At 40.5% G+C, this 288,358-nt stretch overlaps 1 protein-coding gene across 2 annotated transcripts; it reads right to left on the minus strand.

Moving 5' to 3' along the window:
- Nucleotides 1-63,526: 63,526 nt before the first annotated feature.
- On the minus strand, nt 63,527-218,182 carry Fs(2)Ket (Importin subunit beta Fs(2)Ket). Of its 2 annotated transcripts, XM_067145300.2 has the most exons (16): nt 218,005-218,177; nt 217,623-217,681; nt 181,080-181,262; nt 180,728-180,928; nt 180,492-180,644; nt 167,796-167,945; nt 151,407-151,619; nt 151,148-151,319; nt 142,984-143,378; nt 142,702-142,905; nt 130,729-130,959; nt 119,712-119,819; nt 119,394-119,537; nt 108,471-108,691; nt 92,304-92,468; nt 63,527-65,764 (listed from the first exon to the last, which is right to left on the minus strand). In XM_067145300.2, coding segments are annotated over exons 1-16 (2,649 nt in total). In that variant the 5' UTR covers nt 218,054-218,177; the 3' UTR covers nt 63,527-65,763. The 2 variants fall into 2 exon arrangements, with proteins under 2 accessions (XP_067001401.1, XP_067001400.1); XM_067145299.2 differs by lacking the exon at nt 63,527-65,764 and having other exon boundaries at nt 92,300-92,468; nt 218,005-218,182.
- Nucleotides 218,183-288,358: the final 70,176 nt, after the last annotated feature.

The following is a 288,358-nucleotide window of genomic DNA, read 5'->3' on the forward strand; positions in this document are numbered from 1 at the left end:
TTGAAGCATTGGCCGTCTCAGCGGAAGGAGTGAGATACGCCGATTCCTTGCGTGTCGCGAAAGAACCCCCACCTTCTTTTAGTAATACTCGGCCTCCACCTCGCCGACCTGTCAATTCCCGTAAATGTTATGCTTGCGGGTCGCCTGACCATCTTCGCAATAAGTGTCCACTGATCAAGTCGAGTGGGACAAGGAATGGGGCTGGTTCATCACAAGGCTGTTTTAAATGTGGGGCTTTCTCACATATCGCCAAGAATTGCCCAAACTCAAATAGCACCCCCTCCTGCTCAACTTCTGGTGCAAATTCCACCAATGCCAATAATAAAATGTGACTAGCGGCTTCGGCTGAGTCGACTAATTCTGCTTCCCAAGGCTCAGCCCCTGGCAAAAAGGTTGTGAATTCAAGGAACGATCAGTCTTCAAATTCATCTTTTGAATGCCCTAAAGAATGTCTTAGGATTGCGGCGGATACCCCCGCACCTATTCCTTTTCTTAAGATTGAGTTAAATAACGAGCCTATAACCGCTCTATTAGATTCAGGTAGTGTTTGTTCAATTATTTCGGACCAATGGTATTCAAAATTTAAGTCTGTTTGTAAATTACCTGACTATGATTCATCTCCTGTTCAATATGTTTCGGCTAATTCATCCCCATTAGAAATTCTAGGTTCTGTAAATGCCAAAATTCGTATTTTTAAATTTACATGGAAAATCAAACTGTTTGTGGCTAAGCACTTGTCTTGCCCCATCATACTGGGAGCGGACTTCATTTCTTACACTGGTCTTGTGCTCGATCTCCAGAGTAAGTCGTGCACATTCAAGTTTGCGTCCAATTATAAAATTCCCTTGCTAAAGTGTAATTCTGTATCATGTTCTTCTATTTCGCCTACCCAGGATGAGATGTTGTTAGACCTTAGACATCTACCTGAGGAGCAGGCTGATAGTATTCGTAAATTATGTCAGTCATTTCCAGAGGTGTTCTCTGATACTCTTGGTGTTACTGACCTTATTGAATACAAAATTGAGGTCACGGATTCGATTCCTGTCCGTTTTCCACCATATAGGCTATCTCCACCTAAAATGAAGGCATTGAAAGAAATCATCGATCAAATGTTGAAGGATGGTATTATTAGGCCATCTAAGTCGGCGTATTCGTCGCCTATTTTTCTAGTCCCGAAACCCCAAGGAGGCTTCAGGCCTGTCATTGATTATAGGGCTCTCAATCGGAAGGTGGTGTTACAGTCTGTGCCCCTTCCTGACCTTCATTCTTGTTTTTCATGGTTTCGTAAGGCCAAGTTCTTTACTATCTTGGACTTGAATCAGGCCTATAATCAAATTCCCTTTGCCGAAGAGTCTAAACACCTTACAGCGTTTGCCACGGACTGGAACTTATACGAATACAACCGCGTGCCATTCGGGCTCCCCACGGGAGCAGCTGTACTCACTAGGCTACTAGATAGGGTCTTCTCCGACATCAAATTTGAGTACTTATATCACTACTTGGATGATGTCGTCGTATTTTCAGAGACTTTTGAAGAACATCTAGATCATCTGCGAGAAGTCCTCGATCGCCTTCGTAAGGCTGGGTTAACTGTCAAGTTGTCCAAGGTTGCCTTTGCTAAGCCCTCTATGTCATTCCTAGGGCATATTGTGTCACCTGATGGTGTAGCAGTCGATCATTCTAGAACACAGGCCATCCGTGATTTTAAACCTCCCAAGGACATTAAAGGTATCGCCAGGTTCATTGGTATGGTGAATTTCTTCAGGAAGTTTATTCCTAACTTCGCTAATAGAGCGGCGCCCTTAAACCTTCTTCGTAGGAAAGGCATCAAATTTGAGTGGGGACCTTCTCAACAAGCCGCTTTTGAAGATCTTAAATTAGCTCTCTGTAATGCCCCTGTACTTGCTATGCCTGATTTCTCGAAGAAATTAATCGTCCAAACCGACGCGTCGTCGTCAGCAGTAGCTGCAGTCCTTCTTCAAGAGACTGAACTAGGGAGGCGACCCATCGCCAATGCATCTAGGACCTTGTCGGCTCAAGAATCCAAGTATTCTATCTATGAGCTCGAAGGGTTGGCAGTCTTATTTGCCTTAGAGAAGTTCCGTCTCTATCTGGAACATGTCAAATTCGACCTGGAGACAGATAATCAAGCCTTAAGCTGGGTCTTAGGTAGGCCGCGACGTACTGGTCGTATAGCCCGTTGGGCCATCCGTATTTCTGCCTTCCAATTCGATGTCAGGCATATAAGAGGTACCGAAAATGTTGTTGTTGATGGACTCAGCCGTATGTTTTCCAACGACGTCGAGACCCATGAACCGGTCGACAGTTCATCACCTCCCGAGTCCATACTATCTGATGTTAATGCCATCTTAACTGATGCTCCCATGCTCTTTAGGGATATCGAGAAATACCAACGTGAAGATCCGACGCTGGCTCCGATAATGGAAACCCTTTCTTCTGGGGAACATGTTGTCCCTTATGTTCTGAGGAATGGTGTTCTATGTTGCCCATCGAGGCATGATAAGAAGATGAAAGTTGTCGTTCCAGCTGTTCTTGTACCTATGATCTTCAAGTATTATCATGAGACCCCATTAGGAGGGCATCTTGGTATCTTTAAAACTCGTGAGAAGATTCGTGAAATGTTCATCTGGAAAGGTATGGACGGTGAAATCCGTGAACTAGTGAAGGCTTGCAAACCCTGTTTGCTTAGTAAACAAACCATGTCCACCAAGGTAGGCCTTTTGTCTTCTCATCAAGCGTCGCGCCCCATGGAACGCCTGTATATTGATTATGTAGGACCCTTCCCCCAGTCTAAGGGAAATGCTAACAAGTTTATCTTTGTATGCGTAGATGGCTTTACTAGATTTTCCTGGTTATTTCCGACTAAGCTGGCTACCGCTCAGTCTACCATTACTTGCTTAAATTCTATTTTTGCCTCTTTTGGTCCGTGCCAATATATTGTGTCTGATAATGCTAAGGCGTTCACATCTAATCTTTTTCGTAAATTCTGTTTCGACTTGTCCATCTCTCGTGTAACTACTTCTGCTTATTACCCTCAACCATCTCTGGCTGAACGGGTTAACCGTAATCTCAGGTCCGCGCTTATTGCCTATCATCATGAAGATCATTCCAGGTGGGATACGTCCCTGCATTGGTTAGCTTTTGCTTTGAATTCGGCGGTTCATGAATCACATAAATTTACTCCAGCCTCTTTGATGTTCAAGTTTGTTCCCAACACGCCGCTCTCTAACCTCTGGTCTCTGAGTGACATTCTACCCGAGACAATAGATCCGGACAACATTAAAGATCTTTGGAAGAAGGCTAAAGCCAATCTTAAAGTGTCTCATGAAAAGGTTAGGGAAAGGTATGATCGTGGACGGAGAACCACCCCTTTGAAGGTAGGTGACCAAGTTATGGTTAAAAACTTTGTTCCCGCGGGCAAGCTTGCCCCCAGATTTCATGGGCCTTGTATCATTCTCGATTTTCTTACGCCGGTTACGTTGTTATTAAGTAATCCAGCCACCGAGAGGATATTTAGGGTTCACCCGTCACAGGCGAAACCAGTGTAAATTTTGTGTCAACTTGCTTCATATAATCGTGAAAGGAATATGAAGGTTATATATATTTTTTTGAGTTTTCACTTTTAAGGCAGTCTGCCCCTTCTATAATGTTTTGTTTCATATGTAAGTTTTTGTAAACCTTCCCCGCGCGGTTAAACTGCCATTCTGTCCTTACCACGGCCATTACAATGCTCCCGTCTCCTGCTATACACACTGTGGCTTGCTTATATTAAATGCCATGGATATCTGCACGCCGCTGGCCCCTCAACCTCTCCACCAAGCCTGTGCCCTCAAAAAAATGATGATGGTCCAACAATTCTGCCGCCTAGTTTTAATGTTTCAGTGCCCCCGCAGCCGCGTGGCGCCGTGCCGCGACTGGGCTTGAGGAAGGGCCCCCTCGACCCCAGCGAGGACGACATGTGCACGGCGAGCCGGAGCTCTCCTCCCGGCCAAGGCTGATGTGCGGCGCACGACCTGCTACTTGCCCGCAGCCTGTATATGTTCACCGCGGGCGCGGCGTGTTTCAACACCACTGCTCCCCTCATAGTGCGGGCGAGCGGTATCTCAGGGTACTTGAGGGGTCCGAGCGGCCTCCTTTGGACGCAAGCTGCAACGGCCGGTCTAGCCGTCCACCTTAATCAACATCAACTACATGCACAGTTACTATAAGCGATGACTACACTTGGGAATTCAACAACAAAATCTGGTGGACTTAGAAAATTTTTCCTCGATTTTAAAACTAAAGTTTTCCTTCTCAATTCAACTTCTACAAACATAAAAACTTTACTTCTCCAGTTACAACAAAAATTTTGAAACTGAATCAAACCACATTAAGAAAATCTTATAAATTTTTCGGCAATTAATCTCCATATCTACATCAAAACTTGGACCTTGTTTTCAAACAAATTTCATGTGTCACCCCTGGAGGAACTTTTGGGGGGGGGGGGAGGTCTGTACCGGGCGGTACACCTCCACGCCGCTTATTTAAAAGTTGCGCCAGTTGAAACTCCTCTGCTGGAGGAAGTCTGATCTTTATTGACGGTATTAATTTTCAAGTTTCTCAGAAGATGTCACTACCTGGAAATTTTGGAGTTTTTGAACTGTGTCATTTTCGACGTATTTTTGTTTTGCTTGTAGTAAGAAGTGTGAACTTTCTCTTCTAGATGACACTACTGAAGATCAACAACAGTGCACCGTAGTGCGGAGTGAAAGAACCGTTTTTTTGGAGAAATTTTTATTTCAAAAGTTTGTTTCTTGTTAAATTTCCTTCTGTTATTGTTTAAGTTGGCTGTATATCCCTCTCTTTCTCCTTGTTTTGTATTCAACCAATCCCGAATTTCTTTCATTAATTTCTGACCAATCCGAGGTATCTTCCCCCCAACTTGAATATGTTGCTGTGTCCTACCCAATAAAGAGTTTGTGGGAGGGTGTTTTCATTCCCCTAACGCCTCGAACCTTCCGCGAGAGGATATAAACTGCTGATTTTAGGGTCTCCGGGCCACTTCTGTTCCATCTTTCAGTGTGTATAGTACATAGCAGGGGGCGGGAAGCGCCTCTTTCTCCGGCAGCGGTCAACTACCAGGTAATGGCCAATTAATAACTTCTTTCTTTGCTAGCTCAGCAGTTTAACTCTCGGGGCGGGTCCGAAGTTTTTCCGTTATGTAACCTTCCTTAAAAATGTAAAGAACTTGTATCTATTCTATCTTTTAAACTACATATTGGGATAGAGAGTGCTTAACCCTCTCGAGCTCCCACTCATATTGTTTTGAGGTGAACTTATTTTCTCAACCTATTCTTCCTTAACATTATGTAAATTTGTTTCTTTTCTAAAGTCACCTCCGTAGTATGGGATTAGCCCTTGCATCAGTGGCCTAGAGCCAAATTAGGTTTTAAAAACAAAGTGTATTAGGAGTGCAGATCGCCTCCTCTCAAATTGTTATTTTGGAGGTCATGTAATTACCCCTTTTCATTTAATAGACCTCAGTAGGTTGGGTATTTTACCCCTGTGTCTATGTCCAGTGAGGACAACTTGAAGGTGGAGTTTGGTGTGGCCTTTGAGAGGCTTAGAGTTGAGAGCGAGTGGCTCTTTTTTGAAAATTGAGTGTTGTATGCCTCGTGGAGGCTTTTCAGTGTAATTTGGAGCAAATGTTCCTGAACATGAATGGGGTTTTCTGCCCCTCTGGTAAAACTTATTTTGAAGTAAGGTTGGGCTGATTGCCCACGAATGGTGAAGCAAGGGCGCTGAGCCCAAATCTAGTAAATATTGTACCTACATTTTGTTGACTTGCTACTCTGTACCTGCAATGCTTGTTATGTCGTCATTTTAAAAAGAAAATATAACCTTGTTAAATTTTACATTAACTTTGATTCCGTAGTTTGAGACCCGTTCACGCCCGCACCTTCTTTCACCTCTACCTACCACTAAAACACGGTAACAAATTTAACCATATTAAACTAGGAAGATCAAGCCTTACTCGAAAGTTCAAGGAAAATTCACGAGGAACCGATGGATTTCCATGAAACTCGCCTGATGATCCAGTACCTTCGTAAAGAATTGCAACCCGGAACCCCGCAGCACACAGAAGCAGAAAAAAGGGCTGCGAGTTATCACTATTTTAACAGAATCTTGCACAAAATCGTAGATGAAAATCATACTAAGTTTAGAATTGTTGTACCTCCCAGGTTGCAAAATGACTTGGTATGGGTAGCCCATCATTCCACGGGACACTCTAGGATTGATAAGGTTGTAGCAGTTTTACAGGAAGCGTTCGTTTGGCCAAAGATGAGGACGATGGTGCAGAAAATATTGCGTACCTGTGACGTCTGTCAAAGGGTGAAGCCGACCCCTTATTTGTTAAAACAACCTCCGAGAGCATTAATCCCCATAGAACCCCGTAAACTGTACGTCATATACTGGTTCGGTCATTTGCCTGCTGCTACAAGGGGCCTAAAGTATATTTTGGTATGCATGGACGTACTTAGCAAGTTTGTGACACTGTGCCCCGTGCAGAAGGCAAACACTCGCTCCGCACTAAATCAAATCAAGAACAAAATCATACCCACCATGGGAATGCCTGAAAGTATACTGAGCGACCATGGAAGCCAGTTTACAGCTGCTGGATTTAAGCGCGAGCTGGATCGCTTGGGGATTATGATGATGATGATGCTTGTTGTTTAAAGGGGCCTAACATCGACGTCATCGGCACCTAATGGTACGAAATGAAACGAAAACAAAAAGTTCAAAAAATCCACTGACCAAAATAAAAAATTAAAAAATCATGAAAAATGAATAGATGGATATGAACCCACAAAAAAAAAAAAAAAAAAAACAAGAAACAAACAAACGTGGAAAAATCTGCAGGACGAGGAAATTAGAGAGAAGTACGTGGATATGATTAGTGAGAAGTTTCGAACAGTAGACAGTAAGCAGGTTCAGGGTATAGAAAGTGAATGGGTGGCATACAGGGATGCTGTAGTAGAAACAGCAAGGGAATGCCTAGGAACAACTGTGTGTAAAGATGGGAAAAGACGAACATCTTGGTGGAATGATGAAGTGAGAGCAGCCTGTAAACGTAAAAAGAAGGCTTATCAGAAATGGCTCCAAACAAGGCCGAGGCAGACAGGGATTTGTACGTAGATAGAAAGAAACAGAGCGAAACAAATAGTTGTTGAATCCAAAAATAAGTCATGGGAAGATTTTGGTAATAACTTGGAAAGGCTAGGTCAAGCAGCAGGGAAATCTTTCTGCACAGTAATAAAGAATCTTAGGAAGGGAGGGAAAAAGGAAATGAACAGTGTTTTGAGTAATTCAGGTGAACTCATAATAGATCCCAGGGAATCACTGGAGAGGTGGAGGGAATATTCTGAACATCTTCTCAATGTAAAAGGAAATCATCCTGGTGGTGGTTCAAACAGCCAAGCTCATGGGGAGGAGGAAAATGATGTTGGTGAAATTACGCTTGAGGAAGTGGAGAGGATGGTAAAAAAAACCTCCATTGTCATAAGGCAGCAGGAACAGATGAAATTACACCTGAAATGGTGAAGTATAGTGGGCAGGCAGGGATGAAATGGTTTCATAGAGTAGTAAAATTAGCGTGGAGTGTTGGTAAGGTACCTACAGATTGGACAAAAGCAGTAATTGCACTTATATATAAGCAAGGGAACAGGAAGGATTGCAACAGCTATCGAGGTATCTCATTGATTAGTATACCAGGCAAAGTATTCACTGGCATCTTGGAAGGGAGGGTGCGATCAGTCCTTGAGAGGAAGTTGGATGAAAACCAGTGTGGTTTCAGACCACAGAGAGGCTGTCAGGATCAGATTTTCAGTATGCGCCAGGTAATTGAAAAATGCTACGAGAAGAATAGGCAGTTGTGTTTATGTTTCGTAGATCTAGAGAAACCGGGCGAGTTGGCCGTGCGCGTAGAGGCGCGTGGCTGTGAGCTTGCATCCGGGAGATAGTAGGTTCGAATCCCACTATCGTGATGATGATGATGATGATGATGCTTGTTGTTTAAAGGGGCCTAACATCGAGGTCATCGGCCCCTAATGGTACGAAATGAAAGAACAAAAATGTCAAATTCATCCACTGACCAAAAATAATAATAATGACATGAAGAATGAATGGATGGACATGAACCCCACAAAAAAGAGAGGAAACAAACAAACAAAATACAGTGGGTCAGACTCAAACAAAGATCATACATAATTGATTACTGACCAAGGGACCACTCATAAAGCACAATGATGCTTGATGTCTAAAGGGGTGCAAAATACATGTCTAAGGCCCCACACAATGGTACATGTCGCGAGTAAAGTAGAACCATGGTACTTGTCATGTTGCGGTACTAATCAAAAGTAGCGAAACTCACGGTGTTCCACACAAGACGGTACTACTCACAAGTAACGTACTTCGTACAGGTAACGCAGACCTATGGTGTTTCGCACACAATGGCGCCACTCATAGCCAACGCAAACAAATGAGTTTCCTCACCTAGGTGTACTAGGCACGGATGCCGGTCCCACGGGCTCCGTGGTGTTCCTCACATACTGGATACTAATCAAAGGCAACGCAGACCCACGGTGTCGCTCATATAGTGGTACAACTCACAGGCTACGCCCAGACCCGCGGTGTTGCTCACATCGGTACGACGCACGGGTACTGGAAAACCCACAGGGGAACCAACTCTCTGCTGCTGCTAATCACAAACCCATTTCGTACCGAATATAGTGGTACAAGTCGCAAGTACAGGCAACCCATGGTGTTCCCCGCGTGATTGCACGAATCAAAAGCAGTTTCATGGTTCCAATTTAATCATCCCTTGCTCGCCCCTTGTAGTCGCCTCTCACGACAGGCAGGGGATACCCTGGGTGTATTCTTCATCTGCGTCCCCCACCCACAGGGGTTAGTGTGTTTGGTCCGCGAGAGGTATTTTATTTCCCTCAAGTCCGCCGGAAAGCCGGTTAGGACCCCCCTATCCACCACCTGGGAGTATCACCTCTCCCCCTGCCACGCCAGCGTAGTAGATTCATGGAATCCCACTATCGGCAGCCCTGAAAATGGTTTTCCGTGGTTTCCCATTTTCACACCAGGCAAATGCTGGGGCTGTACCTTAATTAAGGCCTCGGCCGCTTCCTTCCAACTCCTAGGCCTTTCCTATCCCATCGTCGCCAAAAGACCTATCTGTGTCGGTGCGACGTAAAGCCCCTAGCAAAAAAAAATCTAGAGAAAGCATATTACAGGGTACCGAGGGAAAAGATGTTTACTATACTGGGGGGACTATGAAATTAAAGGTAGATTATTAAAATCAATCAAAGGCATTTATGTTGACAATTGGGCTTCATTGAGAATTGATGGTAGAATGAGTTCTTGGTTCAGGGTACTTACAGGAGTTAGACAAGGCTGTAATCTTTCACCTTTGCTGTTCGTAGTTTACATAGATCATCTGCTGAAAGGTATAAAATGGCAGGGAGGGATTCACTTAGGTGGAAATGTAGTAAGCAGTTTGGCCTATGCTGACGACTTGGTCTTAATGGCAGACTGTGCCGAAAGCCTGCAGTCTCAATATCTTGGAACTTGAAAATAGGTGCAATGAGTATGGTATGAAAATTAGCCTCTCGAAGACTAAATAGATGTCAGTAGGTAAGAAATTCAACAAAATTGAATGTCAGATTGGTCATACAAAGCTAGAACAGATGGATAATTTCAAGTATTTAGGTTGTATGTTCTCCCAGGATAGTAATACAGTAAGTGAGATTGAATCAAGGTGTAGTAAAGCTAATGCAGTGAGCTCACAGTTGCGATCAACAGTAGTCTGTAAGAAGGAAGTCAGCTCCCAGACGAAACTATCTTTACATCGGTCTATTTTCAGACCAACTTTGCTTTACGGGAGCGAAAGCTGGGTGGACTCAGGATATCTTATTCATAAGTTAGAAGTAACAGACATGAAAGTAGCAAGAATGATTGCTGGTACAAACAGGTGGGAACAATGGCAGGAGGGTACTCGGAATGAGGAGATAAAGCCTAATTTAGGAATGAACTCGATGGATGAAGCTCTAAGCATAAACCAACTTCGGTGGTGGTGTCATGTGAGGCGAATGAAGGAGGATAGGTTACCTAGGAGAATAATGGACTGTTATGGAGGGTAAGAGAAGTAGAGGAAGACCAAGACGACGATGGTTAAACTCGTTTCTAACGATTTAAAAATAAGAGGTATAGAAGGCAAAGGCCAAAACACTAGTTGCAAATCGAGGATTGTGGCGACGTTTAGTAAAATCTCAGAGGCTTGCAGACTGAACGCTGAAAGGCATAACAGTCTATAATGATAATGTATGTATGTATGTATGTATGTATGTATGTATGTATGTATAAAGTGTTGTATGGTTGTTGCAGCCCGGGATGTTATAGGATGATGAGGATTTCTCTGCCTCGAATATATGTCACCAGAACGAAATCCTCCAGAAAAAGTCTATGAAGATCTGTATCATATCCATATATTTTGCACTGGTCAATTTGTTAATTATGTGATCATATTACTTTTGTAATAAACCAGATTGTTAAGACTGAATGCAGCTACATTTTATGCTATTCTGGTCAGCGTTGTTCACACCTTGCAATTTTTCATAGGTGTCCTCTTTATCTAAATTTATTTTGGTACCCTGTTTATACCCGAAACCCCTGATTCATGCTGTTTCCTCCGGATAGTGGAGGGGACACTCTTTGCAAGGTAAGATATGTGCCATTTATATTCACTTTAGGTGGATGTATTGTGCACTATGATGCACTTGGTTTGATCTCGGCGATAGCCTGACGGGAACTAAGTCATTATAGGGTACAATACATAATTGAAGTTAGACGTTAAAATAACACGTTAAAATGCTCAACACAAACTAAAATGAAGTCAATAGGATAAAAGCGCCATTGACACCCATACACTAGCAAAAAAAGTCATCATTACACACGATAAAGTAGACCATTACCCCTCATAAAGCGAATGCCGAGGTCTGCTGACTGCTCGTCATCACGCAAGATAAGGGAAACTGGACACGGTAGGACAAGATTACGGCGAAGATCGACCAGGTCCACACACTCCGCAAGGATGTGTACCACGGTGAGATGATCGTCGCAAGTACACACCGGAGGGGGTTCTCCTTTCAATAGATGGGAGTGAGTCACGATACCGCGGCCGATCCGAAGACTACATAATACCACAGCTTCCCTCCCCGAAGCCCGAAGGGAAGTCCTCCATACCTTCGTTGTACCTTTTATCGCTCTCAGCTCATCTGCAAGAGAAGTGGCCTGCCACGTTGAAAGACAACGGGGGCAGTGTAAATGCCTCCTTGGCAGCCTTTTCTGCTAATTCATTACCCTCTACACCCATGTGACATGGGAGCCACAGAAAAGTGACTCTGGTGCCGGCATCCGAACACTCGGCCAGCAGGACCTGGAACCGCTGCACCAGAGGGTGTCGAGGGAAACAAGTATCAATAGACTGTAGCGAGCTCAAGGAGTCAGTACACAGAAGAAAATGTCGGTGTCCATTGGATAGTTCGTACCGCAGAGCTTCACAGATAGTATAGAGCTCTGCTGTGTACACACTAAAGGTTTCCGGGAGAGCAAAAAGAAACCTCTCACTGTCGACAACGAACGCATAGCTCACATTCGTTTCTGTCCTTAAACCATCCGTGTAGACGACGACTGAACCTGGATAGCAGCCAACAACGGACAGGAAGAGCCTCCGATAAATCGTGGGGTCCGTGTTTCCTTTCGAGCCAGTGTGCAAATCCAGGATTATTTCAGGTCGTCGTACTGCCCACGGAGGTACCCCACTTGGTTGTCTGACAAGGAAAGGAACCGAAGGTACGTCGAACAATTCTTAACTGCTATCCAAGCGTAACCCCACCGGCCGCGTCCCACGAGGACAAGCAGCGTACAGAACACGGTTGCCACTGTTGAACAAGCAAAGATAACTTGGATGAAATGGCATCTGTCGCAAATTTGCAGCATACGTAAGTAGGAGTTGCTGGCGCCTCAGGTGTAAAGGTAGCACACCAGATTCAGCGAGCAGGCTGGCAATGGTGCTTGTACGAAAAGCTCCCGTCGCCGACTTAACCCCGCCGTGGTGGATGCTGTTCAGCTTCGCAAGAACGCTTGGACCTGCTGAGCCATATGCTGCACTGCCGTAGTCTAGCCGATATAAAATATGTAGGAGCACCGGGCGGTCAGCCCCCCTAGAAGTGCTGCTAAGAAACTTCATGATACTCAGCTTCTTAGTGCAATGCACTTTTAACTGCCGCAAATGTGGCTCTCACGATAATTTCCTGTCAAACAGGAGCCCAAGAAATTGGTAACTGTCAACAACTGGAAGAACGACATTACCTAAATAAAACTTATGATGTGGGTGAAGAGTACGTTGACGACGGAAGTGGACAACAGAGGTCTTTGCGGCAGAAAACCGAAAGCCATGATCTAAGGTCCACTGCTCCACCCTCCGAATAGCTTGCTGTAATTGTCGCTCTGCGACTGCCATACTGCACGACCTATAGTGCAGAGCAAATTCGTCCACATATAGGGACGGTATTACTGCTGGACCAGCAGCAGCGACAATACCGTTTATGGCAATCGCGAACAGAGTGACACTAAGGACCGATCCCTGTGGAACTCCATTTTCTTGAACGTGGTATTGCGAATATGTCCTCCCTACTCGGACACGGAATAAACGGAGGAACAAAAAATTCGCAATAAATACCGGCAAGTGACCTCGGAATCTCCATTGATGCAGGACTAAAAGGATACCATACCACCATGTGGTGTCGTAGGCCTTCTCCAAGTCAAAGAAAACAGCTACCAAGTGCTGTTTGCGGAGAAACGCATCCTGGGTAGAGCTCTCAAGGCGTACCAAGTGGTTAGTGGTGGATCGAGCGGCTCGAAATCCACATTGGTACTCGGACAAAAGTCCTTGTTTCTCCAGACACCACACGAGTCGGCGATTTACCATCCTCTAAAAGAGCTTACACAGGCATTTTGAAGACAAATTGGTCTGTAACTTCCTGCGTACTTAGGATCCTTGTTAGGCTTGAGGACAGGAATGACTATGCCCTCTCGCCACTGAGACGGAAAATCACCCTCTATCCAGATTCGGTTGAACACACGAAGGAGATTTAGTAAACTATCATCACTAAGCTGTTTCAACATCTAGTTACGGATGTTGTCCGGTCCAGGAGACGTGTCCGAGTAATGCGCTAAGGCGCTGCGGAGTTCCCACTCCGTAAAGGGCACGTTGTAGTCCTCTGAAGCTTGGGTGGCAAAACTAAGGTGATAAAGTCCTGCCTCCCGCTTCAGTGCGAAGAAATCAGGATGGTAATTCCCGGAGCCGGATACATCCGCGAAATGACTAGCTAGATGGTCAGCAATCGCGAGAGGGTCAGTGGCGACACTGCCTGCAGTGGAAATTCCCGGTACAGCAGATGATCCTTGCATACCCGAAATCCGTCGAAGCTTAGTCCACACTTGGGATGATGGAGTATGTGACGTCATAGACGACACACATCTCTCCCATGAAGCCTTCTTACTTTGTCGAATAAGAACTCGCGCCTTAGCGCGGAGTTTCTTAAATGTTACCAAGTTGGCCACAGTAGGCTGTCTATGGTAACGCTTATGAGCGCGACGGCGTTATTTGATGGCTGCTGCTATTTCATCGTTCCAACAAGGAACGAGTTTTCGGCGAGGAGTCCCCGAGAAAAACGGAATGGACTCATCATCAGCAGCAAGAATATCTTGGGTGACGTAAGTTATTTCCTCGCCGACGGTCTGCCTGATATCATCGTTAAAGACAGCTAGTGATGTGTACTTTGGCCAATCAGCATGTTTAAGAATCCATCGAGGGGGAGCCTCGACGGGTTTATGTTTCAACAAAGTAAGAATGATGGGAAAATGGTCACTGTAACAGAGATCATCGTTTGCATTCCACCGAAACAGTGGTACCAACGTTCGCCTGCATAGACTTACGTCTATGCGAGAATATGTGCCGTAACGTACACTAAAGTGAGTTGGTTCCCCTGTGTTCAAAATACATAAATCCAGATCTGTTAGAAGTGTTTCCAGATCTCGTCCCCGGGGGCAAGGCGTCTCAGAGTAATAAACATTACACACTGTTGCTATGACAGGCAGCGGAACGCGAACAGCTACATCCTCGAGTGGGGTTCTTAAAGGAACGTCTTCGCAGTATGTATCAGAACGTACAAAAATGCCAACACCACCGGACGCCCGGTGAGCATAGTACCGTTCTGTCGAGTATAGTCTGAAATTCCTCAAGACCGTATGATGACCACGTCTGAAGTTGGTCTCCTGAATACAGACTATACTCGCTGCGTACTCACTAATGAGCTGAGGTAACTCAGCAAGATGCCTGTCATAAGCGTTACAATTCCACTGTAACAGTGCCATAGTGTGGACTATAAAAGGAGTGTTAGGTTATGAGCGGCAAAATGCTCGTAAGCCTAAACGCTACCTACTTCCACATCCGTAGATGTAGAGGACAGCGCGACATCCAACCCGTCATTAAAAGATGGCAGGGGTGCCGCCCAGAACTTCGACGCTTTTCGGGGGCGAGTAGGTCCCCTACGAGGAGAGCGCGCAGGTTTGTGAGCAGAAGTACCTCCTGGCGCAGACTCATACCCTCCAGACGGGGGGCATGACTTCTCCTTCGCAGGGGAAGTCCGAGAGCGCTCAGCACGGGCGCTCTTCTTCCCCTTTTTCTTTTCTAGTTTAGACGGGCTGGGAGATTGTTTCCCAGCCCTGGTCGACGATGCCGCCTCCGCCGGCTGCGGCACAGCTTTCGCCGACCTCTTAGGGGGCGGGGGAGACTTAGTCTTTCCCCCTTGCTGTGCCGGCTGGGAACTGCCAGCCTCCACAGACTTCTGGTTGGTCGAAGGTGGGGCGGTCCAACTCCCCTTCGATGTTTGATACTTTGCGACGTTGATGGGAGCAGCAACAGCGCCTTAGGCGCAGCGGTCTGGACAGGTGATGATGTTGTAAATGACGAACCGGGAGGACTCTGAGCTATCATGCTACAGTCGAGTGTACGGGCAGGTGTATTCGTGGAATTAAACTTACGGCGCGCTTCCTGGTAGGAAAGACCATCCAGGGTCTTGATTTCCTGGATCTTCTCACTCAGGTATGTCGGACAGTTCCGATCCCGAGGAGAATGAAAACCGGAGCAGTTAGTGCACTTGTATGGAGTTGTGCACTCCTGTGCGCCGTGAGCCACTCGTCCACATGTACCACATACAGCCTGATTCGAACAGCGAGATACCATATGTCCGAATCCCTGGCATTGATAGCATCGCATAGGAGGCGGGATGTACGGCCTCACATCACAACGATAAGTTGTTACCTTGAATTTCTTTGGTAAAACTGATAACTTGAAAGAGGCAATGACGGCACCAGTGGCAACGTCTTCACCGTTGACCTTGCGCGTAATGTGCCGGACGTTTGTCACGCCACGGTTCTTCATGCCTTCCATTAACTCGTCGACAGTGTTCGAAATAATGTCGCGGTGAAGGATGACTCCGCGAACCAGTTTCAAGGACTTATGCTCCTCCACTTTGACGGGGATTTCGCCAAAGTGGTCGCACTTAAGCAACTGATCAACTTGCAGTGCTGTACGAGTCTTGATAAGCAAACTACTGTTGCGCATTTTCTCGAGGTCCTCAAGTTCGCCGTAGACGCCTTCGATGTGTCTTCTAAAAAGGATCGACTTTACCAGATTAAAATCATGCCCATCGGTTCTGGTAGCGACCAGAAACCTAGGGAAACTACATCCTAATCCTTCAGGCATGAGCACTAGGTCTCCCTACCTCCAGTCACCCGCAACAGCATGTACCCCATAGCGTGTACAGAGCACTAAATAAAGAGAAAAACATAAAAAAATAATTCTGGCATTCGGCTGTGCGTCAGGCGGATACTACTGCCAAGGTACATGGCGCTCCCACCCGCAATATTCCTGGGTGGGCAATTGCGGGCTTTTGGGCGTAATCGCACACGTAAGAAGCCCATCTCCGGGCAGCACGCACATCAAAATTTTGAAATGATCTACATCTGACCCTCGGAAATATAATAAAAAATAAAGCGGGGACCATGGCCACATTACCCTTTAAGTCGCCTTCTACGACAGGCAGGGATTACCTGCGGATGTATTCAAACCCTCCCATCCACAGGAGGTCCAATACATTATACCAAACCGCATTCCATATCCGCGCCTAGGTTGCCACTTTTAGTTGACTCACACGACAGGCAGGGCTACCGCGGGTATATTCGTCATGTGCGTCCCCACCCGCAGAGGGTAGTGTGTTTGGTCCGCGAGAAGTATTTTACTTCCCTCAAGTCCGCCGGCAAGCCGGTTAGGACTCTCCTATCCGCCACCTGGGACGCGCCACGAGGGAGTATCACCTCTCCCCCTACTACGCCAGCGTAGGAGGTTCGTGTTCGGCCACCGGGGACGCGCTACGTGGGAGTATCACCTCTCCCCCTGCTACGCCAGCGTAGTAGGTTCGTGGTAACCGAAATGCTCTGGCAAAATTGTATTGTAATATTTTGTTTTTACCCTCTCGTTCTTAGTTGTGATATTAGTAATTTTCTTGCCACATGTGCTGACAGCTACTAGGCAAACTCTCTTTTTATATTATGACTTATGTCAGAATGCACGTGAAGCATAAAACTAAACAGTTTCTTACCCTTCAGCTCTTTCCATGATACAGTTCTTCTTGAACAAGCAGGAATTATTAGTCTATTATTACTGATGATTGTGATGATGATGATGCTTGTTGTTTAAAGGGGCCTAATATCGAGGTCATCGGCCCCTAATGGTACGATATGAAATGACAACAAAAAATTCAAAATCATAAACTGAACAAAAGAAAAAACATCTTCATGAAGAAGGGATCGATGAACATGTAGCAAACAAACCTACAAAAAACGAGCAAACAAAAAAAATTAGTGGATTCAACTCAAAACAGGATCATATATAATTTATTACTGACCAAGGGACCACTCATAAAGCAGAATACTGAATCGAGGATGCTTGATGTCGAAAGGGGTCCAAAATCCACGTCTAAGGCCCCATAGAATGGTACATGTCGCGAGTAAGGTAGAACCATGGTATTTGTCATGTTGGGGTACTAATCAAAAGTAGCGAAGACTCACAGTGTTCCACACAAGATGGTACTAATCACAAGTATTGTACTTTGTGCAGGTAACGCAGACCTATGGTGTTTCTCACACAATGGCCCCACTCATAGCCAACGCAAACAGATGATTTTCCTTACCTAGGTGTACTAGTCACGGGTGCCGGTCCCACGGGCCCCGTGGTGTTCCTCACATAGGGGGTACTAATCACAGGCAACGCAGACCCACGGTGTCGCTCATATAGTGGTACAACTCACATGCTACGCCCAGACCCGCGGTGTTGCTCACATGGGTACGACGCACGGGTACTGGAAACCCACAGGGGAACCACTCTCTGCTGCTACTAATCACAAACCTATTGTGTACAAAATATAGTGGTACTACTCGTAAGTAAAGGCGACCCATGGTGTTCCCCGCGTGATGGTACTAATCAATAGTAGTTTCATGGTTCTAATACCAGCTTCCCTTCGTCACCTCTTTTAGTCACCGCTCACGACAAACAGGGGATACCGTGGGTGTATTATTCGTCTGCGTCCCCCACCCACAGGGGGTAAAGAGAGAGAGAGAAGAAAGAAGGGATCCGGCACTTCGATAGATGAAGTAACAGACGAAAAAAGGCAAGGGCCACGAAGGGAGTGAAAATGAAAGACACCCTAGGCCTCGAATGCTCTAATACCGTCGGGGTCGGAAAAGAACTAGAGTTGACCAAGGGAGGTCGGGCAGAATAGACGAAAGTGAGGAGCCTGGCACAAGTGGAAGCAATGTCAAGACTCAGCTGAGGGCCCCGTGGTCGCCAATCCACACTCCCAAGTTGAGAGCCCCTTGGGCCCCTTTTAGTCGCCTTTTACGACAGGCAGGGGATACCGCGGGTGTATCCTACATGAGCGTCCCCCACCAGCAGGGGGTAGTCTATTATTACTGTATTAATATTATTATCGTTATCATAATTATTATTACTGTATTATTCGTCACGAAGATTATGCAGATGACTCTGACCTTGACAATAGCAGTTCTGAGAATCGAGGTACATTATATGATGGATTTAATGCATTGCATGTAAGAATGACTTCGAATTTTATTAAAATACAATACCACACGCTTTAATTACTGTTTACAGTATTCAGTTCAGTAGTAACAAAAAAGCTTTCATTATTTCATACTGCTTAGCGCTCTCTTGAACAAAGCGAGGAACCTACTCCAGCTGATGTACTGTTGATTAAACGGTGGCGCGACATAGCTGCATGACAGCGCTGCACCAAAAAAATTCAGACGAAAATCAACTATTTTATACAATGAGTGAAATTATGTGATGATGATGATGATGCTTGTTGTTTTAAGGGGCCTAACATCGAAGGTCATCGGCCCCTAATGGTACGAAATGAAACAACAAAAATTACAAAGGCATCCACTGACCAAAATAAAAATAAAAAATGTCATGAAGAATGAATGGATGGACAGGAACCCAACAAAACACAAAACAAACAAAAACCAGTGGATCGGATTCAATAGAGAACGAAAATAACATTATTACCGACCAAGGAACCACTTATAAAGCACAAAGATGCTTGGTGTCTAAAGGGGGTGCAAAATCCACGTCTAAGGCCCCACAGAATGGTACATGTCGCGAGTAAAATAGAACCATGGTATGTGTCATGTTGGGGTATTAATCAGAAGTAGCGAAGACTCACGGTGTTCTACAAAAGATGGTACTACTCACAAGTACTGTACTTCGTACAGGTAACGCAGACCTATGGTGTTTCGCACACAATGGCGCCACTTACAGCCAACGCAAACCGACGAGTTTCCTCACCTAGGGTACTAGTCACGGGTGCCGGTCCCAAGGGCCCCGTGGTGTTCCGCACATAGTGAGTACTAATCACAGGCAACGCAGACCCACGGTGTCGCTCATATAGTGGTACAACTCACAGGCTACGCCCAGACCCGCGGTGTTGCCCACATGGGTACAACGCACGGGTACTGGAATCCACCAGGCCAGGCTTTTTACTGCAACGAATCACAAACATATTTCGTACAATGTTAGTGATACTACTCGCAAGTACATGCAACCCATGGTGTTCCCCGCAGCAAGAGTAGTTTCATGGTTCTAATTCATTCATCCCTTGGTCGCCCCTTTTAGTCGCCTCGCACGACAGGCAGGGGATACCGTGGGTGTATTATTCGTCAGCCTCCCCCACCCACAGGGGGTGTGTGTTTGGTCCGCGAGAGGTATTTTATTTCCCTCAAGTCCGCCGGCAAGCCGGTTAGGACCCCCCTATCCGCCACCTGGGACGCGCCACGTGGGAGTATCACCTCTCCCCCTGCTACGCTTGCGTAGCAGGTTCGTGGTGAAATTATGTAACCATTTTAATGTTAATATACAGTATGCACCTTTGCCTAACAGAGTTTATGCATTTTAATTTCTGACGATATTTGAAGAGTTTAAAAGTATCCGTGTACCTGGAGATTGACTCATCTAATCAAAATCAACTTTCCAACAACGTCATACTCCGTTGATTGTATTGGAGCATCACTTTAGATTTTGCATTTGCCCGCAAACTCCTAGTTATCTGCATATTTCACGCGAGCCCTAATCTTGTGTGAAACCCGCTATCTGCATTGGACTGCCATCTCGCAGCATTCTCAGTACTCAACTTGTTCTCGTGATCTCCGTGAATATGTATATACACCGACCGGTTTTTGTTTTGATTATTGTGGTGGTCGAAGCTTGTCGGCGTGAAAAGATTCGTCCTCATCGCTGCTGTTGGAAAATACATTGAAAATTAAGTAAAGAAGAAGCAGGAGTCATGGTGTTCGACACTGGATTAATTACTCACCATCCGGCGAGAGCCCAAATGTCTGGGTTTCCTTTTTATTTCATTACTGTATGTTTGGCGAGTCTGTAAGTACTGATAACCCAAAATTTTGATTTGGGGACTGGATTAACTTGAAGAAATGCATGCTAACTGAAAGTGGAACTGTTTTTGATCCTTCGAAGCGGAAACATTCTAAATTTATATTGTGCATGATCTTTCCATAATCAAAGGATTTACATTTGACTATGTTTCGACATGATGTTACAGATTATCACTTCGTAATAACGATATGATTTAAGTTATTGGGGTTTCTTTAATGTAAGATTTTGGCTATGTTTACGCCTATTAATTAATTCCAAACAAGTTATCTTGCTTTTCACTTTAAATTCAAATTAGATGTAATTGCAAAAACCGATGTTATTCATTGACTGTGGCATTTAAAAGGCATTATTCAATCATTATATTATGGGTGGGTTTATTCTTAATGTCTTTTGATTTTTGGAGTGTGTTAATGGTTCATGCTGGAGAAAAGTTAGTTAGTGAGCAGAAAGCGGTTCGTTTGACTGCCTCGGTTGTTGATGCGCAGCCTTTTTCTTTCGGTCATGTGACCCCGTTACTATGACAGTACTTGCAAACATTGCTGTGATGGAGCTCTCTATTATGAGCTAATAGCTGACGGGCGTTCTCTGTAGCGAGGATTATTGGGGGTTGTCAAGGATATAATGTTGACTTATGATGTGAATACTGTTGAGTTAACCGCGAGATTGGTGTTAAGAGTTTAATGTTTATATCTTTATAAGTTCCATTCTGCCTGATTATTAATTTCTGAATTAATTGTATTTCTGGGTATTATCTTTTATGAACTTGTTCTGGTATAATATTGTATGGAGTTTTCTCTTTGGTGACCAGAGATAGTCTCATAAGAAACCGTTTTCTCCTCTTGTGCTACAGTCAAGTTTTACTTTCTGTTGCATTAACTCACTGTTGATGATGATGATGATGATGCTTGTTGTTTTAAGGGGCCTAACATCGAAGGTCATCGGCCCCTAATGGTACGAAATGAAAGAACAAAAATTACAAAGGCATCCACTGACCAAAATAAAAATAAAATATGGCATGAAGAATGAATGGATGGACAGGAACTCAACAAAACACAAAACAAACAAACAAAAACCAGTGGATCGGACTCAATACAGATCGAAAATAACATTATTACCGACCAAGGAACCACTTATAAAGCACAATGATGCTTGATGTCTAAAGGGGGTGCAAAATCCACGTCTAAGGCCCCACAGAATGGTACATGTCGTGAGTAAAATAGAACCATGGTATTTGTCATGTTGGGGTATTAATCAGAAGTAGCGAAGACTCACGGTGTTCCACAAAAGATGGTACTACTCACAAGTATTGCAATACGTACAAGTTACGCAGACCTATGGTGTGTCTCACACAATGGCCCAACTCAGAGTCAACGCAAACCGAGAAGGTTCCCCAACTAGGTGTACTAAACACGGGCGCCGGTATTCCCGTGGTGTTCCTCACATAGTGGGTACTAATCACAGGCAACGCAGACCCACGGTGCTGCTCATATAGTGGTACAACTCACAGGCTACGTCCAGACCCGCGGTGTTGCACACATGGGTACGACGCACGGGTACTGGAATCCACCAGGCCAGGCTTTTACTGCTACTAATCACAAACCTATTTCGTACCGAATTCAGTGGTACTACTCGCAAGTACAGGCAACCTATGGTGTTCCCCGCGTGATGGTACGATTCAAAATTAGTTTCATGGTTCTAATTGTCAGCCCTTGGTCGCCCCTTTTAGTCGCCTCTTACGACAGGCAGGAGATACCGCGGGTGTATTCTACATGTGCGTCCCCCACCCGCAGGGGGTAGTGTGTTTGGTCCGCGAGAGGTATTTTATTTCCCTCAAGTCCGCCGGCAAGCCGGTTAGGACCCCCCTATCCGCCACCTGGGACGCGCCACGTGGGAGTATCACCTCTTCCCCTGCTACGCCTGCGTAGCAGGTTCGTGGTTAACTTACTGTAATTTGCTAGGTGTAGTTCTGGGATCCCAAGGTCTGATTAAGGGTTTTCGTTACTTTTTTAAAACGAGATCTCGCAATTTTACCCTTTATTATTCCAAAAGAATTATATTAATGAAAGACTTTTAAATATTTCATTTCCTATTAAATTCCTAATTTCCTTCAAACCGTTGTTTTTATTTTAGTCAGTAGTAACTGATTTTATTTAGTAGTTATTTATTTATTCTTTATCCACCTGACCTTGGTGGGCCCTAGTACTTTCCACGTGTTGCTACGACCTTCTATTGGGAATTTCCTTGTTCATACTGCCCTGGGTCGTGAAAATACTATCGTGTTATACCTCCTTGAAAGTACGAGATAAATACCTACATTTAACTTCCGAGAATATTTACCATGTGTCAAGCGAAAAAACGCGTACACCGAAGTGGCTCCGCCCATTTTATTTCGGATAAACGGGGTTCTACTGTAATAATAATATGTCCTTCTAGCATTCGGCTGTGCGGGACCTGTGTTGTCAGGCGGACACTACTGGAAGAGTACATGACGCCCCCACCCGCAAGATCGCCGGATGTTCGCAAGCGGCCTTTCGGGCGTAATAGCACACGTAAGAGGTCCGTGTCCGAGCAGCATGCACACCAAAATTTGGAATCAGTCTACAACGAACCCTCAAAAAACAATAAAAAGTAAAGCGGGGACCATGGCCTTATGACCCTTTTAGTCGCCTTCTACGACAGGCAGGGATTACATGTGAATGTATTCAGCCCCTCCCATCCACAGGAGGTCCAACACATGATATCGAACCGCAATCCACGTCCGCGCCTAGGTCGCCTCTTACGACGGGCAGAGGATACTGCGAGTGTATTCTATATGCGCGTCCCACAACCGCAGGAGGTAAGAAATAGACTATATAGCCAAATGCAAATGTGATATCCCTAATAATAAAACACTTTACAGGAGTTGCCGACTAAAACAACCAAACTCACAACAACATCCCAGCAACACCAATCCGAACTTGTCACAACAAACCAGCAATGCCTAACCTGAATGCGAACGAAATAGGGTAACACCAACTGGACCTATAGAAAGATCAAATACTTTAACCGACGAGATACTAAAAACTGTAAACGATCGTTTTAAACGCCCTAAAACTGAAGATCTTTTCGATATCTTTGGCAAACATACAGGTAGGAAATTGCGAGAATTACCAAAACAACAAAGAGTAATCGTTGAGAAAATCATCAACAAATTTCTATTTTTCGCTGAAATGGACTGTTTGACTATATGGGAAGCTGTACTTTCTCATCTTGTCACTCTCAGCCATACACCCCTATGCAAACTCAATACACACCACAGACACTAGTTCTAACTCCATTCCAGTCACTCCCGTCAACCCCACAATGTCAATTTCAATCTCAGCCATCTGAAAATTCAGCTGCTCCCTATGTGAGTACATTTAGTGACGACTGAAGACTAACAATAACACGAATGCACAAGTAAACGAAAACATTTGTCTTTATACAAATTGTGTTTACTATTTATATTCAAGATATTGTATCATGTTGCTATGTATATAACTGCACGTAAGTGAGTAGGCCTACTGTTCATATCGGTGTCATGAGTATTATTTGTATTTTGTATTTGATTTTTTAAGATATTAATAATATATTTCTAAATTTAAAGAAGTGTTTGTATGTCTTACCTTCAAATATTCGCATCGTTAAGTTCGATACAGTGCATTAAACGTTTCAGGAATAATATAAATAAGAATCTGCGGCGATATTCTTGTAGAGTACTTCAGATTGTCACATGACCGACCCGTGGCTAAATATCTTAAGGTAGCGGACAATTTCTCAAGAGGATTTATAGCTTGCCTCATCATAGTATACTTTTTCTTTATAAACGGCGTAACCGATTGATGTTGTTGATTGATGTTTGTTGTTTAAAGGAGCCTAACATCGAGGTCATCGGCCGCTAATGGTACGAAATGAAGATGATGATGCTTGTTGTTTAAAGGGGCCTAACATCGAGGTCATCGGCCCCTAATGGTACGAAATCAAAATAACAAAAAATTCAAATTCATCCCCTGACCAAAATAAAATAAAAAATGTCATGAGGAATGAATGGACATGAACCCTACAAAAACAAAAACAAACAAACAAACAAAAACAGTGGATCAGACTCAAAAAGAAGGTAGTTAATTAGAGTATTACTGACCAACGGACCATTTATAAAAGCAAAATGATGCTTCATGTCTGAAGGGGTGCTAAATTCACGTCTAAGGCCCCACAGAATGGTACATGAGGCGAGTAAAGTAGAACCATGGTATTTGCCATTTTGGGGTACTGATCAAAAGTAGCGAAGACTCACGGTGGTCCACACAAGATGGTACTACTCACAAGTATTGCAATTCGTACAGGGAACGCAGACCTATGGTGTTTCTCACACAATGGCGCCACTCATAGCCAACGCAAACAGATGATTTTCCTCACCTACGTGTACTAGTCACGGGCGCCGGTATACCCGTGGTGTTCCTCACATAGTGGGTACCAATCACAGGCAACGCTGACCCACGGTGCCGCTCATATAGCGGTACAACTCACAGGCTACGCCTAGACCTGCGTTGTTGCTCACATGAGTACAACGCACGGGTATTGGAATCCACCAGGCCAGGCTTTTTACTGCAACTAATCACAAACCTATTTCGTACCAATTTAGTGATACTACTCGCAAGTACATGCAACCCATGGTGTTCCCCGCATGATGGTACGAATCAAGAGTAGTTTCATGGTTCTAATTCAATCATCCCTTGGTCGTCCCTTGTAGTCGCCTCTTATGATAGGCAGGGGATACCGCGGGTGTATTCTACATGTGCGTCCCCCACTCGCAGGGGGTAGTGTGTTTGGTCCGCGAGAGGTATTTTACTTCCCTCAAGTCCGCCGGCAAGCCGGTTAGGAACCCCCTATCCGCCACCTGGGATGCGCCACGTGGGAGTATTACCTCTCTCCCTGCTACGCCTGCGCAGCAGGTTCGTGGAACGGCGTAACCAGTGATATAAAGTGTAGATAAGTCTCTTCATCAATTCTTAAATAATTATGCCAATCTTTCGGCACGAAGCGTAACTCATTTAATCATTTACGTGTGAATATTGCTTTCTCTGTAGAAGCCAATCTTTAGACCACACGCTGAGTGACATCTTTTGCCTCTTTTATTATATTATGTGTGTAACATAGGCCCAACACCGCCAATACGTCATCATCATCGTCCGTCGATGACATGTTGCTTTGATGAATGTCTCATGAGAACTGTTGATCGACGCAGTTATTTGTACCGTGTGGACCCTATAGGGCCTTTAGATTTTACTGCGCAGTTCATCTTTGCAATTACACCGTAACGTGTGTATACTCCTGGGCACGTAAGCCTATTAACTAAGGGTGAAACCTTACTCTTTCTCCACTGTAATGTTAAGGTAGTGATTTCTTGCTGTTGGTTTTCTTGCAGTGTCGCTAAACATACCGTTTAGGAACCCTACTTGCCGATACGACCTCTTACAGTTGTTCAGCTGCCACGTTGGCAACGTTCAGTCATGGTTGTCGCCTGAATTACGTATTGCCACTGCAGTATTGTTAAAGTCACTAGTGATACATTTGCGAGTATATTTAAAGCATATTTTCTTTTTGTGGGATTGTTAATCTATCTGGCTAACACCAGGAAAGTAGAATTGTGGCAGGTTGGAGTAATGCACTCACTAACATAGTTTGTGTGAAATGATGAACACATCATTTTATTAATTACGGTCCTATTTCGTCCCATACTTACGTACAGAATTCGTTTGGGATGTCCGAGAAGCAAGAAAAATCTGTAAGACTCCTCCAGAAAGGAATACAACGTTACGTCCTTTACAAAAATCAGGTCAAGAAATGCTTATACACTGCTACGAGCAATTGAAACAAGAAGAAGATATGAGTCCTAGTGATAAGAACCTAATGATAAGAGTTTCAAAATTGACTGGGGTAAGTGTTCACTTTTATTTTCTTTCCATGATAAGTTTCTGACATAATGACAATCACTTGAAATGGAGGAGTATTCATTATGAACCTAACCTAACCTAACCATGTATACCATGTCTTATCTTGGCAATGTCTGATGAGAACTGCTGATCGACGCAGTTATCTGTACCGTGTGGACTACATAGGGCCTTTTCATTTCTTTATATGTGTCATGGGCCTTCAATTTCCTGGCTTCCACGCTGGTATAGTAAGTTATTTTTCTGAGTTGCTGTAATATCGATGATGACGATGATGCTTGTTGTTTTAAAGGGCCTAACATCGAAGTTTATCGGCCGCTAATGGAACGAGATGGATGACATGATACATGATATTTGCATTTTTTAACTGTATCAACTGACAAGAGTTAAAAAAATGGTGATGAGAATATGAGTGTGAGATTAAAACAGCAGTGGATTTAATTCTCAATGCCTTATTTTCTAATAAAATAAGAGAAAGTACAGGGGACAAAGGAATAAGGCATTGCCTGGGAGTGCAGATATACATAATTTACATTAGACATTAAAATACGCAACAAAACTAAAATGAAGTCAATGGGATAAAAGCGCAATTGACACAAATACACGAGGACAAAGGAGGTCTGCTGACTGCTCGTCATCTCGCAAGATAAGTGAGATGGTACCCGGGAGGTTAAGACTACGGTGAAGATAACCAGGTCCATACACTCCGTAAGGATGTGTACCATGGTAAGATGGACGCCGCAGGTACACACCGGAGGGGGTTCTCCTTTCAAAAGATGCGAGTGAGTCACGATACCATGGCCGATCCGAAGACGACATAATACCACGGATTCCCTCCGCGAAGCCCGAAGGCAAGTCCTCCATACCTTCGTTGTTCCTTTTATCGCTCTCAGCTTATTGGGAAGTGAAATGGCCTTCCACTCCATCTCCCAATGAGACAAGACCAGATGTCTCAGCTGAGAGCGAATCTCACTTGCTGGAACCTTGAAAGGCAACGGGGGTAGTGTAACTGCCTCCTTGGCAGCCTGATCTGCTAACTCGTTTCCCTCTATGCCCATGTGGCTTGGGAGCCACAGAAACGTGATTCTGGTGCCGGCATCCGAACACCCGGCCAGCAGGTGCACCAGAGGGTGCCGAGGGAAACAGGTATCAAAAGACTGGAGCGAACTCAAGGAGTCAGTACTCAAAAGAAAGTGTCGGCGCTCATTGTACAGTGCGTACTGCAGAGCTCCACAGATAGCATAGAGCTCTGCTGTGTACACACTACAGGTTTCCGGGAGAGCATAAAGAAACCTATCATTGTCGACAACGAACGCAGAGCCCACCTTCGTACAGTCCTTGAACCATCCGTGTAGACGACGACTGAACCTGGATAGCGGCCAACAACGGACAGGAAAAGCCTCCGATAAATCGAAGGGTCCGTGTTTTCCTTCGGGCCAGTGTGCAGATCCAGGATTATTTCAGGTCGTCGAACGACCCACGGAGGTACCCCACTTGGTTGTCTGACAAGGCAAGGAACCGAAGGTACGTCAAACAATCTGTAACTGCCATCTTTTTTTTTTTTTGCTAGGGACTTTACGTCGCACCGACACAGATAGGTCTTATGGCGACGATGGGATAGGAAAGGCCTAGGAGTTCGAAGGAAGCGGCCGTGGCCTTAATTAAGGTACAGCCCCAGCATTTGCCTGGTGTGAAAATGGGAAACTACGGAAAATCATTTTCAGGGCTGCCGATAGTGGGATTCGAACCTACTATCTCCCGGATGCAAGCTCACAGCCGCGCGCCTCTACGCGCACGGCCAACTCGCCCGGTTAACTGCTATCTAAACGTATTCCAACCGGCTACGTTGCTCGGGAACGAGCGGCGTACAGCAAAGGGTTGCCATTGTTGAAAACGCAAGGATAGCTTGGATGAAGTGACTTTTGTCGCAAATTAGCAGCATAGGAAAGAAGCATTTTCTGGCGCCTCGGATGTAAAGGCGGCACACCAGACTCAGCCAGCAGGCTAGCTGTGGAGCTTGTTCGAAAGGCTCCCGACGCCAACCGAACACCGCTGTGGTTGATGCTGTTCAGCTTTGACAGGACACTTGGTCTTGCTGAGCCGTATGCTGCACTGCCGTATTCTAACCGGGATAAAATATGTGCCCTGTAGAATCGTTGAAGAACCGTGCGATCCGCTCCCCAATTAGTGCTGCTAGGAAACTTCCAAGAGATTAGGCCTCTTGGTGCATTGCACTTTCAGCTGACGGACGTGTGGCTCCCAAGATAATTTACTATCGAAAAGGATGATGCTTGTTGTTTAAAGGGGACTAACATCGAGGTCATCGGCCCCTAATGGTACGAAATGAAACAACAAAAATTTCAAATTAATCCACTGACCAAAGTAAAATAAAAAATGTCACGAATGAATGGATGGGTATGAACCCAAACAAAAACAAAAAACAAAGAAACAAAACAGTGGATCACACTCAAAAAAAGATCGTAAATAAAGGTATTGTAGATGATGATGCTTGTTGTTTAAAGCGGCCAACATCGAGGTCATCGCCCCTAGTGGTACGAAATGAAATGACAACAAAAAGTACAAAAAATCCGCTGAAAATAAAAAAATTCATGAAAAATGAATGGATGAACATGGACCCAAGAAAAAACAAAAACAAACAAGAAACAAACAAAAACAATGGATCCGAATCAAAAAAGGTCATAAATAACACTATTACTGACCAAGGGACCACTTATAAAGCACAGTCCTGAATCGAGAGTGCTTGATGTCTGAAGGGGTCCAAAAACCAGGTCTAAGGCCCCGCAGAATGGTGCATGTCGCGACTAAAGTAGAACCATGGTATTTGTGATGTTGGGGACTAATCAAAAGTAGCGAAGTCTCGCGGTGTTCCACACAAGATGGTACTACTCACAAGTATTGTACTTCGTACAGGTAACGCAAACCTATGGTGTTTCTCACACAATGGCGCCACTCATAGCCAACGCAAACCGATGAGGTACCTCACCTAGGTGTACTAACCACAGGGACTCGCACTATTCCGAGGTGTTTCTCACATAGTTGGTACTAATCACAGGCAACGCAGACCCACGGTGTCGCTCATATAGTGGTACAACTCACAGGCAACGCCCAGACCCGCGGTGTTGCTCACATCGGTACGACGCACGGGTACTGGAAACCCACAGAACCCCTCTTGCTGCTACTAATCACAAACCTATTTCGTACCTAATGTAGTGGAACTACTCGCAAGTACAGGCAACCTATGGTGTTGTCGCGTGATGGTACGAATCAAAAGTAGTTTCATGGTTCTAATTCAATCAACCGTTTGTCGCCCCTTTTAGTCGCTTCTCACGACAGGCAGGGGATACCGCGGGTGTATTCTACATGTGCGTCTCCCGCCCACAGGGGGTAGTGTGTTTTGTCCGCGAGAGATATTTTATTTCCCTCAAGTCCGCCGGCAAGCCGGTTAGGACCCCCATACCCGCCACCTGGGACGCGCCACGTGGGAGTATCACCTCTCCCCCTGCTACACCAGCGTAGTAGGTTCGTGGACTATCGAAAAGGTGCCCAAGAAATCGGTAAGTATCAACGACTGGAAGAACGACATTTCCTAAATAAAGCTCAGGATGGGGGTGAAGAGTACGTTGACGACAAAAGTGGACAACACAGGTCTTTGCGGCAGAAGACTGAAAGACATGTTCCAGTGTCCACTGCTCCACCCTCCTAACAGCTTGCTGTAATTGTCGCTCTGCGACTGCCATACTGCACGACCTATAGTGCAGAGCAAATTCGTCCAAATATAGCGACGGTATTACTGCTGGGCCAGCAGCAGCAACAATACCGTTTATGGCAATCGCGAACAGTGACACTAAGGACCGATCCCTGCGGGACTCCATTTTCTTGAACGTGGTATTGCGAATATGTCCTCCCTACTCGGACACGGAATAGACGGAGGGACAACAAATTCGTAATAAATGCTGGCAAGTTACCCCGAAATTTCCATTGATGCAGGACTGAAAGGATACCATATCGCCGTGTGGTGTCGTAGGCCTTTCATAAGTCGAAGAAAACAGCTACCAAGTGCGGTTTGCGGAGAAACGCATCCTGGATAGAGCTCTCCAGGCGTACAAAGTGGTCAGTGGTAGATCGAGCGGCTCGAAAACTACATTGGTACTCTGACAAGAGTCCTTGATCCTCCAGGCACCACACGAGTCGGAGATTTACCATCCTCTCAAATAGCTTACACAGGCAGTTTTTAAGACAAATTGGTCTGAAGCTTCCTGCATACTTAGGATCCTTGTCAGGCTTGAGAACAGGAACGACTATGCCCTCTCGCCACTGAGACAGAAAATCGCATTCTATCCAGATTCGGTTAAACACACGAACGAGATAGAGAAGACTATCATCACTGAGGTGTTTCAACATCTGGTTATGGATGTTGTCCGGTCCCGTCTCCTGCTCAAACACACAGTGGCTAATTTAAATGAAATAAATATTTCCACGCCGCTGGCCCCTCAGCTCCACCACAAGTACTGTACCCGAAAATCATTATGGTCCAACAAATTCTGCCGCCGAGATCTAAATGTTTCAGTGCCCCCGCAGCTGCGCGGAGCCGTGCCGCTACTGGAGTAGAGCACGGGCCCGATCTCCTTCAGTGAGGTCAACCAGTGTACGGCGAGCCGGAGCCCTCCTCCCGGCCAAGGCTGATGTGCGGCGCACCTCCTGCGACTTGCCCGCGGTCTGTAAACATTCGCCGCGTGTGCGGCGTGCTTCAGCACCACTACCCCTGTCATGGTGCGGGAGAGCGGTATCTCAGGGTACTTGAGGGGTCCGAGCGGCCTCCTCTGGACACAAGCAGCGGCGACTGGTCTGGCCGTCAAACTTAATCAACATTTAATGTACTTATTCAGCTACATGGACATTCCATTTCTACATTTTTGGATTCAACTGCTGTATTTGGTGGACTTAAAATTTTTTTTTTCCCTTTCAAGAATTAGAAGCTTTTCCGTCTGAATTCAACTACTACAAGCATAAAGACATTACATCAAAAGTTACTACAAAGAATTTTGAAACTGGATCCAACCAATTTAAGAAAACTTGTTCGTAAATCCTTCTGCAATTAATTTCTATATCAACATCATAACTTGGACCTTGTTTTAAAACAATATTTGGTGTTCTTCTGTGTTACCCCTTGGAGGGACCTTTTTTTTTGGGGGGGGGGGGGAGGTCTGTACCGGGCGGTACACCTACGCGCCGCTAATTCAAACATTGCGCCAGTTGAAACTCCTCTACTGGAGGAAGCCTGAACTTTAACAACCATGTGTACCCGATGCATTTACTGGACGTATTCAAAATGGCGCCTACGGAAGGTAGAGGCCAGCCAAGGCAAAGAAATGTATAACAAGATATCCATATTGATGTATGCTAGGAGGCCTTGACTAACTTAAACCTACCACTATGAAGGCGGTGTACAATGGTACATAATCGATGGAATTGTTTTTAAAAAATAAGAAGGATAAAACAGATCATTACAAAAAACTGACTTGAAAAATTGACGTGGTGAGAACAAGACGTTCCGAACTTCGCACTCTAAAATAAGCAATATTGGCAACATTTAGCGAGAAGTATTACGCTGAGAAGAAGGAAGTACTGAGCGAATTGAATAAATAAGCGTTAAAATACTGGAAGGAGCAAGTAAAATCCTGAAGCTTAGAATAATACGTCCAGATACTCAGACGCAAAGCCGTTTGAAAATAGGAACTTGATTGAGACGAGAGAGCTCGAGATTAAGCCACTCTTAGTAAAAATAATCGCTAGGAAAACCAAATAAAGAAGCAATCACCATAAAAATATATTTTCTACGCAGAACTATGATGAGCTTATATTTTTCAGAATCATCGCATTTTGTCTATTGTCTTGCTGAGCAGATGATGGCTTGCTAAATCGGCATAGACCAACCTGGAGGGAGATGTCGTCCTGGCCGTTAAAACCACCCGACCCGTGCGGAGGAGATCATTCTACCTGACATCCCACTGGTGGAATTTCTACCTAGTTCCTGACCCAAGGACTACGACCGCACCGAGAAGCAACTAAGGCCCGAGATATTGAATGGCGAGCTAAGTAATAGTATTAAGTAATATAATTTCTTACGTGGAGTATTACCAGTATATACAGTAGATCCTCCTCTACGAACCATGTGACCTTGCCGCGGTGGGGAGGCTTGCGTGTCCCAATGATGCAGATAGCCGAGCCGCAGGTGCAACCATATCGGATGGGTATCTGTTGAGAGACCAGACTAACGAATGGTTCATCGAAAGGGGGGTAGCAGCCTTTCGGTAGTTGCAAGGGCGGCAGTCTAGATGATTGACTGATACGGCCTTGTAATAATACTCAACATGGCTTAGCTGTGTTGATACTGCTACACGGCTGAAAGCAACGGGAAACTACAGCCGTAACCACCTCCCGAGGACATGCAGCTCTCTCTGTATGAATGATGTACTGATGATGGCTTCCTCCCGGGTAAAATATTCCGGAGGTAAACTAGTCCCCCATTCGGATCTCCGGGTGGGGACTACACGAGAGGGGGCGATCATCAGGAAGATGGATACTGACATTCTGCGAGTCGGAGCGTGGAATGTTAGAAGTTTGAATCGTTGTGGTAGGTTAGAGAATCTGAAAAGGGAGATGGATAGGCTAAAGTTAGATGTAGTTGGTATAAGTGAAGTACGTTGGCAGGAAGAACAGGATTTTTGGTCAGGCGACTACCGAATTATCAACACGAAATCAAACAGGGGTAATGCGGGAGTTGGTTTAATAATGAATAAGAAAATAGGGCAGCGGATAAGCTACTACGACCAGCATAGTGAAAGAATTATTGTCGCCAAGATAGACACCAAACCAATGCCCACCACAATAGTGCAGGTCTATATGCCTACTAGTTCAGCGGATGATGAAGAAATTGAAAGCATATATGAGGAGATAGAAGATTTAATACAATATGTCAAAGGTGACGAGAATCTAATTGTGATGGGAGACTGGAACGCAGTGGTAGGCCAAGGAAGAGAAGGTAGCACAGTAGGAGAATTTGGGTTGGGACAAAGGAACGAAAGAGGAAGTCGGCTGGTTGAATTCTGCACTGACCATAATTTAGTCCTCGCCAATACTTGGTTCAAACACCACAAACGACGGCTGTATACGTGGACGAGACCTGGAGACACTGGAAGGTATCAAATAGACTTCATTATGATTAGGCAGAGATTCAGAAACCAGGTGTTGGATTGCAAAACTTTCCCAGGAGCAGACGTGGACTCTGACCACAACTTGTTGGTCATGAAATGCCATCTGAAGTTGAAGAAATTGAAGAAAGGAAAGAATGCAAAAAGATGGGATCTAGACAAGTTGAAAGAAAAGAGTGTGATGGATTGTTTCAAGGAACATGTTGCACAAGGACTAAATGAAAAGGCCGAAGGAAACACAGTAGAGGAAGAGTGGAGAGTCATGAAAAATGAAGTCAGTAGGGCTGCTGAAGAAATGTTAGGAAGGAAGAAAAGATCAACTAAGAATCAGTGGATAACTCAGGAGATACTAGACCTGATTGATGAACGACGAAAATACAAGAATGCTAGAAATGAAGAGGGCAGAAAAGAATACAGGCGATTAAAGAATGAAGTGGATAGAAAGTGCAAGGTAGCTAAGGAAGAATGGCTGAAGGAGAAGTGCAACGATGTCGAAGGCTGTATGGTCCTGGGAAAGGTAGATGCTGCATACAGGAAAATCAAGGAAAACTTTGGAGAAAGGAAATCTAGGTGTATGAATATTAAGAGCTCAGATGGAAAGCCACTTCTAGGGAAAGAAGACAAAGCAGAAAGATGGCAGGAGCATATCCAACAGTTGTATCAAGGTAACTATGTAGATAATTTTGTTCTGGAACATGAAGGGGCTGTTGATGCTGATGAAATGGGAGACCCAATTTTGAGGTCAGAGTTTGACAGAGCTATGAGTGACCTAAATAGGAACAAGGCACCTGGAATTGATGATATTCCCTCTGAATTACTGACTGCCTTAGGAGAAGCCAGCATGGTAAGGTTATTTCATTTAGTGTGCAAGATGTATGAGACAGGAGAAGTCCCATCCGATTTTCGGCAGAATGTTGTTATACCTATTCCCAAGAAAGCCGGTGCTGACAGGTGTGAAAACTACCGCACTATTAGTTTAGTATCTCATGCCTGCAAAATTTTAACACGTATTATTTACAGAAGAATGGAAAAACAAGTTGAAGCTGAGTTGGGAGAAGATCAATTTGGCTTCAGAAGAAATGTAGGAACACGTGAAGCAATCCTGACTTTACGTCTGATCTTAGAGGATCGAATCAAGAAGGACAAGCCCACGTACATGGCATTCGTAGATCTAGAAAAGGCATTCGATAATGTTGATTGGAGCAGGCTATTTATGATTCTGAAGATGATAGGGATCAGATACCGGGAACGAAGAATTATCTACAGTCTGTATAAAAATCAGTCTGCAGTGATAAGAATCGAGGGCTTTGAAAAAGAAGCAGCAATCCAGAAAGGAGTGAGGCAAGGCTGCAGTTTGTCCCCTCTCCTTTTCAATGTTTACATAGAACAGGCAGTAAAGGAAATCAAAGAGAAATTTGGAAATGGAATCACAGTCCAAGGAGAGGAAATCAAAACCTTGAGATTTGCGGATGATATTGTTATTTTATCTGAGACTGCAGAAGATCTCGAGAAGTTGCTGAATGGTATGGATGAAGTCTTAGGTAAGGAGTACAAGATGAAAATAAATAAGTCCAAAACAAAAGTAATGGAGTGCAGTCGAACGAAGGCAGGTGATGTAGGAAATATTAGATTAGGAAACGAAGTCTTAAAGGAAGTAGATGAATATTGTTACTTGGGTAGTAAAATAACCAACGATGGCAGAAGTAAGGAGGACATAAAATGCAGACTAGCACAAGCAAGGAAGAGCTTTCTTAAGAAAAGAAATTTGCTCACTTCAAACATTGATATCGGAATTAGAAAGATGTATTTGAAGACTTTTGTGTGGAGCGTGGCATTGTATGGAAGTGAAACATGGACAATAACTAGCTCAGAAAGAAAGAGAATAGAAGCTTTTGAAATGTGGTGTTACAGAAGAATGCTGAAGGTGAGATGGATAGATCGAATCACGAATGAAGAGATACTGAATCGAATTGGTGAGAGGAGATCGATTTGGCTAAATTTGACGAGAAGAAGAGATAGAATGATAGGACACATCTTAAGACACCCAGGACTTATTCAGTTGGTTTTTGAAGGAAGTGTAGGTGGCAAGAACGGTAGGGGTAGACCAAGGTATGAATATGACAAACAGATTAGAGCAGATGTAGGATGCAATAGTTACGTAGAAATGAAAAGGTTAGCACAGGATAGGGTGGCATGGAGAGCTGCATCAAACCAGTCTATGGACTGATGACTCAAACAACAACAACAACATACAGTAGATCTGAATAGCCTAAGCATGAGCTAATTAAGTGTGCTTATGAATATAAGAAAGTGCAATGTGAAATATTTAAGTTGACATCTCGTTATGAGGTGATAGCGTGTTACTACATTACTTTATCCAAGGATGAAGGAATACCATTTAAAAGTACGACATAGTGCAACAGTTATTTTCAAGGAATCCCGGTTAGTTAGGAAGGTCCATGCGTGATGTAGTAATAGTCAAACCCGGTTACGTCACAGAGGGACGCACGTTGAATTGGTTAAGACTAGTTACCATACTCTTTGCTGTATGATTTTATTGAAAGGAAAGATACTGAATTTGGGGTTATATACGGAATTGCAAGATTAAAAATGCGTTCTGAGGAACGAATTCTGCGCTATTCATGGGATACATATCGTTGTATAATTAAGTATTGGAGGTTAAACGCGCTAGTTGTGAATGCTAAATGAGTTAAATATGAATTGAATTGGAGGTTAATGGTGAGATATAGGAAGTGTGTATAGTATTTGAAATGATATATTGCGCAGAGTAATAGGAAGTAAAGCGTATTAGATAAGTTTAATATGTGATATTGGAGCACATGCAGTGCCATTACAGAATATAAGTATGCCCCAGCGAGCAACTACAGCAAGGTACGAACAATAATATTTCGTATATTTTAATGATGTGTGAAAGTGGTTTGACAGGAATAACAACCGGTGATGAATAAATGAATACATGATTATGTCATATACTGAATGAATGGATATTGCATGGAAGAATAAGCGTGTATGCAAGTAGTAACGTAATGTAGTATTGAAATATCTTTGTGTTGGCATTAGCACACCTATATATGATAAATGCTTACTGGCTGTATGTATATCGAGCTGGAATACGATACATAAGAAATTATTTAGCTAGAATAGGGAATTTATTTGACATTTACGTAGGATATCATCGATGTTTTGTTAATATGACATATTATTAGAGCGAATACTTAGTTAGGAGCCGTAATTTAAATGGCAGTAGGACCGAGGAACTTAGTGCGTCATTCAATATTTCATTTTCTTCACGCTAACCTGCACCAACGAACTCAGATACTTTTCAACATAACATAGGCCACTGATATTTGTATTCAGGACATATTATTCAAAGTCAATTCATTTTCGCAGAGACTTGAACAACGTGATGGTTGTATTTCAATGAGGTATATAATTATACCGTGACTGATGGAATAATTTATTGAAATAACGAATTTCGACCGTGGCCAAAAGACTGTGAAGTAATATATTCTTGTGACCAAATGTAATTTTTAAATGGAAGATAATTCATTTCAGGAATACGTTACTCAATGTATTAAGATGAAAGCTTAGTTTAGGAAATAGGCAGCGCTGACCTAAGATATTTGACTCATTGATTAAAATATTTATTTATTAAGTTGATAATCGAAGCTAATGAGACATACCTGATATTAACAATTTCTTTTGCGAAACTTGACAATATAATAAATGTGTTTCTTGATTAGTTTCTTATATAATGAAGTGAGTTTTCACTTATATTGGTAGTTAATAGTTTTATTTAGTATGTAAGGTTCTCGTTGTGCGAATATATATATATATTTTATTTATTTCTAAAAGGATGACTGAAATTTGCGTTTACAAAACAACTACTGAGCGTATGGTATCGTTACTTTCTCTGAACTGCGTATGGTACCGGTATTTCTCCTCGGACACACGTAAAACCAAACATAGAAAAATTAACCATTTTTCTGGAGGCAAGGATACCCTGAGATGTGTTTAACTGACTAGTTGGGAATTACTGTGGTTATCCTGACCCGTAGGGTGCACATGTTAATTCTAAAGTTTCGCAGAAGATGTCTCTACTGTAAATTTTGAAGTGTTCTGAACTATGTCAATTTCGATTCGTGTTTGTCTGCTCCATAGCAAGAACTTTGAACATTCTCTAACAGATGTCTCTACCAAAACTAATAACGCTCTCTAGTGTAAAGGAATGAACTGTCCGGAAGAAATTTAACATTCATACGTTTTGTTTTTGCTAAATTTTGTTCTGTGGTTTGAGAGTTGGTAATATAATCCTTTCTTTCCGCCTGTTTTGAATGTAGCCAATCAGGAATTTTTGTAATTTATTTTCCACCAATAAGGTGTTTCTTCTTCGTCTGGTGTATTAGTTTTTGCTGTTATCCAATAAAATTTTGTGGGCGGGTTGTAATCATTCATGAAACGTCTCGAATTTTCCGCGAGGGTATATAAACTGCTGATTTTCTGGTCTCCCCGCCACTTCAGTAACGTCTTTCCTTGTGCGATTATATAGCAGGGGGGCGGGAAGCGCCTCTTTCTTCAGGCGGCAGTTCATCCATCAGGTAATGGCCTTTTAATAACTTCTTTGCTTGCTAGCTCAGCAGTTTAACCCTCGGGGCAGGTTCGAAACTTTTATCATGTAACCTTCCTTTAAAATGTAAAAGACACTTGGTATAAAGATCTATCTCCTTAACTACAAATTGGGATAGAGAGTGCCTAACCCTCTCGAGCTCCCACTCATGGTGTTTAAGGTGACTACGTTTTCATAACAGTTTCCCTTCTTTTGTAATGTAATAAAGTTTTCCTATCGTGTCACCTCCGTAGTATGGGATTAGCCCTTGCATAAGCGGCCTAGTGCCAAATAGGTTTTAAAATGGTGTATTAGGAGTGCAAGTTACGCCTCCACTCAAGTTGGTATTTTGGGGCCATGTAATTGACCTGTTTCTTTACTTAATAGGCCTCAGTAGATTGGGTATTATTACCCCTGTTCTTATGTGCCTGGAGGGCAGCTTAAAGGTGGAGTTTGGTGTGGCCTTTGAATAGGCTTGAACTTTGAGAGCGGGCTGCTCTTTCTTAAATTTGGTGTTTGTGTGCCTCGAGCAGGCTTAACTGGTAATTGGGAGCTAGTGCTCCTTGGCATGATTGGGGTTTTCTGCCCCTTTGTTGAACCTTGTTCATAAGTAAAGTTGAGCTCATTGCTCAGGGATTGTAAATCTGGGGCTCGGAGCCCAAAATCCATTAATAAACTGTAATTGTACATCCTTAACTTGTTGATATGCTACTGAGTACCTGTTATTCTTGTTATTTCTTGATCTTGAAAAGAAAACATAACCTTTGTTAAAGTTTTAAATTAACTTTAATTTCGTAAGTTGAGACCTATTCATCCCAGCACCTTCTTTCACCTCTAACTACCACGGATAACTCCGTAACAATAATAATGGCTTTACGTCCCACTACCTACTTACACGGTTTTCGGAGACGCTGAGTGTCAGATTTTTTCCCACGGGAGTTCTTTCATATGCCAGTAAATTTATCTACAAGAGGCTGACATATTTGAGCATATTCAAGTATCATCGGGCTGAGCCAGGCTCAAATCTGCCAACTTGGGTTTAGAAAGCCAGCGTCTAAACCAGCGATAACAATATTTTGTCTACTTTACCCCAAAATCTCACCAACGCTTTTAGGCCTAAAAACTCTCTCATCCGCTTCGTACGAGAGAGGACATTTTCGGTCGTTGGGCAGTACTATGCCAAAGTCCTGGTCATTTACACAAAAGACAGCGAAATATACGTGCCCTCCTTTCTAAACCTATGTTGTTAGAAGACTTAATATGAACAGTATATTGATTTTGTGTTTCTTAACTGCACCTGAACATAGTGCTCTTTTATCACGCATTTCTCCTGTATTTATGCTTTTAGGGCTTTCTTTTTTACTGGAGAGAAGCATCGCAAGTATACTGTAATATCTGAGAATGTTTACATGTAAGAATTTTAAACCATATCTGTATCCACACAGTTTTAAAAGTCCCCTATTTACATTGATGAGTATAGCGGAGTGAGCTTTTTGCCAAACAGCTGCGATTTCAACATGCTCCGCTGGCTACAGCGATTCTCTCGTAGACGGTGGCGCCAATGCTACCTCTAGTGTATAATTTACTAACTCTATGGAAATCACCCTCCCCGTATGCCACCCATTCCGATCAGGGGTCTCTGTAGCCGAACCAAGCAGACAAGGCAATACCTACCTGGTCGTAGCAGGTACTACCCGGGGTCCGATGTTGGACGATGCCTAATACGGGATGACTTAGGCAATGAGCACTAGGACTCCCTTCCTCCAGTCACCCGCAATAGCATGTACCCCATAGCGTGTACAGAGCACTAAATATAGAGAAAAAAATAAAAAATAATTAATATGTCCTTCTGGCATTCGGCTGTGCGGGGACCTGTGTTGTCAGGCGGATACTACTGCCAAGGTACATGGCCCTCCCACCACGCAATGGTCCTGGCTGGACAGTTGCGGGCTTTGGGGCGTAAGCGCACACGTAGGAGCTCCATCGCCGAGCAGCACGCACATCAAAAATTTAGAAATGTCTACATGTAATCCTAAAAGAACAATAAAAGAATAAAGAGGGGACGATGGCCACATGACCCTTTAAGTCGCCTTCTACGACAGACAGGGACTATCTATGAATGTATTCAACCCCTCCCATCCACAGGAGGTCCAACACAGTTTACCAAACCGCAATCCATGTCCGCGCCTAGGTCGCCCCTCTTTGTCACCTCATACGACAGGCAGGGGATACCGCGGGTGTATTATACATGTGCGTCCCCCGTCCCCAGGGGGTGGCACACATTGGAAGAAGTATACAAGAACCGCAGTTTGAGAGTGAGATGAAGTGTTCTTTCCTGTGGTTGAAGATGCTACGATCCTCAGGATGTTGTGGTGATGATTACTGTCCTCAATATAACACTAATCAGAGAGAAGGAATGGAAGAGATCCGACACTTCGAAAAATGAAGATATCGGCCAAAGGACAAGAGCCACATAGGGCATGGGAATGAAGACTCCCTAGGCCTCTAATACCGTCGGGGTCGAACAAGAACTGGAGTTGACCAAGGAAGGTGGGATAGATGAAAGTGAGGAGCCTGGCACAAGTGGAAGCAATGCCAGACCTCAAGTAAGGGCCCCGTGGTCGCCAACCCACGCTCCCAAGTTGAGAGCCCCTGGGGCCTACCCTCAGAAAGGACGGTAGTATTGTCAGCTGCTTTCAGGGTATCTGATAGTCCGGGTCCATGGCTAAACGGTTAATGTGCTGTCCTTTTGTCACAGGGGTCCCGGGTTCGATTCCCGGCAGGGTCGGGAATGTTAACCATCGTTAGTTAATTTCTCTGGCACGGGGGCAAGGTGTGTCGTCATCATGACGCGCAGGTCGCTCACGGGAGTCAAATCTAACGATCTGCATCTGGCGAGCGGAACATGTCCTTGGACACTCCCGGCACTGAAAGCCATACGCCATTTCACTTCAGGGTATCTGATAAAGTGAACAAGGCCATACGATGGAAGTCACTATACAGTCCACTTTTGCCCTCTAGGGAAATGTTGTATTCAGTATGTCATCTCATTTGATGTTCATAATGGACCTGGCACCGACAAACTTCGGAGTACCTTGGCCTTTTGTGTCCACCCGTTGCTTCTTATATCCTATATGGGCAATGCTAAATGTTGTAGTCCATAAATACAGAAAAGTGCTTTTATGCGTAGCTTTTTATCAATGTTAAGAACATGTATGTTTTTTTTTCAAAGAGCAAGGACCACACAAGCGAAGATCAAATAAAGAACATACACAATAGCAAACAGGAAAAGTCCAAAGATAATGAGCCTGTGTAGCCATATTTGGATAGTACACTACGGTCCGCCACACACTTCCTCCGCAGTGATAGCGTCCACGTATTTTCGAGGGAAGGTGACCTGTCGGCCTGATCTGGTAGTCCGTGACGAAGGGCCAGCAATCTGACAGTGTGTGATGGGGAACGCGATGGAATAACCCAAGTGGTTCCGTCTGACTTGTCTTCCATGTCAGATGAATAGTCTTTCAGAATGAAGGCAGGTTTAATCGGCCGATGCTAATTGTTTGTTTCCATGTTGACATATCCACTTCAAAGTGCTTGTCACTGCGATATAGAACTGGATATATGTCGGCTGAAGGGGTGTTCCAACAGCATCATGTCGAAAGAAAACGGACTTGCTTGTCATCAGTTCTGGGTAATCTTCTGGTCATGATGTTCACAGGGAACTGGCTTTAGGCTGCTCGTCCGTTCTTTCAATTACTACCTTTTGTTCATTGAGGAATGCTCCTGGTACCCTGATTGCTGAACCGAAAGTCATTTCCGCTGGTGTAATGTCAACCTGTGGAAAGACATAAGAGCGAAGACCTAACAAGACTAAAGGAAGCTTCAAAACCAGGTCATCAGACATCTGTGCTTTTAAAGTAGACGTTAACCTCTTGAGGAAAATTGGCACATATGTGGCCATTAACTTCACTGCTATATAAAAGCAAGAGCTAAAGGTCCTCAGACGCCCAAACTGCACAACAGTTGCCATTATACTCTGTAAGTTGGCAGCAATCACTAACAGCATCTATGAGTCTGTTATTCGATACTCAGATGTTTTGCAAGAACTATGAACATTTCCGTCGCTAGACATGTTTTCATTACTTTCTCCAGTTTCAGTGATATATTTATAGAGCTCTTTAAATTCAAAGCACATACAATAGAGGTTTAGTTTAGGCTGTAAATTAGCTCAGAATTTCGTTTTGAGTGTCTGCTAGTATTACATTTGTATGCGTACACATTTGTGGCAATTGTGCAAGAAAGTTCATGAACATGTGACAAAATATACCAGGTAAAACATTGAGGAAATTACTTAGCCTAGTTTTCAGTTATAATTATTCAAGTAAATGTTTACAGTTGTGTATTTCCAACATGAATAGAGGTTCTAGACTATCAAACGTAGACATAATAATACTCAATCATCCGAATTTATTGACAGTGAATAAGAATGTGATGAAGCTCGGTATGAATTCATTCGTTGTGGAAATGTTGCGGCAGCTACTGTTCATGGTAAAGGTAATAATGACCGGAATACTGACAACCAGACAGGACCCTTACACACACCAGGGCCATCATGTGGCGGTAAGCAAGTCAGCAGTGCTGCATTATCCCCTCCAGCCACAACTGCTGCTTCAACATCAGCTGTAACTACAACTTTACCATTCATTCCAGTCGCAAGAGATCCAATATGGTATCCCAACAAGCACAATGTTCTTGCAGGACAACCTCCAGTCGGTCTTTACCGCTGTAACATTGGTATAAGTCCAGGAATTCCTTATGCTTATCACACTACCTTGTTTCCTGAACATATTATTGATGTTATAGTAAAGGAAACTACTCGATACGGAATTCAGAAAGGTGATCATAATTTCAGCACATCTGTAGATGAGGTAAATGTGTTCCTAGCTATTATATTATAATGACTAGGGGCCGTATTTTTTTCATATCATCTTTCTTGCCTATATATGACCTACTAGGTACTTAAAGTACCGTATTTTAGCCAAATGTACTCGCGGAATCTGATTTATTGCGCGAATTGCGCAAATAATCACGAAATATACCCCACTCTGTACGAAAAATGCAAAATAGTACCGAAAAAGCTCTCCAATAAACGTTGAAATGCTTCTGAGAACTTTACTATTGTAGTTTCCTCCTCAGTTGCTTGATAGGCTGTATATTCTCTACACAAACGCGCACAAAGCGATAAGCACTGTGTATCGGAAGTACATGTATGTGTATTCAGTTCCGCGATCTCAAAGGAAATCAATAAAAATCGGTATATGTTATCGATTACAGCAAATGAAGTTGCGGTCGTAGATAGAGCAGTGTGCATTATACTCTTTGTCAGTGAGAGTTCGCTACTGGCAAATGTCCATCATTGAACTATAAAAATACCGAAAACTAAAGTCACAACAGTTTTTTCGACGGCCGAGGAACACAACAGTGAGGCGTTATATGTATTTGATGCTGTAAGAAAGATTCCAATGTGTAAGTACTGTAATGTTCGTATTACGTGGAAACGAAAAGACACGTGCGATAAATACTGAAGAGAATCAGAAACACACAAAAAAGAAGAATGAAGCAAATGAACATAATTCTAAGCGGAAAATAATAATCGGCGATACTTAACACATCGCAAAGAAGTTGAAAAGTGATAGTAGTTTGTAATAGACACAACAAAATCATTCATGCACGCCAGCATTCCTATAGAAAAACTGGCTAATCCTAGCACGAGGACATGGATCATTATAAAAGGAAAGATAAATAACAGTCTTTCTTGTAAAATACGAAGATATTAGTAGGCGTATTGTAAATAAATCGCTTGTCTGAGTAGTAATAATGCTATTGTTTTTGCCCCACTACTCAGCCCTGGTCGGGCAGCACAAACATATCTATGAACATCTTCCAGGGCTTTGCAAAATCCAGTGAAAGCACATCTTATGTAGGAGAAAAAAGAAGTCATTGTTAGTGAAGTTTTAGGAGGTTTGACAGAAGACCACAGTGAATTTGCATCCAAGAGTTCGCAAGCATTATGGTTTCCGTCGTCTAATGTGGTCAACGAAAAGGGATTCTCTACTTACACAAAGATACTTTCTGTCACACAACTCTGCATCCTGATAATGTTGAAACCATGCTTAAATTGTACTTTGTAGACAAGTAATTCGAAATGTAAAAAAAATTGTAGCTATGTACAACTGTAAAATCACATTACAGGGCAGATCACTTGTGATGGGCAGTCTGAGACTAGGTCTCGAGATTTCTCGAGACTAGCGCAGGCACAATTTCTCGCGAGAAATTTCGAGAGCGTTGTACCCGCATTGTGTGGCGAGCAGCGTGTCGTTAGGCCTACAGGTGTCGGAGTTGAACGTTGTTTGTGCTGAGTATGCGAATAGCCAACCACGGGCCTTCTCCATTTCGTAAATACGTATCAACAAGCGACTAGGGCGTTCATTTCTACCGAGGTCTATTTTGACGCAGTATAACAATTATAAAGGATACACATTTTGGCATTGTATGCACTAATAGGTACACGAATGAGTGGTTTAAGTACAGAACCTGACGGCTACTGTAGGTACACGTACCTGGATACTAGAGGTGTGGAATACTCGAAACGAGGCAAGATGCACCTTGCTGCATATGCAACCACCGTTACGCATGAGTGGAATGTGGTATCTAAAATGTTTGAGTTTGCTCCAATTCTTTTGACAGGTAGGTGGTGCTGGTGATTATTGTTTTAAGAGGAAGTACAACTGGCAACCATTCCCTATATAACGCTAATCAGAGGGAAAAATGGAAGGGATCCAACACTTCGAAAAATGAAGATATCGGTCAAAGAAAGACAAGGGCCACGAAGGGCGTGAAAATGAAAGACTCCCTAGCCCTCGCGAACCTAATAGCGTCGGGGTCGGAAAGGAACAAGAGTTGACCAACAGAGGTCGGATAGGATAGATGAAAGTGAGGAGCCTGGCACAAGTAAGTGGAAGCAATGCCAGGACTCAGCTGAGGGCCCCGTGGTCGCCAACCCACGCTCCAAAGTTCAGAGCCCCTGAGGCCCCTATTAGTCGCCTCTTACGACAGGCAGGGCATACCGTGGGTGTTATTCTACTGACCCCACTCACAGGGGGATGACAGGTAACATTGTTATCAGACCCCACACTCAATATCATATTATGACCACTGCTTGTGTTTACCGATATTTTGGTGACGAAGGAAATACTTCCTTACAATGTTATAGAGTATTCGCGAAATATGTAAAGTTAACATAATTACCCAACAACAACAACAACAACAACAACAAGCAATTCCATGGAAAGGAAATATTACAAGTACTACTAATTTAACATTATAAATCCAGCATCATCATACACCAAATCAGTATTTCCAGTGTTTAACATTACCGCTTAGAATACTATAGGATGAGCTTTCTACTAGCTTAACATTACAAGTGATAATAAAGTGAAGTTAAACCATCATTACCCTACAACTATAATAACAACGAAAGAAAATATGACAAGAAATACTACGAGTTTAACTTTCTAAATCCAACATCATTATACAATAATTCACACACAGCTTAAGTATTTCCATTACTTAACACTATGGTTTACAATACTATAGGTTGAACGTAATACTAGCTTAACACTACAAGTGATATTAAAGTTAAAACAAAACTACCCAACAACTACAACAAGCCAGTTCCATGAAGAGAAAATATTAGAAAAATACTACTAGTTTAACATTCTAAATCCAGAAGAAAATCACAAATTCAGTGTCCGTCATTTACAGCTTTTAATATTTTTACTTTACACTAGCATTAATCATCATCTTAAAGGATTTGATACCGGAAGAGAATCTATCAAAGACTGCTGCAGGTAATTTATTCCAATCCCTTGTTTACGAAAGAAAACTTGCCCACGTCAGTATGCTGGTTATTATTACACTACTCTTAGTGACCATTGCCACCGGGATATGTCCCATTTGCGACGTATTTCTTAATAATAATAATTAGGTACTTCGGTATATGACAGTGCAATGTGTAATTGTGTCTAGTTGTACGCGACAACTTGAAGACGATGTCCGAAATGCAACGTAAGTCGTGTATGTCGGTTATTTTGAAGAGATGACACTTAGCATAGCCCGCTGAATTTTTTTATTCAAAAGAAGTAAAATACGTCTGCAAGAAAACTTCTGGGATGGTCCGACACTTAAAAACATATATTATACGTGAGGAGGAATAGTCACAGAACACCTCTGGCCCGGTCTGAATCACAAGAAGGTACCCTGCCGACGATTGTGAGGCATCCAGTTAGGTTTACACCCTAATAACAGTTATTAACACATTATACGTGTTATTCAGATAAGAAGTTCACTTGAAATAACTCGTGAACAGTTTAAGATACTGGCATTCTGTCTTCACTTTCGTTAATGGTATTAAGGAGCTCATAGTTCAACATGCAGTACTTTTCCAAGCTTCTGACAAAATGTATTTGCTCACAAGTTTTCATATGAGAACGTTATTTCACGCAATAACTGCCAATGATATACTATCAAGTTTACAGCCGTAGTTACTGGTACGTCGCACAGCTTGCACTGCAGGAGGATCAGCCTCGAGATTCTCGCGAGAGTCTCAAGATCTGTAACATCAGCTTCGAGAGTCTCGAGCGAGAGCATTGCCCATCACTACAAATCACCTTACTTCATTTCGAGGTATCTGTGATTTATATACCGGTATTTATTTCTATAATATTTTGTATTTTTTGTTGTTCTAAGATTTAATAACAATTTAATACACTACAAGAGTTCACTTTAAAACCCCTAATCAAAAAATTAGTTAGATTTACCCCATATTATAAGGAAGATATCACAAGGAACATCGATCAGTATGACAATTGATTTCACGAAGTACCTACCGAAATAATGTCAGTTTTAACACCGAAATCAAGTTTTATTTCAACAAAAAATAAGGCCGTTAATAATGAAATGCATCAAATATCCTCGGCACATAGGTGGTACTGGTCATCACGTACTGCACTGAGGATGAATTTGATCGCTGATGCCATGTCACTAAAGAGATTTGAGAAAAAATTATTTTCATTTCATTGACAATGACACAATTCCAGAATGTAACTAAGACATCTTTGTAAAAGTTAGGCCGACCTTACATATGCTAAATGAAACTACTTCTACTGTAGTTATCCTTACTGAATTACAGGCTGTTGATGAAACGATAATTCCGTTCAAAGGACGAAGTAGGGCAAAACAAGACATCAAGTCTAAACCTAAAAGTGGGGCTTTAAAGGGTGGGTTCTCTCAGGTTCTGACGGTTTTGTGTCCAAATTTGAAATGTATCAAGGTCGTGTCACAAAACCTGGAGACGATACAAAACCTAAAAGTCAGTTTGATGTCATCGGCGATACTATAATCAGACTATGTGAAGGTTTAATAAAAAAAATAAAAAAAAAACACTTTTCCTCGACAATTTATTTACTACCATCCCCCTATTGCTGAAACTTGATAAGAAACATATATCATTGGAAGAATACGATCGAACAGGTTACAAGGTGCGAACTGAAAGACAAAGTCACTGTTGAAGGATGGTCGTGGGTCTATATCAGTCACGACATTAAGCGATGTTACAGTCGTTCGCTGGGCCGATAACATAGTTCACATGGTATCCAATTTTACGGCAAGAACCTTTAGGCAAAGTCAGCAGGTGGGACAAGAAAACCAAAACTTATGAGGTAGAGAGACCTAACACTGTTGCATGCTACAACCACTACATGGGGGGAGTGGACTTGAGTGACAGAATGGCTGTTCATTATCCTCATGCTTTCAAGACCAGATTTTACTTGAGGGTGTTTTACCACTTTTTGAACGCATCGACTGTAAATACCTGGATACTGTACAGAAGGAATAATGACAAAATGCAACTTGCAGTATTCAAGGCATCTATTGCCAACACCATCCTAGAAGTGAGTGCTGCGCGCAAAAAGCGTGACAGGCTATCAACTTCTTCCAAGGGTCCAGTGAAAAAAAAAGGCAACGTACGGGATGTTCAGTTGAAGTGAAAACAGTTGGCGTTGCTCATTATCCAGAGAAAATTGAGCAAAGAATCCCCCAAGATGCCATGATAAAGTTGTAAAAGGCGTACAAGGTACCAGTGCAAGAAATGTAAGGTTCCTGTCTGTCCTGAATGCATGGAAGCATTTCATGAGTAGAGAAATTTGATGTCAGCTGTAGAGTGCAAAAACTAGACGTCTCTTCACCGGTGCAGATTTATACTTAGATATGTTGAAACATTTATGACCAGCTAAAGGCTGTCTGGTCAATGAAGCAGTGACGCCTCCAACCCAGTCTTATCACGTGTGTAATTGTATTTCATCCTTGTATAAATAGTGAGAACTAAGTAACAATTTGTCATGCTGTGCTGTGACAATGAGATTCTATCATACCCTACCACAACCTGACACTCAACCACTATTTTACATTGATCTGTGTGTGTCCATTTCGGGTGTAATATGCCGTGTCCAGGTCTCTCAGTCTAGTGTGTTATGTCATTGTAAGTGCGTATGAAAAGTTTACACTGCCTCCAGATTGGTTGGATTTGCTTTATATTCAGAGGACAAATCATACTGGACATGTGCTGATGGTCTACAAATGTTCACTGGACACATATGTGGCCATTTCATTTTATGCTCTTTATTGTCATGTAATGTATCAGATATGAAAGATTTACTATATATGTTAGATTTAATGCCAATTTGCATTAAATAAATACCTTAAAGAACAATTTTAATGAAAATTAATTCGTCCCTCAAGGGATTAAGTGACGGTGCCAGCGTTCAAATTTTCCATTTGCCGTTGCATATGCCGCAGTTTTGATACGGATGATGCCCAATGCGCTGGTAATCAATAGTTAACATTCAGATTGTCTTCCACGGTCGGTAGTTATGATTTGAGGCATGCCGAAACAGGATATCCACGTTGACAATATGGAAATTGAAACATTTTCAGCTGTGATGTAAGCTAGTGGCGCTGCTTCTGGTCGTCGTGAGAAGCGATCAACATTGTTAGTTAAGTAGCGATATCCATGCGATAATGATCCAACGATGTCAACAGTAATATAACTCAATCTTGTTCTAATTGAAAGTTACCGTCCTACTTCACTGTCTAGTGTGCCTCCAGACTTTACTTCGCTAGCACGTTATACTTGCTGATGTCCAAGTCTTCAAGTCCTTTCGTGAAGACCAATGAAATGCTTTCTGACTAAATTCATGGTAGCTTGCACACCAGGGTTTGCTAGATTGGGCACTGAGTTGAAGATTGCTTGTCGGAGCCGTTGAGGACATATGGACAAACCTTATCTTCTGACATGCAGCTAAACATTTATTTACTATTTCGTAACATTATTGTTTAAAAAAGCAAGTGACCTCGAATTCTTAGGGCGTGCAAGCTCTTCCCCACATTGATGACTCTGCGATTTGTTCCACTGAGATGGCTGGAGGTAAAGTGATCGAAGCAATTCGTGACCAAGAGTCAGCTGCAATGTTTTCCTTTCCAGCAGTATAACGTATGTCCGTTGTGAACCGACCAATAAAACTAATGTGTCAGATCAGACGTGGAGAAGCCTTGTCTGAACGTCGCTTGAACATAAAGGCGAGTGGCTTGTAGTCGGTATAAATCGGAAAATCACATCCTTAAGAGCATCTACTGAAAGTGCTCCACAGCAGAGTAGGTAGCGACGAGTTCTGTATCATAGGTTAAGTAGTTCTTTGCGCTTGTCAGCTGCCTGAAGGCGAATGCTAATAGTTGCAAATTGTTTTTGATTTGCTATAGAGACGAACCGATGACAAAATCTGAGGCGTCAACCATCAAAACTAGCGGTACGTTTGAAGATGAATGAGCCAAAAGTGTTGAGTCTGTCAGGCTGGTTTGTAGGAGATTAAAGGCTTGTCGAAGATTTTATCTCCAATCTCCCTGTTATCGTTTTTCTTAGCGCCATGGAAAAAGTTCAAAAGGTTTGCGTGTTTGCTGGCTGAGTCTGGTAGTGCTCTTCGGTAGAAATTAATGAGACCAAGAAATCCACGCAGGTCTACTTTTTCTATGCAGCGGATAGTTATAACGGTTTGTACTCGCTCTGAAAGTGACCCGATACTCTCCTCAGATACCATATCGTCGTTGCCGGGACAAAACCTCCTATATGTTAATGTTTTTGGAGATATACTGACCCACAGCACATACGTTATGAAGAGCGAGAATGCCTTGAGAAGATTTACACAATATTGCACCTTAGATGACTGAACCTTACCGGCCAATGTTCTAAGCTGGTACAATTGCTCAAGTTAATTCTGATATTGCACTTACTGAGGTGTTCGAAGAGCAACTGAAGGTGATTCCTTGCTCTTCTTCGTCTTGTGATGCCACAAGTATGTCGTCTATATAACAGTATACAAAGTCTAGGTCTCGACCTGCCTCGTGATCTACTTTGACGACCGTGAAGAAAGTGAGCTACTCCGTTAAGAACGTAACACAGTTTTTAATTCATTGCTGGATTTTAATTCAGCGATCTGTGCTTCCAGGCTTTAAGTACGATCGTTAAGTTATCATTTATTCTATTGATGACACTAGGTGATGGTGACTGCATAGTTTGACCAAAATATTCGATCTCGGTGGTGAAAATTCAATCATTTTGTCAACCATAGTGGCCATGGTGCCGAGATTGTCTTTACTTGAAGCTAGTCAGGAACGTGCTGTAACGGGAAGCCAATGCATGAATATGGTTTTTGAGAAGTCGTCCTTAACCTGCATACCGCCTAAAGTTCGTATCTTTCGTAAGAGTTGAGTTGGTTTGTCACCTAGTTCTACTCTGTTAAGAGTATCGTCTCTTTACTATTTTCTCACTCTTCGGGTTCCTGGATTAACTTAGTTTTAACATCTGTGGACGGAGTGGTGGATAAGGGTAGCGTCGAAAGTCTGAAATTCCACGTCATCCGCTTCCAACGACGCAACACGATTAAATTTCATGGTTTCATTTTGTATACCCAATGTAGTAAACTGTGCTTCCACTTGAAAGAACCATACCTTTGTCACTTCCCAAATCTCACTTCGTTCCATTAATTCCATCGGGGTCACCAATATGGGTAATGATAAACGTTGTAGTCCATAAATACAGAAAAATGCTTTTGTGAGTGGCTTTTTCTCAATGCTAAGATGTATATTATTCCTCAAAGAGCAAGAACCGCAGAAACGAATATCAAAGAACATACACAATAGCAAATAGAAAAAGTCCACAGAATACGAGCATATGTGCAGCCATATTTGAGTCGTACAGTACGGTCCGCCACACGCTTGCTTCAGTCTTATTTTCGCTTGAGCTCTTGAAAGCATGTTTTTTCCTCTATGGAAGACTGATCTTGAGCAACACATACATGCATCCCTCTTGGCGCTGGTGAGGCTCTGAATCTCTTTACGATTATCGTCGAAGTACTCCCCTCTCTTTCTTACATCAAAATCAATTACCTCTTTCGTATCTCAAATAATATTATTGGCTTTACGTCCCATTAACTACTTTTACGGTTTGCGGAGGCGACGAGGAGCCGCAATTTAGTCCCGCAGTTCTTCACGTGCCAGTAAATCTATCGACACGAGGTTGACGTATTGGAGCACCTTCAACTATCACCGGACTGAGCCAGAATCGAACCTGTCATGTTGGGGTCAGAAGGCCAGCGCCTCAATCATCGTGAGCCATTCAGTCCGGCCAGAGTGAATTTTCTATCATGCTGCCAAGTAATGATCCAGTCCATGAAATGCCAATGCTTGAAGCGTGGATGCATCCACGTGATCATTAAGGGGGTGATGGTGATTATTGCTTTAAGAGGAAATACACCAGGGCAAACATCCTGTATTAAAAATAAGCAGAGGAAAAATTGGAAGGGGTTCGAAACTTCAAAAAATTAAGAAATCGGCCAAAAAAGCCGAAGGGCCACAAAGGGCGTCAAAATGAGACTTCCTGAGCCTTGGAAACCTAATACCATCACGGTCGGTAAAGAACTTGTAGACTAAAGGAGGTCGGATAAGGTAGATCAAAGAGCACAAGAGGAAGCAATGTCACACTCAGGTAGAGAATGTGGACGCCAACCCACGTTCCCAATTTAAGAGCCCCTGATCTCCTTTCAGTCGCCTCTTACGACAGGCAGGGGATACCGAGGGTGTTATTCTACCACCCCCACCCACAGGGGGATCACGTGATCTGAAAGTGGCTGTGATTGTTTTAACAGGGAGTACAACTGAGCAACTATCGCCCACAAACATTAATCAGGGGGAAAATTGAAGGTGGTGGTGATTGTTTTAAGAGGGAACACAACTAGGCAACCATCCTCTATTATCATTAATCAGAGAATAAAATGAAAGGGATCCAACACTTCTAAAAGTGAAGGTATTGCCCAAAGAAAGACAAGGGCTACGAAGGGCGCGAAAATGGAATACTCTAAGCCTTGTGACTTGATAGCGTTGGGGTAGGAAAAGAACAGAAGTTGACCAATAAAGGCCGGATAGGATAGGAAGAACCTAATACAAGTGGAAGCAATTCCAGGACTTGGCTATGGAACCCGTTGTCAACAACCCACAAGATCCCGTTTTATTCTCCTCGCGACAGGCAGCGGATAACGAACAGCTTATTGGTGAAGAAGGTTCCGTATTCCAGTACGGAGACCAAGCAGTAGTAGTCCATTTTTATGGCATTTTCCAAAACCTTAATAATCCTTGACACTCCCCCCCTCTCCTATCCAGGTCTGGCATTAATATTGCCAAGCAACTAAAGTTTCTCTCTTGGCCAGAATACTGTTCGATTATTTGTATAACTGATTCTAGAATTATCATCGTTACAAATGGGGACAAAGATGGCAAAAGTATTTCTAGCAAAAAGAATTGGAAGAGTCGCGAGTCTTTAGTCGAATGGAATAGAGGTGAGTAATGATCTTCCACTACTTCCTTTTCACTGCAAACCCGACGCCACAAATGCGAGGTTCTCTGCATGCCTTCCTATCCGAAAAATACTGTGGCCTGAGCTGGTCTCATTGGTTTGTCCTTCACCTCATAACATGATTTCACACCAAGTAACAACGTCGATATCCAGTCTAGCTAGCTCGTGAGTAATTAGAGCTGTTCTCTTTGGGTCTATTGTTATCCGTCTAGTCCAGTAGAGTCCTGACGTTCCACCAGTTATGTTCATATATTTCTTTCTTGGTCTTCATCCGCAAAAATTGAGAGTGAACTTCTGGATCCGATTCCCAGCCAAGTTTATGACTCTCGATCTTTAGCTCACATTTTCTAGGGCCATCCGCACAGTGGGCAGCGATTATCAACAATTATCCTTCCCTGCTACATATCAACACCGGTTCCCCGAGTTGTCACAGGTCTGAAGAAGGCGACCATCACACTGCAGGTCCTGACTGGGAACTTCCAGCTTCACTTAAAATCTGCTTCCACCGATCGTCGTTGGACTTACAGGAAATGGCAGGAACTATTGCCATTAAGAGTCATTTGTTTAAGGTGGAACGCAGCTTGCCAGGGAGATACCTAGCACGCACCTCCATTCATCACGGCACATGACGAATGTGATTACAGATTACCAGAACTGCAACCGGCTTAATATGAGCTGCGCCTTCACCGCCAGTTCATATGATATGACCTCTTCAGCCTTCCCGACCGTCGGGAACCACAATGGTAACAAGTTCTCCCTCCAACCGTTGGTTCTAACGTATGATGGCTTCCAGTGTCATTTCCTCCACTGAGGGGACCATCACCCCAGCTAAAGGAGCTCATCCGCCCAAAGCCGTTGGCTCCTTTAGGGGGTCGAGTTATTTACCGCCGCCCGACACTCGGCGTTGAGTCGCTGGCTGTACGGTCTTACTCCATACCGTAGCGGGTACCCGGCCAGACACATGCTAGAATGTAAACTTCGGCAAATGAACACGTTTGTTGAGAAGGAAGCCATACTTTCCAATATCGACTCAGTTAAATGTAACTTAAAAGCTTTTCAGTCTGTCGAACACACAACATAAATATTACACTGTAACATACATGTAGGAATAAACATTATTAAACGATAGTCACCTTGTTTAATGTGTTTTTTACAAGCATGTCATTTATATTTAACTTGAGTGTTCGACAGACTGAAAAGCTTTTAAGTTACACACAAATACGCTTCAGAATCCAGTTGGGTGTGTCGATGGATTGCTAATTCAAAGTTGTAAGACTAATCGGGAAGAGGACTCTCAGAGAGGTCGTCATATACATCTGACCGAAACTAGAGAAACAATGCACGGCTGGATAGACTCAAGTTTATGCTACAGAAGAGTCCACTAACAATATTTTAAGCGAGTCGGTTCCCCTGTATTCGATAGATATAAAAGCTAGTTCTCGAATCAAATTCTCCAACTTGCCTTTCCCTGTTACCAAAGACCGAGTGAGCCCCACAGAGTATTGTGTGAAACAGCCAGCGCGGAAGAAGTACTTCCTTTTCCCCGCCGGCTCCCTTAGACGGGCTGGGAGACAACCTCCTGGCCCCGGTCGATGATGCCTCCTTCATCGAATTCACCGGCCGTTTGGGGAAGGTGGCCTTGGTTCTCCTCCCCTGTCGTGCCTGTGAAGTTGGCTTCACAGCCAGTGGCTTTGTGATGGTCGAAGGAGAGTAAATCTAAGAAATTTCTTTGGCTTTGGGGCTGATTTACCCAGATGGATGTTAAACGAAGTACTGAAGGAATCAGAGTTTGTGGCATTGTGCTGTAATCCATCCGTTGCTATGGAGCGTTCATCGCATTGTACCTTTCGCGGGCTTCCTGAAACAAAAGGCTGCCCAGTACTGTAATGTCCTGGATCTTCCTCCCTCAGGTATACAGGACAGTTCCTGTCCCATGGACGGTGGGTACCAGGACAGTTAGTGCAATGAGGTGGAGATGTGTGCTCTTCCGCTTAGTATCACGTCCGCGACTAGCATAAGTATATTTGTTTGACCACCTGGACTTCATGTGACCAAGATGCTAGCAATTATAACACCGCCAGGGACGAGGGATGTATGGCCTCACATCACATAAGCTGCTTCTGATCTTGGTCTTACGAGCCACTAGAAGCTCGGAGACAATGAAGGCGCCAGTGGCGATGTCCTTGCTGTTGACGTTGCGCATAATTCACCGGACTTCTACCACGCCCCGGTTGACCGTGTCTTACATCAGCTCATCGTAAATGTTCAACACCATATCCTGCCGGAAAATAACACCATGCATCTGGTTCAAAGATGGTTTGATAGGAATACTGCCAAAGCGTTCATATTTCCACTTGGAATACGTTGTGGGTCTTAAGTAGCAAGCTACCACCACGCATTTTCTGTACTAAAATCCATAGAAGATTCCTGTGTATCTGGAGAATAAATACAATGTTCTTCGCAAACTTGAAGTCGTCACCATCAGTCCTGGTAGCAACCAGGAAATTGGGGAAATATATATTTTTTTCTTCTCAAGGGCTTGCATCCTATTATGTCATGTACATCCCTAGCGGACCATCCTGTGCACGCTTGAGACGTTTAGAAGCCATGCCCGAAGTATCTTCGCCGAATGTTTATTACAGGCAGCCACTGCGGCCACCATGGTAATGCCAGCCTCGCTTGAGAAGTATTGCCAGAAGTCCGATCTTAAATTATGCCGTGTAGGCATGTATCCCATAGCTCCGCCACGAGATGTGAACACCGACTGCGCTTTTGGGGAAAGGTGCACACGTTGCAGGCACGTCTGCAGTCAGGAAGCACATTTAAATTCCGAACAGGTCTATAAAAAGGAACCCGCAAGAGGGAACCGACGGCCACAGGACCCTTTTAATCGCCTTCTACGACAGGCAAAGATTACCTCTGGGATGTTTTCACATCCTCCCAGTTCACGTGTGCCAGACCACAAACCATAGTCGCCTCTTACGGCAGGCGGGGATACCGTGGGGGTATCCCATATCCTCCACCCACAGCGGGTAATATTGTTTGTAGTCTTAAGACGTTTTCTTTATATTGGCGATCTCTTATACTTTTAGGAACATACCCTTCAGCTGCTAACAAAACAATAAGTTTCATCTGAGCAATTTTAAATGCCACGTACTAAATCTAAAATGTCCTAGTACTGTACATTTCAACAGTGATAAAATAAGATTTATCAAGATATAGGACTACAAAACCCAGAGTAAGTTCACACAAAATACTGACGGTCTCCACGTATATGTAAATTGCTGGGATACTTCTGGACACTTGTAAGTTTACATCCTCACGACAGGAGTAAAGTAAAGTATGCTAACTCTTAATATTACCAGAACTCTTAATCTGCTTAAATATACTTGAGATTCACTTAGGCTAGTGGGTATACTTCTAATGCTTCAACGAAAAATACAAGGATAAAATACAGTAATATTTTGATTACACGTACTATATTTACTGTTGCCAGAACAGAAAATTTGACGAATCCTTACACTGTATTGTAAACATGGGAAGAAAATTGTACAAAACCATGAACTAAAATATTTCTCAAATGCTGTTCATTGCAAGAGCACTGTTCAATGAACTTACTGACACACACCGATTATTCCAGTTCCGGACTGCTCTTTGAAATGTGTTCATTAACGCTGTTGTAAAGTACGAACCAAACATTGTTTCTAGCCTCAACAGCCCATTTACTTTACATTTCACATTCAACATACTTCCGTGTGTACGGTTAGAACTTGGGGACACATCTAGCGAGCAGAAATTAAGGAGCGTTTTTCATAGTTGGTTAATTTATATGGATTTTAAAGGAAAATCTCCGCGGCATGAATGAAATGTGGATAGCTTGTTCAGTGAATACATACCTTTGAATTCAATGTATGCTGGAGTCCTCTTGAAACTTATAAGAACGCCATCACGAGCAGACCTGCAACAGGTCCCCTCCGAAACCTATATACTTACCCGCACTTTTCGTTTGCTTTGGTAACAGTCACGTGGACACAATTCAGATTAAATAGGAAGCTTTTTTGAAAAATCTACTTCCAAAGTAGTTGTTCTCAAAAAAGCTACTAAGTATCTGAACAATTTTATAGGCCTTGGACATTAAGGGATCTTCAGTGATATGCTTGTTATTTTTCTTCCCTAATGTACGGTACCTTAAAAAATATAGAAATTTCCCAACCGTTTGGTTATCTATCTAATAGTAAAAAAGATCCGCTTGATAGAATACATTAAAATATTGCTCTCCCTCTCCCATGTTTTGTACCCATCCCTACCAACATCTGTAATGAGACATGTAGTGGAAAGCTTTGACACTCCTGTTTTGTAGTGAGCCCCACCATAAAAATGACAGCATCAAGCAGTTTGAAATTGGACCCACATATAAAACTGTTTTCCTATTTTCTTCGGAGTAGATTACATTACCTGTCTTTAACTTAATGAATTGATTTCTGCAACAAGATGATACAGTCATACATCATTTTAGGAAACTTTGCCATTATAGGGGAGTATGTCTGGAGGAGAGCATGCAGTGGATTTGAATCGAAAGAATTAAGGAGGTGCAGGGGAGGGGTGGGGGTGGATTTAATAGTGGGATTACTGGTGACCCACTTCAAAGTTTGGCACGTCTGCTTATATTTATGCATATCAGTCATTTAAGTGTGAAATGGAAAACAAACATGATGAACTAGATGTATCGTAGTACTGGGTCACAGTAGGGAACATGCATAATTTTCAAACATATTTATTTTTAAAAGTAAACCAATAAAATAGTACGTAAACGTATTACATTGTGGTAAGTTGCCTTGTTTTCTACCATTAAAAAATATTTAAAAGTATTTTCCCGCAAAGCGAGTAAAACGTCCTCTGATGAAAGCGGCGCGCTGTGACGTCACGATCCAGTATCGCATGCATCACTACCAGCCATTGTGCTTCAGCTGTTACTAAAAGCCGATTGTTTATTATTCGTGATCGCGAACAACTTCAAAATGACAGAAGAAGGGTTGAAAACAGCACAGTAAGGCAACCTACCTTGTGTAGATGTCATCATTCTTGAAAAATAGCGACTTTTGTGACCGCAGAAATTCGCAGATCGAAAGCAAATTGTTAAGTGGCATCTTTTATATATGTGCATTGTACTGTAACTCATAGTATTAGGATAACAACGAACCTGGATAGAAATCACATCACTTCCAACATTTCCTTCTAGACTGATTCCCATATTAGAAAATAACATTACATTTTGGGGTTTTCAGCATTACTAAAGTAACAAATCGGATTTCAGCACTAACATAAACATATAGGTAGCATTACAGTACTAGTCCGCCTCTGTGATGTAGTGGTTAATGTGATTAGCTGCCACCCCCGGAGGCCGGGTTTCGGTTTCCGGCTCTGCCATGAAAGTTGAAAATACATAGTACAAGGGCTGGAACGGTGTCTACTCAGCCTCGGGAGGTCAACTGAGTAGAAGGGTTTCGATTCCTACCTCAGCCATCCACGAAGTGGTTTTCCGTAGTTTCCCCACTTCTCCAGGCACCTAACATAAGGTCACGGCTGTTTCCTTCCCTTTTCCTTGTCCATCCTTCCGATCTTGCCATCCTCCCACAACACCCCTGTTGAGCATAGCAGGTGAGGCCACCTGGACTAGGTACTGGCTCTCCTCAACAGTTGTATCACCACACGCAAAGTCTCATGTTCCAGGTCACTGCCTTTGAAGTGGTAGAGGTGGAATCCCTCGCTGAGTCCGAGGGAAAAAACCAACCCTGGAGGGTAAAACGATTAAGAAAAACAGAAAGAAAGAAAGAAAGAAAGAAAGAAAGAATCATAGTACTATAGGTCTACAATCTATCATTCCGGGAGAAAAAAACACATATGGTTCGGGCAACTGGCCTACCCACTTCCGAGGCCCATGGAAGAGATACATTCAATATCTTGGAGGAAAAAAAAGTTAAACATGATAAAGATTAAAAATATGACTTCATCTAGTTTTCACAAATTGGGCCGAGTGCTTCAGACGGTTGAGGCGCTGGCCTTCTGACCCCAACTTGGCACGTTCGATCCTGGCTCACTCTGACGGTAGTTGAAGGTGCTCAAATACGTCAGCCTTGTGTCTGTAGATTTACTAGCACGTAAAAGAACTCCTGCGGGACTAAATTCCTACATCTCAGCGTCTCCGAAAACCGTAGTAGTTAGTGGGGCGTAATGCCAATAACATTAATTACATTTGGCTTTTAACAAGCTGAGCATATCAAGCAAGAAAAGTGTTGGTGACATTTTAGTCTTTCAATATAGGAAAGTCTGTGGGTGGTGTGTTTTTTACCCCTCGGTTTATTGACTTGGCTTGTATAACCTAAAACTTAGTACTAGTAATGTATTTTCATCTGTGTGCAATTATGTTCTTTATTTATTATGATAATTATTATAATTGAGCATAGTCAACTTTTAAGACAGACCACTCCAACCGACAAGCATTGGTTTTGTGTAGAGATATACATTTGTTAAATTCACGTTTTTTTCTTTCATGATGTACACGCCTACTTTTTGTTATGTTATAGAGTATTTAGCTATAGTCTAAATTTGTTTACAAATGTAAGCTCTTCAATAAAGAAATAACCGTCGCATGCCAAGATAAATTGGTATAATTAGAGCTGTCAATATAGTTCATAACCCCTTTGAATTTTTACCTTGACATGGATCACCCAAACCTTAGGTTAGGTTTGGAGAATACTTTAATAATCAGCATTAGTTAATGCACTGTTTATTACTTTCATATTCTAAGATGAAAATTGAAGCATTTAATTAAAGCATCATACAATAAAATTTAAAGTTTTACTACTAGAACAGCTGAAACGGAACAGTGATTGAAAATTCTAACAAATTCAACTGTTAAAATGATCTTCAAAGAAACTGTAGACTTTTCCGATATATCCCCAACACTTCTCTGGCTCGCAAAAATACATTTATCCCTAGTTTTAGTGTCCTTTGGACAATTTATAAACAATTTGTATAGGGTTGTATGTGTTATGCGATGTGAAACTACTGTGCCCTTTTAAAGGCACATCATTTATAACTTTTCTGCCTCACTGTCTGTGCAGGATTCATTTGAAGTCCAAAATATACCACTCAGATTTTTACCCAATATATATACCTTGAATTTAATTATACCAGACACTAACATAAAGTAGAAATACGTGAAGTGTATCCTATTTCTCACAGCACACTGTGTGTTATTTCGTCTGCTAATTGAGTCAACCTGTACGATGACGTCAGACCAATGGAATCGCGTACTTGCGTCACACGACATTTTCGTACTTTAATTTAGATTTTTATCATGTTTGGAGTTATTTGTATATTCTGATCACATTTTTGAATTCTGCATGAAATTTTGAATCAGACTGGCAAATTTTTAATTAAAACCCCGGACCATGCATGTTCCCTATACATTACTGTTTTTTGTTTGTTAGAATATTGGTCTTAAATTACTCAATAGAACTTGAAATCATTCTATATTAAAAGCTCACCAGCTTGTTAAAAATGATACTGCACTCCTGAAACTTTCTTTTCCTCAGACTTAGTACTGTAAGCCTAGCGGATGAATGCCAGTTAACCTTATAACTTTCCCTATGAAGGTTTAGCATGGCCAATATTCAAAGCACTGTCCGTAATGCATCCCTTTCATGAACAAGTTCGAACAATTTCAATTCTATGTCACATTCCTACAAAACATTTCACAAATTCCTCTTTCATTGCAAAATATTGTTTTGTGGCAACTCCCACTGGGACCCTGAATTATTTAATGACCACTTTAATTCTGGTGTAGAATTAACCTTTTCACTCCGGTGAAACAAGAGCAGATGCATGACCTTGAGGAAGGATGCCTAGCGTGGCTTGCCGTGCGTACCGTACGACATACTTCCAGCACTTCGTTTCCTAATTTGCATTCGTTCACGTTAAGGCACAACAATTTGATTACTTTTAAAAACAGTATACAGTTAAGTCAAATATTTTGGCGCATATTTTAATGGCTTTCATTCATGCGAAGCTTCCCATCCTTCTTTTAGGTTTGTGACTTTGTGTACAGCTGCATTAGCCGAGTTATGTCTTCCGCATCTTCCACTTTTTAAAGTCAATACCTGATACGAGGATAAGAGGTTCATCGCGTTATTCAGTTGCTGATGCATTGTGAAATACGGTATTGCAATGCGTTGAAACTACCTATAGCAGAGCTATGTGAAAGGGTGTATTCACTACTGCGTGTTTCTTTGGTGATTTGTAGTGTGATGTGTGTAGATAGTTAATTTTTTAATGTAATTTCATGTGGCTATTTCTAGCCGGGTGCAGCCCTTGTAAGGCAGACCCTCCGATGAGGGTGGGCGGCATCCGCCATGTGTAGGTAACTGCGTGTTACTCTGGTGGAGGATAGTGTGGTGTGTGAGTTGCAGAGATGTTGGGGACAGCACAAACACCCAGCCCCCGAGACATTGGAATTAACCAATGAAGGTTAAGATCCCGACCCGGCCGGGACCCTCTGAACCGAAAGCCAGTACGCTGACCATTCGGACAGATAGTTATTGAGTCAAACAAACACCCAGTTCCCGATCCGGAGGAATTAACTAAGGAGTACGCAGGTAAAATCCCCAACCTTGTCGAATCCGGAGCCTCTGAATTGAAAGCCAGCACACTGATCGTTCAGCCACGGAGCCGGACATTATGTAGTAGTAATAATAATAATAATAATAATAATGCAATTTACGAAAAATTATTATTCTAAAGCCGTGGATAGTAAGGTCTGATCGAGCAAGTGGCTGTGCAGTTTGGGTGATGTAGCTAATAGCTTGCATTCGAGAGATAGTAGGTTCTAACCCCAGTGTCGGCAAGCCCTGATGACTGTTTTCCGTGGTTTCCTATTTTCACACTAGACAAATGCCCGTACCTTATTTAAGGCCACTGTCACTTCCTTTGCAGTCCTAGCCTTGTATATCCCATCGCAGCGTTAAGACGTGTTTTGAGTAGGTGCGACATAAGGCAAATACAAACAATTAATTTAAACGGTTTATCCTACAAGATCTTATTATGCTTATTATTATTATTATTATTATTATTATTATTATTATGTCAGGCTCCATGGCTAACTGGATAGGATGTGGCCTTTTGCCTGGGTTGGAAATTTAAATATCAAATGGTTAATCCTTTCGAGGCGCAGGTCGCCTACACGTCGCCAAATCGAAAGCCACACGCCAGTATTATATTCCGTCGAAGTAGGACTAAATGCATTTAATGCCACTGTATTGTGATTTCTTTTGCAATTAATGGAAATATATTATTTTTCCTTCGTTATGCAATATGTATGCATACCTTGTATTTTAAAGACAGTATGCACCTTTGAGCACTTTCCTTACCGAGGAAACTTTACTAGTCTTCATTCCTGCAGCCTGTGTACTTTCTACCTCACTACGCTCTCTTGGTTTGATCGCTTAAAATATGGCTGCGAGACAGCCACTCTACGTTCTCCTTTTTAGTTCGGTCCTTGTAACTGATTGTCCGTAACATCTGGTGACTCAACAGTAATAATGGACTAGCAAGACAACTGCTAGATATCATGAAGACCTAACTTCTTCAGCAGGCTATCGTACTGAAGCACAGAAAAGCCGAACATACAACTGCTACAGCAGTTTACCACCCACGGCTCTCTTCAGACTGCTACAGCAGCCCACCAGAGTGAGAAGGTTAACCCATCAATTAAGAATTTTGGAAGTTTTCTTTCTTTTCTTTTTTTTTTTGCTTTACGTCGCACCGACACAGATAGGTCTTATGGCGACGATGGGATAGGAAAGGTCTAGGAGTTGGAAGGAAGCGGCCGTGGCCTTAATTAAGGTACAGCCCCAGCATTTGCCTGGTGTGAAAATGGGAACCCCGGAAAACCATCTTCAGGGCTGCCGACAGTGGGGCTCGAACCCACGGTCTCCCGGATGCAAGCTCACAGCCGCGCACCTCTACGCGCACGGCCAACTCGCCCGGGGGAAGTTTTCTATTATCCCACAGAATGTATAGTCATGCAAAAAAGGAATGAATGCATGGAACTGTACTTTATCAAAATTAAATAATTATCAAAATAGGGTTTGTCTCTCATGAAGATACAAACCCTGCTGATACCCACAGGGTCAATTGTATCTGAGAAATATGTACGTTTGAGGAGCTTAACAAAATTCACTCCTTTTTTGTCACTGACTGCATATGTGTTTTCCCCTCAAACCTACTTATAAATCATGCACTTTCCATTACTCTTGAGTCCAAAATATTACCAAATTCTAAATTATAACACACTAGGAGGGCAAAATCTTTGCCTCTGATTAAAATCCTATAATGAAAGTGCAAGTGTTTCTCTTACATAACTGATCAATAACTTACAGGCTATCATAGGAAAAGCCATCTAATAAGGATAGCATAGGACAATAGGATAACAGTTTCAGAAAGAAAAAAATTCCGGACGGATTAACTCTTCCAAGATAATTTTTATTTATTTGGAATACAGAACTAAATTTTAATCTCCCTATGAAAAAAAGTGCTGATTTAAAAAAACCTAAACAGGCTACAGAAAGTTGCCAACATTTGATTTCAAATTAACAAGTTCTAGCGACAGTCAAGAGTATGATAGCATGAACAATGTTTCATAATCTAAACCATACATCGGTTTTTGGTTTCCTTTTTCTAAACAAGCAGCAGCAACAGGCAGAGGGGGGATTTGAGGAAAGTTAGTATAAGTGATAATGAAAGGAATATTCCTTTTGAAAACACAGGAACTCAGGGGGAAAAGACAAGCTTGCACACATTGTTAGATACTGTCTTGAACTGTCATGGCACACATTTGAACTCTCGCACACATTTCAACACTTACACATTACCGGAACACATTTTCTCTACATATACACCTTTCTCATACTTCGTTCACACGTCAGTCGAATTTGTCGTTGGCAACTGAACTTTTCACCCCCCCAAGAATTACACACACGCGCGCACACATTCACACAAACACAAACAATCGCCCGCTAACACACAATACACATAGGCTCATTGATACAAGGCATTTTACGTACGCTCATGCCTTTGGAAGTGTTCTCGAATACACTTCGGCTGGCATGTTAATTATTCGCAGGCACACATAGGGACGCAAATATCACACATCAGTCAGGAATAATGAGGAGATCTATGCTAAACAGGAGTAACTTTTATAAATGGTTAAACATCATTTGAAAACTTATACCTCTTATTGCAATACTCATATTCATCTCATAGAGATTAAAAATTAGATCACAAAGAGATGCACAGGCTCACCTCAAACACTAAAAAGTCGTCGCAAAAAAAAAAAAAAATCTACATGAACCGTGCATTCAATCTTTATTGCAGTTGTAAATTGGAAGCAAGAGAAAATTTTGTAATAAAATCTTGGAATCGAAAACCACAATAAATGTTTCACCTGTTTAACTTAGACATCCTCAAATCACAGAATCACAGAATTTTTCTTTTGTTTTTTTGGTTCAGGTCAGTAAGTTACCTTGGATTCATAAAGTGAAGCTTAACTCTGGTCACACAACCATGGTAATGGAATTCTTTAAAGTAACTTCAAATATCTAGTATATAATACCACAGCTTCAAAACAATATGTTCATCAAATAAATACAATAGTACATTCATCTATCATTTCATACAAACACAAGTTAAATTCAATAAATTGCATTTACAAAAATATACCTGGAAGTATTCGACCACACATCGGTAGGAATTCCCGAATTTCTGAGGAATAATTTTGTTGACCAACCAGTGGGGCTCTTGATTATACTTACCAATATGTTCGTAACCAAGACATAGAACTGACCTGGTCTTTAAAACTTGGCTTAGAATTAGAAATAACGAACACCCAGATATTTTAACTGGGTCAGAGCCATTGGAAACAAAGATCCACACCAACTTCTGGTTTGAAAAGGCACTTCAATCATTGAAATTTCATATCTGAAATAAACATTTAGTACTGGTAACAGAGTGAAGTGCCTTCTTCCATAGTCAACATTATGACAACTATTTGCCCAAAGCACTTCACTACTTGGTAACAAATTAGACCAGTAAGATATGTCAGTTGCATTGCAACATATAACATCTTTCCCCTGCTGGAAAACACCATAATTTTATTTAAAAGTTCTTTTCCAATTACCTGAGCAAGAAAAAACACATACGTTGAATGTGCAGAGGAGGAAAAATTGACATGCGTCGAATCAGAATTTTTTCGTAAGGCGATTAATAAGTCATATTTCTTTAAAATTTACTATATATATTTATTGATAAATTGGAATTTGCCTCATATGATCCACACGCATCTTCTTCCATCCCTCCTCACATTTCATCACATCCGGTCGAGTAGCGTCGGTCCGTCCGAAGTCTTCATCAAGCACACTCGCTCGCCCCGGCAGGTGCGTCCCTCACACACCAAGCAGTCAGACACACGCTCGTTCGTTCGCACATACTTTGTTTCCAGTTACTGTGCACACTGAATTTTTAAGTGATCTATTTTGTTTCGAAAATCTTATTCTCTTGGTTCAATCGCTCGCTCTGTTGCACTGCCTTTCACCCTGGACGAGCCTTCAGAGTGGAGTGGGGATTTGCAGACAACCAAAAGTAGGAATAATATTGAGAAAGTGTCTCATCCGATCATCTTCACCCGGGATATTACAATAAGATCTGCAAAGGGAAATTTGAAAAATTGAGTTCTAAAACTGTAAAACAATTCAGATTTATGAAATATGTTTGCTTTGACTATTAAAACGAGGAATTAATCTTTAACATCTGAAAGTAATGAAATTAATTTTGAAATTTCTTTTTTTGCTACCCCTCACACCACCGTCTCCTCCATCAATCCATACAACCCATTTCACACCACCATTTTCACAATTTCAGAACATTTATCCAAAAATAAAAGGTTTCAGGAAGGAGGGGATAGGTCACAGAGGCAAGATTTTAGAAACTGTCCCAGAAAGTTGTCATCAATTATATATTATATGAGGGGTCAGGGGGAAGAAAATGAAATCAACTCTTGGTTGTAATCGAGTTAGCGGTGATACACTGGGCATCCGACCAAGTTTAATTCAGTTAAATACTTTTCAAACTTCAGTTATTCAAAGCATATGATTCCATAACTTTTTGTTTTGAAATTTCATTTTTCTAGTTCTGAAGGAAGTTGACTCACCCGTTTTTCCTGACCCTTCATATGTATATATCAATCTCGGAATACCTCACGTAACGGAAATACGGAATGCATGTAACTGTACTTTAACTAGAGGAAACCAATTGAACTCATCATACACCAGAAGGAATGCGTGTAACTATACTTCCATTAACTAGAGGAAACCAACAGATCATGTACACCAGGGAGAATTTTATAACAGTTGGTAAGGACAGTAATTCAACAGTTCCAATTATGATAGAAAGACAAATACTAGATTTGCCCATTTAGCCCACCTAGTTACCTTCACCTTCATTCAAACAAGTTACCTGAATGATTAGAGAGAGAGAGAGAGAGAGAGAGAGAGATAAAATCATGTCATCAGCCTCGAAAATGACTTAATTCTGAAATATTAATATCTTCACAACTACGAGGGCCAAGTTGAGGCACTTCATAGGCACAAAAGTAAAGGAAAGGGAAGGGCCTACTGAATACACTTTTCAGGAACGCATTTAACATTTAAGAGGTAGATTATGCTTCACTCTTGACAGAAGATTGACATTTTATTTCTCACTATGGAAAAAAATACACAGAGAAGCAGCTTCATGCAAGTTATCCATTATCATATATAAATTGCATGAGTATGAGAAGGAACATAACAGTAAGAGACTTGACATTGGTCCCTAAAAAGGTAACTGGATAGGTTTTCAATAACTTAATCTTACGTATGTGGAAAAGGCTTCACTCAGAGAATGACTTGGTATACATAAATTTTATTATGATTTCAAATCCGTCCATCTTGACATGCTGCACTCTGTTCATTTATGCTTTAACTTAAAGTAAAGCAACAATTACAGAAAGTGATGACCAAAGGATGCTAGATGTTGTTTTACCATACTTGATTATTTCAAAAGGATTAATGAGGAACACACACACATTTGAAAACATGCACAGTTTAGCAACAGTACCAACCAATACACTCTGCCAAACAGCTAAGCTGAAATGAATAATATATTAATATATTGTATTTATTCACATGAAAAAATATAAATTAAATGCACTCAAAGATGACAGATGGTAATCAAGACCTTTCTCGTGGACAGTTGAGATTTCTTCTGAGGACGCACAGCACAGTTCTCTGTGAAACGTAAAGAATTTCACCTTATTTTCTTGACACGGCATAAGCCCAAAAGCCTATACAGTACCAAGTCTGTTCCTTTTAACTAGGTCAAAGGCTTTCTTAAAATCAACAAATGCTATGTGAGTTTCCAAGTAAAATTGCCTGTATTTTTCTACTAAGATTTTCAAGGTAAAAAGCATCAGAACATGAGCGTCCCTTTCGAAATCTATATTGTTCCAATCACATTTTCATAACACCCGAATAATTTTTCTTTGACAATAGAGAAAATTTTGTAACCTGAGTTGAGTATACTTATCTCTCTGTAATTTCCACAATCTTTCACACTGGCCTTCTTAACAATAGGAATAACTATAGCTTTTTGCCAATTCTCTGTGGTCTGTTGCCATTCCAAATTAAATTGATGAATTTGAGAAATCTTTGCTTGAAGATGTCGCTGGAGTACTGGAATAGTTCTGCATTTATTGGGTCTTCTCCAGATGCTTTCTCATTTATAAGTTTTCTGAGTACTAGCTCCAGTTCTTCGAGTGTAATGGTTTGTTAAGAGATGTTGGCAGAAGTATTGGCTCAATATTTCAACCCCTCCAAAGGCTCCAAAAATAAATGAGCCACTCCGTTAGAGGTATTGCATTAATGTGTATGTATTCTTTTACATCATTAGTCAGCTTCTTGAGTATTTTATAGGTCTGTGGTTGTGGTCTTGTTATATCAGTCTCCAGGTGTGAAACAAAGTTTTCCCAACTCTTTCTGTTCTTTTTCTGCACTTCCCTTTTTGTCATTGCTCTCTTGTGGTGATCCAAATTTTATTATGATTTCAAATCTGTCCATCGTGACATGCTGCACTCTGTTCATTTCCACTTTAACTTGAAGTAAAGCAACAATTACAGAAAGTGATGACCAAAGGATACTAGTTGAAAAAATGTTTTATAAGCATTTCTTTTTTCTGAAATAACTTTTTCAATTTCTTCATCCCAGATTCTCAGACCTTTTTCTCTGCCATTTTTTCTTAACTCCCAAACTCTTAAAAGCAGACTGCTTTAAAACTGAACACAAATTAGACCACTCCATTTCCACACTGTCACTAACTGATGTCATCTGTGTAAGATTATTAAGTCTGTTCTGGTACAACCATTTTATACTAGGGTCTCTTAATAGGTTAACCTTGTAAGTATTAATTTCTTGTGTTGTTTGTTTGTTTCTTTTATACCATCCAGGCTTCAGACTAATAGGTGTTATTAATAGTGATCAGTTTCCAATTCAGGGCCTCAATAGACTCTTATCCAAGACAAAATCTGCCAATTTACCACTACAAATTATATAATCTATAATAGATTTCTGATTTTGTGCAGACCACGTGTACTTGTGTGGGAACATTGTGTTCATGATCTTTAACTGATTGAAGACGGTGAAATCTATTAATTTTGTTCCATTGTTATTACGGGTTGTTTCTCCATGGATTCCAATGCGTTTCTGAATTTTCTCATTACCAACTCCAGCATTCAAATCTCCCAATAATAGTAGCATATCGTCGTTGCTGGGACAAAACCTCCTATGTGATAATATTTTTGGAGATATACTGACCCGCAGCACATACATTACGAAGAGCGAGAAACCCACAAACTCCGAGAAAGTTCTTCCCAAAGAAGAGGTCTCGACCCACCTGCAGCTACTGTAGAGAGGCAGGACATCATGACCAGACTGTGAAAGGGCACATAATATGCCCAAAACACGCTTCAGCATGAATAATTGATATTCCTGTCTTATGCTGGCTATGATTAACGATCATTAAGGTATGTGATCATTTTTGTAAAGTGCAGTAGTGTTTCAATTAGTAGTCTTCAGTGACCTTCTGCAAGTCATAAAACCTCAAGAGACTTAGCATCGATAGATCTCCACGAAGAAATTAAGCCGTAAATAATATCTGATGGTAATTTTCGTTAAAAAAAAATTCTATGTCAGAATACCGGTGAACACAAACAACACATCCAATTAGTTTAGTAGGCCTAGTTATTTGTGTCACAAAGTATCCAAATTTTTAAACAGCTTTACTGAGAAGTTGTGAAATTTTGTAACATTACATGTTAATTTAAGGCCTTAATTTCCTTCAGAGCCATCCAATTCAATTACATGATATTAGTTACATACAAGGTGTCCGAGTTAAAGGTATAATAATATAAAATTTAATAACTTGAGGAGTAGTGGAGATATTTACTTGCAGTTTGTTTCTACAAGGAGGGTAACTCAAAATGTTTGTTTGCATACATAGTAAACCTCGATATGTGTACCATTAGTGGCGCAACAGACAACTAATTGGTATTCCACTTCTCTCCAAGTGTTCTGCAGCATTGTAGGCGTAACATTTGCGATAGCTGCACGACTGCAAAGACACAGATCAGGTAGATCACGAACTGGTGTCTGGTACACTTGATTCTTGACAAACCCCCACAAGAAAAAATCAAGTAGTGTAATGTTGGGGCTCCTAGGAGGCCAAGCAATTGATGGACTACCTCTCCCAATGCAGCGATCTGGGAACTCACGATTCAAGAAATCCCTCACAACTTCCACATAATGGCATGGTGGACCATCTTGCTGAAAGATCACGTAACGAGAAAGTTGTGGCACAACATACTGCTCCAACATGCCTAGGTAACGTGTTCCATTAACTGTAGGATATGCGAAGAACACTGGGCCAACAACCCTGTCCTTCAGTCCCCATATGCGGCAATTGAGCTTTTTTACCGTGCCGGAAATATGGAATGTAGCCTCATCCGAGAAACGGACTGGACCGAGGAATGCCTAGTTTCCATCAATTTTTGCCAGAATCGTCTCCATGAATGCCTTTCGTAGCGGCCTGTCCTGAGGGTTTGATTTTCTGACGAAGCTGCAGAATGTACGCCCGTAGGTGCAACCTTTAGTGGACGACATCGTGTACTGTTGAACAAGGTAACTGTAACTGCCTACTTGCTTGTAGAATTGACTTACGAGGGCTCCGCTTGAAGAACTCGCGGATTAAATCAACAGTAGCCTCTGAAACTGCGTGCTTGGCGCGGCGGCCCGACATCAACAACAAGGTCCCAGATTCTAGAAGGCGCCTGTCCCATTTCATGATTGTTACATAAGTGGTGACATCATCAGTTGGTACCAGTCAATACTCATGCCGAAATCTATGTTATATTTGTGTAACGGATTTAACCTCCACGAGCGAAAGCACACAGAACACCTTCTGCTGTGGAGTCCTCATGGTTACTGGTGCGCTTCTCGTGAACAGTGCAGTTACGCGCATGTGCATGTGGTACCACCGCCACCAAACACAGAAAACATTTTGAATTACCCTAGTTGTAGAAACAAACCGCCAATAAATATCTCCATTATTTCTCAAGTTATTAAATGGACACCTTGTATTATGGAACACGACATTACCTTTATCTGAATAACAGACATGGGGTCCCTTTTCATATGCACGCACACATATGAAGAAATCCCAGTACATGCTGAAACTACATTCATTTGTAGGCAGTCACAGCCAGCTCAATCCCACCATTGAAGTATTATCGTATGGGCAAAGGTACTTCGTATTTTGTTAGTTTTGCGGTGTCATGTCCACTTTTCTTAACTCCGATTACATTTGAACTACACGTGTGAACCGAATTCAGTTTTGTACTGAATTGATTATTTTCGCCATGCTGGTTATTCCTGTCCGTATTGACTTATTAAAATTTCTATAAAATACTTTCCAGCTTTGTCAATACTTTACATGAATTTTTCAGCTTTGTACAACGTGAAGGAGCCGTAATCTCAGTTCATTTTCCAAACTAGGTTCTAAATTGAACTCCGGTCAGATGTCTTTATGCAACTGGCTCGTGAAGACATCCGGTACATACATGAAATAAAGTTTGGGTATTCCATGGACATGCCTACATTAAATATCTGAACTGTAACAATTGCTGTTATGCTACTTTGTACGTGTCAGTGAAAGAAGCTGGAATTCCTTCTACCGGCAGGGAATGATTGAGGCTAGCCACTGTAAAAGAAAAAAAACACATAACTCGCAAACCCCCACCCCAAGGCCGCATTCCTAGCCAGTCAGTCACACTCGGCCATCCCCCTCTCTCTACCATCTTTGTCAATATGCTTATCACTTAGTGTCCGGCATAGCTGATCACGTGAACTGGAAGTGTTTCCCTGTCCAGGCAGTCAAGTGATCACGGTATTAAGTATCGTTTATCTGTTGTATTAACATACAATAAAGAAGAGTACAAATGATCCACTTTATATCAATACAAAATATGTTGCCGATACAAGATCACAACATTTTTAATACGGACTGGTTTCGATGTCTTTGGACACCATCAGCCGCAATAGGTCAAATGAACAAAGATATATATACAATACAAAATATAGACAATCTATATATATAAAATAAGATTTTTGTCTGTACATTGCTCAGATTTGAAAAGAATGGTATTTCTGTATAGGCCATATTCACAGTAACAAGGAAATGCACTTTTTTACTTTTCTGTATGTACCGGGCGGTACACCTCTACGACGCAAGTTCAAATCTTGCGCGAATTGAAACTCCTCTACAGGAGAAGCTCTGAACTTTAAAAACTAAACTAACTCTACTGATTATCAGAAGATGTCACTGTGTGCTTTTGATTTGCTTTTGTTTTTCATTGATCAAGAAGTGTGGACATTCTCTAACAGATGTCTCGACCAAAAACTATGATAATGCGCTCTGGTGTGAAGGAATGAACCTTCTTGGAGAAATTTTGTATTCATAAGTTTCCTCTTTACTAAATTTTGTTCTGTCATTTGTGGGTTGGCAATATTAATCCTTTCTTTCCACCTGTTTTGAATGTAGCCACTCAGGAATTTATGTAATTAATTTTCGGCCAATTGGGGCCTTCTTCTCCAATTTTGTATGTAACTGTGTACTGTAGCCAATAAAAGTTTGAGGGCTGGTTATCATCATTCATGAAAGGTCACCAACTTTCCACGAGGGTATAAAAACTGCTGATTTTCTTGTCTCGGGGCCACTTCAGTAACATCTAGCTTAGTGTGTGGATATGTAGCAGGGGGCGGGAAGCGCCTCTTTCTTCGGGCAACAGATCTCCAACAAGGTAATGGCCTTTTAACATCTTTATTTCGTGCTAGCTCAGCAGTTTAACTCTCGGGGAGGGTTCAAAACCTTTCATATGTAAACTATTAAACATGTAAACCCTTTTCCTGGTAAATTTCAGTTTTCTTGAAATTTAACTCTGGGATAGAGAGTGCTTTACCCTCTCGAGCTCCCCTTCATTTGAAATTGAGGTGACTATGTTTTCGTAACCGTTTCTTCTCTTCCTTAATGTATTAAAGTTTTCTCATACGAGTCACCTGCCTAGCTTGGGATTAGCCCCTGTGTATCGACCTAGAGCCACTTAGGTTTTAAAATGTGTATTTAGGAGTGCAAGCTCACGCCTTCAGTCCTTTCTGTGCTTTGGGCCAGTAACTTAACCTGATGTTTTGTTTTCTTCATGCGAAGGCCCTGTAGGTTGGGTATTAAATACCCCTGTTTCTTTGTGTGCCTTGAGGGCAGTTAGAAGTAAAGTTTGTTGTGGCCTTTGATAGACTTGTAAAATTGAGAGCAGGCCAGCTCTTTCTGGTATTTTGGAAGGTGCCTCTAGGAGGATTGGTATTACTAAGCGGGAGCAAGAGCTCCATGTAATGGGGTTTTCTGTCCTTTGGTAATTTGTGGGTGTGAGCTGAGCTCAGACTTTGGGGCTCGTAGCCCAGAATTTGTAAAGGTGCCTTGTACCTGATTTAACGGTTGTTTGTTGTACGCTCTAAATTCCATGTCACCATTGTTAAGTTTTGAAAATATAACCTTTGTTGAAATTTTAATTAATCTTTCGAACTTGTAGTTAGACCCATTCCAGCCCGCACCTTCTTTCACCTCTGACTTCCACGGATAACTCTGTAACACTGTAATTTCTGTCTGTATGCATGTATGTACACGCATCACGAGAAAACGGCTGAAGAGAATTTAATGAAAATCGGTATGTAAAGACGGGGAGAGACCCACTACAATCTAGGCTATAAATAATTTTATTCGCGCAGAGTGAAATGGTAGTTTAGAGGAAGGCATAACAATTAATTCTCAAATATTTACATTATTAGTGGTCCCATCAATAAATACTACATAACTAAACTTACATAGAATTAAATTTCTGATCATTTATGTATTATACATTTCACCGTACCGGCTATGATAACACAGATATTCATGAATTTGTATATGGGTTAACAGAATTTAAAATCGGTATATAGAGTCGGGGAGTAAGAAACTACAGTCTAACTAAGCTATAAACAATTTTATTCACCCTGGATGAAATTGTAGTTTAGGGGAAGCTGTCTAAAATTTAGTTTTTAAATACCTAATGTTATTGGACCTATCAAAAAGTACTGTACTATTTAAGAAAAGTTATAGAGAATACAATTTTCGATCATTTATGTTTTATTCAGTTTTACCGTACTGACTATTATAAGAGTGGTATTTCAGAGTCTGAAGAAAACTAAATGTGAAGGCCTGCAATATCGAAAGCACATAACATTGATCAACAATAACATTACATTGACCATTGTTTGTTGTGATGTTCTTTGTCTCTTATTCTGCCATTCAACTCCGAGAGATAGGATCACTGCTGCGTACTGAATATAACAGCCTGACTGAATATTCGCGGGAAATAGTTAGGGAGTTAGAAAACTTTCTTCTTTAGCATGCTATTCCTCTGGTTCATACATTTTCTGATACTGCTGATACGTAACACACTGGTTCATCATAGTATTCCAGCTATTCGATCCCTATTCTGACGCGTTGTTTTGAATGAGCAGTGCGCACACTTACGAGCAAGGCAGAGGCTCACGTAGTAGTAGTAGTAGTATGACCTGGTCTAGAATTACAATTTAGGCCTATTCTATATTATAGCACAATAATTCAATAAACAACTCAAAATTCAACCCTGAAAAATAGCCGTTTCTTAAGAAAAGCTTCTTCCTCTTCACTTTTATTAAATTCTATATACATTCTATTCCAAATTAGCAGTGAAGAGGGTGTTTCTCCTCTGGCTTGGAGGGAAAATTTGCCTCCAAGTCAGACAGATATTTCCGCCACCAGTGTAGTGAACTGAGATTTTTCGACTCATCGGGTACTCCTAGAAAACATCAGTAAAAGGGCATAGTTTTTTTTCCTGGGACTTTCCACTGTTTGACCCCCCCCGCCCCCCCCGAGGAAAGAGGACGAGTGTTCGCAGATCACGGCTGTCTGCGGCGTGGTTATTCCAGATCTGGAACTTTGGACTGTTAAAACGGCAGCGTAGTACTGTTCTTTAAAAGTAACAAAATGTGTGGTTTTTCATTTGATCGAGTATTTCATATGAAAGCATTGCTTTTAATCACGCCATTCCTACAGATGTTATGTTCATTTCAGTTGGGAAAACCACTAAGACAGTCTTTCTGAGGATGTAAAAAGGCAGGTGGAGAGTGAGTGTTTGCCATTATAACGAAAACTCTCCAACCCGATTGTGACTGATGGTGGGCAAGCGAGCCTACCATTAGTCAAAATTCCCTAATCCAGTCTTCACATGTGAAAAGACGTTTGGTGACTTCCCCATCGCGTATCTAGCATAACGTTAAGAGCTATGCAATTTAATACAATCTTACTACGTGTACACTACCTAACCTATAATTCTGTACACAATGTAGAATTCCATAGGGAAGCATGGGTACATCAGCTAGTTAGTAATAAAATGACATTACTTGGATGAAATATACAACGTGATGGTGCTTAAGCCATTCTTACAAAATTTACAAGTTAGGGACTCGATGGTCGAATAGTAAAATGGAAGTGAAAAAATATTAACAAATGGTTTAAAAAGTCTGTTACTGTGTAATGCCTAAAAGTCTTGAGCATGGCATGAATAAACACTGGATGAATGCTGAATGTGGACATCTAAAAGCTGACATAAAACATTGTTCCTCTGTTGATAATATGTGAATTGGTAGTGGCCTGTGTCATCAGTTTTCATAAGGGAAACAATAAATTATAAAGTAATTAAGCAAGTGGATCGTGTTAACGGCATTGAAAGAAGTATTGTTGTGAAACCAAAAATTTCTCGATTCAATGCGGAACCTGAAGTGCGAGAAAGAAAAAATGTTGAATTAAAATAAGTTGATGGAAAAGAGGGCATTAAATTATAAAATTTTAAAGTAAGGGACTCACCTTGATGGGCCTGTTTGTATGGAGAACGGAGAGGGACTGAAGGCTGGAGCTTACTGGGAGCATAGCACAGTGTTAAGGGAGGGAGTGGGGTGGATCAAGAGGGAGGGGAAGAGGGGTGATGAAAGGGGCAGAGTCAAGTGGGCGTAATAGGGGAAGATTATTACAAGTGATGAAAATAATTTTTCGTCCGTATTGAAAGTTTCATAAACTGTATATAGGATAATATCTTTTGTTTATTTCCACCTATTCAATACATTACAAGATGTTGGCATTCATGTTAAAACATTTTTCAGATGAGACATGTTTCGCCTCCTACTGTGAGGCATCTTCAGTCATTATCAAAAAAACCTTATTATTTTACCAGGCATCTGGTTAAAGATATTCTAAAATGTGTTTGATGATTATAAGAGAGATAAGATTTACATTTGTTATAAACATGTTCATGAAGTAACTAAAAATCTAATATAGTGATAAAAACATATGTAGTTCTTTGTTGAATAGGACTTCGTTCAATTGTACTATAGTAAAAAAGGTGGCTTGAGGCCGTAGTCTTTAATAGATGTCTAATACATAGTGGAAGGCATAGAAATCAGTTCAATGAGAATATATAATACAATCAAATGTTACATAAAAACTGGTAGATTCATAAGCAGTACATTTTAAAATGAAGGCGTCATGTGACTGTAAATGACAGTTGATGGCTTAAAGCCGTAGTCAATGTTTGAAGTATAGGTCAAATAACTGCTAATATATGGTAAAAAGATATGTCAAAATATAAAGCTTAGTGACCATTAATATCCTATCAGCGTCTCACACAGCATGTCAAACGGGCCTATAACGCCATAGAACCAATCTATAACAATAATTCAACAGCCTCATCAAACTTCCATAATACTCTTCAATGCTATAAAATCTATAAATTATCACAATCAACGTTTTTTATAAAATATATTGTGATCGAAGAAGAAAACAACTGCTCTCCAACCTTCACGTCAAAAAAACCATACCAACGTTGAGAATTTCAACCCATCATCATCTCTGCAACTTTCTTGATGACTTAATACAAATTAGGCCAAATATAAACATCTGGTGAACTTCTTGTCAATGCATTCTTGCCGAATAAATCTAAAATAACCTATGAACTGTTGACCAATAAATATCACGGACAAATGCACGCCGACGTCAAGTAACTTTTGTCAAGCAATTGGAATGTTTTTCCTTCATATTTTTATACTAAGCTTTATATTTTGACATATCTTTTTACCATATATTAGCAGTTATTTGACCTATACTTCAAACATTGACTACGGCTTTAAGCCATCAACTGTCATTTAGTCACATGACGCCTTCATTTTAAAATGTACTGCTTATGAATCTACCAGTTTTTATGTATCATTTGATTGCATTATATATTCTCATTGAACTGATTTCATATGCCTTCCACTATGTATTAGACATCTATTAATGACTACGGCTTTAAGCCGTACAATCATACGACGTTATATTCAACAAAGAACTACATATGTCTATCACTATATTAGATCTTTAGTTATTTCATTAAACATTTTATATGTACTACCTATGAATCCACCAATTTTTAGTATCATTTGAATGTAATGTATATTCTCACAGAACTGATATTTTATGCCTTCCACTATGTATTAGACATCTATTAATGACTACCGCCTCAAGTCACCTTTTTTACTATAGTACAATTGAACGAAGTCCTATTCAACAAAGAACTACGTATGTTTTTATCACTATATTAGATTTTTAGTTACTTCATGAACATGTTTATAACAAATGTAAATCTTATCTCTCTTATAATCAAACACATTTTAGAATATCTTTAACCAGATGCCTGGTAAAATAATAAGGTTTTTTTGATAATGACTAAAGATGCCTCACAGTAGGAGGCGAAACATGTCTCATCTGAAAAATGTTTTAACATGAATGCCAACATCTTGTAATGTATTGAATAGGTGGAAATAAACAAAAGATATTATCCTATATACAGTTTATAGGGGAGGATAGCGAGATAATTTGTTACGTGAAATCTGAACGAACAAACTGTTTTTGAAATGTTTAACGATATTAAAGACTGAAATGAGGACATCAAATAAGATTCTGGGCTTTTCGGAAATGTCATTCAGGTTCAGATTTGGGGTGAAATATTGATCCAAATGTATACAGCAGACCTCCGTGGTGTTTAGTAAGGGGCCTCTGCTCAACGTATCTAATATTAAGTCCTGATCTATTCCGTTAAATGTGTGTTTATAATCATGAATGTGCTGACCTACTGCGGAAAACCTGTTTTATTTCATCGCATTAAGATGTTCTGCATATCTAAAAGTTCCTACCAGTTTGCCCGATATAAGAGCTGCAGCAGTCGTTGGACCTAAACCTGTAAACACCTGACTTCATGAAAGGGTTAGATTTGTTAATTAAGTTGGTCAAGAATTCACTGTGACCAGAAATGTGATTGTAGCAGGAGATCTGAATTTACCAGATGTAAATTGGGAAGGAAATGCGAACGACAGGAAGCATGACCAACAAATGGCAAATAAGTTAATATGGGAAGGACAGCTGATTCAGAAAGCGATGGAACCAACCAGAGGGAAAAATATCCTGGATGTGGTGCTGATAAGACCAGATGAGCTCTATAGAGAAACTTAAGTAATAGATGGTATTAGTGATAATGAAGCTGTTTTTGTCGTAGTTAAAAATAAATGTGATAGAAAGGAAGGTATTAAAAGTAGGACTATTAGGCAGTACCATATGGCTGATAAAGCAGGCATGAGGCAGTTTCAAAAAAGTAACTATGATCGGTGGAAAACGGTAAATAAAAATGTAAACAGACTCTGGGATGGGTTTAAAGAAATTGTTGAGGAATGTGAAAACAGGTTTGTACCTTTAAGGGAGGTAAGGAATGGTCAAGACCACCCTTATTATAACAGAGAAATAAAGAGACTAAGAATGAGGTGCAGACTGGAAAGAAACTGAGTTAGAAATGGCTGTGGAAGTAAGGAGAAATTGAAGGAACTTGCTAGAAAATTTAATCTAGCAAAGAAGGCAGCTAAGGATAACATGATGGCAAGCATAATTGGCAGTCATAACATTTTAATGAAAAATGAAAGGGTATGTATAGGTATTTTAAGGCAAACAGGTTCCAAGAGGACATTCCAAGAATAATTAATGAACAAGCGGAGTGTGTATGTGAGGATCTTCAAAAGGCAGAAGTATTCAGTCAGCAGTATGTAAAGATTGTTGGTTACAAGGATGTCCAGATAGAGGAGGAGACTAAGCCTAAAGAAATATTAAAATTTACATATAACAATGACATTTACAATAAGATACAAAAGTTGAAAACTAGAAAAGCGGCTGGAATTGATCAGATTTCTGGGGATATACTAAAGACAATGGGTTGGGATATAGTACCATATCTGAGGTACTTATTTGATTATTGTTTGGTCGGAGGAGCTATACCAGATGAATGGAGAGTTGCTATAGTAGCCCCTGTGTATACAGGAAAGGGTGATAGACTTAAAGCTGAAAATTACAGGCCAGTAAGTTTGACATGCATTGTATGTAAGCTTTGGGAAGGCATTCTTTCTGATTATATTAGACTTGTTTGTGAAATTAATAACTGGTTCGACAGAAGGCAGTTCGGTTTTTGGAAAGGTTATTCCACTGAAGCTCAACTTGTAGGATTCCAGCAAGATATAGCAGATATCTTGGATTTAGGAGGTCAAATTGACTGTATGGCGATTGACCTGTCTAAAGCATTTGATAAGGTGGATCATGGGAGACTACTGGCAAAAATGAGTGCAATTGGACTAGGCAAAAGAGTGACTGAATGGGTTGCTATGTTTCTATAGAAAATAGATCTCAGATAATTAGAATAGGTGAAGCTTTATCTGACCCTGTAATAATTAATAGGGGAATTCCTCAAGGCAGTATTATCGGACCTTTATGTTTTCTTATATATATATATATATATAAATGATATGAGTAAGGGAGTGGAATCAGAGGTAAGGCTTTTTGCGGATGTTATTCTCTATAAAGTATTAATAAGTTACAAGCTTGTGAGCAACTGCAACGTGACCTCGAAAATGTTGAGAGATGGACAGCAGGCAATGGTATGTTGATAAAAGGGGTTAAAAGCCAGGTTGTGAGTTTCACAAATAGGAAAAGTCCTCTCAGTTTTAATTACTGCGTTGATGGAGTGAAAGTTCATTTTGGGGATCATTGTAAGTATCTAGGTGTTAATATAAGGAAAGATCTTCATTGGGGTAATCATATAAATGGGATTGTAAATAAAGGGTACAGATCTCTGCACATGGTTATGAGAGTGTTTAGGGGTTGTAGTAAGGATGTAAAGGAGAGAGCACATAAGTCTCTGGTAAGACCCCAACTAGAGTATGGTTCCAGTGTACGGGACCCTCACCAGGATTACCTGATTCAAGAACTGGAAAAAATCCAAAGAAAAGCAGCTCGATTTGTTCTGGGTGATTTCTGACAAAAGAATAGCATTACAGAAATGTTGCAAAGTTTGGGTTGGGAAGAATTGAGAGAAAGAAGGAGAGCTGCTCGACTAAGTGGTATGTTACATGTAATAAATATCATTTTTGGTCGGTATTGATGATATTTGATTGAAATAATAACAGTAAGTTATTTATTAGACCACCTAATCAATACAAAGTCCAGTCTTGGATGATTTACATAAATTTGTTAACTAATAGTGGTACATGTTTCGCCTTCCCTGAAGGCATCATCAGCCATAGTCTTAACCTTAAATTAAAAATAAGCGTCTAAATAACATGTAATAATGAAATGAATTTTAAATTCTTGAGGAGATTTGAAGTAAAATAACATTAAAGATAACAATGATGGTTTAAAAAATACAATGTGATGAGATATAATAGTGGAAGTATTAACAAAATTAACATTAGAAGGCTGCTAAAATAAGTGCAATGGATAAAATAACAGATTGTTATATAACAAATAGTAAGACTGCATAAAAATAAAGTTGATAGTCTGGTGGTTATAATTAGACGATGGCGAAAAATCGTATATAATCAAAATAAAGAAGAGAGAATAAAAGTCGAAGGTTGGTCGAGAGATCCGAAGTTAATCATAATCTTGAAGATAAAAGACGAAAGTCAGAGGCATATGGTGAAGTTGTAGAATACGTTGAGGATATGAAGTTGTAGAACAGAAGTTGAAGAACAGTTTCAAATAGGATCTCTATGGACCATCTCAAAATTTGAAGTAATGCTCAAATGTTGCAACTTGTGAGTTTGTAGATATTCTAGTTGAAAAGGCATATAATAGTGGAATCTGCAAAAGGAAGCAAGAAACTTAGAGTGAAAAGATATTTGAAAATATTGAAGTAGAATCGTGTGCACTTACCATTTGACGGTGACAAAGATAGCTTGTAACGTTATGAGTTAGAAGAATTTGCAACAGTAGACTTCTTGCTACGTATGTTATAGCTGAGGGTTTGTGTTGGAGGGGGATCTGTTTGTGTTGACGCAACTATTGGCTTGTTTGTAGTATTTGGAGGGGGGCTGCTATTGGCGGGAGGGAAGGAAGAGAGTGTATTACTGCGCGTGTTGTATCGGTGTAAGGCCATTGGAGGGAGCGATGTTACGGTGGGTGCGGCTATGGGTTTATTGGTTGTATTTGAATTAGAGGTACTAGCGGTGGGGGGGGGGAAGGGAGGGGGGTATATTAGCTGTAGAGGAGGTGGGAATGCTAATTGATGTGAGGTTGAAGATTTTTAAGAATAAGTTGGTGAGGGGAGTTGATTCTCGTAATAAAATAAGGATCTGTTCATACAAGGGGCTTTTTTTTATCAATAGTGTCATTTAGGTTCTTATCTTTATTAAAATGTTGGTCGAGGAAAATAAATAAGTTTTCATATTCTGTCATGAGTTTACTTTTATCGACTCTTTTTAGGATATGGAGGTGGTGTTCTATTGTGGATTGCTTGAAATTAGAGTTGGTACCTAAATTTCTCAAATCTTTACAAAGAAAAAGTCATCCCTATTCAAAATCTAATGCCACTCAGAAGAAAGTAAACAGCATATGGTTGAAAAATGAAATTGAACCATTATAGAAGAAGAAATCTCTACTAAATTTACAATTATATAGAACTCATTTGACCATCTCTCAAAAATTACCCCCACTTGAATGGAGTTCATTTTTAAGATACACTGACCTAAACTATCTTACATATTAGACAAGAAACAGAAAACCCTAAACCATAAATTACTTTGTCTTCAAGAAAACAAATGTAAAACACCTCACCAAAATGCAAACAACAAAGTGTCCCCTTCCCATTTGACTAACATTCCCACTACAATCAACCTATCTAATACAGCCTTCTCTAACCAAGAATTAAATCTATTAGATACAGGCATCAAACATAATTGGCCTAATCACAAAAAAGCAGAAGACATCATCACTACCATCCCTGAAACCGAAACTAATATCGATAAACAAATCCCGATTGATAAACAGAATGACGTACGTTATGAAGTAAAAAAGAAACTCCCACTTTGATTAATGAGATAACATCTAATAATAACCACAACGTCTCGAAACAAATTCTAAACCTGAAATCCAAAATCCATAACAACGTAGTAATTACAAAAGCAGATAAGGGCAACACCATAGTAATAATGAACAAACAAGATTACATCAATAAAACAAACTTTTTTTCCAGACAATACCTATACCTTAATTAACAAAGAACCAACAAACAAAATACAGCGTAACTTAAAGTACCTTCTTAAAAATTCTAACTTCATTTTAAATGATCAAGATTATCAGAAATTAACTGTAATGAACCCAAAATTACCTACAGTCAGATCACTGCCCAAAATTCATAAAAAGGATGTCCCCATTCGGCCTAGAGTTAATAGTATAAATAGTCCTACCTATAAAACTTCTCAATTCCTACACAAATTCATGAAAAAACTTTTCAAATTTCACAACTCCAACCCCATAAAGAACTCTATCAAACTTTGTAATTCCCCGAATAAGTTCAGTCTACAACCAAACCACGTTTTATGTTCTTTTGAGATCACCAACATGTATACTAACATCCCTATCAACAATACTATTAACATAAAAAACAATCTGTTGAAACATAGCACATTGAGTAAAATCGAAATTGATGAATGGTTAAAATTACTTAATTTCGTTTTTGACAACAACTATTTTACCTTCAATAAGAAAATTTACAAATAAGAAGGTCTAGCGATGGGAGGCCCGTTATCTGGAATACTAGCCGATATATACTTAGATAATCTCGAACATAGTAAGATTATTAATAACATCAACGGACTCTGTCTTTGGCATCGCTATGTTGACGATGCCATAGCTATCATTGATAAACAAATCAACAGCAGCAATAACATACTATCATTTCTCAACATCTTAGATAATAATATTAAATTCACTAAAGATGAGTTCAAGAACTCTTTGAACTTCTTAGACATCAAAATCACACGAGCATTGAACAAATTCGACTTCCAAATATACAGAAAACCCACCTTTTCTCCAACAACCATAAAAAATGGCTCTTTACATCCCAACTCTCATAAAAAGGCCACTTATCACAGTTTAATATATAGAGCATTAAAGATCCCTATGTCCTCTATTAATTTAAAGGAAGAATTACTATTCATTAAGGGGATCGGTACAGTAAACAACCATCAAAATTAGGACATTAAAAAAAAATTTTTTTATCAGCTCCTGCTGTATGGACAACAAAACTTTCTAAATGAAGCATACTGCATGTTTACTATACAACCATATATCTCAGAAATAATTTTGGCATCATCAAACTCGCTAATTAATTATTCAAAATGGCGGATCTTTGTGTGTCTGTGCCCACCATTTCCTTCATAGCTGGGCCATTTATCAATATATTAGTGTTCTGCTTTTTTAAATGTACTGATTGAAGTTACAGCTACAAAACTGACCACTTCCAGACCTATATTTGCAAAATTAGTATTTTTAATTTTGTGTTACTTAAATATTGCATATTTTGGTCATTATTTTTGCGTGTTGATATTTTTTTTCCAAACAATTATCAACCATAGACACATGAGCTTGGTCAGTTTTGTAGACCCTATCACTAAGATCATGAGAGAAAAGTGGCAATATAATACATCATATAATTTAGGAATTACAAGGGAAATGGTATTGAAAAACATAGTTTTGAGAAAATGAGCTGCAAAGTTATCTGACCGCTGTAAAGACACAGCAGCCCTCCAGCGGCTCCTAAAATGCTCCTGGGGCATAGGATGTTCCCTCTAAAGCAGTTTTCTCAGCTTCACTTTCCAGTCTTAATCTTCTTCTGCTTTGTCTGGCCTCTTTTGTGGCTTCTCGAACCCTTTTTTCACCAGACTTTATACGCATCACATCCTCTTGTAGCATTGCATGTTCACAAAAGACACCAGGATTCATGCCCATTTTTTGCAGCACAGCCAACCTACTCTTCACTCCATCATTAAATGTCATAACTGAATCGTTTGTAGCAATCTTCACATTTGTCTTTCCACAGAATCCAGTTTTTGGGCACACTTTCCAAATCCTAGCATTGAGAGACTCATTAGCATTCTGTGTATAACCTCCCAAACACCTTTCCAACAGTTCAGTAGCAACTAAATCCTTGAAAACAGGCTTAATCACATCCATAACAGCTGAAGGTACAGTGAAACCTCGATTCTCCGTTTTTCGAGGGACCATGAAAATAAAACGTACAATACGGGAAAACGGAAAATCCGGGAATGAATGAAAACCATCAACAATTTGGCTAAACATCACAAAAATGAAGTAATTATAATCTTACAAAACTCCTAAACCAAACCAAACTACAGCCCCAGTGGGACTTTGCCTGCCAAGTGACCGCTGCTCAGCCCGAAGGACTCCAGATTACGAGGTGCACATGGTCAGTGCGACGAATCTTCTCGGCCGATATTCCTGGCACTGTAGATCGGGGTCGCCATCTCACCATTAGATAGCTCCACAATTAAAGGTAATCACGTAAGCTGAGTGGACCTGGAACCAGACTTATATCCAGGTAAAATTGTCTGACCTGGTCGCAATCGAACCCGGGCCTCCGGATGAGAGGCGGGCATGTTAGACCACGAAACCGCATTAATTACCGGTACGCGAGTTCAAAATCTTGATACTTTATATTCAGTTTTACAGGGGAATCTTCGTCAGTTTCCCGTGAAAACTTCTTTCAGTTCAGCGACTTTGATTAGGCTAGCCAAACCCTTCGAAAAATCTAATAATGCCAAGCCAAACGACAATTGACCCCAAGTAGTTTTTAATTCGCTCATCTAATAAAATAAAGCACATTAGATATGAAAGCACCCAAAATGAATGTGAAATCCGTTCATTCTTAATCTTTCATTGTAATTTAGTTTCCGGTATACTGTTCGTAGTCAGTTTCTGGAAATCTCGTACCGCGCAAATTAGGCCTACGTCGACTTTTAAAGGTTATGTTGAACTCGAAAACATGGTTTCGAATATAAGTATCGATTCTTAAAAGTTCTCGAATGCATTATATTCAATTCTGCACGTCACAAATCCATCAAATTGGAAAGATAAAAGAAATATCAAAACTTCAGAAATTACGGTTATTCGTGACCTTGAGGTCATCTGGAAAACGCGCTCGCTGCACATGTCAGTGCGAGTTTGAAATTATACCAACCATTTAAAATGTAACGTGCGCAAATAAAACGACTGCGGTTTTTGGTATTTTAACACAAAAACGTAAAATTCCCAGTCTTACATTAGGACCTAAACAGTAATAGGCAATTCCAAGACCTCCCATGGCTTTCTTTTAAAAAAATTACATTTAGGTGCAACATGCGTTTTGGTCTCGCTAACATAATCATGTACGATAATATCAAAAATACTGAATTTGTGTTAAGAAGCAGTTTCGATTCCTGCCTGAAAGCCCAGTTACTCTGCAGTGCCCTGAGCAAAGTGCCAAAAACCTCTTCGGCAGTACAATCAAAAAAGGTAAAAATATAAACATCTAACCCTGGACGTAATATGGACGTTTTATAAGTGCGAACATTTGACGAAACTCGTTCCGTCTTCAAGCAGATCTGTCGAAATGCGCCGTGTCTCCTTGCAATTGTTGTCGCCACACTCTGCTTTATGATTTTCCGAGATTCTCTAAACAATACCACCCGAATGCGATGTTAAGATGGTCCCTTATGCAAGTTCACCGCCGATCGCTTTTCCAGTAATACCAATATAATGGTCCGTTATAGGACATTATAAATTTTCCAGCTAACTCATTCTTGGTTGCCTGCGTTTCGCCCTCGTGTGCTAAGTTAGGCTCATCAGTTGGGACTTAGCACACCACCCAAGACGCAAGGCTAGTGCATACCGTGGAGGCCACTGCATAGGCTACTTGAAGCCACCAGCAGTACCGGTACAGTACTTGCTTTAATTATCGCAGTGACGGGACGTTAACGCCAAGATCCATAAATATGCCATAGCCGTCCTTTTGTGAGATACAGTTTATTAAAAAACGATTGATCGAGGATTTAGCGTTGATGGGACTGGAATTTCTGGACGGTTGATCCGGGAAATCGTTTCTTCGAGGAACGGATAATGCGGGACTATTACAACGTGATTTAATTACGATGCTCGCGGGACCACGTAATTTGAACGCATATTCCGGGAAAACGTATTTTCCGGGAACGGATAATCGAGGTTCCACTGTAATGTGTTTTGGTGTTTGTATTCATGAACTGTGCCTGCAGTGACAGCTCGCTGGTACGGGCACCAGGAATTATCTCCTTTTGGGCAGAAGTAATGGAGTGGATTTTCATCAGATGAGCTCTTATGGTACCAAATAGCCCAGATAGCAGTTCTCATATCATTTACTGATGTTGAATTACTTCTTATGGCATTTTCGTAGTAGGTCGTCAGAGTATTTATTGCAGAATCTGTCAGTCTGTTTTTTCCAGACAGTAATTTGCCATCTGAAAGTTTCTTCCCCTTGAATTCTTTCTTCAGATTTCTCAGTCGTGTGCCCATACGTTTTTGGACATGACCAACACATTCAGCTTTGCTGATTGATACATCAGGACCATATGGTTGCGTATCTGACACAGCTTTGAATGACTTTGTGTCACCATCACCAATGTATGTTATGTATCGTACGCCGTATCTTATCTCAGAACGTTTGAAGATCTTCTTCATCCCTTCAACCTCCATGCCACCTGCTGTTCCTTTATGATTAACTGAACATTCAGATGCATGACCCTCAAACCACTCTGAATATTCTGGAGTGTTGTTCTTACTTAGTTTTCCATGTTTCACAACTCTGACAGTAAGAGGAAAGTATCTCTGTGTCAAGAACTTTCCCTGATTTACTTCCAATAATTGTACATACACCAAATAAAGATGAGTGGCCCCAAGTCAGCCATGTACCATCACATGACACTGCCAAATCTTTACTGTTACTGAGAGAAACCTCTTCTTCAGAAGCCTTCAAGATTGATTCCCTCTTCACAAGTTTTGTGGCACAGTTAATTTTATTGTTTATGATGTTGTATGTACTTCTCCGCACTGGTGGTCTCATATTCATTAAGCCACAAAACATGTTTAAACCTGCATGACCTTGACCTATACATCTCATTGCATACACTATTCTAGCATTAATAGCATACACACTTTTTCTTCTACCAGTCTTTGAACTGTTGCAAAATGAGCCAATATCCTCACAGTTCTCACACATAATTACTACTTTACAACCTAACCCTGATACATTATGCACTGTAAAACTGATAATTCCTCCACATACACAACGTAGGCATTTTTTCTAGTTCTGGAAACATTAGTTCAACATGAAAAATCACATTTCCTCTCACTTATCACTCTCACTACTCGGGGAGTTACTTGAGGTTGAACAAGAGGTTAGTTTCCTCCCTGATGCACTGCAATTTTCATTTGGTTTTACAGCTTCTCCTTGAGCACATGGCGTTGAGTGTTGATTACCATGGAAATTATATTTCTTCTTCTTGTAAGCAACCTTTCCCCTTCCCATTGTTATAACAAGTGCAGAAAATTCAAGCAAAATACTCGTAACAACATGAGCACATGATAAGTCTTTGTTTATGTTTACAGGACAAATGACTAACTAAAATGGCTGCAAGTATCAAAGATAAAACACTTCGCCTCCAAAGTGTATATTTGTACAAGAACAACAATAACACGAAAATGGGCATGAAAGTTAATAGTCACTATGTGGGCGTGACGCTATCGGCGCGCATGCCGCAGAGCTTTCTAAATGGCCTATGCAATGCCTAGCATTTTAAATCATAACTCCTAAACTAATGCAGATATTTAAATAATTCTTTCACCAAAATGAACTAGAAGAATACTTTGAAAAATCGAATTTTTGAAAGTTGTTCACTGTACCGATCCCCTTAAGGAAATAGCAAAATTCAATGGATTTAACACGAGTATGATTGATAAAATCATTAATAAAACCAAACTGAAACTAGCTACAAATTTAACTCCATTGAAACCCGTCAAACCAAAATACGCTAAATTCACGTTCACTAACCACAGTATTTATCCGATAACCAATTCATTACTGACGCACGAAATAAAAATAGCCTACACAACAAAAAACACTAATCGTAATTTATTCTTTAATCACAACTCTATTAACATCACAGACAATAGTTACTCAGGATGAGGAATATACAGATTGAAATGCTCTACATGTAATTTTTCTTATGTTGGCCAAACTGGCCAAAGCTTCTCCACCAGATACGCCGAGCATTACAATGCCCAAAGACACAACAAATTCTCTGCAATGGCCAACCACATGAGGGACACAGGGCATAAATTCACCACAATAGAACAAGACCTCCTTATTCTAAGTAAACTCATGACAGAATATGAAAACTTATTTATTTTCCTCGACCAACATTTTAATAAAGATAAGAACCTAAATGACACTATTGATAAAAAAAAGCCCCTTGTATGAACAGATCCTTATTTTATTACGAGAATCAACTCCCCTCACCAACTTATTCTTAAAAATCTTCAACCTCACATCAATTAGCATTCCCACCTCCTCTACAGCTAATATACCCCCCTCCCTCCCCCCCCCCCCCACCGCTAGTACCTCTAATTCAAATACAACCAATAAACCCATAGCCGCACCCACCGTAACATCGCTCCCTCCAATGGCCTTACACCGATACAACACGCGCAGTAATACACTCTCTTCCTTCCCTCCCGCCAATAGCAGCCCCCCTCCAAATACTACAAACAAGCCAATAGTTGCGTCAACACAAACAGATCCCCCTCCAACACAAACCCTCAGCTATAACATACGTACCAAGAAGTCTACTGTTGCAAATTCTTCTAACTCATAACGTTACAAGCTATCTTTGTCACCGTCAAATGGTAAGTGCACACGATTCTACTTCAATATTTTCAAATATCTTTTCACTCTAAGTTTCTTGCTTCCTTTTGCAGATTCCACTATTATATGCCTTTTCAACTAGAATATCTACAAACTCACAAGTTGCAACATTTGAGCATTACTTCAAATTTTGAGATGGTCCATAGAGATCCTATTTGAAACTGTTCTTCAACTTCTGTTCTACAACTTCATATCCTCAACGTATTCTACAACTTCACCATATGCCTCTGACTTTCGTCTTTTATCTTCAAGATTATGATTAACTTCGGATCTCTCGACCAACCTTCGACTTTTATTCTCTCTTCTTTACTTTGATTATATACGATTTTTCGCCATCGTCTAATTATAACCGCCAGACTATCAACTTTATTTTTATGCAATCTTACTATTTGTTATATAACAATCTGTTATTTTATCCATTGCACTTATTTTAGCAGCCTTCTAATGTTAATTTTGTTAATACTTCCACTATTATATCTCATCACATTGTATTTTTTAAACCATCATTGTTATCTTTAATGTTATTTTACTTCAAATCTCCTCAAGAATTTAAAATTCATTTCATTATTACATGTTATTTAGACGCTTATTTTTAATTTAAGGTTAAGACTACGGCTGATGATGCCTTCAGGGAAGGCAAAACATGTACCACTATTAGTTAACAAATTTATGTAAATCATGCAAGACTGGACTTTGTATTGATTAGGTGGTCTAATAAATAACTTACTGTTATTATTTCAATTAAGTGGTATGTTCCGAGCTGTCAGCGGAGAGATGGCGTGGTATGACATTAGTAGACGAATAAGTTTGAGTAGTGTTTATAAAAATAGGAAAGATCACAATATGAAGATAAAAAGTTGGAATTCAAGAGGACAAACTGGAACAAATATTCATTTATAGGAAAGGGAGTTAGGGATTGGAATAATTTAACAAGGGAGATGTTCAATAAATTTCCAATTTCTTTGAAATCATTTAGGAAAAGGCTAGGAAAACAACAGATAGGGAATCTGCCACCTGTGTGACTGCCCTAAATGCAGATCAGTATTGATTGATTGAGTTTAATGTTTGCTACTGGTGTAAACAGAAAGCTGCGCTAGAAACCACCAACCGAACACGTATGGCATTCAGAGGGCAGAAAACTGTTAAGTTTCCTGAACTGGAAGACAAGTTGCTTCATTACATTACAGAGTTGCTAAATGATGGCTTTAGTATCTCGCACGAGATGGACATTTCACAGCGCGCGAACTAGCGATTAAGGCAGGAATTAGCCATTCGGAACTGAAAGTAAGCCGGGGTTGGATCCGTAGATTCATGACACGAAAGGGATTGTCTGCGAAGGTGAACATCTCTCTGCCAGAGAAGGCTTAGCGATTTCAGCGACAAAATCATAGATTTTCATCGCCATGCGATAGCAATGCGGAAGAAAATTACCTCTTATCTCAAATTGGCAATGCAGATCAAATCGACATGCCATGCAACAACACGATCAACAAGAAGGGAGAATCTAGTGTGCTTGTACATACAACTGGGTGTCAAAAACGGCGCTGCACCGTTATGCTAGCAATAACAGCAAACTGAAGAAAATTGCCACCGTACGTTATTTTCAAAAGAAAAACCATGGCTAAAGTGAAACTTCCCAAAGGCATTCATGTACGGGTTTAAGAGAAAGGATGGATGGATACAGCTCTTACCAGGACTGGGTCCATACGGTGTGGGGAGCATGGCACGGGACACTGCTTCGACGCCCAGCTATGCCAGTGTGGGATAGTTTCCGCGGACACTTGGAAGACACGAAGAAACTTCTTCAGGAAATGAAAACTGATCCTGTGATTCCTGGTGGACTCTCACATTGTCTACAGCCCTTAGATGTTTCCGTCAGCAAGCTCAAGGACAACATACGTAAAATGTATGCCAAATGAATGGCAAGAAAGGAGCACGAGCTGACGCCAGCAGGCAAAATAAAGAGGCTATCAGTTGAACTTGTGTGTGATTGGGTTATGCGGGCGTGGGTTATGGTGTAGACAGATGTTATTGTGACAAGTTTCTTGAAGATGGGCATCGCAAATGTGTTGGACGGAAGTCAGGATGATGCAGTATGGGATGGTGATCAGAATGATGCAAGCTAGAATAGCTCGGAGACTGAATGCATTGGCAATGAATTGGGTAAGTATGCCAGTTGTCTTGTTTTAATAGTCTAATGTAAATTCCACTTTTTTCTTTTCTTTTCGGGAATACGATCTTTTGTACACAAATCCCCACATGTACCATGCACTGAAAATGTTCACACTTATTTTGTGTCAAAAAAGTGCGAGTTATATGCGAGCAAATATGATCTTTCACAACTTTTTAAGTATATATAACTGGGCTACCACAAGAGAGATGTGGAACATATTAATCAACTTAACACAATTATGCTCCTTCACCGTAGGTGGGTTCAGGTGACAAATTTTCACTACCCTTCTCTGTAACACACAATACAGAATTAACTTGTAAAGTTCTGAATGGAATGCGATATACAAGCACGAAATAGCTCACTAGATTATTCAGCAATTTCAGTGAAAACTGGCAAGCAAAACTGTATTATATATTTGCACATTTTTCACATAGCTTTCCCCAACCCGCCTCCTGTGGCGAGGGCTCTATGTGTGTTAGAATTCATGTTCCTATCACAAAGAACATTTTCAGGGCTATGAAAAATCGTACTAAGCGGCAGCAGCAAAAATTTGTGACGCGGTAAGCGAGGTGTTTTTATATAGATGCAATACGATGTGCTAAGCAAGAAAAAGTTATGAGGAATGCACTAATGAGTTTTCACTGTATACGAAAAGCCCTACGTAATAAATTATAGTGGTGGTTATGACTTTCCTGTGAAGTAGAACATGAAAATGTTTTCTTGGAACTTATAATGAAATACTGCCACTGAAATGGGTCATAAGTTGTGTTCTACATCTGTTTCAGGTATGAATACATGCATTAGCAAGTGAAGAAAATGAACAATTGTATGCAGCATGGACATGAAAACAAGAAGAGAAACACCAGTGAAAATCGGTGCCTTAAAAAAAGCAGAAGGTTCCAGATTCAGCCCTTATCCGAGCAGTTCAAATGAATTCTTGGGAATGTAAATGAGCTATCCCGAGAGTTTCTTAAATTTGTTGATGTTGAGAAACTTACCAGCTGGAGGCAGCAGTTTTGAGTTTGCGAACCTCTTTGCTAGCCCACGTGGCTAGCGTTTTAGTTTTGGAAACCCGAGAACGTCGACCTTGGGTTAGAAGTTCAGTAATAGCTTCAGCATCCAGATACCCCAACATTTTGCTGCCAAATGCTGTACAGAGGTCTCTGTAGGAAAAAAAATTATTTTTATTAGTATTAAAGATATTTCAGAGAGATATGACAGGATATATTTAAAAGTAATATATGAAGTTTATTAATAGACCAGAAAAAAAAAAAAAAAATTGCATTTGCGATAAATGCAAATTTTTAAATCTTGTACTGAATCCAAGCCTATGGTAATTCTAATGTGGAATAAAATCATTTTTATGCATAAATAGAAGTGCGACAAAATGCGAATTGTGACCCAAAATGCAAAATTAGTATAAATATGCGATTTTGGTGCAAATCTGCAAAAATGTGCTATTTTGCTGGCGAAAACATATTTCTGCAAAATCATCAGAAATACTCAAAATATGACGCACAAGTCTTTCGACCGTTCCGATCATGAAGAAAAGTAGCCGATCAATTGCTGCTTGCTGACTTTAATTGATATTTACAATGAGAATAGCAAGAGGAATAAGATCTGTATCAATTATTATCGAAATGTAAATAGAGTGTTAAAAACATATCAGGTGTTTTTGACATTTTTGACATGCTCTATTGGTGAAATTTAGAATTTTCCATGTAAATAGAATGTCATGGAAATAACGAGATAGACACAGCATTGTTTTCCTGTTGTTCAAAATTGAAACTAGTGAAGTAGAAAGTCGAGTGATCATTTAGGTTATGGGACACATGACAAAAACTGCGCACGAAAGGGCTCAGCAATATGCAAAGGATGGTTTCTATGCCACTGATTCAGCAACAGTGTTTTGCAAGTATTGTCATTGTCGAGTTGGGTGGGGGGAAAAAAAAAAGATAGCATTGTGAAACATGTTAAATCTGAAAAACATGCGGGTAAGCGACGCGATAACGGAAGTTCAACTTCTGCTGCTAGTACATCCCAAAGTAAGCAATCTTCCGTGCTTACACAGATAGTTGTAAACGACGAAAAATTTCCAGAGATAACTTCTTGAAACGCGAAGTTGAAGTATTTGCCAAAGCAAATATACCTCTGGAAAAGCTGGAAAGCAAAGAGTTAAGAGCCTGGATTACTGAATTTTCAAATGTAGAGCTGCCATGTGTGAGAAACCGAAGGATACCGCATTTGACTGCGATTTCCATATCGAACTATCTTACCCATACCGCTGCTTGCGAGATATACAAGGCCGGGACATAGCTACTAACTTGCCGCTGCAAAGACGGTTTGGCCGCTAGATGTCAGGTTTCTGTTCTGCTCTTGGCGGACTTTAACACTGTGATGTACGGAGTGATTGTAATGTGTTCATTTTATGCAATTTATTGTGCGTATTGTTTCCGTAGGTGAGTGTCCGTGAGGTTGAAATGCATGGTGCACTGTTGTGTACCTCTATATTTCGGATACTGCTAAAAAGCAAGAAAATGTGACGTCCCATAATTTTCCTTCAGACTGCGGTTTAAGAGAGAAATGTAGGCAAGCTATTTCGAGGCATCTTAATACATCAGATTTCAGTGTAAGCATACCAATCAAGCAAATTCTCCCCAACAAAGTTCCTTCTGTTTTTAGTGTATATCCTTTTCACAACCAAAAAAGTGTCAAACACAGGAAGGCTTCAGCTCCAAGAAAAGACGTATTGCCATCAAAATTATGCAAAATTTCTGATTCAGGTAACGGTGAACCTATCATATCTTCAGCATATAAATGATCTATGTCACCCACAAACAAAAAAGAAGTACCTACAAGTCTTGTTTCTGTGTCAAGGAAAGGCAACAAGTATCTCTGTTAAATCTAAATATATATTGACGAGATTTCAAATGCCAGATTACGGAAAAACAGTATTTATATCGAGAAGTAGGATACGGTAATGAAATCAGGAAAATGATTTAAGGTATCTGAACTTGACCAACAAGTAAACCAAATAGAAATAATAATGGTACAAATGATCATTTAGGAGCTTTATTCCAGTTAGAAGCCTCCGTGGCTCAGACGGCAGCGCATCGGCCTCTCACCGCTGGATACCGTGGTTCAAATCCCGGTGACTCCGTGTGAGATTTGTGCTGGACAAAGCGGAGGCGGGACAGGTTTTTCTCCGGGTACTCCGGTTTTCCCTGTCATCTTTCATTCCAGCAACACTCTCCATTATCATTTCATGGCATTTATCACTCATTAATAAATCACCTTGGGAGTGGCGACTCCATTGTAATAATAGCCTATATATGTTTCATTCATTACATCCCTGACCCAGTCAATGACTAGAAAACAGGTTGTAGGTTTTCATTCCTGTTAGAACAAACTGAATCTTACGGGAAGAATAATTGAAATATGGAGAAACGTTGTTAAAAATTTGCATCTTCTGGCATAGAAAAGCACCTACCGACTACAGATTTGAGATCCTTGCAATACCTAACTGTACCACATCATAAGATGCTGAAAAATGTATAAGATTTTCTAATGGCGAAACGGGGTAACATCCCTCTCCAAACAGCAGCTTCAATACGAATGTCGCAACATCAGATGTGTGGAGGAAAAGGTAGGACAGCAGATAATTTATAAAATGGTGATTAAACCCAAAATAATTTATGACCGCAGTCTCGATCAGTTTAACGTATACACTGAGACAGAACTAGAGAAAACGGGAAGAAGTGACAAACTTGCTAATAGACTTCTCTGCTTCTTTCTTGAATTACTTATTTCTTTTAAGCAAAGTGTAAGAAATACGTTGAACGTAAGCTATCCAACTGCTCTTGGTCTATTTTTTATCTCACATCTGTTTGGAGTCTTCTGAAATTGCTAGTTTTGGTGAATTTTCATAGGTTTTCATACGGGAACGTGTTGCACTGAGCAGGCAAGACAGCTCAGTAAAGAGAACTCTAGCGGCGCTTGTCTGAAGTATCTCGAGGCCGAGTTTAGTGTGCTGTATTTCCCGGCCTTATGCATCTCATACGCAATGCCCATACCCAATTGATCCAGTAATTTTAAATTATTTTGTTATGATTTGAGGTCTTTCATCCTTCTAGAAGTTGCATCTGACCACCAGACAAGAATAGAAGAGGCTTTAGTGGGGAAGAACATCAACATACTCTGTGATAAAACTACAGATGGAATATGATAAAAACACAACGGCCTATTCTAAGTGCCAGCCGGATCGAAAAGAGAGCTGCACATTGTTTCTGTGAACTATCTTGATGGAGGAAATGCTACAAACTGCTCTCGTGCAGTTTTAGAAGCTCTGCGCAGTTATAGTGTACCATATGATGCAGTTAAAGTGTTTGTTAGTGACAGTGCCCCATACGTGACCTAGTGTTATGAAACATTAAGTGTGGTCATAGGGGATCATTTAATGCATGTACAGTGCTGGGCACATAAGATCAGCTTGGTTGACAATAGTTGGGTCGCAGTGATGACAGATTTAAATCATGTGGTTGTGATGGTAAAGTCTGCATTTTTGAACACAAGAAAGTGAAAATATAATTATTTACAATTCCTAATATCAAAGTATGGTGCTTCAAAGGAAGCAAAGCTTTTCCCTGCACCTGTCATAACTCGATGGAATAGCTCGTTTCAGGCTGTCTCTGAGTGCTTACTTTAGTGACGTTACATTTTTCAAGATGTCTGACATGAAAGACATCAACAACTGTGGTATTAAGTACCTGACTGATCTGAGAGACCGAGAAGTGAATAGGCTTCATTCCCACACGGTTTTCGTCACAGATCATGCAGCTGGACTGGTTGAACTCCTTACTGAACTTGAAAGGTCCCTGTACCTACCTCTTATCTCCTTTACCCCAAACCGCATGACCTTTCTTACGTCAATCGAAAAAAAGAACTACGTTTCATCAAAGAATTAGCCATGCTGAATGGATTTAAACTTGATATGATCACTAAAATCATAGGTAAAATTAAGTCAAAGTACAAAACTACATTAATCCCTTGAGAAAAAAAAAAAAAAAATTGCCAATTTTACATTCACTGATCCAGCCATTTACAATATCACCAAACCATTAAGAAAGGACAATATTAACACTGCATACGGGACGTAATATTCTTTTCAATTCCAACTCCATTAATAAAATTTACGACAAATTCTCAAACTCGGTTTTATATACTCAGATGCACACAGCGCAATTTTTCTAATGTCAGACAGACCGGCCTAAGCTTTAGAATAAGGTATCTAGAACATTATAACGCCGCGAAACACACAAAAAACATTGCGCCACGAGTACCCATATGAGGGAAACGGGGCATACATTATAATGCCGCGAAACACACAAAACACAACCATCTAGATAAAGCTTTATTCTTTCGTTTCATGTATATCGATGGATTTTAATGATTTTTCGATACGTTATTGATGTGAAGTTAATACATTAATAAAAACCACCTTTCACAACTTGCAAAGTTATTGATGTGTAAAACTCAATGACTATTCGCTCGTGTACTTTTTGCGCAATTGCGTCAGTAAACTATGATAATTCTTCTAGCGATGATATACAAGGCATGTTAAACTAGTGTTTTAGTGATTATGAGGATAGTAGTTATAATTTTAGCGATGATTCTGATGACAGCAATGTTGATATTGCCGAATTAGACCGTGATGAGGATGAAATGATACAACAGAGACTGTTGTTTCCGACACTAATGTATTCGTGCTAGATGTGTTAGTGTACTGTTTACAATGATGACATAGATAAATACGCAAGAAATGAACATTTTGTAAGGTCTTTCACCCCAAGGTTTAGCTCTACATGTCGTGCAACCAGTCAGTGTTCAAGTTGTCTCGCTATTTAATAAAAAGTAACAAGTAAGCCGTAGTATGGAAACAAGCGAAAACGCAAGTTGTGAAAAACTGATTGCTATTCCATACAGATTTCAATGTGCATGGGTTTTTTTTTCCGGACATTAATGAAAAATCAGATATAGTGTTATAGCAATAAATTTTTCGTCATTATGAATTTTTGCTCTAAAAGAGTTCTACTGTATGGTTTGATTAGAGCCATCTCTAAAGATATCTCCAAAGTCACAAAGAAGAAAACTTTTTCTGAGAGTTAAGAAAGTATTATTTATATAAACTCTATTTTGAAGCTTTCCTATATATATTTTGAAATGTTCGTAATATACAAAATGAAGTTCCTTTTCTGTGTCTTATCTGACTTGAAGTGGAATGTCCTATATGCTAGAGGCTGCATGACACATTGATTATTTTGAGTATGTCTTAAGTAATTCCTTTGATACTTTCTTTGAATGTCTACACTTTCATTATCTGTAAGTGAGGCTTATGCAATTACTCTGTTTCTTCCACATTTTGGAATTCCAAAGGATAACTTCTGTTTCCTTAGATACCATTTTCTTAAAGTTGTGACACACACAACAAATAGTACATGTAGTCCAAGATCCATCTTGATCCTCATACTTCATGCAATGCAAAGCAGCCCGTCTTCATGGGTAAAGTAATTTTTACAGTTTGTTTTGTAGGGGAAAAATGAACTGCAAATAATGTAACTTCAACTTAGTGTGGCACATCTTCCAAATGCTTGTGGAACTCCTCACCGAATTATACTTGTCAACAAATATTACACTTAAGACTACTGTCACCTCACATTAACTCACACTGATATAAGCCATCGTAGAGGGAAAGCTGATGTTGTCACTGCATGTGGCATGAAGACGAACGTACTGTCCTCACATTCACAGATCGCAGTGTACTTTGTCTGAAGATAAGTTATACCATAGCATATCCTCTTCATCAGATTCTGATGAGCTTTTAATTGCCTGCGCTCTTTCTATTGCCACGAATACTGTCTGCCACAAAGGACAGTGGGTACATAAAAGGATGAATATCACAATTTAGTACGGGATCTAAACTGACATCGAGAAAGATTTCAAATGTACTTCAGGTGAAGGTGATGGAGTTGATTAGTAATACCTGTCGACTGCTGTTCTCTAGAAGAAAATTTGAAGTCTTTGAAGTCAAAGAGGATAACATGTTTTCGTAATAAATGCGTAAATGACTGATCGATAGCAGTCGTTAACTGGTTAGAACTAAAGGCTGAAGAAAACTATCGCTTAATTGTGATGTTCTATGCTGAAACTAACTCTTTGCCGTCCCTAACGCTCCAGAACACTCAAATTTTTTGCTGAACACTCTAAAGTGCTCGTCACACTCACGTTCATTAGAAGTGTGTTGAGAGAGATATTGAGGGTCTTGTGAAACCATACTCAGAGGTGCCAACCTTTGAAGTGGATTATCAGTAATCGCCCTTTGCCCCGGAGAAAAATTTCTAGTCAAGTCCAAAGTGTGCTCCTCCCTTCTCGATAATGGCACCCTTTTTGTCCCTCCCTCTAGCAATCCATTCGAAAGTATATCATATTACAGAATAACATTTGCACACAACCTGTTAGTTCTAGTTCTCTTATAAAACATTCCTTGTACCTTGTTTCTCACGAAGCAGCTGATTTTCAGTGTAGTTTTTCTTGAAACATCCTTCACACTGTGATGACATTTTCGTCTTGTGAACCATAAGCGATTCCAGTGCAGATGTGCTTAATGTAGGCCTCACTTCTTCCTGTCAACTGTCAGGTACACTTAACTCAGCAAATACAACTTCAAGGATTTATAGTAGAACATTATTTTTTCTAATAATGCCAGCTTTTCCGTAATAGTTTTCCCTTTGTCCGTAATTCCGTAATCGTAAGGTGAACTCCGTAATCATTACGGACAATCCGTAATAGTTGGCACCTCTGCATACTGTATTCTCTTGACTTAGCAAGCTGTCAGGACCATGCTGACAGCATCTCCCGTATATATTTCCCAAGCAGACCTACTTTATAAACATTGTCTTTAAATAGAGATTATTCTTATTCAAGTTCACACCATGTCGTCTAATCGCGGAGTTGTGTCGAAAGGTCTTATGCTGTCAACAAATTCAGATTTTGTGCATGATGTAAACCTAAACAAAAAAACTGATAAAGGCAATGAAGAAATAGAAATTACGTGTCCTCATGCTGTCATCAATTACACGTGGACATCAGTGATCAGAAAAGAGAATACTAAGGGGTTAGGCAATAGTCTAAAAAAGTTGGAAATTTATTTTTCATTTTGTGATCAACGTGTGCGTTGTGAACAGTTTCATTCTGTATGATATGAGTAACCAACCAGCTCTCACAGCTCATGGAAACAGATAGCTAAACTTCCAGCGCAACTTGGTGCAACAGCTGATTGGGAACTTCACGTCTCGCAAACGTACGAGCAGGAAAAGAAGTTTACCCATTAGCTGCCCATTCCCTAAATTATTTCATCCTCTTGTGAAGATACCTGGTCGTGCCAAAGTGTGTGCTTTGTGTTCACAAATAAAACGAAGACCAGCTTCTGGGAGAGGCAAAAAACAACTTTCAAACATAAGCAGTACGATCTACCACTATGCAAGACAGGGTACATTTTGGAATACCATCTGGAGCGATATGTGGATATTCAAAATTAGGGTGAGTACACATATATATGCACTAATCATTTAGGAACGAAATGCAAAAGACATTACATTGATATCTTTATTCATTTGACTTTTGGTTGTTTTCTTTTAAAGGGTGGTATTTATGCTGCTGTGCCTATTGAGATTTAAAGGACTGTCAAAAAACACGGTAATTACGGCTGGGCATTCGCCTTTAAATGGGGTACGGTAAAGGGTTAAGTAAGAATGTGATACAACCAGATATGGCAGAGCACACAGTGATTTCAGAGGATGGTTTATATTTTCTCGCGTCTAAATAAATTTTAGAAAGGCTACTATACCCACGTAAATTTGTAGCAAGGAGGTTATTTCTCCACTGCACTGAAATAAGTTTTCAGGTTAGGTGACACTGTTTGAACAAAAAACAAACATTTGCCACAGAGGCCTCTGCAGTAATACTATAATTTTTTCAGAATGAAATTAAACACACACTTTCATGTAATAGGGCTATAGAACTTTGAAAAAAAAAAAAAACAAGTAAGCCGTAGAGTGGATATCATCCGCGTAAACACAAGTTTTGAACAAACAGATCGCTGTTTAATGTGTATTTCCCCCCCACTTTTATGAAGAATCGGATATAAGGACAATCCGCTATAGTGAGTAAATTTTTTGACGTTATGAATTCTCACTCTAACAGACTGACTGTATATCCGAAATAAATTAATAGAGGTATGGGAATTTCACCAGGACCTCAGGATAAAGCCGAGAAAGCGTAACACGTAAAACTGCAAAACATACAAAAGAAGTTTTTACTGTTAACACTTTCTTGGACTGTGGCTAGACCCACCCAGGTCAGTTCTAACTTTAGTACAGTCTAAGGCATGACTGGTGGATGTTCATGTCAGTGCACCTCTCAGACTACAATTGAAGTTCTACTGGGTTTTGCATACAAGAGGTGGTTCATCCAAACCAATCAGAAGGGAAAGGCTGTATGAACTATCTGATTGGCCTGAAAGTGATATACCGTATTTCACGGCATAATCGTCGCCACCGCATAATCGTCGCCACCGCGTAATCGTCGCATCCTTTATTTTCAATACAAAAATCGGACTTTAAACCTTTAATTACATAATCGTCGCACGTCCAAATTTTGTTCACTAATCTGATTAAAAGGTAAATGGAACTGCAACGTAAGTTGCACATGAATGCGCAATTTAAATACGTGTATGGTTTATGGGCAATTTGGCAACACAGTCACGTTTGCGACATGTTGCACAACGTATAACCATGTGACCTTGCCGCGGTGGGGAGGCTTGCGTGTCCCAATGATGCAGATAGCCGAGCCGCAGGTGCAACCATATCGGATGGGTATCTGTTGAGAGACCAGACTAACGAATGGTTCATCGAAAGGGGGGTAGCAGCCTTTCGGTTGTTGCAAGGGCGGCAGTCTAGATGATTGACTGATACGGCCTTGTAATAATACTCAACATGGCTTAGCTGTGTTGATACTGCTACACGGCTGAAAGCAACGGGAAACTACAGCCGTAACCACCTCCCGAGGACATGCAGCTCTCTCTGTATGAAAGATGTACTGATGATGGCTTCCTCCCGGGTAAAATATTCCGGAGGTAAACTAGTCCCCCATTCGGATCTCCGGGTGGGGACTACACGAGAGGGGGCGATCATCAGGAAGATGGATACTGACATTCTGCGAGTTGGAGCGTGGAATGTTAGGAGTTTGAATCGTTGTGGTAGGTTAGAGAATCTGAAAAGGGAGATGGATAGGCTAAAGTTAGATGTAGTTGGTATAAGTGAAGTACGTTGGCAGGAAGAACAGGATTTTTGGTCAGGCGACTACCGAATTATCAACACGAAATCAAACAGGGGTAATGCAGGAGTTGGTTTAATAATGAATAAGAAAATAGGGCAGCGGATAAGCTACTACGACCAGCATAGTGAAAGAATTATTGTCGCCAAGATAGACACCAAACCAATGCCCACCACAATAGTGCAGGTCTATATGCCTACTAGTTCAGCGGATGATGAAGAAATTGAAAGAATATATGAGGAGATAGAAGATTTAATACAATATGTCAAAGGTGACGAGAATCTAATTGTGATGGGAGACTGGAACGCAGTGGTAGGCCAAGGAAGAGAAGGTAGCACAGTAGGAGAATTTGGATTGGGACAAAGGAACGAAAGAGGAAGTCGGCTGGTTGAATTCTGCACTGACCATAATTTAGTCCTCGCCAATACTTGGTTCAAACACCACAAACGACGGCTGTATACGTGGACGAGACCTGGAGACACTGGAAGGTATCAAATAGACTTCATTATGATTAGGCAGAGATTCAGAAACCAGGTGTTGGATTGCAAAACTTTCCCAGGAGCAGACGTGGACTCTGACCACAACTTGTTGGTCATGAAATGCCATCTGAAGTTGAAGAAATTGAAGAAAGGAAAGAATGCAAAAAGATGGGATCTAGACAAGTTGAAAGAAAAGAGTGTGATGGATCGTTTCAAGGAACATGTTGCACAAGGACTAAATGAAAAGGCCGAAAGAAACACAGTAGAGGAAGAGTGGAGAGTCATGAAAAATGAAGTCAGTAGGGCTGCTGAAGAAATGTTAGGAAGGAAGAAAAGATCAACTAAGAATCAGTGGATAACTCAGGAGATACTAGACCTGATTGATGAACGACGAAAATACAAGAATGTTAGAAATGAAGAGGGCAGAAAAGAATACAGGCGATTAAAGAATGAAGTGGATAGAAAGTGCAAGGTAGCTAAGGAAGAATGGCTGAAGGAGAAGTGCAAGGATGTCGAAGGCTGTATGGTCCTGGGAAAGGTAGATGCTGCATACAGGAAAATCAAGGAAACCTTTGGAGAAAGGAAATCTAGGTGCATGAATATTAAGAGCTCAGATGGAAAGCCACTTCTAGGGAAAGAAGACAAAGCAGAAAGATGGCAGGAGCATATCCAACAGTTGTATCAAGGTAACGATGTAGATAATTTCGTTCTGGAACATGAAGAGGCTGTTGATGCTGATGAAATGGGAGACCCAATTTTGAGGTCAGAGTTTGACAGAGCTGTGAGTGACCTAAATAGGAACAAGGCACCTGGAATTGATGATATTCCCTCTGAATTACTGACTGCCTTAGGAGAAACCAGCATGGTAAGGTTATTTCATTTAGTGTGCAAGATGTATGAGACAGGAGAAGTCCCATCCGATTTTCGGCAGAATGTTGTTATACCTATTCCCAAGAAAGCCGGTGCTGACAGGTGTGAAAACTACCGCACTATTAGTTTAGTATCTCATGCCTGCAAAATTTTAACACGTATTATTTACAGAAGAATGGAAAAACAAGTTGAAGCTGAGTTGGGGGAAGATCAATTTGGCTTCAGAAGAAATGTAGGAACACGTGAAGCAATCCTGACTTTACGTCTGATCTTAGAGGATCGAATCAAGAAGGACAAGCCCACGTACATGGCATTCGTAGATCTAGAAAAGGCATTCGATAATGTTGATTGGACCAGGCTATTTATGATTCTGAAGATGATAGGGATCAGATACCGGGAACGAAGAATTATCTACAACCTGTATAAAAATCAGTCTGCAGTGATAAGAATCGAGGGCTTTGAAAAAGAAGCAGCAATCCAGAAAGGAGTGAGGCAAGGCTGCAGTTTGTCCCCTCTCCTTTTCAATGTTTACACAGAACAGGCAGTAAAGGAAATCAAAGAGAAATTTGGAAAGGGAATCACAGTCCAAGGAGAGGAAATCAAAACCTTGAGATTTGCCGATGATATTGTTATTTTATCTGAGACTGCAGAAGATCTCGAGAAGTTGCTGAATGGTATGGATGAAGTCTTAGGTAAGGAGTACAAGATGAAAATAAATAAGTCGAAAACAAAAGTAATGGAGTGCAGTCGAACGAAGGCAGGTGATATAGGAAATATTAGATTAGGAAACGAAGTCTTAAAGGAAGTAGATGAATATTGTTACTTGGGTAGTAAAATAACCAACGATGGCAGAAGTAAGGAGGACATAAAATGCAGACTAGCACAAGCAAGGAAGAGCTTTCTTAAGAAAAGAAATTTGCTCACTTCAAACATTGATATCGGAATTAGAAAGATGTTTTTGAAGACTTTTGTGTGGAGCGTGGCATTGTATGGAAGTGAAACATGGACGATAACTAGCTCAGAAAGAAAGAGAATAGAAGCTTTTGAAATGTGGTGTTATAGAAGAATGCTGAAGGTGAGATGGATAGATCGAATCACGAATGAAGAGATACTGAATCGAATTGGTGAGAGGAGATCGATTTGGCTAAATTTGACGAGAAGAAGAGATAGAATGATAGGACACATCTTAAGACACCCAGGACTTGTTCAGTTGGTTTTTGAAGGAAGTGTAGGTGGTAAGAACGGTAGGGGTAGACCAAGGTATGAATATGACAAACAGATTAGAGCAGATGTTGGATGCAATAGTTACGTAGAAATGAAAAGGTTAGCACAGGATAGGGTGGCACGGAGAGCTGCATCAAACCAGTCTATGGACTGATGACTCAACAACAACAACAACAACATGTACGACGCATGGCTTACCGGTAGACTATCGGCAGTTTGACAACGTGGTCGCGAGACAGTGTACTATTTATTCACCACCTACATATTATGCTTACCGGTAGGCTATCGGCAGTTAGACAACGTGGTCGCGAGACAGTGTACTATTTATTCACCACCTACATATTATGAGTTCCCATTTGAAATACGTAAGGCTGTAAGTTATCGCTTATCGGCAACGTCGCCAGGAAATACCGGCTAGGTTGGTTGAATGGACCTCGAACCAGCCCTCAGATACAGGTAAAATTCCCTGACCCGGCCGTGAATTGAACCCGAGGCCTCCGTGTAAGAGGCAAGCACGCTACCCCTACACCATGGGGCCGGCTCCTGTGTTATTGCGCACGAAGTGAAATCCAAGATGATAACGCAGATTTCCACGGAATTATTCAGCCGAATTATTTACGATGTCTCAGTTGTCATCGCTAGACTCTTATCTTACTACGTCATAAGTGTCCGGGCATGGGATGAAAACATTTATCCAAGCAGTCAAGATAATTATTATCCAATGCTATTAAAGTTTTATTCTATAAACTCGTCAGTAATGTAATGTAAAATCATCAATAACTGGGAAGAAATATTAACCTAATTACCGTATGTTTAAAAGAAATTGAAAAAAATGAATGTTTGTTACTGACGTCTCTGAATACAGTCAACTACACAGTAGATCTACACCGCGCTAGCTAAGAGCTCTGGTTTGCGAGCTTTGCGCAAGCGCAGTAGTGTGTCGCAACCAACGAGCTAAACTGATAAATTGTTGCATGCTTCCTTGCTGCCTAACAGTATTGGCTGCTCTGGAATGGACAGATCACAGATGCATTTATTTGTTTCATATTTACGTGACTACTGTAGACATGTGTGCGTGAGAATTTAAGTTTTTAATTTGTGTTTTGGGTGTTTGCAGAAATAATTTGTTTTAATAGTGAACAATTACGGAAAGTCATTTATATCGCAAAACATTAACGTGTGAAGCATTTATAAGCGATTATGGGTAAATATAGAAACTATTCTGCGGGCTTCAAGCTAAGCGTAATTGCCTTCGCTGAACAGCATGGGAACAGAGCTGCAGTAAGAAAATTTTCTGTGAGTGAAAAGTTGGTGCGTGACTGGTGGAAAGTAAAAAACAAGCTAAAAAGCACAAACCCTTCTAGACGCGCGTTTAGAGGTCCTAAAACAGGGAAGTTTCCTATAATTGACGAAGAAGTGTTTAGGTACGTCAGTGAAATACGTAACAATGGCTGCAGTGTATCATATGAAATGTTACAAATTAAGGGACAGGAGGTAGCGCGCAAACACAACACACCGGTAACTCAGTTTAAGGCGACTCGTGGGTGGATTAAGGGGTTCATGCGACGACACAATCTGTCAGTGCGAAGGAGAACAACACTAAGCCAAAAGTTGCCTGCTGATTACACGGACAAAATTGTAAATTTTCACCGATTTGTCATACGTTTGCGCAAGGAAACTTCGTACTTGCTTTCTCAAATCGGTAATGCCGATTAGACTCCAATCTTTTTTGATATGCCTTGCAACAGCACTATTGCGCTAAAAGGATCACGGAGTGTATTAATGAAAACCAGCGGTAGTGAGAAGTTGCGATGCACGGCAATGCTAGCCATTACAGCTGACTGGAGAAAGTTGCCGCCGTACATCATACACGACAGATAGTCATTCCTGGTGGCCTAACATCTGCTTTGCAGCCACTAGACGTATGTGTTAATAAACCCTTTAAAGACCACTTACGTCGATTTTACGAGTGGATGATGAGCGGCGATCAGCAATTGACGCCCGCCGGAAATATCAGGCGTCCACCCTTGGACTTGTTATGCTCGTGGGTGAAGAAGAGTTGGGATCTTATACCACCTGAACTAGTCTCCAAGAGCTTCAAAAGGACTGGGATTTCAAATACACTAGACGGTTCCGAAGATGGCGCAGTGTGGCAGGGAGACGAAGAATCTGATACTGGTATTAACAGAGGCGAAGACGGCGCATCAGATAGCGAAACCTGCGATAGCGACACCGAAGATTTGGAATAAATTGCGTACCGGTAAGTCCACATTTCACAACAAAGCGATAATTTTTTGCAAGTGTAATATTTTAACTTTAATACTCAAATTAATGACAAATTAACTTAATACGTTCATTTTTATTTTCAGGTTGGAAAAACGTTCGCCGAATTGTTGCGAAAAATTATGAATTTTGTTTTAGACTATTTTAATTATTTTGATGTATAAACGCGAGTATTGCGTGCATCTTAAATTTGTATCAAATACAATTTAGTTATAAATACATTTTTTGAGTAATACAAATACTGGTATTAAATATTCATCGTATAATGGTCGCACCCTACAATTTTTTTTCGAAAATTTTGGTATAAAAAGTGCGACGATTATGCCGTGAAATACGGTAGTTTACGTACCTAGCTGGCACCATTCGAATAACTACATGAATGAACTATTCCTTCGTGGGGCAGCCATTTCCCCTTCTGCTTATAGTCTTCTCCATTATCCCTTATTAGTGGTTGGGTGCCATGACCATTCCCTTCTATGTTGTATGCATCTTCTTTGGCCAGTCCTTCATCTAGCATGTCATTTGTACAATGTCTTGCCCCTGATCCCTTGCCTTCACCTAGATCTGGCACCCTGGAGTTCTTCAGACCATAGTCTCTTGATTGGTGCATTCACCTCAGACTGCATTACAAAGCTGTATCACCACAGTCTGTACTGTCTCAGAATCTCATTTTCTCCGGTCCTGGCACTTTCCGAGGTGGTTTTCTCTCCCTTCCTTCAGAAAGATTCCAACTGCCCAACGTAACATTCTTATTTTTGTCCTATACAATAATTCCTCTTCCTTTTTTCTCAATGCTTATATCTGTCCCATATATTATTACGGGACGGATTACTATGTTGTAAACCTTTAAATTTATTTGAACAGGCGCCCTCCTGTCGCATGATTAGGACGAAGAGAATGGACAAACTGCTAATCCTTGACATAATGAAACGTTCCCCACAAACTGTTCTATTTGTATCCTTCAACGTCCAACTTTATTCTTGCTACATAACAGAAACCTAACGAATTCCACATCCTGAAAAAAAACTTCCAAGCTGTATTCTGATTATTTCCCTATCCTGTCCCTTCCTTTAACAGCCAAAGATATAAGTCTGTTCTTTTCCTTTCTCTCTCCTCTTGCCATCATCCATGTTCCTTTCATTTCTACACCGATTCTAATTTACCTACTGTATCAGTAAATATGTTGGAAGATGGTCCGCCTAGTCAATACTATTTATTTATTTACCTTTCACCTTAACATCTAGTACATGTTTCGAGAATATTATGCATTCTCTTCCTCAGCTAGTGGATTAAAATTCAGTATACACTAGCTGAGGAAGAGAATGAATAATATTCTCGAAACATGTACTAGATGTTAAGGTGAAAGGTAAATAAATGAATAAATAGTATTGACTAGGCGGACCATCTTCCAACATATTTACTGTTACCAAGTCAATACGGATCCAATCCCGACCATCATGGTCAAGATTATTAATAATACCTACTGTATGTCGTAACGTTCCTATTTATAGTACCCAGCTATTGTAGAAACAACCTACCCTCCTTCCCCCAACAATCTCTTTCTCTCAACGCCTTCCTCCAATCACAATGGCTTTGGCACATTATTGTATTTATTTATCTACTTCCAGTTGATAAATCACCTGTAGTATTTTTAAAATGTTAATACTAACATTTCTTTGCACTTTTCCAAAAGGTTATTCTAACGAGACAGAATGCACGTCATTTCTCCATTTGTTAAGGCCACCATTACTGAAAGTATTTTTTAGCCAAATCTACATTTGCAATAAATTTTAACTGTGTGTTTTTCATCTCTCTTCCAGTACATTTACAACATTAATCATGGCTTTAAATGCATACTATTTAGTGCACAGAATTTACATCACATATGGTACAACACAATGAAATCAGGATGCAACTTACCCTACAAGTCCTGCAGAGGCAGCCACAGTGCTATCTGACCGTTCAGAATCTGATGCAACAATTGTGATGAACTGGATGATGAAAGGAACATGGGGTTCCAGAAGCAAAACATCTGGATGTGGTGTTGGACCATCTCCTTTCAAGCCCTGGACAATACCTGTGTACGCTTCTAGGACACCTTCTCGGAGTTCATTCAAATAGTCTACCATGTCATAATCCGTCTGAAAGACAAGCAAAGATAAGAGATTTGTTGAAATTCTGTGAGTATGCTGACATACAGTTCTAAAATTTCAGTTGACAACAACATATATTTTTTTTAACGCAAAATGTATTCATAAAAAAATCATCCACGCTCGTCCTTAGTTCAGACAGTGTTGACAAGTTGCAGTTGCAACAACTTGGGCTTTTCAGTCTATCAACTTTTTTTTTAAAATTTGGGGTTGTGGATAATAATTTAACACATCACATTTGGTCTCCTGGACGCAAATTTATTTTCCCATAGTAATTTATTCTCTCACGTTAGCCCTAGCAAGTCAGTTGGAGAGTAATTAACTGCAATCTCTTTCAAAACCTTTCGAGCCCCAAATGTAAAAGAATTCAGAGCAGACAACAGCAGCACGCCATGTATGATGGCTTACAGCCTGATGATAGGCCAGGCCTTGTAAGTGAGCAACAACCTACAAGGCCAGGCAGCGCTATAGTATAACAGAATTTGTCGTTTGAAGCGAAGCTTCAGGATCTGTGATACCATTTAACTCTTTTACCAATATCAGTTTCACTCCATTTCTCCTCTCTCTGTTGTTACCATTCCAGTAGATGGTATAGTTCCTCAGCTAGATGACCCACTAAGATCGAAACCGGTCCTGTATTTTAAATAATGATGATAAACAAGTATTGATTAGGTGGAGTTCTTCTCCTCTTTGCGTTTGTGTGAATTATCAATACGGAAATACGAAAAATGATCGTGACGTCATAACATGATGCCCCCCCCCCCCAAACCTCTATATACAGCACATGTGGTACACCTGCGAGAATGTGACGTAAGCACGAGCCACCAACCCTTCCTCGTGCCAGGAAGGGGGCGTAACTCCCGCGGTCCTTATGAGCTTGGGTTTATCTAAATATACACATATGCGTGGCTCGTAAGGGATTATTGAAACAAATGGATAACCATGGCAAATAAACATTGTGCAATTTGGAAGAACAAATATAATCCTACGAGTTGTTTTCATCGTCAATAAACAGGTAAGTATTGGCGTTAGGGGTTGAAGGCAGTCGCCAAGTGGTTACGTTCGTTAGGTTGGTACGTCTCATGCGCATGTGTAGATCGACGATGGCGGAGCGGTTACCTGCAGCAATTACCATGTGGTTATGATAGTAGTTCTATTACTGTCAATTCAAGTTATCATAATTATTTAATTAATGGCTTGTATATGCGCAGTATTATCCAGTTAACTAATTACGGAATGATTCGTACTTTTACGTTGGTTTCATGTGCTTCTTAAGGGTTTAATTGCATATCACAGCAAGATGAACCTAACCTCGAGTGCTTTTAACTTAATGCTGGCTGGCTTCGTGGACAAAGCCGGCAGTACGTGCAATGGATACTTAACCCTTTGGCACTCAGCCTATATGCAGGTGTTTGCTCGAAGACACTCAGACCAATTTTTGTGATTTTCCAAAGCAAATTACAAAAATTCAACACGTAAAGAGTTTAACACACATTAAAATAAAATTAATCACACTAATACAGGAAACTATGAGCATTTCAGAAATGAATATACCTTGGACGTATTGTTATTGATTAAGCCCCAAAAAAATATTAAATTTCGAAAATAATTTCGTAAAAATAAATTATTGTCTTCAATGACAGAAAAATTAGACATTGTTGCGCCTTCCTTCTTTACTCCTAGACGTGGATGAAAGAACATTTAATTCTGAATAATTTGATATCAATACGATGTGTGTGCTGCAATTCACTCATGAAGCATTGCACAGAGTTATTCAGTGTACATGTAACGGTCGTTGATGTCAGGTCCTCGCGGTCCGATGCACAGTGAGCAGTTACGACCGTGTCACTTCCCACATAACGGGAATCACTTTCGGCAAAAGAAGGTCATTATTGTCTAAATCATCAGAAAATTCATGGATATCGGCCTCATTCGGCCTTGAATATGGCCTAGCCATTACCGTCAACTGGGGTTACTATGGTCACTTTTTAAAGTTTTTTGTGAATATCTTGCACATTTTATGAGATATCCATGTAAAAATGAAATATGATTTAGTATAGAGCGTTGGGTATCATCTACTTATTAAAATAAATTTTTCGAACATCCGGTAATTGTCTCACATCTGAAAATATAGTGACCATAGTAACCCCATGGGGTGGGGACACTATGGTCATATTAAAATCACTAAAGAATTGTTACTAAATATGCAGGAATTAGTAGGGGGTGACTATGGTTAAACAGAACGTGATTTTCCAAGCATATTGATGTAAGAAATTGTATATGTAACTATATTCTTAAGCTAAAATAATTACAATTGTGTCAAACATTAAAGAAAAATTTGCAAAATGTGGTTAATTTGTTCTTTTCATTTATAATTGTCTCATTTCAAGTTGTAACCAGTAAACTTTATATAGAAGCTTAACTTAGCCCCACCTTTGCTCAACTGGAGGTGGTAGTATTTTAAGAATTTCATTCACATTGATAACATAAATGTCTGCTTGCTTTGGCCACACAAAATATTCATGACATCCTCTAAGAAATATAACTTTCACTTCATCTTCTTGACAAGTACCATCATCATCTATCATTTTACCTATATAATGCAGTTTTCTTTTTTTGGTACTAAACTCAACCAGAACATAGTCTCCTGCTGTTGGTTTCCTAGAGCATTCATGATTATCTTCTGCCATCAGTCCTACTTTCATCTCTTCCAAGTTTCTTCATCACTTCCATTTAAATGAATTTCAACATCACTTTCAGAGTCTGATGAAACTACTCTTGTACGCCTTTTCTGCTTCTTTCTGAAGATTGGTAGCACTGATGTTTCACCACTTGTTCTTGCTTGAAACTGATCTTGAAGAGGTGGACAAAGTTCAATATCCTCCAGAGAAACACTTTTTCCTGGCTCGACAAACCATCTCTTCTTTCTTGTGGGGCCATTTCTTTACTTTGAACAGCGCATTTCTTTCAAGAAACTTAAAACTGACACAGCAATGTCACTAGCAACTGAAGAATTATTGTTAGTTTCTAGGACAGACCTACATTTTTGCCGCTAACACTGAAATAAAAAGGACACAAGCATGAAGTATGAAAAAAAACAAGTGAATAATAAAATATAAATATATTAATTGTATATAATATTAAACAAGGGTAATCTAACGTAACCCATAAGACAATTGCAATGAGTTGATACTCATGACCATAGTAACCCCAAAAAACAAGACAATTGTACTATTGTTCATAAATTTGCACTTTTAACGTCAAAATAATTTCTTATAAAGATACAATTACATACATACCTTCACAAGGAATAAAGAAGGTAAACAACACTTTCAGATGACATTTAGAAGTGATTACCTAGGAGCAACAATGAACATTTTAGCCAACTGTTGTTTCTGTCAAAAAACAAGTGCTGAAACAAATGATAGTCAGAAAAACGCATTTCAGGTTAGAATCACAAGTTTTCCCTTTCTGGAAAGAAAAATTCACCTAGATTGGAGGGAAATTTGAAAATTGAGATTTTAAAAATATATAATATATGAATAAGCCTCCATAACATTTTTCCTCAGTTTTGACCATAGTCACCCCTGGGACCGTAGTCACCCCGGCTGACGGTACTATAAAAAGATGACTCAAGCACGTGCAACAACGGAGTTATGAAAAGGAGTAAAATTGTAGTTTACGAAGTGCATCGAACACACGATATACCAAAGAAACGAAATGAACTATAAACAAAACTCATAGCAATATCAACTTTTTGTATTCATAAGCCAATCAAAACAGATCCACGCAATAACAACTTCAAATAACCACAACATAAACATTCACGGTCAACAGATTTCATTTGTCGAAAATAAAAATATTTTGTAGGGCAGGTGGATATGTCTGTTGAGTTAAATGCAAATTCAATGCTTTAATGTACCGTCACGATCAACTGTTGCAATTTAACAGCTACGCAAATGACCAAAATCCGTAAATAAGACAGAGCTGATGTATCGGCGCCGTGAGCGTTTTCGCCATTACCTCTCGCGCCGATAGATCGGCGCGCTGAGTGCGAAAGGGTTAAATAACATTCTGTGAGTACCATTTGAACACACTACTTCCTATTCTTGCTACTGTGTGAACTTGCAATGTGGGTAATAACACTTTTTTTGGGTAGGGGGTGGGTCCCTGGCAAGCATAAAGGAAGGATTTCTCCTCATCTCCGCGTCACATATCGTTTCATATCATTCGTACATGCGTTTCGGGTTCCTAAACATGCACCCCTGCTCGAAATTTGGGAACCGTAAATTGCCCCATACTGATTGGGTGCTCAAGCGGTATCAAAGCAATCTCGGACGTTTTCTTCCTTTGTTATTCAATTTCAGTATTTTAATGGTTCATTGTGATTTATATGGTGACTTTATATCATCAGTATGCATTATGTGATGTGAAGTGCTCATTTCTGCTGTAACCCATGGGATGCTTAGTTGGTGATTGTATGTCCATTTAAATGTCAGATGTTGCTTCGTGAAGTCATAGTTTCATTACGGCTGACCTGCAACAGGTTGCAGGGATGAACTATGACGTCATCAACATGGCTACTGTGGCATGAGAGTTCATAGCGCTTGCCACATATTGGCATTTAATAATTACATACAATTTGCAAAAAAAAATTGTAATTTTCACACCTAAGTTCCTTTTTAGGGACATGATATAATTTGCCCTTTAGGTTAAAAAAAATTTGAGACCCGAAATGGAGATAGCGTGAATGTGTGTTGGACCCAGAAAATTTTACCCACAAGTAGCAAAAAAAAAAAGAGAGGTAATCACTGGGCATTTCACACGAGATCAGATAGCGCACCCATTACAATGACACACAGGCGAAACTAGACAATTACAAACCACACGGCAATTCTGACGAGGAAGAGCCTGCTCCCTGATGTATGGAGAATGTTGCCGTCAAACTGCCCTACTGAAGACTTTCTTTGAGTGGATGATGCTATGATAACTGCAGAGGTAAAAAAGTATGGAGGAATTGGTTGTGGAGCAGATTCTCCCACCAGTGAAAACAAAGATGATCATGAACATAGTGAAATGATGCCTACCAGTGTTGAGGCAAGTGCAACAATGGAGATTTTACATAGATAACTATCATAAGTAGAGGGAGGTGAAAAGTATGTTTATTACCTTTATGAACTTGAAATAGAGGACATTAGAGATAAGTGTAAACAGAGATGGATACACGACTATTTTGCTACGAAGCAGTGTTAACCCTTTCACACTCAGTGCGCCGATCTATCGGCGCGAGAGGTTATGACGAGAGAGCTCACGGCGCCGATACATCGACTCTGTCTTATTAATGGTTATGAATTTCATGTTTTTGGTCCGTATTGAACTGAGAATAATATATAAGTAATAATAATAACGTAAACGTTTCCACCTTTTCAATACTAAAATATATTTACGGATTTTGGTCATTTGCGTAGCTGTTAAATCATAACAGTTGATCGTGACGGTAGCGTTGAATTTGCGTTTAACTCAACAGATATATCCACCAGCCCTACAAAATATTTTTATTTTCGACAAATGAAATTTGTTGACCGTGAATGTTTATGTTGTGGTTATTTGAAGTTGTTATTGCGTGGATCTGTTTTGATTGGCTTATGAATACAACAAGTTGATCTTGTTATGAGTTTTGTTTATAGTTTATTTCGTTTCTTTGGTATATCGTGTGTTCGCTGTACCTCGTAAACTACAATTTTACTCCTTTTCATAACTCAGTTGTTGCACGTGCTTGCGTCATCTTTTTATTGTAATGGCTAGGCCATATTCAAGGCCGAAGGAGGCTGATATCCTTGAATTTTCAGATGATTTAGACAGTAATAATGACCTCCTTTTGGCGAAAGTGATTCCCGTTATGTGGGAAGTGACACGGTCGTAACTGCTCACCGTGCATCGGACCGCGAGGACCTGACATTGATGACCGTTACATGTACACTGAATAACTTTGTGCCATGCTTCATGAGTGAATTGCAGCACACACATCATATTGATATCAAATTATTCAGAATGAAATTATCTTTCTTTCACGTCTAAGAGTAAAGAAGGAAGAAGCAATAAGGTCTGATTTTTCTATCATTGAAAACCATAATTTATCTTTTAATTTATTTTCAAAATTTAATAATTTTTTTGGGCTTAACCAATAACAATACGTCCTAGGTATATTCATTTCTGAAATGCTCAGTTTCCTGTATTAGTGTGATTTATTTTATTTTAATGTGTGTTAAACTGTTTACGTGTTGAATTTTTGTAATTCGCTTTGGAAAATCACAAAAATTAGTCTGAGTGTCTTCGAGCAAACCCCTAAATATAGGCTGAGTGCCAAAGGGTTAATGTAGTTTTCCACATGGAATAAAATGTGTGTTAATGTTGTAAATAGGTACATTAGCAGCAATTGCTTTCTGGGCCTTCAGAACGCCGCCTGCGGCCCCCGCCTCCGTTAGAACACACCACACTCAAACTGGAGCAAGAAGAAGACAATACGGCCATAAGTGCCCAGCTTTTATAGCACTTTTGAGGAGAAGATTCCAGAACTCTCTACTGATAGACTAGATTCTTGTACACACCCCCAATTTTAATTGGCTAGAGAAAATATTTATAAAATTCTGATACATCGATATTGGAGAAGGAACCAGCAGATATACTGACAACTTTGATACATTAACAAAACAATCTTTAAAAACTAAGGTTACCCAACTGTGAAAATACACATTTCTTAAATTGGAGTTTGACCTGCTAGGGGGAGCAATTAAACCGATGATAGACACATCTAATGGTTGAAAACCCAAGTACCTTGCATAACATCAGTTCAAGTGAGATTACACAGATGGCATTATAGAAGGCGCACAGATTAACTGGCCGGAGAAGGTGTACTCCTGGTGTATAGGTTCCCCCCACGACTGTAATGAAAAATCTGATATAACGACAATCTGCTATAGAGAGTAAATTTTTCGCCTTTATGAATTCTCACTCTAACAGACTTCTACTGCATATTAGAAATATTCCTACTACCTGCCAACACCAGAGAAAGAAACTATGTCAAACACTACAACGCCCCCGCCCCCATTCTCCACCTTCCATTGGGTGCAACATGGGTGGCCACATGTTTTATGAAAGAATTGATCCGATAAGTCACTAGCACCACCTCCATTGAGTGGACCGATGAATTACGGATACGGAACTGCAGGCGACAAAAGTAAACCCATATGAGCATTAGCTACCGCCACCAACTGGTACCCTTCTCCTGGTCAGTGGATGGGCAGAATTAAAGGTAGTGTAGTTATAAACAGTTAATAAACATTGGATCTCTGAGGTAATATGCTTTCTTCATTTCCTGTTTCCAATCTTCATCAGGTTGTCAATTATGGACCTGAACAGTTGGTCTCTCCACCACTCCCTTCCTTACTCCTTTATTTCTACTTTTATTTCTCTCTCCTCTATACTCTCCATGTTCATCCACCTCATTCAGGGCCTATAAATTAATACCGTATTTACTCACGTATTAGACCCTTTTCTTCCCATTTTTACAGCCAAAAATAGTAAAGGGGGGTCCAATATGCGATCTCAAAATTTTGTGCACTGAACACAAGACTTCTAGGCTATAAAGAGCTATAAATTGTACGTGTAAACATTCTATACTATTATTTACCAAACTTAGAACGTATTTAATTTATACTGGCTGTTTTCGTCGGAAGGCAGTATTTCAAAGCGTAAAAAGACAAATGGTGAACACGACTTTTAGACCTACAGTACATTTAAAAGTACGTTTTAGTTATTCATATCAAGTCATTGGTTACATCTAATTCCACTGGTGAGGTTGACATCAGGAAGGGCCAGTCATTTGTTTCTGTCAGTTCAGCAGTAAGCCTACCACACAGTAAAGCTTATCACTGCTTTCATTTGAATTATTGCCTTGTGCCGCCAACTTCCCTGTCCTGCTACCAACGTGTCGGAATTAGAAGTGACGTCATCTTCACTGCCATCTCATCAGTCGCGTCAGCCATGCACTGCAATCGAGAGCATACGAGGTCCCGTCTTTTTGAACTTTTTAAAAATCATTTTGTTCTCGACTATAGAGTCTAAACAGTGTGAATCTATTCCCAAATGGTTTCTGGAGATGGTCTCATATTCCCAGTTGGTGTATACCTGTATGTAGCAGAAGCTACTCCTTCCAAATAATGTGAATAAAGCCATCTGTAGAAGGCATGCCAAACTGGTGTTCTGTGTGCCAAACCATCAGCTGATAACTAGTGTATGTTACGAGTTGTACTTCCGTATGTAATACATAGTAACTGGAAACATTCTTTTGATAACTGCGGCTCTTGAAATACAGACCCCTATTTTTAAGTATATTTCATGCTTGTTCTCTACATTTATCGTATCAGGATTTTATAAACAGCTGTCCATATTGCTTAGTTTAGGTATATTATTGCCCTGATGGTGCCAAAAGTTCCTTGATGGAAAGAATAAGAAATAATAACAGGAAAATATACCGCATATATGAATATCTATAGGTGCGGCGATAATGCGTCTAATTATCATAATGTTTAATTTCGTACGAACGTTGTCTCTTCTTTTTTATTAATGCATAGGTACCCTAGTATCTTTTGTTTGGCGTCTCCGAAAATCGTTAAAAGTACGTGGGGACAAAATTATTATTATTTGTTAGTTATGTTGGTGAGTAAAGTAATTGTTTTAATTGGATAGCTTTTATCACGTTTTAAACTTACTCCGCACCAAATATATATCTATATTGGCTTGAGTTACGAGATATTAAACGACCACTTTGTTAATGATTTCGCCTGCTGTATAAATAGCAACAGCCGCGAATATTTCTCAACTAAAGTAAAATTATTTCCTCATCCCGAGGTGGTACAGCTCTTTAGTTCCATGTACCGCTTTTACTGCATATCAACCTTCCTGCCATTCGTAAATCTCTGGCAGTACGGTACCGGGAATCGAAGTCAGACTCCCGAGAACAGCAACTAATTGTGCTAACCATTACGCTGGCGGACATTATTAACTAAAAAACACAGACATATAGCATGACTGATGCATGCTTGCAATGCGCGGGTCGGACACGAAGCTAGGCCACATCAGAGCTGCAGTAGACCTACGCTACGGAGGCAGACATTTCTTACCTACGAAACACAGATGTACCGCATGGATTAGACGTGTTTTCATTGTGTAGGTCGAACGGACGAAACTATTCACAAATTTGTGCGATGTCATCAGAGCTGCAATAAGACTTTTATCCGCTTCGAAGAGGAATCTTTCTTCTCTGACGAATTATGTTGGGTGTCTTTATACGCGAGGGGCGGGGGGGCTCATACACGAGTAAATACAGTAATATACAGCACAAGTTGGCCGTACGGTTAGGTGCGCGCAGCTGTGAGCTTGCATCCGGGAGATAGTGGGTTCGAGCCCCACTGTCGGCAGCCCTGAAGATGGTTTTCCGTGGTTTCCCATTTTCACACCAGGCAAATGCTGGGGCTGTGCCTTAATTAAGGCCACGGCCGCTTCCTTTCCGTTCCTAGGCCATTCCTATCCCATCGTCGCCATAAAACCTATTTGTGCCAGTGCGACGTAGAGCAAAAAATAATAACAATAATATGCATTTGTGTAACATTTCCCTCCTTTCCCAGAGCATTTTCATGTATAAGTCGTTTCCAATTATTTACACTCCCCCCCATTTACATCAGTATTCCTTGGGTCTCTCGAAAGTGTAAACTAAGGGTAATAATGAAGTTTTATTTTGTTCAGGAAGTGACAAGTAGCATTTAGAGCAATTTGAAATGAATAGTCATTAAAACTCTTTCTAAAAGCATAGAAGTCCAATCTTTTGTTGACAAACATGAATTATAAATTTTATATTCACAAATTACTTTTATGACTTTCATAGCATGTATGTAAACTACCCTAAAAATTTATAATGTGATCAACTATTCTGTCAAGTTTGTACCTTTGAACTTTGAAATTTTCAGAAATAACTTTTTGAGTTGGAACTGTACACCCAGCAGCTTGACATGAACTTCTTTTCCAATGTTGAACTAGCGAGCATCTACTGCATTTATATTTACATTTTAAAACCAACAAAATTCTGCCCATAACATGGCATTAGAATGTGATTATAGGATATATACATATACAGTGAAACCTCATTAGTGCGTTCCTCATAAACAAGTTTTCCCGCTTAGCACTTCGTAAATTTGAAGACCCGATCCTCATCACATTAAATCTATATAAAAATATCTCGTTTATCGTGTCACAAATTTTCGCCATTAGCGCTTAGTACGATCATATTTTTTCTACCCCTGAAAATATTATTTGTCATCCCCTGTGAAAAGAATGCGATTCCAAACTCGGGTAAGAAAAAGCACTCTGTACAGTTGCATTATAACGCGAAATGGCCTTGAATTCCTGAACTTCATATAATAAGTTGCACCTTTGGGGAGCAAGTCGTTAGCATCAGGAACGTTCAGTTCTGCTTGCCGGTTAGCAGCAAGATTGCTGAATAACACACTGAGCCAGTCTGTGCTTGTATTTCGCATTCCATTTAGAAACTAATTTTGTGCTAAGTGATACAGTGAAGGGTAGCAAATATTTGTCGCCTGATAGCCTAAATCTGGAATAGGAACGTACATCTACTTACCCGGTCTACTTGAGCCTGTGATGCTTGCATTAGGGTTCTCAGCACCACATCCAAGTATTTCTTAAATTCTGGTCCAATACTAAGGGCAATATCACCAAAAACAGATAATATCTGTGGTTTCACTGATCTGTGAACTGTATTATCCTAGAAAAATAAAAATTATAAATTAGAAGCTTTAGCACCCTTCTAAGATCTTACATGCTGACTGGCAAATTTCAATATATAGATTAACAACATAGCAAATGACTCTTGCAACTAGTCAGTGTGCCAACATGTGTATAAAAATGCAAGGCAACCCATCATGATTAAGGTACTTACCCCTAAGTTTTCCAAAAGTAGCATCATTATTTCATCGCAGTATGGGAGCACTTTACTCTTCAGAGCTCTGCTAATGTCTCCTGTAAGGCCTACTGCTGCTCCACAAACCTATAAGGCAGGACAAATTAAGAAGTTATCACCCAGCCGAAATTATCTACTACAGTGATTTAAATGAGAATGAAAAAATAATTGTTGATTTTATGATGTTTTACGTTATAACTACAGTATTTCTTATCAATAGGAAGGTCCTGATAATATTTCATACGTCTAGCAATCACACATTACGGGAACAATCAGCTTTGCAAGTAGTAAAATGCAGTGGAAATCACAGCAGCTTATGCAGCCTCCTTTGAACAGTTTGTTGTTGATCGCATCAGTTGTTTCATACACTTGATTTGAGGCAGATCTCCACACCACGAGTTTGTGGCTGGTTGGAGAGCGAGATGGCATTCGCTGTCCCTGTACATTATAATAAGAACATCTACCAGCGACATCTCAAGGGCACAGCAGGATTGTTTGATCCGCTCTGTTCACATTTGGAAGTTTGTCCAATAAAGCTATGTATCACGGGTTAACTCATTCTAAATATGTCGTATGAGGTACAAAGCTTACAACTTCTTGGATAGTTTCTTAGCAAGATATTTCAACAGCAAGTAAGACCATAATGTTAATGGTTTTAATTTTGAACTGCATTCAAAACATCAACAGTAGTTTTTAATATGAACTTTGAAAGTGCTTCCTCAACATTAAGGACAAACTTAACAGTAGTAAGGCAATTTGGACAAGCATTAAAAAGGAAGGAAATTTTTTAGTGTGTGCATGTTAAAAGTTTTTACATTTTATAACTATTTGTGTTTTTAGTTTAAGTTAATGGATCTCAGAACAAGAATTTTGGTTTATGATGTCAAATCCGCTGACGAAGAGAATGGCCAGTTCTCAAAACAAGTAAAAATAATAGTCTTAATTAACGATTTTATGAATAATATTGAGGAGGAGGACCTAACTATTACCCGTGGCATTTTTACACGAGCTTAGTCAATATAAACCAACCCATGACAAAAAATTGTCAAATTTGGTGATTCTGTCTTCTGAGTCACTATCTGGAGGAGGAACAACCAGGAATGCATCCAACAAGCAATGAAACATCCAGCTTCCATCATGGCTCGGAGTGCACTAAATGCATACATGCCAACTTTCAAAAAGAGAAATCTGGAAGATACTAAAGCGGAATTTTTTTTAACACCACGTGCATGCGTCGCAAAGTCTTTAAGACATAATGAAAAAAGAAGGCAAGGGGGAAATTATAAACAATACTAATACCAGTCAAATATTTGTTATGATCAAACCTGAAATTAAATACTTGCACAAAGTTACGTCTTGAAGAGTGCTCATCTGTTTCTACTAAACACTGGGTACACTTTCCATGATCGTATAAAACAAGGAAATTAAGCAGAATATGCCTCCCTAAAAGAATGATAATATCATTTCTTAGTTGAACTCATTACAAACACCACTAAAAATACTAACTCGCTTACAAATTCATCACACTATTCCACGAGTTTCAGAACTACCGCCAAAGTTACTCACACCCACACACAAACAAAGCCTTTCACAGATTCTACGAAGCACAACGCAGTTACTCAAGTTGTTATATATAAATTCACAGGCTATTACTTTTCACGCATTTCTTTTCTTCAAAATCACAGCCTCAGTTGAGGTCGAAAACATGATAAAAGCACGGTGATAATCGATAATGCGATTATCGATACATTTACCGGTCAAATTTTAAACACTGCATCTCATATTACCAGCTACTATCAAAAGTCAAACAAATCCGATTTGACTGCACCAGAACCCAGAAATTAGAGGTGCGCGAAAGGTCACCATATATGATACTTTCAGTATGGACCTACAATGACTTTCATTACTTGTAATGATAAAGCCAACCAGGCTAATAAAAATAAGTCTCAAAACCTCAAAACCAAAATTAGTAAAATCATGAAAGATATCCAATTCTTGAAATAATGTGTAAGGCTCAATCTAGTGCCCAAGCTTCTAAAATCGACCCAAACGAAAAACATTCCAAAACAAAAATCTAAAGCCATTCAAAACAAAATCAACAACATCTGGCTCAAAAATGAAATAAAACTAACGTATAGAAAGAAATCATTATTAAATGCACAGCCTCATTGAGACAATTGAGAAATCCTTATCACCTCTTGAATGGTTCTCTTATCAAAGACACATTGCGTATAAATTACAGACCACATTGGACAAAAAAACAAAAAACCTTAAACCACAAGTTAACACATCTAAAAGAAGAGAAAGCTAAATCATTAAACCAGAACAGTAACATAAAAACGCCCATCTCCCCATGGAACAATATTCCAACCACAATTAACTTGACCGACACTACGTTTTCAAATGAAGAAATACATCTGTTCAACCAAGGCCTAAAACAAAATTGGCCTAAGCCACAGAAAGCGGAAGATATTATCACCACAATAGCCGATGCCGAATCAGACATAAACAAATTCCATTATACAGACAGAACGATGCGAGATACGAAATTAAAAAGAAATTACAGTAAAACCTCATTAATTCGAAGTCGTTGGGAATCAAAAATTGGACTTTGAATTACGTGATTTCAAATTAACCGCCGATTCGCAATTCAGAAATACCAACCCTTGACGCGTTACAAAATATTCGAATGCCCGTTACTGCAAGAGTTAACCTTGATTCACAGTTAAACCTTTCAAATGCCGTAGGGAAAAAAATTCCTAAATGTATCTAACAAGGTGCATTTATTAAAATAATGCTCTTGGATAACGCCGTATATTGTCAAACGTAACCTCACACCCGGGAAAAATAAAACACGATTCACAGACAAGCAGTACGGTAATCTACTATATATATGCACGACGCAATTTAAGCAAATATGTTATAACTAGGGGCCGTATTTTTTGGTAATAGCGATAAGCACGAAATTTTTCATATCTTCTTTCTAGCCTTTATATGGCCTTGTAGGTACCGTACCGTAATGTATTTTAGTGAAATGAACCCGCGAAATATCGCGAAATCTGTTTATTACGCGAATCGCGCAAATAATCACGAAATATACCCCACTTGGTAAGAAAAATGCGAAATCGTATCGGAAAAGATCTCCAATAAACATTTAAATGCTCTTGAGAACTTGACTATAGTAGTTTCCTTCTCAGTGGATTGATAGCGCTGTATATTCTCTACACAAATGCACACAAAGCGATGAGCCCTGTGTATCGGAAGTTATGTGTATTCAGTTCCGCGATCTCTAAAGGGCCCCATACATGCGCAGACTTAGTCGGAGGTAAGTCTCAGTCTCTTCAGACATGTCTCTGTGTGCATGGCCGATAAGTCTGCCGACAAAAAGTCTGCAGCCAAGTCTCTGACATTCTAGCGCTACTTGAATTCAGCCGGAGACTTTGCGACGAAAGCGCCATCTCAGAGTTGCGGCAGAAAATGTAAATGTGGCAACCTACAAATATGAAAACTGAAATTTATTTTTTGCGCGTCTTTTTCGTGCAGAGCGCTAAACTGTGTCCAAATAACAACTCATCTTCTATACCGACTATCTAATTAATTTCGATCCGTATACATTTTTCAACCATCCGAAGCCCATAATCTTAAACAGAAAACAGCTGAGCGTAACGTATTCAACTTCCTCGGTAAATAGTCATTTAGTCTGAGCGTGTGTGGGCAACTGCATACTTCCGGAGGCAAATCTGTGCGGGTAAGTATTCCAGAACTCTGCGCGTGTATGGGCCCCTTAAGGCAATCATTAAAAATCGAGATCTGTTATCGATTACAGCAAATGGCGTTGTGGTCGTAGCAAGATCGGTTGTAGATACAGCAGTGCGCATTATACTCTTTCGCATTGAAAGTTCGCCATTTATGAACCTTTATCAGCAAATGTTGAGCATTTAAGTACAAAAATGCTGAAAACTAACGTCACAACAGTTTTTCCGAGGGCCGAGGAATACAACAGTGAGGTGTTCTATGTATTTGATGCTGCAAGAAAGATTCTAATGTGTAAGTACTGTAATGTTCGCATTACGTGAAAATGAAGAGATGCGTGCGATAAATACTGTAGAGAATCAGAAACACACAAAAAGAAGAAGAATGAAGCAAATGAACAATTTTAAGCGGCAAATAACAATCGGCGATACTTTACACATCGCAAAAGGAGTTGAAAAGTGATATGAGAGCAATTTGTAATAGACACAACAAAAGCATTCATGCAAGCCAGCATTTCTATAGAAAAATGGGATAATCCTGGCATGAGAACATGGATGAATATAAAAGGGAAGATAAATAATACCGACTTTATTATAAAATATGACGATATTAGTAGGCCTATTCTAAATACATCGCACCGAGCTCGATAGCTGCAGTCAAGTGGAGGCAGTATCCAGTAATCGGGAGATAGTGGGTTCGAGCCCGACTATTGGCAGCCCTGAAGATGGTTTTCCGTGGTTTCCCATTTTCACACCAGGCAAATGCCGGGGCTTTAAGGCCACGGCCGCTTCCTTCCAATTCCTAGGCCTTTCCTATCCCATCGTCGCCGTAAGACCTATCTGTGTCGGTGCAACGTAAAGCAAAGAGCAAATAAATAAATAAATAAATAAATAAATAAATAAATAAATAAATAAATAAATAAATAATAAATAAATAAATAATAAATAAATAAATAATAAATAAATAAATAAATAGCCTGGTTGAGTTGTAATAATGTTATTGTTTTTACGACCCGCTAACTACTTTTACGGTTTTCGGAGATGCCGAGATGTCGGAATGTTGCCCACAGGAGGTTTTTACATGCCAATAAAACTAGTAACATGGGGCTGGCGTATTTAAGGACCGTACTGAGCCAGGATTGTACCTACCAACTTGGGCTCAGAAAGCCAACGCCTTAACCGTCTGAGTTACTCATCCCCAGCCGGGCAGCACCAGCATATCCATGAACATCTTCTAGGGATATATGGCTTTGCAAAATGCAGTGAAAGCCCCTCTGATAGAAGAGAAGAAAGAAGGCATTGTTAGTGAAGTTTTAGGAGGATATGCACCAAGTGTTCGCAAGTATTATGGCTTCCGACGTCTAATGTGGTCAGCGAAAGGGGATGCTTTGTTTATAAAAAATACTTTGTCGCACAACTCTGAATCCTGATGTTGAAACCATGCGTAGTTTTTTACTTTGGAGACAAGTCATTCAAAATGTTATAACATGTAGAACCAAACCAAACCCCACGGCACTTAACGCCCTGAAAGGGCCTTGGCCTGCCCTGTGACCGCTGCTCAGTCTGAAGGCCTGCAGATTATGAGGGGTCGTGTGGTCAGCACGACGCATCCTCTCGGCCATTATTCTGGGCTTTCGAGACCGGGGCCGATATCTCACCGTCAATAGCTCCTCAGTTCTAATCAGGTAGGCTGAGTGGACCTCGAACCAGCCCTCAGGTCGAGAAAAAAATCCCCGACCTGGCCAGGAATCGAACCTGGGGCCTCCTGGCGAGAGGCAGGCACGCTACCCCTACACCACGGGACCGGCAAAAACGTGTAGGCTACGTATAAATTCCTAACTTCCGCCTAACTTCATTTTGAGGTTTCAGTGATTTATATAGGCCTACCGGTATTTATTTCTACAACATTTTGTATATTAGGTTGTTCTAAGGTTTAGTAACAATTTAATACATTACAAGTGTTCACTTTAAAACCCCTAATCATAAAATTAGTTAGATTTACCCCATACCATAAGGAATATTTCACAAGAAACATCGATCAGTATGACAATTTATTTCACGAAATACCTACCGAAATAGTGTTAGTTTTAACACCGAAATCAACAGTTGAATTTCACCAAAAAATAAGGCCCTTAGTTATAACCTACTTGATTTAAGTGCAGTATAAAGCACTTGCACAGGGGAGCCTACAAGGCTGTCCAAATTGGAAACACATTACACCAACAAAACAAACTTTAAAAACCCAGACATATATGGGAATCACATGGCACCAACAAAACATTAAAAACCCAGACATACATTTTAAACCAATATAAAGAATAATAGATAACTATGTACAGTACCTGAATAGTTCACAAATGTTTAATGATCCAGTAGGGCTTTTTTGTCACACATTAGGCTTATTGCCTTTTAAAGAAAGAGTGTACGACGGGATCCCGCTCTTCTGAAGTAGTCTCCGCATGGTCTAAGGCGATGTATTCGGAGAAAGTCACACTGACATCAGACTTTTGCCGTAACTCCTCCCATTCATCTTCATTGTCGTTGTCTTCTTTTCCTTTTTCTACTTCATTTGCCGAACCAAAACCACACTTGACGAAGCAGTTCTTGATGGTCGATGAAAGAACAGAGTCCCAGGCAACTGTCACACTCCGCATTTCATCAATTACGTTCCACTTGCGTATTTCTCCCGCCGGAATATTTCTAGCAACTTCCCAGAGAAAGTAACACACCAGTCGCTCTCCGTAGGCACATTTCACAGATGAAATTATGCCTTGGTCTAGGGGCTGCAAGTAGCTCGTAGTGTTGGCTGGCAGAAAAAGAAGACGCACATGTTTTAAAATTAGATTATGTTTGTGTGCAGCGCACTGATCCAACAACAGAAGTATTTTCCTGTTCTGACATGCCATTTTGCGCTCAAGGCATACCAGCCACTCCTCAAAAATTTTGCCTGTCATCCAGGAATTCTTGGACGACTTATATTTGCACGGAAAGTGCCTGATGCCTTTAAAACATCGCGGTTTCTCAAACTTGCCTATGACGAGGGGAGGAAGTCTCTCGTTTCCATCCGCATTGCAACACAGAAGGACTGTGACCCTATCCTAGTAAGATTCCCCACCATGGCACTTCTCTCCCTTAAAACCATAAGTCCGTTTGGGCTCAGCAATAAAAAACAATGCAGTCTCATCGGCATTGAAGATATTGTTCGGTGCATACGAATTGATTATGTGAGCCACATTTTCTCGCCAACTGTCTGCACCACTAGTGTTCCACTGATTCGGCTTCTCAGCACACTGCCTGCCACGTGATATTGTGCCGTTCCTTAAAACGCTGAATCCACCCGTTCGAACACTGAAACTCAAGACCCATCTTCAGCGCCAGTTTATCCGCCTTCCCCTTAATAATCTTGCCATCTACTGGGATATTGTTTGCCCGAACATGCCGAAACCACTCGATCAATTGTACTTCCAAATCGGAGTGTTTAGCTCCTCGAATGTGCATTCACTTTGCTGTATTTACACCCTGCATTTCCTGAGCTTCTATGCTCTCACGATTCTTTAAAAACGTTGGAAGTGTGGACACAGGAATTCCAAATTCTTTAGCTATTTCAGTTTTTGTCTTTTGTCCTTTGTCGACCTCCCTTATAATTTTCACTTTCTTGCTGAGTGTCCTTGAAGAATACTGACGCTTAGCCATCACAACACAACAAAAGGAACACACGTGCCCTAAACTAAAATATCGTAACAATAAACTAAAACACAGTATTAATAAAATATAACAACTTCGAAGTTTATAACTGCACACTAAAACTTTAAATAAAATGAGTAACTAGAAGAATACAAAAGAACTACGATTTCACTATAACTTGGCAACTCTGAATCACGCTGTAGACACACCAAACTCAAAGTGAAAGTGCGGAAAGATACATGTTCTGGAAGACGCGTTCTATCGTGACGCGGAGAATTTTAAATTCAAATTACGCCATAAAGTATTATTTTTAACAAATTGAAGGGCAATTTCGAATTAAGTCTGAATTTCAATACTGGGACCGACGTTCTTCGAATTACGAATTATCCATATTTTGAATTAAACAATTTAAATAACACGAAAAGCTGTACCTCGTGTTTCGGGAAACGAGATATTCTTCGAATTACGCGGCATTTTGAATTAACCGATTTCGAATTATCGAGGTTCTACTGTACCTACTCTCGTAAATGAAATTTCTATCAACAATAACTTTACCTCACTAAAACAGATCCAAGATTTAAGAAAAAAAGTGGACACGAACAACGTCATAGTAACCAAAGCCGACAATGGCAACGAATCTTCCCCAATGTCATCAGTAGTGTCATCTCTATTAAAAACTTCTGAAATGGCACCAAAACTTGCATGGTCAAAGCAGTTTTGAACAGTGTTCGTTTTGACTAATTGCCATGCAGCTACCATCATATGCATGGCTTGGAGTATATTAAATTTCATTTCCTCATTTCTTTTGAGGGAAGAAATAGCTCTTCGACCCGTGCCCTTCCTGTACTTCACATTCACAGAATGAATAATATCAAGGTCCACAGGCTGCAGGTGACTGGTGCAGTTAAGAGGAAAGAAAACCACTGTCATATTCCACGGGAAAGATCCATCTATCACCTGTACTATCTTCCTTCCTGCTGATCCAAGCTACATAAAAACTACAGAAATATCTCCATCATCCACGCACTTTTGTTAAAATCATATTTACATGGGAGTGTACGGGAGTTCTTGAAGCATCTTGGATTCTTAAATTTTCCTATTATTAGTGGGGGTAATTTTTCACTCACATTTTTCTCCGCGAACAGCGTATGTCTTGGATGGGAGCAAATCGTAAAACACTCCCATTTCATTGGCATTAAGAATATCCATAGCATCATATCCTTCATGAAGTCAAGTAAAGTTTTCTTTTTCCCGTACACAACTGTATCGTCATTAACATCTGCACTCTCGCAGCATGTTTCGCAACGAAACATTGTACTGTTTTTTAGAACGATCAAACAAGCCACTAGAAGCATGGAAATAGACCAAACCCAGCTTATGTGAGACTTCGAGCTTTTTGCTTAAGTATGTTACTGCCAATTGGAGCGTTCTCACTCCTTTTTCCCTCGAACCATTTCAATAAAACGTTTTCAAGTTCCTCATACGACAAAGAACGAATATTCTTCCATATTTCTGCCCCAGAACCACACCAACTTTGCGGTCAGAATTTCCGCCTTCTGTTTCATGATGCCAAACAGCGTAGAGGGTGCCAAGTCAATTTTTTGCCATCTGTGACAAAGGTACTTGGCTATCCCTTTCAACATCAATAATGACGTCTATCTTTTGTTGAATAGTCAGCTTGTTACGTTTAGAAGCCATAATGAACGTAGTCCCTAGTACCTCGCAGTACAACTTTTATCACAGACACTAATGTATCTCGCAGCACAACTTGCAACACAGGAACAAAAACTGTGAATGAAGCTGGAGATATTCTTCAGTCTGCGCCCTCCGCGTGATTCCTAAGCAGTGATTGGTGCTGCGAGACGAATATGCCTAGCCGGTGTAACAGCACTGCAGCTATAGGTTAAGGCAGCTGATTTCACTGGAGATATCACCATTGAACTATCGTTAGTGAAGATTCTCTTTTTTCAGATAACGACTGGACATAGGATATTTAATTTCATTATGGAATTATACATTTTTAAAATTTTGATTATTATTTTTATTATTACTGATCGCCATTATTATGAATGCTGTAAAATATGACTAGAAATATCGCAGGTTTGATGTACAATATGAAAGGAATAATTTTTTATGGATATTTTAAGGTTAACCAGCGATCCACACCAACTAAAACGGTCCTAAATCTCGAACAGTTCATGCAAATTATGTACTTTACTGATGCTTGTTGTTTTAAGGGGCCTAACATCGAAGGTCATCAGCCCCCAAATTATGTACTTTAAAGATTATATTAATTCTTAACGAGTCCTAGAGGAGGTAAAACACTTTACTTGGAAATAAAATTTGAAAAAATTATTTATTAATCTGATGAGCGTTTGTACACACCCGAGAAACTGGAGATGGACAATGATGATCATACTGAAGTTTGTGCTTAAGAATTATTATTTAATGTTCAGTGATAACATTTACCAATAGAATGGTCTCCCGATGGGTGTGCCAGCATCAGGGATATTGGCAGAAATATACATGGACAATCTTGAATATTTCAAAATCGCCAACAGAATTAAAGGAATATATTTTTAGGTAAGTTGTTTTGACATTTTAAAAATATTCTTTTTTGGTCTTTACCATAATAATGTACACACCTCTGCGTATTAAGATTATTTATAATAGTTCTACCAAAAGAGCTGGCCTTGCGGGAAGTTTCCCGAGACTGTAAGCTTGAATTCAGGGGACGGTGGATTCGAATCTCGCCATCGGCAGCCCTGAGAATAGTTTTCTGCAGTTTCCCATTTCCAAACCTGAAAAATGTCTGATTATATCTGTAGTCCTCTTCTATATCACATAGCCAAAAACTGCAAGATGTTAAGGCTACATTAAAGCGACAACTAAGAAATCTAATATCTAACTCTAAATTAAAAGCATTAGCAGCATAAAACAGAATTTAAATAGAAGATGTGAAACTAATCAACGTAACATTGTCTAAAGTAACTGTTAAATCATTACCAGTCCCTTGTTTCAAGCATTCATTAGTCGAACAGAAGAATGCATTCCAAATATTCCTCAGTCTCTCATCACATATAAAAATGAGAGCCCTATGCTTAGACAACTGTTGACTTATTGATGAATGGTCACAGCAGACTGCCAAGTCGGAAGTACGCCTGGACACATCCGGTCAGGGAACCAAGTCTGATCAGAGGAGGAGAGTTCTGTATCTAGTAGAGGTGGTGTCTAAGCTTCCAAAGTTTGTAAAATTAATGCATGTCCGTATATTACCTATTTTACGAAGGATCCAAAATAATCTCTGAATTTGCATAGGACCAAGCCATAATGGATTTTGGTGTACGACTAAATTTATGTCCAAGACTAACTTTCTATTTCTACACAAATGTACCAGTATCACAGAAAAATAATGCATTATCACCTAGACAATAATATTTGTTACATGTTACTTCAATTTTTTTTTTTTTTTTTTAAATGGTTCTCATCAAAACTATACATAAAATGCAGCATCTCATGAATATATCACCATGAGCATTTCCTAAATATAATAAACCTACCTGATATTCTGCATGGTTTTTCAAACCCAGACATAGAAATGGTTTGAAAGCATCCATGTACTTTAGAAACCCTTCACCCAACACTTCGACTAGAGTTGATACAGCCATAAGAGCATCTTCCTGAACACCACCAGACTTGCAAGAATTCGAGTTGAACATCTGAAGTAGTGCAGTCATGATAGCATCCGAGATATGTGGAGCATCTTCTGGTGTGACCTTTCGTAGGACACTCTGTGGGAGAAATCAATAAATAAATTATAAATTTCATGGATGACAGGGAAAACACTTACTTGCTCACTCTTCCAGAAGAACTGCACCTTGAAGTGAAGGACATGCAAATTAAACAGTCAATCCTCATAATATATAAGTAACATTCATCAACTAACTGAAACCAGTGAATACAGAGTCTGTCGTCCCTTAAACCTTTCCCGTTAGCTGGCATTAGCAGGTTTAAAATTGCTGCACAAGCTATCATTCCCCATTCCGTCACATGGCTCCATCACCTAAGTCAGTAAAGGCAGACAGTGACAATGTTGTTCCGTATACCTAACACAGACTGCAGCCCATCTGTTTTCTTGCATTCCAGCAGATTCAAGTGATGTTTCGTAAGGCTGTAAATGTAGTAGCAAATTTTCTGCAAACAACTTAGCAGCTCTTTGTTCAACTTTGTGTTTAGTTCATAATGCTTTACTTGACTGTTCTTCAGTCAATGTATTTATCCATAACTTGGAATCTCTCTCATTAGGAACAGACTAATGCCATTGTTTTTACTCAGTTCTATCAGCAATCTTTTTTGCTACATCGAACTAACTAAATATCCAATGCTGAACCAGCTCCCATACCTACAAAACCTGAAGCCAGAGTGGAAGTGACAACAGAGCCTATAAACTCTCTTACTTCTGACAGAATACCGATGTTTACAATGGCAAGTTCTGTTCCTTGGTTTTCAGACCTGTCAAATTTCTCTCACTCTACCACTATCTCGGAAATGCAACCTACTTTTGCATTTCCTACAATGATTTTTCCCATATTTGATGTTGTCTCTCCAAGATATTTTATGTCTCGCTAAGAGCCAACGGCCATAGCCGTGTTGAAACACCGGATCCCGTGAGATCTCCGAAGATAAGCAACATTGGGCGTGGTGAAGATTTGGATGGGTGGCCACGCGCTGTTGGTGGGGGGGCAAGGGAATGGAGGAGCGGAAAGGAAATGGCCACCCTACCGTATGTAAACTCCGGCTCAGGCACACCTCTGCAGAGGTTCGGACCTGCCTTCGGGCAGAATACATCCTTACCTTACCTCTCTCTAAGAATATACCTTATCAGAGTTATTCAACACTTGGCTTAGGGCTGAAATCAGTAATTTAAGGTTATAAATTTCATTATTGGTTCCGTATTGAATTAAGATTACATATAATTTACAAAGTTTATTCCACCTACTCAATACTGTACAACAATTGCAATGTCTATAAATACATTACAATATGTTATCAAGGGACTAGTTTCGACCCTATGTGGGTCATCAGATTAGCTAAGATACACTTGTGGATTTGCGGAAGTCCTAAAACAAAATTACATTGTGGAAATAAAATTTTTTAAAGGAGTGAACTGTGTATGTGATGCCATAATGTACAGTAGAAATCCGTTATAACGAGAATTCATAACGGCGAAAAATTTACTCGTTATAGCAGATTGTCGTTATATCAGATTTCTTGTAAAAGTCGGGAAAACCCCCATACTCATTAAATTCAGTATGAAATGGCAATCAGTTTGTTCAAAATTTGGGTTTTTGCAGATAATATCCACACTGCGGCTTACTTGTTTGTTGTTTTTCGAAATCCGATACTACCCCCCCCCCCCACTTTTTCCTTCAAAAAATTTTAATCAGGCTTAAAAAGTGCTTTGTAAAATCATATGAATGTCTTTCTTATACAGTACGCACTTTTAGAATGTAGACGCCGAACACTGGCTTTAGTTATGCCGTATTTTTTTGCGGCTGTACAATTATACTTTATTTCAGCGGGTGTAATAACAATTAACTTAAAATTGGCATCATATCAAAGAGAACTCATTGAAAATTTGCCGGCAACACACAATCCACGTGTCTCTACAATACGACGATGATCCATCAGGAAAATATTCTTGCTTACTATAAAACTGTTACTTTCACTCAGCGTCAGATATAACTGGCTGCCGCTACACGCACGTCTTGCTTGCCAGATTCGGCCAAGTTCAGCGGCTAGCGATGTATAGGTCTTAATCGCGGACTTGGAAAGTCAACGAGTGAGTTTATTGCGCCGCGGTATGGCAATTCCGCCCATGCATTTTTGTGCACATACCTCACAATTTCATCTTTGACTTCTTTAAAGCGTCCTTGTTGCGGGCCACTGAATGCATTTTTTGTGCAGTACGCATTTTCAAGCTATCTTTGTCTTCACGGTAACGCCGAATGTTGGCTTTAGTTAGGCCTATGCCGTATTTTCTTGCGGCTGCACTATTATACATTTCCGAGTGTTCAATAGCCATTAACTTAAAATTGGCATCATAACATCAATGAGAACCCGTTGAAAATTTGCCGGCAATACCTGTACCGCGTATATTTACAATATGATGATCCACCCCGAAAATATTCCTGCTGTCTATAAAAATTTTACTAAGCGTCAAAGGTAGGCAGACGCGTTATAACTCTGCTACCGAGTACCCGTGGCCTTTCTAAGAATTCGAAGGCTCGCATGTTTTGATGCCATTCTGCAGATTTGAGAAACGTATTTGTAGAGGATAATAGAATGTCATTCTCTCTTCCCTACTTCCCGAGATCCAGTGACGTTACACATAGGCTCTGTATGACAGACCACAGTCGTTTATTGTCAACGAGTTTTGTGTGCGCGGGCGCGAAAAGAAACAGCCTGGTTATTGCGGTAGTTGCCAGTGGTGTTCGTTACTATCAGGCCGCGAATGCAGAACGACCCTTGATTTTTCACACGAGATTCTGAGAAAAAAAGGTATCACTCCAGAGGCTTCTGTGGCAAACATTTCAGTTTTCTTCTACAAGCGGCATCACCTAACCTAACCGTATATGTACCACGAAAACCTATTTGAAACGCATATAGAGAAATGATAACCTCCTCACTAAAAATTGACATGGGAATAGCTTTCCGAAATTTAACTAGATGCGAGAAAATATAAACTATCCTCTGAAATCAGTGATGTAGGTACCAGTATCCTGCCATATTTTGAGGTGTATTACTTTCTTACTTAATTTCAGTATACGGTATACCTCCATTAAAATTAAGAGATCGTTTACTTCAGTCTTTATTTTTAACGAGCAACAACTGCTACCGGCCACGTATTTTACGCATTTATTACGAAAAAGTGTCATCCACTTTCATTTGGATTTCGAATTTTCTTTTGAGAACAGCAGTCGACAGGTATTACTAATCGACTCTAATATCGCCTTCGAATGTTGACGAGAGAGCTTGCAAATGCACATAGCGTGAAAAATATACCGTACCGAAGATGATCGATCGCATTTTGTGGCAAACGTTTCAGTTTTGTTATTCAAATAAATAGTGTCACATATCCTAACTTCTCTGTACTACGTGTATGATGAAAACATACTTCAAGCGGAAGTAGAGAAATTATAACCTTCTTGCTATAAATTTACATGATAATAGCCTTTCCGTAATTTAACGTACGCGACAAAATATAAACTAACCTCGTAATTAATGACGCACTCTGCCATATCATGAGGTGTAAGCCTATCCCATTCTTACTTAATTGCGGTATTTAGCATTAAAATTAAGCGATCGTTAATTCAGCGTTTATCTTTAACGAGTTAACAACAGTTATCGGACACGTTATTTACGCATTTATTGCGAAAACATGTTCTCCTCTTTCATTTTCCTCGCGTCAGAGCAGTCGATGGGTATTACTAATCGACTCCAACATTGCCTTCGAATGTCGACGAGAGGGCTCACTGGTGGGCGTAGCGAGAAAACAATACGGTATTGAAGATAATCGATTGCATGCAGTATAATGACTGGGTGCATGAATATCGGCAATAGAAACAATCGAGCGCGTATAATCGCTCGTAATAACGGATGCGTCAGTGATAGGGTTCTCGCTGTAACCGAAGAATAAAACACAATATAGGAATTTTGAAGGGACGGACAAAAGTTACCGCTATAACGGGGTTCTCGTTATATGCCGTACTCGCTATAGCGGACTTCTACCGTACATATAAAATGGTGGAGTGATGAAATGTTATAGATAAAATATGTACTGACCAATGACAAAATTTTTAGGTTTTACATCAATTACAATTCGACTCTAAGAATAGTATCACAGGATTATTTACAATGATGATTAAAATATGCCCTTGTTTAGTGAATACTCTAAAATTGCACATTAAAAATATAAAATGCCGGTTGAAAGCAAAGTCCAGATACTTCTATTGAGTTCTAGATTTCAAGTGCATCATCAGGTAGAGAACTGAATGTTGAACATTGTCTTGCTTAAGGTCCAATATTTCTGATACAGAAATTAAATGTAAATAAAACTGTACAACATTCTTATATCATCATACCTGCCAACTTTACGAAACAAAAAAATCAGGAGATTTTGATATGAAAATCAGGAGAAATCAGGAGATACATTATTGGTCAAAACTGCTTATTCTGCGTCTAGCACAGTACAGCACTATGATATATTTATAACACTTATTGTCTCAAAGCCCGACTGTTGCTATACGAAGCTACAATGCTAAAAATTACACATCTCTATTCCCTCACAGGAAGTATGTGAGTGAAATGATCTGTCTCTGATAATATTTCCAAAAATAGCATGAATTCATGCTCCACACGTGTGAATCAGTCACGCACTTAGATGCCATTACTTAGCAAATGCATAGATTAATATACTGCATCAAGCTTCCGTGCGATTATGCGAAGCGCAATACTATCTGTATCAAATAACTAGCTGATGTACTCGTGCTTTGCTACGGAATTCTCAGAAAGACTGCCCTTACAGTTTTCCCAACTGAAGTGTCAACATACGTCATGACAGTGACATCAGTACGAATGTTGCGATTAAAAGCAACGGTCATATGAAATATTCAAAAAAATGAAAAACAGCACATTTTCTTACTTTTAACGAAAATAACACGGTGTCGATCTAACAGTTCAAAGTTCCAGAGCTAGAATGACCAGGACGCAGACAGCCGTGAACACTCCTGTGTAATTATTCCGTTTAAGTGTGCACACTGCTCATTCCAATCACTGCCCCAGTGTAGGGATTGAATAGCTGGAATACTATGCTGATCCAGTGTGTTACGTACCAGTAGTATCAGAAAATTTATGAACCAGAGGAATAGCATGCTAAAGAAGAGTGAGATCTAACTTCCATGTTACTTTCTGCAAATATTCAGGCAGGCTGTTATACTCAATAACAGTATCCAGCAGTAATCCCATCTATCGGAGATAAATGGCAGAAGAATACACAAAGCACATCACATCAAACAATGGCCAATGTAATGTTATTGTTGATCAATTTTATGAGCTTTCTATACTGCAGGCCTTCACATTTAGTTTTCTTCTGACTCTGTGATATTAGAGCATCTAATGTAAAGTGAGTCGTCCTTTCTTTCATGACTCCCTCTTGTGTTGTTATTCCAGCGATCGTTCCTTCATGACTTTTTTCTCATTCTTATAATCATTTTCACAATTTAATTTCATTTTAGTCTGTACACTAAAACTGAATAAGACATAAATAATCGGAAATTGTATTCTCTATTACTTAGTTACGTAGTAATTTTCGATAGACTAAGATAGGTAATCAAAAATTAAATTTCTGGCACCTTCCCCTAAACTACCATTTCGAACGGGGCGAATAAAATTATGTACGGTATAGCATAGACTGTAGTTCCTTATTCCCCGACATAACATACCGATTTTCATTAAATTCTGTTCTCCATTTTTTCGTACCTCGGCGCTTATATGGGCTTAGCAACAAAAATCCAAATTCACGAATATCTCTTATCATAGCCGGTACGGTAAAAATGTGCAAGACAAACGATACGAAATGCAATAATATATAACTTTAATTATATAGTATTTATCAACAGGGCCAATAAAAAATATAAATATTTGAGAATTACATCTTAGGCCTTCCCCTAAACTACCATTTCACTCGGCGTGAATAAAATTATTTATGGCCTAGATTGTAGCAACCTACTCCCCGACTTTATATACCGATTTTCATTAAATTCTCTTCGGCCGTTTTCTCGTGGTGGGCGTACATATGTACATACATACATATATTATATGCATACAGACAGAAATTACGGAAAATTAAAACTTGCATTTCCCCTTGTTACTGCGGTCACGGCCGGTACGGAGATATTCTTTTTTAATTCTGAGCAATGTGCAGACAAAACTCTCTATTTATATTGAGATAAAATTAGTCAGAATTTTCTCCAAATGGCTCCTAAAATCTCTAGAAAAGTCACTAGTCGTTATCATTGAAATTCTGTCACTAAATTACTAAAAAAGACTCCGTATATAACGACTAGTCTCTAGAATCGTCTAGACTGATGTGGACAAACACGAAAATAGCACGCGAGAACGAGAGATTGACAATCGATAAACGCGTCGCGATATACAGGTTTCAGTAAACATCGCACATTCGCGCACATTTCGCGCATTAATAAACGTCGATATTTCGTTTGAAAGCGGCCAATGAGCGAAGGACATCCGGCCACTGGCATAAAAAAAGCTGAAACAGCGGGATTTGAAAACAAATGTCTGAAGTTAACCAAAAAATTAGCTAAAATCGGGAAAAATAATAGAATAATCGGGAGGAGGGAAAAACTGTCGAAAATCGGGAGTCTCCCGCCTAAATCGGGAAAGTTGGCAGGTATGTAATATAATGGATTCTTGCTGTGGTATGAGGAAAATTCCCAATCCAAGTTGGAACCAACAGAACCTGATGATGAAAAAATTAGAATTAACGCAAGATATTTTAAAGGAAAGAAATGGCGAAAAACGAAGAAAGAAAACACGAGTACTCACCTTGGGCGCAATGTGAACGACCTGAGCGGTAGAGTGCAACTAGAGTAATCAGAATGGCATGGAATAGGAAGCGAGGGGCGGAGAAATGGGAAGTGGCTTAAGGTGGAGCCGACGGGTGGGGGAATGATGGTGATTGTATCGCAGGAGGACCTTTAACTAAAAGAAAGATTTTTTACCTTTCCATTTTTTTTTTCTGAAATAGGTAATGAATACATCAAATAAAATATTGGACTTTTCCATTATTTCGTTAAGGTTATAGTTAGCATTAAAGTACTCATTCACTCGTTATAACGGATTGTCGTTATATCCGATTTTTGTATAAAAGTCGGAAAACCCTTCATGCACTTTAAAGTCGGTATGAAACGGCAATCAGTTTGTTCAAAACTTGCGTTTCCGCAGATGATATCCACACTACGACTTACTTGTTTGCTATTTTTCGTAATCTGATACTACGTGAAAGTGTACGTTTAATTTCATTCTGAAAAAATTATAGTTCTGTATTCCTCCGAATCCAAGATTAACTCCACTTTTTCCTTCAAAAAATTTAAATCAGGCTAAAAAAAAAGTTTGTAAAATCATACAAGCCTACGCATTTTTAGACTACTTTTAGACTTTCGTCACGCCGTATTTCATTTCTTTTGCGGCTGCACAATTATTCTTTATTTCTGTGGGTTTAAGGACCATTAACTTAACATTGGCATCATAATACCGAAGATAACTCGTTGAAAATTTTCCGGCAATACCTATTCCATGCGTCTCTACAATACAACGAACCATCAGGAAATTATTCTTGCTGTCTATAAAACTGTTACTTTTATGCAGCGTCAGATATAACCGGCTACCGCTACACGCACATCTCGCTTGTTGGTTGCGGCCAAATTCAACGGCTAGCGATGTATAGGCCTGATCGCGAACGTTGAAAGTCAACGAACGAGTTTATTGTGCCATGGTATGGCCAATCGGCCTTGCGTTTTTCGTGCACATACCTCATAATTTCATCATCGACTTCTTTAAAGCGTCCTTGTTGCGAAACACTGAATGCATTTTTTTGCACAGTACCGGTACGCATTTTTTTCTTAATTTTTTTTTTTTTTTTTGTCTTCAAGCTAACGCCAAATATTGGCTTTAGTTAGGCCTATGCCGTATTTTCTTGCGGCTGCACAATTATTCTACATTTCCGAGTGTTTAATAAACATTAACTTATACTTGGCGTCATGATATCGACTAGAACCGGTTGAGAATTTGCCTTTTCCACGTATCTTTACAATACGACTATCCATCACGAAAATATTCCTGCTGTCTATAAACCTTAATTTTACTAAGCGACAAGTGCAATAGACGCGTTATGATTCTGCCACTGAGTAGCCATGGCTTTTCTAAGAATTCGAAGGGTCGCATGTTTTGATGCCATTCTGCAGATTTGAGAAACACACAGGCACTGTACACTGTACAACCGGTAGCGATGTGTGATAAAGAGGCGGTCGTTTATTGTCAATGCGTTCTGAGCGCGTGTGAAAAGAAGCAGTGTGGTTACCGCAGCAGTTGCCAGTGGTATCCATTAACTTACTGTTAGGCCGTGAATGCAACAACCCTTGAGTTTCCGCGTGAGATTCTGAGAAAAAAAAGTCTTGGAGTCGGAGAAATAGGGTATCTTTTTTTTTTTTTTTTTTTTTTTGCTAGTTGTTTTACGTCGCACCGACACAGATAGGTCTTACGGCGACGATGGGACAGGAAAAGGCTAGGAGTGGGAAGGAAGCGGCCGTGGCCTTAAGGTACAGCCCCAGCATTCGCCTGATGTGAAAATGGGAAACCACGGAAAACCATTTTCAGGGCTGCCGACAGTGGGGTTCGAACCTACTATCTCCCGAATACTGGATACTGGCCGCACTTAACCGACTGCAGCTATCGAGCTCAGTAAATATGGTATCACTCCAGAGATTTCTGTGGCAAACACCTGAGCTTTCTTCTTCAAACAGCGTCACCTAACCTAACCGTATATTTAGCCCATCATGAAAACATATTTGAAACGCATGTAGAGAAATAACCTCCTCGCGAAAAATTTACATGTAAATAGCCGTAACTAGACGCGAGAAGATATGAAATATCCTCTGAAATCAGTGATGTACTTTGCCATATCTTGAGGTGTATGACATTCTTTCCGTATATAACATTAAAATTAAGATATCGTTTAAGTCTTTTATTTTACGAGTTAACAACTGCTATCGGCCAAGTCATTTACGCATTTATTACAAAAACGTGTTATCCCCTTTTTCATTTCGAATTTTCTTTAGAGAACAGAAGTCGATGGGTATTACTAATCAACTCCAACATCGCCTTTGAATGGCAACGAGAGAGCTCACAAATGCAAAAAGTGAGAAAACTAAACCGTACCAAAGATGATCGATCGCATTTTGTTGCAAACGTTTCAGTTTTCTTATTCCAACAGCGTTACGTATCCTAACTTAACCGTACTAAATGCATGATGAAAACACACTTCAAGCGCCGCTGGAGAAATTATACCTTTCTCGCTATAAATTTTCATAATAGCCTTTCCGTAATTTAACCAGACGCGACAAAATACAAACTAACGTATGAAATCAATTAAGCACTCTGTCATATCTCGAGGTGTATCCCATTCTTACTTAATTGCAGTATTTAGCCTCAAAATTAAGCGGTCGTTTAATCAGCCTTAATTTTTAACGAGTTAACGACAGTTATCGGACACGTTATTCATGCATTTATTACGAACATATGTTCTCTTTCATTTCGAATTTTCTTTACGGAACAGCTGTCCACGGATATTACTAATCGACTCCGACATCGCCTTCGAATGTCGACGAGAGAAATCGCTAGTGCACATAGCGAGGAAACTATGCCGAAGGTAATCGATCGCATGCAATATCATCGCTGGGGTGCATAAATATCGGTAAAGGAAAAAAAAACCGGGCGCGCTTAATCGCTCGTAATAACAGATGCGCCAGTGATAGGGTTCTCGCTGTAACCGAAGGACGATACACAGTTTAATATAGGAATTTTGAAGGGACAGAAAAAAGTAGACGCTATAACGGAATTCTCGTTATATGCCGTACTCGCTATAGCGGACTTCTACTGTACTTTCTATAAAGTGGCTACCGAAGCCATTGAATTTTGCTATACCGTGAATAGTATTCAATTCAATGGAAAGATCTTTCTTGGCAATAGGTATGTTGAATGCTCGGGGAACAACGCTATTATATGTTGCTCTTTTGAGAGGTTGGGGGCGAGTTGAATCTTGACGAATAGTAACTGCAGATTGGGTGGTTTTCTATAAATTTTATAGTTAAAGAATCCGGATGTCTTATGATGGTTAGATCTAGAAAGTTATCTTTTGATCTGTTTCTGATTCCAGAGTGAATTTGATATGGGAGTCGACGCTATTTAGCCCTTGAAGGGTGGTTGATTTTTCATTTATAATTGCTAGAACATCGTCAACAAACCTGGCCCAGAAGAGGATATTATCGAATTAGTTGTTAATTTGTGTGCTCAAAGAAATCAAGGTAAATTTCCGCAAGAATACCCGAGGCCAGTGAACCCATTGCCAGACCGTTCTTTCAGTAGATGATACCACTGAACGTGAAAAGGTTGTTGTTTACAACCAATTTAAGTAACGTAATAAAGTCTTTAATCTCTACTTTACTCAAATGACTATTTTTTGTCAGGTTTTATTTTCAATGATGGGAATTAACTTGGAAATTTGTATGCTGGGGTACATGTTTATAATATCAAAAGAGTGGAGAGAATCAGGTTGCATGCTGAACTTACTTAGTTTATTAACTCACATGTGTTTTTAATGGTGGACTTCTTAGATAACAATTGGTAGTTATTCCTTAAGAACCTTTGGATAAACTGCGATGTTTTGTACAATGGACTCTGTCTCTAATTAATGATTGGTCGAATGGGAACACCGGCCTTACGTATCTTCGGGAGAGCTCTGGCCGTAGGAAGACCTGGGTTCATACTTATAAGTTGACTTTTCTCTTGTTCGGTAAGCAGAAAGGAGGTGTTTTTTAAGGCTTGTTTGAGGAGTCCTTGGACTTTTTGCGTAGGATCTTTTTTCATTACGGAAAAAGAACTATCTGCGAAGAAATCAGATGTTTTATTGATGTACTCATTTTTACCGATAATTACTGTTGTGTTGCCTTTGTCGGCTTTAGTCACAATTAAATAGTCGTCTTTTATTTTCTTGTTTAGGACATGTAGAAGTTTTTGCTCGGCTATTATTTTCTTGTTACTAATGTTGTTGGAAAGGTTGGGTGAGTTGTTATGAGAAAGGATGTTGAGCTTTTTTACCTCAATTCTTAATTCATCCTGTGTATCTAAAGGCACTTTTGAGATAGCTAGCTCTGATTTACTCAATACTTTGTTCAAAATAAGCTTGAAGTACAATGTGGTTATACCCCACAATACTAATACTGGACTCAGTAAAAAAAAAAAAAAAACCCACCACCATATTACAACTGTGGCACTAAAAGTCAAGACTGTTAGGCACATGGTTCATTAATTCCTACAAAGATCTTACAATGGCAAACAAAGAGACTTTTCAATCAGGATGCTGCAGGTATTCCAACAAGTCTCTAATCTCAATGAAGATTCAACCGTACAAAAATTGTTCAGCAAAGAAATATTAAATTCTTGAAACACAAGGATATTTATTAACTGTGGATAGCCAGCAGCCAAAGAAATGATCCTTTGAATCCTGCACAAAAAACTATTTCAAGCAAGAGGATTTTGAAAGTCATCTGCTATGATGGTCAATTTTTGTGAGATTGAGTGTACAATTATAAGCAACTTTCATGTACGCCATACGATAAATAAATAAATAAATAAATAAATAAATAAATAAATAAATAAATAAATATTGGACTAACCTGTAACGTAGCACAGAGCAAACTCTGAAGGTCATTATATTGAGCTCGATCACTGTAGTTCTGAATGTGTGTTTCCATTTGAAGAACTTGCTGTAATCTTTCCAAAATAACCATAGTAGTTCTCTGAACTGTAACATAACAGTCTTGGGGAGAATTCTTCATCATTTCCATCAAAGCCTCATATGCAGCAGATCTAAGATTGGCCTGCAATAAGAGATAGTAAAGAATACCAAAGGTAAAAGTAAACCATTTTCTAATAACTCTGATGAATTATTATTTTACCTGCGCTCCATCTGGTCGATCAGTAGTTTCCAGCAACCTCTGAACAATAAATCCGAAGTACGGTGACAAACAGTAAGATTCTGGTTGATTACCCTGTTCTACATTTCCTTCTGCTTGCTCGTAGCTTGCTTCAGCTAGTCCAGTGAATGCCCAACATACATTAGCAGCTACTCGCGGCTCGGATTTCAGTCCATTCACAAGTGATTCCAACAACGGTTTCAGGTACGTTTCATTAATGGCAGCCTCTGGAATGATTTCGCACACCCTTCCAAATGTCCAAGCTGCTGTATCTCTTACAACAACGCTTGTGTCATACATAAGCTCAATTAGAGTTGGCATAGCTTGTTCAACCAAGGGCTTCAAAGTAGCCGGATCCAATCCGCCCAATATTGAACCTATGAAAAATAAAAGAAAAGCTGTAATTTACCAATATATTTAAAATATTTATATAAATTACTTTACTCTCATGACAATGAACGTTAAAACAGATGTTAAATTTGTAAAGGAAACTAAAAACTTTATTTTTTTATTTTGTAGCTAGTTGCTTTACGTCGCACCGACACAGATAGGTCTTATGGCGACGAAAACTAAAAACTATGAAGAGCAGAGGAAACAGAAATCAATGGCAGTACCATTGCTTGGTTACTTTTGTCTCCCACTACACCGTGTACTTTCCACTCTACCATTATCAAACTTGGTGACAACACCCTCCCCTCCATTCTATCAGCCTCCCATAGGAAGAGGGATATCACAGGTCAAGGCTGTGATTTACGGACAAATTGTATCGTTTCAGTTGAGAGGAAGTTGGATGAAAACCAGTGTGGTTTCAGACCACAGAGGGTCTGTCAGGATCAGATTTTCAGTATGAGCCAGTATGATCCAGGTAACTGAAAAATGCTACGAGAGGAATAGGTAGTTGTGTTTATGTATCGTAGATCTACAGAAAGCATATGACACGGTACCGAGGGAAAAGATGTTTGCCATACTGGGGGACTATGGAATTAAAAGTAGATTATTAAAATCAATCAAAGGCATTTATGTTGGCAATTGGGCTTCAGTAAGAATTGATGGTAGAATGAGTTCTTGGTTCAGGGTACTTACAGGGGTTAGACAAGGCTGTAATCTTTCACCTTTGCTGTTCGTAGTTTACATGGATCATCTGCTGAAAGGCAGGGAGGGATTCAGTTAGGTGGAAATGTAGTAAGCAGTCTGGCCTATGCTGACGACTTGGTCTTAATGGAAGATTGTGCTGAAAGCCTGCAGTCTAATATCTTGGAACTTGAAAATAGGTGCAATAAGTACGGTATGAAAATTAGCCTTTCGAAGACTAAATTGATGTCAGTAGGTATAAAATTCAATGGAAGTGAATGCCAGATGGGAGATACAAAGCTAGAACAGGTTGATAATTTCAAGTATTTAGGTTGTGCGTTCTCCCCGGATGGTAATATACTACGTGAGATTGAATCAAGGTATAGTAAAGCTAATGCACTGAGCTCGCAGTTGCGATCAACAGTATTCTGTACAAAGGAAGTCAACTTCCAGATGGAACTATCTTTACATCGGTTTGTTTTCAGACCAACTTTGCTTTACGGGAGCAAAAGGGGGGTAGACTCACGTTAAAACTGAATAAAATATAAATGACCGGAAATTGTATTCTCTATAACTTTTGTTATGTAGTAGACTTTTTGATTGGAGCAAAAACAATGGTATTTAACATTTTAGGTGCCTTCCCCTAAACTGCAATTTCATCCAGGGTGAATAAAATTGTTTATAGCTTATACTGTAGTTTCTTATTCCCTGATTCTATATACAGATTTTCATTAAATTCAGTTAACCCATTTTCTTGTGGCTCGGCTCTGATATGGACTTAGCAACAAAAATACAAATTCATGAATGTCTGTGTCATCATAGCCGGTACGGTAAAAATGTATAAGACATAAATGGTTGGAAATTTCATTCTATATACGCTTGGTTATGTAGTATTTATCGACACGACCACTAATAATATAAATATTAGAGAATTACATTTTAGGCCTTCCACTAAACTACCACTTCACTCAGCGTGAATAAAATTATTTATGGCCTAGATTGTAGCGACTTATTCACCAACTTTGCATACCGACTTTCATTAAATCCTCTTTAGCCGTTTTCTAGTGATGCGTGTACATACATACAGACAGAAATTACGGAAAAGTAAAAAGTGCATTTCCTTGTTACTGTGGACATGAACGATACAGAAATGCCATTCTTTTTAAATTCTGAGCAATGTACAGATAAAACTCGTATTTTATATATATATATATATAAACACACTAGACTACAGACAAAAATCAACAAGCAGGGAATAGCAAGAGTAATTCCAGAAGCAGGAAGAAAATTACGTTCAGAAAGGATGAAACAGTAATGGGCTGAAAAAAAGAAAAAATCTCCATAAACCCAACTAAGTAGTCCTATGTTGGCTAAAAATTTAAAATAAATAAAAACAATCTTAGACAAAAATGAACTATTGAAGGGCTCTAAGAGAAATATTTACTCGAATATAATGTACTTAATTGTTGAAAAATCCTATTATTTTAATTTTTCAAATACTTTGTGCAAGAACATACCAAGTGCTTTCACACTTTGATATCGAGGTTGCTTCTTCCTAATAGCAAAGCTCTGGTTTCCGTTTATACAGTAACTCTTGTCTGTTAGGTCATCAGCCCAGAGGCTGGTTAGATCCTCAAATAGCACCACCAAAGGTTATGCGGTTATAAGAAAACCACAAAAACCAATGGCAGCACCAAAATGAGGCGTACTAGGCAAAATGAGGAGTGAGGTAGTTTGCCATTGTTTTCCTCACTGGGTCAGCAAGTACTATTGCAGCACAACTGACCCTATGAGCAGCACCTTTCATAACACTCAGATGCACTAGTCGTGCTCTGAATGTCATTACTCAGCACTACCCATGCCCCAGCAACTTCCATATTGTCACAGCCATGGATGAGACTGGGACTTCGGTGGAAGCTACACTTTACTCTGGCCTACCTGAATAATTTAGGCAGTTTACTAACAATCTGTACCTGGAGATAAATGTTTCTGTATATGTAAATTGTAGCTTTACAAAGTTTAGATGTACATAAAAGATTTACAATGGAATAAATTATAATACTCACGAAATTTTCTGTTATGTTGGTTAGCGCTTTTGAGGGATCAAGTTTATATACCTACAACAATTCAGAAGTAACACACACAGACTATATTACTCTACATTAGAGGTAATATTTAAAGTCTGCACCGTGTTATGTCTTTTACAGCTGTTCATGATACACACACAAAAACAGACCATGTTACATAAACTGTCTCGGCTTCGCGTAATTTGTATGATTCCATTCCAAAACGCGATCGTTTTCTTGGTATGTATGGATGGTTCACATGAACTGACACTTTGTAATCAGAGGTGTAAGCTTTCGAAAATTTTGCCAACAGATGGACAAATACTGGATTTATCTTGTATATTTTGAGAGGAATTTGTCCATTATTCACCTCACTGTCAGAGATTTATAAAATGCTGTGGAAGAAAATCTAATAATAATAATAATAATAATAATAATAATAATAATAATAATAATAATAATAATAATAATGTCTTCACGTCCTACTAACTAGTTTTACGGCTTTCAGAAACGCTGAGGTGCCAAAGTTTAGTCCCGCAGGAGTTCTTTTGCATTCCAGTAAATCAACTGAGAAGAGGCTGACGCATTTGAGCACCTTCAAATACCACCGGTCTGAGCCAGAATCAAATCTAGCAAGTTGAGGGCTGGAGGCCAGCCAGCGCCACAACCGTCTGGGCCACTCAACCCAGCGAGAAAAAATCTCTTCTGTTATCAGCTCATAGAAAATAGGTGTAGTGAACTATTTAATGTGAGAAATGTAGTGTCCTGATTTACGTCTCTGTACGATCCCCTGCGGCACAGTATGGCCATAAGAAGCTTTATTAAGTCCTTATTTGTTCTGACCCGGTCTTGATCTTGACTCCTTCGTTTTATCTTACTAAACTGGGTTTTATGTGCGATTTCTTGCTGGGCACCGTTTGTTCAGCTGTTCTGGCATATCTCGACATAAAAAAATAAAATATTTTGCTTGTTTTTGTTCTCCCTAAAAACTCACCCTTTACATCACGATGGAATTCTGGATCAACGCGGGACCTTCCTTGTCCATTTTCAGTATATGTTGACGAAGAAATAGCACTGGTTGGATTGTAATCAGTATTATTGTCATCACTGTCACTGTCATGATCGCTACTTGATCTGGATTTAACTTTTAATCTCATTATTGTAACAACTTCTTACTTGAACTGAAATCGAACAAGTGTTTTCATTTTCGCGACTGCTGAACATTCACATCAGCTGGGCCCAAACCCTGTACATTCAAGCCTGCAGTACTTATTCCATTTAAGTTCCTGTCATTAACGAATTCCCCTTCGGCAGAACTTACATCACATGATCACTATTCTCCCACTAAAATCCAACATTTCGTTTATCATGGCCAGTGAATTATCTTCTAACAGTGGAGGCCGGTAATTCCTTTTAGACATTTTAGCAGGGAAAAATTTTAAAAAAGGATCAAATAGAACCCTGTCTCTGCAGATTTGATGGAAATCCTGAATTGTGCCTGTATTATGGATGCGTACTATAATAAATGTTGTGTAACTCGCAGTAAACACACACTCCAGTTGTGAAGGAAGAACACACGACTGGGGATCATAAATAGTTCTAAAATGTCATCAGAGAGGTCTGTTCAGTATCACAATCTCTAGAAATCCCTATTACAGCAATATTATTGCCTCCAAGGGATGATTAGGCGATTGGCTAAAGCTTCAGCACGAGGCCATTGGGCTTTAGGTCGTTCTTGTCCAGATGCAAGTTGCGTACTTTAAGATGCAACTCGTGGGTGACACATTGGTATTGGAAGAACATAGTTGAAAAAAATTCACATCAGAGGACAGACTCTTCCAGAATACGCTGCTGGAATAGAAATAAACCTCTGCAGGCAGGCAAATGAGAAAAATAATATAATTTGAATCGGCGGATACATCCAAATTCCCCGCCGAGCAAGCGACTAGTAGCCGCGGATCTCGCCGCATTGCCCACCGAACGGGTTAATTATTCTAAATCATTTATGATCTCTCTGAAAGAAGTGTTTTGTTTTGTTTTTCTAGAAGTTAACTAAATAACTGCTTCACTAGTTGGGTTTCTGGCAGTCTCAATACAAGGTGCCAACCTTTGAAGTGGGTTTTCAGTAATCCCCCCTTCACCCCATAAATTTTCGAGTCAAATCCAAAGTATCGGCCACCTTCTTGATAATGACGTCCCCTTTGCCCTCCCAAACAGCAATCTGTTCTGAAGTATTTCATATTACTAACGACCTAAAAAAAAAAAAAAAAAAAAAAAAAAAAAAATCGCACTTGTGATAAATGTGAATTTTTAAATCTTGTACTGAATCCAAGCCTACGGTAATTCCATTGTGGAATAAAATAATTTTTACGCATAAATAGAAGTGCGACAAAATGCGAATTGTGACCCAAAATGCAAAATTAGTATGAATATGCAATTTTGGTGCAAATTCTGCAAAAATGTGCTATCTTAGTGGCGAAAACATATTTCGGCAAATTCGTCAGAAATACTCAAAATATGATGCATACGTTACAATCGATGAAGAAAAGTAGCCGATCGATTGCAGCTTGCTGACTTTAATCTATATTTACAATGGCATACCTACCAACTTTCAAAAAGAGAAATCCTGAAGATCCTTAAGCGGAAATTTTTGTAACAACATGCGCATGCACGACAGTCTTGAGTAATAATGAAAAAGGATGGCCTCGGTCACGAATTTCCCGCACTGATCGATCATACGTAAGAAAAATATATGCAACATTTTTTTTAATTTAGAGGGACTGCTCAATACTCTTAGCATATAACAGCGGCAACCCGTTATGCGAGAATGTACGCGATTCGGAGTTGCTAGTCTTAACAAGGATCTTGTTGGCTGGAGTGATGGGCACAGGTTATTCACGCGCAGCCTCACTACGAGCCTTCTGGTGCCAACGCTCCTCCTCGACCCACTAACCGACCCCTAGAAGTATTCTTATTTACAGGAATTAAAATGTAGACAGTGTAAAACTCAAATTTGTCACCATTTTCTGTGTTGGTACTCCATGTGTGATGACTAGACCTTCCATCCAATCTCTGGAAGGGTTTAAAAAAATCTTAAATTTTCGAGTTTCAACCATGTACAGTGGAGCCTCGATTCTCCATTTTTGACGGGACCACAGAAAAAAAAGTACAAGACGGGGAAACGGAAAATCCAGGAACGAATGAATTATCAACAATTTGGCTAAACATCACAAAAATGAAATATGCATACTTATATTTTTACAAAAACCCCTAAACCAGACCAAACTATAGCCCCAATGGGTCTTCCGCCTACCAAGCAACCTCCCTCGGTCCGAAGGCCTGCAGATTATGAGGTGACGCATGGTCAGTGTGACGAATCCTCTCGGCCGTTATTCCTGTCTCTCTAGACCGGGGTCGTCATCTCACCATTAAATAGCTCCTCAATTAAAGGTAATCGTAGAATGAGTGAACCTGGAACCAGCCCTCATATCCCGGAAAAAATGCCTGACCTGGACAGTAATAGAACCCGGGCCCTACAGGTGAGAGGCAGGCAAGTTAGACGGCGGGGCCGGCTTCAAACAATTACCAGTAAGAGACTTAAAAATCTCCAAATTTTACATTCAGTTTTAATGGGGAAACTTCGTCAGTTTCCTCTGAAAACATCTTTCAGTTCAGCAACTTAGATCAGCCAAACTCTTCGAAAAATCTAATACCCACAACACCAAGCCAAACAAAAATCGACCACAAGTAGTTTTTAATTCTCTAATCTAATAAAATAAAGCACATTAGAGACAAAAGCACCCAACATAATGTTCATAGTTTATAGAAATCTTGTACCGCGTAAATTAGGCCTACATCGACTTAAAGATTATGTTAAACTCAAAAATATGGTTTCGAATATAAGTATCGATCCTCAAGTTCTCGAATGCATTATATTCAATTCTGCTCGTCTTTAATTACATCAAATTGGAAAGAGAAAAAATATCATTAAAACTTCTGAACTTACGATTATTTGCGACCTTGAGCTCAGCTGGAAAGCGTGCTCGCTGCACAAGTCTGTACGAGTGCGAAATTATACAAAGTTTTTAAATGTAACGTGCGCAAATAGAACGGCTGCGGTTGTTATAACATTTTAACACAAAAACGTGAAATTCCCCGTCTTATATTAGGACAAAAATAGTAATAGGCAATCCCCGAACCTCCCACGGCTTTTTGTATGTAAAGTGCAACATCTGTTCTGGTCTCTGTAACATAACCGTATATGGCAATACTAAAATACTAAATTTGTAATACCGTACTTAAGATGGAGCAGTTTCGATTCCTGTCAGAAAGCCCAGTGACTAATCACTGCCCTGAGGGAAATGCCAAAGACCTGTTCGGTGATACACTCGGAAAAAAAAAAAAAAAAAAGAATATCTAACCCTGGACATAAATTATACGTTTTGCAAGTACGAGCAATTGATGAAACTCGTTCCGTCTTCATGGAGAGCTGTCAAAATACGCTCTTTCTCTTTCCAATTGTTGTGGACACTCTCTGATTTAGGATTTCCGAGGATTCTCTAAGCAATACCACCTGAATGCAATGGTAAGATGGTCCCTTATGCAAGTTCACCGTCGATTGCTTTTCCAGTAGCCTAGAGTACTTTCTCAAAGTAGCGCAATGACTGGACGTTAACACCAAGATCTGTAAGTAGGCTATGCTGTAGCCGTCCTTTTGTGAGATAGAGTCTCTTGAAAAACACACGATTGAGGATTTAGCGTTGATGGGACTGAAACTTCTGGACAGTTGATCCGGGAAATCATTTCTCCGAGGAATGGATAATGCAGGATTTTTACAATGTGATTTAATTAGAATGCTCGTGGGACCACGTAATTTGAACGAATAGCGAAAATGTAGTTTCCAGGAGCGTATAATCGAAGTTCTACTGTACAGTGAATATGATTTTTTTTTTAAAGAAAAATTCTATATTAAGGATAAAATAGAGAAAAGTCTCCAACACAGTGCTTACCAAAAGCCATAAGCGCAGCATCTCTATACCTCCAATCTTCACTCTTAATGTTATCCTTCACAAATGGCAAGACATATGGTACAATATCATCTTCACAGCACGTAGCAAGTAACATGAGACAGACTCCAGCAGCTTTACTAGGATTCCAGTCATCTTCATCATCATACTCCTCCTGTTAAAGAGCAAAGATATTATTCTTTTCCAAAGGTTAAGCCTTTATACAGTCATTATAACACAGCAACAGTTGAAGGATACTGACCTGTTTTGTCAGTTTTTGCATAAGAACTGGCACCAAAAATTGCAAAGCTCCTTTGGCATAAAATTGAGACGTTCTCTGAGGGGGTCTTCCTGCCTCAGCTGCTTCACTATCCTCAATAGCAAGATCAACTTCTTCGTCACTCACATTTGACCAGAACTCTATGCCTTGCAGTGCTACCTCGTCAATATCAGACTTCATTGCTTCCAAAGTGATCTGTAATAGTAAAAATAAGAAAAAAAAGATAATTTACCACCGCTAACACTATTTACTTTTCAAATTTACGAAGACTTTTCCATACAAAAAAGCTCAACTATGTTGGAAGAATCACTAACTACTGAACAGATTGTCTCTTAAGTAATTAGAATTTACAAATTCAACTCAAAGCAATAATCTATAGACCTAGAGGTTTGAGGAAAAAACAAACAGGGGAGCAAGTTCTGCAGTTTAACGCCAAAAGTTGAAGTCTAATTTTTCAGGACAGCACATTCCAAAGTTTGTAGGTACTCTATAAATAAAGGTATGGTTTGAATATTGAAATTTATTCAATTTATTCAATATCTATACTACAGTAAAACAATGTTAATTCGAAGTCGTTGGGACTAAAAAAATCGGACTTCGAATGATGTGATTTCGAATTAACCGCCAATTCGCAATTCAGAAGTACCAACCCTTGCCGCGTTACGAAATATTGTAAGGCCCGTTACTGCATGCAGTTAACCTTGATTCACAGTTTATACCTTTCAAATGCCACGAAAAAGGAAATATTTCCAAAATTTATCCAAAAATGTGCATTTACAGTATTCAAATAATGCACTTGCATATCTCACTGGCAAATATAACCTCACGCAACGAAAGAAAGAAAAAAGAAAAAAAAAAGCACGATTCAAAGACTAGGAGAAATCTATGCTGGCTCCCATGTGAAATACAAGGCATCTAAAATGCATACTGTATGCATTTTAGATGCCTTGTATTTACACAGAAAGTACCCGATGCCCTTAAAATCAAACTTTCCTATGACTCTATCCTTGTACGATTTCCCGCCATGGCACTTCTCTTGTACTTCAGAAATGTAAACACTTGCCACGTCACTAAGTATTCTAAGACCCATTAATACATGCCATCACCTCGATTCACAGTTTAAACCTTTCCAATGCCATGGAAAAACTATTTCCGAAATGTATCCAACAAGGTGCATTTACAATGTTCAAATAATGCACTTGGATAAATCACTGACGAACATAACCTCGCGCAATGAAAGAAAAAAAAAAAAAAATCACACAATTCAAAGACGAGGGTGAATTATGCTGGTCTCCCTGTGCAGATGCATTATTTTTTGGATATCTGTACTGTTTGCATTTTTAGATGCTTTGTACTGGGATGGAAAGTGGCCGATGCCCTTTAAACATTGTAGCTTATCGAACTTTTCTATGACGAGGGGATAAAGTTTCTCGCTTCCATGTGCATTGCAATTGCAACGCACTACAATGACCCCCATCCCCGACCCTTGTACGATTCTCCGGCTGGCACTTTCTCCTTTAAAACCATAAGACCGTTTGGGCTCGCATTAAAATAAAGCAATGCAGTTTCATCAGCAATGACAGTATTGTTCGGTGCCTACGAATTTATTATATGAGCCACGCTTTTTCGTCAACTGTCGGCATCACCTGTGTTCGCGCATTCTGTTTTAACGCATACTGCCTGTTGCGTGATATTACGGCGTTCCTTAAAAGGTTGAATACCAAAGAATTCCAATTTCATTCAACTTGGCAATCATGAAGCGCACTGTAGACCCACCGAAGTGAGTAAGTGCGGAAAGCTACCCCTCCACGTTCCGGAACACGCGTTCTATTATGACGCGGATAAATTTAGAGTTGAAATTACTCTGTAACATACTATTGTTTTAAAATGTAAAGGCAGTTTCGAATTAAAAATCTGAATTTCGGTAATGGGACCGACAATGTACTTCGAATTACGAATTATCCGTATTTCGAATTAAACAATTTAAATAACATGCAAAACTGTATCTCATGTTTCCGGGAACGAGAGCTTCTTCGAATTACGTGGGATTTTGAATTAACCGATTTTGAATTATCGAGGTTCTACTGTACTAACATACATAAATTACAATGTATTCTAATTCTACTTAAAACAAACATCTCATCATCTTCTACAAAATCTTCTAAACTACATGTCATAATTCAACACAAAAGGAAACTTGTTGATAAGTATTCTATTTATAGAAAGTTTTCAAAAACTCAACATATTTAGGGAAATAGTTGATCGGAATAACAAACTGAATGCAGTTATCACTTTATTATCAACAATAACCTTTGAGACACTATACCCATTCGCATTTCACACATTATCTGACGGACAATCAAGTCCAACACAGGGAGCTCTTGCAGTAGTAACTAACAAGTGGTAACAATCCATGGTAGGTGGGTCAAGAAGTGCTACCAGAATTTACAGGCACTGGACCATTTATGCTGGTGAAATGTGGCTGTAACTGAGGTGCCAACTTTTGAGGTGGATTATCAGTAATCGCCCCCCGAGAAATATGTCGAGTCCAAATCATGCTCCTCCCTTCTCGATAATGACACCCCCCTTTTGCCCTTCCCTCTAGCAATCTAATCCAAAGTACTGTATTAATGCAAATAATCCTTGCCACCGAATAATCCCTGCACCCTAACTTTAGGGAGGATGATTCTTAGAAAAAATGCCAACATTGACTCAAAACCCGCACCCCAATTTCGTGCCTCAAATTTTAAAATAAATATCCGGGTATTATTTGCGTAAATACGGTATATCATATTACACAATAACATTTGCACACAACCTGTTAGTTCTATGGTAAAACATTCCTTGTAGCTTGTTTCTCATGCAGCAGATACTTTTCAGTGAAGTTTTTCTTGAAGCATCCTTCCCACTGTGATGACATTTTCGTCTTCTGGACCATAAGCGATTCCAGTGCAGATGTGCTTAATGTAGGCCTCACTTCTTTCTCAATCTTTCTGTCAACTGTCAAGTACACTTAACAGAGCAAATACAACATTACTGAAGGATTTAGAGTAGATAAGAGCAGTGCCTGGGCTCCTTCGTCCACAATGAATTTTACAACGCTTATGGGTAGCAAAAGGAAGTCACGATCGAATAAGTATCATTGCCAACTAGCAAGCATTGAAATAACGACGATTAAGGAGAAACGTTCAATTCTTTTGAGCCATTTCCTCTTCTTTTTGTTCCGTAGAAAATTACTTTTTCCATAATAATTTCCTCTTTGACTGTAATTCCGTAATGGTGAGCTGAAATCCATAATAATTACGGACAATCCGTAATAGTCGGCACCTCTGAACTACACTTCTCAGACCGGACGACCTTTCAATCCTCGTTCCAGATCCACTTATCAGACCGGACGACCTTTCAATCCTTGTTCCAGATCAAGTTTTCTAAATGGTTCTTCCTTCTATAATCATTTCTGACAAAGAAGTGAACTTTTTTTTCTGTGCATGTACTAATATCCATGTTAGAATTTTGACAAGGTTTTTTTTCCTTGTGTCGACTGATGATCTGCTAGGGATGAAAACGTATCGATTTTAATGTAGTCTATTAACCCTTTCAGTTCCAATGTTGCTTTAGGTTAACATGATATTCAGTACACACATGCACTAAGCTTATTACTTTCCGCTAAGTCCCAATGTTGCTGTGAATTAATTACAGATGTAAGCTTCCATAATCAGTCAAGAGATGGCAGAAAAGTTGAATATAATTTCTCTTAGATAAAAAAGTTGACAGTGGTGCACTCCATGGCCACGAAGGATGTCGTCTTGGTGTTTACTTTCTGCATTTTGTAAGTGAGAGAGTGTTGAATTAGGAGTGTATTTATTTTGTTTTGTGTAAAAACCTTTGAAAATACCGTGTCTATCACACATACTTAAATTTAGCAATATTATTTTGTTATAAATATATCTGAAGTAGTTGTTAATCTAAAGCAACATTGGGACTCGGGATGGGGGGGGTAAACTGTGTTACCATATCCTAACCTCAAAACAATAATGAGCAAGATGAAGCGTTTTGGTAGGGCATTGAAAGAGATAGAAATAGAGGATATTCTCGAGAAGCTTGTTGACGGGACAATATCTGACATCGAAGATAGTGATTCAAGTGATGAATTTTTTAACTATATAAGCCTATATATAAATAGTGTATTATGAACGTCATACTCGCTGTGATTTAATAATTTGTTCTGTAGGTTACAGATGCAAATCCAGATTATGCAGAACAATGTGCTGGAGGAAGTTTAGACATCAACATATTCCAGAAAAGAATGAATGTCCCAAGCATAGTTTTCAATTTTGAATTTTATACCGGGAAGGGTACTTGTAAAGATGTGGGTCTAGGTTTTTCTAGCGACATTATAATGGCTCTCACAAGTGATCATAAAAATTTTGAAGTTTACTTTGACAATTGGTTTTCTTCCCTGCAGTTAGCTATTGCCCTGAAAGAAAGGGGTATTTTTTGTTGGTACCATCCTGAATGACAGAATGGGGAAATGTCCGTTTATGGCTGAAAATGACCTAAAGAAGAAAGGAAGAGGCACCTATGACTACAGCAGTGGGAGGGAACACAACATTGCCCTCATTCAGTGGTTCATTAGGAAGGCAATCAACTTCATTTCTACATATATCGGTGTAAATACAGAAGATAAATGCCAATGATGGAGCCAGTCAAAAAAGAAAACTGTGGAAATAGAGTGTACCCAAGTGGTGAAAGAATATATTCAGAATAGACATTAGATCAGTCAATTGGTATATGAGAATTGTGTTTTGGTGTGTTAGTGTTGCAATAGTCAGTGGTTGGCTACTGTACCGTAAACATAAAAAACAGCAAGGAGAAAAATGCATGTATTCCCTTGTACAATTTCAGTTAGAAATGTCTCAAGCACTGACTAGGGCAGGGAAAGTTCTGAATCGAAGGCGTGGCCGACCAAGTGAGAGTCCAATTCCAGAACCCGGTCGAGAAAATTTTGCTCCAAGACCAGTCGATGATGTAAGGTATGATGCATATTCACACTGGCATCAGTATGAAAAAAAGAAAGGCTGGTGTAAATGTTGTCGTAGTGGAATCACCCAGTTGGCCTGCACTAAATGTAGTGTTAATTTATGCTTGACAGGAGCTAAGAACTACTTCTTCGAATTTCATAACAAGTAATTGAAGAAACATTATTTTTGAGGCATAATTTATTGTTCTATTCACCTTTGTAGAATTATATTGTGAGACAATGTTAAATATAGCTTATTTTGTTTGCTAAATGTAATTTTGTGTACAGAAGAACAGAATGTAAATTGCTCTGTTAAATATGTTGCATCTGAATGTTACCACAGGCTCCCAATATTATCCTAGAGCAACATGCTGGATTTTGAAAATTGTTACTAAAGATGATCAATGTGTTCTAAAACAACTATTCTAAACAAGAAAAAAATGTTCACCCAAAAATAATAATTTGGGACTGAAACAGTTAAGACACAAATGTAGACATTACTGCCAATAAAGCATGATAAACAGGTGACAGGGCATGAACATAAGTAATCAGTGAAAGCTGTTATGTGTATTCTTTTTCAGGTGGTTTCTAAATTTAATTTGTCATATATTAACTCTGGCATACTGAAGAACCCAACAGTTATAAAATGACTCAGGGCCGGTTCTACCACCTACTGGTAAAGTAGCGTAATTTGCCCTCCGCGTAAAAGGATGTTTCCGTTCGACCACCCCCAGGTAGCGCTATCGGCAGCATAAATTGTAGTTACCGGGCGCGTAATTTATCGGCCACTTCGAGGGCTCGATAAGACTTTACCTGCCGGGCAAGTTTTGAGATTTGAACATTATTAGCAGTATTTCTTGTGACATACAACTTAAATTAGCTTAGTATACTGAAAAAAGCATGATGCTGTAACAGTAGTCGATATTGTATTGCAGGATCTTGAACATTAATGCTTCCCTTGTGTTGCAACGGTCACACCAGCCTCTCGCATCGGTAGCTTAGGGAACACATTATATAAGTCAAGCTTTCGTAAAGAAACTTTAAAAGGATATAAAATCAAAATCTATTTGTAAATCACTTTAAATGGACTTTAATTTTCTACTTTTTCAGTTTTCAGACACGAGGTATAACTTAATATATAGTATTCACCGTACCCTAACTATTCGAGTGTTCTTGTAGCGTAATGGCCAACGCGCTCAATTCATAATACGAGGTATGCAGGTTCGAGTCTTTATTATGACGAATCTTTTTTATTTCCATTATTAGCGTTGTGTTAATCTGTATGCCTCTGTTCATACGTTCTTTTGTTAATAATATAATTCATTGAATTATTTAATCGCAATATTATGTCTACTAGGAAATTGCTTTATATGCATGCTACTTATAGAAAGTGATGTTATGATTAATAGCACATAGGACTGTCGCCCAGGTAGCAGATTCCCTATTAGTTGTTTACATAGTCTTCTTGTAGATTATTTCGAAGAAATTGGAAACTATTCCATTCCCGAATTCCTCTTCCTATGAATGGATATTTATCCCGATTAGTTCTTTACATTTACAGTACCTTCCAACTTTATCTTCATAAAGTTAAACATTAGAATGAAATACTTTATCAATAAATGGAAGCATGTTGAACTAAACGAGGTCACAGAACTATTTGCAAATAAAGCATTGTGGAGATAATTAATTCACAGAAGCCTGCAGATAGAATGCTCAAAGGCAATAAGTCCGTAAAGAAGATGTGTGTGTACATAGGCCTACGTATATGGAAGCGCGTGAAAGAGAGTTAAGAACAAAGGCAGGGATCGAAAATACTTTTTTAAATGTAAATTAGAAATGCGATGAAAACCTGCGTACCTTCAATTATGGAGCGAGCGACTTGACCAATCTACTACGAGAATACTTTTCAAAACGCTGCCTTACATGACAGGTTATAACGGGCGTAAGAAAATGTAATCTCAAGATTTTAATCCCGATTAGGTATTGATATTGAAGATCATAGATTAAAATCACGAAAGCTTGACATAAATCGTTGTCAATACCTCTTAAAACTCCCCTTATTAGGCTTTTTGGTGATAAGCAAACGCAAGCACAGGGAAATAAGACAATCGAAATGAGTTTCATGCATCTGACGATAGATAGCACCACACTCGAAAGCGAGAAGTCGCTGAAAATAAGTCTAGCCAACTTCGTATATCGGTGTCTAGCTCCTGGTAGCTACCTAGCGCTTGCGTGGAGGTGGTTGGACGCAAGCCAAAGTACCAGCCGATTTACACCTCAAGGTAGTTTACCTCCCGGGCAGCTGCCAGCCACTTTACCAGCAGATGGTAGAACCGGCCCTCAATCGAAACTAAAAAGAAATAGCTTCAAATATCACAAACTAGTACATCCTACATCTGCTCTAATCCGTTTGTCATATTAATGCCTTGGTCTACCCCTACAGTTCTTATCAATTACATGACGACAATATCATATTGGAAGAAACTGTTACATTTAATTTAAAGTACATTGCTTACATTGCTGTACTAATAAATTCCAATACACAATGTGTTCTCATTATAAAAGTGGAGGGAATGGGCATCGAGTAAAGGGGTGAGTTACGGCCAAATTCATAGACAGTACTTACACATAACTGAAACCCTTAATTAACAAGGGATTACTTATAGTAAGCAGCAGAACCTCCATGCATCGTTCCTGGAACTGTTGTTTTCCCGTACTGATTGTTCAATTTATTTGGTCCCAAAAATGTTCCATATAAACCAATGTCAAATTTCCCTGTATCCATCATTCCTCAAAGTATCGTTTTATCGCATTGATTGTTGAAAAATTATTTTTCCTCTGCCACAATTTACCCAAGTTGATCAATCGCGCATACGAAAAATATATGCAGAAGTCTTTTTTTTAAATTTAGAGAGACTGCTCAATACTCTTAGCGTATAATAGCGGCAACCTGTAACACGAGAATATATGAGCGATTCAGTGTTGCTAGTCTTGAGCAGGGATCTTGTAAGCTGGAGTGCATTGCGCAGGTTATTTATGCACAACCGCACTATGAGCCTCCTGCTGCCAACGCTTCTCCTCAACCCACTAACCAGCCCTTAGAAGTATACTTATTTACAAAAATTAAAAAGTAGGCACTGTAAACCTCAAATTTGCCACCATTTTGTGTGTTGCTATAGGCTGGCTAGGCTGCAAACTTTGTTGAAAATGAGAAAATCATGGTTTAAACGTCTTTGCTTGCGCTGGATACCTTTCAATTAATGACAGGGTGATTAATCGCATTGTACCTTGTGGAGTGTGTGGGATGCTAGAGGCCTGTTGATCGCTTTGTTGCCCTCTGCCCAATTGTCTTGTTACAAGCCGGACCTAACAAAGCCAGACCTCCAAGCCTAGTCTTGTAACTAGTTCCTAAGTTGGCAGCCTCGCACAGGACGCTGTGAAATCGTCCAGGACATGCCATGTTGAATTACTAACCTCTATGACATCGTCTGAGCTGAGTTGCGGGAGCTGCGCCATGTTGAATATTTAACCTATTGTTCGCCAAGGGTCTACGGAAGGTTATTGCTGTAATATCCACGTATATCCTTAATTTGTAACAAGAGAACTGAATTTAACGGTTTTCAATTCTTACAAAATGTGTAAAGAAAAGTGAAACAAAACGGCGTAAAGTCATTCTTTTTATTTTCATCACGTATATCATGGTTGCAATATTTTGATACTGTTATCATACCTGGCAACTTTTAGAATTAAAAATAGGAAGATTTTTTTTAATTCTTGGATTTCATCATGTAAATTACGTCATGAACTCTATGAAAATAGGACAAGATAAAAGGCATGCATATTTACAGTGACAATGCAATTTGACCATTAAATTTAAAATCTTAAACTAAGGAAACATGAAATGGTTACAAGAAATTGTATCTAACCATTCTCATTTATAACACACGCACACATATGAATAACATTTATATCACACCAACACAGGGAATAAAATGTATAATAGTTTCCTTTTGTAAAATGAACGGAAATTCAATTTTACAGTATCTCTGAACACTTCGAGATAATGTTTATGTTTTGTGGCAATAATGTGAAGCGAAAATACCAGAAACTGTCACCGAAACAGTGCCCTGAAATACATTCATGTCAATAAAATTACGAAATAAGAATCAACATTAATGAACTACCATACAAAACAGATCAAAATGTCTCTTACATGAATACGAATTCAACAGGGGGAAAAAGCACAGAACCGCGAACCACAAACTCATTCTATCATCCCGCTTAATTAACGGAGTCTATCGCCTCTCTCGCACGAAGAACGACTGACATACTGAATTTCCAGTTGTAAGGCAAACACTACACACCACAGTGGACGGGCTGTACACTCGCCAAATAAATACGCTTGAAAATGAGGTTGCGTAAATTACACAAGCATAAGCATTTATCCTAGGGGAAGAGTATTTACCTACTGCAGGTTATATTGTTCAAAAACAGGAAGAAGTAAAATTAAATTGGAAAACCGGAAGAAGAGTTGAAAAACGGAAAGATTCCGGGTAAATCGGAAGGGTTGGCAGGTATGTGTTACGTATAGTGACGTCATCTTCACTGCCATCTCGTCAGTCGCGTCAGCCATGTTTCATTCTCTTTGAGCCATGCACTACAATCTGGAGCATACGAGGTCCCGTCTTTTGAACCTTTTAAAAATCATATCGTTCCTGACTCTACAGCCTAAACAGTGTGAATCTATTCCCAAATGGTTTCTGGAGATGGTCTCATATTTTCAGTTGGTGTACATGTAGCACAAGCTACTCCTTCCGAATAAAGCCGCCTGTAGAAGGCATGCCAAACTGGTGTTCTGTGTGCCAAACCATCAGCTGATAACTAGCATATTTTACGAGCTGTACTTCCGAATGTAATACCATCGCCCTCTACTATGACTGAGGTTATACGTCTTCCCAATACAGCAATATGGTCCTAGTTCCCATTTTTACCACCGAGCGATGGTTCGCAGGCATTAAAACACGATTGTTCATTACAGCACACGTTACGTGTTTTGTATATTTCTGTTCAAATATATAGCCAATCACTCAATATATTCGAATAATAATAATAATAATGATAAAGAAATTCAGTGAAGAACGTACCCCTCCGCAGCGGAAAAACTGTACAAAATACTCTTAACAGTAGGTAGAAAATGCTGTAGAAAATAAATAATTTTACACAATTTTCTGTTTAAGTGTTTTGCGTTCTCGCGTTCAAATTTTTCAAAGACCTCTGTTCTTTATGTGGCTATGTTATTTAACAATACAGGAACAGCACACTCGCTAATAACTTCGCTCAATAACTGTGAATGTCCGATTTCAGGACAACTGATGTGAGGAAAATCATGCAACACAGGCACTAAATAGTCACTCCTAGAGGCAACAGGATTTTTATTAACAAATGGTTGTGGTTTCGATACAAAATCAACTTTCAAAATCCATATTGGCAAATCAGATGGGTACTGCAGCCTTCTGTTTTAATCTTTTATAAATCAAGTCCATTAGCACTGCTGAACACCTTGGTCTTGTCAAAATAATCAAGCATCTTGTCCGGTTGCAATGTTGCTATATTTGTGATGCTGAAACGTATGTCGAACTAACTTTTTATCAATAACATGTATTTGACAGTGATACCTGCATTAAAAAATCATGCATATCTGTATACAAATGGTCTTTTAAATATTCTAGGGCTGTTATTACTTCAGTCGCGAAATTATTACCGCACATACATTTTCTTAGACGGTTTGGATGTTTTTGCATGTAAGAAAGCTGAACCAGTTTCACAGTTTCATTTGATTGCATCTGATACAGTTTCTTGATCAAATCACCATTTATATCCCGGGGAACGATCAGACTTTTTGAATAAAGAATTTCTTACTTTTCAGAATGTCCCATTTGTCGAAAGCAAGAAGAGGAATTTCACTATCATGAAGACGAAATTCTTCTTATCCTGCTAAAATTAGTCTTATGATTGTCAGTCACAATGCGCAACACGAAAAAACTGGAAGTTTCGACTTCCTTTATTGTTTTGAGTGTTTAAGTATGTAGCTCTGTACCTAAAAGCCTCCTAAAGAAGAAAAATGCTGCTGTAACCTTTATTTTGCAGTCACAGCAGAAATTATAAAATAGAAAAAGTTATTGACTAGGGTAATTCGATTTCTACTTTAGCTTGCATGACAGTCATCTTGAGTTGTTTTTATTCGCTCATCATGAAATGAAGAGCCTTTCTGCTGAAAGGTGTCGAGCTTCTTGTCATATAAAATCTGCTGTTCGATGGACTACCAACAATCACAGTCTCTCTGCTTCATTTAGGCACTGACTTTCTGCTAACAGGCGCTCCTTTATTAACAGTGTTATTCAAGTCTTGCAGTTTATATCTCCTACGTAGTGTGAAAGTGTGGATTTATTCGGTGTGGCAAACATACCATTTCGATGATTTTGAATTGAAATTCGGCGAGAAATCCTTTCTTGAAATAATAATTAGCCATTTATGGCGTTGCTGTTCGTTGAGAGGATATTCGTGAAACAAAATCCCACTTCCCAATCTACTTTTCATCCTACATTAAAGCACACAGCAGTAAACAATATTATGCACATAAACATTGAAACGGTTTACTACCAAAGAAACAGGCCAAATACGGTAAACACAGGCTCAAATTACACCAACACTCTTAGCAATGATCACTGAGCGTGTCTCGTCAAGCAGACTAATGCCAGCTACTCAGGGCTCCAAGCGCCTCAACTGGTAACTACGCCGTGTTCGCTCGTTTGCATGTGTGACCGGGCGAATGAGAAGGCGTATTAGCGCAGTCATAGTAGAAGGCGATGGTAATACATAGTAACTGGAAACATTCCTTTGATAACTGCGGTTGTTGAAACACAGACCCCTATTTTTAAGTACATTTCATGCTTGTTCTCTACATTTATCATATCAGGATTTTATAAACAGCTGTCCATGAGATAAGACGGACCACATTGTTTAGGTTAGGTATATTATCGCCCTGATGGTGCCAAAAGTTCCTCGACAGAAAGAATAAAAATAAATAACAGGAAAATATACCACATTTATGAATATCTACAGGTGTGGCGGTAATGCGTTTCATTATCATAACATTTAATTTTTGTATGTTCGTTGTCTCTTCTTTTTATTAATGCATACCCTAGTATGTTTTGTTTGGCATCTCTGAAAATCATTAAAAGTACGCGGGAACATAAAATTATTATTTGTTAGGTACGTTGGCGAGTAAAACAGCAGTTTTAATTGGATAGCTTTTATCACATTTTAAACTTACTTCTCTCCAAATATATACCTACATTGGCCCGAGTTACGAGATATTAAACGACCACTTTGTTAATGATCTCGCCTGCTGCATAAATAGCAATAACCGCGAATGCGCGAATATTTCTCAACTAAAATAAACTCGTTTTCTCATCTCATTCTCTTTAGACACACCCCCAGTGGAGGGGAGTTACATGTACTGCTTTTACCGCATATCAACCTTCCTGTCATTTGTAAATCTCTGGCAGTACGGTACCGGGAATCGAACTCAGACTCCCGATAACAGCAACTAATTGTGCTATCCATTACGCTGGCTGACATTGTTAACTAAAAACACAGACATATAGCATGACTGATGCATGCTTGCAATGCACGGGTCAGACACGGAGCTAGGCCTATTCACCCATTTGTGCGACGTCATCAGACCTGCAATAGACCTACGCTACGGAGGTGGACATTTCTTAACTACGAAACACAGATGTACCGCATGGATTCAACGAGTTTTCATTGCGTAGGCCGAATGGACGAAACTATTCACAAATTTGTGCGATGTCATCAGAGCTGCAATAAGACTTGAACCCGCTTCAAAGCGGATTCATTGCTCTTCTCTGACGAATTACGTTGGGGGGTCTTATACGCGAGATTTATTTTTTCATTTTCTTCATCACGAAAAGCTGGGGGGGGGGAAGTCTAATACGTGAGGGAATCTAATACACGAGTAAATATGGTATTTAATATCTTATAACGAGATTAGTACAAAGGAAACTAATGACACACCATAATTCGGTGTAAATCATCCAACATTCTCAACTGTATGAACGCACAAGATAAACAATTCACATCACTGAACATTCTAGAATGCTTGGTAAAGACATACCTGTGGACGTATACAATGCTTTACCAACATTAATGTAACTCTAAAGTGTACCTCAAGAATGCTATAAACATTATAAGTGTAGAAATTGTATTTTAACAAATTATCTGTTACAAACAGCACACCAGAATTTTAAGTAACATACACATGTCATAAAATATTGACGCTTGTTTTTTAAACCAGAGGACTCAAATCATTGTATATTATAATATTATCACTCATGTGAGTGTCCTCATTAGATTTAGTAATGTTTTAAAATTGTATGTTAACTTTAGATCTCATGACCGGCTGAGGATTGCCTCTGTGAAGGTCGAAACTGGTACTGCATAGTAACAAGACATAATAACGTATTGATTAGGTGGACGGTACCCATTCCTTGTAATTGTGAATTTGTTGTGATTGTTTGGATCACGCAACAGTAGCTCAGCTGACGTGCTGTTGCTTAATTGTACATTTATAAATAAATTGTATAACAATGCATGTAAGTTACGTCTACAGTAGAACCTCAATTCTCCGTTTTTGGAGCGACCATGAATAAAAACCGTACAACATGGGAAAACGGAAAATCCGGGAACTAATGAACCATCAATGATCTGGCTAAACATCAAAAAAGTGAAATATGTACGCTTATGATCTTGCAAACAACCCTAAACCAAACCAAACTAAACCAAACTACAGTTCCAATGGGCCTTCCGCCTACTGAGCGACCACTGCTCCGTCCGAAGGCCTGCAGATTACGAGGTCACGCAGGGTCAGTGAGACGAATCCTCTCAGCCGTTACTCCTGGCTCTCTAGACCGGGATCGCCATCTCGCCATTTAATAGCTCCTCAATTACAGGTAATTGTAGAATGAGTGAACCTGGAACCAGCCCTCATGTCGACGTAAAAATGCCTGACCTGGCCGGGAACAGAACCCGGACCCTCCGGGTGACAGGCAGGCAAGTTAGACCGCAGGGCCGGCTTCAAACATTAACGACTGGTATGCAACTTAAAAATCTCTAAAATTTACAATTAAGTTTTACCGGGGAAACTGTCAGTTTCCTCTGAAAACTTCTTTTAATTTCACCAACTTTGATCACCCAAACTCTTCAAAAAATCGAATACCCGTAATGCCAAGCCTTCCCCCCCCCCCTTTTTTTAAAATCTTCCTTTGTAATTTGGTCACTGGTATCCTGTTCGTAGTCAGTTTATAGAAATCTTGTACTGCGTAAATTAGGCCTACATCGACTTTTGAAGGTTATGTTGAACTTGAGAACATGGTTTCGAATGTATCGATGCTCAAGTTCTCGAATGCATTATACTCAATTCTCCCCTTCACTAATCACAATCAAATTGGAAGGAGAAAAAATATCATTAACATTTCTGAAATTACAGTTATTCGCGACCTTGAGCTCAGCTGGAAAGCGCACTCTCTGTACAAGTCGGTACGAGTGTGAAATGATACAAAGTTTTTAAATGTAAAATGCACAAATAAAACGACTGCAGTTTTTATAACATTTTTATAACATTTAACACAATTATATTAGGACCAAAACAGTAACAGGCAATCCCATTATGTATGTAAGGTACAACATATGTTCTGGTCTCTATAACTTAATAGTCTACGAAGATATTAAAATAGTAAATTTGTGTTACTTAAGAAGGAGCAGTTTTGATTCTTGCCTGAAAGCCCAGTGACTGTTCAATGCAGTGCCCTGAAGGAAGTGCCGAAAACCTGTTCGGCGATACACTCGAAAAAAGTAAAAGTAAACACGTAAACCTGGCTAATAATGTAGACGTTTTGCAAGTACGAACATTTGACGAAACTCATTCCATATTCAGGTAGAGCTGTCAAAATGCGCTCTGTCCCCTTCCAATTGTTGTGGACACTCTCTGCTTTATGATTTCCAAGGATTCTCTAACGATTCCACCCGAATGTGATGCTAAGATGGCCCCTCACACAAGTTCACCGCCGATCGCATTTCCAGTACGGTACAGTACTTCCTCAAATTACCGCAGTGACGGGACGTTAACCCTAAATCTGTAACTATGCTGTAGCTGTCCTTTCCTGAAATGCAGTTTCTTGAAAAGGAAAGAAAAAAAAAAAAGCATGATCGAGGATTTAGCGTTGATGGGACTGAAATTTTTGATCCGGGAAATGATTTCTTCAAGGAACGGATAATGCAGGATTTTTACAACGTAATTTAATTAGGAAGCTCGCGGGACCACGTAATTTGAACAAATAATGCGGGAAAACAGTTTCCACAAATGACAAAAATTTAAGTATTGAGAAAGTGGATCCCAATCCACACATGAAACAGTTGCAAATCGCCCAGATGTTGGACATCCTACGACTACTTTAAACACAACTGTAAGCGAATGAAAGAAGACAGAGGATTCTCGCGTGGCAGGACAATGAAACGCGCTTGTTAAAAGAGTTTCCAGATTTAGGCGATGTTTAAACCTTTTCACCAGAACAAGCTAGAGCTTAGAATATTCCTATTGATGGAACAGTGATTTGGGCCATAGCATCACATGCAACCACCAAAATGGAATTTTGAAACTTCCAGGCATCTAATGGATGGCTTGAAGGTTAAAAAAAAGGAATAAACTTACATTTTTCATTTTTAGCACATTTCCTCAGATTTTTTTGCTCCCCATAAAAATATCCTCATCAGTCTTTGCTGGATCACCTTTTGCACAGAAAGTATAGGTTCAAATTACTATTTTGTGAGTTGATTCGAAGACTGTATGATCCTTTTTCTTTTTCCTCCTTTTAAAGTGTGCCAACTTAATCTACATTATCTGAAATTTCCACCTATTATACCCTCCCCTATTTATGAAGTTGAAAATCGAGGGAAAAAAGTTGTAGGCGAATAAATGCAGTATTCGCATATATACTTTTTTCCTACAAAACAACTATCAGAAATATAAATCTCCAGCACTTGGCACTATCTTGTTTCCACTGAATAAACACAAGAAAAATTTGTGGTACATCAGTCATTTGAAGCACCTGTCATCATAAAGCATGTTATATGCACAATATAAAACTAGAGCCAACATGTAATTACAAGCAACTCTGTGCTAATAGAATTAAAAAATAAAATGATTAAGTTCCAGAAACTGAATTAACCAACCCAAAATATATAACATAAAACAGTCTCCAAATATGACTCACAGGAAACAGAGCTTGTCCCATGTATGTCTCCATATATTGATAGTAGAGAGACATGATCTTCACAAGACATTGCAAAGCTGCAACACGGACCGTCGTGTCAGTAGACTGTGTGGCTTCACATACCACCTCCATTATGAAGTTCCGTTCAGTCTGCAATAATAAAAAAAAAACATGTATGAAACTGCCACAGAGCATCTATAGCAGTATCAATTTGCTGAAATCACATCATCTGGTTGACAAATACACACATGCATGTAATCACAGTAGACAGGTATCTAAATTTCCACACTAATCCTCAGAAACATATTGGAAGGCATTAACAGCTGTTTAACAGCCCCTCAATCAGCAAAGAAAGAAGTCTCCAGATCTCTCCAAAAACAGGAACAAAGGCTTGTTTTAATACAACAGCATAACACTGCTCCATAACAGCACTTACTGATGCAGAATTAGTCAAAACAGCACTACAAAATACTTTGGAGGGAAATGAGAACAGTAAAGCTCGATTAACAAAACCGTGAAGTGCATATCATCCAAAGTAATAAACCCGAAAACTAAAAGCAGCATTATGTCTGTCTGTTGCCTAGAGGATGGTTGGATCATCAACAGGACCGCCGTAGATTATACCGTTATACACTAACCGCAAAAACCAACGGTAATGCCATAATTAGGAATACTAGGCAAGAGTGAGGTAGTTTGCCGTTGCTTTCCTCACTAAGCCAGACACAACATCCTTATGCACAGTGATGCTCCAAATGTTATTGCTCAGCACTGCCCAATCTGCAGTAGCATCCATGTGGTCACAGCCAGTGAGAGCCACATTTTGCTCTGGCATATGCCTATAGAGAGATGGAAATACTCCATCCATCAAGAAATAGCCACAGTATGAGTATTATGAACAGTTGCTCAAAAAAGTGCATGGTATCCTACAAGTTCCTCCCAGGTACAGCTTTCCCAGAAAAAAAACTGAACCTATTCATATTTTGAGCAATTGTACAAGTTTATGATATGGACTTGTAGAATGATGTTGAGACTTCATGAACCCGTGAAATGTATAAAAATGAAATATTGGAGAGCTGATCTTAATTTAAGGGAATTAACATTCCTATTACTTGCAGACAAGATTTTGGAAAAAAACAGGATAAACCTTATTTTTTGACTAATAAAAAAGGATGAATCTGAGTGATACAAGAGAATAATTGTGACAATGAAGGTCGAAAGAGGTGGGGGAGAAGTCTACAATGCTGACAATGTGTGCAGGGCAAGCAGCGAACAAAAAGACAGCCTGAGAGAATCACTGACACGATAAGGAAGTTCCTTAGAAGACGCTGGTAGGTGATTAATAACGGAGAATAGCGGAGAAGGCACCCAGAATTTTCTGGAATGGAAAGGGCGATGATCTCCAGCTGGCCTACATAATGAGTAGGACAGCAAATGTCTACGTTTGAGACGGCCACGAGTCATTCAGCAGTGTTAGTAATGAGTAAAAAGGTCTTTATTAGAAGAAGTGCAGTGAGCTGTGCAGTGAACGGTACTGAAAATGAGGCTGGACTGAGAGAGGCCACGATGGAGATCAGGAGTTTGATGCACGACTCAGCCGAGTGTTTGCTTTCGTGAGTATAAAACTACGTTGAGTGAAAAATGACAATGAAAATGAACTTGTAAACAATTTCATTGACAGAAAAATATGCTACCTTTATGTCTAGTGAGTTTATTTTTAAGGACCCTGATAAACTGCCACAACATACATAAATCTATTGTTTATCAGTCCCGTTCCACAACAATTTGGCAACCAGACATGCCCTTGGTTGTGGCATCATACACAACCATTAACCCGGCTCAAGGGAGATAGGGTCATCTTCCTTCTCCTTTTCAGTAATTCTTCCCTGGTGCATCCACGTTGCGGGGGTGGGTATCCTCCACATCAGTAGGCCAGTGTGAAGGAGAGCTAAGTTCAGGCAGGGACCCAGTCTCCACGGGGTATAACATGGAACCCATGCCTAGGGTAATGGTTGTAGACCTTAACAGCATCTCAGGCAGAAGAGACCTTCTGAATGGCGAAGATGGTGGATGAGGCAACCCATCCTCTCTGAGGAAAATTAGAAGAGGACACCACTGCCTTGTGGAGAAGAGGGATTTTCAAAGGCTAAGGGAGTAAATCCTGAAAGAAAATCCTCAGATGCATTAGGCTTAGCAGGTCAGCGGATGAGTAAATTTGTACTTGCAACTATAATACAAGCCCTGGATGGAAGTTGAAAAATGGAAATGGAATTGACAAGTCTCTGACTACAGTTGCACAGTATGATGGTACTGCTGATGTTTGTGCAAGTGTTAGATCAGAGAACAAAACCAGATTTGGAACAATAAATATTTTAAAATTGAATGGGAAGGAAAATGAGTTGATTGACCTAATGGAGAGACGAAAATTTGACATCCTGGGATTAAGTGAAGTAAAATGTAAAGGGAAAGGAATAAAGAAACTAAGAAAGGGGTACACCTTGTACTGGATGGGTAACAGTAAAGAGAAAAGAAATGGAGTGGGATTTGTAGTGAATCAGAATGTTGAACCAATAGCTGAAGTTGAGTATGTAAATGAAAGAATTATAATAATGCACAAAGCAGAACCCTGCTCAACCGAAACCCGCTTAACTGGAACCTGGCTTAACCAAAATGCTCCGGCAGAATTGAATTTTAATACAGTAGAAGTCCGCTACAGCGAGTACGGCACATAACGAGAACCCCGTTATACCGTCAACTTTTTTCTGTCCTTCAAAATTCCTATATTAAACTGTGTATTATCCTTCGGTTATAGCGAGAGCCCTATCATTGACGCATCCGTTATTACGAGCGATTAAGCGTGCGAGATTTGTTGTTATCGATATTTATGCCCCCAGCAATTATGTCGCATGCAATCTATTATCTTTGGTATAGTTTTCTCGCTATGTCCACTAGCGAGTTCTCTCGTCGACATTCGAAGGCGATGTTGGAGTCGATTAGTAATACCCATCGACTGCTGTTCTGTAAGTGTAAAGAAAATTCAAATTGAAAGAGGATAAGCTTTCGTAATAAATACGTAAATAAAGTGGCCGACAGCAGTTGTCAACTCATTAAAAGTAACGGCTGAAGTAAACGATCTCTTAATTTTAATGTTATATACTGAAGTTAATTAAAAATGTGATACACCTCCAGATATGGCAGAGTAGGCCTACATCACTGATTTCATATTTTCTCGCATCTAGCTAAATTTTGGAAAGACTATTCACAGGCAAATTTTTAGCGAGGATAAATCGGCTCTACATGCGTTTCAAACATGTTTTCACGACACATATACGGTTAGGTTAGGTGACGCCATTTGAAGAAGGAAACTCTGGGGTGATACCATATTTCTCTGAATCCAAGACGACTTTTTTCCCCTCAGAATCTCATGCAAAAAAAATCAAGGGTTGTCTTCCATTCGCGGCCTAACAGGAATGAATACCACTGGCAACTACCAGGGTAACCACGCCGCTTGTTTTCACCCCCACACGCGCGTGCACGCACACACACACAAAATTTGTTGACAATAAAAGACCGCCTCTTTTATTAGAGATCGCTAGCTGTGACAGCCAGTTGTACGGAGCCTGTGTGTAACGTCACTGGATCTCGGGAAATAGTGAAGAGAGAGTCACTTTCTACTAGCCTCTACAAAAACGTTTCTGAAATCTGCAGAATGGCATCAAAACATGCGAGCCTTCGAATTCTTAGAAAGGCCACGGCTACTCAGTGGCAGAGTTATAACACGTCTAATGTACCTGACCCTTAGTAAAATTAAGTTTTATAGACAGCAGGAACATTTTCGTGATGGATAGTCGTAAAGATACGTGAAACAGGTATTCCGGCAAATTTTCGACGGGTTCCCGTCGATACCGTATTATGAAGCCAATTTTCAGTTAATTGTTATTATTAAACACTTGGAAATGTAGAATAATTGTGCAGCCGCAAGAAAATATGGCATAGGTCTAAGCCAATATTTGGTGTCAACTTGAAGACAACGATAGCTAAAAATATGTGTACTGAACAAAAAGTGCATTCAGTGGTCCGCAACAAGGACGCTTTAAAGAAATCGAAAATGAAATTGTGAGGTATGTGCACGAAAAACACAAGAGTCAAATGGCCATACCGTGACGCAATAAACTCGTTCGTTGACTTTCAGCGCCTGCAATTAGGCCTATACATCGCTAGCCGCTGAAGTTGGCCGAACCTGGCAAGTGAGACGTGCGTGTAGCGGTAGCCGGTTATATCTGACGCTGAGTAAGTGTATAAAACATATCTTCACTTAAACTAACTTATATATATATGTACAGGATAAAATACAATATATTAAAAAAACATTTTGTGCACATGAACATTCAAGATCTTGAAGATATGTTTTATACACTAATTTTAGGACCTCAACATAATATTTTATACATACGGATGCAATATTGTACATACTGACATATATGCCAATTCACGATAAGACATGCCCCATTTGTATGTGAATAAATGCACATCATATAACATTCCTTTGACAATGCAATTTGATCAAGGCTTCATCATATGAATATGTATTCATGGTTCAGCTGAAGATGACCTTGTATATGGGGTCGAAACCGGTCCTGTAGCTTAATATAAGCAATAAAAAAAAACAAGTATTGATTGGTGGAAACTCTTTCCTATTTTTAATCAAGTACAAGTCATCGTGTTGTAAGAGCACATGTGTAATTGGAGACGGCATATACGACGTTGAACATTACAAGCATTCATTTGATGAAAGATGATATTTTTTTCTGCTTCTGAGGAAATTTTGAGATACGGAAATATTGGAAACGCAGCAGTTCAGATTTCCTTAATTTTATAAATCTGAGGAAATTTTAAAGTACGTAAAAACTGTGCCAGCTTGGAGAATCGAGTGTGTGTGTTGGGAACTATTACTAAAACAAACCTTTTAGTTTCAGCTTTCACCAGAAGACGGAAGATCACTAGCAGTCCTGAACTATTTCGGAAGAATGGAACTTCAACATTACGACGGAGTTTGTAACTGTCCTAAGTCCTCGCCTGCTGCAGCCATGTGTAACTAAAATGTGAGGCATAATTCAGCCCAGGGGAGAATAATATCGGAGATGGAGTTTGGTTAAATATTCACTGATCATCAACCGAGTCCAGAAGCCAAGTCTACTACAGCTAAGATTATAAATTATACTTTTCTCTATTTTCTGTTGTAATAATTATGTAGACGTAGTCCTTACTTGAATATTTGAGATCATTTCTGATAGTCTTTGTAGTTAGGAATTTCACTCTTCTTTCACTGGTGTTGGTAGATTTGATGTGTGTGAGAGTGTATTTGGGACCTATAATTTGTTCTATTTGAGTGAGTGCTTCGTGCCATGTTCTCACTGTCCCATGATAAGTCGAGGAAGGTGTTAAAAATATTTGACCCACGCGATAACATTTATTAATTTATAAAATAATGATGGAATAATTTTTGAATTATTTGGGACAGAATATCGACGTGTTCTGTGAATTTAGGATTTTTCCTTGATGTTTTTGTGGTTTATCATAGATTCGAGATAGGATAGAGTCATCTACAATTTCATTAAACCATAGCCTACGATGACGCGACCGCGTGCGTATAATAATAATAATAATAATAATAATAATAATAATAATAATATTATTACGGTCTAATAGAATGTTTAAAGGTCATGAGTGTAATTATTACTTTGCTTATAAGTGATTAATGTGTGCTATATTGAAGTAGATGTTGGCCTGGAATATTGGTCGTGGCTTGAATGTCCACAAATTTTGCATTTACTGTTATTGGTATTTTTGAGACTTGTAAATGGATCTTAAGATAGGATTTTATTTGTGTGTCCATTACATGAGTCAGTTAAGGAAGAGAGTGTGTTTTTGAACATAATTTCTTCTTATGCAGCACATGTTGATCAATAATTTGAGATAATAAGAGATTAAAAATAACGTAGTCGTGACTCATAGACCGTATGCGCGAATGCTTATTTATCTATGACTGTAGGCAATTCTATGGAATTTTTAGTGATGATTTCTACTGTACAATTATCCTGGAACATCGTTGTGGAATCTATTTCATTGGAAAAGTGATAATCCTGTTACAATCACACGCCAAACGATCGTAATGGTAGCCCATGTCTGATATCGTCATCGGGAGAAACTCTCATATTTCAAATAAAATTTAAAATTAAAAATCAAGAGATAGGTTTCGATAAATCTATTTGATAATATTACCGTGGACCAAAGCTTGAATGTGAGATGGATGAATGACTGATATTTTGTAAATGTGATTTTCATGGTGATATTTCGTCATGATATGTGTATGCTGTGCGCGTAAAGTTTTCGATTTTCTTGTTGTTTTGTGGCGAGCATATTTGGCTCAATTATAAATCTTTAAGCAATTTTATGACGGAATAAGATAGATTAGGATCTTTGCTTCGAGGGAAAATACTTAAGCAAGGATCGCGTCAATGAACTAAGCTCACGAAATGTAAAATGTTTAACTTTACAATGCGAGAATTTTAAGTCTTTATTGTGAGTTGTGCACAACACTAGGTCAATTGACACAAGAGTAAAAATCTAATGAGTTGAATATTGGACTTCAAAATAATTTAATTAAATAATTTGAAGCATAAGTAATTAATTAGAATAATATTTAATTAATAGAAATAATTTTTTTTATTTTTCGTGTGAGGTAAAAATTTGACTCATTGCAAATAAATCGCAGAGTATTGTTAATTTAAATAATAATTTGAAAAATCAGATTTTTGATATTTTGAGATAGGATTTTCTCAGATAATAAGTTAATTAATTTCCTAATACGATTTATTAAGACTCAGTTTCGTATCTTTGCAGAATGCAATTTAATGAAGAACTGTGGGTGAATTCCAGCAGGGAAGAGCTAAATTTTTTTATTCAAGATTTTGAAAATATTAATGGAATTTGGAAAGTGCTAATAATTTTTTTTAATAAATGTTAAAACCCATTTTTTTTTTAGTGTTTTCATTTGTCGTCAGTCCTTAGGTTGTCCCTGTCCTCAATAATTTAGCGTTGCCTGTAAGCGAACGTTCCGCCTCTGGGACTTTTGCTTACCGGCTGAGCTGCCCGGCAAAACGGGGGCAATACATATATTCTTGAACGAGCAGGAATTATTATTATTATTATTATTATTACTGTATTATTCGTAATGAAGATTATGCAGATGACTCCGACCTTGACAATAGCAGTTCTGAGAACCGAGTAACATTAGATGATGCATTTAATGCATTGGGGGTAAGAATGATTTGGAATTATTAAAATGCAGTAGCACACGCTTTTATTACAGTACTGTAAAAAATTACTGTATACAGTATTCAGTTCAGTAGTGACAAAACAATTGTTTCATTATTTCAGATTGCTTTGCACTTTGTTGAACAAAGCAATGAATCTACCCCAGCTGATGTATTGCTGATTAAACGGTGGCGCGACATAGTTGCACGACAGCGCTGCACCAATAAAATTCAGAAGAAAATCACTCATTTTATACAATGAGTGACATTGTGTAAACATTTTAATGTTAATATAGAGTATGCACCTTTGCTTAGCAGAGTTTATTCATTTTTATTTTGACATTTAACTTCCGAAAATATTTACCATGTGTCATCCGAAAAAACATCTCAACCGAAGTGGCTCGGCCGCCCTTATTTTGGATAAACGGGGTTCTACTGTACATGTAAACAAGGAACTACTTAAGATAGTACAGGTGTATGCTCCACAGACAGGATGTAGCGTGCAAGAAAAAGAAGAGTTGCTCAATGAACTGGAAACACATTGTTGGAGATGGGATCACGATAATGGGAGATTGGAATGCTCATGTGGGAACTGTTAGAATAGGGTATGAGAATGTTCTGGGCCCGCACGGGTATGGCGATAGAAATGAAGATGGAGAGGAACTGCTGGACTTTTGTATCAGAAATAACCTGATAATTAAAAAAACATGGTTTATGAGGAGGAATACCCATAAGATCAGCCGATATAGTTGGGATGGACAGTATGGAACACTCATCGATTTTATAACAAAAGACCGAGAATGGGGAAGATACGTCATGAATATGAAGATAATCCTCAGTGAGTGTATGGAAGGTGATCATAGATTAACTGTGGAATTAAAACAAGTAAAAATCCCTAAAATTCTATTGAAGAAGAAACCAAAGATCAGAATTTGGGAATTGGAGAAGGATACAAGAATGGCATTCCAAGACTAAGTTGCCTAACACAGAAATATGAAGTGAAGAACCGAGGAACAATTTAAGACAGACATTTGTGGAAGCAGCAAATGAGATATGCAGGAAAACAAAAGCAAAGGTTAAGGGAAAGGAGACACCGTGGTGGACAGACAAAATAAAAAAAGAAATAAAAGGAACAAAGTGAAGAAAGAAATGGAGAAGGATATACAAAAAATGTAACAGAGGGATGAGAAAAAGATAGAAAGGTTACATGTGGAATACAGAAGATTGAAAGTACAAATAAAGAAGAGTATCAAGGAAAAAAAGGAGAAATGTTGGGGAGAGTTTACCAAAAAAATTGAGCAAGATAGTCAAGGAAATCAGAAAATATTATACAGAGTAATAAAATCGAAAAGAATAAATCAAGAAAAAATCAAGGCATTAGAGAGAGAAGATGGATCCATAGTGCATGACGAAAAGGGTCTTCAGAAGGTGATGGCAAAGTATTTTGAAAAACTTTATAATGAGAATGACTGCTCATAGGAAGACTGAGATAAGAAAATGGAAATAATAGAGAAAAAGAATAGAACCCAATAACATGGTTGGAACTTGAAAGGGCAGTGAAAGCAATGACCAAAGATAAAGTGGAAAAAACGAATTCAATGCTGATAGGCTGTAGGAAGCATTGGACTACAGTGGATATATACAGAGCCCTCAATGCCATATGGAAGGATGAAAGGATACCTGAAGACTGGCAACAAGGAAGCATTGTAGCACTGTTCAAAAAGGGAAATAGGAAGAAATATAAAAATATAGAGGTACTAGCAATTACCCACAGCCTCGCTCGCGTGGATTCCGTAATGTGATCAAAGTAATCGTTCCTCAGCATTGTACTAAGACATTGTCTGAAAATTCCTAAAGTATAAAAAATCACCGAAAAGTTGAGTTTCATTTACCCCAGAAATTCTTTGTAAACCACGTTTATGGTATTACTTTTGGGGCTAAGACGACCATGCGACAATAGAACTGTACATGTAAGAAACAGTCTTCTGTCAAGTAAATTAAAAAAAAAAAAAAAACACAGCATGTTTATTTTTAAAAGAAATTCCAAATACCTATTTCTATCTCTGTAAAATTCTCAGTTTTTTCTGAATATAAGTATCCCCATAAAAAATAAAAAAAGAGTTCAATCCACTTATCAGTCATTCCTCCCACACCCACCTAAGTGGATTTTCCGAAAACAAAAATACAGGTTCATTTATTTTTAAAGGAGATTCCAAATACCAATTTTCACGTCTTTAACATCTTTAGTTTTAGAGATAAATATCCACATTAAAAGAATTACATTTTTTTCACTTCCTTTCACCCTCCCCCTTAAGTGAATTTTCTGAAAACCAAAAATACCTGTTTCATTATTTATAAAGGAGCTTCCGAATACCAATTATCATGACTGTAACATCTTCAGTTTTGAGATACAGTAGAAGTCCGATATAGTGAGTACGGTACATAAGGAGAACTCAGTTATAACGACAAGTTTTGTCTGTCCCTTCAAGTCCTATATTAAACTGCGTATTATCCTTCGGTTACAGCGAGAGCCCTATCACTGACGCATCTGTTATTACGAGCGATTAAGCGTGTGCGCGCGTTTTATCGTTACCAATATTTATGCACCCCAGCGATTATGTTGCATATGATCGATCACCTTCGGCATCATTTCCTCGCTATGTCCACTAGCGAGTTCTTTTGTCGACATTCGAAGGCGATGTCCTAGTCAATAATACCCGTTGACTGCTGTTCCATAAAGAAAATTCGCAATGAAAGATAACATGTTTTCGTAATAAGTGTGTAAATAACGTGTCTGATAACAGTTGTTAAGTCATTCAAAATAAAGGCTGAATGAACGACCTCTTAATTTTAATGCTAAACACTGTAATTAAGTAAAAATGGGATACACCAAGATATGGCAGCAGGAATAGTTCTCTATGTGCATTTGCAAGCACTCTTGTCGACATTCGAAGGCGATGTTGGAGTGCATTAGTAATATTCGTCGACTGCTGGTTCTCGACAGAAAATTCGAAATGAAAGAGGATAACATGTTTTCATAATAAATGCATAAATAACATGGTTATTCAGATGTAAATTTTTAGCGAAGAGGTTATAATTTCTCTACATGCTTTTGAAATGTCTTCATGATACTACGGTTCGGTTAGCTGACTCCGTTTGAAGAAGGAAACAAATGTTTGCCACAGAAGCCTCTGGAGTGATCCTAATCCAAAACGTTTATTTCTCAGAATCTCATGTGGAAAAATCAAGAATCGTCCTGCATTCGCGGGCTAATAGTAATGAACCCCGCGGGCGATTACCGCGGTAACCACACTGCTTCCTTCCAACCCCGGTGCGCGTACACACATAACTCGCTGACAAACGACCGCCTCTATCATACATCGCTACCCCCGGCAACCGGTTGTACAGTGCCTCTGCGTAATGTCACAGGATCTCGGGAAATTGTGAAAAGAGAATGTTCTATTAGCCTCTACAAAAACGTTTTTCAAATCTGCAGAATGGCATTAAAACATGCAAGCTTTCGAATTCTTAAAAAGGCCACGGCTCAGTGGCAGAGTTATAATGCATCTACTGTACCTGACGCTTAGTAAAATTAAGTTTTGTAGACAGCAGGGATATTTTTGCGATTGTAAAGATACGTGGAACGGGCACTGCCGGCAAATTTTCAACGGGTTTTCGTCGATATTATGATGCCAAGTTTCAGTTAATGTTTATTGAACACTCAGAAATGTAGAACAATTGTGCAGCCGCAAGCAAATACGACATAAACCTAACTAAAGCCAATATTTGGCGGTAGTGTGAAGACAAAGGTAGCTAAAAAATGCGTACTATACAAAAAATGCATTCAGTGGCCCGCAACAAGGACGCTTTACAGAAGTCGAAGATGAAATTGTGAGGAATGAGCTCGAATAACGCAAGGGCAGAATTACCGTACCACGATGCAGTAAACTTGTTCGTTGACCTTCAACGTCCGCGATTAGGCGTACCGATATACATTGCTAGCCGCCTCCAAGTTGGCCGAAACCGGCAAGCGAGACGTGCGTGTAGCGGCCGGTTGAAGCTGACACTGATAAAAGTAACCTTTTTATAGACAGCAAGAATATTTGCTTGATGGATCGTCGTATTGTAGCAACACGTGGAATAGATATTGCCACCAAATTTTCAACGGGTTCTCTTCGATAATACGATGCCAGTTTTAAGTTAATGGTTATTACACCCGCGGAAATAAAGAATATTTATGCAGCCGCAAAAAATAACAGCATAACTAAAGCCAGTGTTCGGAGTTGGTGTGAAGACAAAGATAGTCTAAACATGCGTACCTAGTGTACAAGAAAGGCAAAGTACTTTTTAAGCCTGATTTAATTTTTTTGAAGGTAAAAGAGGAGGTCGTATTGCATTCAGGGCCGTCTTGGATGAAATTAAACATACACTTTCAAGTAGTATCAGATTTTGAAAAATAACAAACAAATGAGTTGTAGTGTGGTTTTCATGTGCTATAGACGTTGATTCCCATAGGGAATCTGAAATATTGTTTCGAATGAGTAAATTTATAATACCAATATAAATGGTCCGTTATTGAACATTATAAATTTTCCAGCTAACTGATTCCTGGTTGCCAGGTGTGCTAGGTACCAACTGATGAGCCCAGCCTAGGTAACTCATTCCTGGTTGCCAGGTGTGCTAGGTAACAACTGATGAGCCCAGCCTCACACACGAGGGCGAAACGCTGGCAACCAGGAATGGAGTTAGCTGGAAAATTTATAATGTCCAATAACGGGCCATTTATATTGGTGTGGTTACCATCCGTGAAAACTCAAGTTTTGAACAAACTGAATTTAATGTGTATAGGGGTTTTCTGGACTTTTACAAAAAATTTGATATAATGACAGTTTGCTATAGCGAGTGAATTTTTCGCTGTCATGAATTCTCACTATAGCGGACTTCTACTGTACATGTATCCACATTTTAAAAAAAATTAACTCCTTCACCATCACCCCTCCCCCAAAAAAGACAAGAGATAGAATTCAAAATATTAAAATCAGAGAAGAGCTAAATATAGAACCGTTAGTACAAAAAGCAAGACAGATGGTTTGAACATATAAAAAGAATGGGAAAGGGACGGGTAGCAAGAAGAAAATTGGAAAGAGAAGTTAAGGGAAAGAGACCAGTTGGAAGACCGAGAAGAAGGTGGATGTATCAGATTTGGGAGGACATTAGAGAAGCTGGATTGGATGTGGTGGAAGTAATGGAGCAGGAAAAGTGGAAAGACAGAAAGGAGTGGAGGAGGCTTGTTAACCACACCCAGGCAACTGGAGGGGGACATTGATGATGATGACATAAAAGAAAACCATAATAAAGCAGGTTACATAAAAAATTAACTTACCTCTTTATCAAAATTAGCTCTAGTGAATTCTAAGGAGTTGAGAAGTGCAGTGGTAGCAGCAAAACGAACATGATTACTTGGTTCATTCTGGCGCATACCATGGATTATAGCCGTTAGAATATTGTTTGACTGAGAGAGTAGGACTTCGTGTTCCTGCAAATAAAAATAAATGGAAGATCAGATGTGCAGAACTCCAAGACACAGGCAACTTGGTCAAATATAAGTAAGATACTTACTATGTCTTGACAAATGTATCCTATTCCTTCGAGCGTAGCCTCTTTCATCATTTCCGTACTATTAGGACTAATAACGTTGTTCACCAAAGTCTGAATTAAATCAGGCCACTGGCCAACAGGAAGCTCAGCAACGGCTATATATGCAACACATTGTGCTGCTGAACTTGGTCGATTATTTTCTGTGCCCAATGCGGCAAGGACCTATGAAAAGTAAACAATTATACTTTTAAAATGTATGGCGTATCAAAAGTCAAAAGCAAGATTCATTTATTAAATTCATATACTGAAATGGTAAACAGAAATTAAGGAACTTGTAGTAACAGCATTAAGAAAGATTACAAATGTTACTTGCATTCTTCTTTATGTAGGATCTAATTTCTGCTGGAAAAGCCAACCACCTCTGCTGGTATGTCGCTTTAACAGCAGGATCTTTGGATGTGAGTGTATTCTTAAGCTGTAAGCCTGCTGCCATCCGAGCAACCGGACTGTTGCCACCATGATGAAGGATGTCTGAGAGGGTTTTCACGAATTCAGGCTGAAATAAGAAAATGGAATTTACAATACATAAAGAAATATTGTAACAATTAAATACACACGAGAACATCAATGAACCTAAAATGCTCTTAACTCCAGTCAGCACCTTGGAATGTTTCAATCATTACCTATTCATGATTGAAATGAAAACCTACAACCTGTTTTCCTCTCACTGACAGGATTAGGGATGGAATGAATGAAGCCCCCATCTTGCGGCAAGGATAGGAATTGTGCCGGATGCCGAGGCCTGTCGCACTCCTCTGGGGCAATGATTAATGACTGACAGATGAAATGAAATAATGGAGAGTGTTGCTGGAACGAAAGATGATGGAAAACCGGAGTACCCAGAGAAAAGCCTGTCCCGCCTCCGCTTTGTCCAGCACGAATCTCATATTGAGTGAACCAGGATTTGAACCACGGAACCCAGAGGTGAGAGGCAGACACGCTGCCGCCTGAGCCACGGAGGCTTACCTATTCATGCTTATCCATGTGAATAAGTATTTATACACTAAGAAGAATAGTATCTTGCATAGTTAAGTTCAACAACAATGTTAGAATTCCTTACAGATAATGAAGAAAATTATCTTACGGAGAGAGAGAAATCAAGTTTGCAACTTTAAGTAACTTACTACTGTAACCATATCCACAGAACCAATGCACATTCCTCTGACATCATCTGTCTATCTCAGCAGCCACCAGGCCATCTACCATCTCCTTTCCTTCCGCTGTCCCCGCTCCCCCCCCCACTCACTAGTTCAGACCCTGACCAAAGTACCGCTAACATTCTTAAGAAATTCGTCTCACAACATCTTAGAGCCATTCACGTTTGTCATATAAACGGCCAAAGCTTATTAGCTGCCAATCGAATGGATGAGCTTACAGAAATATTCAGCCCAGTCGTTTTACATGTCCTACTAGTGTGAGTCATGGTTAACAGATAAGAGCCCGTCTTCTTTGTGTCAGCTTGAAGGCTACTCGCTTCTGAGAAATGACCGCACCCACAAGCGAGGTGGAGGGGTATGTGGCTATTTCTTAACCAGCCTCAAACCCAAAATGTTAGGTCATTCACCAGGCAGGTATGAGAGGAAACCAGAATACATGTTTGTAGAAATAACAGCGAAAGGGATTAAAGGCCTTGTAGGAGTAGTTTACTAACCTCGAAATACAGGTCACTTCGAAGATTTTGAAGCTGACTTAACTGAACTGCTGCCAGAAACCACGCAACTTAAGACACTGTTTCAAGCTTATAATATGGACATCTTGCCTTTCTTTCCAACTCACCACACATCTCATTCGCACACACTTCTAGATCTTATAGTTACCAGCAATTCAGACGGAGTTCTCAATGTTGGTCAAACCTCTGTACCTGGCATTTCTGCACATGACGCAATATACATCTCGTATACCCTCCGGCCACCGAAACCCTCCCAGAAATTTATTACCTATCGACCACTGAAAAATATAAATATAGATAGACTCTTTGAGGGCGCAAGCAACATACCCTGGCATAATATAACGACCTATAACAAACTCGACGACAATGTCACCTTCTTCAACAGCCAAGTAATGGAACTATTTGACAAGCATGCCCCAAAGCAGCGAGCGAGAATATCTAAAGGACCCTCCCCGTGGTTAAATGACGACATTAGACAACTAATGAAACAAAGAGACTGCGCCCACAGAATACAAAAATGATCCTACTGTACAAAAGTTTGATGAATATAGGAAGTTACGAAACAAGACAACACAACAAATACGGAATGCTAAACTGCAGCATGCTTACAGCTTAATTACGCCTAACGGTAGAACAAGACGACATTGTGGAAATCTATTAATAACATTGGACTTACGAAGAACAAAAACAAAGACGAAATTACAGTACCTCTTGAGGCTCCTAACGAGTACTTTATTGCTAGTTCCTCCGCAGTACGACCTGTCAACAAACAGAAATTTATGAACCATTACGATACACACCCCACCCCTGACAGAAATAAATTCTATTTTAGTCACCTGACACCCCTCCAAATCAGAAAAGCAGTCCTTAGGATAAGCACGAAAGTGAAAGGAATTTATGACATTGGGACTGACATGGTCAAACTAATTCTTGATTTTTTATTGCCAACCTTAACCCATATAATCAATTTCTCTCTTCTATACTCTCTGGAAGAAGGCTATTGTGCTACCACTTCTGAAAAGTCAAACATCTTCGAACGAGGGAGACTATCGTCCAATCTGTATTTTATCAGCTTTAATTAAAATTTTAGAATATATAGTCCATACACAAATGTACCTTCAAACGCACAATCTACTTAATCCTTTCCAGTCCGGTTTCCGACAAGGAAATAGTACAACTACAGCATTACTCAAAGTGACTGAGGACGTTCGACAAGAAATAGACAGAGGATGAGTCACAGTTCTAGTACTACTAGATTACAGTAAAGCTTTTGACAGTGTAGACGTTGACATATTACTACTAAAACTGAAGGCTCTACATTTTTCTAAGCGTACGACTGCTTGGGTGCGTTCCTATCTTCACGGACGTCAACAATGTGTGCAAGGTAATAATGGAATTGTTTCCTCGTGGCGCCACGTGAATAGAGGAGTCCCTCAAGGCTCTGTACTTGGACCTCTTCTTTTCGCACTCTTTGTGAATGACATCATCGATTTTAAGACATTGCAGATACCACATGTACACTGATGACCTTCAACTCTACGTAGACTCTACAACATAAGACCTTCAGGAAAATATAGACTTACTAAACATTGACTTACAGATAAAGAGGTGAATGGTCTGCTGCCCACGGCCTGCAACTGAACCCTACAAAGTCACAAGTAATCCTTCTTGGTCATCAAAATCAAATAGCAAGTATTAATGACGTCCATTGCCGAGAGTAATCCTTCAGAATGTTGCAATTCCTTTTGTACCACAAGTGAAGAACCTCGGTGTTATCATGGACAAACGCATGACTTGGTCTGGACATAGCTTACATATCTGCCAAAAGGTTTTCTCTGCTCTTCATTCTTTATATAAATATATATTTCCAATAAATTAATCGAGGCTCTTGTAATGCCACATTTCGACTATTGCGATGTTTTTTTCAATGATATGAGGCCACTGTTGTCCCTAAGGCTACAACAGGCTCAAAATGCATGTGTGAGGTATATATGCAATCTAAGAAAATATGACAAGATATCATCTTTCCTAGAACTCGAGTGGTCGCGACTCCACATTCGCCGTAATCATCATACTCTGTCTCTCCTTCACCGAGTCCTTACTACATCTTCCCCATCTTGCCTTTCTTTGCGATTTCATTATTTCTCAAATGTGCACAACCGAGAAAGGGCTCAAACATCAAACCTGCTCGTCATTCCTCACCATCAAACTGTCACATATAAAAACTCATTTTCTGTGTTTGCCGCCCGAGAATGGAATCGTTTACCGGATGACGTCAGAGGAATACCAACCACAAAGTCATTTAATAGAGTGTTGAGAGGTACAGCAGGATACGAATGAACTGTGCATTTCTAGTCTTACTAGTACATTATTATTACTAGCTATTATTATTATTGCTGTTATTATTATTATTCTTGGAAGTATGTTCATCTCACTGGGGAGGAAATTTATTTCTGTTATAAAGTGTTTAGATTGTCTTCAACTGTGCTATACTTAGTATTATTTACAGCAATGTTAACTTTGATTCTGTGTACAAATTGGTTTAGTGTAAGAGAAGGCCTGATGGCCTTAACTACGCCAATAAAGACATCTATCTTTAACAGAGATCCCAAACCACAGTGAGTTTCCATTTCAAAAATGCCACATACATTGGCTGAGATTATTATTATTGCAGCTCCGATCCATCATAATCTTCAAATAACAGCCCACTGCATCTGAAAATTCTCAGCCTGAAACTAATAATGAATATTACAAATACAGAAATAAACTGCTGTGTATTTCATTCACAGATTTCAAAAAAGGCTTATGATAGTATACACAGACCCACTCTTATAACCAACACAATTTCAAAAGTAAAGTTCAGGGAAGAAAATCAAATGCTTTTACAATAAATACAGGCCTCAGACAAGATGATGGATTATCCCCACTGCTTATCAATGTGGCTCTAGATTACATCATAAAAATTTGGTAGTAAGAAAACTCACCTAAAATCAAAATTGGAGCAAAACCCTCAATAAGGACAAACTGTCTAGGGTTTGCAGATGATTTAGCTCTCTTAGCCCTTGACATGGAAGAAGTCCATGCTCAGATCACCAGTCTCCAGAAAATTACATTCAAAATAGGATTGTAAATATCCTTTGAGAAAACAGATCAAGCAAATGAAACCCCTCGACATAAACTATGTCATCAATAATGATAAAAAAATTAACATAGTCCTACAATTTAAATACCTAGGAGAAATCATTATGCACAACTTAAGCGAAAAAAGCAACATGGATAAATAGGACCAACAAACTAAAGAAAGCATAATTTCTAACATGGTCAACTTATAACAAAAAATGCTTGTCAATAGACACTAAGATCCAACACTATAAAACTGTAACTTTACCCGAAGCCACTTACGCTTGTAAAACCTTGTTCCAAAATTGAAATGACTCATCAGTTCCTCAAAACTGAAAGAATGATTAGAACTTGTATAAATAGAAAGTACCAGGTTGAAGGAGCCTGGAGAATCCTCCCCAATGAAACGGTCTATCGAGAGATTGACCCAGTTACCAGCATGATGAAGAAAAGAATCTCTTATTTCTTTCACATCTTAAGATTACCAGAAAACAGATTTTACGACAACTAGTGATGAGAAATCTGGGAAAGAAGACAGGAGGGCATTGGATCAGTTGCACCTTCAGGAGGATCTCAAAACCGACTCGAAATTACACATGCAGAGAACAAGAACAAAATTACTACCCTTCTTAAGAATCACAAATTTTCAACTGAAATGATGCACAGAAGGCTTGTTGAGATTTCAGACTAATTGAGAACCCTGCAATCAGAACAAATGAAGTTGTACTGGGCAGATAAGAAGAATCGAACAGTACAACCTTCAAAGAAAAAGTGTACATGGAAGAACTCAAGTGATCCAATGTGGCCAATATAGTTAATAGTATTATTGCAGCAAAACCTCGTTAGTGCACTAGTTATTAACAAGTTTTCCCACTTAGCACGTAGTAAATTAATTCAAAATTTCTGATTCTCATCATACTAAATCTACAAAAAAACATTTCACTCATCGCATCACAAATTTTCGCTATTACTGCTTAGTACAATCACACTTTTCCTAGACCTGAAAATGTTTGTCATCCCTTTGATTTCCAGCTTGGGTGGAGGCCCTCGCCACAGGATCAGTTGCACCTTCAGGAAGCAAGCCGTTACACTCAGGAATGCTCAGTTTTGATTGCTGGTTAGCAACGCAATTGCCGAATAACCCAGAGAGCCCGTTTGTGCTTATATTTCATATTCCATTCAGAAGATAGAAATTTGTTTTGTGTTGGGTGGTACAGTGAATGGTAGCAAATATTTGTCACATGATAGTCTACATCTGGATTAGGAACACAATCATGTTAAGTTGACCAGTGAGGTGCATATTTGTCTTGAGACAGCTTAGTTATGTACATGTAAAAGTATTGAAATTCCTTACTAATGAAGACAAAATTAAAATCTTTCTAAAAGAGGACTGGTATCCGCATCTTTAAGCGCACAGAGGTGGTGCAAATGTTGAAACTCGCACCTTTGAATTTCGACACAATCACTCAAGTTCGTTGAAGTTTTGTCTGATTCAAAATGGCAACCGAAGACGTTCTCTCCCTGTCACACAAGGTCAAGAGAAACCTCCAATTTAGTGTCTTAGAGCGTGACCAGAAACTAATATTTAATAACCCACTGGTCTGAATAGATGGCTTCTACTAACATTTGTTTTAGAGTGATATTTTTATGGGCCTCGCATACAAATGTTTTCATATTTATTGTCCGATGTTTTTCACAACTTTCAGTGCACTGTTAATTTATAAGCTCCAGCAGAAAATATTTTCAGTTTTGTTCTCTCATGTTTTCTACATTTTTTAACACACTCCTCTCATCTTCAGAAATGGTAGACATACTTTTCACTGTACCCATGGATATAAGACATAAAATGCCCTTATGTTGGAAAAAATTTTATCTGATGTTTTCCATATCCCTGTTGGATAGTTTTCATTTATGTATTCAGCAGTACATTTTATCGCTTAACATGTTATTTTTCCTTATCCCCTGCAGAAATGTCTTTTTTTGCTAGTGGATTTACGCCGCACCGACACAGATAGGTCTTATGGCGACGATGGGATAGGAAAGGCTGAGTTAGAAGGAAGCAGACATTGCCTTAATTAAGGTACATTTATTTGCCTGGTATGAAAATGGGAAACCACCGAAAACCATCTTCAGGGCTGCCGACAGTGGGATTCAAACCCACTATCTCCTGGATGCAAGCTCACAGCTGCGAGTCCCTAACCACACGACCAACTCTCCCAGTCACAAGTGTCTTAAGGAGGTTTTATGTAATATTAGTTGAGTTAAGGGTATCACAAGTAAATGTACAAAATATTTACAGTAAACAGTTACAACAACCATCTGGCTCCTTGACTGAGTGGTCAGCAACAAGGCCTTCAGTTCAGAGGGTCACTGGTTTGAATCCCAGCAATGTCATGGATTTTAATTGCGTGAGGTTAATTCTTCCGATTCGCAGACTGGGTGTTTCTTTTTTTCCCTATACACTCTTCACATACATTCAACACATACTGTCAACCACCACAGAAACACACAATAGTGATTTCATCTCTTTATAAAGGAATGCTGTAAGGAAAGCAATCGGCTGTGAAACAGGGCCAAACACACATTTTGCATGCACAATCCCATTAGCATGTGGGAAAAGTGAAGAAAGCAAAAGCAGCAGATAATTTTCACAACAAATATAAATATGTACATTAAAAATGGTCCCTAAATTGAAGCATAATGAGGATAAACACGTTCTACACAATGGCGAGCAATATCAATGGCCACAGAGATGGCAGTGATAAAGTCTTCAAGAGTTCACAGGGCAAAGTGTATGCAGTACTAATACAAGTGATCCATGACCCATAGTCTGTCCACCCACCCACCCACACACGTGCCGCAAAGGGATGCGACACTTCAAAAAATGAAGGTAACGGCCAAAGGAAGATGAGGGCCACAAAGGGCACGAAAATGAAAGACTCCCTAGGCCTCGCAACCTACTACCGTTGGGGCAGGAAAAGAACAAGAGTTGGCCAAGGGAAGTCGGGTAGGTTAGATGAAAGTGAGGAGCCTGATGCAAGTAAGTGGAAGCAATGGAAGCCTGTTGACTGTCTGCCATACAGGAAAAGTCTCGCAGTGCACAGCTGCTAGGTTTCAAAAAGGTCTCATCTACTGTTACGGCAAGCAGTTTTCCCCACATCTCCACTCTGAAGACCTGCGGACTCGTGGCAGCCATTCCAATCACAAAACGTTTCGACTTCATACACCGTGGAATGAGCTGGTAGTTACACAGTAGGTGTTGTACAAAAGTGAACATCTTAATTCCTTCGTTCAAAGCCATTGGTTCTCCACAGACATTAGATGATAGTCCGTAAGTGGAGTTGGTTTCAAACACCCAGCTATCTAGCAACATGCCTCAGTATAACATCAATTTCCTTAACAGGAGACGAACTGTGTAGTACAGGGCTTTCATATTCTTCAGCAGAATATAAAAGTAATAACGATATGGACACAGTGTGCACCCCCACCATCATCAACCATTCCAGTTACTTCACACAAGATGTTACTCCTGGCAAACAATTTCCATTCTGTACTGAAGCAGTGTCGTTTGAAGAACAGTGTCCTTTCCACAGTGACATCTAGATATTTTGGTGTGGTGCAATGTGCAAAATAAAGAGTTTTGTCTGTACATTGCTCAGAATTTAAAAATAATTGTATTACTGTATCAGTCGTGTCCACAGCAACAAGGAAATGCACTTTTTAATTTTTTGTAATTTCTGTCTGTATACACACGCATCACAAGAAAAATGCTGAAGAGAATTTAATTAACTGCACTTTTTAATTTTTTGTAATTTCTGTCTGTATACACACGCATCACAAGAAAAATGCTGAAGAGAATTTAATTAACATCGGTATGGAAATTAGGGGAATAAGTCGCTCGCTATAACCTACACCATAAATATCTTTTTTCATGCTGAATGAAATGGTAGTTTAGAGGAAGGCCTAAAATTTAATTCTCAAATATTGATATTATTAGTGGTTCTACTGATAAATACTATACAACTAAATTTACATAGTATTAAATTTCCGAGCATTTATGCCTTATACATATTTACCGTACCGGCTGTAACAGCGATATTCATGAACATGGATTTTTGTTGCCAAGTCCATATCAGCGCTGTCACAAGAACATGGGTAAACACATTTTAATGAAAATCTGTATGTAAAGTCAGGGAATAAAGAACTACACTCTACACTATGAATAATTTTATTAAAGTGCCCTATTATCACAGAGTCAGAAGAAAACTGAATGTGAAGGCCCACAATATAGAAACCCCATAAAAATGATCAACAATAACATTACATTGACCATTGTTTGCTGTGATGTGTTTTTTTGTGTGTATTCTTTTGCCACTCATCTCCTATAGATGGGATTACTGCTGCATACAGGGTATAACAGCCTGCCTGAATATTGGCGGGAAGTAGATGGAGAATTAGGTCTCTCTCTTCTTTAGCATGCCATTCCTCTGGTTCATAAATTTTCTGATACTAGTGGTACGTAACACACTGGTTCATCATAGCATTCCAGCTATTCAATCCCTACTGATTAGTATGAGCAGTGTGCACATTTAACGAAATAATGGCAAGAGTGTTCAATGCTGTCTGCGGCCTGGTCATTCCCGCACTGGAACTTTGGACGGTTAGATCGGCAACATAGTACTGTTTGTTAAGTGAGAAAATGTGCAGTTTTTCATTCGATTGAGTATTTTATATAACATTTCTTTTAATGGTTACATTCCTACTGATGCCACTGTAAAGACCTATGTTGACTTTGATTGGGAAATCCACAAAGGCAATCTTTTTGAGAATTGCAGCGAAGTACGTGTACATCAGCTAGTAATGCAAGTAAGATGAAGACCTTTGTGGGGTGGTACAGTTTGAAGAATGGATCCATTCCTTTGGATAATCTGGAACAGATCATTGTTTCACAAATTTTATATACATGGCATAGACTAGAGGACACTTAGCATTATCAGATCTTCCAGGTTTCAAGACAGATATCATTCTGAACTTCTGCCTGAGTTTGGAAATGTGGCAAGAAACTAGGCAGTTAAACATGATCAGAAGTCAGTACTTCGGTTTTTGGCCAACAATTTTATTTGGTCTGTACTAGCAGCCTTACCAAATTTGCACCCATCAATGGCAGAGAGAGTTCACCTAAGCTGAACTGACTGAAGAGGGTTTGTACTTCGATCTCTAACGATCTAGATATTGTTGTTGCAGTTTTATCAATTCATTCCTCAGGTTTACCATTAGTTAGGAGTATTTTGGCTATTTGGTTTAGTGAGTCAACTGCACGAGATAAGCCATGAATTAGATCATTATTCAGCCTTCCAAGCAGCCTCTGGGCCTTGCGACTGTTTTAGAACAAATCAAGCTCAATATATGTTAGTTACCGCCTATCGACATACATTGTAGCAAATAAGCTGTGGTGGAAGTGTTGTTATTCCAAGGGTTTTCCTCATAGAATTCCAAGATACCTCTACATCTTAGCCTTTGTTTCTGGCCAAGTCCCTTGACATTGTCCTGCAGCCACAAGGGATTCATTGACAAATGGGAGCATGCCTTCATGTCTTGGGCGAGCTTAGCTACAAGGTCTGGTGTAGGACAGAGGTTTCTATTCTCTCATCTAATTCTTCTGTAAATTTTTTTGTTTGCTTTTTTGAAAACATACAGCAGAAAGATCTTAAATGAGGTTTGACTACAGTCTTGACTTGGCACAAAACACAGGCCTGCAAAAGTAACTTTTTATCTCGGCATATGGTTTAAAGGGTATCCAAGTATAAATTCTGTATGTTGAATTCAAATCTGCTTACAGATTTTTCCCTATCACATAAAGACTTTCTTGCCATGGAAAAAACACATATCTAAGTAATAAATCTTTATGTTTAAGTAATGAAAATTGCATGAAACCATTCAATACATGATAAATCTCAAATGCAAAGATACCATAGAAAAACTATTTTCTCCCCTGATTTTTGAAAAAGAAAGGCCCAGTTTCTTCAACAAATGTTAAGTGTTAACACTGCTGGTAAGAAAACTTAATCCATAATTTAGCAAAATGGTCATCTCATCAAGGTTTTTTTTTGCTAGTTGCTTTACGTCGCACCGACACAGATAGGTCTTATGGTGACAATGAGATAGGAAAGGCCTAGGACTTTGAAGGAAGTGGCCGTAGCCTTAATTAAGGTACAGCCCCAGCATTAGCCTGGTGTGAAAATGGGAAACCACGGAAAAACTTCAGGGCTGCCGACAGTGGGATTCGAACCTGCTATCACCTGGATGCAAGCTCACAGCCGCGTGCCCCTGACCGCACGGCCAACTCGCCTGGTCAAGAATTGTTAACTCTAACAAATTGTTAATACTTGTGTTAAATTAACATGGCAGCAGCCCTGTGTTAAGCCTCTTAACATCTGCTAAAATTTCAAAATGGAAGCATATAGAAGACGTAAGTTTGAAGCTTCACTGCTGTATGAAGACTATTTATGAACTGAAGAAGGCAAAGGATAACCCATACCAAGAAAAAAACGACTTTTTGGAGTTGTCAGAAGGAAGACTGCTACAAAGATATCTAATTACCAAAGCCATTATGAACACGATACCAGAAGAAATTGAAACCAGGTTAGAGTGTCCAACAGTTTGAAACTTATCAGTCTCTCCAGTGCAGCAGTAGCTTACAGATTTTATAAGGAGAGGTCTGACCCTGCGTCCAATCGATTTGAACGAGCTAATTAATGTACCTGTTGGGGGACCCTGTACAGTAACTCATGTATAAGGTTTTAGGTTAATACGCTTTAATTTTCAAAAAAATTGAGGACAAATGTCATGAGGCAGGATCCGCTTCGGATCAAGTGGAGGCGATACAACACTAAAATGCAAACACATTTTACTTAAAACATGTCACGTCCGCAACCTAATAATTTCCGAAAAATTTATGAACCCACAGATTCCAATGCAACGCGTATATACTTTAAGAGTTGCAACACAGTTAAGGCGACACTAGATAAAAATCAATATTTTGGTCATTTTTGGCAATTTTTTTTAATGACTGAAAGGATTGAGTTTCTTCTTTCTTTTCACAGTTATTTAGTTTAATTTAAACACACCGGGCGAGTTGGCCGTGCGCGTAGAGGCGCGCGGCTGTGAGCTTGCATCCGGGAGATAGTAGGTTCGAATCCCACTATCGGCAGCCCTGAAGATGGTTTTCCGTGGTTTCCCATTTTCACACCAGGCAAATGCTGGGGCTGTACCTTAATTAAGGCCACGGCCGCTTCCTTCCAACTCCTAGGCCTTTCCTATCCCATCGTCGCCATAAGACCTATCTGTGTCGGTGCGACGTAAAGCCCCTAGCAAAAAAAAAAAAAAATTTAAACAATTTGTTTGCCAGTCTGCACACAGCAGAAATGGGCGTGGCATCTGCTGAACTGGTTTGCAATTACGCATCCATAGGATGGGCCTGATATATTTATACAGACTCAAGCTGTAAGATCTACCATAATATTTCTGAATGAATTTATAAAGCCTGTTATGGACTAATATTTAAGTACTCGAGTGTCATTGAGCAACATTTTATGTTTGTTTTGGTACTCCTGATGGAACTACAATATTGCTGACACCTGTAAGTTTTGTTATTCTTGTATGTTTAATCTTTATTGAGGGTTCTGTGGAGGTAGCCAGTCTATTTACTTCTGTGTGAAGTACGCGCGCAAGTAACGTCTTTTAGTTGTGTATCAAGACCCTGTTATTATTGAAATACAGTGTACTGTAATAATTGATAGCTTGTATTCAAGGGAATAAACAATATGCATAAACATAAATCAGCCTTAGCTAAGTGACGAATTGCTGAAGTTTTGATAGGAAAGAGATGGGGATCAGCTATTACCGAACAGGCGTCTCCATTGAAGAAATCAGGGACAAAACGTCATGAAATGTTATCGGAATCAGATTATTGTCATCAGGAAAGTGCCCCATCAACTTCAAGCTATGCAAGTCCTGCACCTATACCCAACACTCATGACATGACAGAAACTGAAATCCCCATAACTTCGACTCAGGAAAGGTTGCATTGTGAAGAACAAAATGCAGGCGAATCATTTCCAGTTCTTTGGAGAAGGAGAAGAGGTAAGCTTCCAGATTTACCAGTATTCGTACAGAAGCTGCTAAGAAAGGAAGGGAAGGAAAAACATACGGTTCTGGTGACTTTTAGGTAATTAATCAGGAAGAAAACACCACTTTAACTTTGTTTTAATTTTTCCACCAACTTAAATTTTTAAATTTAAACCCCATTTTTCTCCCATAATATTAAGCCAATTGTAACAAAATTTGTATGGTATATGTATCACAGCTATATTAAGAAACTGGCATATGGAATTTTTGATTGCAGAATCTTTTCAAGTAGCAGATTTTTTAAGTCCAAAATTTTAAAACCTAAAAATTACACAAACGTTAGTACAATATATCTCTTTATATAAATTATGTACCGAAAAACTTATATGTAATGCTTTTAAAAGAAGCATTAGGTACCTAATTACAAATTTACATCAACATCTAAATTAAATTTCATGAAAAAAATGGAATTGAAAATTTTTAAAAAATTCAAAATTATTTTGGAAAAACTATTAGTTGTATATGAATGAAATTTTTGTGAAAATCCATGCATTAGGTAAAAATATCTTTATCTCCGGAGTGTCGCCTTAAGTGGAGCGGTGGCCGAGTGGTCACCGTACTTGTCTGTGAACCGCGATGACACGAGTTTGAGTCCCATCGTAGCAATATATATTTTATACACATTAAATTATTTGAGGAAATGCGAATAAAAATATTAGGCAAAAGGCAATGAAATTTTTTTTCTACCTCAAATTAATATATATATATATATATATATATACATACATACACAGCGAAAGAACGATCCAGCAGGAACTGTGAGAACATTTAGGCCTATATTAATTACAGGTAGAAAATTAAGTGTACTGCAATTTACATAATCTTTTTGTTCCCATTTTTATCTTTAAGTGATCACTAGGCCACCACTCGGTATGACTGATGTAACTCCAAGTATATATAAGTTTTTTCGAAAACAAAATCGTATTGACCTAAACCCTTATAGAAGAGTTACTGTTCAGTATCCCCCCACAGGTACATTGAAGCTCGTTGACCGCAGGGTCTGGCCTCTCCTTATTAGATATTATGCTCAAGACACTTTTCATATAATTGTAAGCGACTATGTTCACGAGCGCAAAACAACAGTGTGTAGAATTCTGCAAAGAATTCCGGTTGCCATCGCAGAATTAACAAGGCATTATATTATTTTCCCCGCAGGAAAAGAACGCCCGAAAATCATTCAAAACATATCAATTATCACATTTACCCGGTGATGTAGGAGCCTTAGATTGCACTCGTAACAATATAGAATGTTGTGATATAACAGCCCCATTTGCTCATTTTTCATGCACACCAGCATACTTTCAAATTAGAACTGTAACATTTGTCCCGCATTCATCATAACACTTTTGTCGTCTCTTACTACACATGTTTATGTCTTGGCAGTCTCTGCTAACCATAACCTATAACGTCAACCATGTGTGTGTGACAAAATACTATTCCAACATACCACCATACTCCGAACGGCTCTACTTCTAAATTGACGTTTTGGCCGATTTTGGCTCTGTCTGGTGGTTATGTGCCGAAGCATAGACATCCAACCAATCCCAATCTGCCATTCATATCGATTTATATCGGCAGAGCACGATCTCGAAACCTAGTTGCCAACTCTAATATTTACATTCACCATGTGGTTAACCTATCTCGCTCAGCATGTATAGTATTCGGTACGGTTCGCGATCTTTTGCATTTTCCTTCAGTAATTAGTCTGTTTTTCATATTGTTGGAGGGTTCCAGTGACTGAGATCAGTAGAATGTTCCCTTTGTAGGCCATAACCTCTTTCTGTGCCAGCCATTAGCGGTGAGTGATGTGTTATTTCCTCATCATTCTCATTTATTCTTAATAAAATATTCTCTTTTAGTGTCAGATGTTAGTAAGTGTAGTTTTTGTGAAACTGTGTTCAATCCATATTCATTAGTTTTTCTGAGTACAGTATTACATTTGACAAGGGCTGTTTACCCCGGTTGTATTGCATCAGCTGTTCTCGCGGGTGTAGCACGCTGGCAACGGAGAAAAGGCAATGATCATTTGTTTTGCGAAACTTCAATTTAGAAGTAAGGCCGTGCAGAGTATAGGAGTGCTTTATGTATAGAAACAAAAGACGCTCACTGCCAAACACATTCAGAAATCTCACGGAAATGTGTTAATTTGTCTTTAAGAATTGTTCCATAAAAAATGTTGGAAATGTGATCATGAAACAGGGCACTTTCAACCGAAGTGTTAAATTAATAACAATTGTTAGTTCTGTATGTTAACATTTGTTAAGTAAAATTTAACACAGAGTTGGAGAAACAGGGCCTTAGTTGACTTTCATTCATGGTCCTGAGAAGGGTTACCTTTTATTAAACACCAGCAGTATCAATCACTACTGATCTGCATTTAGGGCAGTCGCCCAAGTGGCAGCTTCCCTGTCTGTTGTTCTAGCTTTTTCTTGAATGATTTCAAAGATACTGGAAATTTATTGAACATCTCCCTTGGTATGTTATTCCAATCCCTAACTCCCCTTCCTACACTCTAATATTTGCCCCATTTGACCTCTTGAATTTCAACTTTATCTTCATATTGTGATCTTTCCTACTTTTAAAGACACCACTCAAACTTAATCGTCTACTGATGTCATTCCACGCCATCTCCCCACTGAGAGCTCAGAACATACTACTTATTATTACAAGTGATAAATATCATTCTTGATCCGTATTGATGATATTTGAATGAAATAATAACAAAACATTAACTTACTGTTATTATTTCAAACATACTACTTAGTTGAGCAGCTTGTCTTCTTTCTCCCAAGTCTACCCACCCCAAACTTTGCAACATTTTTGTATTTATTACTGTATACAGAACATCATCATCCGCAAAAAACCCGTATCTCTGATTCCACTTCTTTACTCATTTCATTTATATATATAAGAAAACAAGGGTCCAATAATACTGCCTTGAGGCATTTCCCTCTTAATTATTACAGGGTCAGATAAAGCTTCGTCTACTAATTCTCTGAGATCTATTTTCTAGAAATATACCAACCCCTTATGTCACTCTTGTCTAGTCAAACTGCACTCATTTTTGCCAGTAGTCTCCCATGATCCACCCTATCCAAAGCCTTACACAGGTCAATCGGCAATATCTGGCTGGAGTCCTACAAGTTCAGCTTCAGTGGAATAGCCTTTCCCAAACCTGAACTGCCTTCTATCGAACCAGTCGATAATTCCGCAAACACGCTTAATATAATCAGAAAGAATGCTTTCCCAAAGCTTACATACAATGCATGTCAAACTGACTGCCCTGTAATTTTCAGCTTTATTTCAATTACGCTTTCTTTTGTACACAGGGGCTACTATAGCTACTCTCCATTCATTTGGTATAGCTCCTTCACGCAAACAATAATAAAATACTTCAGATATGGTACCATATCTCAACCCACTGCCTTTAGTACATCCCCGGAAATACTACCAATTCCAGCCGCTTTTCTAGTTTTCAATTTTGTATCTTATTGTAAATGTCATTGTTATCATAGGTAAATTTTAATACTTCTTTACCATTAGTCACCTCTATCTGGACATTATCGACACTATTACGGGTCTAGTTATTTAACAGTTATTTACGTTATGTAGCCTACGTTCATTTGTATAATATTTTAATTTCAGTTATTTCTCAAATAGACCTAATAATGTATCAAAACAGGTGACAGGTAATAACTGATATTGCTTCGAGTAATAAATGCTACAGGATGCTAACTTTAATGCGTACCAATCTCGTTATAAATGTAAAAATAATGGTGTAATTTCATGTCTTTTATTAGTTCCTCCTTTTAGTAAAAAAATGATTAATTACTTTTGGCTTTGAGTTTCAGACTAAACAAAGCCATCTCTACTTGCATAAAGTTCTCTTCTTCACAATCCCTACCATGATAATATTTGTTGTTTAAAGGGGCCTAACAGCTAGGTCATCAGCCCTTAATAATACAAGGTGCAACGAAATGAAATAATTAAAATTTCAAAATGTATCCACTGACTAGAATCTAAAATGAATGATGAAAAACTGATCATGAATCCAAAACAATCACTGGATCCAATTCACAATGCCTTATTTTCTGGGATGATGCTTGTCCAAAGGGTTCCAAAATTTAGGTCGTCACCAGCCCCTCATAATCGTACTAATCACTGGTATTATTTATTTATCTATTGTATGGCAAATATACAAAAGAAAAAGAAAATTTACAATGTATACAAGGACAAGAATGTTGGTAGCGTTCACATTTATAAATCAATGTCTAGTTGCTGTAGCCATTCTAAGAAGGTAGATGTAGCACTGATGACATCTCTGGCTGGTCCATCATACTTCCTCAGAAGGCACTCAATGATGTGCTGTACTGACTGGAAATGGGTTCCACAGTCACAGGCAGAGGATTCTAGAAGACCCCACTTAAGTAGCATGGCACTGGTAAAACAGAAAGATGTTCCTCCTATAGTAGTATAAATCACAGGTGACGAGTCGGCCATCGAGACGGCCCACTAACCCTGGTACCTTGTTGCCATTTCTTTTGTCTTGATGAAATTGTTCACCCTACTCTTCACTTTTTGCTCCAAAGTTTTCTGGGAAATAATGAGAATGACGAAAATGTAACTTCCAGCCCATAAAACATCCAAATGTCTTGAATTTTTAGAGAATGGTTTTCACGATATGCTCATACCAATCATCTTCAACACTGCCCAGAAACTCTATAACATCCTTGAATGTGTCCCATGCCTAGAGCTCTAAGTCAGTCAAGATATTTCTTCATGGGAAAGAAATTCGTGGCCCATAAAAAACACCTCTCACTTTTGATTTGAAGAGCATGGGAATTTTCTCAGTAAGTTACTGGAAAGAGGAACCACTTTTGTCCAAAGCTTTGAAAAATTGCTTCATTATCCCTAATTTGGTATGTAAAGAGGGCAATAAAACTGAGAGTCAATTAGTAGGGAGATTTATAAAACGGTTTGGTCCCTGGACAAACTGCAATTTCCCTGGCTCAACAATTCCACTTACATAAGAAACAGTTCCACTAGATAGGAAGCACCCTCTTTGTTGTCCCAATAAAATACTGCATATTTTAATAACACTGCAGACATACCATTTGTGTTCACTGTATTTAAATTTTTCTAGAACAATAAACAAATGTTTATACACATCCTATGTTGAAAGATTTATTGGAACTGAAGCAAGAATATCTCCGTTGTGCAGAAAAACTCCTTTTAGACTACTTCTGCAATAATCAATAAATAAGACACCAAACTTGGATGATAAACTGCTCCTAGAAGACCAATCCAGCCAGAGATCAGAACAGTACACTAGCTCCCATTTTACAAAATAGTTTTTGAAATCATGATGCCTTTACCAGAAGGAGGTTGTTCCCGGACCTAAAAAATTGTCTTCTCACCACCTTGACCCTAAAAGTTCACTTTTCTTTGGTGAGATCCAAATCGCGTACCAAATCATTTATTTCGGAGTGACTCACAGGACACGGCTTATCATCCAAGTCTGGGGACAAATTCAGATCTTAATTCAAAGTGCATGAAGTACTGCTGCTACTCTGGCATTGACTTAGGTGGTGTTAAAATAAGAACATCTGGTCCAAGTGGCACAGGCCTTATTGCTGCACACAGGTTTGGGTTTATAATAGCCAACTTCTTTTTCTTATTGAACCTACATTGAAACACACAAAAATAACAGTCATGATTTCGTTGCTCCTGCCAAACCACTGGACCATTGGGAAGAGATGAACAAACTCTGTTGTTTCACTGTCTTAAATTTTCAACACATGATATTAAGGCGCAAAATGTTTGTCTTGATCTCTTAACTTTACTTGAAAATAAGACAGACAGTGAACGTGAACGAATCTTATACATAAATTTCTTTTCAATTTTTGTCCCAATAAAAGATACGCAAAATAACAGTAAAATTAGCAGTAAATTAATATATACCATTATTACTAGAGAGAGCCTCCGTGGCTCAGACGGCAGTGTGTCGGCCTCTCACCGCTGGATACCGTGGTTCAAATCCCCGTGACTCCATGTGAGATTTGTGCTGGACAAAGAAGAGGCAGGACAGGTTTTTCTCCGGGTACTCCGGTTGTCCTTGTCATCTTTCATTCCAGAAACACTCTCCATTATCATTTCATAGCATTTATCACTCAATATATCACCTTGGGAGTGGCGACCCCATTATAATAACAGCCTATATATGTTTCATTCATTACATCCCTGACCCGGTCAATGACTGGAAAACAGGTTGTAGGTTTTCATTTTTCATTACTAGAGAAATATATATACATACTTTACTACATTACACTACATCATAGCGCTTCAGTATATCTTTTTATGAACACTTTTGTGTGTGAAGTTTTTACTCACTGAACTTCTTTGTTTAGCTTGATGTTACTTGGTGGGGCAAATTGTTGACTTGTGCCCATGACTCATTAACATAATTATTTGTCCAAAAATCATTTTTCATTTTTACCTCTATTTTTCTGTTTGATCTGCCCACACTAGTCATGATGCACAAAGATATTGAAAATTCACAGCACTTTCCATCATCGCTGCTAACCGTGGACCTCAAGAAGGAAACAAAAGATGGCACAATGAAGTGAAATGCCACAGAAGAGAGTTGTGTCTGCAACGAAAGTCGCAGTAGTTACATATCTGTATTTCTCTAGTAATAATGATAGTTATCAATTTACCACTAATTTTACTGTTTATTTCTGTGAAAGCAATTATTATCCTCTATTTAGGACAAAAATTACAAAGAAATTCCATGGATATGATTTGTTCCCCTAATCGGGCACATAGAACTTTCGATAAATGGGGTAATGTTTGTTTTCAGCTGCCTTATCACGCAACACCCATATATGCAACCAAAATTATTTGGATTGTTCACACAGTCTTCAACTCATACCACTCAAAATACTGTCAAGGTCGGAAAAGAACACGAGTTGAACAAGGGAGGTCGGAAAGGTAGACGAAAATGAGCCTGGCACAAGTAAGTTGAAGCAATACCAGGACTTATCTCAGTGCCACGTGATCGCCAAACCCACACTCCCAAGTTGAGAGCCCTGGGGCCCCTTCTAGTCGCCTCTTACGACAGGAAGGGGATACCGTGGCTGTTATTCTACCGCCCCCACCAACAGGTCCATATCAACAGATATTTTTAAGAGCACATGAAATAAAGTGAAAGGAACAATGAGGGTTATAGTGTGCAAAAGGCTCCGAATATCGACGCTTTAACTCAATCACTTTCTGCAAAGAAACTTTCTTCTTTCACATTATTTCCACTTCTTTTATCCACTTTCATATGTATCAAAGTCACAACAACGAAAATATCAAGTGAGCCTCTTGAACATGTGGATTAATAGTCGGTTGTAGCCAAGCATTAGCCTACCGCTAAGAAGAAACCCAAACCAAGAACATATGCAACAGACCAATTCTAACCTCCATTTGTATCAGTTGACTAATGAACTAATATTATTAGTTAAGATATTTTATTAGTCATGTGTAAATCTTTATGAAACAGAATTTGGTTGACTAATAACTTTTTTATGAGTTCTAATATTATTAGTTAGTTTTATGAAACAGGGCCCAGAGAATGACAAATGTGGAACGAATGAGAAGGATGAACACAACACCTCAGTTGATAAAGATAATGAAATGCTGAAAGCTGCAGTATCTGGGACATATAATGCGCAACACAAATAGATACAACCTACTCCAAAAAATACTCCAGGGGAAAATCAACAGCAAAAAGGGTCCTGGAAGAAGATGAATATCTTGGAGGCTGGTGCAATATGTCAGTTAAACTGTTCCGCGCTGCCACAAACACAACAAAAATAGCCATCATGATTGCCAACATCTGAAATGGATAGGCACCAAGAGAAGAAGAACTGAACTATGCAGCAAGGGAGACATACAGCTATCCAATATTAGAATGGAGAGTTTTCAATAAACCAGGTCGTTCAATTCAACCTTTCTGACTAAAAAAATCATACTGCAAAACTGTTGCAGGTCTGTATAACTGACTGTTGTGGAAGAGAGATTGCCTTGTACGCTTTACCAGGGCAAACCTCTTCCACCAAAGAGAAAGACAATTTCTGGGAAACAAGTGGTAATGCATCCACTGAGAATATATTTTGGCCAAATCTGCAAAAAAATCAAACTTCAAAAATACTTACAGACAGTACAGTGATAGTCTCTCATTGTTTATACAATCATTTATATCCTGAGTTATTATGGAGCCTACAGTGTGTTACATGTAACTACTCAGACCAAGAGAATATACCAGGATTTAAATTACAGTTTTCAAAATGGGGTGGCTTCCCAGATCAATTATAAACCATGACTTCCACATTTAGAGAGATGATGATGATGATGACGCTTGTTGTTCAAAGGGGACCAACATCTTAGGTCATCAGCCCCTAATGGTACGGGATGGACGACATGAGATGATAATTCAAATATTAAAAATGTAACCACTGACTGGAGTTTAAAATAAATGGTGATGAAAAATGATTATGACATTAAAACAATAAGTGGATCTACTTCACAATGCCTTATTATCTAATAAAATTATAGAAAAATACAGGCAAAAATGGAATAAGGCTTTGCCTGAAAATATAGAGTTCTAGTTGCGAGTTCAAATAACGCATCAAAATACGCAAACACAAACTAAAATAGAGTCAATGGGACAAAAGCGCAGTTGAAAGAAGTAAACTAAGACAAAGGACATTATTACACACGATAAAATAGGCCACTACCCCTCACTACCGATGACGAGGTCGGGTGACTGCTCGTCATCGCGCAGGATGAGAGAGATGGTACTCGGAAGTTTTAGACTACGGCGCAGACCGACCAGGGCCACGCACTCCGTAGGATGTGTACAACAATAAGATGATCGCCACAAGTACACACTGGAAGGGGTTCTCCTTTCAATAGACGGGAGTGCGATATAATACCATGGCCGATCCGAAGACGACATGATACCACGGTTTGCCTGCGCAAAGCCCGAAGGGAAGTCCTCCATACCTTCGTTGTACCTTTTATCGCTCTCAGCTTATCTGGAAGTGGAGTCGCCTGCCACTCCATCTCCCGAACGGACATAACCAGATGTCTCAGCTGAGAGCGAATATCACTTCTTGGAACCTTGAAAGGCAACGGAGGCAGTGTTACTGCCTTCTTGGCAGCAGTATCTCCTAACTCGTTTCCCTCTACACCCATGTGGCTATGAAGCTACATAAACTTAATTCTGGTGCCGGCATCCGAACACCCGACCAGCAGGTCCTGGATCCGCTGCACCAGAGGGTGCCAAAGGAAAAAGGTATCAATAGAATATAGCATGCTCAAGAAGTCAGTACACAGAAGAAAGTGTCGACGCTCATCGGACAGTGCATACCGCAGAGCTTCACGGATAGCATAGAGTTCCACTGTGTACACACTACAGGTTTCCGGGAGAGGAAAACAAAGCTATCAGTGTCGACAACGAACGCACAGCCCACTTTCGTATCTGTTCTCGAGCCATCCGTGTAAACGATGACTGAACCTGGACACCGGCCAACAAGGACAGGAAGAGCCTCCGATAAATCCAAGAGTCCGTGTATTCCTTCGGGCCAGTATGCACATCCAGGATTATCTCAGGTCGCCGTACTACGAACGGAGGTACCCCACTTGGTTCTCTGACAAGGCAAGGAAACGAAGGTACGTGAAACAATCTGTGACTGCTATCCAAGCGTATTCCAAATAGCCGCGTTGCTCGAGGACAAGCAGCGAACAGCCGATGGTTTCCATTGCAGAATACGCAAGGATAGCTTGAGTGAAGTGGCATCTGTTGCAAATTTGCCACATACAATAGAGGCATTTGCTGGCGCCTCAGGTGTAAAGGCGGTACACGAGACTCAACAAGCAGGCCAGCAATGGGGCTTGTACGAAAAGCTCCCGCTGCCAACCTAACCCTGGTGTGGTAGATGCTGTTCAGTTTCGCAAGGACGCTTGGTCTTGATGAGCCATATGCTGCACAGTCGTAGTCTAACCTGGACAAAATATTTGCCCTATAGAATCGTAGGAGCACCATGCGGTCAGCTCCCCAATTAGTGCTGCCAAGAACTTCAAGCTACTCCGCTTCTTGGAGCATTTACTTTTAACTGCTGCACATGTGACTCCCACTTATTTGCTATCGAAAAGGAGCCCAAGGCATCGGTATGTGTTAACTACAGAAAGAGCAACATTTCCTAAATAAACCTCAGGATGCAGGTGAAGACTGCATTGTCAACAAAACTGGACAATAGAGGTCTTTGCAGTGGAAAACCGAAAGACATATTTAAAGGTCCACTGTACCACCTAATAGCTTGCTGTAATTGTCGCTCTGCAATTGCCATGTTACGCGAGCTACAGTGCCGAGCAAAATCGTCCACTATATAGCGACGGTATTACTGCTGAACCAGCAACAGCAACAATACCGTTTATGGCAATTGCAAACAGAGTAACACTAAGAACCGATCCCTGTGGAACCCCATTTTCGTGAACATGATATTGCGAATATGTCCTCCCTACTCGGACACGGAATAGACAGAGGGACAAAAAAAATCACAATAAATACCAGCAAGTTACCTCGGAATCTCCATTGATGCAAGAATGAAAGGATACCACACCGCCATGGGGTGTCATAGGCCTTATCTAAGTCAAAGAAAAAACCCACCAAATGCTGTTTGCAGACAGATGCATCCTGGATAGAACTCTCCAGGTGTACCAGGTGGTCAGTGGACGAGCAAGCGGCTCGAAAACCACATCTGTACTCGGACAAAAGTCTGAGTTTCTCCAGACACCACACTAGTCGGCGATTTACAATCCTCTCAAATAGCTTACACAAGTAGTGAGATAAATAGGTCCGTAGCTTCCTGCAAACTTAGGATTTTGGTCAGGCTTGAGGAAAGAAATGACCATGCCTTCTCGCCACTGAGACGGAAACTCGCCCTATATCCAGATTCGGTTGAACACTCCAATGAGATATAATAGATTATCCTCACTATGGTGTTTCAACATCTGGTAATGGACACTAGCCACTAGGGGACGTGTCCTTGCAAAGTGCCAAGGCGCTGGGGAGTTCCCACTGCGTAAAGGGCACATTATAGTCCTCTGAAGCTTGAGTAGCAAAATGAAGGTAATGACGTTCTGCCTCCCGCGTCAGAGTAAGGAAGTCATGATGGTAATTCCTGGAGCCAGACACATCCGCAAAATGGCTAGCTAGATGGTTAGCAATCGAGAGTGGTACAGTGACGATACTGCCTACAATGGAAATTCCCGCTACAGAAGATGATCCCCGGATACCCGAAATACCTCGAAGTTTAGTCCATACTTGAGACGATTGAGTATGTGACGTCATAGACGACAACATGTCTCTCCCACACAGCTTTCTTATTTTGGCAAATAAGAACTCGCACCTTAGGGTGAAGTCTTTTAAATGTTACCAAGTTGGCCACAGTAGGCTGCCTACGATAACGTTTATGAGCGCGACGGCATTCTCTGATAGCAGCGGCAATTTCTTCGTTCTACCGAGGAATTAGTTCTCGGCGAGGAATCCCTGAGAAGGAGGGAATGGAGTCCTCGGCAGCAGTGAGGATAACTTGTGTTATGTAAGTTATATCGCCGTCTACAGTCCGCAGGGTCTCGTCAAAGACAGCGAGTGTTGTGAACTTAGGCCATTCAGCATGTTTAAGAATCCATCAAGGAGAAGCCTCAACAGATTTTTGTTTCAACTAAGTAAGAATAATGGGAAAATGGTCACTGTCACAGAGATCATGTGTGTATTCCACTGAAACAACAGAACTAACACTCAGCTGCTTAGACTTAAATCTATACGAGAGTATGTGCCGTAACATACACTGAAATGAGTTTGTTCACGTGTGTTGAAAATACATAAATACAGCTCTGTCATTAATGCTTCTAAATTCCTTCCCCTGGGGCAAGAAATTTCAGAGCCCCTTATGGGGTGATCGGCGTTAAAAATTCCCATTAAAAGGAAAGGAGGTGGAAAATAAACATTAAACACTGTGGCCATGACAGGCAGCGATATCCGCACCGTGACTGCTTCCGGTGCGGTTCTTAGAGGAACCTCTTCCCTAAAGGTATCAGAACGAACAAAAATACCCACGCCACCGGACGCCCGGTGAGCATAATATCGTTCTGTCGCGTATAGCCTGAAATTTCTCAAGACCGTATAATGACCTGGTCTGAAGTTTGTCTCCTGAATACAGCCTATACTAGCCGCGAACTCACTAATGAACTGACGCAGGTCAGCAAGACACCAATCATAACCATTACAATTCCACTGTAACAGTGCCATAGTGTGGACTATAAAAAGAGTGTTAGGTTATGAGCGACACAATGCTCTTAAAACTAAACACCATCAACATCTACATCCGAAGATGTAGATGACAGCTCGACGTCCATCCCACCATAGACAGACTGACGCCCTGAACTTCACCGCTTTCCGTGGGCGGGAAGTCCCCCTGCGATGGGAGTCGCAGGTATCGGAGCAGGTGTACCTGCTGGCGCAGACTCATACCCTCCAAATGGAGGGCGTCCGGTAAAGGCACCCCTTGTCCCCGCCTTCTTTTTGAGTTTAGAGGGACTGGGAGATAATTTCCCAACCCTTGTCGATGATGCCACCTCCGCCAGCGTGGGTACGGCTTTCGTAGACCTCTTAAGGGAGGGGGAGACAACCTTCCCCCCTTTCTGTGCCGATTAGAACTGCCAGCCGTGAAATACGAACCTGAGAGACTCTTGAGCAGGCAGGTGTATTCGTGGAATAAAACCTACGGCGCGCTTCCTAGTAGGAAAGAGCATCCGGGGTCTTGACCTTCTGGATCTTCTCCTCACTCAGATAGGTCGGACAGTTGCGATCTAGAGGAGAATGAAGAGCAGAGCAGTTAGTGCACTCGTACGGAATTGTGCACTCCTCCGCGCCGTGAGCTTCTCTTCCACATGTACCACACACAGACTGATTGAACGAGATACCATACGTTCGAATCTCTGGCATTGATAGCATCGCATAGGAGGTGGGATGTACGGCCTTGCATCGCAACGATAAGTTGTTACCTTGACTTCGTCTGGCAACACCAACAACTTCAAAGAGACAATGAAGGCACCAGTGGCAACGTCTTCACTGCTGACCTTGTGCCTAATGCGCCGGATGTGTGTCACGCCACGGTTCTTCATGTCTTCCACCAACTCTTTGTCAGTGTTCAAAATAAGGTCGCGGTGGAAGAAGACTCCGCAAACCAGATTCAGGATTTGTGCTCCTCCACTTTGGACAGGGATTTTGCCAAAGTGGTCGCTCTTAAGCAACTGATCGGCTTGGAGTGCTGTACGAGCCTACAAAAGCAAACTACCGTTACGCATTTTCTTGAGATCCTAAAGTTTGTCCATTCCTTCACGCTGCGCATGTTCCCAAGGAGTTGAACCTCTCAAGGAAGCAAAAGTTAAAGACTTTGGTGGGGGACCACCTTAGGCAGATCGATGATGTTCCGAAGCCATGCGCGGAAATCATCCTCCATGAATACCACCCACTCTGATCAGGGGTCTCTGTAGCCATACCAAGCTGCTAAGGCAATACCCACCTGGTCATAGCCAGTACTGCCCGGGGTCTGGTGTTGACGATGCCTAATATGGGATGACCGAGGCAATGAGCACTACGACTCCCTTCCTCCAGTCACCCGCAATAGTATGTACCCCACAGTGTGTACAGAGTGCTAAACATAGTAAAAAAATACAAAACAAATAATAATGTTACGTCCATCTGGCATTCGGCTGTGCGGGGACCTGTGTTGTCAGGCGAATACTACTGCCAGGGTACATGATGCTACCACCCGCCGCTTCCTGGGTGGTTGCTGCATGGGCTTTAGAGGCCTGGCACCGAGCAGCACACACATCAAAAATTTGGAGTCTATCTTTTACTAACCCTCAAAAAACAAAAAATAAAGAGGGGACTTTGGCCACGACCCTTTTAGTTGCCTTCTACAAGAGGCAGTGATTACCTGTGAATATATTCAACCTCTCCTTTCCATACGAGGTCCAACACATGATATCAAACCGCGATTCATGTCCGCGCCAAGGTCGCCCCTTACGACAGGCAGGGGATACCGCGGGTGTATTCTACATGTGTGTCCCCCACCCGCAGGGGGTATCCGCATTTAGTTATAGAAGATGAAAACTTATCTCGCTTTCATATAATACTCTTAGTTTTTCAAAAGTAAGGATTATGTTTGGTACCAAGATGATAATGCTAAATGTTTCGGAAACACCTTTAAACTGCAGTCTTAAGGACACCCTAGATTGTTAGAAATTTGCTCTGAAAGCATATTCTTACGTGTCTAATCTATAAAACAAGTATCTCGCATCTGAGGAATCTAAAATGCAAGCTGACAATGCCAGGATTCAATCCTGCAATCTCCAGCACAGGATCTCGCACAACTAGGGCTTTAACTTTTCTCAGTACACTGTAAATGCCAGTATTTATGCTTTTTGCACCAATTCTATGGTATATTCATATATCACCCAAACATGAATTCTTCACTACAACCTTGTTGGAGAGTGCAGACCTGAACAATTGTAAGGTATTCTTTACTTAAAGAAACCTTTACTTTGATTATTCTTTCATTAACATACATAAAAGACATGAAACATCCACAAGGAGAAGGTCATTTTATTCGCAAGCGATGTGACAGGAAGTTAATTGCAGGAGTATATAATTAATTTATTACAAATACAGACCATATGAAACGCATATCACAGTAAAGCCCCATTCACAATGCAACGTAACGTAACAAACTTAAAATTTACATTAACTTAGAAGTTAGAGGCCATGTTATCTAATGGAACCATTCATAATGTGCCGACGTAAACTTAACTGCAAGTCCGTAAAATTAAGGGATTGCAAAATCCAAGCTCCTGTAGTTAATTTTACATTAGGATTTAGAACCAGCCAATCAGAGCAGACGTAAACATTGTATTTTGTGCACGATATAATTACTTCTTTCAACAAAACATTTGAAATTCTCTTTCAAAATAACCTTTGTGTGGATGTATGATAAAAGGAAAAAGAATTATATAGACACTGTACTGTGCCAAAAAATAATACGTGGAAATAAATATGCTGCAGCAATGAAATCTGACGGTAAAGGAGACTTTACATTTCTTTTTATTAGGAAAGGGGAATCAAATTGTAAGATATTGTCAAACAGTTCAGGTTTGATCCGCATATACAAAACGATCTGATGAGGGTAATTTTTTACAGTGGATTACCGAAATTGAAATAACCTTCGTTAAGTTTACGGTTACGTTTGCATTGTGAATGGGGCCTAAAGTGTGCCCAAACAGTTGCTTCAATACGCAGTGAACTCCCCTCCGGCGGCAATGAAGGTGAGTATTCGCGCATGCAAACAATCATAAAGGTGCCAAATGGCATCCTGCGATGGATTGTCCCAAGCATATGCAATTCGGCAATGGTTCTCGCAGGCTCTGGAGAACACATAAGTTCCCGCTTCATCGTGTCCATTCATGTTCAACTGGACAGAGATCCCGTAATCTTGCTGGCCAGGGCAGTTGTACACCACAGAGCATGTTGCATCGCAGCAACAGCTGTATGTGGAAGTGCACTGTCCTGCTGAAAAAACACATCACCTTCCTGTCAAAGGAAAGTCAGCATGGGGACAACAACCTGTGCAATGTGGTAGGCATTGGTTATGTTACCCAGCAGAAACACCAACTGTAACTGTGAGTTACATGGCCCCCCACAACATGAAGCCTGGGGTGGGACTTTGGTGTCGTGGGCAAATGCACTCTATGCCGTACATGTCCATCAGTTGTATACAGACAGACCCTATTCATCACTGAAGCCAACAGAGTGCCATTCACCTCTCCAGTCAATGCTTTCAAGACACCAGAGTAGCCGTGCTTGGTGGTGTCTGTTGCAGCCTGTCCAGAGGCACACGTGATTGTAATCCTGCTGCAAGCAGGCTGTTCCCAATGGCACTTGGTGACACAGCAGGTGCAACATGTGACCGGATTTTGATCCTGTATGTTTGGTCGACCACAACTGCTCACACAATGTGACGATCCTGATGAGAGTCTGTACAATGAGGTGGAAATCAAACCCACCTCTACTCACTTGACCTTCCGAGGATGAGCGGACCCGGTTCCAGCCCTCGTACCACTTTCCAAATTTCGTGGCAGAGCTGGGAATCGAACCCGGGCCTACGGGGTTGGCAGCTAATCACACTAACCACTACACCACAGAGGCGGACTTGCGCAGCAATTTGATTATTAATTTTCTTCGCATTTTTACCTTCACATTCCCTCAAATAATAATTTAATTTGTATAAAAAGGTATGGCTATGGCGGGACTCGAAGTCACGTCGTCGTGGTTCAGAGACAAATACGATGACCAGTCGGCCACTGCTCCACTTGTCTGGGTTGCAACACTTAAAGTATATACGCATGGCATTAGAATCGGGGAATTCATAAATTTTTCGGAAATTATTAGGTTGCGAACCCGAGAAGTTAAAGTAAAATGTGTTCGCATTTTAGTGTTCTATCACCTCCATATGGTCCGAAGCGGATGCTGCCTCATAAAATTTGTCCTCATTTTTTCGAAAATGAAAGCGTATTGACCTAAACCCTTATACACGAGTTACTGTTGAGTATCTCCCAACAGGTACATTAAGCTTGTTTAAATCAATTGGACGCGGGGTCTGACCCCTCCTCGTAAAATCTATAAGCAACTGCTGCACTGGAGACACTGATAAGTTTCAGTCTGTTGGAAACTAACCTATTTTCAATGTAGTCTAGTACCTTGTTCATTATGGCTTTGGTAAATAGAAATATTTCTTCTGACAAATCTTAAAAAGTAGTTATTTCTTAGTATGGGTCGTCCTTTGCCTTCTACATACAGCAATAAAGCTTCAAACTTACATCTTCTACATACCCCCATTTTGAAATTTTAGCAGCTGTTATGAGGTTTAACAAAGGGCTGCTGCCAGGTTAATTTAAAACAAGTATTAACAATTTGTTAGAGTTAACAATTCTTGATGAGACTACCATTTTGTTAAATTATATGTTAAGTCTCCTTAACAGCAGAGTTAACCCTTAACATTTGTTGAAGAAACCGGGCCTTAAAATACCGTATTTGCTCGCTTATCACTCGCCACCGCGTATATCTTGTACCCCACTTTTAAACTTTCAAATTGCAAGAAAACATCACCACACATAATTCGCATTAATTTCTGACGTCATAAAGACATACAAAGGCTACACAAAATAAAGTTTGGGTATTCCGTCGATGTGCCTACATTAAATATCAGGACTGTACCAACTGCTGTTACAGTACTTTGTACGAGACAGTACAAGAAGAAGCTGCATTTCTTTCTACCTGCAGAATGGTTGAGGCTAGTTGTAACAAAAATACCTAACTCGCAAACCCCCGCCCCAAAGCCTCATTCTACCCAGTCAGTCACACACGGCCATCCCCCTCACTCTTCTGTCTTTGTCAATATGCTTATCGCTACCAGTCCGTCAGAGTTGATCACGTGAACCGCGAGTATTTCCCTGTCCAGGCAGTCAAGCGATCACGGTATGAGGTATCGTCCATCTGTTGTATTTCTGTTTAAGATATTACCAAAATTTGTTAGGATCAACCTAAGGGCGAAACATGTCCCTTCAAATTTTAGTGTAATAAGATGTAAATCCTAACTTTGGAAACTCAGTTGTATTGAATAGGTTGATCCTAATAATTTTTAGTAGTATCTTAAACTGATGTACATTTCAATACAGACCAAACATGAAATTTGTAACATGCAACATCTGTTGTATTGTCAACAAGTACCAGTATTCCTGTCTTCACTTTTCATTCTTGTTTCTCAGTTGAGTTTTCTTGTGAAGGTTGATCTTAAAGTTATGGAGAAACGTGGGAGTTATACGGCTGGGTTTAAACTCGAAGTGCTGAAGAACATAGTAACAGACCTGCCGGCCGAGAATTCAGTGCGACAGTTGAATGTTCACTATTGGCGTAAATAGAAAGCCGCACTAGAAACCAACAATCTGAAACACAAGGCATTCAAAGGGCCCAAAACTGGTAAGTTTCCTGAGCTGGAAGAAGAGTTGCTTCATTAGGTTACAGAGTTGCAAAATGATGGCTTTAGTATCTCACACAAGATACTACATTTCAAAGTGCGCAAACTAGCGATTAACGGAGGAATCAGCTGTTCGGATCTGAAAGTGAGCCAGGGTTGGACCCGTAGATTCATGACACGAAGGGATTGTGTCTGCGAAGGCGAACATCTCTCTGCCAGAGAATGACAAGCGAATTCAGTGACAAAATAATAGATTTTCATTGCCACGTGATAGCAATGCAGAAGAAAATCAATTACCTGTGATCTCAAATTGGCAATGCAAATCAAACATCGATAAACTTCGACATACCATGCAACACCACCATCAACAAGAAGGGAGAATCTAGCGTGCTTGTATGTACAACTGGATGTGAAAACCAGCATTGCTCTGTCATGCTAGCAATAACCGCAGACAGAAGAAAACTGCCACCATACGTTATTTTCAAAAGAAAACAATACCTAAAACGAAGTTTCCCAAAGGCATTCATGTATGGGTTCAAGAGAAAGGATGGATGAATACAGCTCTTGTCCAGGACCGAGTCCGTACAGTGTGGGGAGCACGGCCAAGGGCACTGCTTCGGCGCCCGGCAATGCTAGTGTGGGACGGTTTCCACAGACACTTATTGGAAGACACGAAAAAACGTCTTCAGGAGATGAAAGAAAACTGATCTCATAATTCCTGGTGGACTCACACATTGTCTACAGCCCTTAGATGTTTCCGTCAACAAGCCCTTCAAGGGCAACATACGTAAATTGTACGCCGAGAGGGATGGCAGGGAGGGGAGCATGAGCTGATGCCAGCAGGCGAAATAAAGAGGCCGTCAGTTGAACTCGTGTGATTGGGTTATGCAGGCACGGGTTATGGCGTCGACAGACTCCAAGAAAATCAGAAAGCATTACAGATGATAAATGCGGATCTTGCAAAAAGGCATTCAGTGCAAAGGATCACGTTTACGCTGGCACCACAAAAAATGTGCCGGCCTAAAGCAGACCGAGTTCGATATCATGAGCAAGGCTAATTGTAATCTCACATGGTTATGTAAGGAATGCAAGAACAAGGAGATTTAATCAAACAGTTATTAGAAAAAATGGAACTAATGATAAATAACAACCCAAAATTGGAAGAGCCCACAAGGAAGGTAGATTACTTGACAGATACTGTAGCAAACAAACTTTATGTATTAATAGTAGACAAGATAAATAAAACACTGTCCCAAAGGGAAACAAGACCGTCAAGAATGAAGGATCCAACTAAATAAAACCCGCTACACACACAATACTGATATACTCGAAGTGTACACCGTGAAAAGGAAAGACTACAAATCACTAATTAAAGAAAAGAAAGCCAATTACACTGAACTACAAGCAAAACTACAAGCTGAAGATGCTCTGAAAGATCCTTTCTTAGGCTTAAAGCACAGAACATCCACACCGCAGAACTTGCAATAACCGACTGGGAAATCCACTTCTCTGACATTTTAAATAAGGAAAACTTAGAAACGGCCTTGGTTCTTCAGAAAATAAACAATCCAGAGTCCTCAAGCCTTGAAAGAAGCTAAATTGAACATGCGATATTAAATACAAAGAATAAGAAAGTGGCAGGCCCTGACGGTGTGTTCAACGAAAATTTAAAAGACACATCAGAAATGTTGTTACCTATATGGACTTATTCAATGTTTGTTTCACAACAGAAATTATTCCACGGACTTGGAGAGAATCAAATATCAAAACTTTATATAAAGGAAAAGGGGAACAAGAAGACCCAAATTCGTACAGAGGCACTGCCCTAGAAAATAATATATACAAAGTATTCTCAAAAATCCTTGCTGAAAAACTAAGCATCCTAACCTGGGACGATATACCAGAGCAGCAGTTCGGTTTTATGAAAGGACGAGGAACACTTCACGCCATTAAAAACCTGTTGGACAACATACACGACGCACTAAGATTACCCTAAGGAAAGTTCTTTGTCATCTTTGTCAATTTCACAAAAGCTTTCGACTCCTTGAACAGGTCTTTTTTCTTCAGGGCTGCCGACAGTGGAATTCGAATCCACTATCTCCTGGATGCGAGCTCGCACATGCGCGCCCCTAACTGCACGGCCAACTCGCCCGGTTTGAACAGGTCCATACTGATTACAAAATTAGGAAACATGATCGGTCATGATAATCCATTGAAGGCAATAACAAACAACCTTTTGGCAAAAAAAAAAAAAAAAGAATTCATGATGGCAAAACAACTTCAGATCCTGTTAAACAGTGCAATGGAGTATTACAGGGTGATCCTATCAGTCCACTTCTGTTCAATACCGCCACAGCAGACATTACAAAAATAATTCATAACTCAATAACAACATAGACGATCTTCAGGCAACTATGGACAACCTTGAAAAATATGCTGAAGACAACAAACTTAAAATTAACCTGGACAAAACAAAACAGTGCAAATGATTTTCAGAAAGGAAGATTACCAGCAGCCGTCGGCATAACATACAAAGAACAGAGGTTGAAGATGATGAGCTCCTTCAAATACCTTGGCATCACACTTCAGCCAACGTCCACGTCATTTAAAGTCCATATAAGGAAAAGGGCAGCCATTAGGAGTATTTATGACATACAGGACCCCACAAAACTATCTCTAACCACAGCAATGTTCCCCTTCAGAGCAAAGGTTGTTCCAGTAATCACTTATGGTTTGGAACTAATCTGGGATTATCTCACGTTAAATGATTTAAATTGCATAAACAATGTGAAAGCCAGATTTCTCAAACGAACGTTAGACATTTCAAAAATGGCACCATCTGGAATGGCATGGCATACGTGCTGACACAGGACCCTTTTCTTATAGAAGAACCTAGACTGCAGCTATCTTCTACCAAACAGGAAGCAGAATTCCTACAATTGAGAAGGAAAAGAGAGGAAATATATCCAAGCCATGATCAACAGGACTTGGACCGGACCGAACGACTTAAGGAATGAGTTAGCTGGAAAATTTATAATGTCCAATAACGGACCATTTATATTGGTATTATAAATTTACTCATTCAGGACAAATGTTTCAGATTCCCTATGGGAATCAACATCTATATCATCGACTTAAGGAGCCCAATAAACAGACTGGCAATTCACGGCTTTCATCATAAATGATGACTGATTGATGTTTGGGTTAAGTCGCGCATTCCTATCTACGAAATGTCACAGTAAAATTTGTCACAAATGGAACATAATAATTGCTCTTACACAGTTGAAGTCTAAAATCTGCAGTAAATTAAAAAATATTTTATTTTTGGTGAATATTATGTATACCTACTTTACTGCTTTACAAGTACCGGTACCGTACTTTTGGTGCTACGCTCACAGTAACGCATGTATCTCTTTTGTTTGTCTTACACTTTCAACAATTTTGTGTGTGATGTCTGTGTTCACTGAAGTTCTTTGCTTTTGTTTTATTGCTTCAGGTGTCGATGACATCATTTCCTGAACTGTATCGCGATATGCAAGATTTAATACGCGACAAAAAGCTATGGCCAATGTACATAAGAATTCTGTGGACTAGTGATTTATTGGTCCAGGGATCATGCTATTTTCGTTCAAACAAAGAAAATTTTTTTTTTCTTATCGTGAATGCTACTGACCTCCATTTTGCTGTTTCAACTGGCCGCTCTAGTCATATGGACAAAGATAATGAGAGTGACAGTCCACAGACATAGCACTCCCATTTCTCGGTGCTAGCCCTGGACTTCAAGAAATTAACAAAAGACGGCACCAGCAGCGAAATAAGACATAAAGGAGTCCTGTATACAGACCTTAAGTATGTATTCATATTTCTCTAATAACGACGGTATTTCTTAATTTACCACAGATTTTTCATTTCATTTAAGTAAAAACAATGATTATGTTCCATTTGTGACAAATTTTACAGTAACATTTCGTAGATAGGAGTGCGTGATGTAACCAATGTTTTTTGTTTAAAGGGGCCTAACATGAAGGCCATCAGCCCTAATGGTACGAAATGAAATGACAACTTAAAAGTCCAAAATCCTCCACTGACCAGAATTCAAAGCATGAGGACGAAGAATGAATGGACGGACAGATATGAATTTAAAATGATCAGTTGATCCGACCCACAGTGCCTCAACATGTAAAGAAGCTGGCACAATACAATAGCATTACTGACCAAGGGACTGCTTCTATAGCATGATGCTGAATCGATGATGCTTATAGTCGAAACAGGTCAAAAATCCAGGTCATCAGCCCCTCATAATGGTATTCATCGCTAGGAAAGTAGAACAATGCTATGTGTAATGTTGCGGTACTAATCAAAAGTAGCGGAGACTCGCGGTATTCCACATATTATGGTACTATTGACAGGTAGTGAAAGGCGCACATGTAACACAGACCTATGGCATTTCGCACATTGTGGCGCTATTTGCAAGCAACGCAAACCTATAAGGACAATGCAAACCTATGGCGTTCCTCACATAAGTGGACTAACCACATGGACTCATATTATCCCATGGAATTCTGCACATATTGGGACCTGAGCATAGGTAAGGCAGAACCATGGTGTCGCTCATATAGGGGTACGAATTACAGGTGTTGTAGGACCCACCTTCTGATTCACACACTGTCGCTACAAACCTATTATATACCTAACACAGTGGTACTATGCGCAAGTAAATGCAACCCATAGTGTTCCCTGCGTGATGATACTAATTACAAGTAGTTTCATGGTTCTAATTGGATCATCCCTTGGTCGCCCCTTTTAGTCGCCTCTTACGACAGGCACGGGATACTGTGGGTGAATTTGTCTGCCTCCCTCACCCACGGGGGAGGGGGGTGTCTGATCCGCGAGAAGTATTTTATTTTCCTCAAGTCCGCCGGTCAGGACCCCAATAACCGCCACCTGGGACGCACCACGTAGGAGTACCACAAGTTATGCATGTGAAAAGGTTTCCATGGGCCCTCTATAGACGGTATGTGTATCCTGTGCGGTATACAGAGTGAAAGATATCATTTCAGCAGTTGTGCAAAATAGGACTACAACAAGGAATAAACTTTGCACATTTGAGTGCTATTTTGTTTAATAATAAATAAAACCCTCTGTTACAGAGCAGACTTCTGATCTTTAAACAGAAAAACTGGTCATTTTCAACACTGATCACTAGCAGCCCCTACTTTCTTGACAAGTGTACCACTAAACTCTCATCAGATATTAAAGAGAATATTAAATGTTAAAGCCCTGATCCCCATTTTCCCCTTCTCAACCCTATACTATTTCTGCAAATACATTTAATCTTGATGGGGATACATTACACTAAATGTAGAATACAAAAGCTTAAAATACAAAATAAAAATACAGCAAGAATGAAACATAAGAATCTTTCTATGCAAGTCTAGATAGATTCAAAGAAACCATCTAGCATATACAGTTCAGAAAGAATTTATGTATACTATGCCACATTTTACAGAAATAGAATTTAAAAAATAGCTTAATTCTTCAATGAACACAGGAATTTCTAGACATTATTGTGAGATACACTTAACCCTAGCTGGAGTACAGAAATATATTATCCCTTCATCCAGACATAAAAATTATGCCTTTTCCATAGCAGTATTCTACCACACGACGTAACTTCTAGCATAACCAAAAAAGCAGAGACAACTCGTAACGTGAAGTTCTGAAAAGTACGTACCAAATTATTCTGTGCTGCTTGTTCCAAGTAATTTTGCGCCGCCTCCAATTCATTTTTATCTGTAAAGTAAAATAACTAGGGTTTAAATCGATATTAAAAAACTGCTCCGAGTGTTGTACCATATTGTAGGTTAAGTGAAGGTGATAATATCGCATTAATCATCGTAACATATACGTATCTAAACCATCACTTAATCAGTTCAAGTCGTAATAAATATCACAAAATTACGTTCTTTACAAAGAACAACTTTCCACAAAGAAAAATGAACTGTGAAATGCATCTCAAAAGTTATTTCATCCATGGCTGATCCATGAGTCTAACGAATTTCACCACAAGAACTATAGCAAAATTTAAATCTTTTACCTTCTATGTAAATACAAACCTGAAGAAACAGTCTTCTCAAGAATTTGAATAAGTTGTATAGCAGCCATTATGCAGGATACCAAATCTTAATTGTCAATGATTAATAAATGTTTTACGGGAATATTGTTCACGGAATTCGCCACAACCGGCAATCGCCCACATGTACTATGTACCACTGCGCAAGGATCCTTTCGAAGAAAGAACGAGAATAGGAACCTGAAAGAGCCGTATGATTTCAAATAATAAGAATTATAATTACAACTACCACAGCAGATGATTTTTTATGGAGAATATATTACAATGGTTACTTAAGTTATTTTACATGACAATAAGAACTACATTTTTGTAAGCATGAATCATGGCAGCTGACGTTAAACAAAATTTTCGCGCCAATCTCTGAAAGGGCTGGGGTATCAAGAGGGCAGTATTTGTGCGCAATAGACAGCAGAGCCGCTTGAAACCACAATTTCTTTTTTGCGAATGATTAAATTCACTGTACGAGAAAATCTGAAGAACAACGAACCTAGCAGATATAGTACTCAGCCTGGCATGGGTATTTCTACTCTCAGAAATGCCAAGCCAACCGTTTTATATGAATATTTTGGTCCTCGTTTGGTACCGCGCAAACAGGTCTCACCAAACAACGCATTACGTCAGGGATATGGACAATTGTTATTACTTAATTACTCACTAGAAAGCAATGATAAACGTCGTTTACTGAAAATGTCAATTTAAATTGGACTTCGCTTACACCTGCACGCTAATTAGAATCACACACAAATATTTTTCTTTGAATTAACCAGGTTAAATAAAATGTTATGATTTGCAATGCCTATTTACGATCAATATCATCTACCAGATTTTGGAAGAGTAGGTACTGATGGGGTTTCTGATACTCGATAACGTGATGTTTTTCTTCTTCTTTTTATTTTATTAACACTGTCTCTAACCTGAATGGTACCTTCCCACCTAACAAACCTATCAAAGAGCCCGTCCGTCGCTCTTCCAATGATGCTGCATTGGGAGCGGGAGACGGAGAGTGGCAGAGAGAAGTGACCGCCCTCGCTCTGGTTTGCTTTGCTTTGCTTATCGCTTTGTTCTACCCAAAGAGGATGCCCCTGCTCCCTCCGAAATGCATACAGATTTATATAGCCACACAATCAGTCTCATGACTGATCCGAATAAAAGTGGTGTTTTTTACTAGCGACACATGAAATAAAAAAATTATATACTGTATTACAATAATTTAAAGTCTGTTACTATTTATTTTACGCCGAAAAGACAAATATTACTTCATTTGTCACCTACACTTTTTGCGCTGTTGCTGCCAACGTTTGAAAAGTGTATTACTATCAGTTTGTCTTGTTAATTCCCACAGAATTGTCATGTAGGAAGAAAGTTCTCACAGGCCAATAATAATACTAATAATAATAATAATAATAATAATAATAATAAGACTAGGCCACAAGAACAAGAACCTTTCAATTGACTGTCTAGCATTTGCATATGATCTCGCGGTTTTCGCTAATTCCTTGGATGTGGCCACGAAGCAGATTAACCAGCATCAAACGCAAGCTGCAAAGGCGGGCCTCCAAATCTCCTTTGAGAAAACGAAATTCATTACAAACATCAAACTGGCGCCAAGTGAGCTAGAAGGGACTCACGGAAAAGTCAAGCGAGTTGAAAAATGTAAGTATCTTGGTGAATGGGTAGAACCTAAACTTGTCCGAAAAAGAAGCCTTTTCTTCACGCATGAATAAAATGGAAATGGCTTACCATCTGGCTAAAAATGTCTATAACAAAAGATCTATATCTCTGAATGCAAAAATCAAACACTATTGCACTGTTATCCGGCCAGAGGCTCTATATGCTGCGGAATGTCTCGCCATGAACAAAAAAGGCATGATGGAGAAATTGAAGGCCAAGGAAATAAAGATTTTGAGAAAAATCTTAGCTCCAGTCAAAGACAACGGCGAGTTTAGGAGACGGCACAACCAGGAGTTGTACTCGCATGTGGAGAAAATAACTGATGTGATGCGAAAAAGGAGGATTACTTTTTATGGACACATGGCCCGAGTGAATTCAACACGGTTAACCAACCGCATTTTCATTTTCCTCCAAGAGAAAAAGGCAAAGGGGGCATGGTTCAGTGAGGTACAGAAAGATCTGCAGGAGATTGGGATCTCATTTGAAGATATCTAGGAGCGTGTCCCACTTAAGAAAAAACTCCAAGAACATCAGAGTTTCCTACCAAAGCCGAAGATGAAAACTGGAAAGGCGTGGACGGAAGAACGAAAGGAGCAACACCGTATACGAATGAAGGAGTACTGGACCAACATTAAAGCTCAAGGGAAACAGTTGAAATGACGTGGGTCCTTAGCTGGCCGAAACGAAACGAAATAATAATAATAATAATAATAATAATAATAATAATAATAATAATAATAATAATAATAATAATAATAATAATAATAATAATAATAATGTGTTTGAGTCATCAGTCCATAGACTGGTTTGATGCAGCTCTCCATTCCACCCTATAATGTGCTAACTTTTTCATTTCTACGTAACTATTGCATCCTACATTCGCTCTAATCTGCTTGTCATATTCATACCTTGGTCTACCCCTACCGTTCTTACCACAGACACTTCCCTCAAAAACCAACTGAACAAGTCCTGGGTGTCTTAAGATGTGTCCTATCATTGTATTTCTTCTTCTCGTCAAATTTAGCCAAATCGATCTCCTCTCACCAATCCGATTCAGTAACTCTTCATTCGTGATTCGATCTATCCATCTCACCTTCACCATTCTTCTGTAACACCACATTTCAAAAGCTTCTATTCTCTTTCTTTCTGAGCTAGTTATCGTTCATGTTTCACTTCCATACAATGCCACGCTCCACACGAAAGTCTTCAAAAACATCTTTCTAATTCCGGTATCAATGTTTGAAGTGAGCAAATTTCTTTTCTTAAGAAAGCTCTTCCTTGCTTGTGCTAGTCTGGATTTTATGTCCTCCTTACTTCTGCCATCGTTAGTTATTTTACTACCCAAGTAACAATATTCATCTACTTCCTTTCTTTCCTAATCTAATATTTCTTACATCACCTGCTTCCTTTCGACTGCACTCCATTACTTTTGTTTTGGACTTATTTATTTTCATCTTGTACTCCTTACCCACGACTTCATCAATACCATTCAGCAAATTCTCGAGATCTTCTGTAGTCTCAGATAAAATAACAATATCATCGGCAAATCTCAAGGTTTTGATTTCCTCTCCTTGGACTGTGATTCCCTCTCCAAATTCCTCTTTGATTTCCTTTACTGCCTGTTCTATGTAAACGTTGAAAAGGAGAGGGGACAAACTACAGCCTTGCCTTACTCCTTTCTGGATTTCTGCTTCTTTTTCAAAGCCCTCGATTCTTATCACCGCAGACTGGTTTTTATACAGATTGTAGATAATTCTTCGTTCTCGGTATCTGATCCCTGTCATCTTCAGAATCATAAATAGCTTGGTTCAATCAACATTATCGAATGCCTTTTCTAGATCTACAAATGCCATGTACGTGGGCTTGTCCTTCTTGATTCGATCCTCTAAGATCAGACGTAAAGTCAGGATTGCTTCACGTGTTCCTACATTTCTTCTGAAGCCAAATTGATCTTCTCCCAACTCAGCTTCAACTTGTTTTTCCATTCTTCTGTAAACAATACGTCTTAAAATTTTGCAGGCATGAGATACTAAACTAATGGTGTGGTAGTTTTCACACCTGTCAGCACCGACTTTCTTGGGAATAGGTATAACAACGTTCTGCCGAAAATCGGTTGGGACTTCTCCTGTCTCATATATCTTGCACACTAAATGAAATAACCTTGCCATGCTGGTTTCTCCTAAGGCAGTCAGTAATTCAGAGGGAATGTCATCAATTCCAGGTGTCTTGTTCCTATTTAGGTCACTCACAGCTCTGTCAAACTCTGACCTCAAAATTGGGTCTCCCATTTCATCAGCGTCAACAGCCTCTTCATGTTACAGAACCAAATTATCTACATCTTTACCTTGATACAACTGCTGGATATGCTCCTGCCATCTTTCTGCTTTGTCTTCTTTCCCTAGAGGTGGCTTTCCATCTGAGCTCTTAATATTCATACACTTAGATTTCCTTCCTCCAAAGGTTTCCTTGATTTTCCTGTATGCAGCATCTACCTTTCCAAGGACTACACAGCCTTCAACATCCTTGCACTTCTCCTTCAGCCATTCTTCCTTAGCTACCTTGCACTTTCTATCCACTTGATTCTTTAATCGCCTGTATTTTTTTCTGCCCTCTTCATTTCTAGCATTCTTGTATTTTCGTCGTTAATCAATCAGGTCTAGTATCTCCTGAGTTATCCACTGAATCTTAGTTGATATTTTCTTCCTTCCTAACATTTCTTCAGCGGCCCTACTGACTTAATTTTTCATTACTCTCCACTCTTCTTCTATAGTGTTTCCTTCAGCCTTTTAATTTAGTCCTTGTGCAACATGTTCCTTGAAACAATCCCTCACAGTCTTTTCTTTCAAATTGTCTAGATCCCATCTTTTTGCATTCTTTCCTTTCTTCAATTTCTTCAACTTCAGATGGCATTTTCATGACCAACAAGTTGTGGTCAGAGTCCACGTCTGTTCCTGGGAAAGTTTTGCAATCCAACACTTGGTTTCTGAATCTCTGCCTAATCATAATTAAGTCTATTTGATACCTTCCAGTGTCTGCAGGTCTCGTCCACGTATACAGCCGTCGTTTGTGGTGTTCGAACTAAGAATTGGCAAGGACTAAATCATGATCAGTGCAGAATTCAACCAGCCGACTTCCTCTTTCGTTCCTTTGTCCCAATCCAAATTCTCCTACTGTACTACCTACTCTTCCTTGGCCTACCACTGCATTCCAGTCTCCCATCACAATTAGATTCCCTTCACCTTTTACATATTGTATTAAATCTTCTATCTCCTCATATATTCTTTCGATTTCTTCATCATCCGCTGAAGTAGTAGGCATATAGACCTGCACTATTGTGGTGGGCATTGGTTTGGTGTCTATCTTGACGACAATAATTCTTTCACTATGCTGGTCGTAGTAGCTTACCCGCTGTCCTATTTTCTTATTCATTATAAAACCAACTCCTGCATTTCCCCTGTTTGATTTTGTGTTGATAATTCGGTAGTTGCCTGACCAAAAATCTTGTTCTTCCTGCCAACGTACTTCACTTATACCAACTACATCTAACTTTAGCCTATCCATCTCCCTTTTCATATGCTCTAACCTACCACAACGATTCAAATTTCTAACATTCCACGCTCCGACTCGCAGAATGTCAGTATCCATCTTCCTGATGATCGCCCCCTCTCGTGTAGTCCCCACCCGGAGATCCGAATGGGGGACTAGTTTAACTCCGGAATATTTTACCCGGGAGAAAGCCATCATCAGTACATCATTCATACAGAGAGAGCTGCATGTCCTCGGGAGGTAGTTACGGCTGTAGTTTCCCGTTGCTTTCAGCCGTGTAGCAGTATCAACACAGCTAAACCATGTTGAGTATTATTACAAGGCTGTATCAGTCAATCATATAGACTGCCGCCCTTGCAACTACCGAAAGGCTGCTACCCCCTTTTCGATGAACCATTCGTTAGTCTGGTCTCTCAACAGATACCCATCCGATATGGTTACACCTGCGGCTCGGCTATCTGCATCATTGGGATACGCAAGCCTCCACACCGCGGCAAGGTTACATGGTTCGCAGAGTAATAATAATAATAATAATAATAATAATAATAATAATAATAATAATAATAATAATAATAATAATAATAATAATAATAATAATAATGTTTTACGGGGAAGTGTGGGAAATCTTACATGAGACACTTGTGAGGGTCCGCACTCCACAAGCGTGTGAGATTCCTACTCACTAAAACCCACACACCCTTTTCCCACGACGTATATCTCCGCCCCGGAATCGCTCTCGCATTACTTCAGCGGGGTGTCGTGCTAATTTCTCAGGTATCTTCTTCCTTTATTTCTCCTTACTGCCGTTCATGAGCATTCATCTCTCTCTTTTTCTGACGCAGGATGCCTTCTACATATACTGCTACCTGATCCCAAGATTCTTGGTTTCGTAGCATCAACTGCACAATAGTTTCTGGCTTCAACTCTCCTTGCTCAGTACGGTATCTAAACGTCTTCTCTGAGTTGACCAATGATAGCTTACGAAAAATGTGTGAAATACATCGTCTACATCATTGCAGTAAATACACGCCGAGTCGCTCGCTCTACCTACTCTACGTAGAAATTTCCGGAAGTATCCCTGACCCGTCAATAGTTGCGTAATGTAAAAGTTAACCTCGCCATGAGCTCGGGTAACCCAATCAGCTAGGCATGGTATCAGCCGCTTAGTCCATTTTCCTCGAGGATCTTCCTCCCATCTTTGCCTACACCGCTCCATTCGTTGCCTATAAGCTAGCTCCTTAGCACGCTTCTTTCCGAGCTCTCCCTGAGTTCGCCAGACTTCCTGTCTCTCTAAGGCAAGTAAATCAATCGGTGCTAACGCTGCTACCGTAAGGAGCGCAGTTTCGGATACTGTGCGATATGCGCTTGTAATACGCAAAGCTGATCTCCGCTGTACCGCAGCTATCCTTCGCCGGTATTTTTCAAACTTGAAATATTCAGCCCAGACTTCGGCACCATATAGATGTGTCGAGTGAACTATCGACATCAGAAGACGTCGTTTGCTAGACTTCGGACCTTTAACGTTGCTCATTAATCTACTCAGAGTGGAATCAGAGATAAGGCTGTTTGCAGATGATGTTATTCTGTACATAGTAATAAATAAGTTACAAGATTGTGAGCGGTTGCAGGGTGACCTCTATAGTGTTGTGAGATGTACGGTGGACAATGGTATGATGATAAACGGGGTTAAAAATCAGTTTGTGAGTTTCACAAATAGGAAAAGTCCTCTCAGTTTTAATTACTGCGTTTATGGGGTGAAAGTTCCTTTTGGGGATCATTGTAAGTACCTAGGTGTTAATATAAGAAAAGACCTTCATTGGGGTAATCACATACACATGATTGTTAATAAAGGGTACAGATCTCTGCACATGGTTATGAGGGTATTTATGGGTTGTAGTAAGGATGTAAAGGAGAGGGCATATAGGTCTCTGGTAAGACCCTAACTAGAGTATGGTTCCAGTGTATGAGACCCTCACCACGATTACTTGATTCAAGAAGTAGAAAAATACAAAGAAAAGCAGCTCGATTTGTTCTGGGTGATTTCCGACAAAAGAGTAGCGTTAAAAAATGTTGCAAAGTTTGGGCTGGAAAAATTTGGGAGAAAGGAGACGAGCTGCTCGATTAAACGGTATGTCCCGAGCTGTCAGAGGAGAGATGGCGCAGGAGGACATCAGTAGACGAAAAGTTTGAGTGGTGTCTTTAAAAGTAGGAAGGATCACAATATAAAGATAAAGTTGGAATTCAAGAGGACAAATTGGGGCAAATATTCGTTTATAGGAAGGGGAGTTAGGGATTGGATTAAATTACCAAGGAAAATGTTCAATAATTTTCCAATTTCTTTGCGATCATTTAAGAAAAGGCTAGAAAAACAACAGATAGGAAATCTGCCACCTGGGCGACTGCCCTAAATGCAGTCAGTAGTGGTTGATTGATTGATTGATTGATTGATTGATTGATTGATTGATTGATTGATTGATTGAGCTGTAATCTGTGATTCGCCATCCAATCTTTCACTCGTCGCATTACTTGATTTAGCTTAAACCGAGCCAACTCCATATTTCGGACAACTATCAAAACAGCTATATCATCAGCATAGCCCACTAGCATTGTGTCCTCCGGCATCTCTAACCTCAACAAACCATCATACACTATGTTCCACAGATTTGGGCCAAGGATAGACCCTTGTGCTGCACCAGTTGTGAGACGTTTCACTCTCTGCCCATCTTCTGTGTGATATACTAAGAGTACGATTTTTCAAATAATTTCTCATTATGCGCATGAGATACTCTGGCAATTTGAAAATATTTTGAAGCGCTTCCAACATGTCATTCCAACTTATCAAGTTGAAAGCGTTCTTAACATCCAGAGTCACAAGGAGTGTTACTTTTCGAGAATGATGATTACCCATTTGTGCCCTTTTAGCTGTATTCAACACTTCCCATACTGCATCGATTGTCAAATGTCCTCCTCGAAAACCATGTTGACGATCAGAGAGGTCCACAGCTAGTTGAACTGCTGAAAGTATTCTTGGCTGCAAAAGTTTCTCTAATACTTTACCAGCAGTATCCACCATACATAAAGGCCTATAGCCCCCAGATTTCCCTTTGGTTATTAAAACTAGCCGAGCTGTTTTCCAGTGTACAATAAACACCCCCGATACCAGGGGTATGTTTATACGCTATAATATTAATCTGGGAAGTTTCAGGAAGAATACGAAAAGAAATGTACTGGTGATCACTTCCCGTGTATTCTTCAATCACCCGCCAGTCATTGATATTCGACTCGATGTTCTCAGATACAAAAGTCACGTCCGGTATGGTTCCCCTACAGCCCGGTCGTCGAAAGGTTGACACATTTCCAATATTAGTGACCATCAAACCCAACCTAGCGGCCATCTCCATAGTTTGGTGCCCTCTAGAGTCGTACTGTGACATACCCCATTCTAGTGCTTGGGCACTGAAATCACCAACCACGATTAAACCGTTGTCAAAACCTTGTAATACGTCCTCTAGGCCATCCAGCTTAGCCTGAAATTCAAACACTGACTCATTTGGCGTAAAGTAACAGCTTACTAAAGTATATCTACCAGTGCGGACCCAAACAAAACCGTCTTCGCATCCTTAGTTGGATACTGGGCATCTACCCAAATCTGGTGTCCAAATTGCACCTCTTCCACAATAATCCACGAACCATCCTGGGTGATCTCTGTCTTGATAAGGTTCACTAAGAAGAAATACGTCTACTCCTATCTCAAAGGTCATCTGCGTCATCCCCCTGTGGGTGGGGGCGGTAGAATAACACCCACGGTATCCCTTGCCTGTCGTAAGAGGCGACTAAAAGGGGCCTCAAGGGCTCTGAAATTTGGAGCGTGGGTTGGCGACCACGGGGCCCTCAGCTGAGTCCTGGCATTGCTTCCACTTATTTGTGTCAGGCTCCTCACTTTCATCTATCCTATCTGACCTCTCTTGGTCAACTCTTGTTCTTTTCTCACCCCGACGTTATTAGGTTTGCGAGGGCTAGCGAGTCTTTAATTTTCACGCCCTTCGTGGCCCTTGTCTTCCTTTGGCCGATATCTTCATTCTTCGAAGTGTCGGATCCCTTCCATTATTTGCCTCTGATTAGTGTTAAATAGAGGATGGTTGCCCAGTTGTACTTCCTCTTAAAACCATAATCACCACCACCACCATCATCTGCGTCAAACCGAGCTCGATAGCTGGAGTCGCTTAAGTGCGGCCAGTACACAGTATTCAGGAGATAGTAGGTTCGAACCCCACTGTTGGCAGCCTTGAAAATCGTTTTCCGTGGTTTCCTATTTTTACACCAGGCAAATGCTGGGGCTGTACCTTAATTAAGGCCACGGCCGCTTCCTTCCCACTCCTAGCCCTTTCCTATCCCATCGTCGCCATAAAACCTATCTGTGTCGGTGCGACGTAAAGCAACTAGCATCTGCGACAAAAGATCATTGGCAGTTCTACTCCTGTGCATATTTGCCTGAATAACCATCATCATTTACTACTAGTTTTAGCCTTTTCGAGAGCTTCACAAAACGCTGTGCGGGCTCTTGAGCCAAGTACATGACTTCGATTAGCTTCGTCGACGTTAATGTCTGTGCAAATAATAATAATAATAATAATAATAATAATAATAATAATAATAATAATAATAATAATAATAATAATAATAATATAATTGTACCGGTTGGTACACCTCTACGCCGCACATTTGAATTTTCCGCCTTAAAGTACCGTTCTACTGGAGAAACCCTGAACTTTAACAACTGAACCAACTCTACGGTTTATCAAAAGATGTCACTGAGTGTTTTTGATTTGCTCTTGTTTTTCATTGATCAAGGAGTGTGGACATTCTCTAACAGATGTCTCTACAAAAAGAACTATGATAATGCACTCTGGTGCGAAGGAATGAACTTTCTTGGAGAAATTTTGTATTCATAAGTTTTGTCTTTACTAAATTTTGTTCTGTCGGTTGTGGGTTGGCAATATTAATCCCTTCTTTCCGCCTGTTTTGAATGTAGCCAATCAGGAATTTCTGTAATTAATTTTCGGCCAATCGGGGCTTTCTTCTTCAATTTTGTGTGTAACTGTGTACTGTAGCCAATAAAAGTTTGAGGGCGGGTTGTTATCATTCATGAAAGGTCTCGAAGTTTCCACGAGGGTATAAAACTGCTGATTTTCCTGTCTCCGTGCCTTTCGAATAACATCTAGCTCAGTGTGTTAATATGTAGCAGGGGGCGGGAAGCGCCTCGTTCTTCAGGCAGCAGCTCTTCAACAAGGTAATGGCCGTTTAACATCTTTTCTTGCTAGCTCAGCAGTTTAACCCGCGGGGTAGGTTCGAAACTTTTAATATGTAAACCATAACATGTAATCCTTCCTATCTGGTAAACTTCATTTATCTTGAACTGTAATTCGGGGATAGAGAGCGCCTTACCCTCTCGAGCTCCCCTTCATTTTTGAATTTGAGGTGACTACGTTTTCGTAATCGTTTTTTTCTTCCTTCTTAATGTGTTAAATTTATTTTGTAGGCTAGTCAACTCCATAGATTGGGATTTGCCCCTGTATTATCGGCCGAGTTCATCTTAGGTTATAAAATGTGCATTTAGGAGGGCTAGTTCACGCCCCCATTCCTTTTGGTTTCAGGGCCATTTAAAATTAACCTAGTATTTTTGCATTAATGCCAAGTAGCTTGGGTAAGAGATACCCCTGTTTAAATTTGTAAGTCGTGCCTGTATGGCAAGAGACTGTAAAAGCTGAGGCTGCCTCAAAGGGCGTGAGTAACCGTGAGCCGGTTTGCTCTTTCATTATTTGATCTCTGAGGGCCCCTAGGAGGCTTAACATGGTAATTAGGAGCAAGTGCTCCTTGGTATGATGGGGTTTTCTGCCCCTTAGTTCAAATTTGTACCTTGGTAAAGTTGGGCTAATAGCTCAAGGATTGTGAAAGTGGGGCTCGAAGCCCAAAACTTTTAAAAAATCCCTGAACTGGTAAAATTATACTTGTACCTGCTTTTCATTGTTATTCCACCTAGTGGAAAATTGTTTTCTTGGTCTTGGACCGGATAGTTGGTTATTGTTTGACTCGCTGGTTTTTGTTGAAGTCTAAAGCTCTTTGTTAAATCTTGTTAAGTTTTGATATTTTGAAAATATAACATTTATTGAAATTTTAAATTCATCTTTTGGCCTTGTAGTTAGACCCATTCTAGCCCGAACCTTCTTTCACCTCTGCCTTCCACGGATAACTCCGTAATAATAATAATAATAATAATAATAATAATAATAATAATAATAATAATAATAATAATAATAATAATAATAATAATAATAATAATAATAATAATAATAATTGTACCGGGCGGTACACCCCCACGCCGCTAATTTAAAATTTGCGCCAGTTGAAACTCCTCTGCTGGAGGAAGTCTGAACTTTATCTACGCTATTAATTCTCTACTTTCTCAGAAGATGTCACCACGTGGAAAATTTTGAGTTTTTGAACTGTGTCATTTTTGATGTGTTTTTGTTTTGCTTGAAGTAAGAAGTGTGAACTTTCTCTTCTAGAGGACACTACTGAAGAACTACAATAGTGCACCCTAGTGCGAAGAAAAATAACTGTTCTTTGGAGAAAATTTTATTTCAAAAGTTTGTTCTTTGTTAAATTTCTTTCTGTTATTGTTTAAGTTGGCTGTATACCCCTCCCTTTCCCCTTGTTTTGCATTTAACCAATCCCGAATTTTTGTTATTAATTTCTGACCAATCATAGGTATCTTCCCCCAACTTGAATATGTTGCTGTATCCTACCCAATAAAAAGTTTGTGGGAGGGTGTTTTCATTCCCCTAACACCTAGAACCTTCCGCGAGAGGATATAAACTGCTGATTTTAGGGTCTCCGGGCCACTTCTGTTCCATCTTTCAGTGTATTAAGTACATAGCAGGGGGCGGGAAGCGCCTCTTTCCTCGGCAGCGGTCAGCAACAAGGTAATGGCCAATTAATAACTTCTTTCTTGCCTAGCTCAGCAGTTTAACTCTCAGGGCGGGTTCTAAGCGTTCCACCATGTAACCTTTTCCTAAATGTAACTACTCCTTTCATATATTCTCTTTTAAAGCTACATACTGGGATAGAGAGTGCTAACCCTCTCGAGCTCCCACTCATATTGTTTTGAGGTGAACTTATTTTTCTCAACCTATTCTTTGTTAACGTAAAACAAATTGTTCTCTTCTTAAGTCACCTCTTTAGTATGGGATTAGCCCTTGTATTAACGGCCTAGTGCCAAGTAGGTCTTAATCAAAGTGTATTAGGAGTGCAAGTTCGCCTCCTCTCAAATTGTTACCTTAGAGGTCATTTAATTAACCTTCTATTCATTTAATAGACCTCAGTAGATTGGGTATTTTACCCCTGTGTTTATGTCCGTTGAGGACAACTTGAAGGTGGAGTTTGGTGAGTTTGGTGTGGCCTGGGAGAGGCTTAAATTTGAGAGCGAGTGGCTCTTTTAAAAATTGAGTGTTGTACGCCTCGTGGAGGCTTTTCAGTGTAATTTGGAGCAAGGGCTCCTAGGCATGAATGGGGTTTTCTGCCCCTCTGTTGAAACTTGTGTTTGGGGTAAAATTGGGCTGATTGCCCAAGCATTGTGTTTTCAGGGCTCGAAGCCCAAATCCTGTAAATATTGTAACTACCCTTTGACTTGCTACTTTGTACCTGCCATGCTTGTTATTTCTTTGTTTTTGAAAAGAAAATATAACCTGGTTAAATTTTAAATTAATTTTACTTTCGTAGTTTGAGACCCGTTCACACCCGCACCTTCTTTCACGCATAACTACCACAAAAACACGGTAACAAGTGGTAGCAGAGCGTGGTTGAATGGGTCTCAATTTAGCCCCTTTTGACGGCTAAACATTGTTTTGTTCCGAACTCTAACAATTTTCTCAGTTGCTGGAATTTTTTTTGAGTTTTTCAAAATTGTTCTGTCATCATGCCCGGACCTCGCGATGTTCTCCATCTTAACTATTTGCGCAAAGAGGAGTTGATCTATGAATTGACTATTAGAAATGTACAATCTGGAGGCACGGTTGCAGTAGACACAAATAAGCTTAGAGAGTCCTTAGATTTGCCCATTTCCATCCCCAATTTGGGAGAGAAAGAAATTGACGACTTTCTGTCCACGATCACGGAGAATATTACTGGGCTAACTTCTGTAGTTAGTTTTTTTGATGAAAATGATCCTTCTCCTAATCAAATTAAGCGTGTGCAAGCTAGGCTGTTTCATTTTTCCAATAGAGTTAACGATCTGTTGTCTCTAAAGTTGAATGACGTTCAGAAGAAGGAAGCTAGTACGCTGCTTGAAAATATGTCTGAATTATCTAGCAAGGTTACTCAATTGTTAACAGGGGAGGTTCCTCCCAAAAGCGATCTACCCACCACAGCGAATGTAGGTAGCGAGGAAGAGTCTCATAAGGGAGAAGTCAATAGGATAACCGTTGCTGCTCAAACTATCTCTGCCCCATTGGACAACGAATCTGAACGCCGTTCATCGTTGAGTAACATCCGTTCGGAATTAACTTCCTTGCCATTGAAACCTTTACTTACTATGTCACCCGGGTTTAGCAGCTTGCCTCACCCATTGGCAATGTTGCTCAGAGGTATCTCTAAGTTTTCGGTTAATACCACCAGTGAAGTAATTTCCTTTTTAAGATTTTTAGTTGAATTTCAGGATCATGCCCTTGTGTTTTCTCTTTCTCCATGTCAAATTTTGCAAATTATCTATCCTTATGCAATTGGTATTCTTTCTGACAAAATAGTAAGAGCCATAACCGAACAGTCATCTATTGAAGATTTTCATGCACACTTGCTTGCAAATTTTATTCCCGCCCGCGCGCGGTCTTCTCTGATTCAGAAGTACTATTATCGTGTACAGCGATTAGATGAGAACTTGGCTGATTTCATACAAGACATTAAGTTTTATACTAGGGTGTTTGCCCTTCATTTTCCTGAAGATCAGATTGTACAGGCTATTGTAGAAGGCATTTCACCATCTTATAGGTCATACTTGTGTTTCGCGGCGTGCCCGCAAACTTTCTCTGAACTTGAAGCGTTGGCCGTCTCAGCGGAAGGAGTTAGGTACGCCGATTCTTTGCGTGTGGCAAAAGAACCCCCTCCTTCGTTTAGTAATACTCGGCCTCCACCTCGCCGACCAGTCACACCCCGTAAATGTTATGTTTGTGGGTCGCCTGACCATCTGCGCAATAAGTGTCCACTGATCAAGTCTAGTAGGGCAAATAACGGAGCTGGTTCAGCACAAGGCTGTTTTAAATGCGGGGCTTTCTCACATATTGCCCAGAATTGCCCAAATTCGAATAGCACCCCCTCCTGCTCAACTTCTGGTGCAAATTCCACCTATGCCAATAATAAAAAGTGACTAGTGGCTTCGGCTGAGTCGACTAATCCATCTTCCCGAGACACAGCCCCTAGTAAACAGGTTGTAAATTCAGAGAACGATAAGTCTTCAGATTCACCTTTTGAATGCCCCAAAGAGTGTCTTAGAATTGCGGCGGATTCCCCCCAACCTGTTCCTTTTCTTAAGATTGAGTTAAATAACGAGCCCATAACAGCTCTCTTAGATTCAGGCAGTGTTTGTTCGATTATTTCGGCTGAATGGTATTCTAAATTGAAATCTGTTTGTAAACTACCTGACTATGTCTCCTCTCCTGTTCAATACGTTTCGGCTAATTCATCCCCCTTAGAAATTCTAGGTTCCTTACTGGTCAAAATTCGTATTTTTAAATTTACATGGAAAACCAAACTGTTTGTGGCTAAGCACTTGTCTTGCCCCATCATACTGGGAGCGGACTTCATTTCTCACACTGGTCTTGTACTCGATCTTCAGAGTAAGTCGTGCACATTCAAATTTGCGTCCAAATGTAAAATTCCCTTGTTAAAGCGTAATTCTGCATCATGTTCTTCTATTTCGCCTACCCAGGATGAGATGTTGTTAGACCTTAGACATCTACCTGAGGAGCAGGCTGATAGTATTCGTAAGCTGTGTCAGTCGTTTCCAGAGGTGTTTTCTGATACTCTTGGTGTTACTGACCTGATAGAATACAAAATTGAGGTCACGGATTCGATTCCTGTCCGTTTTCCACCGTATAGGCTATCTCCACCTAAAATGAAGGCTCTGAAAGAAATTATCGATCAGATGTTGAAGGATGGTATTATTAGACCCTCTAAGTCGGCGTATTCTTCGCCTATTTTTCTAGTTCCGAAACCCCAAGGAGGCTTCAGGCCTGTCATTGATTATAGGGCTCTCAATCGGAAGGTGGTGTTGCAATCTGTGCCCCTTCCTGACCTTCATTCTTGTTTTTCATGGTTTCGTAAGGCCAAGTTCTTTACTATCCTGGACTTGAATCAGGCCTATAATCAAATTCCCCTTGCCGAAGAGTCTAAACATCTTACAGCGTTTGCCACGGACTGGAACTTATACGAATACAACCGCGTGCCTTTCGGGCTCCCCACGGGAGCAGCTGTACTCACTAGGCTATTAGATAGGGTCTTCTCAAATTTGAGTACTTATATCACTACTTGGATGATGTCGTCGTATTTTCAGAGACTTTTGAAGAGCATCTAGATCATCTGCGAGAAGTTCTCGATCGCCTTCGTAAAGCTGGGTTAACTGTCAAGTTGTCCAAGGTCGCCTTTGCTAAGCCCTCTATGTCATTCCTAGGGCATATTGTGTCACCTGATGGTGTAGCAGTCGATCATTCTAGAACACAGGCCATCCGTGATTTTAAACCTCCCAAGGACATTAAAGGTATCGCCAGGTTCATTTGTATGGTGAATTTCTTCAGGAAGTTTATTCCTAACTTCGCTAATAGAGCGGCGCCCTTAAACCTTCTTCGTAGGAAAGGCATCAAATTCGAGTGGGGACCTTCTCAACAAGCCGCTTTTGAAGATCTTAAATTAGCTCTCTGTAATGCCCCTGTACTTGCTATGCCTGATTTCTCGAAGAAATTCATCGTCCAAACCGACGCGTCGTCAGCAGTAGCTGCAGTCCTTCTTCAAGAGAGTGAACTAGGGAGGCGACCCATCGCCTATGCATCTAGGACCTTGTCGGCTCAAGAAGCCAAGTATTCCATCTATGAGCTCCAAGGTTTGGCAGTCTTATTCGCCTTAGAAAAGTTCCGTCTCTATCTGGAACACGTCAAATTCGACCTGGAGACAGATAATCAAGCCTTAAGCTGGGTCTTAGGTAGGCCGCGTCGTACTGGTCGTATAGCCCGCTGGGCCATCCGTATTTCTGCCTTCCAATTCGATGTCAGGCATATCAGAGGTACCGAAAATGTTGTTGCTGATGGACTCAGCCGTATGTTTTCTAACGACGTCGAGACCCAGGAACCGGTCGACAGTTCATCACCTCCCGAGTCCATACTATCTGGTGTTAATGCCATCTTAACAGATGCTCCCATGCTTTTTAGGGATATTGAGAAATACCAACGTGAAGACCCGACGCTGGCTCCGATAATGGAAACCCTTTCTTCTGGGGAACATGTCGTCCCTTATGTTCTGAGGAATGGTGTTTTATGTTGCCCTTCGAGGCATGACAAGATGATGAAGGTTGTCGTTCCAGCTGTCCTTGTGCCTATGATCTTCAAATACTATCATGAGACCCCATTGGGGGGGCATCTGGGAATATTTAAAACTCGTGAAAGGATTCGTGAAATGTTCATCTGGAAAGGTATGGACGGTGAAATCCGTGAACTGGTAAAAGCGTGTAAATCTTGTTTGCTTAGTAAACCCACCATGTCCACCAAGGTAGGCCTTCTGTCTTCGCATCAAGCGTCGCGCCCCATGGAACGCCTGCATATTGATTATGTAGGACCCTTCCCCCAGTCGAAGGGAAATGCCAACAAATTCATCTTTGTATGTGTAGATGGTTTTACAAGATTTTCCTGGTTATTTCCGACTAAGCTGGCTACCGCTCAATCTACCATTACTTGCTTAAATTCTATTTTTGCTTCTTTTGGTCCGTGCCAATATATTGTATCTGATAATGCTAAGGCTTTTACATCTAATTTATTTCGTAAATTCTGTTTTGACTTATCCATCTCTCATGTAACTACTTCTGCTTATTACCCTCAACCATCTCTGGCTGAACGGGTTAATCGTAATCTCAGGTCCGCACTTATTGCCTATCATCATGAAGATCATTCCAGGTGGGACACGTCCCTGCATTGGTTAGCTTTTGCTTTGAAGTCGGCGGTTCATGAATCACATAAATTTACTCCAGCTTCTTTGATATTCAAATTTGTTCCCAACACGCCGCTCTCTAACCTCTGGTCTCTGAGTGACATTCTACCCGAGACAATAGATCCGGATAATATTAAAGATCTTTGGAAGAAGGCTAAAGCCAATCTTAAGGTATCTCATGAAAAGGTTAGGGAAAGGTATGATCGTGGACGGAGACCCACCACTTTGAAGGTAGGTGACCAGGTGATGGTCAAGAACTTTGTTCCCGCGGGCAAGCTTGCCCCCAGATTTCATGGGCCTTGTATCATTCTCGATTTTCTTACGCCGGTTACGTTGCTATTAAGTAATCCAGCCACCGAGAGGATATTTAGGGTTCACCTGTCCCAGGTGAATCCGGTGTAATTTCTGTGTTAACTTGCTTCATATTATTTTGAAAGGAATATCAAGGTTATATTTTTTTTTTTAGTTTCACTTTTAAGGCTTTCTGCTCCTTCTATAATAGTTTGTCTTATATGTAAGCCTTTTGTAAAACCTTCCCCGATCCGTTAAACTGCCATTTTGTCCTTACCATGGCCATTACCACGCTCCCGTCTCCTGCTCCACTATACACAGTGGCTCGCATATGAAATGAATTTCTGCACGCCGCTGGCCCCTCAACCTCCCCACAAAGCCTGTGCCCTCAAAAAAAAGATGATGGTCCAACAAATTCTGCCGCCTAGCTTTAATGTTTCAGTGCCCCCGCAGCCGCGCGGCGCCGTGCATCAACTGGGGCAGAGGACGGGCCCCCTCTTCTCCAGCGAGGACGACATGTGCACGGCGAGCCGGAGCTCTCCTCCCGGCCAAGGCTGATGTGCGGCGCACGACCTGCTACTTGCCCGCAGCCTGTATATCTTTACCGCGGGCGCGGCGTGTTTCAACATCTCTGCTCCCCTCATAGTGCGGGCGAGCGGTATCTCAGGGTACTTGAGGGGTCCGAGCGGCCTCCCTTTGGACGCAAGCTGCAACGGCCGGTCTGGCCATTCAACTTAATCAACATCAACTACATGGACAGTTACGATAAGCAATGACTACACTTGGGAATTCAACAGCAATATTTGGTGGCAATTGCAAAATTTTTCTTCACCTCTAAGTATTAAACGTTTATCTTCAAAAATTCAACTTCTACAAATATAAAGACTTTACTTCACCTGCAACAACAAAATTTTGAAACTGAATCGAACCAAATTAAGAAATCTTATAAATGCTTCCGCAATCAATCTTCGTATCCACAGCATAACTTGGACCTTGTTTCAAACAGATTTCATGTGCCACCCCTGGAGGGACTTTTGGGGGGGGGGGAGGTCTGTACCGGGTGGTACACCCCCACGCCGCTAATTTAAAATTTGCGCCAGTTGAAACTCCTCTGCTGGAGGAAGTCTGAACTTTATCTACGCTATTAATTCTCTACTTTCTCAGAAGATGTCACCACGTGGAAAATTTTGAGTTTTTGAACTGTGTCATTTTTGATGTGTTTTTGTTTTGCTTGAAGTAAGAAGTGTGAACTTTCTCTTCTAGAGGACACTACTGAAGAACTACAATAGTGCACCCTAGTGCGAAAAAAATAACTGTTCTTTGGAGAAAATTTTATTTCAAAAGTTTGTTCTTTGTTAAATTTCTTTCTGTTATTGTTTAAGTTGGCTGTATACCCCTCCCTTTCCCCTTGTTTTGCATTTAACCAATCCCGAATTTCTGTTATTAATTTCTGACCAATCATAGGCATCTTCCCCCAACTTGAATATGTTGCTGTATCCTACCCAATAAAAAGTTTGTGGGAGGGTGTTTTCATTCCCCTAACACCTAGAACCTTCCGCGAGAGGATATAAACTGCTGATTTTAGGGTCTCCGGGCCACTTCTGTTCCATCTTTCAGTGTATTAAGTACATAGCAGGGGGCGGGAAGCGCCTCTTTCCTCGGCAGCGGTCAGCAACAAGGTAATGGCCAATTAATAACTTCTTTCTTGGCTAGCTCAGCAGTTTAACTCTCGGGGCGGGTTCTAAGCGTTCCACCATGTAACCTTTTCCTAAATGTAACTACTCCTTTCATATATTCTCTTTTAAAGCTACATACTGGGATAGAGAGTGCTAACCCTCTCGAGCTCCCACTCATATTGTTTTGAGGTGAACTTATTTTTCTCAACCTATTCTTTGTTAACGTAAAACAAATTGTTCTCTTCTTAAGTCACCTCTTTAGTATGGGATTAGCCCTTGTATTAACGGCCTAGTGCCAAGTAGGTCTTAATCAAAGTGTATTAGGAGTGCAAGTTCGCCTCCTCTCAAATTGTTACCTTAGAGGTCATTTAATTAACCTTCTTTTCATTTAATAGACCTCAGTAGATTGGGTATTTTACCCCTGTGTTTATGTCCGTTGAGGACAACTTGAAGGTGGAGTTTGGTGTGGCCTGGGAGAGGCTTAAATTTGAGAGCGAGTGGCTCTTTTAAAAATTGAGTGTTGTACGCCTCGTGGAGGCTTTTCAGTGTAATTTGGAGCAAGGGCTCCTAGGCATGAATGGGGTTTTCTGCCCCTCTGTTGAAACTTGTGTTTGGGGTAAAATTGGGCTGATTGCCCAAGCATTGTGTTTTCAGGGCTCGAAGCCCAAATCCTGTAAATATTGTAACTACCCTTTGACTTGCTACTTTGTACCTGCCATGCTTGTTATTTCTTTGTTTTTGAAAAGAAAATATAACCTGGTTAAATTTTAAATTAATTTTACTTTCGTAGTTTGAGACCCGTTCACACCCGCACCTTCTTTCACGCATAACTACCACAAAAACACGGTAACAATAATAATAAAAATAATAATTGTACCGGGCGGTACACCTCCGCGCCGCTAATTCAAACATTGCGCCAGTTGAAACTCCTCTACTGGAGGAAGCCTGAACTTTAACAACCATGTTAATTCTAAAGTTTCTCAGAAGATGTCGCTATTGTAAATTTTGAAAAGTTCTGAACTGTGTCTTTTTCGATTTATATTTGTTTGCTCTGTAGTAAGTCTCTTCTAGATGGCACTACTTAAGAACTACAATTGTGCACCCTAGTGCGAAGTGAAGGAACTTTTTTTTGAAGAAATTTTGTAGTCATAAGTTTGTTCTTTGTTAAATTTCTTTCAGTTATTGTTTGGGTTGGCAGTATAACCCTTCTCTTTCCGCTTGTTTTGAATTTAGCCAATCCTGAATTTCTCTAATTAAATTTTGACCAATAACGTATGTCTTCTCCGATATGGAGATGTTGCTTTAAGCTAACCAATAAAATGGAGGGGGGTGTGGGTTTCTCATTCTTGAAAGGTCTCGAATGTTCCACGAGGGTATTTAAACTGCTGATTTTCTGGTCTCCGGGCCACTTCAGTAACATCTATCCTAGTGTGATTATGTAGCAGGGGACGGGAAGCGCCTCTTTCTTCGGGCAGCAGTTCATCCATCAGGTAATGGCCTTTTAATAACTTCTTTGCTCGCTAGCTCAGCAGTTTAACCCTCGGGGCAGGTTCGAAACTTTTATCATGTAACTTTCCTTTAAAATGTAAAAGACACTTGGTATAAATTCCGTCTCTTTAACTACAAATTGGGATAGAGAGTGCCTAACCCTCTCGAGCTCCCACTCATATTGTTTTGAGGTGACTACGTTTTCATTACAGTTTCCCTTCTCTTCGTAATATAATAAAGTTTTCCTATCGTGTCACCTCCGTAGTATGGGATTAGCCCTTGCATATGCGGCCTAGTGCCAAGTAGGTTTTAAAAAGGTGTATTAGGAGTGCAAGTTACGCCTCCACTCATGTTGGTATTTTGGGGCCATGTAATTATCCTGTTTCTTTACTGAATAGGCCTCAGTAGGTTGGGTATTTTTACCCCTGTTTTTGTGTGCCTGGAGGGCAGCTTGAAGGTTGAGTTTGGTGTGGCCTTTGAATAGGCTTGAACCTTGTGAGCAGGTTGCTCTTTCTTAAATTTGGTTTCTGTGTGCCTCGAGCAGGCTTAACTGGACAATTGGGAGCTAGTGCTCCTTGGCATGATTGGGGTTTTCTGCCCCTTTGTTGAACTTTGTTCATATGTAAAGTTGGGCTCATTGCTCAAGGATTGCGTGTCTGGGAGCTCGAAGCCCAAATCCATTAGCAAATTGCAATTGTACATTCTTAATTTGTTGATTTGCTACTGAGTACCTGTCATACTTGTTATTTCTTGATCTTGAAAAGAAAATATAACCTTTGTTAAATTTTAAATTAACTTTAATTTCGTAAGTTGACACCTATTCATCCCAGCACCTTCTTTCACCTCTGCTGTTCCACAGATACCTGGGAATAATAATAATAATAATAATAATAATAATAATAATAATAATAATAATAATAATAATAATAATAATAATAATAATAATAATTGTACCGGGCGGTACACCTCCATGCCGCTCAGTCAAATATTGCGCCAATTTAAACTCCTCTACAGGAGAAGTTTGGAATCTTGAAAACTGAATTAATTCTACTATTTCTTAAAAGAGGTCACCACTGTAAATTTGGTAACCTTGTAGTGTTCCGAACTGTGTCTATTTTGATTTGTGTTTGTTTATTCCGTATCAAGAAGTGTGACATTCTCTTCTAGATGTCTCTACAGAGAAAAGAACTAGGATTACGCACTCTGTTGCAAAGGAATGAACCTTCTGGAAGAAGTTTTGTGTTCGTAAGTTTTTGACCTTATTAAATTTTGTTCTGTGGTTTGTGGGTTGGCAACATTAATCATTTCTACCCGCTTGTTTTGAATTTAGCCAATCCCGAATTTCTCTAATTAATTTTTGACCAATAATGTATGTCTTCTCCGATATGGAGATGTTGCTTTAAGCTATCCAATAAAGTTGAGGGGGGTGTGTGTACTCATTCTTGAAAGGTCTCGAATGTTCCCCGAGGATATATAAACTGCTGATTTTCTTGTCTCGGGGCCACTTCATCGACATCTTGCTTAGTGTGTGATTATGTAGCAGGGGGCGGGAAGCGCCTCTTTCTTCGGGCAGCAGTTCATCCACAAGGTAATGGCCGTTTAATAACTTTATTTCTTGCTAGCTCAGCAGTTTAACCCTCTTGGCAGGTTCGAAACTTTTCTCATGTAACCCATCTTTAAAATGTAATAGACATTTGGTAAAATTTCGTCTCTTTAACTACAAATTGGGATAGAGAGTGCCTAAACCTCTCGAGCTCCCACTCATCTTGTTTTGAGGTGACTATGTTTTCATAACCGTTTTTCTTCTCTTCGTAATGTAATAAAGTTTTCTTAACGTGTGACCTCCTTAGTATGGGATTAGCCCTTGCGTAAGCGGCCTAGTGCCAAGTAGGTTTCAAAGTGTATTAGGAGTGCAAGCTTCGCCTCCATTCTATTTTGTATTATGGGCCAGTAACTTAACCTGATGTTTTATTTTCCTCATGTAAAGGCCCTGTAGGTTGGGTATCAAATACCCTGTTTCTTGGTGCGCCTTAAGGGCAGATAGAAATGAATTTTGTTTTAGCCTTTGATAGGCTTGTCAAATTGAGAGCGGGTCTGCTCTTTTTCTTAACGTTGTAATTAGGAGCAAGTGCTCCTTGTACTTAGGAGTTTTCTGCCCTTTAGCTATTGTGGCGGTGAGCTGTGAGCTCAGAAATTAATCTTGGGGCTCGAAGCCCAAATCTTGTAACTATTGTAATTTCTTGTTACTCTGTTGTTGTTATCTGTTGATTTTGAAAAGAAAATATAACTTTGTTAAAGTTTTAAATTAACTTTAATTTCGTAAGTTGAGAACTATTCCCCCCATCACCTTCTTTCACCTCTGCAAATCCACAAAACATCGTAACAATAATAATAATAATAATAATAATAATAATAATAATAATAATAATTGTACCGGTTGGTACACCCCGACCCCGAAAATTTAAATTGTGTGAATACAAGTAATCCCTACAGGAGAAACCCTGAACTTTAATAACTGAAGCAACTCTACAGTTGCCCTGAAGATGTAACCACTGTAAAGTTTGTAATTTTAAAGTGTTCTGAACGGATGTCTCCGTAACAAGTGGTAGCAGAGCGTGGTTGAATTGCTCTCAATTTATCCCCTTTTGATGGCTAAACATTGTTTCCGATTCGAACTCTAACAATTTTTTCAGTTGCTGGATTTTTTTTTATTTTTCTAAACTTTTTCTGTCGACATGTCCGGCCCTCGCGACGTCCTCCATCCCGGCTATTTGCGCAAGGAGGAATTGATCTATGAATTAACAATTAGAAATGTGCAATCTGGCGGCACGGTTGCAGTAGATACTAACAAACTTAAAGAGTCCCTTGATTTGCCTATTTCCATCCCAACTTTGGGAGAGAAAGAGATTTACGACTCTCTCTCCACGATCACTGACAATACTACTGAACTAGCATCCGTAGTTAGCTTTTTTAAAGAAAATGACCCATCACCGAATCAACTTAAACGTGTACAAGCTAGTTTTTTCATTTTTATAGTAGACTTCATGATCTATTGTCTCTTATGTTGAGTGATGTTCTGGCTAAAGAGGCTAGTGCTCTTATCGATAACATTTCTAAATTGTCAGGTAAAGTTAGCCAATTGTTAACTGGAGCAACGGCTCCCAAAACTGACCCGCCCATGAGGGTAAACATTGTTAGCGAGGAAAGTTCTTCTAAAGGGAAAGAAAGTGGAACATCTGTGGTTACTCAAAAGACGTCCGCCCCATTGGGGAACGAATCTAATCGTCGTCCTCCCATTCCTCCTTTTATTTTGAAAAATGCGCTCTCTGAAACTGCTTCATCACCCCCTAGGCAGTCGCCTATTATGTCACCTGGCTTCAGTAGTTTGCCTCATCCATTAGCTATGTTACTTAGAGGTATTTCCAAGTTTTCTGTTAACTCCACCACTGATGTCATTGCTTTCTTAAGGTTTTTAGTCGAGTTTCAAGATCATGCTCTTGTTTTTTCCCTTTATCCATGTCAGATCCTGCAAATTATTTACCCTTATTCCGTTGGTGTTCTCTCAGATAGTGTAGTCCGGGCAATTGCCGAACAATCTACTATTGAGGATTTTCATGCACACCTTCTGGCGAACTTTACTCCCGCGCGGGCGAGGTCATCTTTGATTCAAAAGTACTATTACCGAGTACAGAGACTGGATGAAAGTCTTGCTGATTTCATCCAAGACATCAAATTCTATACCAGGGTGTTTGCTCTTCATTTTCCCGAAGATCAAGTTGTTCTAGCCATTGTGGAAGGAATATCACCATCCTACAGGTCATACTTGTGTTTTGCGGCGCACCCGCAATCCTTTTCCGAACTAGAGGCTTTGGCTGTGTCAGCCGAAGGGGTCAGGTATGCTGACACATTACGTGTCACGAGGGAGCCCCCTCCGTCCTCAAGTATCTTTCGGCCTCCACCTCGCCGAACCGTCACTACACGCAAATGTTATGCCTGTGGGTCGGCAGATCATCTCCGAAATAAGTGTCCATTAATTAAAGCTAGTAGGACAAATAATGGAGCTGGTTCATCCCAAGGCTGCTTTAAATGCGGCGCTTTTTTCATATAGCTAAGAACTGTCCTAATGCTAATAGCACCCCCTCCTGCTCAACTTCTGATGCAACTCCCACCAAGAATCAAAAGTGACTAGTGGCTTCGGCCGAGTCGGCAGATTCATCTTTTCAAGGCTCGGCCCCCTTTAATTCCGACGAAATCTTAGGGAAAAGTCAGTTTCCCAATTTTCCATTTGAAGGTCCTAAAGAATGTCTAAGGATTGCGGCGGATTCCCCCGCACCAGTTCCTTTTCTTAAAATCGGACTGAATAATGAACCTGTAACCGCCCTATTAGACTCTGGTAGTGTGTGTTCCATTATTTCGGACGAATGGTATTCCAAATTGAAATCTGTTTGTAAACTGTCTGACTATTCTTCGTCTGCGGTTCAATGCATTTCGGCCAACCTTTCTCCTTTAGAAATCTTCAGTTTTCTGTATGCCAAAATTAGAATTGCACTTGGAAAGTCAAACTATTTGTGGCTAAGAACTTATCTTGCCCCATTATATTGGTAGCGGATTTCATGTCTCATACCGGCCTGGTGCTCGCCATTCAGAGCAAGTCGTGCGCATTCAAATTTGCTTCTAATTGTAAAATCCCTTTTCTTAAATGTAGTTCTGTGTCATGCTCATCTGTTTCGCCTACCCAGGATGAGATGTTGTTAGATCTTAGACATCTGCCTGAGGAACAGGGTGATAGTATTCGTAAGCTGTGTCAGTCGTTTCCAGATGTTTTCTCTGATACTCTTGGCGTTACTGACCTCATCGAATATAAGATTTAGGTTACGGATTCGACCCCGTTAGATTTCCACCTTATAGGCTATCTCCGCCTAAAATGAAGGCTCTGAAGGAGATAATTGATCAGATGTTGAAGGATGGCATTATTCGGCCCTCTAAGTCGGCGTATTCATCGCCTATTTTACTTGTTGAAACCCAAAGGTGGCTTCAGGCCCGTGATTGATTATAGGGCTCTCAATCGGAAGGTGGTGTTACAATCTGTGCCCCTTCCCGACCTTCATTCTTGTTTTTCATGGTTTCGTAAAGGTAAGTTCTTCACCATCTTAGACCTCAATCAGGCGTATAATCAGATCCCTCTAGCTGAAGAATCCAAATATCTGACAGCTTTTGCCACGGATTGGAACTTATATGAGTACAACCGCGTGCCTTTCGGGCTCCCCATGGGAGCAGCTGTGCTTACGAGGCTATTAGACAGGGTCTTCTCCGACATTAAGTTTGAGTACTTGTACCACTATTTGGATGATGTCGTCGCATTTTTTGAAACCTTTGAAGAACACCTTGATCAACTGAGAGGTCCTCAATCGTCTTCGTAAGGCAGGGTTAACAGTTAAGTTATCCAAAGTCGCTTTTGCTAAGCCCTCTATGTCATTTCTAGGGCCTATTGTGCCGCCCGATGGTGTTGCGGTAGATCATTCTAGAACACAGGCTATCCGTGTTTTCAAACCTCCTAAGGGCGTCAAAGGCATTGCTAGATTTATTGGTGTGGTGAATTTCTTCAGGAAATTTATTCCTATCTTCGCTAACAGAGCGGCGCCCTTGAACCTTCTTCGTAGGAAAGGCGTCAAATTTGAGTGGGGACCTTCTCAACAAGCCGCTTTTGAAGACCTGAAATTAGCTCTTTGTAATGCCCCTGTTCTAGCTATGCCGGATTTCTCGAAGAAATTCATTGTCCAAACCGACGCGTCGTCGTCGGCGGTAGCTGCAGTCCCTCTTCAAGAGACTGAACTAGGGAGGCGACCCATTGCCTATGCCTCTAGGACATTATCGGCCCAAGCATCCAAGTATTCCATCTACGAACTTGAAGGATTAGCAGTATTGTTTGCTCTAGGAAAGTTCCGCCTCTATCTGGAACATGTCAAGTTCGACTTGGAGACAGACATCCAAGCCTTAAGTTGGGTCTTAGGTAGGCCGCGTCGTACTGGTCGTATAGCCCGGTGGGCCATCCGAATTTCTGCCTTCCAGTTTGATGTTAGGCATATAAGAGGTACTGAAAATGTTGTGGCAGACGGACTAAGCCGTATGTTTTGTAATAATGTAGAGCCCCTTGAACAGGTTGATCGTTCTTCACCTCCCGAATCCATACTACCTGAGGTTAATGCCATTCTAACAGATGCTCCCATGCTCTTTAGGGATATTGAAAAATATCAACGTGAAGATCCGACGCTGGCTCCGATAATGGAAACCCTTTATTCTGGGGAACACGTCGTCCCTTATGTACTGACGAATGGTGTTTTATGTTGCCCTTCGAGGCATGATAAGACGATGAAAGTTGTAGTTCCAGCTGTGCTTGTACCTATGATCTTCAAGTACTACCATGAGACCCCACTAGGGGGCATTTAGGCATCTTCAAAAGCCGTGAAAAGATCCGTGAAATGTTCATATGGAAAAGGATGGACGGAGAAATCCGTGAATTGGTAAAATCTTGTAAATCTTGTTGGCTTAGTAAGCCCACCATGTCCACTAAGCAAGGGCTTTTGTCTTCTCATCAAGCGTCGCGCCCCATGGAACGTCTTTACATCGACTACGTAGGACCCTTCCTCCAGTCAAAGGGGAATGCCAACAAGTTCATCCTTGTGTGTGTAGATGGCTTTACAAGATTTTCTTGGTTATTTCCGACTAAGCTGGCTACCGCTCAGTCCATTATTTCTTGTTTAAATTCTATTTTTGCTTCTTTTGGTCCGTGTCAATATATAGTGTCTGATAATGCTAAAATTTTCACATCCAATCTCTTTCGTAAATTCTGTTTTGATTTGTCCATCTCTCATGTGACTACTTCTGCTTATTATCCTCAACTATCTTTGGCCGAACGGGTCAATCGTAATCTCCGATCGGCGCTAATTGCCTATCATCACGACGATCCTTCTAGGTGGGACACGTCGATGCATTGGTTAGCTTTTGCTTTGAATTCGGCGGTTCATGAATCTCATAAGTTTACTCCAGCTTCTTTGATGTTCAATTTCGTACCCAACACGCCGCTCGCTAACCTTTGGTCTCTTAGTGATATCCTACCAACCGGGCGAGTTGGCCGTGCGCGTAGAGGCGCGCGGCTGTGAGCTTGCATCCGGGAGATAGTAGGTTCGAATCCCACTATCGGCAGCCCTGAAGATGGTTTTCCGTGGTTTCCCATTTTCACACCAGGCAAATGCTGGGGCTGTACCTTAATTAAGGCCACGGCCGCTTCCTTCCAACTCCTAGGCCTTTCCCATCCCATCGTCGCCATAAGACCTATCTGTGTCGGTGCGACGTAAAGCCCCTAGCAAAAAAAATATCCTACCAGAGGCAATAGATCCAGATTATATTAGAGATCTTTGGAAGAAGGTAAGGCCAATCTTAAAATTTCTCATGAAAAGATTAGGGAAAAATATGATCGTGGACGGAGGCCCACCAATTTAAAAGTAGGAGACCAAGTTATGGTCAAGAATTTTGTTCCCGCGGGCAAGCTTGCCCCCAGATTTCATGGGCCGTGCATCATTTTAGATTTCCTTACCCCGGTAACGTTGTTACTAAGCAATCCAGCCACCGAGAGGATATTTAGGGTTCACCTGTCGCAGGTGAAACCTGTGTAATTTCTGTGCTAACCTTGTCTTTATAATTTTGAAAGAATCCTGAAGGTTATATTTTTAGTTTCATTTTAAGGCCTTCTGCCCCTTATATTTTTACATTTGGTTGAATCTGCTTTGTATAAATTTTGTAAAACCCCCTCCGCGGGTACTCTGCTGTCCTCACCATTCGGCCATTACCACGCTCCCGTCTCCAGCTAAACCACACCAGTGGCAAAATAAAATGAAATAAATGTTCCCACGCCGCTGGCCCCTCAGCCTCAACTCCAAGACAGTACCCTAAAACATTATATTCTAACAAAATTCTGCTGCCGATATCTTAATGTTTCAGTGCCCCCGCAGCCGTGCGGCACCGTACCGCCACTGAGGTGGGGTACGGGCCCACTCCACTCTAGTGAGGTCAACCAGTGTACGGCGAGCCGGAGTCCTCCTCCCGGCAAAATCTGATGTGCGGCGCACCACCTGCAAACTGCTCGAGGACTGTATACAATCGTCGCGAGTGCGGCGTGCTTAACCACGACTACTCCTCTCACAGTAGCGGGAGAGGCGTATCTCTGAGTAGTTGAGGGGTCCGAGCGGCCTCAGTGATACATCTGCAGCGGCGGCAGGTCTTGCCGCCAGGATCAAGCAGCATGTAACAGTTACATGGACATTTTATATCTACATTTAACGCATTTCGGCTGCAGATCATCAATGATGGACTTACAATATTTCCCTTGTAAGAATTAATGTTTTTGGTTTCGGCATACTACCACTTTGAAAATTTGAATTATTACAACAGATATACTCTCAAACCGGAGTTCAACTAACTCCTGACTAATTACTTCAAAACCAAGGACACCAACAAAAAAAAGGAGTTTTGATGCTTTAAATGATTTTTGCTTAAATTCTGCTAAAGACTTTGAAAATTCTTAAGGTCTCTTCCAAATGCTTATACAAATCTATTTCAAACGCAGCTGAAATTTAGTTAATGACACATTATCTACAACCATCTGGGACTTCGTTTTGGAAAATTATTTTTTTCATGTTTTTTTTGTGTTACCCTTGGAAGGTCTTTTGGGGGGGGGCGGGGGAGGTCTGTACCGGTTGGTACACCCCAACCCCGCAAATTTAAATTGTGCGCCTACAAGTAATCCCCTACAGGAGAAACCCTGAACTTTAATAACTGAAGCAACTCTACAGTTGACAAGAAGATGTCACCACTGTAAAGTTTGTAATTTTAAAGTGTTCTGAACGGTGTCTATTTCGATTTGTGTTTGTTTTGCCCTGTATCAAGAAGTGTGGACATTCTCTTCTAGATGTCTCTACAGAGAAAAGACTACGATTGTACACTCTGGTGCGAAGTGAAGGGACTGTTTTTGAAGAAACTTTGTATCCATAAGTTTGTTCTTTGTTAAATTTCTTTCTTTCATTTTTTGGGTTGGCAATATTGATCTCTGTTTCCGCCAGTTTTGAATTCAGCCAATCCCGAATTATCTAAGTTAATTTTCCTCCAATCCTAGGTTTATTGTTCATGTTGTGTGTAACTTTTGATGTTAGCCAAAAAAGGGAGGGGGTGTGGCGCTTTTATTTCATGAAAGGTCTCGAAGCTTCCTTGTGGGTATAAAACTGCTGAGGTTCATGGCTCGTGGCCACTCCATCGACATCTTGCTTAGTGTGTGAATATGTAGCAGGGGGCGGGAAGCGCCTCTTCCTTCAAGCAACAGTTCTTCTACAAGGTAATGGCCTTTTAATATCTTCATTTCTTGCTAGCTCAGCAGTTTAACTCTCGGGGAGGGTTCGAAACCTTTAGTATGTAACCTTCCTTTTTAAAATGTAAATTCTTTTCTGTCTATGTAAAATCTATAAATTATAAATCTATAAATTACTGTAAAGCGGGGATAGAGAATGCTTTACCCTCTCGAACTCCCCTTCATTTGGAAATTGAGGTGACTACGTTTTCATAACCGTTTCTTCTCTTCCTTAAAATATTAAAGTTTCTCATAGCTTGGGATTAGCCCCTGTGTTTCGGCCTAGAGCCACTTAGATTTTAAAAGTGTATTTAGGAGTGCAAGTTCACGCCTCCAATCTCTTCTGTACTTTGGGCCAGTAACTTAACCTGATATTTTGTTTTCTTCATGCGAAGGCCCGGTAGGTTGGGTATTAATTACCCCTGTTTACTTGTGTGCCTTAAGGGCAGATAGAAATGAAGTTTGTTGTAGCCTTTGATAGGCTTGTGAAATTGAGAGCGGGTCTGCTCTTTTTCTTAACATTGTAATTAGGAGCTAGTGCTCCTCGTACTTTGGGGTTTTCTGCCCTTTAGCAATTGTGGTTGTGAGCTAAGAGCTCAGAAATTAAACTTATGGCTCGAACCCCAAATCTTGTAACGAACTGTAATTTTTTAATTTGTTGATCTGCTACTTGGTACCTGTTATACACTGTTAATTGTTGATTTTGAAAAGAAAATATAACCTTTGTTAAAGTTTTAAATTAACTTTAATTTTGTAGTTGAGACCTATTCCAGCCCGCACCTTCTTTCACCTCTAACTACCACGGATATCTCCGTAATAATATTAATAATAATAATAATAATAATAATAATAATAATCATAATCATAATAATAATAATAATTGTACCGGGCGGTGCACCTCCACGCCGCTAATTCAAACACTGCGCCAGTTGAAACTCCTCTACTGGAGGAAGCCTGAACTTTAACAACCACATTAATTCTAAGATTTCTCAGAAGATGTTCCTACTGTAAATTTTGAAGTGTTCTGAACTATGTCAGTTTCGATTCATTTTTGTTTTCTCTGTAGCAAGAAGTGTGAACATTCTCTTCTAGATGGCACCACTTAATAACTACAATTATGCACCCTAGTGTGAAGTGAAGGAACTTTTTTTTGAAGAAATTTTGTAGTCATAAGTTTGTTCTTTGTTAAATTTCTTTCTGTCATTGTTTGAGTTGGCAATGTTAATCCGTTCGTTCCGCCAGTTTTGAAATTAGCCAATCCCGAATTTCTTAAATTCATTTTCGACCAATCGGGGCTTTCTTCCTCAACCTGCTCTGTAACTGTGTTCGGTAACCAATAAAATTTTGTGGGCGGGTTGTAATCATTCATGAAACGTCTTGAATCTTCCACGAGGATATATAAACTGCTGTTTTTCTGGTCTCGGTGCACTTCAGTAACATCTTTCCTAGTGTGATTATATAGCAGGGGGCGGGAAGCGCCCCTTTCTTCAGGCGGCAGTTCATCCATCAGGTAATGGCCTGTTAATAACTTCTTTGTTTGCTAGCTCAGCAGTTTAACCCTCGGGGCAGGTTCGAAACTTTTACCATGTAACCTTCCTTTAAAATGTAAAAGACACTTGGTATAAAGTTCTGTCTCTTTAACTACAAATTGGGATAGAGAGTGCCTTACCCTCTCGAGCTCCCACTCATATTGTTTTGAGGTGACTACATATTATAACAGTTTCCCATCTCTTCGTAATGTAATAAAGTTTCATTTCGTGTCACCTCCGTAGTATGGGATTAGCCCTTGCATAAGCGGCCTAGGGCCAAATTAGGTTTTAATAAAGTGTATTAGGAGTGCTGTGTACGCCTCCACTCAAGTTGGTATTTTGGGGCCATGTCATTGTCCTGTTTCTTTAACCAATAGGCCTCAGTAGGTTGGGTATTTTTACCCCTATTTTTATGTGTCCGGAGGACAGCTTGAAGGTATAGTTTGGTGTGGCCGTTGATGGGCTTTTACTTTGAGAGCGGGTTGCTCCGTCTTAAATTTGGGTTCTGTGTGCCTCGAGGAGGCTTTACTGGGTAATTGGGAGCTAGTGCTCCTTGGTATGATTGGGGTTTTCTGCCCCTTTGTTGAACCTTATACATATGTAAAGTTGGGCTCTTTGCTCAAGGATTGTGTGTCTGGGGGCTCAAAGCCCGAAACCATTAACAAATTGTAATTGTACATTCTTAATTTGTTGATATACAACTGAGTTCCTGTTATACTTGTTATTTCTTGATCTCGAAAAGAAAATATAACCTTTGTTAAATTTGTAATTAATTTTAATTTCGTTGTTGAGACCTATTCCACCCAGCACCTTCTTTCACCTCTAACTACCACGGATAACTCCATAACAAGTGGTAGCAGAGCGTGGTTGAATGGGTCTCAATTTAGCCCCTTTTGACGGCTAAACATTGCGTTGCTTTAAAACTCTAACAATTTTCTCAGTTGCTGGATTTTTTATTTTTCTTTTTTCAATATTTTTTGTCATCATGTCCGGCCCTCGCGAGGTTCTTCATCCTTTCTATTTGTGTAAAGAGGAATTAATTTATGAACTATCTTTTAGAAACGTTCAATCTGGAGGCACGGTTGCGTTGGATGCCAATAAACTTAAAGATTCCCTTGATTTGATTATTACCACCCCAACGTCGGGAGAGAAAGAAATTGATGATGCTCTCTCCACGATCATTGACAATACTACTGAGCTAGCACCTGTAGTTAGTTTTTTGAAGAAGGGAATCCATCCCCTAACCAACTTAGACGGGAACAAGCTCGACTATTCCAATTTTACAATAGGCTCAATGATTTATTGTCTTTAAAGTTGAATGACGTTCAGGGAGAGGAGGCTAGTGCCCTCATTGAAAATATTTCTAAATTGTCCAGTACTGTCGGTCAATTGTTATCGGGGGTAACGACTCCCAAGGCCGACCCGCCCATGGCGGTAAACACTGTCCGTGAGGAAACATCTTTCCAAAGGGGAAGAAAATGGCACATCTGCAGTTGCTCAAAAGACTCCTGCCCAGTTAGAATCCGGCCCTGATCGTCGGCCCTCTGTTCCGCCATTCTTTTTGAATAATGCTCCCTCCGAGCCTCCGTCACCCCCTAGGCAAGTACTTACTATGTCACCTGGGTTCAGTAGTTTGCCTCGTCCATTAGGCATGTTACTTAGGGGTATTTCTAAGTTTTCGGTCAACTCTACCAGTGATGTAATTTCTTTTTTGATATTCTTGGTCGAATTCCAGGATCATGCTCTAGTGTTTTCCCTCTCTGCTTCGCAAATCCTTCAGATTATATATCCATATGCCATAGGGGTCCTCTCAGACAAGATAGTTAGGGCAATTGCTGAACAGTCATCCATAGAAGACTTCCACGCCCATCTGTTAGCTAATTTCATTCCGGCTCGAGCTAGGTCATCTCTAATTCAGAAGTACTACTATAGAGTGCAGCGACTTGATGAAAACCTGGCAGACTTCATACAAGACATCAAATTCTATACCAGGGTGTTTGCTCTTCACTTCCCTGAAGAGCAGATTGTTCAGGCGATTGTGGAAGGGATTTCACAATCCTACAGATCATACTTGTGTTTTGCGTCGCGTCCTCAAACTTTTGCAGAGCTAGAAGCATTGGCTGTGTCAGCCGAAGGAGTCAGATACGCCGATACCTTGCGTGTCGCGAAAGAACCCCCTCCATCCTCTAGTAGTTTTCGGCACCGGGCGAGTTGGCCGTGCGCGTAGAGGCGCGCGGCTGTGAGCTTGCATCCGGGAGATAGTAGGTTCGAATCCCACTATCGGCAGCCCTGAAGATGGTTTTCCGTGGTTTCCCATTTTCACACCAGGCAAATGCTGGGGCTGTACCTTAATTAAGGCCACGGCCGCTTCCTTCCAACTCCTAGCCCTTTCCTATCCCATCGTCGCCATAAGACCTATCTGTGTCGGTGCGACGTAAAGCCCCTAGCAAAAAAAAAAAAAAGTAGTTTTCGGCCTCCACCTCGCCGACCCATCACACCCCGTAAATGCTACGCTTGCTGGTCGCCCGACCATCTTCGCAATAAATGTCCATTGATCAAATCTAGTAGAACTAATAATGGAGCTGGTTCATCCCAAGGCTGCTTTAAATGCGGCGCGTTCTCCCATATTGCCAAGAACTGCCCTAATACTAACAGCACCCCATCTTGCTCAACTTCGGGTGCAACTTCCAACAACAATCAAAAGTGACTAGTGGCTTCGGCTGAGTCGATCAATTCTTCATTCCGAGGCTCAGCCCCAAGTAAAACGGCCGAATTCCCAAGGAAAACTCAGGCTTCAAATTTATCTTTTGAAGGTCCCAAAGAATGTCTTAGGATTGCGGCGGATACCCCCGCACCTGTGCCTTTTCTCAAAATTGAATTAAATAATGAACCTGTGACTGCTCTTTTAGATTCTGGTAGTGTTTGTTCCATTATCTCGGCCGAATGGTATTCGAAATTGAAATCTGTTTGTAAACTTCCTGCCTATTGCTCGTCTTCGGTTCAATATGTTTCGGCTAATTCTTCCCCATTAGAAATCTTAGGCTCCTTAAATGTCAAAATTCGTATTTCTAAATTTACTTGGAAAATTAAACTGTTAGTGGCTAAGCACTTGTCTTGCCCCATTATATTGGGAGCAGACTTCTTGTCTCACACTGGTCTGGTGCTCGATCTTCAGAGTACGTCGTGCACGTTCAAATTTCCTTCTAATTGTAAAATCTCCTTATTGAAATGTAATTCTGTATCATGTTCATCTGTTTCGCCTACCCAGGGTGAGATGTTGTTAGACCTTAGACATCTACCTGAGGAGCAGGCTGATAGTATTCGTAAGCTGTGTCAGTCGTTTCCAGAGATGTTCTCGGATACTCTCGGTGTTACTGACCTTATTGAATACAAGATTGAGGTTACGGATTCGATTCCTGTCAGTTTTCCACGTTATAGGCTATCTCCACCTAAAATGAAGGCCCTGAAAGAAATCATAGATCAAATGCTAAAAGATGTTATTATTCGGCCCTCTAAGTCGGCGTATTCTTCGCCTATTTTCCTAGTCCCAAAACTCCAAGGTGGTTTCAGGCCTGTAATTGATTATAGGGCTCTCAATCGGAAGGTGGTGTTACAATCTGTGCCCCTTCCAGACCTTCACTCGTGTTTTTCAGGGTTTCGTAAGGCTAAGTTCTTTACTATCCTAGATCTTAACCAGGCTTATAATCAGATACCGTTAGCAGAGGAATCTAAACACCTGACGGCTTTCGCAACTGATTGGAATATGTATGAGTACAACCGCGTGCCTTTCGGGCTCCCCACGGGAGCAGCTGTACTTACGAGACTGCTAGATAGGGTCTTCCCCGACATCAAATTTGAGTACCTGTACCACTATCTTGATGATGTCGTCGTATTTTCGGAGACTTTCGAAGAACATCTAGATCATCTAAAAGAAGTTCTCAATCGCCTTCGTAAGGCTGGGTTAACTGTGAAGTTGTCGAAGGTCGCCTTCGCTAAGCCTTCCATGTCATTCCTAGGGCATATTGTGTCGCCCGATGGTGTTGCAGTCGATCACTCTAGAACACAGGCCATCCGTGATTTCAAGCCTCCCAAGGACATCAAAGGTATTGCTAGGTTCATTGGTATGGTGAATTTCTTCCGGAAATTTATTCCAAATTTCGCCAATAGAGCGGCCCCCTTGAACCATCTTCGTAGGAAAGGCGTCAAATTTGAGTGGGGACCTTCTCAACAAGCCGCTTTTGAAGATCTCACATTAGCTCTGTGTAACGCCCCCGTTCTGGCCATGCCCGATTTCTCCAAGAAATTCATCGTCCAAACCGACGCGTCGTCGTCGGCGGTAGCTGCAGTCCTTCTTCAAGAGACCGAACTAGGGAGGCGACCCATTGCGTATGCATCTAGGACTCTATCGTCTCAAGAAGCCAAATATTCCATCTATGAGCTCGAAGGTTTGGCAGTCTTATTCGCTTTAGAAAAGTTCCGTCTCTATCTGGAACATATCAAATTTGACTTGGAGACCGATAACCAAGCCTTAAGTTGGGTCTTAGGTAGGCCGCGTCGTACTGGTCGTATTGCCCGGTGGGCCATCCGAATTTCTGCCTTCCAATTTGATGTTAGGCATATCAGAGGTACTGAAAACGTGGTTGCTGACGGACTAAGCCGTATGTTTTCTAATGATGTAGAGACCCCGGATCTGGATGATGGTTCTTCACCTCCCGAGTCCATACTATCTGAGGTTAATGCCATTCTGACTGATGCTCCCATGTTGTTTAGGGATATTGAAAAATATCAGCGTGAAGATCCAGTGCTGGCTCCCATTATGGAAACCCTTTCTTCTGGGGAACAAGTCGTCCCTTATGTATTGAGGAATGGTGTTTTATGTTGCCCGTCGAGGGATGATCAAAAAATGAAAGTTGTAGTTCCAGCTGTTCTTGTACCAATGATCTTCAAGTACTATCATGAGACCCCATTAGGGGGGCATTTAGGCATCTTCAAAACCCGTGAAAAGATTCGTGAAGTGTTCATTTGGAAGAGTATGGACGGAGAAATCTGTGAATTGGTAAAATCTTGTAAATCATGTTGGCTTAGTAAACCCACTATGTCAACTAAGCAAGGGCTTTTGTCTTCTCATCAAGCGTCGCGCCCCATGGAACGTCTCTACGTTGATTACGTAGGACCCTTCCCCCAGTCAAAGGGGAATGCCAACAAGTTTATCCTTGTATGTGTAGATGGTTTTACAAGATTTTCTTGGTTATTTCCGAGTAAGCTGGCTACCACTCAGTCCACCATTACTTGTTTAAATTCGATCTTTGCTTCTTTTGGTACGTGTCAATATATTGTGTCTGATGATGCTAAGGCGTTCACATCTCATCTATTTCGTAAATTCTGTTTTGATCTGTCCATATCTCATGTAACTACATCTGCTTATTATCCGCAACCATCTCTGGCTGAACGGGTTAATCGTAATCGCAGGTCGGCGCTGATTGCCTATCATCATGAAGATCATTCTAGGTGGGACACGTCCCTGCATTGGTTAGCTTTTGCTTTGAATTCGGCGGTTCACGAATCTTATAGGTTTACTCCAGCTTCGTTGATGTTCAAGTTTGTTCCTAACAAGCCGCTCTCTAACCTTTGGTCTCTGAGTGATATTCTACCTGAGACAATAGATCCAGATAATATTAAAGATCTTTGGAAGAAGGTTAAAGCCAATCTTAAAGTGTCTCATGAAAAGGTTAGGGAAAGATATGATCGTGGACGGAGACCCACCAATTTGAAGGTAGGTGACCAGGTGATGACCAAAAAGTTTGTTCCCGCGGGCAAGCTTGCCCCCAGATTTCATGGGCCGTGCATAATTCTAGATTTTCTTACACCGGTCACGTTGTTATTAAGCAACCCAGCCACCGAGAGGATATTTAGGGTTCACCTGTCCCAGGTGAAACCGGTGTAATTTCCGCACTAACTTGGCTAGTTTTTATTTTTTTGTTACATTTTGAAAGAAATCTGAAGGTTATATTTTTTGTTTCAGTTTGAGGCCTTCTGCCCTTGGAATTATGTTATTTGTTTCCTAATGTTCATTGTACAACCTGCCCCGACCAGCTAAACTGCTATCCTGTCCTTGCCATGGCCATTACCACGCTCCCGTCTCCTGCTCAACAACACACAGTGGCTATTTTAATGAAATAAATATTTCCACGCCGCTGGCCCCTCAGCTCCACCACAAGTACTGTGCCCGAAAATCATTATGCTCCAACAAATTCTGCCGCCGATATGTTAATGTTTCAGTGCCCCCGCAGCCGCGCGCGCCGTGCCGCTACTGGAGTAGAGCACGGGCCCGATCTACTTCAGTGAGGTCAACCAGTGTACGGTGAGCCGAAGCCCTCCCCCCGGCCAAGGCTGATGTGCGGCGCACCTCCTGCAACTTGCCCGCGGTCTGCAAACATTCGCCGCGGGTGCGGCGTGCTTCAGCACAACTACCCATCTCATGGTGCGGGCGAGCGGTATCTCAGGGTACTTGAGGGGTCCGTGCGGCCTCCTCTGAACACATGCAGCGGCGGCTGGTCTGGCCGTCAAACTTAATCAACATTGAATGTACTTAATCAGCTACATGGACATTTCATGTCAACAATTACTACATTTTGGGATCTACTGCAATATTTGGAGGACTTAGAAAATTTGTCTTCCCTTTCAAGAATTAAAAGTTTTTCCTTCTGAATTCTAATACTACAAGCATAAAGGCATTACATCAAAAGTTACTACAAAGTATTTTGAAACTGGATCCCATCAATTTAAGAAAACTTTTTTGTAAATCCTTCTGCAATTAATTTCTATATCAACATCATAACTTGGACCTCATTTTAAAACAAAAATTTGTGTTCTTCTGTGTTACCCCTTGGAGGGACTTTTGGGGGGGGGGGCCGGTACCGGGCGGTGCACCTCCACGCCGCTAATTCAAACATTGCGCCAGTTGAAACTCCTCTACTGGAGGAAGCCTGAATTTTAGCAACCACATTAATTCAAAGATTTCACAGAAGATGTTCCTACTGTAAATTTTGAAGTGTTCTGAACTATGTCAGTTTCGATTCATTTTTGTTTTCTCTGTAGCAAGAAGTGTGAACATTCTCTTCTAGATGGCACCACTTAAGAACTACAATTGTGCACCCTAGCGTGAAGTGAAGGAACTTTTTTTTGAAGAAATTTTTTAGTCATAAGTTTGTTCTTTGTTAAATTTCTTTCTGTCATTGTTTGAGTTGGCAATGTTAATCCGTTCGTTCCGCCAGTTTTGAAATTAGCCAATCCCGAATTTCTTAAATTCATTTTCGACCAATCGGGGCTTTCTTCCTCAACCTGCTCTGTAACTGTGTTCGGTAACCAATAAAATTTTGTGGGCGGGTTGTAATCATTCACGAAACGTCTTAAATCTTCCACGAGGATATATAAACTGCTGTTTTTCTGGTCTCGGTGCCACTTCAGTGACATCTTTCCTAGTGTGATTATATAGCAGGGGGCGGGAAGCTCCCCTTTCTTCAGGCGGCAGTTCATCCATCAGGTAATGGCCTGTTAATAACTTCTTTGTTTGCTAGCTCAGCAGTTTAACCCTCGGGGCAGGTTCGAAACTTTTACCATGTAACCTTCCTTTAAAATGTAAAAGACACTTGGTATAAAGTTCTGTCTCTTTAACTACAAATTGGGATAGAGAGTGCCTTACCCTCTCGAGCTCCCACTCATATTGTTTTGAGGTGACTACATTTTTATAACAGTTTCCCATCTCTTCGTAATGTAATAAAGTTTTATTTCGTGTCACCTCCATAGTATGGAATTAGCCCTTGCATAAGCGGCCTAGGGCCAAATTAGGTTTTAATAAAGTGTATTGGGAGTGCTGTGTACGCCTCCACTCAAGTTGGTGTTTTGGGGCCATGTCATTGTCCTGTTTCTTTAACCAATAGGCCTCAGTAGATTGGGTATTTTTACCCCTATTTTTATGTGTCCGGAGGACAGCTTGAAGGTATAGTTTGGTGTGGCCGTTGATGGGCTTTTACTTTGAGAGCGGGTTGCTCCTTCTTAAATTTGGTTTCTGTGGGCCTCGAGGAGGCTTTACTGGGTAATTGGGGGCTAGTGCTCCTTGGTATGATTGGGGATTTCTGCCTCTTTGTTGAACCTTATACATAAGTAAAGTTGGGCTCTTTGCTCAAGGATTGTGTGTCTGGGGGCTCGAGGCCCGAAACCATTAACAAATTGTAATTGTACATTCTTAATTTGTTGATATACAACTGAGTTCCTATTATACTTGTTATTTCTTGATCTCGAAAAGAAAATATAACCTTTGTTAAATTTTTAATTAATTTTAATTTCGTTGTTGAGACCTATTCCACCCAGCACTTTCTTTCACCTCTAACTACCACGGATAACTCCGTAACAATAATAATAATAATAATAATAATAATAATAATAATAATAATAATAATAATAATAATAATAATAATAATAATAATAATTACGAGGGATTTTGGAAAATCTTCAAAAGACACTTGTGAAGGTTCCGCACTCCACAAGTGTATGGGATTTCTACCCACTAAAAACCACACACCCTTTTCCCACGATGTGTGTCATCACCCCGGAACCGCTCTCGCATTACTTCAGGGTGAAATCGTGCTTTGTCTTTCAGACGCCTTCTTTCTTCATTTCTCCTTTACGAACGTTCGTATGCTTCCAAATCCTTCTTCTTCTTTTGACGAAGGATGTCCTCCACATGCACTGCCACGCGACCCCAGGATTCCTGGTTTCGCAGCATCACCGAAATAATATTATCTGTTGTCAATTCTCCTAGTTCAGTTTCCACACATCTTCTCTGAATCGTCTAATGGCCGCATACAAAAAAGGTGTGAAATACATCATCAATGTCATCACAGTATATACACATTGCGTCACTCGCTCTGCCCAATTTATGCAGGAATTTCCGGGAATATCCATGTCCTCTTAGAAGCTGCGTGAGGTAGTAATTTACTTCACCATGGGCCCTTTCAACCCAGATATCCAAGCGTGGTATCAGTCGCTTGGTCCATTTGCCTCGAGGGTCACTTTCCCATCTGAGTTGCCATCGCCTCATCAGTTGACTGAAGGCACGCTTCTTTGCACATTTCTTTCCTAGCTCTCATTGGGTACGCCAGATTTCATGCCGCTCCAATGCGAGTAGGTCTATTGGGGCTATTGCTGCCACCGTGAGGATTGCAGGTTCGGAAACCGTGCGGTATGCACATGCAATACGTAAAGCCGCTCTCCGTTGTACGGCAGCTATCCTCCTCCGATACCAAGGAAATCTCAAGGATTCAGCCCAGATTTCTGAGCCATATAGGAGCACTGACTGAACCGTCGACATGAGAAGACGTCGTTTACTGGATTTCGGACCTTTAATATTTCCCATTAGTCTGCTAAGTGCAGTCATGTATTTTACTGCCTTGTCTGTCGCTCTCTGAATATGATTCCAAAATGTGAGCTTGGAGTCAAGTGTCACTCCTAGATATTTTGTGCTCGCAGATGTTTCCTATCACCAACTCTCCAACAGTCATTGGTACAAGAGTTTCGATCCCTTTCCTCGTCAGAAGAACTATCTCCGTTTTGTGTTCGGCTAATGTTAGACTGTGGCTCGTCATCCATTCTTTTATGTGCCGCATCACCTGATTCAGTTTAATTTGAGCCATTTCAACATTACGAGCTACTATCAAGGCGGCCACATCATCAGCGTAGCCCACAAGCATCGTGTCCTCTGGCATCTCCAAACGTAACAAGCCATCATACATTATGTTCCAAAGATCTGGACCAAGAAATGATCCCTGCGCTGCACCAGCCGTCAGACGCTTTGTCTTTTCTCCATCTTCCGCATCATACAACAGAGTGCGATCTTTGAAGTAATCTCTCATTATGCGTAGGCCTATAAGATATTGTGGTAGCTTGAAAGTTTCTTCAAGAGCTACCAACATGTCGCTCCATCTTGCCGAATTGAAGGCATTCTTCACATCCAGGGTCACAAGAAGTGTCAATTTACGAGAATGATGGTTGCCCATTTGTGCCCTTTCTGCTGTATTCACCACCTCCCGCACTGCATCTAGCGTCGAGTGTCCTCTCCGAAATCCATGTTGGCGAACAGATAGATCCCCTCCTAGTTGAACTGCTGAGAGGATTCTGGGCTGCAGAAGTTTCTCCAGGCCTTTTCCAGCTGTGTCCAGCATACATAAAGGTCTATAACCACCAAGTTTTCCCTTGCTGATCAGAACCAAACGAACAATTTTCCATCGGGGACTAAAAACACCCGTTTGCAGGCAATGATTGTACATATTCAGCAACAGTTCTGGACAAAGTTCTGATATTATCTTTAGCCCTTCTGTAGGTATACCATCTGGTCCTGGAGTTTTCTTGTTTCTAAGAGAGCTAATAGCTCTATTCAGCTCTTCTACAGTGAAGAGGGGTATATCATCCAGTTCTTTTTCATCTTCACAGTCAATCCTCTCTGGATGGTCTGGGAATAGTGTATCCACAATTTGTTTAATTGTTTGCGAATCCGCACTCGAGGTTGAAAATGTCCGGAGTTTCTTCATTACAATCTTATAACCCTGTCCCCATGGATCAACTTCTACTTCTTTAGCCAGTGCCCACGATTTATCGGCTTTACTTTTTCTGACTGTATTATGGAGTTCCTTCTTCGCTGACTTGTACTCCGCTGTGACTGAGGTATTCTCTTTACTGCCTCTCATCCTCTGAGCGCCCTGCGTCGAAGTCGCAGACAATTCTTTCTCAGTTCAGCAATCTCTACGGTCCACCAGTACGCTGGGCGCTTGCTGTTTCGCGGTATCCTTCGGGACATTGAGGCGTTGCATGCTTGATGGATTAGCTGCATAGTGAGTTCAACACATACACCGGCTGCTTCTTTCCCTCTCCGAGCAAAACATTTTTCAGTTTTGTTGTCCATTCCATTCCGTATTACATCAATGAACATTTCCTTGTCGATACCGGCTACGTTCCACCGTGCTCGCCTGCGCAAGATGTTTCTTTCTCGAGGAGATTCTTGGAGCAGTCGAAAGATGATATATTGATGATCACTCCCCGTGTAGTTCTCGATCACTTGCCATTCAGAAATCTTAGGCGTAATATCCTCTGATGAGAAGGTTACATCCGGTATTGTTCCCTGACATCCTGGCCGTCGAAATGTTGGCACATTTCCAATTTTGTTGACCACCAAACCCGTCCTGGCTGCCATCTCCATTATACGACGTCCTCTGGAGTCTGTTTGTGGAACGCCCCATTCCAACGCTTGAGCATTTACGTCACCAGCGACCACGAGTTTTTTTTCCATTGTGCGTATTACGTCCTCAAGACCATCAAGTTTCATCTGAAAGTTGGAAACAACAATAATAATAATAATAATAATAATAATAATAATAATAATAATAATAATAATAATAATAATAATAATAATAATAATAATAATTGATCCGGGGTTACCCGTGGAATTCCGAGGTGAAAGAAGGTGCGGGCTGGAATGGGTCTAACTACCAAGACGAAAGATGAATTTAAATTTTGCTAAAGGTTATATTTTTACAAAAGTGCCAAAAATTAACAAGAATTAACAATTTAGACTTTAACAAGTCAACCAATAAGCAACAATAAGGTTCAAGACCAGGAAGGTCAAGATTTAGAGACAATTTAACAACTTTTCACTAGGTGAAATAACAATGAAATCAGGTACAATGCCAAATTAGAAGCAAGACTAGAGGGATCCCAATTTTAGGGATTTTTACACATTTGGGCTACCAGCCCCAAATTTTACAAATTTTTGGTTGGTTTAAAGCTCGAGCTGTACAAAAGACATAAGTATTAGAAAGGCAGAAATCCTTTCATCCCTGGAGCTATTGCTACCAGTTAACACCATCACTTTCCGAAGGCAATTTTACAATTTTCGAAAAGAGCTGACCTGCTCTCAATTTTCCCCGCCTATCAAAACTTCGAAATTACACAATTTACAGTAGTGACATCTTTTAAGAAACAGTAGAATTGATTCAGATTTTAAAGTTCAGTGTTTCTCCTGTAGGGGATTACTTAAGGCGGAAAAGTCAAATTTGCGGCGTATAGGTGTACCAGCCGGTACAATAATAATAATAATAATAATAATAATAATAATAATAATAATAATAATAATAATAATAATAATAATAATAATAATAATAATAATAATAATAATAATAATAATAATTGTTACCGTGTTTTGTGGTAGTTAGAGGTGAAAGAAGGTGCGGGGTGGTGAACAGGTCTCAAGTTACGAAAGTAAAATTAATTTAAAATTTAACAAGGTTATATTTTCTTTTCAAACTCAGAAATAACAAGAATGGCAGGTACAGAGTAGCAAGGCAACAAAGAGCAACAATAGTATTTACAGGTTTTGGGCTTCGGGCCCCAAACTTCAAATTCTCGAGCAGTTAGCCCGAATTTACATGTACATAAGGTTTAGCAAAGGGGCAGAAAACCCCAATCATGCCCAGCAGCACTTGCTCCAAATTACACAGAAAAGCCTCCTCGAGGCATACAACACTCAATTTTCAAGAAAGAGCCACTCGCTCTCAAACTTTAAGCCTCTCAAAGGCCACACCAAACTCCACCTTCAAGTTGTCCTCTCTGGACATAGACACAGGGGTAAAATACCCAACCTACTGAGGTCTATTAAGTGAGAAAATTACATGACCTCTAAAATAACAATTTGAGAGGAGGCGAACTGCACTCCTAATGCATTTGTTTTAAAACTTAATCTGGCTCTAGGCCACTAATGCAAGGGCTAATCCCATACTACAGAGGTGACTTTAGAAAAGAACAATTTACTTTACATTAATGAAGAATCGGTTGTGAGAAATAAGTTCACCTCAAAACAAAATGAGTGGGAGCTCGAGAGGGTTAAGCACTCTCAATCCCAATATGTAGCCTTAAAAGATAATAGATACTAAGAGTAGTTACATTTTAGGAAAAGGTTACATGGGAGAAACGCTTCGGACCCGCCCCGACAGTTAAACTGCTGAGCTAGCAAAGAAAGAAGTTATTAATCGGCCATTACCTTGTTGTTGACCGCTGCCGAAGAAAGAGGCGCTTCCCGCCCCCTGCTATGTACTTTACACACTGAAAGATGGAACAGAAGTGGCGCAGAGACCCTAAAATCAGCAGTTTATATACTCTCGCGGAAAGTTTGAGGCGTTTTAGGAAGGAAAACACCCGCCCACAATCTTTTATTGGTGGTTAAAGAAAACCCCTACACAAGATGAAGAAGAAACACATCATTGGTGGAAAATTAATTTAAGAAATTCGGGATTGGCTAAATTCAAAACAAGGGGAAAGAAAGGGTTAATATTGCCAACTTAAAGAATGACTGAAAGAAATTTAGCAAAGAACAAACTTTTGAAATTAAATTTTCTCCAAAAAAAAAAAAAAACAGTTCTTTCACTCCGCACTAGGGTGCACTATTGTTGATCTTCAGTAGTGTCCTCTAGAAGAGAAAGTTCACACTCCTTACTACAAGCAAAACAAAAATACGTCGAAAATGACACAGTTCAAAAACTCCAAAATTTCCAGGTAGTGACATCTTCTGAGAAAGTAGAAAATTAATAGCGTAGATAAAGTTCAGACTTCCTCCAGCAGAGGAGTTTCAACTGGCGCAAATTTTAAATAAGCGGCATGGAGGTGTACCGCCCGGTACAATAATAATAATATTAATACCGGCTGGTACACCTCTACGCTGCACATTTGAAATTCCCGCCTTAAAGTACTCCTCTACAGGAGAATCTGTGAACTTAAAACTGGATCTACTTAAACTTTTGCTCTGAAGATATCACTGTGTTAATTTCGTCGTGTTTTTGTTTACTATTTATCAAGAAGTTTGGCCATTGTCTCATAGATATCTCTACTAAAAACTATGATCATGCACCCTGGTGTGAAGTGAAGGAACTTTTCTTGAAGATATTTTGTACTCATAAGTTTTCTTATTACTAAATTTCGTTCCTTCATTTGTGGGTTGGCAATATTAATCTTTTCTTTCCGCCAGTTTTGAAGTTAGCCAATCAATTATTTCTGTTATTAATTTTTGACCAATCATGTCTTTCTTCTTCGATTTAGAGTGTACGGCCTACACTGACCAATAAAATTGAGTGGTTGTGGCTGTTTTATTCATGAAATGCCTCGAATTTTCCCCGAGGGTATAAAAACTGCTGATTTTCTTGTCTCTCGGCACATTATCAACAGTTAACTTAGTGTCTGGACGTGTAGCAGGAGGCGGAAAGCGCCTCTTTCTTCAGGCAGCCGTCTTCAGTAAGGTAATGGCCGCTTAACATCTTTATTTCTTGCTAGCTCAGCAGTTTAAGCCGCGGGGAGGGTCCGAAACCTTTACCATGTAACCTATCCCTTAAACATGTAGAATTCTGTAAAAACTTCATATATCTCTAACTGTAAATCGAGGATAGAGAGTGCTTTACGCTCTCGAGCTCCCCTTCATTTTGGATTTGAGGTGACTACGTTTTCGTAACCGTTTTTCTACTCTTCCTTAATGTGTTAAATTTATTCTGTATACGAGTCACCTCCAAAGCTTGGGAATAGCCCCAGTTTCATCGGCCTAGTGTCTTTTAGGTTTTAAAATGTGTATTTAGGAGTGCCAGTACTCGGCTCCATTCATTTGGTATTTTGGGCCATTAACTTAACCGATTATTTTTCTACTAAGGCTCAGTAGGTTGACTACAAGATACCCCTGTTTCTTTGTAAATGCGCCTTGAGGGCAGTTAATGGTAAAGTCTGTTGTGGCCTTTGATAGGCTCAGAAAATTGAGAGCGGGCCAGCTCTTTTATATGTGGTAAAAGTGCCTCTAGGAGGCCTGATATGGTTTTTGGAGCAAAGGCTCCTTGAATGAAGGGGTTTTCTGCCCTTTGGACAAGAATGTACCTTGGTAAGGTTGAGCTGAGAGCTCAGAAATTGTAAAAATTAGGGCTTGAGGCCCAGATTGTTAAATTGTCTCTAATTTTTGGGTTTCCTGGTGTTGTACCTGATTTGACTTGTTATTATTTTTTTAAAGTTTCAAATTCTATGTGAAAATTGTTAAGTTTTGCTATTTTTGAAAATATAACCTTTAATGAAATTTTAATTCAGTTCTCGGCTTTGTGGATAGACCCATTCTAGCCCGCACCTTCTTTCACCTCTGCTGTTCCACGGGTATCCCCGTAACAAGTGGTAGCAGAGCGTGGTTGAATGGGTCTTAATTTAGCCCCTTTTAACGGCTAACATAATCTTTAATTTGAACTCTAACAATTTTCTCTGTCGCTGGAATTTTCATTCCAAATTTCTAAATTTGTCTATCTTTTGCCATCATGTCCGGCCCTCGCGAAGTCCTCCATCCCGGCTACTTGCGCAAGGAGGAATTTACTTATGAATTAGTTATTAGAAATGTCCAATCTGGAGGCACGGTTGCGGCCGATACCACAAAACTTAAGGATTCCCTTGATTTGCCGATTAGTATCCCAACTTTGGGAGAGAATGATATTGATGAGGCTCTCTCCACTATCACTGACAATACTACTGAGCTAGCATCTTTAGTTAGTTTTTTTGAAGTAGGTGATCGATCTCCAAATCAACTTAAGAGAGTACAGGCTAGACTGTACCATTTTTATAATAGGGTGAGCGATCTATTGTCTCTTAAGTTAAATGAACTTCAGGGTAAGGAGGCGAGTGCTCTTGTTGAATACCTGTCTAAAATGTCCAGTAAGGTTAGTCAATTGTTATCTGGATCTGCTACACCCAAATCTCACCAGCCCACTGTTGTATACATAGCTAATGAGGAGGATTCTTCCAAGGGGGAAGAAAGTAGAAAATCCGTAGGAGTCCAACATATATCTACCCCATTAGAAACCGAGTCAGGTTGTCGTACATCCATTCCTCCATTTGTTTTGAATAATGCACTCTCTGAAACAGCTTCTCCGCCCCCTAGGCCGTTACCTACTATGTCACCTGGGTTCAGTAGTTTGCCTCATCCTCTAGCAATGTTCCTAAGATGTATTTCCAAGTTTTCCGTTAAACTCTACTAGTGATGTAATTTCATTTCTACGATTTTTAATAGAGTTCCAAGATCCCGCTCTGGTGTTTTCTCTTTCTCCGTGTCAAATTCTTCAAATTATCTACCCCTACTCCATAGGCGTCTTCTCAGACAAAATAGTAAGGGCAATTGCTGAACAATCGACTATTAAAGATTTTCATGCACACCTTCTGTCAAACTTCATTCCCGCTCGGGCTAGGTCGTCTCTAATTCAAAAGTACTATTACCGAGTAAAGCGATTGGATGAAAATCTCGCGACTTCATCCAAGACATTAAATTCTACACCAGGGTATTTGCTCTTCATTTCCCTGATGATCAAATTGTACAGGCAATTGTGGAAGGCATTTCACCACCCTATAGATCATACTTGTGTTTGGCGTCGCGTCCTCAAACCTTCGCTGAATTAGAGGCTATGGCCATTTCAGCCGAAGGAGTTAGATATGCTGACACATTACGAGTCGCGAAGGAGCCCCCTCCGTCTTCAAATAATTTTCGGCCTCCACCTCGCCGAACTTCCACAAACCGCAAATGTTATGCGTGTGGGTCTGCAGATCATCTCCGGAACAAGTGCCCTTTGATCAAATCCAATTGGACAAAGAATGGAGCAGAATCATCCCGAGGCTGTTTCAAATGCGGCGCTTTTTCCCATATTGCTAAGGATTGTCCTAATACCAATAGCACCCCTTCCTGCTCAACTTCTGGTGCAACTTCCACCAACGCAAATAATCACAAGTGACTAGTGGCTTCGGCTGAGTCGGCAAATTCATCTTTTCATGGCTCAGCCCCAAGTAAACCAACCGAAATCTCAGGCTTGGAACATGGTAGAAAGTCTTCCAACCCCACCTCTGAGTGCCCTAAGGAGTGTCTTAGGATTGCGGCGGATACCCCCGCACACGTACCATTTCTCAAAATTGAGGTGAATAACGAACCGATTACTGCTCTATTAGATTCTGAGAGTGTGTGTTCCATTATTTCGTTCGAGTAGTATTCCAAATTAAGATCCGTCTGTAAATTTTCTGATTTTTGTTTGTCTTCGGTTCAATGTGTTTCGGCTTTCTCATCTCCATCAGAAATTTTAGGTTCCCTGTATGCCAAAATTCACATTTTGAAATCCACTTGGAAAATTAAACTGTTTATGGCTAAGCATTTGTCTTGCCCCATTATATTAGGAGCGGACTTCATGTTTCACACCGGTCTTGTGCTCGACATTCAGAGCAAGTCGTGCACTTTCAAATTTCAAAATCCCCTTACTAAATGTAATTCTGTGCCATGTTCATCTGTTTCGCCTACCCAGGATGAGATGTTGTTAGATCTTAGACATCTACCTGAGGAGCAGGCTGAGAGTATTCGTAAGCTGTGTCAGTCGTTTCCAAATGTTTTCTCCGATAATCTTGGTGTTACTGACCTTATCGATTACAAGTTTGAAGTTACGGATTTGATTCCAGTCCGATTTCCACCTTATAGGTTTTCTCCACCTAAAATGAAGGCTCTGAAGGAGATCATAGATCAAATGCTGAAGGACGGTAGAATTCGGCCTCTAAGTCGCCATATTCATCGCCTATTTTATCAGTCTCGAAACCGCAAGGTGGCTTCAGGCCTGTGATTGACTATAGGGCTTTAAATCGGAAGGTGGTGTTAATCGACAAGAAAAATTGCAACCTCGATGTTGGATTAAGGAATATTATTAGGTGTCTGGGCCCCTTCCCGACCTTCACTCTTGTTTTCCATGGTTTCGGAAAGCTAAGTTTTTTACCATCTTAGACCTTAATCAGGCGTATAACCAGATCCCTATAGCTGAAGAATCCAAACATCTTACAGCTTTTGCCACGGATTGGAACTTGTATGAGTACAACCGCGTGCATATCGGGCTTCCCACGGGTGCAGCTGTACTTACGAGACTGCTAGACAGGGACTTCTCCGACATCAAATTCGAGTACTTATACCATTATCTTGATGATGTCGTCGTATTTTCTGAGAACTTTGAAGAACATCTAGATCATCTGAAAGAGGTCCTTAATCGCCTTCGTAAGGCAGGGTTAACTGTGGAGTTATCTAAGGTTGCTTTCGCTAAGCCTTCCATGTCATTTCTAGGGCACATTGTGTCGCCCGATGGGGTCGCAGTGGATCATCCTAGAACACAGGCCATCCGTGATTTCAAACCTCCCAAGGACATCAAAGGTATTGCCAGATTCATTGGCATGGTGAACTTCTTCAGGAAATGTATTCCTAACTTCGCTAACAGAGCGGCGCCCTTGAACTTACTTCGTAGGAATGGCGTCAAATTTGAGTTGGGGCCTTCTCAACAAGCCGCTTTCGGAGACCTCAAATTAGCGCTTTGTAACACCCCTGTCCTGGCTATGTCTGATTTCTCGAAGAAATTCATCGTCCAAACCGACGCGTCGTCGTCGTCGGCGGTGGCTGCAGTCCTTCTTCAAGAGACTGAACTAGGGAGGCGACCCATCGCCTATGTATCTAGGACATTATCGGCTCAAGAAGCCAAGTATTCCATCTATGAACTTGAGGGTTTGGCTGTCTTATTTGCGCTAGAGAAGTTCCGCCTCTATCTGGAACACGTCAAGTTCGACTTGGAAACGGATAACCAAGCCTTAATTTGGGTCTTAGCTAGGCCGCGTTGCACTGGCCGTATAGCCCGCTGGGCCATCAGGATTTCTGCCTTCCAGTTTGATGTTAGGCATATAAGAGGGTCTGAAAATATTGTGGCAGACGGACTAAGCCGTATGTTTTCTAACGATGTAGATACGTCTGAACAGGACGACTGTCCTTCACTTCCCGAGTCCATACCTCTTGGTGTAAATGCCATTCTAACTGATGCTCCCATGCTATTTAGGGATATTGAAAATCATCAACGTGAAGATCCGACGTTGGCCCCTATTATGGGAACCCTTTCTTCTGGGGTACATGTCATCCCTTATGTGTTGAGGAATGGTATTTTATGTTGCCCGTCGGGGCATGATAAGAAAATGAAAATTGTGGTTCCAGCCGTTCTTGTACCTATGATCTTCAAGTACTACCATGAGACCCAATTAGGGGGGCATTTAGGCATATTCGAAACCCGGGAAAAGATCCGAGAAATATTCATTTGGAAAGGTATGGACGGTGAAATCCGTGAATTGGTAAAATCTTGTAAATCTTGTTGGCTTAGTAAGCCTACCGTGTCCACTAAGCAAGAGCGATTTTCTTCTCATCAAGCGTCGCGCCCCATGGAGCGCCTCTATATCGGCTACGTAGGACCTTCCCCCAATCAAAGGGGAATGCCAACAAATTCATTCTTGTGTGTGTAGATGGTTTCACAATATTTTCCTGGCTATTTCCGACTAAGCTGGCTACCGCTCAGTCCACCATTTCTTGTTTAAATTCCATCTTTGCTTCTTTTGGTCCGTGTCAATATATTGTTTCTGATAATGCTAAAGCCTTTACCTGCAATCTCTTCCGTAAATTCTGTATTGATCTATCCATCTCACATGTTACAACATCAGCTTACTATCCTCAACCATCTCTGGCTGAACGGGTCAATCGTAATCTGATGTCGGCTCTAATTGGCTTTGGCTATCATCATGATGATCATTCTAGGTGGGACACATCCCTGCATTGGATAGCCTTCGCTCTGAATTCGGCGCTTCATGAATCTCATAAATTCACTCCAGCTTCATTGATGTTTACGTTGTACCCAACACGCCGCTCTCTAACCTTTGGTCTTTTAGTGATATTCTACCTGAGACAATAGATCCCGATAATATTAGACTTCTATGGAATAAGGCTAAGTCCAATCTTAAAGTTTCTCATGAAAAGGTTAGGGAAAGATATGATCGTGGACGGAGGCCCACCAAACTAAAAGTAGGAGATCAAGTCATGATTAAGAACTTTGTTCCCGAGGGCAAGCTTGCCCGCAGATTTCATGGGCCGCCCATCATTTTAGATTTCCTTACTCCGGTTACGTTGTTGGTGAGCAGTCCAGCCACCGAGAGGATCTTTAGGGTACACTTCTCTCAGGTGAAACCTGTGCAATGTCATTGTTAATTTGCCATCTACGTTTTGCAACAGTGTGAAGGTTATATTTGGTTTTAGAGGCCTTCTGCCCCAATTTATTTTAATTGTTATAGAAATAAGTCTTTGATGTACGATCCTCCCCTCTGGTTATTCTCTTGTCCTTTTCCTTGCGACCATTACCAAGCTCCCGTCTCCTGCTAAACCATACCAGTGGCTATAATTTTCCACGCCGCTGACCCATTAGCCTCACCAAAAAGATCGTACCCTAAAATAAAAATCGCCAACACATTCTGCCGCCGAGATCTGACTGTTTCAGTGCCCCGCAGCCGTTCATCGCAGTACAGCAACCGAAGTGGTAAAGGGCCCACTCCACTTCCGTGATGTCTTCCTGTGTACCGCGCGCCGGTGTCCATCTCCCGGCAGTGGCTAATGTGCGGCGCACCAACCGCCAGCTTATCTGGCGACTGTAAATAAACTTCGCATCTGCGGCGTCCTTCACCACGACTACCCCTCTCATAGTGTGGGAGAGAGGTATCTCAGGGTACTTGAGGGGTCCAGGGTACCTCGATTGGACGTCGGCAGCGGCGGATGGTCTTGCCGTCATAATTATCATAATGTAGTTGGCATTCTACGGCAGCAAAGACACTCTAAATCTGGAATTTAACCAGTTATCCACAAAAAAAAAGACCTTGAACTTTTTTGGAAAAATTCTTCTACAAACTTTGGAAATTATTAATGTCTCCTCCATACTCTCCACAATCTATTTTCAAGGAAGCAGAAATTTCCTTCAATTGGTGATTAAATTTTGTTTAAAAAACTCCTTCTGTGTTACCCTGTGGAAGGACATTTGGAGGGGGGGGGGGCGGAGGTCTGTACCAGCTGGTACACCTCTACGCCGCACATTTGAAATTTCCGCCTTAAAGTACTCCTCTACAGGAGAATCTCTGAATTTAAAACTGGATCTACTTAAACTTTTGCTCTGACGATGTCACTGTGTTAATTTCGTCGTATTTTTGTTTACTATTTATCAAGAAGTTTGGACATTGTCTCATAGATATCTCTACTAAAAAAACTACGTCATGCACCCTGGTGCGAAGTGAAGGAACTTTTCTTGAAGATAATTTGTACTCATAAGTTTTCTTATTACTAAATTTCGTTCTTTCATTTGTGGGTTGGCAATATTAATCTTTTCTTTCCGCCAGTTTTGAAGTTAGCCAATCAATTATTTCTGTTATTAATTTTTGACCAATCATGTTTTTCTTCTTCGATTTTGAGTGTACGGTCTACACTGACCAATAAAATTGGGTGGGTGTGGCTGTTTTATTCATGAAAGGTCTCGAATTTCCCCGAGGGTATAAAAACTGCTGATTTTCTTGTCTCTCGGCGGGAATTCCATCTACGCTACTTTTATTACGGCTAGGGAACACTCCAGCTTCAACTTCGTGCCCTAGCCGCGACAATAAAGCAAAATCAGGCCTAGACACCAAACTGGAAGTCGGCCTCCCTTCACCATGCCCAACTGTATACTACCAGGCGTAGATCTCTCCTTCACAGATTCAGCCCTATACACCTACCTCAAGAACGAAGGTGTACCTGTAACAAACCTGAGCCGGATTCAAGTGAACTACGAACCCACCGACCGAGTCCTCATCCAACTTGCCACAGAACGAGCCGTCCAAACAGCCATAAGATTTGGCATCTACATATATGGCAAACCGCACTTCACAGAGCCATGTCCACCATATATGGCAAATGACTTCGGGCCGGACCCGGCAACCAAGCCACCCCGACAATTGCAGCAACCAACAGCAAGGCCACCTCCTCCATATACCCCACCACCTCACCCGCTGACCCATCTATACACTACTACCACTACCACCACCACTACCACCATCGCTACTACTCCCGCCCACTCCTCCACCAACACTCCCTTAACCACCACAGTGATGACTCACTCCTCCCCTATCATGATGTCCCCCATTACTCCCTCCCCTCCCAGTCCTCACCGGCCGCCAGAGGAAGATCAAGCCTCCATGTCAACAGACACAGGAAGACAGACACCTCCACCAGCACCCGAGCCCAACAGGACACCTCCGCCAGCACCTGAGTCCACCACCAGCGTAGCCGTCCGGGGAGTTAACCCAGCCATCCCAGCAGAACTCATCTTCCACGAAATTCAACGCTCAGGAACACAACTGAAGAAGGCAACCAGAATATACAACTCAGCCGGGCCCACATACATGGTGTGCCTCGTACTCCAACCTCAAGAGGACGCCCTTCTTATTCAACAAGTAATACAACTGTTTGGAAGGCACTACAGCGTGGAATCATCCCGTTCACCTCAACAACCTACCACCCGCCCCCACCCAACTCGCAACCGTCCCCGTCACCCCTCCCAACACCACCTACCGAATTCAACTAACAAATCCCACCTCCTACACCATCTACTCACATCCCTTCCCAGCATATCCCTCTTCTACCCACAAATCCTCAACCTACTACTCCCTAACAGCTGAACAAACACCAATTGTAACACAATCATCACTCCAATTGTAATATGCAATGTATCTTATAAATGTAAACCTAATAACTTGTAATGTATGTATCTAGTATATCCAATAAAAAGCACAAGAGCAGAACTGCACCCTTAGCCAAGAGGCCAATCCCCCACATCACGAACATTAAAAAGCTCCCTCTTTTCATCTTCCAACCCATTCAATCCCCAAACCCCGCCAAATCTCCCGGCCAGAGAGAAAGCGTAACCTTCTAGGTGGCCCGCCCCTTCCCTGCGGGAAGGGGAATGAAAACATTCCCCATGGTCCTTGTCTCTCGGCCACATCATCAACAGTTAACTTAGTGTCTGGACTTGTAGCAGGAGGCGGGAAGCGCCTCGTTCTTCAGGCAGCCGTCTTCAGTAAGGTAATGGCCGCTTAACATCTTTATTTCTTGCTAGCTCAGCAGTTTAACCCGCGGGAAGGGTCCGAAACCTTTACCATGTAACCTATCTCTTAAACATGTGGGATTCTGTAAAAACTTCATATATCTCTAACTGTAAATCGAGGATAGAGAGTGCTTTACGCTCTCGAGCTCCCCTTCATTTTGGATTTGAGGTGACTACGTTTTCGTAACCGTTTTTCTACTCTTCCTTAATGTGTTAAATTTATTCTGTATACGAGTCACCTCCAAAGCTTGGGAATAGCCCCTGTTTCATCGGCCTAGTGCCTTTTAGGTTTTAAAATGTGTATTTAGGAGTGCCAGTACTCGACTCCATTCATTTAGTATTTTGGGCCATTAACTTAACCTATTATTTTTTTACTAAGGCTCAGTAGGTTGACTACAAGATACCCCTGTTTCTTTGTAAATGCGCCTTGAGGGCAGTTAATGGTAAAGTCTGTTGTGGCCTTTGATAGGCTCAGAAAATTGAGAGCGGGCCAGCTCTTTTATATGTGGTAAAAGTGCCTCTAGGAGGCCTGATATGGTTTTTGGAGCAAAGGCTCCTTGAATGAAGGGGTTTTCTGCCCTTTGGACAAGAATGTACCTTGGTAAGGTTGAGCTGAGAGCTCAGAAATTGTAAAAATTAGGGCTTGAGGCCCGGATTGTTAAATTGTCTCTAATTTTTGGGTTTCCTGGTGTTGTACCTGATTTGACTTGTTGTTATTTTTTTAAAGTTTCAAATTCTATGTGAAAATTGTTAAGTTTTGCTATTTTTGAAAATATAACCTTTAATGAAATTTTAATTCAGTTCTCGGCTTTGTGGATAGACCCATTCCAGCCCGCACCTTCTTTCACCTCTGCTGTTCCACGGGTATACCCTAATAATAATAATAATAATAATAATAATAATAATAATAATAATAATAATAATAATAATAATAATAATAAGGCATGATAGTAATGTGATTCCTAGTTTTGCCTCCCACTAAACACTCAAAGGTTGCCGAAGATGCTGAGGTACGGAAGTTTTATAACGCAGGATTTCCTATAACGTGCCAGTAAATCTACCGAAAAGTGGCTGACATATTTCAGCACGTCCTAATACCGTCATACTGAGCCGGTATAGTTGTGAGAGCTGAATGGCTCAGACGGTTGAGGCACTAGAATTCTGACCCCAATTTGGCTGGTTCGATCCTGGCTCAGTTCGGTGGCATTTTAAGGTTCTCAAATACGTCAGCCTCGTATCCGTAGATTTACTGGCACGTAAAAGAACTCCGTTGGGACTAAATTCCGGCAACTCGACGTCTCCGAAAACCGTTTATGTAGTTAGCGGGACGGAAAAACCAACAACAATTATTATTAGAGCTGAGCTGCATTGTCACTGGTTTCTGACCGAGGTAATCGTGGTTCGGATTCCAATGCACATAAGAATTCTTTTTTGAAGCGAAAAGTCAACTCCTTATGGTTCAAGTTCCATGTAAAATCGAGGGTCTATGGTAGGATCACTATATCCACTGTCACGTAAAACAATGAACTTGCTTGCTTCGGTTAATAATAATTGTACCGGGCGGTACACCTCCGCGCCGCTAATTCAAACATTGCGCCAGTTGAAACTCCTCTTCTGGAGGAAGCCTGAACTTTAACAACCATGTTAATCCTAAAGGTTCTCAGAAGATGTCGCTATTGTAAATTTTGAAGAGTTCTGAACTGTGTCTTTTTCGATTTATATTTGTTTGCTCTGTAGTAAGAAGTGTGAACATTCTCTTCTAGATGGCACTACTTAAGAACTACAATTATGCACCCTAGTGCGAAGTGAAGGAACTTTGTTTTGAAGAAATTTTGTAGTCATAAGTTTGTTCTTTGTTAAATTTCTTTCAGTTACTTTTTGGGTTGGCAGTATAACCCTTCTCTTTCCCCCTGTTTTGAATTTAGCCAATCCTGAATTTCTCTAATTATATTTTGACCTTTTTTTATAATTTTTTTGCTGTGAGCAAGTAGCTGGGAGCCCCGGGGCGGAAATTTTGCCCCTCTACTCATCTGTTTCCGCGGGATACCGATGAGACGGAAAATCACTGTTACTTGCACTGGGGGGGGGGGGAGGTGAACGATCTGTTTTAGGGGGGGTGAGTCCCTAAATCAGTGGTGAAACCCCCGAACATCGCTGAAAATTGTAGTCAACTAGAGGCAGGAAGGGGATACCATTGCATTCCTAAGAAACGGGCGTTTTCAGGGCTGATTTCTAGTATTTAGTGATGGTGTAGTTAAATTTGGAAAAAGCCGAAAATTATGGATTATAAGTGAGCCAAGGGCCTCTAAATTTATACCGGGTGTTAGGCTTCTTGGTTCTTATAATCCGTTTTAGCAGAGAGACTCCTGGGTCATTTGACTGGGCCGAGAGTATTCTAGACTTGGCCATCCTAGCAATTTTGTTAACTTGGAAGCGTATTATTGGGATACGCAAGTCGTGCCTAATTTTAATATTTGAAACATACCAGGGGGGCTTAATCATTCTGCGTAGGGTTTTGTTTTGAAATGTTTGTAGCTTGCGTATGTGAGTCTTGGCAGTGTAGCCCCAGGCCTCATAGCCGTACAGAAGGATGGGTCTCACACATGCTAAATAAATATTTCTCTTTATGGTAGGAGAGATATATTTATTTCAGAGCAATGGTTTAAGACAGGCCACCCTCGCCGATGCTCGCTGTAGGGCCTGGTTCACATTGTTGCTCCATGTTAATTTTCTATCTAGATGAAGGCCGAGATATTTGACAACACGGGCCCAGGGGAGGACAGTGTTGCCAATTCTAAGATGGTCAAGTCTAGGTATTCTCCAAGTAAACGGGATTGCCTGCGTTTTATCGGCGTTAATTTTAACTTTGTTAATTTTGCACCAGTCCCTAAAACAATTAATCCAGGACTGCAGCAGCCGAATGGCATCACATCTCCGTCGTTTCGTGGTGTAGACGGCTATGTCATCGGCATACTGCTGTATCTCTACTCCCGGAACTATAGGTAGATCTTTTACATATAGGCCGTACAACGTTGGGGACAGCGTTCCACCCTGTGGTACTCCAGCTTGCAGAGACCGAGGGGTGGATTTTTCTCCATCACAAGACACGTAAAATTTTCTATTATATAGGTATGAGTGAATAATTTTGACTAGGTAGGGGGGGAACATGGTATTTACCTATTAATTTTGAGATGAGATTGTCATGCCAAACCGTATCGAAAGCTTTTTCAATATCAAAGAACACTGCAGGGACTGTACGGCGTAAATTAAACGACCTAGTAGCATACTGAGCAAGACGTAGCACTGCAAGAGGAGCGCTCCGTCTTGACCGGAATCCGAACTGTTCCGGTCTCATTATGCTATGTCGCAGAAGGTGTCCATTGAGTCTTCTGAGAATAAGTCTCTCGAAAATTTTAGATAAATGCGATAACAGGCTAATAGGGCGATAATTTTGCGGGAATAGTCTGTCCTTTCCAGGCTTGGGAAGAACAACTATTTTAGCTGTTTTCCAAAGCTTAGGAAAGTACCCGGTGGTAAGACAGGCCGAAAAGATGGACGCTAAAAACAGTATTGCTTTATAAGGCAGGAATTTAATTTCTTTGTTGGATAGCCTGTCATCGCCAGGAGACTTATTCTCTTTTAGGCCCTTAATAATTTTGCGGACCTCTGTAGGCGTCACTTTTTCGATGTCATTGTCTGGAGTCCATTGTCTTATGAAAGTTGAGACCTTTCTTCGTGCGGCACGAGTCCGTAGTTCGTCATTGTCATCGTTAATATCGTCGTGTGTCACACATTGATTCTCAATAGAATCAGCAAAGGCCTCAGCTTTATCATAAGGGGAGAATACCAGGCCCCTAGTGCCGTGAATAGCTCGGCTAGGTTCCCGGGTTCGAGTCAGACAGCGGGTGGTTTTCCAGAAATTGCGGTCTGGCTCATGTTCTGTAAGGGAGCGGCAGAATTCTTCCCATTTTTCAATCTTGCGCTCCAGCAGTCGTTTGCGGACTTCCCGGGCGAGTTCGTAGTATTCCGCCCGGTCAGCAGGGTCACGGTACAATTGCCATCTTTTCCTAACGTATGTCTTCTCCGATATGGAGATGTTGCTTTAAGCTACCCAATAAAATTGAGGGGGGTGTGGGTTTTCATTCTTGAAAGGTCTCGAATGTTCCACGAGGGTATTTAAACTGCTGATTTTCTGGTCTTCGGGCCACTTCAGTAACATCTATCCTAGTGTGATTATGTAGCAGGGGGGCGGGAAGCGCCTCTTTCTACGGGCAGCAGTTCATCCATCAGGTAATTCTGTCTCTTTAACTACAAATTGGGATAGAGAGTGCCTAACCCTCTCGAGCTCCCACTCATATTGTTTTGAGGTGACTACGTTTTCATAACAGTTTCCCTTCTCTTCGTAATGTAATAAAGTTTTTCTATCGTGTCACCTCCGTAGTATGGGATTAGCCCTTGCATATGCGGCCTTGTGCCAAGTAGGTTTTAAAAAGGTGTATTAGGAGTGCAAGTTACGCCTCCACTCATGTTGGTATTTTGGGGCCATGTAATTATCCTGTTTCTTTACTGAATAGGCCTCAGTAGGTTGGGTATTTTTACCCCTGTTCTTGTGTGCCTGGAGCGCAGCTTGAAGGTTGTGTTTGGTGTGGCCTTTGAATTGGCTTGAACTTTGAGAGCGGGTTGCTCTTTCTTAAATTTGGTTTCTGTGTGCCTCGAGCAGGCTTAACTGGGTAATTGGGAGCTAGTGCTCCTTGGCATGGTTGGGGTTTTTCTGCCCCTTTGTTGAACTTTGGACATAGGCAAAGTTGGGCTCATTGCTCAAGGATTGCGTGTCTGGGGGCTCGAAGCCCAAATCCATTAATAAATTGCAATTGTACATCCTTAATTTGTTGATATGCTACTGAGTACCTGTTATACTTGTTATTTCTTGATCTTGAAAAGAAAATATAACCTTGTTAAAGTTTTAAATTAACTTTAATTTCGTAAGTTGAGACCTATTCATCCCAGCACCTTCTTTCACCTCTGCTGTTCCACAGATACCTCGGAACAATAATAATAATAATTGTTACAGGGTTACCCGTGGAATGCAGAGGTGAAAGAAGGTGCGGGCTGGAATGGGTCTAACTACAATTCAAGAAATGAATTAAAATTTTAACACAGGTTATATTTTTGAAAATGGCAACTTAACAATTTTCACATAGAATTTGAAACTTTAACGAGTCAACAAAATCAATAATCAGGTGGCAAGACTAGGAAAGCCAAGATTCAGAACAATTCTGGGCCTTATGCCCCACGTTTTACAATTCCTGAGCTCTCAGCTCACAACCACATATTACCAAAGGGCAGAAATCCCCTTATTGCATGGTGCACTTCCTCCCACCTGGCAATGTCAAGCCTCCTGGAGGCACATATCCAAATACAAAAAAGAGCTGACCCGCTCTCAATTTTTCAAGCCTATCAGAGGCCACAACGGACTTTACTATTGACTGCCTTGTACCTAACCTAATGGGACTTAGTAGAAAAACAATAGATTAAGTTAATGGCCCTCAACACCAAGTAGAATGGAGGCGTGAACTTGCACCCCTATATGACATCTTTTAAAACCTAAGAGGCACTAGGCCGATGAAGCAGGGGCTGTTCCCAAACTATGGAGGTGACTCGTATACAGAATAAATTTAACACATTAAGGAAGATTAGAAGAACGGTTACGAAAACGTAGTCACCTCAAGTTCAAAATGAAGGGGAGCTCGATAGGGTAAAGTACTCTCTATCCCCGATTTACAGTTAAAGTTATGTGAAGTTTTACAAAATTTTACATGTTTAAGAGATAGGGTACATAATAAAACAGGTTTCGGACCTTCCCCGAGGGTTAAACTGCTGAGCTAGCAAGAAATCAAGATGTTGAACGGCCATTACCTTTTGAAGAGCTGCTGCCCGAAGGAAGAGGCGCTACCCGCCCCCTGTTACACGTCCATACACTAAGCTAAATGTTGATGATCTGGCCGAGAGACAGGAAAATCAGCGGTTTTAATACTCTCGGGGAAGATTCGAGTACTTTCGTGAATATTTAAGACACGCCTACAGTCGTTTATTGCCTGGCTAAAAGTTACACATCAAATTTGAAGAAGAAAGACACGATTGGTCAAAAATTAATTACAGAAATTCTGGATTGGCTAAGTTCAAAACTGGCGGAAACTAAAGATTAATATTGCCAACCCACAAATGAAAGAACGAAATTTAGTAAAGAACAAACTTATGAACACAAAAATCCACACAGTATTGACAACTTTGTTATTACAAAATTTATGGTAGTGACATCTTCTGAGAAATTAATGATTTGATCCAGTTTTTAAAATTCAGAGTTTCTCCTGTAGAGGAGTACTTATTGGCGGAAGATTTAAATGTGCGGCGTAGACGTGTACCAGCCGGTACAGACCTGCCCCCCCCCCCCCCAAATGTCCTTCCCAGAGGTGACACAGAAGAAGTTTTTTAACAAAAGTTATTTTCCAAAAAAAAAGGTCCATGTTTTGTGGTTGATAATTTGAAATTAGTTGTGTTACGGAGTTATCCGTGGTAGTTAGAGGTGAAAGAAGGTGCGGGCGGGAATAGGTCTCAAGTACAGAATTAAAGTTAATTTAAAACTTAACAAAGGTTATATTTTCTTTTCAAAATCAACAAATGACAACAAATAACAAAAGTGTAACAGGTACCAAGTAGCAGATCAACAATTTAAGAAGTTACAGATTACAGTCGTTAGAAGATTTGGGCTTCGAGCCCCAAGTTTAATTCCTGAGCTCTCAGCTCACAACCACCATAGCTGAAGGGCAGAAAACCCCTAGGTACGAGGAGCACTTGCTCCTAATTACAATGTTAAGAGAAAAAGAGCAGACCCGCTCTCAATTTTACAAGCCTATCAAAGGCTACAACAAACTTCATTACTATCTGGCCTTAAGGCACACAAGGAAACAGGGGTAACTAGTACCCAATCTACGGGGCCTTCGCAGGAAGGAAAACAAAACAAATGGGTTAAGTAAATGGCCCAAAATACAAAATGAATGGAGGCGATAACTTGCACTCCTACACATAGTTTTGTCTAAGACCTATGTGGCGCTAGGCCGATCATACAGGGGCTAATCCCAAGCTAGGGAGGTGACACGTATGAGAAAACTTTACTACATAAAGAAGAGCAGAACGGTTAAGACAGCGTAGTCACCTCCTTTTTCAAAAATGAAGGGTAGGTCGAGAGGGTGAAGCACTCTCTATCCCCGCTTTACAGATTTGTAATTTATAGATAGACAGAAAATAATTTACATTTTAAAAGGGTAGTTTACATACTAAAGGTTTCGAACCCTCCCCGAGAGTTAAACTGCTGAGCTAGCAAGAAATGAAGATGTTAACAGACCATTACCTTGTAGATGAACTGCTGCTTGGAGAAAGAGGCGCTTCCCGCTCCCTGCTATATATACACTGACTGACAGAGCAAATGCAACACCAAGAAGGAGTGGTTCGAAAGGGATGAAAGTTGGGGAAAAAACAGAGACGGCACGGACGAATAATTGATGTTTATTTCAAACCGATATGCAGGTTACACAATGCGCACGGCATCGACTCAGTAGGATGTAGGACCACCGCGAGCGGCGATGCACGCAGAAACACGTCGAGGTACAGAGTCAATAAGAGTGCGGATGGTGTCCTGAGGGATGGTTCTCCATTCTCTGTCAACCATTTGCCACAGTTGGTCGTCCGTACGAGGCTGGGGCAGAGTTTGCAAACGGCGTCCAATGAGATCCCACACGTGTTCGATTGGTGAGAGATCCGGAGAGTACGCTGGCCACGGAAGCATCTGTACACCTCGTAGAGCCTGTTGGGAGATGCGAGCAGTGTGTGGGCGGGCATTATCCTGCTGAAACAGAGCATTGGGCAGCCCCTGAAGGTACGGAAGTGCCACCGGCCGCAGCACATGCTGCACGTAGCGGTGGGCATTTAACGTGCCTTGAATACGCACTAGAGGTGACGTGTAATCATACGCAATAGCGCTCCAAACCATGATACCGCGTTGTCTAGCGGTAGGGCGCTCCACAGTTACTGCCGGATTTGACCTTTCTCCACGCCGACGCCACACTCGTCTGCGGTGACTATCACTGACAGAACAGAAGCGTGACTCATCGGAGAACACGACGTTCCGCCATTCCCTCATCCAAGTCGCTCTAGCCCGGCACCATGCCAGGCGTGCACGTCTATGCTGTGGAGTCAATGGTAGTCTTCTGAGCGGACGCCGGGAGTGCAGGCCTCCTTCAACCAATCGACGGGACGGGAAATTGTTCTGGTCGATATTGGAACAGCCAGGGTGTCTTGCACATGCTGAAGAATGGCGGTTGACGTGGCGTGCGGGGCTGCCACCGCTTGGCGGCGGATGCGCCGATCCTCGCGTACTGACGTCACTCGGGCTGCGCCTGGACCCCTCGCACGTGCCACATGTCCCTGCGCCAACCATCTTCGCCACAGGCGCTGCACCGTGGACACATCCCTATGGGTATCGGCTGCGATTTGACGAAGCGACCAACCTGCCCTTCTCAGCCCGATCACCATACCCCTCGTAAAGTCGTCTGTCTGCTGGAAATGCCTCCGTTGACGGCGGCCTGGCATTCTTAGCTATACACGTGTCCTGTGGCACACGACAACACGTTCTACAATGACGGTCGGATGAGAAATCACGGTACGAAGTGGGCCATTCGCCAACGCCGTGTCCCATTTATCGTTCGTTACGTGCGCAGCACAGCGGCGCATTTCACATCATGAGCATACCTCAGTGACGTCAGTCTACCCTGCAATTGGCATACAGTTCTGACCACTCCTTCTTGGTGTTGCATTTGCTCTGTCAGTCAGTGTATATTCACACACTGCGAAAGATGTTACTGAAGTGGCCCGGAGACAAGAAAATCAGCAGTTTTTATACCCTCGTGGAAAATTTGAGACCTTTCAAGAATGAAAAAGACACACCCCTTCAACTTTATTGGTAGACTAGGAATTACACATGGAAACCTGAGGAAGAAAGCAATGATTGGAGGAAAATTACTTACAGAAATTACTGATTGGTTAAATTCAAAACTGGCGGAAAGAGAAGGGTTATACTGCCAACCCAAAAAATGACTGAAAGAAATTTAACAAAGAACAAACTTATGAATACCAAATTCTTTTCAAAAAAACAGTTCCTTCACTTCGCACTAGGGTGCACAATTATAGTTCTTAAGTAGTGCTATCTAGAAGAGAATGTCCACACTTCTTGCTACAGAGCAAACAAATACAAATCGAAATAGACATAGTTCAGAACACTTCAAAATTTACAGTAGAGACATCTTCCAAGAAATCTTTGATTTAATACAGATTTTAAAGTTCAGAGTTTCTCCTGTAGAGAGGTTTCAACTGGCGCAATATTTCAATTCGCGGCGTGGAGGTGTACCGCCCGGTACAAGTTGAATTCCAGCTTCCTTGCAAATAGATTTGTGGGAGAATATGGATGAAACATTAAGAATTTCCAAAGTTTAGTAGACGAATTTTGAAAAACATTAAAGCATCAAAACAATTTTTTTAAGTCTCCTTTGTTTTGAAGTAGATAGTTAGGAGTTAGTTGAACTCTGGCTTCTGAGTGTCTTTGTTGCCGTAGAAAGCCAACCACACGATGAAAATTTTGACGGCAAGACCAGCCGCCGCTGCCGACGTCCAGTTGATGTCCTCCGGACCACTCAATACCCTGAGATACCTCTCTCCCGCACTATGAGAGGGGTAGTCGTGGTGAAGGCCGCCGCAGATGCGAAGTTTGTTTACAGTCCCCAGATAAGCTTGCGGTAGGAGCGCCGCACTTCAGCCTGTGCCGGGAGATAGCCTCAGGCGCGCCGTACACAGAAGGTCATCACGGGAGTGGAGTGGGCCCTTACACCACCACTGTGGCGGTAAGGCGACAAACGGCTGCGGGGCACTGAAACAATAAGATCTCGGCGGCAGAGTTGTTGTTGGTGATTGGCTATTTTAGGGTACGAACTTGTTGGTGAGGCAGAGGGGCCAGCGGCGTGGAAATTTGGTTGGCCACTGGTATGGTTTAGCAGGAGACGGGAGCTTGGTAATGGCCGCACGGGAAGGACAGCAGAGTAACCAGAGGGGAAAATCTCACATACTTATACAGAGCGGGTAAGAGGCAAAGGGCAGAAGGCCTAAGATTAATAGAAAAATTTAACCTTCAGAGTTTCAGCAATATTTATCGACAAATTTAACTAGCATATTACACGGGTTTAATCTGTGACAAATGTACCCTAAAGATCCTCTCGGTGGCTGGATTGTTCACTAATAATGTAACCGGAGTAAGGAAATCTAAAATGATACACGGCCCATGAAATCTGGGAGCAAGCTTGCCCGCGGGAACAACGTTCTTGATCATTACTTAGTCTCCTACTTTTAGATTGGCGGGCCTCCGTCCACGATCGTATCTTTCCCTAACCTTTTCATGAGAAACTTTAAGATTGGCCTTAGACTTCTTCCATAGATCTCTAATATTATCAGGATCTATTGTCTCAGGTAGAATATCACTAAGAGACCAAAGGTTAGAGAGCGGCGTGTTGGGCACAAACTTAAACATCAATGCAGCTGGAGTGAATTTATGAGATTCATAAACCGCCGAATTCAAAGCGAAGGCTAACCAATGCAGGGATGTGTCCCATCTGGAATGATCATCATGATGATAGGCGACAAGAGCCGATCTCAGATTACGATTGACCCGCTCAGCCAGAGATGGTTGGTGATAATACGCTGAAGTAGTTACGTGAGAGATGGACAGATCAAAACAGAATTTACGGAAGAGATTGGAAGTAAAAGCTTTGACATTATCAGAAACTATGTATCGACACGGACCAAAAGAAGCAAAGATGGGATTAAAACAAGAAATGGTGGACTGAGCGGTAGTCAACTTAGTCGGTAACAACCAGGAAAATCTTGTGAAACCGTCTACACACACAAGGATGAATTTGTTGGCATTCCCCTTTGATTGGGGGAAGGGTCCTACGTAGTCGATATAGAGGCGTTCCACGGGAAGACAATAGCCCTTGCTTAGTGGACATGGTAGGTTTACAAAGCCAACAAAATTTACAGGCTTTTACCAATTCACGAATTTCGCCGTCCATACCCTTCCAAATGAACCTTTCTCGGATCATTTCCCGGGTTTTGAAGATGCCTAAATGCCCCCCTAACGGGGTCTCATGGTAGTACTTGAAGAGCATGGGTACAAAAACAGCTGGAACCACAACTTTCATTTTCTGATCATGCATCGACGGGCAACATAACACACCCTTCCTCAATACATAAGAGACGACATGTTCCCCAGAAGAAAGCGTTTCCATAATAGGGACCAGCACTGGATCTTCACGTTGATATTTTTCAATATCTTTAAACAACATGGGGGCATCAGTTAGAATGGCATTTACACCAAGAGAAATGGACTCAGGAAGTGAAGAACCTTCGTCCCGTTCGGAGGTATCTACATCGTTAGAAAACATACGGCTTAGTCCGTCTGCCATAGCATTTTCAGACCCTCTTATGTGCCTAACATCAAATTGGAAGGCAGAAATTCTGATGGCCCAGCGGGCTATACGGCCAGTGCGACGTGGCCTAACTAAGATCCAACTTAAGGCTTGGTTATCTGTTTCCAAGTCGAACTTGACATGTTCCAGATAGAGGCGCAACTTCTCTAACGCAAATAAGACTGCCAAACCTTCAAGTTCATAAATGGAATACTTGGCTTCTTGAGCCGATAAAGTCCTAGATGCATAGGCGATGGGTCGCCTCCCTAGTTCAGTCTCTTGAAGAAGGACTGCGGCCACCGCCGACGACGACGACGCGTCGGTTTGGACAATGAATTTCTTCGAGAAATCAGACATAGCCAGGACAGGGGCGTTACAAATCGCTAATTTGAGGTCTTCGAAAGCGGCTTGTTGAGAAGGCCCCCACTCAAATTTGACGCCATTCCTACGAAGTAAGTTCAAGGGCGCCGCTCTGTTAGCGAAGTTAGGAATACATTTCCTGAAGAAGTTCACCATGCCAATGAATCTGGCAATACCTTTGATGTCCTTGGGAGGTTTGAAATCACGGATGGCCTGTGTTCTAGGATGATCCACTGCGACCCCATCGGGCGACACAATGTGCCCTAGAAATGACATGGAAGACTTAGCGAAAGCAACCTTAGACAACTCCACAGTTAACCCTGCCTTACGAAGGCGATTAAGGATCTCTTTCAGATGATCTAGATGTTCCTCAAAGTTCTCAGAAAATACGACATCATCAAGATAATGGTATAAATACTCGAATTTTATGTCGGAGAAGACCCTATCTAGCAGTCTCGTAAGCACAGCTGCTCGCGAGGGGAGCCCGATAGGCACGCGGTTGTACTCATACAAGTTCCAATCCGTGGCAAAACTGTAAGATGTTTGGATTCTTCGGCTAGAGGGATCTGATTATACGCCTGATTAAGGTCTAAGATGGTGAAGAATTTATTTTTCCGAAACCATGAGAAACAAGAGTGAAGTTCAGGAAGGGGCACAGATTGTAACACCACCTTCCGATTTAAAGCCCTATAGAAAATCACAGGTCTGAAGCCTCCTTGGGGTTTCGGGAGTAAGAAAATTGGCGATGAGTATGCCGACTTAGAGGGCCGAATTATACCGTCCTTCAGCATCTGATCTATGATCTCCTTCAGAGCCTTCATTTTAGGTGGTGATAACCTATAAGGTGGAAATCGGACTGGAATTGAATCCGTAACCTCGATCTTGTATTTGATAAGGTCAGTAACACCAAGAGTATCAGAGAAAACATCTGGAAACGACTGACACAGTTTGCGATTACTCTTAGCCTGCTCTTCAGGTAGATGTCTAAGGTCTAACAACATCTCATCCTGGGTAGGCGAAATATATGAACATGCCACAGAATTACATTTTAACAAGGGGACTTTACAATTATTGGAAAACTTGATGGTGCACGACTTGCTCAGAATGTCGAGCACAAGACTGGTGTGAGACATGAAATCAGCTCCCAATATAATAGGGCAAGACAAATGCTTAGCCACAAACAGTTTTACTTTCCAAGTGAATTTCGAAATGTGAATTCTGGCATATAGGGAGCTAAAATTTCTAATGGAGAGGAGTTTGCCAAAACGTATTGAACCGAAGACGAACAATATTCAGAAAATTTACAGGCAGACTTTAATTTAGAGCACCATTCAGCCGAAATAATTGAACAAACACTGCCTGAGTCTAATAGAGCGGTGACGGGTTCATTATTTAAATCAATTTTGAGAAATGGTACAGGTGCGGGGGAATCCGCCGCAATCCTAAGACATTCTTTTGGGCATTCAAATGTGGGGTTGGAAGACTTTCTACCATGTTCCGAGCCTGAGATTTCGGCTGGTCTACTTGGGGCTGAGCCTTGGAAAGATGAGTTAGCCGACTCAGCCGAAGCCACTAGTCACTTTTGATTATTGGTGGAAGTTGCACCAGAAGTTGAGCAGGAGGGGCTGCTATTTGTATTAGGGCAATTCTTGGCTATATGGGAAAACGAGCTGCATTTAGAACAGCCTTGGGATGACCCTGCTCCATTCCTTGTCCCGCTAGATTTAATCAATGGACACTTGTTCCGAAGATGGTTAGGCGACCCACCAGCATAACATTTGCGAGCAAGTACAGTTCGGCGAGGTGGAGGCCGAAAATTACTTAAAGACGGAGGGGGCTCCTTCGTGTCACGTAATGTATCAGCATACCTAACACCTTCGGCTGAGACAGCCATAGCCTCTAACTCAGCAAAATTTTGCGAACGGGACGCGATACACAGATATGACCTGTAGGATGGTGAATTTTCTTCCACAATGGCCTGTACAATTTGATCTTCAGGGAAATGTAGAGCAAATACCCTAGTGTAGAATTTAATGTCTTGGATGAAGTCGGCAAGATTTTCATCCAGTCGCTGTTCTCTATAATACTACTTTTGAATTAGAGATGACCTAGCTCGAGCCTGAATGAAATTAGCTAACAGGTGTGCATGGAAGTCTTCTATGGATGATTGATCAACTATGGCTCTTACTATTTTGTCTGAAAGGACACCGATGGCATAGGGATAAATAATCTGAAGAATTTGACATGGGGAAAGAGAAAAGACAAGGGCGTGATCCTGGAACTCGACTAAAAATCTTAAAAATGAAATGAAAGGGCGAGGTAAGCTACTGAACCCTGGTGACATCGTAGGTAAAGGCCTAGGGGGCGGAGAAGCAGTTTCAGAGAGTGCATTATTCAACACAAATGGAGGAATGGATGTACGACGACCGGACTCAGTTTCTAACGGGGCCGATGTTTGTTGGACTCCTACGGATTTTCTACTTTCTTCCTCCTTGTAAGAATCCTCCTCATTAGCAATGTTTGCAACCGTGGCTTGATCGGTCTTGGGAGGAACTGTCCTAGTTAACAACTGACTAACTTTGCTGGACATTTTAGAAAGGTGTTTTGCTGGACAATTTATAAAGGTGTTCTACAAGATTACTAGCCTCCTTACCCTGAAGTTCATTCAAATTAAGAGACAATAGATCGCTTACCCTATTATAAAAATGGTACAGTCTAGCCTGTACTCTCTTAAGTTGATTTGGGGATGAATCATCTACTTCAAAAAAACTAACTACGGATGCTAGCTCAGTAGTGTTGTCAGTGATAGTGGAGAGAGCTTCATCAATATCTTTCTCTCCCAATTTTGGGATACTAATCGGCAAATCGAGGGAATCCTTACGTTTTGTGGTATCGGCTGCAACCGTGCGTTCAGATTAAACATTTCTAATGGTTAATTCATAAATTAATTCCTCCTTGCGCCAATAGCCGGGATGGAGGACTTCGCGAGGGCCGGACATGATGGCAAAAGCTTGACAAATTTAGAAATTTGGAAAAGACAATTCCAGCAACTGAGAAAATTGTTAGAGTTCAAATTAAAGATTGTGTTTAGCCGTCAAAATGGGCTTAATTGAGACCCATTCAACCACGCTCTGCTACCAGTTGTTACGCGGTTACCCGTGGAATGCAGAGGTGAAAGAAGGTGCGGGCTGGAATGGGTCTAACTACAATTCAAGAAAGGAATTAAAATTTTAACACAGGTTATATTTTTGAACATGGCAACTTAACAATTTTCACATAGAATTTGAAACTTTAACAACAAGTCAGCAAAATCAATAATCAGGTGGCAAGACTAGGAAAGCCAAGATTCAGAACAATTCTGGGCCTTATGCCCCACGTTTTACAATTCCTGAGCTCTCAGCTCACAACCACATATTACCAAAGGGCAGAAATCCCCTTATTGCATGGAGCACTTGCTCACACCTGGCAATGTCAAGCCTCCTAGAGGCACATTTCCAAATAAAAAAAAGAGCTGACCCGCT

This window comes from Anabrus simplex, chromosome 4, assembly GCF_040414725.1.
Source record: "Anabrus simplex isolate iqAnaSimp1 chromosome 4, ASM4041472v1, whole genome shotgun sequence".
Classification (NCBI taxonomy): Eukaryota; Metazoa; Arthropoda; class Insecta; order Orthoptera; family Tettigoniidae; genus Anabrus; species Anabrus simplex.